Raw genomic sequence first — 225,438 nt, 5'->3', positions numbered from 1 at the left:
CCCCACTTACTATGCTTTGGTTCATATGGAGTGGATTTATTGCACAGTGCCTGGCATCCTTCCAGATAAAACTAAACCAGAGCCAACCTAACATACGATTTCAGCCACCAAAGGCTGCCCAATCACGAGACCGGACAAGAAAGAGCCTGATTGATCTCCTCTCACTTCCAAAACTTGCGTTATCAACGGTGTCAATTTTTCTAGTGTTCCACACTAGTTGCTAACATTGACTTAAGCATTTGTCTCTCCACATATATAAATCAGGTGTTTTTAACAGTAAAACGTCTCAAAGTATTATTCTTAAAAAAATCAGATAACTGAAGTGTCCAATTAAATACTCATTACCTTTGCCAAACCTGTATTATGATCCCTAATAAGTACTGTATTCACATGTCATTAAAACATCTTATTACGGTGAAAAACACTTGCGGAAGAAGAACACACCTCTCACAAAACTACTTTTTGAGGAAGCGGTCAGCAAAGGCAGTAAGAAATTTGTGGGAAAGGTTTCTGCCACTGTCAGAAACAAAACGTTTTCAACTGGTGGGAAAAGGAGAAAAATAACTATGGAAAATCCTTTTTGCAAAGCTAATTAAAATAATCCTTGTTTTCAGTAATTGAGAGATAGAGATGAACACTGAAATTAATATTGGACTATAAAATCTCACACAAATCTAACAGTGTTCCTGCAGACAAAGCTTATTCTCCAGCTCACTTCCATTAACACAGCTTCTCAAAGAGGGCAAACCAGTCCTCATGAAAACATGTTCACAGACAAATTGCACGAGCTGTTCAGCACTGCTATTTTGGCAAGGTCTCCAGCCAGATGGATTTGCTAATGACTCTTCTAAGGTGTTTAAATTAGAATCTAGTGTAACACATGACTGCCATGTTTAATTACTCTTTGTTGATATAGCTTAATGAATATTCTTTGGTATGTAAGAGTCAGAGTTTTGGATGAAAAATACAAAGACAAAATAGACTTTTTCATCTGAATATGAAGATATCAAAGCATCGGCTTACTGCCCATGTAACTCTTCCTAAGACCAGTTAATCAGAACAATGATTAGAGCAAGAATATACATTTGTCTTATGAAACATTTCTTAGCCGATATAAGCTAACAATGGATACAGAATTTTATTTGCATCAGTTGCATATATATTTTAACAATTCTACAATTTTCTGTAGGTCTGCATGAATGCAGTCAGCCACTGAAATGTAAATGGTATACAAACAAGATCTCAAATGATTTCTTTTTCTTTCAGAAGGATAACTTCAAAGGTTCTTATTAGCTTCATTTCATTTTGTAAACTTCTATTTTTTTGGAGCAGACTTAGTACATATAGCTCAATATCACACACAAAACTGTTACAAAAGAAGAGGAACAAAGTAGTGCAAGCTATCATCAACCTACTTTCACATCTCACATGCTAACACTGCAATCATATCTTCAATTGCAGACACAAGAGGAGGATGGAAGTTATTTGCTGTTTTGATAAATATAAAATAATACAGAAAAGCTAGACATCTTTTCAATTTTTTTTTCTTTAGAACATATTTATGCGTAAAGCAGTTTTTCTCATTGGTCACTGATGAATGCCTATAAACAGTCAAAACAACTTTTACTCCTTGACCTATGAAGCTACCTCCTCAGTTATAGGATAGGATTCACCAAATAAATCAACTCTGATAATGGTGACAATCCCTCATTAGTAATAAGAGATCATAAGAGCTATGGGAGCTTGGAGTGATTCCAGATTGAGAACGTAGACTGAGCTGAACAGAAACCTGAACTATTAGCGATGACAGTAGTTGTAGATGATACAAGATAAAGTAATTTTTCAGGTTTAGATTTTGAACATTTATTAAAAAAGCAGGATGTATGTTCATTTCAAATTAAACAGTTAAAAATGTTAAAGCATACAAACAAATCAATTGTGTACTAGCAGCATCCAATTGTTAGAATTTTCTATAACTCCTCAGTACAGTCTTGGCAAGCTAAAAATATTACAACTTGCAACCAACTGACCTCACCATAGTGCAGATAAAACAAACTTTATAAAATCAACAATTTAAGGTTAAATAAGCTTAAATAAAGGTGTTAAATACAAGACACTTGATCAAAGCTTCTGTACAAAGATAAACAAATTTGGCATTATACAATTGATTGGCTGGCTCACACCATACATGTTTCCAGTAGTTAAGCAGTATAACTGTTCAGCTGAACATCAACTATACAAAAGTAACAGAAGTTGGGAGCAGGCTAACCCCTGTGAGCCATTTACAAGGCATGTGTATCTTTAGAAAATCAAAACACTGTTTATATTCAGGCACCATTTGTTCCTGCAAATAAATAATCTCTAATGTATCTGCATCCAAACTAGTGTTAAACACATCAGTGCTAACATTTTATAAACACAGCTTTTTGACTATTCACTATACCTCCATTCTTATTGCTATGACGATGTGGACTGGGGAAATAAAACTACTGTACATACAAAAAAATAGAGCACCTTTTAAACATTAAAGTATATGTCTGGTTATTCTTTTTATCTTACAATACTGAAGCCCAAGCTAATGTAAATTGCTTTAACATCTTCACCAGTGCACCTGAAATGCAGGAACTAAAACCCCAAATATTCCTCTTCAGGCAAGCCCTAGCCAGCGCATCCTCTAAAAATGTCTAAAATGACACTAGGAATTTTTTTTTACATTCATCTTCACACAAACAAATATCTGCTATTCTCTGCTTTCTTCATACGAGTTTAAAGACAAGTTATCACAGGTCTCTCTCCTTTTCAAATGAGTAAAACTGGATAGAGAATGTAGCAGAAACACCTACAATGGATTGTGAACACAGTGAAATTATTACCCCGTTAATTCAAAAAAATACAGCTGCTACATTACAGCTGTTACAAGTAAGTATTTTCCAGGGGTTCAGCCATTAGGATTTTTTGTCTATTGTATTGAAGAACCATTCTGTAAATTTCCTCAGTTGAGCAGCTGCTGTTTGAGACTCCTCTTGAAGCCTCATGTTATCTTGCCTCAGATGCTGTACCTCTGCTTGGAGAACTGCTTTGTCCTGTTTTTCCTGGTTAATAGAGACACAAGTTGAAGAAAGTAAGCAGTCGAGATTCAAGCACCTATTGTTACTGTTAATATTTCCATGCAAACTATTCAGCTCTATTCTGTTGAGCACCCTAATCCATTTTGACAACTGCTAACCCAAAATGTGTTTTAAGTGCCTCATTCCTTCTCAGTATGTTGTTTTGAAGATAAAATGATGCAAGCTAAAAAAAAAAGCTAGACGCTACTTCAATATCAAAATCATAGAAATTTACTAAATTCAACAAAAATTCAAGGAGTAAAAAATAAGCAGATTCCGAGTATTATAAGTGATATGTGAAAGCCTAGGAAGAAAGAAAATTATCTACTTTCAAAATTTTCCCCATAATAATTATTTTCTGACCAAAAGCAGACTCATTTCCACCAGTCCTTGGCATTGTTCCCAGCTCAGGAATTACAGCAAATGAGATAAATCAAGTCATTGTTACATGATTGAGGCACACATGAGGCAAGAAGGCTGACAAATCTGGAGTGCTAACTTCTTAGCAGTAGCACTTGTGTGCACAGCCCTATGCTTTGTTAAATCTCAAACATCACAAGATAGGGATTAAGTATATTATTTATTCTAGAGTAGTATATGTAGGATAATTTATTCTGCAGTAGTCAGTGACCTGCAAACTAGTTAGCCTTGCAGCAACTTGTTTGCATAGCCACTCCTACTCTTACCACTGGGCCCTACCACTCATAGGTGTCATTATGTTACCTATTTTAACTTACCTACTTTTTTCAAGCCCTTGATGAACTCCACACAAAAATCTATCTATTAAAATTAGAGAGCAATAATACCAATAGCATACTCTTACCTTTCTCAGGTCAGTTTGTAGTTGCCGAAGGATCACTTCCAGCTGGTTAACTTTTCCAGTCAGAGTAGTTGGAGCATGCTCCCTGTAAAGAAAACCATCACATTCAATCTGGGTTACTTAAAAATATTTCAACCCCTGTTTTCCCCACGCACTTTTGCAAAATAATACTTTTAGGGATTTCAGAGGAAGCAAATTGCTTTAGGGATAGTTGGGAAAACCAAGATAAAAGCAGCAACATACTTACTATCAATACACAAACCCATTGCTATGTTATTTGAATTATGACACTGCGTCTCATTCAAGTCTCTCAGAAATTAAAATGATTTTAAGGAGGAATGTTTCAGGTATTACTTGCACACACCTTCCCACTGCAAGTCAAACTTGCTGGTAAATGGTATGCTGAGCGCATTTGTTAACAAGCTATTTTCAGATAAGGACTGTACTAATCTGAAGCAAGCTGCAGCAGTAATTTTTGCAAATTAAAGGAGCCATTTGAATTCTTTTGTCTGGTTGTTGTGTCATTTCCAGCAAAAGATAAACCTACAGCTTCATGAAGACAAATATTTTGTTTAAAGGTCGAAACATGAAATATTGCTACAGGTTAATCAAATGCATGACTGGAGGAAAATATTGAGAATAGCTACTGCTTCCTGTATGACACTGAACACTGGCAGAGTTTCATATATGTTATAGATGAAATTAACCATAACATGAATTATTGTCTAGAAAAGAAAATCTGAAGAGAGAGCAATTTTTATTTCTTTTTATACAAAGCTGAATCAGTTGCTTCAAGCAAGTGCAAAAGTCATTTTCCAATGCTTAAAGATGAACATTTTAAAATCTTTTTGCAATCCTTACTGATCACCAGCTGGTGAAGCATGTGGACTTAGAAGTAATGGAAATAAATGTATTTAATCATGTACGTTAATTTGTTTAAAATGTGTTCAAAATTAAATGGGACATTCTAACAAGCAAGAAGACTAAACCCTTTCTTATCCCTCCATTTCCTGTTCTTCCATTCTGAAGAGCAAAACTAATCAAAGATGTGCTTTCCTTCTAACGGAGCTAACAGATAGAATCTGCTCCCCACAACAGAGAAGACAGGAGTACGCTCAGTTCACTGAGGGTGAAGAATTTGGGAGTTTTGGCATGGAAGTTTCCCACAGCCCCTGCTCATAGGGGCTCATCTCCTGATTTATTTCCCTCCCCATAAATGAAAAAGTAGCAATTTTTCCTTGAATGTGAACAGTTGCAAAAAACAAGTAGGAACATCTGCTCCAAGATCTGAAATGTTTGCTGCAGAGTCTTGCATCCTACTGAGCTGAGCTCCTTTTACAAGTTCAGATGAAAATAGAAATAAATGTAACATAACACAAACTACTATTGCAAAGGAGAAGCACAGTGAAAAATGTGGCTTTGATGTGCAATAGATCAGTTCAGGTTAATTGGTTAAACTCTGCATCTACCTGTACTATTCTAATGAGAGAATTTTGCCTGGCCATGCTACAAATTTCCTAGCTGAAAACGCTCTGAGGTCGATTCCAAGAAACAACATTTATCAAAAGTAAAGTGAAGGTGTGATCTGTCAAGGCAACAGTTCTGCTATGAAATAATGAAATATTCATGTAGACAATTAGACACCACTTGTTTTGAAGTAAAACCCAAAGAGCCATTTTCACTGATAGTTCTGAGAGGAAGTTTTTTTTTTTTTAAAACAGTCATATATATGGTAAAAATACTATTGTGAAGACAAAGGCAATGTTCACAAAGCAAAACTGTGTGTACTACACACAGACTGCTTTGGTAGATTGAGACTCAGAGAAGGAGTCCTTGTTCAGTAAATTCATGATCTAAATTAGGACTGTAAGGAAATGTTAGGATTTTAATTCTTTATGGCAACTATTATGCAAGGCAGTGCCACTGAGAGGACTTCTGAAGTTAAAGACTGTCTCAGTCCCCTATGGTTAAAATCTGTCAGCTGAAGAGCAGTAAGAAAACATTCTTAACTTTCACAAACCAGTAGCTGGACCAAGATAATCCAATGTCTTTGTTCCATATAATGCGTTAATTTCTGAATAGTTTCAACAAAATGCTAAACTGCCCATAGCCAAAAGGTAGGTAACATCAGAATTACAGCATTCATTCCAGAACCCTGACCTCGAAGCAAATATCCAAATATATCTCCTACCCTTTTCTCTCTCTTTTTTTTAAAATTTAATAATAAAGTAGTACATTTAATTTTGAAACTTGCATATTTTCAGAGCACAGGAGCTCTGCTTCCTATACTCCTCTGGTTTCTTTTTTTCACATTTAATTACATGATCACAGAATGGTTTGGGTTGGAAAGGATCTTAGCTGTCCACTAGTCCCAAACCAACTGCCATGGGCAGGGCTGACACCTACTACATGACATGCTGACTCTTATTTTCCTTCTTCACTTTTTGGCTCACAAATTATTCATTTTGTCCAGTTTTTTCTTTCCATCTCCTTCCATGTCCCCTTCCCTTTTACAGCGTTTAAGTTAAGGAAAAGGATATGTAACAAACAACACTAGGAGAAAAAAAGCAACTTTTTTGTTTTGTTTTAAAGAAATGTGCTGTAGTTTTGACATACCCAGCAGCGTCAAGAAAATCTTTTCCATCTGTGGGACTCTCATCCAAAGGTAATTCTTGTGTTCCTTCCAAACCCTGAGCGTGCTGCATATCATCCAAGGTACAAAAAGACGCTACTCTCTGATCTGTAAAAAAAGTAACGTAAGGTTATGTTTAAAGCTGGATATATATATGTATATATATAAACAAAAGGCTCTACTACAGCCATTGTTCTTGCTCAGTTCAACAAAAGGATGTAGGTTTCTACATCATAGCTTCAAAGATAGTCAGCAGATGTAAAGTAAATTCTAATTAGTTGGCTTCCCCACATCTGCATCCAAAGGCAATCTCAAAGCAAATTTTTTGCACCTCAGATCAGTTTGGACTAGTTAAGGCTGATATGATCAGTAAATTGGTCTTGATGAAATCCACAGAAAACCGCTTGAGAACTCAGGGCCACAACCAGTGTCAATATGAATTCAATGAAAAAGTTGGTATTTTCCATGGACTTAAAGCCCTTGGATTCCTCAGAAATCTCTACTGCCCATTTTGTACTTTTTTGCAGTTTACTATCGTCTCAAGCATTTGCAGAACCTTCTGGTAATCTGCAGACTGGAAAAAAACAACAAATTCATACTAGTTTTATCAGTTGAGGTTTTTGTTATACATATTACAAAGGCATACTATTACCTACGTTGGATTGCAATAGAGTGTAATCTAACAAGCACAAGTTTTACCTATGGATATACAGTGTGGTTGCCAAAATACATCAGTTATCACGTAATAGAACGATGCCATGCAGATCATAATTGCACAGAATGGGAGTAAATTATGCATTCATTAGGATTTAATTTGTCTTTAATATAATCCATATTCTGTGGAGATTCATTTAACTTATTTCTGTTAAACAAAATCCAAGTCCTCAGGTTTGTTTAAATTCTGGTGACAACATGCCTGCCTCATCTTTTCTCCCCTTGCTCTACCACCCCACAGACCCAAAGCTTGCATTATCATGCAAACGTGCAAACACAGGAAATATTAAAGAAAGTTTACAAAATATAAAAGTCATCAATCCCAGATCATCACCTAGAAACGGCGTATGATGACAGAACGGCCCAAGTTCTTCATCTGAGTCAAAACCTGGAATAAGATTTAGAATGTTCCTATAAACAAGACAATCCATCTCCACTAAAGTAGCTGTGGCCCTTATGTAAAGTTCACATAATGGGATACTCCCAGTGCAACTCATGCTGGCTCTCACTACCAGCCTTACAAAACCATTTTTGTACACCAACATTACAGTAAAGCATGCGATGTCATGCCCAGTGTCTCTAATAGCAAAACCCAATGTTGTGTTATACAGCATGGCAATTTGGCACAACACACAAAAAAGACAATCCTCCAAACTCTAAGCACCAAACAGCAAAAATAGGTCAGAACACTTTAAACAGGGAGAAAAACTTGTTTTACAACTTGTCCCAAATAAAAATAGGAAATCATTCAAAAGCCATTTTAAAGGCATTTCACAATGAATTTTTTTTTTCAGAATAGCAAATATTAACAATTTGTTCTATAATATGAAAAGAGAAATTGGATTTTATCCAATTTTTAAGACCACAGCTCATTTAATCTGATTTTAACCTCATTTCTAACTTATGATGGACCTCAGCAAATTTGAACATGATGTTTTCATATGTGTTGAAAATAAGGTAAGAATATAATTTCAAACACTAAATCAATTTGAAACATATTAAGTGAGTAGATTTGATAAGTACAGATAAACCAAAAGTAGATACCCAACTCAAAAGCAGTATGTAGGCCAGAAACAAAACTGTATAAACAATCAGACTGACAATGGATTGGGGGAGAAGTTTGAAATACATATCTAATTATCAATTTCACTGCTAACATGTTCTGTTAACATTTTCATTGCCTCTTGACAGAAGAAACCAAAGTCAGCAACAGATGTTATGCTATGCTATTGCTATTTTTTCTATGGTCACTAATATGTGATGCGTGACATTGCATCTCAGAGGCCATACTATCTGTAAGATAAAAAACTGTGTTTTTCTTCCATTGCCAAGTAAGCTTAATTAAAGAGAATGGCCACTCATTCATCATGTTTTGTCAGCTGAGAACATGTTTTGTCAGTTTGTTCTCTCTAACAGTGTTTTAAAGTAGCTTTCTCTTGATGTGTAAAAGCAGCTGTAAAAGTAGATGCATGCAGCTGTTAATGAAACCACATGATGAAAGCTTTAAACCCAATATTTTAAAATATCTTCATAATACTTCAACACACAACAAAACAAAAATACAAAACAAACAAAAAACAACACAAAAACGGGTGCTTGTAATTTAGTATAATTTGTTGCTTGACTTTTTCTTCCTAGTATATTCCATAATGAATTTTAAATGCGTGTCATTAAAAATAATAACACTTAGAATAGGAAATAAATTATTAACCCTTTTTTATTTACATAGCATAACTTTAAAATATTTTTGAAACATTCTTATATTCATAAAATATGAGAATGTCTCCCATTCCTCAGATGAGGAACAAAGTTACTGCATGGCCATTAATAACCAGAAGTCTCCAGTTATATAGCATACTACAAAAACTCCTGTGTTGCTCTTCAAAATAGGTAATTTTCAAAACCCTGGTTGGTGTCATAATCATTCTCTGAACAAGTTACTGACACAATAAACTACTACATCAACACGATCCTTGAGTACTAAAATATTTTGCTTTTGAATACTTTCAAAGTACTTTCAGGGATGCATTTTTATTTTCAATAACTCCATATCAAGCCTCATTGATCTCTCTGAAAGCATTCATGCTTAGCAATAGTTTCACCAACTTACTATTTAAATCGAGATGGCTTCTAAATCTGAACTGTGGTTAAAATTGAACCTGTGTTTCAAAGACCAAAATTTTCCTACTGATTTTGTTTCTATTCATTCCCAACAGAACTGACTTGACTGTATTCACAAAAATGAAATCAATGCCACCTTTGTTGATGCTTGGCTTTTCAACAGAAGAATTGAGCGTATTTCTGACTATTATACTGCAGGTACTGCTTCCTCAAAATTATGAGGACATCACTAAATGCTAAAATCTCAGAACTTTAGGTTTTAGCTGGGACATTCTTGACAAACTATACCAGGACCCAGGTGCATAAACAATTTGAGAAAATAATGCAATGACAGGTTGTGAGAGTTGGAGTTGTTCAGTCTGAATAACAGAAGGCTCCAGGGAGACTTCATAGCAGCCTTCTGGTACCTATCCAGGACCCACAGGAAATATAGGTAAGACTGTTTACCAGGCAGTATAGTAATAGCATAAGGGGAAATGACTTTAAATTAAAAGAGGGAAGATTTAGGTCAGACATTAGGAAGAAATTTTTCACTGTGAGGGTGATGAGGCATTGGTACAGGCTGCAGAAAGAAGCTGAGATTGCCCCATCCCTAGAGGCACTCAAGGCCAGATTGGATGGGGCCCTGGGCAGCTGAGCTAGTAGAAGGTTGGAACTACATCATCTTTAAGGTACCTTCCAGTTCGAACAACTTTAAAGTTCTACAGCGTATCAGTGCTTGTACAAAAGTTTAAAAATCTCAGAACAACTTTTATTTATCGGAGAGCAGAAAAGGCTAAAAAATAAGCATGGAGCAGGAAACAGCCCTTTCATTACAAAGTAAAGGCTACCTATAAACATACAATGAGATTTGCATGGAAGCAAAACAGAGCTGCACATGCATGCATTAGAAATGACCAAATCGTAGCTGAATATTTTCAGTTTTTAATCAATCTAACAGTTTAATTTGCTAATTTGATTTGAACAATTTTCTCTTGTTGAATGCTTCACTTCATTCTCATTATATTGTGTGTAGCATTATTTGCACTAAGCCAAAAAGATTTTAAATGGAAATATTAAAATTATATTAATTATAGTAGCACAGATGTTTCTGCAAAGATAAGTTGGCATTAAGAAACACTACATTCTGATTGGAATGGCTAGTAGATGATCACAAAAATAACCTGGAAAATAATCAGAAGCTGAAACCACCTATTTAAATGAACTAAATTAAAGACATCACAGAAATGACTTCTAGGTTGTTAGTTCCCATAATATAATTTATAAAACACTAACCTTTCTAAAGCAGAATACAATAAGTTTCAACAAACAAAAATAGAACAAAGATCTATTTATAGTAATAATGTTTATGTTTGGGCCAACCCTTTTCTATGATGGCAGTAGCAGTTATGGGCATCTTGAAAGACTTTACCTTTTATTCCACAAGTTCTCTAAAGAATACAAAACGAAATATCAACCACATAACACATACTGAAAACCTGTCCTTCTTTCCTTACTTAGAGATCTATCAAAATGATAATACAGAAAGAGAATTTAAAAAACGAAACAAAACAAAAAACGCATTCTCTTATTTTTATTTATTTATTTTAGATTTCTTTGTTCTCCTTCTTCGTGTTCATCTTTCAACTTTATTCGTTAAACCTTCTCAAAAAGTTGTTTTACTTCTCTTTTCTTCTTTAAACTCATTTTTCTCTCTTTTGCTGCACACTCACATGCAGTTCTGTCTATTTTTTTATGGTTTGTTTCAAGTGTAGATACAACAGTATAGATACAAAGATACAGCCACAGTGAACTTCCAACACGTCAGCTGTCTTATCTATAGCTATATCTTAGCTATAGAGTTGGCTCTCTATACCTTCTACCAAAATAATACACGGGAACTGGAAGTAATGAATCTACATATGCAAGAAATTGAATTATACCCCTTGCAACTGACTGCATAAGTGCTAAAAATCATCTCTGGATAAATATCAGAGTCAAATCTATGTCCTGCAGTGGAAGGTAGTGCAAATACTTAATTTGCACTCAAGTTTCTAGATATTAACCCTCAACACAAACAGCTCCAACAAAACCTATTACAGATGCAGCTTCTGGAGCTTGTGGAGGTAAACCCTGCGCAGTTCTTCATTGCACTGTGGAGACCTGTCCATGTAAAACTGGATTTTCCAGCAAAGTCTGAAGTAAATATTCAGCTTCTCACAAAAGTTCTTGCCAAGCAAAAGTATCAGAAAAGAAACTCTAACAAACTTAAAAAAAAAAAAAGCCTTATAATGATAATTTTAATTTAACAAGTTATGACTTCCTCATACTCTTTTTCTTAACCATTTACTCCACCCTCGTTAGACTACTGTTTAGAAACTGCTGCATTAATCAGACTACAACATATATATTTGCATATGGACAGATAAAGGATTGTGGGGCCCACAGGATGTATGGATTTTGAACAGAGAAGAATATAAGTTCTTAGCATACAGTCTAGAAAAATTACAGAGGAAAAACTATGACCTTGCAATCAGTTTGGTAATTCTAATCAAAGAATGCTAAAAGACCTTGTACAAAGAAAAAGAAACCCTCAAATGAAGACTTGTGTCTAGGTTCTAGAAAGGAACATAACTTTTAAATATCAGGTTGATAAAGTCAAACTAGAAATCAACTCTAACATCAATTTCCCATCTTTGATCCTTTTTCATTGATCTTTTTTGATCTGTCCTATTTAAAATGTGATCTTATTTCCATTCCATTGAATGAAAAGATCAAAAGAGTTTTATATACATCAATAATTTTTAGAATTATTCACTCTCTCTTTTTCACATTGATAGAATGCAGAACAGTAGTTCGAAGTTATTTTTAAACACTTAGATGAAGCAACTCCCCAATTATCAACATTAAAACACATAAGGAAAAAACATCTGTCAATTCATATCCAACTCCCTCCCTCCCAATGAATTTTTTTTATGATATTCCTATCAGTTATCCTTTTTAAAAATGGTTTTCCAATTGCAGGACATAGAATAGAGGAAGATGAACAAGAGCTTAAAAATTCTACTCCTAGTCAAAATTTTTAAGTTGCAGTATTATGAGTAAAGTCAAAATATACTACAAATCATCTTGCATGGATGTGGATATATCTACTGCAGAGTTCTAAACATGAAGAATTACATTCATTCACCAAAAAAAAAAAATATATATATATATATATATATTATTTTGTGCCTCAAATTCTTCTAAAAAATCAGATTTAAAAAGTTTCCATCTTGCAATTCAGTCAATCAATTCTTTACTTTAATCTACTCAGATACTAAGCTATTTGCAGTTAAAAATCTAGCAATATTTGCCCTCCCTAGAACAGGGCACTGTGGATAGCTTGTTCTACATTTATCTCTTAAATGGAAATGGCAATTGCACTTACATAACACTTAGCAAAATGAAATTATTTTCACAAAAATATTAAGCAATAAAAGAAAATTGATTCCAGTTTTCAAAGAAATCAAAAAATATAGGAGCATAACCTATATAGAACAAGCTTTTAGATAGCTGAACTCAAATGTTGTATTAGTATTAGCATTTAAAAATATTCTTCAAGTTCCAAGTTATCAAATATATAATTTAATGTTGTTTCAGTTATTTACCAATAATAAATATTAAGATGTTTCCTGAGTGTAGATAAAATAAACAGTACAGTTCTTTTGGATGCTAATCATCATTGTTGATCTGATTATTATTTTTTTTTTTTTACTGCTGTTTGTTTTCTGAAATTTTAATTATGCCAACTAAATTAGTAAAGTAAGTACTTCTGAAGAGCTTTTGAAATTTAATCACTTCATACTCAGGGAAGGAATCAGTACCTGAAATCTTATTACCATGGTTGCTTCTAACTGAAAAAAAAAACACAACAAAAAACAACCAAACAAAACAACACCTTATCACTAATTAACTTAACCCATTCAGCTGATGAATGTGAGACCTACACATCATCCTTACTCTGATACCTCTGACTCATGATTCACTAGTGACAATAATACCAGATAAAAAATGTTGCATGTTTTAGGACAGTCCTGTGACCCAACCAGAACACTTATTGGAAACCAAGAAACACGAATGTACAGATGGACTGATGTTAGACTCAAACATACATCCACCTTTCTGTGTTTATATATTACAAGCATGCTTGGCTGCCAGAGAGGTGAATGAGATTTTCTTCATTAACCCAGTCTTATAATTTAATAATGCAAACCTAGTTTATATCCCACAACTCAAATTCTGCTACTGGAAAGTATAACATACAGTTTTGCTGTTTTCAAGGGTTTATTATGAAAATCAAGAGGGATATAACATCACTTTGACTATGTACACAAAGTTTTTGAAGACAACACGATAAATCCAGAGAAATTGTTACTCCCAATCACTTTTTAAGCATCTAACTTAAGTGCTTTGAATCTCTCCTTCAAAGCACCTGCTTTTTCCAATAGATTAGAGAGAGCACTGTGGTCCCTAAGAGATGAATGTTATCTAAGACAGATACTGAGAATATTTTAGAGAATACTCCAAATTTTCATGACAATCTTCAGCACTGAGAAAGCATACCGCTAAAAGAACAAAGGGGCTTCAGAGGATTTTTGTTAATTCAAAGTGTGTCTGTATGTGTATGTACATATAAATATATATCCTTTTTCCCAAAAAAAATTTTGTGTAGTGAACAGTGATCTTTATTCAACTTTTCCTGTTACCTTCAAACGCTCGTGCAGCATCTACCAGGTGGGACCAGTCTAGCCCTGTGGCAGTGTCTGGCAGGGGCATCAGGCCAGGATCATTGAATTTGGCTTTATCAGATAAGGACCCATCTGAGAACCAGAATTCATCTAAACAATAAACACAATAATTAGTCTTCCTATAACAATGAAGTACAATTAATTTTGAACCTGTTATAATGAACTGTAAATATATATATATATATATATATATATATAAAAATAAAATTAATGACTGCTTTCTCCATTTTTTTTTTCTGTTGTTTCTTGTTCAGTACTCAATAAGGATGGACACAACAACAGTTAACTCGAGAAAAATGAGCTGGAAAGGGTTTCGAGAGGTTTTTGTGCCCCTCCATACATTATGTGCCCTTTGCACTTTCCTGTAAATTCTGTGAGTGGGCAGCATTGATTCTTAAAGCATACTATATCAAACCTGGGCACTGAGCAGAAAAGTTGCTAGATGAACAAAGATATGTTTAAATAAAGCTGTGAATCAACGTATGAAATATTTACACACAGGGTTTTATTCTGAAACGTAAACATTTCAATTTCAAAAATATCACCTACTTCTATTGCATTTGTAAGTTGTAGCCTGTATGCAAGACTCACTTTCACACTGAAAATATTACCCTATTAACTTAATATTTGTGTATCTGAGAATGCAAGATTTGCATATCAATACCTGAGCTCCAGATTAAGGTGTAACATGCCGTACAGTGAAGATTAGTGTATGCATTTCGATTAATCTATAATGTTAGTTCATGCAGTTATGCAGTCTTTTAGAAAGATACCATGAGCATACAACATAGTAGAAGAGATGTTAATTTTCATAACTATCTTAAATAGTTTAATATTTTCCTTATCTTTCTATAGCAATCTTCACTGTGAATGAATATTGTGGAATAGACACAAAGATGCTTCAAAACTGCATTAAACACAAATTTTAAACTAAATTTCATCTAAAGATACTGATGCAATCACTTTTATTAAATAGTACAGTCAAAAGAAAAATGATTTTTGCTTTTATGATCTGTCAAAATACCTATTTTTTTCATTGAATACTTCAGAAGTAGATGACTCTTCCATCTAACTATTCTAGTGCTTTAGACTACAATATTTACAAGTGATGTTTTTTCTAGCACAATACCATACATAAAAATCACTGAAGGAAAAAATGCACACACACATGTGGAAGATTATTCTAATGTAAGAAAGTGGCATGTTGTCATTGTCCAGAACCATAATAAAGAATACTGAAGTCTATCTGAATTAAATATTTGACCTAAAAATCCCAATGCAGAACACTTTACAGAACATTCCACTGCACAGAGCAACGATTGGAGCATGTAAAATTAGAGCTTTGCAAAAAACTGGTGCTTTTTTTGTTTTTATATCTGGAACATGAGAGGAAAGGAGTTTTGCAATTCTCTATCAAGAACTGGAAGTCCCATGAATCAAATTCAATGCCTGTGAGGTAGAAATCCTATTTACTGTGGACTTTATCTTGTTCTACAACTTACATGAAAGCATTGTTCCACTACAAATGGAAAAGATTTGACAATTCTCTGTAGAAATGTATTCCTTTATAATCATTTTTGGTATGCCAAAGTCGATGATATATGACATGAAACTACTCATCCATCTGTACTAATATTATATTTTCAATTTCTTATAAACACACACAAAGTCTTATCTAACGTTATCTTGGAGTAAAAATGCTTTGTAAGCTCAACAGTAGAGAATACTCTAAACTTTTGTACATGATTTGGGAATTGTAGGAACCATATTTGTGCTAGTAGAAGTGTTTTATATATTGCTGTTGGGGAAAACAGAGAGAAAGCCTTATTTGAAGGCTGGCAAGCCAGCTTTTGGTTCTAGACCAGTAGGCAGGCCCTAAGGGGCAGCCCTAGTTTTTATACAATCAAACCTACAGAGGCTGGTTGTGAAACTTGTCAGAAAGATGCCTGTACTCAGTATATTCTGCTGGCTTTCCCAATTGAAGTGTAGCAGTGATATATTCACCAGCAGTCAACCTTCATTACATGTTGTCTTTGTGAGAACCTCACTTCACCTTAGGGTGGATTCTATTTGGACCCTGACAGAGCAGCTTAACACTTCCTGGAGTAAGAGATTTGAATATTGATAGCTCTGAAAACTCAAGCACTCATTTTGATGGCTGATATTATAAGCAGGATAACTGAACAGGCATCAGTGTGCCACTGCAGAATAATAAGGAGCTCTAAAGACATAGGCCTTTTTGTGCATCTGAATCTCAGAGAATACTATTCATACTTTAGGAACACTCTGGCTAGGAGGAATTATTTCTATAGCAGTGCATTTGCACTGCCTCCCAGTTTCTCTTACCTTCCTGTTGCCTACACATTTTCTTTGTATGAATGCAACATCAGCAGCATGCAGGCTGCTTGCTGTTTTCATTTTTGACTTATGCAAAGGTGACAAGTTACATGCACACCTCTGCATTTCCTACAAGGTATGCAGAATCTCAAAGGTCATTATCTTCATTGCCTGCAAGTTTGGTTTTGAACCAATGCAGACTTATTCTTTTATTTCCTTGAGGAAATAATGCACATTATCTTTCAGATTACTTTATTTCTTCTTCTCCAATTTGGCACAAAATCATTGATCTCCTGGCTTCTGGTCCTTTCATTTATGCCACTTACTTCCTGTACTTACAAATTTTCTTTATTTTTATTATCGTTACATTAAAGTAAAAGCATTTTCAAGAGTTCTTATTTTCACCAGAATTACATGGTAAACTCAGTTTCCAATAGAGATCTCCTGAAATAGAATGTTGTCAGTTCCACCCCTCCTGTATTCAAAGAGTAACTAGAAAGAGAAAGAAAAAAGATTCACCTGGCTTAACCCTTTTTACTTCCAAGATAACTATCTTGCTTCAGTCAAAACCGCTACTTTCACGTAGAGATCGTAGGCAATGGAAGAATATCTGCTATGTATGCTTACTGTGTCCATAAACTAATACATTATTTAATAAGCAGATTATACTCAAAAGGTGCTGCAAGTGAAGGAACATAGAAAGTAATATGCGGACATAAATCTCAGAGCCTCTTCCAGTTCTTTTTTCCTGCAATCAGTAATTACTTGCCAAACATCTCCCACCTCAGCACTGTTGCCTAGGGTTGACCAAAGACGCCAGCCTGCTAGTAGACTTTCTCATGGAACTATGTTTATATTACTGTCAGAACAGTGGGCATGTGCCCCAATAACTACTTTCATGCTGAACTTCTTACAGTTGTTTCCTACAATATGAAGGAAAACATTCAGAATTTGCTAGTGTCTTATTACAAAATGTTCCCTTCCTAACGACCCTCATCAGTGAAAGTATCCTGCACCTTGCTCCTTTTCTCAAAGCACAGCATTCTTCCTTCCCTCTTTTTTTTTCATTATAGGAGTGAACCATGGTCTCAGTCTGACTGCCTCTGTATGTCTTCTCAGATTTCTCTCACTTATGTTTGTACACTAGTTCTGTACCTGTGGTTCTTGTTGTTTTCATTCCTTCACTGCTAGTTCAGCCACCATGAATTGGCAAGACAGGGATACATTTGTACCTGCAACTGGGCAGGGTATGTGAGAATCACTCAACATGAAAAGCACTGTTTCAGGGAATCTTCAATGTCCCCAAGGTAAAATTTCAGAGTTCTCAGCTACGAAAGTTCTGCTTTCTGGTTTAAGTTAAAAACTAAGATAAAACAAATCTTTCTGCAGTTGTGTACCATGTGCAATCCACAGTACTCATTTCAAGCTCTACTGAAAGTAACATTTTTTTCAGTTCACTTCCTCCAGTGATAAAATGATAAAAAAATCCTACAGCTTTATTTTCTCATCTCCTTCCCACAGTGAACATCACACAGTTTAAGTTCCTGTTTCCATATTTGCACAGTCATTTTGTCTGATTTTCTAGCAATCTGAAACCCTTCAGGTTGCCTATTATGCTCTGTTTTTGCTGCTGCTTTGCTTCTCTATTAATCACAGTCTATTCCTTGCTAGAGGGGTCTCACGAGACTTGGTGCTGCCACAATATTTCATGGAACACATGGGTAATAACATGCAAGAGCATATCTAAAAATGAATTCTGGTCAAAACCACAGTATTTCTACTGATTTCTTTTAACATTAAATATCAGTAAAATTAAAATGTTTTAAGAGCACAAATGGATGCATTTTATGAAAGACAGTACTATCACAGCTAGGAGTCCAGGTATCTGAAACTAAAGCCTCAAACTATTATTATTAATGCAATAGAATGGAAATATCTGATATGTGCTAATTATAAAATCCTCCCTAACAAGAGTCAAGATTAGTTTCTTATAACCAGACATTGACTAGCAATATTTTGAAAATAATGGTGGGCAAGTCATTATGTGTTTGTTTTCAGGTGGCAATTACAGATAAACAATTATAGCTTCCTTAAGACAGTCATCATAACAGATCGTTTATCACTGGCTTTGAAAGGTACTTTTAAAATACAGAACCAGAAACAGAAAATAGGACCTGTGTATGAAAATAACATGAACTATCTTGGCTATTAACAATCAGCTTCACACTGACTAACAGGATACTAATTTCATGTTTTTTTCCCCCACTATTCATGTAAGTGTCTGTATCTAAGACACACTGAGAAGGGAAAATAATGTAAGACAGTACAAAAGACTAAAACTCCACAGCTGGAAGAGCAGTATAAGGCCTGAACATGCACCATTAGTCGCTGTGTGCCAGCCTCCAGGATACTGAAGCCTCCAGCCTGATGAAGATTTGATTACTTTGCAGATTAACCATCTTAACAAATTGCTCTACAAGCACAGGTCTAGCAGGTGTAAAAAAAAAAAAAAAAAAAAGCAATCAGGAAGCCATTTTAAAGCTCTTAACACATTACAAAATTTCGAATTAGTCTCAAATGAAAGAAAACAGAGCTTCAATAAAAGCAAAGGATCTTCCCATTCTGAATTTATAGTAAAGAGTTTCATGCTGATGGAAGAGGAATAGTTTGAAGTTTGGCAAAAGGTACATAAAGCTTGCATTTCCAGCTGAAGCAGGAGTTTAGAAGTTTGTAATAACAGTTTAAAATGAAGCTCAGTATAATGCACCTCAGTGTTACAGGAAAGTGTTTTTTCATATAACTTCATACTGAAAACAAGTGATTGCTAGTACCTTAAAGGCATGATGAATGACAGAAGCCTATCATTATTACTTCAGTTATTTGTCTATATTCTCTCTGGACATGGGTCTACAAGCATCCTCAACATTTTCAGGAAATCCACCCACAGCTTCTCAACTATCAACTTCAGAGTTCCCAGTTGTTCTACTATTTTTGTAAACTGTCAGTTGCGATATAGTATTAACGTAGCTAAGTACTTCTTTAGTTCTAGATTTCATGTCTCCTATGGCCAGAGTGAAATAATTGAGCAGCATTTAAAAAAAATAAAATTACCCTTATTAAGTATATAAATATGTGGCCTACATATATGCATCTGTGTATGCAGATTTGGGCTGTGGTATATAAGCATTCATGTATTATACGATGAATGTAGCATTAATTTGAATGTACACATACACTGAAACAAAACAGGCCAGTTTGGCTTGATTGGGCCACTACTGGAAAATAAAATTATAATCAGAAATATCTTCAGACAATTGTTTGTTATCGATTACTGATCATATGAAAATTTCATAGGAAGTAAACACCATCTCCAAACATAATAAACATGAACTGATCACCAAGGTAAGCATAAGCATGTACTGATGACCAAATATGCTTTTACCAGGACCAGAAGACTGATGCGACATTTCATAATTTTCCCTCAAAAATAAATTCAACATATATTCCGAACTCAGCAACAACAGTGACAATCACTTACTCCTCAGATTTCCCATTCCAGGAGTCAGGCTCATTCTGGGAGGCAACGTGCTGTGGTATGGTGGAGTAGTGCTGAATAAGATATCATTTGGGAGAGCCTGGTCTAGCACTGAACTTCGAGAGCTGGCATATGAAGATCCTCTTCGATTGCTACATATACTTTCATCTGACAGGGTACGATAAAGTGTCCTCCGTGGAGAAAGATTTCCATAAAATGAAAACTAAACATAAAAATATGGAGATATAAGAACATATATTACTGGTTAAAATAATTTCCACTAGCATATCCCATCATCAGGCTCCTGGGAGTATTCTTCTGGGCAGGCATTCTGAAATTGTTGAGCTAACACAGATCAGAGATTTGTTCCATCACATCAGCTCTACTGAGGCCTCAGAAAGTTGAATTGGATTTTCATACTTTCTCCTCTTGATATTTTGGAACAAATTTCCATGAATTAATCAGATTTTGTGCAGCTTTATTAATTCTAAATGTTAAATGAAATCTCCATAGCATTATGACAGCAATCTTTTTTCCAGCAATATATGTATCTAAGGCTACCAGCTCTTGGTAACATTTTTTGAAGACTAACTCTTTGATTTTAATTCGAAATGGCTATGCTTTAATATTTAACATTCTGAACTGATATATGGTGCAATATAATTCATTGAACAGTAAGAGTGATTTTAGAGACTGCATTTCTACAAATATCATGAAATAGGCTTAGTGAATAGGATAATAGAATTTAGTGGAAACTGTTACATATTTCAAAAAGTTATTTAACCACAACCCAAACATCTACAGTAGAACAAGACGTTATTGTAGTGTGTAAAACTGGGCCATTCCACTTCATAAGTCATTCTTCAGCACTGCAAATCCTGCTATTTCTCACATGTATAAAGGTAAATTATTTTAATTATTTTAACTGGTTTCTCTTGCATATAACAATTTAATATCTAGCCCTATTTTCCATGTAACTAACTACGAGAAGCATACTCTCTATGAAGAAAATATGCTCAGGACCAGTAACTCTTCAAAACAGTGAATCTAGCATAGAGTTAAAAATATCTACATTGTTATATTTCTGAACAAAATTCACTCACTGATGAATGCTTCTAAAAAGAATAGACAGAAATGCTCAATCATGCCACAAAGAACAGTCTTTGCAGAACAGTTAAATGTACTTCATATCTTTAGTTCAGGAAAGCATCTATCTTGAGGACAATACAGAAAATGCTTAATTGTTAGAATGTTTAACTATGTCCCAAAGAAGATTAAGGCAGATACTCAGATTCTAATCTAGGAAAGCATCATAATACCAGCAGGGGGAAAAAAGAAAGAGGGGGGAAGAGGGGGTGAGAGAGGATGATAAGTTCTAGAGATTTGGCTGAAAAAACACGTAGGAATAAATGTCAGGCCAAATCCTTATTTTAACACATGTAAAATAGTGGTCATGAGCAGCAGTCCTAAATGATTGGATAAAAGACACACGCAACATCCATAAATATACGGACATTAAGTTTATGGTATCCTTTTATAAGCAGTGGTTAAAGAATACCAAAAGCTGCTGAATCTTAATAGGGACTACACTGGGCAAAGGGTTGAAAACCCTTCCTCTGTGAATTAAAAGCTTCTCCAATCCTCTTTAACACAACTGAGATTCAGCAAGCATTCTGCTACAACTCTTGTATATTTCTGAAGTCTCTCAACATCACATTGTATTTTTGTCTAAAAAGATTGGCCAGTAGCTCTTCAAATATGTTAAACTTTAATTGTTGAAGCTTTACAGAGTTTCAGAGCATGACAAAAATTAAACACTACACATTCTAGAGAGTTCACTATTCCCTGATCTTTGAAGAAGGTGAGATAAAATGAAACTAAAGATGTGATTCAATTCTGTTGAATTTTACATACTCAGAAAAATTACATTCTGGTTTGCTGTCAAAAGCAACTGACTAAGCTACAGCAAGATAACTACTCTCTACAAGGGCATAATCAAAGACTGGATACTGCTAATTCCTGTGGCTTCCTGTGGGGATCCCTTGCAAATCAGAACCCGTGGTCTCTCTTACTTAGATATCTTGAGCGGAGAAGGGGACAAGTAGTAATATATCTCAGAACGGCCACACTACCTCATTTCTTATGTAGGCAGCCTTGAAATTCCAGAAACATTGGCAGTTCTTGAAATCATCACAGAAAGCCAAATTTTGCGCTAATAGTAATTCATAAAAAGTTCTAGGACATTATTCGTAAGAATTCAACTACTACATACTTAATGTACTTAACATACTTAACATATTGCACTTTAAAAATACATATAATCTGAATTTTAAACTCTGCACTTAGAGGATTCCCATGTGTTTCTTTTGTTCAGACATGATGATTATGCTATTTAGCACACTGTATGAACACCAGGGGTTAAGGGGGCATTGAATTTTTATCTGAGTGTGACAATTACTCAAGCAATTCAATTGCTTTGTGCTTTATTGCAAATTAAGCCCAAAAATCAGAATCATGTATACATGAAACCTGGTAAATATTAAATTCCCTATACTCTTCTTGTGAACTTTTTAATATTCCTGATTGTCTTCATTTGGTATAGAGTTATGCTCTCCTCTAACACCAACAACTATGCCTTTTGAGTACTTCCAACCACTGCTCATGCAAAATTTTGACTCGGACAGAACTGTCTGTACTGAGTAGCACAGGACAGGGGAAAGCAGGTTTACTTTTATTCCTCTGTCTAAATATAATTTGAGGTGAATAAATGTAACCACCCAACCTTGAAAATGTTACTCTTAAACTTTGAAATTATAATTAACTTGCTCAACCTTTACAGTTAAGCAGAGTCATACTCAGACAAATGTTGTATTTCATACATAATCATGAAGTAGGTTTGATTTTCATGATGTGGGAGCTGATGTTTTGGGATTTATGGTGAGTATTTAAAGCATTCGCAAGAAATATACTTAGTTTACACAAAATGTTGTTGCCTTTCCTATAGAAATTTTCGGAATGCCAGAAGATCATTTCTAACATAATTGTGTCTGAATTATATACAGAGAGAGTAGCTAACCTTTCTTCTCCCCTCCTCCACAGAGATGTTTTCTGGAAGCATCAACTTCAGAAAATCTTCTTTGGACAACACTTGCTGGCTTTCAACAATGGCATTCCTCACGGCAGTTTGAAGTGGACTTGATGCAGACACAGCATCTATATCATCATATACTCTGTTGAAACAATTGCAAAATAAGCAATAACGCTCTTGGATTTATTTTCAGTCACAAAATAAAACTTGTTAGACTTATCTCCTGCTACAGCATGCTTTTATTTAGAATGTTCCAGGCATTTTATATTAAACTGTTTGTGGATTTTATGGGTCCAAGATGAAATTCTTAAGTCACTGAAAGATCTGAAGAGGGAAGAAGGAAAAAAAAAAAAAAAAAAAAGAAAAAGAAACAAACAAAAAAAGAGCATAATGCTAGTTTCTCCCAACTTGCCTCTCTCCTTTTCACACACGAGATTTCTGTATTGTTAAGGTTTTACTCATATCAACATTTTCAATAGTTCCTCACAAATAAAAAAAAAAATTAATTTCTTAGCAAATAAGACAATCAAGATTTTTTAGTTTGATATTGTATCCAAACTGAAAAAATTACTATGGTCATCAAGAGCAACATTTGAGGTATATTTATAATCAATTCTGCCATGTGCCAAGTGTGTTTCATTATCAGCAATTTCATACAGCTATTTAGACAAATAAACAGCTGTCTTTAATTATCAGTATATAAAAATGTATTTACAGTCAACAAAGGACTGTCAAGCTGAATTATTATTTTTCACCCTCCTTCCAGTGAAAAAGGAGAGAATTTTAGCAGATTTACTCTTGAAATGCAATCTAAGGAACCAGAGATTCCCAGTCACATAGAACATGCATTTGAATCCATTACTTACTGTCAAGTGCAGCATAATCAGTGACTCTGTCCTCAGCGGAGAGAAAACAAGCTTTGCTATGGTAAAGTGTAATTCTCAGTGAATTATATCCTATAGTGGCACAACATTCAGCAATTGACCTGATTTCCAACATCATTGCTAATTAGAGATGTTATTTTATTTCAACATAATTATCCTCAGAGGGATATTTCCTCTCTGTGATGTATAGAAAGCTTTCCTAGAAAGAAAGAGGTGAAGAAGTGCTCTAAACCATGGAAAAACCTGAAAATGTTTTCTGGTATAAGAAGTGCTGCCATATTCAATTAATATTTCATAAATTGAACTAGCTCTTGAAGATGCTTTTCAAAATAGCTGTGGTTTCATTCTAAATGCCATGCCTCATTATGCAATTTTGTTTTAAGGATTCTATTTGAAATAAAAAGAAATGATTTCAGAGGTTCATTAATTTCCAAATACAAAAACTTGTAGGAATCAATGAAGCTACTACTTTCCAAATGCAAGTACTGCTATGACTGAGCAATTTAATATTTGAAAGCCTAAAATAAATAAACAAACAAATAAACAAATCATCTGTACAATACCACAAAGAAATGTAAATAAAAGGAAAGGAAGATAGTAAAGTTGCAGTATTTTTAAATTTTGAAAATTAGAAATGTTAGCAATAACATCAAGCTCTTATCTCATAAATTTGTACACATATGCATTACAAAGTATTAGATGCAAATATCCCATTCCTATTAAACAAAGTAATCCCATATTAGGCATTTGAAGATCAGATGCTGCATGCCATCTTGTAAATTTATCAAGATATGTAGGACTGAATATGATTTATTGAGGTATAGAACTAAACAAATTATGCACAGAAAAATATCAAAGAGATTACCAGACAAGATGATTCTGACGGTAACAAAAATTTAAACATTTGTCATAAATAGCAGATTCAAGTATTAGTTATTATTGCTGCAGTACTTGGAAAGTTTCATGTCTATTTGAATATCTGCATCTTTTCCTTTGAATGCAAGTGTTTTCCTTCCACCTAAGAGTAACAGTTTCTTAATGAGCTGTTCCTACATTAAGTTGTAACATGCAGCTGTTGACTAGAACTGATAAGATTATCTTTGTCTAAATGTTATTTGCTAAAAAAAATTTAAAGTGCACTTCTATTGAAGCCTGCACATTGTGCTTAATCTCTTGAGCATCAGAGATTAGGATTAGAGACACTTGATCTTTGTCTTGTGAGGTCCTATCCACCAGTTCCTACCTATTTGTTAAAATAAGTCAGAAAAAAGTATATGGAAACCACTCAAGTATCTCAACTGGCATTGTTTTTCCTAATTACCCACATAGATATGTGCTAAATTTATAGTCACTTCTCTCAATCTCTAATGCATTAGTTGACAAAATAAGCAACAAGGTAGGAAGGTTTAATACAGAAACATTAAGAAATAAGCTATTTTCAAGTAACTGTAATGTTCCTGAAGATTTCTAGAAAAGGCCTTTAGACATAATACAATTGTGGCTTTCCAACTGTTACAGGAATAAACCAAACATTTGAAACGGAATCTGTAATTTTTCATCTTTCTGTCCTATTTTAAAATATATTTTCATTGCCCTTCTGCCCCAAACATAGTTGAAAAGAATTCTTACTCGTGGCATTCAGAAATTTCAGATTCTTCAGGTGTAGGACTTCCTTCTGATTTCTTCCATCCAATGACGTATTTACTCACTGCTCCTTGTCTGTGGTATGGTTTTGAAACTGACCCAGAAATCTGTTGACTACTATTCTGCGACACTATGTAGACTTTGGAGGTATCTAAGGAGCCACTCTTTTTAGAGCAATGTGTTGATGGGCTTCCTGAATGATGTGACCCACTGAAAAAGTGAAGGAAACATACAAAAGCAAAAATGAAATCTGTTACACAAAATAGCAAATCAAAAGTTTTTCCCCATGTACTCAGATATAATTCTCAGTATTCACTTTTTCTCAAGTTAAAATCAAGACAGCAGCATCAGTACAGTAATTTTCTACATATTGCTTATATATATGTATATATATTAAAGAACTTTGATGATAATAAAATAATAATGAGCTTTTAAAACAAATAATCTTCAATTTAACTTGCTGAAATGCCAATACAAACCATGATGTGAGCCAAAATTAAAGACAAAGGCTTAATACAAATGCATGGATTTCTATGAGCTTTTTTCAGTAAATATGTACATACACAAACATTATTCATAGTATAATTCAATTTACAATATATAAAGGTAATATATAGGGAATTACCCCAAATATCTCTCTAAGAATTCTATGTCTCTTCCACTTCACACTGATTTTTCAAATTTATGACAGTTTAAATTCAGTCCTTCATTCAGTACCATTATCTGGATGATTTTAATGGTCTTTTGTAATACAAATAATAGCATCTAACTGACTACTCTCAAAATGATTCAAAATGAACTAAATCAAACACTTCCTCGAAGTGTGAAGTTGTTCTTTTCATCTTGCAGGCGAAGTAACCAACGCATTCACAAACCAAGAGTCTGAACTAAAATTAGAGACTGGAAACTGAAGCAGCAGCTCCTAACATTCATTGTTGATTTGCAAATACTAAACACAGTGCTACCTTTTAATGTAGTACAGGATTCATTCACAAAGGACCAGAAGATGTTGTTGAGTCAAACACAAGCAATGCATATGCACAGATGTCATTACATCTGATTAAACTGCATGATATGGAAGAAGCTTCAAACATCTCTCTTCTTCCCCACAAATGCAGAAACAAGATCAGAAGTTTTTTGAGGAAGACAATAAATGAGGTGGTGTTAATAGCAGTATGGTTGCTTTCATGCTTGTTATCCTTGCAAAGGTGTAAAGAAATTATATCAAGACATTTATATAAAAGCATAATCAGAATAATTCAGTAACAAAAAACTGAAGTCTAAAGGTAAAGAAAGTATTGAAGCATAATGTAAAAAATATATCAGACTGACAACAAGGACACTACCCAGAGTATTTCAGATTTTTCTATGTAAATAAACTCCAGAAAAACTGAACATCCAGCTTCATTCTGTACATTTTAAGTAACAGGACATTTTTCTAAGAAATGAAATGCTTATAGAAACTTGCTTTTAAATGAGTTCAAAGTAATGGTTGGAATAAATACTGTATATTCTCAGCATCCAAATGGTACTGATGGTCTATGTGAGGAAAAAAAAACCTAAAGGCAACGGAGCTGTTTCAGCTACAGTAACCTAAAGGCATTTGATAATTCATGTGTGTACTTAATATAAAATAGGAGAGAAAAAGCCATTAACAACATAGCTGCAAGACATAGTGTTGTTCATAGCTCAAGTCAATCTTGTAGTTTGAAATAGTATTTCACACAGCAGGCTTAATTCTCAGACATCAGTATTCATATTTTTAAGCGGTTCTTTATCTGATCATGTTAGACAATCAAACCAATTGATGTCCAATTGAACTTAATTTATTCATAGAATCATCACAGAGTCACAGAATCATGTTTTTTGCTCAATAAATGCAATTTTAATAAGGAAATGTTGTATTTATAGATTGATGACTTTCCACTAGTCTGTGGGCTTGTTTTTCAGTTTTACGCTGTGTAGCCATTGTAAAACAAGTCACTGTTTAACATTTATAAACTAATTCTGAGTAAAAGCCTTGTTTAAGGTAGAGCTTCATCACTGCAAATTATGAACAATTAAAAACTCAATGTCAGACCAGCTGGAAAATACACATGGGATGTGGCAGTAGATAGCACACAAATATTAACATTCTTGCTTCTCTTTGAATGTTACAGTATTGCAACATCACAGTTATATAAAGAGATTTTTTTAAAATAATATAAGCCTGCAGGTGCTATATAGGTGATGTCACCTTTTAAAATGAGCTGTAAAATCATTTATCACTCCAGTATAATTTGAAGGACGCTGAAGAAAAGTTTAAATAATATGGGTGGGTCACATAATGCAAGTCTGACATTTTCTTGTGGTGAAAGGATTTGGCACACAGATTAAAAGCTGAACATCGCTGTAGCAAAGTGGAATTGGTCAGTCCTAACATGAGTTGTCACCTCAACTATAATTGCTACTTCGTAAATGCCTGGATAAACTCACTTAAAATCTATATAATCTATATATTTTTAATTGTTTTTTAAAGGATTAAATGTTTATTCCAAATAAGTGAGCAGCATAATACTTAATAGCTGCATGGAACCTTAATTATGAAAGCAGCCACACAAGTGCTGAAAATACATATTTTAGCCAACAGAAATCAATTACAGCCCTCTATGATGAAGTCCAAGAAAAGAGCATATTTCTGCCTAGTCTGTAAAACTAAATTTCAACACATACAAAGCAGAGTAAATCTGGAGTTTCTACATTATCACAGATGTGGTAAAAGCTTAATTTGAAAGTATGTACCTACTTTTCTCTCTCTCTCACACACACACACACACACAAACAAAAAAAAAAAACAGCTATTGTACCAGTCAAAGCTATTCCCCATAAATTATAAAGAAAAATTCTAACACTCATAGTAAGCATTGACAACTAATTCAATCAAGCATATGAAGAAATGAGAATATTATTTTGTTATTTTCCTGTCCTAATTGACATTGAGAACAGAAAAAGGAGATGAAAAGAAGAACAATTCCCTTCAATTAATTTATGGAGTAAAAACTTCCACACATAGGGGAAAATAACATGAAAACAACAAATAAGATGTCAAAATAACATGACTGGGGTGTTTGGACCTACAACCCTCCTTACAACCAAGAAAGATGAGGAAAGACTAATTTTAAATTCACATGAATGACACAGAGTATCATGAAAGCATCTTATGTTTCTTTCTTCATCAACAAAAGTAAAGTTGTGGGTTTTCTAACATTTTAGCTCTCAGATAATCACTTGTAGAATATCATGGGATTGTCAAAGATTAAATCCAAGAAATTTCAGTAAACTTCTCAGTAATAGTACATGGTGGATTCTCAAATAAAAGTGAAATTATTGTCAAAACATACCCTAGAAATACATTGTGAGAATGAGCTTCAAAAATACTACAAAAACAAATACAAGTGAAGAATTCAATTTATTATACCACTTCATTTTTAATCAGATGTTTCTCAGCTTTGAAAACCTAAGCAATTTGTACAAAGTTACACACAAATTCTTGATCAGATCTGGAAGCAGGACTAGTCATGCTCCTTAAGCAGACTCATCAAAAATTACCTGAAAAATGCTATACTTCCTCACATGGGGATTTGAATACAACAAAAATCAATATCAGGTAGGTACATTTTCAAAGAAAAGTGAAGAAAAAAACTTCAATAACAACAACAACAACAACAAAAAAAGAATTCTCTGAACACCAATCTATAAACCAAAATCCCTAATTTATAAGAACGCATACCTGGAATGAGAAGAGATTTCACTGAGGTCTCCCATACTTCCTTCAGCCGTATGACTGGCAGAAATAGCAGAGGCATAGCTATGAACAGCATACATCTTAGCTGGATCCTCATCTAGCCCAGCAGTTTCAGAAGACTCAGTCCATTGCTCAGTACGACAATGTACTCCAGACCTGCTGCCAGCAAGATGCAGAGGAGCCAGAAGAGGTGCAGACATACAAGGAGCTGTATCAATTCCACTGTCAGTTGAAGCTCCTTTTATATATGTTAATCCAAGCAGTTCAGGATCCATAAGATCTCCAGAACCAAAGTGTTTTTCATCACTGTTGCTGGATGTATTGCTAGATAGGGTATTGCTGCTTGAGTGGCTTGAACAGCTTTTATCTCCAATCTTAACAGCAAGAGGAAAACAAACAAAAAAGAACCACCTCAAGTTAAATTGTAAAATCTTCATTTTCATATAAATTACTGAATTTGTGCCATTCAAAGATTACTTTATTATTTTTATGGCATGCTATAATTGCAAAGTATGAAAAAACAAATATACCACTAGTTTGTATTAAATAATTGCATAATTGACTAAACAGACTAGGATAGGACTAGAAGGAATGGCCTCAAAATATTAGGAAAAATTTATTCTCAGAAAGAATTATCAGGTGCTCGAATGGGCTCTCCAGGGAGGTAGTTGAGTTATCGTCCTACATTTAGATGTGGTACTAAGGGACACGGTTTAGTGGGGAAATATTGGTGGTAGGTAGACAGTTGGACTAGATGATTTTGGAGGTCTTTTCCAACCTTGGTGTTAAAGTGAGGCAGCAAATAAAAGTGAATACTAGGCTCTATTTCCATCTTATATTGCAAATCATAAGATCTCACTTGAATTTTTTGATTATAGGACTTGCTTAACATCCATAAAATTGAATTTCTAGGGAGTTGAAACAAGCATTTGCTACAGCTAGAAGCATTCATAATTATTTTATTTTAAACAATTTCTGCTGCAAATCTGAAGAACACAGGAGAACGAATTACCCTTGGCTTTTTCTCTGTGTAGGTGAAATACACTGTTTATTGAATCGAATCCAATTGGATATATATGGCCGCTTGAACTCCAGCCAAGTGCAATGTATGTGAACCAGATGAAAGTAACTTAAGTAATATGCCTCCAAACTAAGTATGGCAACTGAAGTGGAAGAATTATGTCACGCATTTGTGTCAATAAAGTTTTTGTGTTTTGTTTTACTTTCCTAAAAAGAGATTTTATAGAAAGCTGGATTAACTTATCTTTGTAACATCTCTGAGTAGCCAGAACAAGAGCAGATGGACTTCTACTAGGCAGAATATAAGTGGGAAGGGAGACTCTTTTTTTTCCAATCTTTTATTTTTTAATGAGATCTCCCTCCTAGCAGATGTATATAAACGTAGTTGTTACAAATACAGTAAAGCAGTTTGAAAAAGCAGACTCCAGAAATAACACTCCTATTCCATATGGGAATTAACATGCCTCAAAATTTGAGAAAATTATTTAAAAAAAAAGTAGGGGTTATATTTGCATTTCTTCTATCCCTTATAAAATGGCCATGACCTTAAAAACAACAGAACAACTGATAAAAATACAAATGAGCAGTTTTTCCAAGGAGCTACTTTGATAAGTGTCTAGCAAAAAGGCACATCTCTTTCTATTGTAAATGTAAAACAGAACCAAAGTGGAAAGGGACAGGAAGAGGTCAAAGGCATTAAATCAGCTTCAGAAGACATACAGAATACATGAACCCTCTCAAAGATTTCCTGTATGCCATTGAACATACATGCTTAGGCACCCCGACTCTCCAAGTAGCTGAGTATCTGGACAACATCTATTTATACAGACATCTTGAACAGTTCAAAGTTCACCACAGCTCAGGATCATTTTATACATTTCCTAATTCTTACACATTGCTAAATATTATGTCATGGAGTAAGATTCAAAAAAAGAAGATAGTAAAATCAGGAGGAATATGATAATGATCCAAGGCCAAAAAAAAAAAAAAAAGAAGAACTTGAGGGTATCAGGTAAGATTCATCTTACCTTTTTTTTTTCCCTACATCAAATCTGATTAATAGATAAATAAATAAAATACAGTTTTGTAACACTTAAAGATTCTACAGAGTCTTGTATGCTTACAGTGTGAATTTTACTGGCTATCCCAAAGCTAACAGCTATTTGGCGAATCGAGTTGAATAAACAGGGGATGCACAGAAGAATGTTAAGGTTCCTTTGCAAAGTGAGGTAAAGACTTACATGTGAAAGTTTGTTTGGCGACTCCTTGCCACTGCCATCTTTTTGTAAAGCCCGGTCTTTATAGGAGCTGAGGATTTTGGTCGATGGTGCATGCCACTTGGTTTCTGCCATAAATAATTGTGTTTTAATTTCTGAATGTTAAAAAGATGAGTATACTGTACAAAGAAAAGAGCACATGGCTTAGCATCAGGTTTCAAACCTGTACACTCTTTGGAATCAGAGATGTGCAACCTTGCAGAATTATTACAATCTAATTTTTCAATCATAATTAAGTGAAATTTAACCTGTTTTCCATCATTCATGATGCTTTCCGAAGTTCAGGAGTTCATTTGGATATTTAGATATCCCACACCATATTCTATTAGATTGTCTGTAGCAGCTCCGGCTTTCACCGTCATATAACCACTTTTTGGGTATAAAACTGTTACATCAGAAAGTGGCTGCACTTCAGCAAGTATTACAGTGCAAAGAGCATTTATTTTTGAGATTTGGTATTTGTTATTACCAGAATGTCTAGTTCCTTCCAAAGTTTCATCTCGTTCTCTGCCTCCTTCAATCTCCAGTGAGCCTGAACCTTGGTGTTCATGAAGCAAAGGGGATTGGCACCTTTTAACATAAGCAGAAAATTAAGCCATTTGTTTTTTTTTTCTAGAAAACTATTTACATGACAAACAACACTTTCTACTCTTCAAAGAAAATATTTTGTAAAGTGATTTGTTTAAACAGTCATTATTCTCCCACCAAGCAAGCATAGTAACATTTCCAAACACTGAATAGACATATTTACATACAATTTTCTCAACAGCACACTTATGTCCTTCAGCGTGAACAGACCACGATGACTTTGAGCTTTAAAAAGAAATGCATTCTTGGAACTACAGTAGCCAAAGGGTTTTGCAGAGGATAACTATGGTAATGCATACTAAACTGCTTAATAAACTAAGCCTCAGAGGAAATAATGGTATTTTTGCAAGGTTTCACACTCAGAACATGTTTGCTAGATAAAATGCTTTATATTTTGTAAACTTTGTTCCTTCATTTTTACATAACATTATGAATGATTGTCTGCACTCATTTCAGAATTAATCTGCTTGTGATTACAATCTGAAATACAAATTTTACTGTAAAAATTGTAGAAATTAAATTATTTCACAAAGCAACATAACAAAAATAAAGCCGCAGTTAGAAATCTCTGTGCCAGTAAAATGACACCAGATAGATTTTTATGCATATACTGTGAAAAAAAAAAAAAAAGTTTTGTTTTAAATATTTGCATCTATTTAGCTGTCAAGGATTTCAGTGAACAATCTCCAAGATATAGCATTTACATCTGCATGCACAAACAGCTATGCCAAAGGAATTTTTTGCATAGGCAAGACGATGCTTTCAATATTTACATTTTTTCTTACAGATAGTTTCCAAAAGCCAAATGCTTTTTCATTACACTATCTAAATGCTGCCATATCCCAACGTTTTATAAGCATTTCAGCTAAATTTGTACAACAAAGTGATTCATTTAAAGTAATGAACAGATTTTTTCACATAATATTTTTAAAACTTGAACAGTATGTTGGTCTTTTACTCATGGGTAACTAATTTCTAAAACTTTCAGCACCAAGGGATTAACAGGCATGCAAACATAACACCTACATATTGCAATAGCCTTAAAGGGAGAAGATACTTATGAAATACTGCTACTTTTTTGAGGATAGATACTAGGGAATGGATACCACTGGAACAAGAACAGTAGGAAATAAAACCTTACAAGATGAAGATCATTTGTAAATTAAATACTCCCCCGGTGAAACTAAAGGAGGAGAAATCACTATATGGTCTCAGTTCTGAGTTACCAGCTGATTTCTGTCCTGAACTAAGAACTGTTTGTTATTTACAAAAACTGTAAAATAACAGTTTGGTCCTAAAGAATTAATTAGTATGAGTAAAATTTTATTAGCATACAGATTAAACTACATCAAACCTCAGAAGTCTTAAAAGTTTACTAATAAATTTCCCAAATAAATCTATGATATGGAACATCCGTATAAAATTTGTTTCAGAAGAAAGATGCATGGGAGATTCAGAAAGATTAGAAAAATAAAATAAAATCAATACCCATCATATCCCACTTGCTGTCTCCATTGGCTGCTCCCACTGGGACCTGGGTCACTGGAGGAAGACTGGTTGCTTGGAGAACTTCTGTAATGTTGACTAGAGTCATTAACAGTATTCATAGAGTTTCAGACTTTAACTGTTGTGGGTTTTTTTTTTTTTTTTAATATACATTCATATTTACAAACAAAGCAGATAAAATATTCATACTTAATGTACATCCTTTTTCAAAATTTTCTAAATACAGTATTTATTTCATGATTAGTCACGTATTTCCATTTTTTCTTCTGAACAAGTGGGATTACATACAAGTCAGAGCAGGTGGCTCTGTAAATTCATGCATAGGATCCTCCGCCTTTCTGGGCAGCTAAAATGCAATGCCGAAATTTGTTTTTGATCAGCCTCCAACTCTTCACTTCTATGCATACCAATCCATAACTCTGCAATTTCACTCAGCTACATTATTTCAATTTTTTTTCAAGACTATATGTAGGAATGAATTTATATACTCAGAGAAAAAGGTTGTTTTAGATTTAAGCACTACACTTTCCCAAGGACATGAAGTTCAATAAGCAACTTCGCAGTTCAGCTTGAAAATTTCAAAGACATTTACTATTATATTTTGTCTAACATTAAACACACATATGATAAACATGTAGATAGTTGAGTGCCTAATTCTTCAGCATATCCTATTCTGATAAGCATTGACAGGACTAAGTCTTTCACAATCAAGCAAATTATTCTGTAGGCTACAGCTGACTTTCAATTGTGTGTTCTTTCCTCTTATTGCCAAGAATGCGGCATTTCTTGCACAGCTTAAATGAACCAGCTTTAAAGAAATGGTAAATTATCACCCCATACATTTCTAGCCTTCAAACTAATATTTAGGACATTATCCTCAAACCTTGGATATTGCCTTATACAGACAAATGTCTAGATCTCAAACCCATTTCCCAGACAAGAGCCTACTTATTAGCCTGCTACACAAAAAGTGGCAACAAAATCATGACCACAGAAATGTATTCTGAGGATGCCTCACTGTTCACAGAACAGTTGCATCTGTCTGATACTTGGAATGGATTCTGGACTCCAGGTGAAAGAACGCGCTCATCTACCACTGTGACTCAAAGACTAAAGTACACAGAATCTTCTTGGTGTGTAAAGCCAAAAAAGTGAGCCCAACTGAAGCTTCACTCTTAGATACTAATTAGGAGAAGCTGTCACAGAATTAGGCAAGTTGTAAAAGAAGAAGTAGATTTCAAATATATCTGTGTATTTCTCAAGGACAAATCACAGGCAAAACCTTGCTCAACACAAAAACATTTAAATTGCCTTCTCAAAGAACTCTCCCCAGGAGGAGATCTAGGAGTATAGGTGTTCAGCTCCCAGTTTTTAATTTCATCTTTGGTCTGGGCACCTAACTTGTCACATGTCATAGTAGTTGCTGCTGATGTCTTTTGCTATATCTAGCCTTTTAAAGCTTTTTGCTGTATCTATAAACATTTCTGTTGTTTCTTCCTCTTTTTATCTGTAAAAAGAGCCCCTTTATCACAGACTTCAATGTTAGCTCATTTTCAGATTATCTGCGATAACTTCCTTCTTTTATCAACCTACTTTTCCCTGCCTTCACTTCTCTTCAATTTGACTAAAATGGTATTGCAGCTCAACCCTCTAAAAACTCTTCATCATTTTTCTAGTCTGAGTACACCTTTTCACATTTACAAGACAATAAGTACGAATCAACCTTACTTCAAACTCTTGTTTTAATCACATCTCTCTGTCAAGCTATTAACTATGTGGAAAAGACCTCACCAATTAGAAACATTTCATGTTTCAGGACCCACACATCAGAATTGATCATTTCTCTCCCTTTTCATTAATTATGTTCTGTATCATGTCTTCCTCAGAATAGCTCTCATGCATTGCACTTGATTTGTTTAAGTAATCTAGAAAATGCTTCACGAGAAGAGAGAGCCTCTGTATTCCGAGCTTTTTATGTGCTTTATGGAGAGTAAGAATTGAAATTTCTGTTTGTGAACATTTTTTGGAAATGAGTATTTGGAAATAAAATTTGGAAATTTGGAAATTTCAGAAACTTTTCATTCTTTTCCTATTCATTCACATTTAGTATGCTTAACAAATACCCATCAAACCTGATATATTTGAGGACATTCAATGTATTTTTTCCTTATGTTAGATTTTACCAAAAATATCTGTAATGAGATGTCAGAGCTCTTCTACTAAATAAGGTAGATAGTATAGCAATAACAGCATTTAATGATTTCAGCCAGAAATGTTAAGGATGTACAAGAATTGCACTTTTGATTTTTATATAAATTAGCTATTCCCAACATGCAATATTATATCCTTGAAGATGAGAAATACATCACTCCAGAGAAAAGGACATAAGCAGAAGTAATGCAAACAGTAAGGGACAGAGAGTACAAGACCTACAGTTTTCCTAAATAATTAAATATGTATGTATTTATAATTTTTAAAAATAAATTCTTTTCTTATGATTACAATTGAATTAGAACATAGCTAAGATTTAAAGATACCATCCCATAATCTAGCATACATTATATATTCAAATCACAAGCTCTGCTTTGTTTAATTAAAAGCAAGGCAAAGCGTAAAGACTAGTAATGAGTTACACAATCCTTAGAAAATATGCAAATAGTGTGGTAATGAGATTAAATCATTCATTTTTAGAGGGATAGGCTCATTTTATTTACACTCTTAATTGCTTAATTAGGATCCCAAAAGGTGGAGGACAGGACATTGTTTAGATCAAAAAGTAACTACGGTTTCCTACTTTATTGATTTGGGACTAAGGGGAATGTAGGCGTCCTCATCAGTAGGATCCTCTTAGAGTACGCTCTGATCACAAACAACAGAAGTCACTTGTTTCATATAGAATGAACTATAATCAATTAATTCCCTCTGATACAACCTCAGAATTATTGCTGAAACTCAACAAAATAGCATGAGTCTTCAAAAAGTGTTTAAAATCAAGTACATCAAAGTTTTACAGAATAGAGAATATCTATGGCATATTAGGAAAATGATGGGCATTAAAGGTATATTACCTTGCACCATCTGGCAGTTTCCTATCAAAAGAAGTGCTGCGAGGAATGGCTGTCTGAGCCTGCTGGAGAAGCTGCTGGCACTGCAGTCTGTCAGATGTTCCTAGGATTGGAGAGGCACGAGAGAGAGGCTGCCCAGCGGGAGTCGGCACCCGATGCCAAGTGGTATTTCTTCTGAAAGGGGTTTTATACTCACATGGGGTGCCTTCACTGTCAAGTTTGTATTCCACCATGGGTATACGACAAAGTTCTGAACAACCCCTGTAGGATGAACAAAAATGATGATCAGCCTCACTGGAGAGAACAGAAAAAACAATCTTGTAGTCAGATGTACAGGCATTTTTTTCTGGGTGCCTAGAGGTGCTCATATAGCATTAAGCTGTCCTTTGCATGCTTCAAAGCTATCATGCCAAGCAGCTGGGAAACATGTCAAAATAGAGGATTTGCTCTCATGTGCTCAAAAGTTTTGATCTCTCTCATTTCTCTTCAAAAAGAAGAAAATATTAAGCTTTAATTTATATATTAATGTGAAGAGCACCTCTCCTATGAAGACAGGCTGAGGGAGCTGGGATTTTTCAGCCTGGGGAGGAGAAGGCTCTGGAGACACTTCATTGTGCCCTTTCAGTACTTGAGGGGAGCTTGTAAACAGTAGGGAGAGATCAACTTTTTTCAGAGTGTGATAGTGAAGGACGAATGGCTTCAAACTAAAAGAAGAGAGATTTAGGCTAGATTTAATGAGGAAATTCTTTACTCAAAGGCTGGTGAGGTGCTGGCACAGACTGCCCAGCGAAGCTGTGAATGCCCTATCCCTGGAGGTATTCAAGGCCATGTTGGATGGGCCCCGGGCAGCCTGAGCTGGTGGGTGGCAGTCCCACCCACAGCAGGGGGTTGGAATTAGATGATCTTAAAGGTCCCTTCCAACCCAAGTTATTCTGTGATTCTATGATTAGAGTTTCACATAATAAGAACTAGTAAAAATAAAGCATTTAGAAGTCAGCAAACATCAAGTTCTTCAATAAAAGCTTTGGTTTGTTTAAATTTCACAAATTCAAACAATTTCTTAACGTAAAATTTACGTATCTGAAACTACAAGACATGTTTGATGCTTTCCAGCTATTGAGACAGTCCTTAGTCATATTGAGAAATATCCTTTATAATCTGTCCTGTTCCCACTGACTACACATGTCAGTGATTAAGCTGTAAATAAATATTTTTTTCCATTTATTTCTAAACAGTACTTCCTAATATTCCTCTGGGAGTCTCCATGCTGAGAAGACAAATTGTGAAGCAGAAGAAAGAGACAAGTTGGAAAGCTTATAACTTTGGCTTGAATCTTACAGCATCATTAAATACTACTAGCATTCCCAGAAAGCATAAGCTCAGATAACCCTAGTGACACTGTTGTCCAAAAGATCAGTCTGCCTCTGGAGTATTTTCTGCAGACTCAAGCTAGACTTGTGTTAACAATAATTGTTTCACCCATTTATTAACAGAGATTACCAATGATTACCACTGCAGTTATATCTCACATTCTCACATATAGTACCTATTGTTTCTCTGCTTGATAGACAGTATGTACTAATTTCACTCTGTGAACACTCTAAAAAATTCTATTGCCACACACCAAGTTAAAGCAAGAAACAGTTTTCACTACTCTGTCCTTGAGCTCAGTCTTAATCAAACTTTGCTTTTGTTGAAAACTCAACATTCATAATTTCTGACTAAATTAAAAACACTTAGAGAAATTGTTTTAGAATGTTTATAAAGCGTGTGCAGTCTTAACCTTGAAAATACTTTGGGACAAATGACTTAACACAAATACACAGTGCAGATTCATATAGATACTATCCCTCAAAGCTTCTGAGCAAAACCTTAAAGTAGTATCTTCACTTCCAGTATTTCAGTAAGCAGATCAAAATTAGGTATTATAAAAATGCTAACAATGCTATTCAAGGTTATTGAAAAGAAGATATGTATAACTTCAACAACTGCACTCCACATATTCTGTATCTACCCAGTGTAAACCACCAAATGCTTCTGGCTGCTAAATTTTATGGTACTGGAGTAGGAAAAGTGTTTATCATGTAGCATAAAAACCTCAGACCCCAAAAGAGGTAAAGAAATAATTATAGTCATAAAACAGAGGATAAAGCGTTGAGGGTGCATATTAGTATCTGGTGCAGGGCATACTGTGATAAAGATGAGATAAAGAGGGGTCACTAGAGTACTCTAAAACAGAACTCAGAATTCCTGATTTTTCAAGCTTATTCTGTGGTTAAAGCAAACAAACGAAACAAACAAACAAAAAAAACAACACAACAAAACAAACCAACAAAGAACTCTGTAAACTCTGATAATGTAGTTGGACATAGAATTTCCTGTGTTATTTTAAACAAAATCTGAAGAATCATGCTAACACTGTACACTAAATAAACATTATTTTTGCAAGCTTAAGAACTCAGAAGGTAAGAAATCTCAAAATTAATTTTGCGTACAACTTGATTTTATTCTCCTTCTGTCAGTGGAGTGAAACAACATAGTTAGTATTTTGCTTTTAGCAGAGATCTTTATCTCATTCCATGCATGTAAAGATCAGAGTTTGCTGGAGAAATGTTGCTCAGTATGTAATTATCATTATGATTGAATGTGTTAAAAATTAGTTGCATTTCTGCACTGATTTATGATGAGAAATTATTTGATAGGTGCATAGTTTCACTGGGTATAAAACTCATTTCTTTCCAGCTCCTCTTATCACAGAGCATCAGAGAACAGCTTTCTGTTTTTACTTACAGAGGTAAGAAGACCTTAACAGTCTGCTACCACAGAAAAGAAATGGAGCTACAGAGAAACCAATATTATAAAACTATCAATTAATTTCAGAAGATCAATTTGGTCTCTCCCATCTCCCCTGCACGAGTGTCACATTTATTCAGATTACCACTTCAAACCAGTTCATTTATGAATATTTCTAACATTGTTTCACACTTCTGAAAAGTCATGGAGCACACATATTGGACTCTTAGAATGATGAATCATGTAGTAAAGGCAAGTTAAGCAAATTGCATAGAATTGCACAAACATTTATACTGGAGAAGCCTACATAGAATGAACTTCTCCAGAGTGATATTCAACTTCTTATAAAACCATCTTTGTCTTCATAAGATTCCCCATATTATTCACTATGTGCAACAAATGAGACCAATGTCTAAGGCACAATAGCCTCTAGCAGTGCAACCTTGATTCATTTCCAAAGCGGGGCCATAGCATTGTGTGAACACAGAAGGTTCTCAGAAAAAAAAACAACAAAAAAACATAAGATTGATTATTCAATTAAAGACTTTCATAAAGCCTTATATACAAAACAAACAGAACAAAGAATGTGCAGTTGATAAAGCAATGTTAATATTAGTTCAGCACACTGTGTAATTTTTCAGGCAGTCATATTCATTATTTGAAGAGGAAGTTCAACAATTAAGTAGGCAACTATTTCAATCATTCTTCTGCTGATTTCTATGTATTATTTCATTCACTCCTTCATTCCCATAAATCTTAAGTGTTAGAAACAAAACATCCCCTCTCCAACTTTAATTATTAGGATATTGATTTCACAGTTTGTCTTAGTAATTGAGAAAGGCAGCTATCATTATATCCCTTATTAATTACTTTGTAGGGGTTATCTAAAGTGTTGTAAGAATATCTATGGGCTCTGAAGGCAAAATAGATTGTTACTAATACCAGTTTGACTTAGCTTGCTAACTAAATCCTTATAGCATGATATAAGAACAGGCAACAAACTCTCCATCAAAGAAAATTAATTTCAAAGCCTTTAAACAAGTATATTTTCTGTACTAAAATAAGTTCCCCTCAAGGACAAATTACAATGAGATAGGATACTGTTTCTGACCAAAAAAAAAAAAAAAAAGCATTTCTATTTTAAATCACCATGAAAATCTAAAAATATTACTTTGGAATCCAAAATGGACCCCACCTTCTTAACTGTCACAAAAATCCCACAATATTCCACGGCTAAACTGAACTACTTTACAGGACTTCCTTTGTCACATAGGATTATTTATTTTAATGTAAAAGTGCCCACCTATTCGATTCAGCATTTATATGGAAAGTAATAATTTACTGCTTCACAAACACTGGCTAAAGAACAAATAGGCAGTTTACTGAGCTATATAAGACCATTACTGTAACTCTGTAGATCAGAAACAATGACAACAAATTACTTCATGCCTGTAATCTAATAGGGATTTTATTTATTTATTTGTTTATTTAGCTATGGAACTGTTATCTTGTATGAAAAATAACTGATGAAATTAAATGCAATTTCCTATTAAGTACTTGGACCATTATCTAACTTCTATTCATACAATCACAACTTATTCCACTGGATAAAGATTACAAATTTGTGCCAGTATGCCATGATATATTTACTTAATTTTTAAACTTCTAAAATTCAGTTTAAAGAATATGTAAAGATAGATCTGTATCTTAAGATCCTAAAATTTTATTTAAAAGTTACATTATTGGGCTCCATAAATTCATATAATGAGAATGTTATTCTCAGTTTCCAAAGTTATGAAAGTCTGGAGATGAAAGGATACAGAAAGCATTGCTTGATCTGGTAAAGCAATCATGCAGACATCAGTTTAACTATTTGAAAAACTGATTTTAGGTTTAAGTTACTTTACTCAAGATACATATAATTGCAAATATATAGCTGGAGCTTCTTAAATAGATATTTATATCGTATACACACACACACTGACATTTTTTCCTCTATTCTCTGTGGTTAAAATAAGAAAGTTAAAACCCATCAAATACTTTTCTTAATAAAAAGCAAGTGACTCTCACTGAAGAAAAGAAAGTATTACATGTTTCCCAGGTTACTTAGTTTCTATCCTTGGAGTTTTTGAATCTATGACTAGATAAAGCCCCCAGTAACCTGGATTGACTTCATTGCTGTTGCTGTTTTGAGAAGGTTGGACCAGATATCCCTGGGATCCATTCTACCTTGAGTTATCCTGAGTTCCCATAAATGAAAAAAGTTTACAATGAAGTAAAGATCACATCAGTCACAATTTCTGTGGAGAAGCTGCACATTCCAACCCAGATATATTATATCCATACTGGATCCTTACAAAATATCTTGTATAATATCAGTTACATATACCCCAAGGTATTTACAGCCAAAGAAATTATCTGCTGAGCCAGAATTGAGTAAGCAATAAATTAAGTTTCAAAACACAAACAACATTTGGCACTCTCAAGGATTTTTTCAATCATGTTGAATAACAGAGAAGAATTAAAATAATTTTGAAGTCCAATTTACATCTCTCCACACAGCTCTGTATGTTAGTATTGCCCTTTTTATTGCTTGCCTACAGTAATTATATGAAACTTCAGCAATTATAAATAACTCCTGTTATGAGTTCAATTCATAACTCAAGTATGAGGAAAACTCAAAGATGGTTTTTCTTGGATCAAAAATATGATAAGCACTCACAATTGCTTTCAATTTTGTACCTTTTTATCTCTACTTTTTTTGTTAAATTATTCCTGAGTAGAGACCACATGTTATATATATTGCCTAGATTTTCCCTTATTTTGATGCACACCAAAGTAGAAAAAGATGCTAGTGAATAAACTTTCAGCTCACCAGGAATTATAGCAATGCTGCATATACTTATCCCCATTTTCTCGTGAATGATGGATTTAGAGCAAGATCTTAAAGTGCAAATTGTAGGTACAAACAAAGGTCAACTTTACAAATTCCTTTCTTTAAAAATTATACTGAGGTGAATGAAACAAAAGAAAAGTGACTTTTTTTTTTTAACAAGGAAGTATTTTTCCTTTTTTCAGTACAAAACCATGATCTTTTATTTATTTAGATAAGAGACAGAACACACTTTTTTATGGCCCAGTATATAGACAGTATGGGCTGTCCCATTCCATACGTCTAAGCTCTGTGGTTTGCTGCTTTCCTTCACCTTTCTGAAGGCAGGAGTGGCAGTCAGTTCGCAGTGCTGGGGAGAGCCAGAAGGTCTTACTGCGACACTGACCACATTATTAGGAAAGGACTCAGTCCAGGGACCCCAAAAAAAAAAAAAAAAAAAGTGGCCTACAAACTATCCCCACTAGTTTAGGGCAAAAAAAACCCTTAAGATTTGAACTCTTCCACTAAGTTAACTCCTTCATACTTCTTAAACTACTTTTCCTAACATTCAATACTCTGCTGGTTATCTATTAATTAAAGAAGCCATAGAAACACAATTGTCTGATAAGATCACAACCATTTAAGAACAAGTAACAGAACTGGAAAGCACTGAAGGTCATTACATTTACTTTGCACATAAAAGTTTGCAAAGTTTAAGAGAAGAAAATAACTTCAAAAGAAATGCACTAGTGTTCAACAACAGCTCCGAGGCAGTTCTCGTTGCAGGTACAAAAATATTTCCATTTTCAAAATTAACGGCAACAACAGGAAAAGAAGCCTGTTCACAAACAAGTGGAAACTACCATTACCACTTCTCCTACAGTGGTTGTACTTGGACTATTGCTTCCCACCCATCCCTGAATATCTTACTTTAAGCTTCACTCATTTTTTAAACTTTCCAAAAATTGTTTAAGCATTTTTGATACATAATTGAACTCAGACATATAAGGGTTGATGTAGAACGAAAGATTTTAACTGAATGCAACAGTCTAGAGTTTAAAATGGGTTTACCAGCACTTGAATTCTTTTATTGGATTTGACTGATTAAGGAGATAGTGTTCTTGAGCATTACTGTGATAACACTGGTGAAAGTAAATTAGAAGTGAATTGTTATTCTCTTGTTAAAGTCTGTATAGTTTTAGCTACTGTGCTGCAGTAATATTGACAACAGAAGAACGCATCAACAATTCTGAAGGGAAAGACATGTCAGAAATAAATATGACTCGAGGATATTTATTCAGATCTGAATGTACTGATAACCATGTTTGCTCTCAAATTCTTTAAACTACAAAGCAGTATATTTTTCAAATACTCATTTATCCCTTCTAACTAAATATCAGCTCGGTGCCATGTAAATAATTACAATTTCTCTATTTGTTCATGATTATTTAATTGCTGGAGCAATCTGAAAAGAGTAGGAGCTTTGTCTCAAATTCATTAACTCCACAGGATAGCAACTGGAAGTCCTTACCCCATGACTGGGGCTTTTGCATATATTCCTATCAAGACTATAGGTAGAAGGATGTATCTTAAGTAATGGAATACATTTAGCGAGTAAACTCTCCCTCCATTTTCCTAACTGTTCTGTGACATTCATTTCTAAGCACTTCAACAATTGAAATAATTTCATGCTAAAAAAAAACCACACACACAAAAAAATCAGAAAATATTTAATAGCAAAAAAAAAAAAAAAAAATCGTTAGTAGCTCCTTGCTAATTTTCTCAGTGAATATTTGACTACAGAGATTTAAGCTTTTTGAGTAGCAAAAGTCTCATGGGTAGAAATGTGTTTTAGCTTTGTTGACTGTTCTGAAATAGAGGTGAATACTGAGAACAGACAATTGGCATGCAATTAGAGAGTGAATATAACCTACATCATGCACATTTAATCCTGCAAAAGGGATGCTTTTTATTTTGTGGAACCACTGATTACACTCACATGCCAGAAAATTCTACAGGTGGCCCCTGTACAATTGGTAGAATTACGACTGAATTATAATTTGAATATCCTGCCTTCCTTAGCTACAAGGGAAAGGTTTCCAAGCCACACTCTAGATTACGTTTGTAATCCACATCACTTAACTCTCTCATACAAGACAATAGGATTTGCATTAAGTTTGATAGGGGTCCCAGGATTGGTGATACATAACCACCATAGGCAGTTGGCACATGTAATATGAGCTTTGGCACAAGGATTGAATTGAACCTCAAGTTATTTCATCTCTTAATAAGGAAATGAAGGAAGTGTGACATGATATTTTGCAAAACTGACTGGTAATAGATTACTTAGATTATTGCTTGAAGCATAATCATGGTTTTGTGGGATGCACTATTTTAATAAATCCAGTGAATAAGTAGCCATAAAAAATGATCTTAATCACATTGTAGACATTATTCAATACCTCCAACAGAATGATGGTGGAGGGTGGTAAGATAAAACCTTAATTGGTTTTGGACTTTTACTCAGAGGATGTACTCAAAGTGCAGCCTCACCAGTGCCAAGTACAGAGGCCTTCTTTTCATCCCACAGTGTCACAAGTCACATTTGCTAATTGAAACTGTCAGTCTTATTAGTTAGCATCTGTACAACTTTCTGTCTGCTCTATTTATATTATAAACATTTGGGTCAGGAAAGTTCAAAACTTTCTGTTTACCAGATGCTTTTCAAACTAGGTGGCCAAAAGCACTTTACATGTTTTTGGGAGTCAGAGGGGGAAATGAGCGGCTTTCTGTTTCAGTGAGAAGCTGGAATTTGAAAGAAAAGAGGCAATGAAGAATATTTCTATTTTATACTGCACAGATACGCTGAAAAGAGCTGAAAAATACTTCCGTGTGTTCTTCACATTTTAGAATAGAAACAGTTTTTTAAAAAAATCACTTTCCTTAGTAATTAGTTACACAGTTGACAAAATGCAAAAAATTTATAAGAACAGCTTTTGTAGATCTTTCCCAGTTTGGTGGCACTCCTTAGTTAAAACACCTACACACAGAGTGCCATGTATCTTATGCTGATTTGGAATTTTAATGTTTTATTTTTAAACATGTAACTAAGATATAAACAATTCATTCAGTGCGTATTTTTCTATCAGAGACTATAAAATACACTCTACCTTCAACATAATAGGATCAGCTCATTAAGCTCATGTTCTGCAAACAACTTGGAAATGTATACCAAACAAGCCAGTGAAAACTCAAACCCAGAAGCAGATGGTGAGAACAGCAAAGCTAAGCAAAGAGATGCTTAATTGCAAATTCTATCCAACTAAGCAAAACGATAGTATTCTATATTCACAGACATTTACTTCAGAAAGGAACCCAACGCTTCAATGTGCAGGTTGAGGCAGGGAAGGGCACTTTTGTGTCATTCATCAGGCCAATGTCTACTTGGATAATTGCCACCAATTAAACAGTATTCATGTACAGCTGGCACCAACTTCACAGAATTGTATGCTGTGTAAAATTTCATGGATTGTTGTCTTGCCAAAAGCAACACATCTAATTTTTTTTTTTCTGTTAAATTAAAAATCAACAAGAGATTTAAAGATGGCCTTTTACAAGTAGACAAGTAATCCAATTTACTTCAGTGCAGTTCTCATTCAGAATAAGCCAAATTAAAATGTCTGGAAAAGTGTGTGAGAAAAGATATTATAATAAAGTTTTATATTTTACCTACTTTTTATCTACCTCAATAATATTAAAAATAGAGAGAAGAGCAAACATAACAAAAAAAGAAAGGAATGCTGACAAAAGAACATTGCACTTCATCCCTGAGAACAACTGTACAGTCACCATAACTTCTACTACAGTCTTTTCCTGAATGTATGTGACCAGTTCTTTCATGCTCAAGGAAGATTGTTTTTTTTAAAATGGCTTTAAGAGATGATTTCACAGGTTCAAAGCAACATTTAATAATAATAAATTAGATTTCTGTGGAAAATGAGGAGGACTCTAGGAGTTGGTACTGTTTATGTACTGTTTTTTTAATTTTGCTAAAATTTCAATGCAAGAAAATAATAATCCTTTTCCATATCAGCAGAGAAACTAGAAAGAAATAAAAGCTATGGTTGTCAGTATATTCCAGGTTTTAATTAGCACTGAAATATAAAATTAGCCTGTGGAAGGAAAAAGTCACACAGGCTCAATCATAATGGCTCAATCATTACACAATCAAGTTTACTTCTTGCTCTTTCAAGCCACGTAAATGTAAATTTCCCTCTAAGTTTCTTACAATATCTCACTGTGTCTTCTGTTCCAAACCAATAACTGTTTTGGAAAACACTTTTGGGAAAAGATTGCTTTAAGAGTCTCAATAGTATCATCATTAAACACCAATACCTATTTCCAGAGGAACTGTGTAAGCAGTGTCAGAGGAAAAACAAAACAGATACAAATATCACACTGAGGACTGTTGTTTCTTACCTTCTAGGTGCTCCATCCTCGTGTGGCTGAATAATCACCACTTTTACAGTTACTGATGTCCGTAAAAGGTCAATCATTTGTTCATGAGTCAAAGTTGCCACAGCCACTTTACAGATTTCAACCAGGCGGCTCCCCTGCCTCAGGCCTGCTTTCCATGCAAAACCAAAGGGCTCCACATCGGCCACTATTCCTTCAAAGTTCACGTGGAATCCAAGCTGGCCCAACCCATTCCTCCGAAGGGTCATTTCTGTGGTTTCACATCCTCTGGTCACTATCTAAAAAGGTATCAAATTGTTAGGACACTCATTTCTTTGAGCACACAGACAAATCACTTTTGAAGCAGTATAAAACCATGTATTGTTCACAGAATCATTCTGGTTGGTGAAGACCTCTAAAATCATCAAGTCCAACTGTTAACCTAGCATTACCAAGTCTACCATGTCCCTGTGTGCAAGATCTATACATCTAATAAATACCTCCAGGGATAGTGACTCAGCTACTTCCTGAGCAGCCTGCTCGAATGCTTCACAACTCTTTCAATGAAGAAGCATCTTTTAATATCCAACCTACATCTCCCTTCTCGCTTGTTGCTTGGGAGAAGAAAGAGACCCCCTCCTTGTTACAACCTCATTTTACGTAGCTGTAGAGAGCAATAATGTCTCCTCCGAGCCTTTTTTCCTCTAAGCTGAACAATCTCAGTTCACTCAGCCGCTCCTTGTAAGACTTATTCCCTATATCCAATTGACATTAAAGATCATAAACACAGAAGTCACTCCAAGATAATGCCTCCTATTTTATTTCATGGAAACTACAACAGATACAAAAAGCACAATAACTTTGATAAATTCTCAGCTACAAAACACTATTTTTCAACATAGATACCACCATTAGCTATAGATTTACACGTGATAAACAGGAGACTGCATGCTGTGGTCTTAATAAATTTGTACCAGTGGAGGTGAAACACCATCGCTGTCACCACTGCTGAAATGCACCACTCACCACCTCACTGTGCTCACATCCACTGTTTGTTCTCCATTAAAGCTGAAATGCACCACTCACCACCTCACTGTGCTCACATCCACTGTTTGTTCTCCATTAAATATTCACTAATAATAAATAAATGTCAATGGGTTTTTTCCGCATGGAGAAATTTAGTGACACACCTTTGCTTCATACACACATCTATGACAAACACCATTTTGTCACACTCTGCTGCCGTCTGTCACACAATAACAATTTAACAGAATATTGGTGGGAAGTTTCAACCTCTACTGCCGTACCACCAATATACATCTCTGACATCATGGGCCAACATAATAAAATAGGAGGCATTACTTTTAGAGCAGTCCTCATATATAATTGCCATTAAATATGTTTAATATACTAATACTAATCTGTTCTGACATTTGTGGTTGTTAGTTTCTTCATAAGTTAAAATGAGCAGAACACTTCACAATATTAAAATCTTACATGCCCAAAGGAAGCAGCTGTCCTGTGTCAAATTCCTTTCCTTCCCTCACCCCAGCCCAACGTTAACTGAACACCACTTATATCTTATTGAAAACATAACAACTGCTTTAGCTTCAAAATTCAAAATAAGCAAAAAAGCAAAGTGCTATCCTGTCAACTGCTTCACTCTTGTAGGCTGACTGATAGCAGGTGCACAGGCATTTTTTCTTCAGTATTAGACATACTTGAGATATATCATGAGCTAAATTAAGTGAAACATTTCAGTTCTAGCAGCAGCTCTTCCTCCAGACTTCGGCAATGTAGATCATTTTGATTTATTTTTACTTGTAGTCAGGTTCCTAACCACCACCACCACCTCCAGATGCAGACCTCTAAAATGGGATAAGATCTGCATGTCACTAGGAAAGTTAGAAACTTTATTCATTTAAAATTATTTCTGTCACTATGTAGAATACTCAAAAACTTTTAAATGCAGATTTTGCTAATTAGGCTCATTTTTATATAGAACGTAATTAATCTTTGAAGTTTTGCTCAGTAAACCGCAATCTTACAGCACTCTGTATGCTGTGGTACTTTGCCAGATTCAAGAGACCAAATCCTAGTTCACCTTCCAAGGTAAAATCGTGAGTTTCTCCAACATTCCTCTCTGTTTTTGTCACAAAACCAGTATGCGTGTTAGCTCCATTAGTACAATTACAGCAAAAACTTAACCACTGTCAAAGCACAGAATCACAGAATCACCATGCTTGGAAAAGACTTCCAAGATCATCCAGTCCAACTGTCTGCATAACACCAATATTTCCCACCAGGCCATATCCTGCAGTACATTATCGAAATGTTTCTTGAACACCTCCAGGGATGGTATCTCCACCACTTGCCTGGGCAGCCCATTCCAGCGCCTAACCACTCTGACATTATCAAATCACACTATCAAAAATTTTTGTTCATAATGTATATCACATTCTTTCTCCTACAAGGCAAATATTTTCCCTTTACAGACGTGTATGCTAACAGCATAGGTCAAGGGATCTTCCCAAGGTCATAGTGAATGAAGAGCATGCCTTGTTCCACTGACGTACACTGTTTGCACTTTATTTTAGTAATCATTACAAAGGCACGCACATTATCCAACTTTTGACATCTAACTTAGCTACTTAGCTGGTGTCTGTATATCTTTCTCCCTCTCCATTTTCTACTTGAGCCAGAATTTGGGAAGAGTAGCTCAGTAGGTTATTGTGTGCATCCTACAGAAACATGATCCAACCTAATTCAGGGCATTACAGAGAGGGAATGGGAACACACAGCAGAGGACAGTGTAATGACACTGAGACTGGCTAAAACTGTCACAGAACCATTCCTTTCACTACCTGAGCCAGATGATTTGATTAAGTGCAATTTCATGGGAAGTTTAAGCAGATCTAACACCTTGTTATCTTTCCCTTGCATTACATTACTTCTTGTGCAGCCATGCAGACAGAGATATGACTCATCTAAAAAACAGGCTTTTATTGTTTTCTTTGCTTGTTTGTTTTTCTAATAATATTTCAAAGGAGTGGCAGGCAGGGAATGAACAGATTGCCCTTTTCAATTACAACTACAACCAAAGCACATCCAAACAACATCAACAAATGAACTCAAAGCAAACATTAAGCTGCAAGTTACCTTCACAGCTTCCTTTTTACACTTCCTGATTAGACAAATCTTTGTCCATGTTTGTTTTAAAGCCAGGCATGATGGGAGGCCTAACTTTAATCCCTCCTCAATCCAATGGTTGGTGGGAAAAATTCTAAAGCATTTGTATAACTTATGCCTGCAAACTGGCCAGCTGAAAGTCAGCATTTTCAGTACCTTAGTAAGTTTCAAAGCACTAGCACTATCACCTTTAGAGATTATTTTCTATACAGATATCTACTATCTATTAGGAAAAATTAGAACTTACACACACACACGAGCTACTGTAAGGCTACTGTTAGGGAGCTGATCAACCTAAGAGAAAATCAAGGTAATCCCCTCATTCATTAAGGTCTAATCCTTACCAATCTGTGAAGCATCAGAAAGATGCTTGCACGGATCAGATATTTCAAGAATCATTGTCTGACAAATTTAGGCTATGTAAACTGTAGCACATTGACTTCACAGATCTTCTGAAGGGTGTCAGCTTCAAAGTTAAAATGTGTAAGTCATTATTCAAATGCCCAATACGTATTGTAGGGTTTTGTTCACCAAATCATGCTCTGGATCTTCCCATTGAAATTATTAAATAATTATTTCCTTTGTCATTACTCAGCAGTAAGTTATTTGCATGATTTAGAAGCCTTCTGTCATAAACATAACTTTCTGTTGCGTTTATAACTGTGCATGTATTATTAGAGTTACTCAGCAGACTGAAAACACTAAGCTTTAACTCTTTTTTCCAGCTCTCAGCTTCACCTTCAGTCCTGGCTAATTTTCAGCAACACTTCGTAATTTATAGTAGAGATAAGTGAAAATTAAAATTTTCAACTCCTCATTACTATCCTTATATTTCTGCCACAAACTTCTGAAATATATCCAACATTTAGTCACACAGTGAAAAGAAGAACATGCTATTACAATCAGGATCTGCTGATGGATCAAATTTTATTCTCTAAAAAGCACACAATACGATGTTGGGGGGAGCAGATCCATGTTTGTTGCTATGTCCCCATTACAGAATACTGCATAACAAATGCACCAACGTATATGGACTTTCTCAACTCAGACCAGTCAGAATCTTCTTCATATTGGTTAAATATTTGGAAGGTTAAGAAAGATGAAAAACGATCATTTCTGCTTTAGATTCAACAAGTCCTTAGCAAGGTTAAAAGATTTCCAGGAGATCAAGTGCCCCACAGGCATATCCCCTAAAATGTGTCACGGCCACTATCATACATAGTAATGTCATATAAAACATAGTACTTTCCACTTTAAAGCAGATCTTTCTATTTACTTGGCTGCTGTTTCTGTAAACACGTGGCTGTGCTTGAAGGAAGAGATGGCTTCACTTCTCTGAATACACAATATAGATGAAATTATAAGACAGATCTTCTAAATTCTAATGAACCCTTGTCTACTGAAATTGATATCCAAAGATCTATTCAGGGTTCTCATTTAATCCCTCTCTCTGCTTTGCTCTATTATCCTAACATCCAGATTCACAGCTTTTCTGCCTTAAAAGACAAGTCTGCCAAGTTCATCTATAGTTTGCTTTTCCTCCTCTGCAGTGTATCACTTAATATTCCTCCTCCAATACAGAGCTGACTCTAGATTGAACAATCCCAGCTCTTTCTTTTAAGCCAGAACTCATTCTTTTGGTTCAAACCGAAAACACAGACCACAGCTTTTCACTTCTTTGCTTAATATAGGTATTCAGAGATACATCCTATTCATTTTGATCATTCAAAGTCAGACAATAAAGATAATTCTTTGACAATATCAGTTTTTAAAACCACTGAATAAAACACACTATCCTTAAGAAATGTTTTTACTGGGGCCTGGAAAGATTTAATCATCTGGTCAGTGGAGCTTGCTATTTTGTCACAGTTAAAGCTTTCATGTTTAGCGCAGTTGTCAACCTTAGATGTGTTCTGAGTCAATTGAAAGGGTTTTAAAGTACATATATATATGTGAAGCGTTGAAATATTTTTAAATGCTTTTTTAGTGGTTTTAAGTGCCATCTCTGAAAGTCTATTCAAAAATATAGATAAGGAACATTCAACTTCATAAAATGACTAACTAATTATAAAATGCAGCTTTCAAAATAGAGGAATTAGCAGAGGAAAGAAGAAAATATGATGTAAGAAAAGAAGATGAAAACCATTTTTAAAAACTGTATGACAGTTATCTTTTCAAGCAAGTGAAAGTTGGAAAGGTGGTAGTGAAAAGAGAAGGAGGCCAGGGTTCATTAGAATAGCTAGGTGGAAGTAATATTCAGGTTATTTTGGCAATACCTGATGCAAAATTTTGGAGCTTAAAGGCTGTATGGCAAATCTTGTTATAAAGAGGAAGTATTCAAGTAAATTAAGCAATATTACTGTGACAGTACTGCTTACTTCTTAATAAAACAGAACACGATTCAAATTAAAAGCTGAAGCTGTGGCGACAATCATCTGTGTAATCATAGCATATAGATTACCATTTTGCATTCAAATACTTCATTTTAAAGATCTATCCTCAGAAACTGGCATGTTTGCATATTTTGTAGAACCAAAGAAATGAAGAACTGCAAAGAAAATTGTCACAACTGCTGACAGCGGAAGTTTTTGCTAGAAATCTGAACCATTTTCCCACCTGTGTTAAGTAGGTGGAAAGTTATATTGTCCATTGTGGAATATATAATAGCAGGGGACTAGGCATATGCTAATTTTCAGAAGGAAAATATCTGTGCGAGGAAAGAAAAGCTGAATGCCCCACTGAAGACAATAATAGCGAGAAAAAGAGTCTAAAGACCTCCATCATTGAAAGAAAAAGATGAATACTTGGAGTAGAATATCATGTGAATGTAGAACTAGGGAAGCCCTGCACCATCAGCTGCAATCCAGCATGAAGACGGTAAGCATAACAATTCCTGTTCAGTACAAGGCTTTTTAATATAAACAAAGCTAACACCATATAGGGCACTTAATTTAAGATCAAAGGGGCGAAGAGTGACCACATGGAGGAGATGTATCAGCAGTTTTACTTTGGAGCTCCTGTCAGTCCTTTCACACTAACTGGAATAGGTACAGGACAGTAAGCTAACAGGGTCATAAGTACCTGAAAATTTTTATCCTGTCAGCTGTAAAAACTGGCATTATTAGGTCTAGCTTTCTTCACTCCCTGCCATTGCTCAGTATAGAAAAAGCAAATCTGCAGAACTTACACAACTTTTTCTGCTAAGATTTACACTGTTTTTTTCTTTTTTTTAATAACAAATTCAAGTGAGCATATTTTATACACTTAAGATTTTGTGTATTTTTAATTTAAGGTACATTTCTACCTAAAAAGGTGTGAGTTGAGAATAGGCTACAGCAAGGGAAGGCAAAAAGTTAGCCTTTCAGTACTGATTTCAATATTGAAACCATCTATAGCCTCCAGAAGTCTATCAAATTATTAGTATTTGTTTTCTCATCCCTGAAAATGGTTTGATAACTTATCTCATCTGCTGTGTGAGGATTACTTTTTGTAATGCTCTCTGAAGACTGAAAATGGTACTGAAGTACAAACAGAGGACGTTTTTAATTATATCTCAAAGGAGCTGTAGACAAGCAACTCTTCATAAAAATTTTGGTATTCCAGTTTAGTAATTGTACTTACTTCAAGTCTTTGAACAATTTCTCTGATGTCTTCAGCACAGTTATCCGCTGCAGACAAAAGAATACATTCTCCTCTTTCATAAAATATTTTGATGCTCATTAATCCAGATGTCCATCCAATAACGTCCCTGCAGGAGCAGTTAAACACAACGTTTTTTGATTCCTTTTCAATCAGCATGATAAATTCATTGGAGATTCCAAGGAGACATTCAATGTCAGCAGACTGGCCAAAATCTCGTGCAATCACATTCCACATAATTGCTCCAACACTGAATAAATGGGCATCTTTCCTCGGTTTCACTTTCTCCTTTTTTTTTGCCCCTAAAGTAATAAAGCTAAACTTCGCTGAAGTATCCACTGTAGCTGTGGTAACAAAGTTTTCTGCCAGATCTTTCAAGTATTCTTGACGTGTCCTTGTGGCCATGGCTCGAAATTTTTCCGATTTATGCGCTGCATTTTCAGCATTAATAACTTTGGCTAAAAGAAAGTCCCTAAAGACTGCTGATTTGGGAAAAGTTACTCCCTTGGGAATGGGTGGACCGAATGGAGGTACATCTTTTGATCTTGAAACACCAACGCTAAAAATAGAAAGAAAATATGCAATGGTCAATTCCTTAAAAAAAAACAAAAACAGAAAACAAGCAGTTATCTATGCAGACCAGTTACAATGATAATTTTAGTTTTAATATGTAAATTTTCAGATATTTTAGACACAAAGGAAACTTATTTAGCCATTTGTTTTAAAAATGTTTTTTCTTTCTAAATATGTGACTTGTGAATGTATCTTCTAACGCAAAGATTATCAAGGATGAATTCTTAGGGTGTCAGTGACTCTTTCTTTAATGGAATAAGTTTATAAACTCTTTGCAAGATATAAATGAGATCTAAGCATTTTTTAAAATGATTTTTTATTTAAATCTATCACTTTCAGTTTTCATGTAATTTCATTAGATCTAAGAAAAATATAAATATAAATGAGTTGATTTCAATCTTCAGAGTCTTGCAATGCTAAGATGTGAAGACAGAAAGGGTATCAGTGCCAAACTGTCTATAATGGAAGCACTGCCAATATTAAATTTGTAAAATTTCTTAATATCTACAATTTTTCATAGGGAAAGTTCACAGCAAAATGTAAAGGAAATAAAAACTTTTTTTTTTTTTTTTTAGATACTCAGTTATAACTACAATTGGTAGCTTGAGAAGGTATTTAATCCATAAAAGGATTTCAAAGTAGCACCCAAACTACAAACAACTACTACTAGATTGACTAAAATGCAGCCACATTTGCCATCATTTAGTAATAATAAAAATGAACTTATGAAAAATCATGTAATAGAATGCACAAGAGAGCTACTAAAACAAAATCAAGTTTCTATAAGACATCTTCTCCAGCAATATGATCCAACCTCATGATGCATTTTGAATTTCATACTAAACAAAATATAAAATTCACAAGTGTTAAATCTGTGCCACTGTCCTTGAAGTCCTTCTCATTCTTTGCACACTTTCCAATCAGTTCAGAATTATGCTTCTCCTTTAGTAAACTTGTTAGAATTTATGATACTGTAATTCAACTGTGACAGTTAAGATGAACTGAAATTTGAAATACTACATTCCCCAAAAGCCCTAATTCAAGTGCTTAGTCAAACTCAGGGACTTGTATACATTAACAGCATTCTAAAATACTTTATTTTAAACCATTTTCCTACTTTAAAAAAGGAAACATGCAATACAAATTCTGAACTAATTTCTATTGCTATGATTGGAAATCTTACTTTCAGCAACCTGTCATAGCTCCTTTTTGTGTTCATAAATCAAAACGCAGAGCTCTGCACAAGTTCATTTAAATCTTACAGATTGTGCACAGTAATTCTAGAGATGTGCAGAGGAGGCAACGGGGTTTCAAAACTCATGCAAAACGAAGTATAAATCTTAAAACTGTACACACCATACCTCTAGGATGCATAAAAAGGTTAGAAAGGCCAGTTGCACTGTATTCTTAGAAGCAAACTTAAATACTTATAAAGCTCTACTCACCTATAGCACACATTTTCAGTGCAAGGATTATGCACTTTGACTATGACAAATACATGTTGAAAGTGGGAACGAATATTTTTTGGAGTAAAAGGAAGTGCTCCTGGCTCTTGGAAGACAATGGTAACTATATCATTTCCAATATGCCTTTTCCTCAGCAGCTAGACAAGAAACATGCATTGAAAAATTAGTTAAATTAAATAAATCACAATTTCTTCATTTTAGCAAACAAAAAAAAAACCTTTTTTTTTTTTTTTTCCCCAGAAATAAACTTTCAAGTTATGATATTTTGGATGCTGGAAATAAAGGATATCAAGCTGAATTGTAAAAAGACAGGAAAAACACCACAACTGGACTAAGTTCACAAAAATACTAATGAGTTTTTCCACATCCCACACTAGTTCTGCATAATTTCAGCTCACTTCTCTCTTATTCCACAAGAAAAAAATTATCTTATTTCAGTGCATCAGAATATTAATTAAAATCGGTTCCCCTTTTACAGCATAATATCTGTCTTCATACAAAAAGCATCACATTTGATTGTATTTCTCAATACAATTTCCTCTCCCATATTGCATTTTTATATAGTATCATCCTTAACGTGATGATCTTAACTTTTATTTTAATAGATTATCATGAGTATCATCACAATCTATATATAGCTGCATACTTCAAGAGAGCCAAGACAAAATATTCATGGAGAAACAATAGCTACTAGAAACTATTTTATTTTAAGCAAGACTTCTGATGAAACTTTAAAACATATATTATATCAGAAAATAGCATTTGATTAAAACATGTGACTTGATCATATTTTCAATTTAAGATCAAAGTGAATGTAACTGCCTATTGGAACAAGTTACGATGTGCATTCCTTTTGCACACAAATTATGCTATAAACTCACTATGTGGAACTTATCACAGAAATAAATGCATCAGGTAAATCTTAATTTGTTGAGCTAGTGAACCATACATTCAGATCACAGTAGTGAAACAGAAGTTCATGTTAAAGAGGTTATTATTATCTCACAGGTTGGAATTCACACCGCAGTAAAATTTCTAGGACACTTTCCAATTACAAGGTACAAGGTGATTCATTACTGTTTTGGTTACGTAACTGCATCTGATCATTTACTCTTTCTTGCCATAGAAAGTGCCTCATGCTTCTGCCTATACTTTTCCACAGAGCAAAATTACAAAAAAAAAAAAAAAAAAACCATATCCTTTTAAAAATTATATTTATTTCTCAAGGCAATCACTGCTTGCAAGTATATTTTCTGCTTTTGTAGAACTCTAAGAGATTCTGCCTGCTGCCACAGGTTACTTAAGCAAGTTCCTTACTAAGAGGCAACTTTTAGAAATGTTTGAAATTGTACTACAAAAAAAGTCCTTTACACAACAATGGCAGTTCACCTATCCTATGTCTTGACTATTATTTCAAGAGCTTAAAACACTAAGAGGCACAAAAACTGTAAACATAAAGTCAACATTTTTAAGAACCTTACCAAGCCTGCTGAGATCTTATTGACTTCTTCAACATTTTAAAATAAAATCAGCATATCACTATTATAAATAACTGTCATGCATAAGTGGTGAGTGAACGTTAGCACAATGCAAAGCGCAGTCATATGTCTGTCCACAGAGAGTCAAAATGCAAGGACGTAGAAAGGGAAGAGAAAAACTGGGGTGATCTGGAACATGGAAAGAAGTGCTCTGGATAGGATAAAGGAATAGGAAAATAAAGTACTGAATGGAGAAGAAGGTGGGAACACATACTTCCCCCAAAAAATGTGAATTAAGGATAGCATACTGAAAATGAAAGAGGAATTGAAAGAAACTGGAACTAAGCAAGAAGAACTGTAAGAAACTCTCTAGTTTCTATTCTGTAACTTTTATATCCCTCCCAGCGTTCACATCCTTCCCCAAACTCCCAGTTCTCAGTTTCTGCTTCCTCTCCCATTTTGAGGTCTGCTCAGGTGTTGTTTTCTTTCCTTTTCCTCACCCCCTCACCCTTCTGCCTTTCTAACATACTCTAAAGATTTTCATGCCAATGCAGAGCACAATAGGAACTCTCAACAGGGTGCACAGGTCACAGAGAATTACTTACAGTAAGGAGATACCAAACACTCTGACATCATTCCAGTATCAATATAAACTGGCATGGTAGAATTTAAAAATGAACCCAGTCAAGTACGATAGGCAGCCAACAGGAAACCAGCGAAATTTTATTTGGGAATGCAAGACACACAAAGGGGAGTCCAGTAAGGAAAATATGTTAGAAAAGCAGAATCCATTTGATTAAAAGTACTTATACCAAATAATAATTACATTGAGATTTTTACTAGAATACACAATTCTTAATTTTCAGATATGCATCTCTGAAGCAAAGTATTAACTGTCATAAAACTTAGGACATTTACAGGCTATATACAGCCATAAATATCTATCCATTTGTGCAGAATTTTATCTACCTCATCAAACTGAGAAACAACAAGGTATTCTTGTTGTAGTTGCAGTGAAAAAATACTCTTCATTAAATTAAATTCCAAGAGTAAAAAAAATAAACTTATTTTAGCACATTTCTAAAATAAATGGCTTTAAAAAATATTAATTTCAATCTGTCATTAATCTGCACCAAAACCAGAAAAAATATCAAAAGATATTTCATCAGGTCTGCTAAAAATGAGTTTGACATAAGCATATGTGTGGTTATCTCAAACATTTCAGCAATAGGTTAAACTCAAAAAGTTCATTTCACTCTTGCATATCTGTTTCAAGTTTTCATTAAACCTGGTGAAAACTGTTTGAATTGATTTGGATTATTCAGCTCTTACTACGTGTACATAGGCAGACTGCAAATGTGTGAATGGGAAAACTGCAAAGGAATGACTTGGAAAGGGACTTTGCAAAGGTAAAGTTTAAAGGAGATGGCCTTAAACCATGACTTGAAGAAAAGGCCACTGAAGGAAAAGGAACTGGCCACACCAGGGCTGGCATTCTTTTCTGTCCTAGGGAAGGAACAGCTGACCTGGATGTTCTCAGCCTATGTTGCAGCCAAAGTGAATATTACCTTGGTTTTTGGTTCTCCTGCTGGCTCTAAAACTAGAGGGATGTCCTGATCAGTGACCAAACAGGGCGTAGTTATGTCCTGGAAGAAGCAACAAACAGTTCTGGTGTGGCCTGGTTTTGGCTCACAGGTATTTGGAATCTAAGAAAAGCTCAGTTCTTGTTCATCGAAGGTCTTATTTCTAGATGATGAGGAGTAATCCAGTATTTTGTTCAGCCATTATCAAACAAAGTATATAGGGAGAGGGTGTGATAACCTCATTGCCAGTAAATACACAATATGCTAATAAAAAGTAACTATTGAATGGAGGAATTATTACTAATAGAATCCAAAAGGAAAATTACCGTAATCCCTAAAAAATTCCCCTTCTTTGGCTATGTAGAATTAGTGTGACAACTCCTGAAGAGATGAAGAACATTTGCATTCCACATCACCTGTAAGTGTCTCTCTGTTTTGAGCAGAACTGACGTAACTGCATTTGTGGTCTTCAGCATCTAAAATGTCTCAAGGAAAAAGATCTAATCCAATTTTAACCTAGTTTGTGAAAGCTAGGTTAAAATCATTGATAATTTTTTTCACAGTATTCATTTTGGTGATAGAAGAAAATTTAATAATGATTGCAGATACTTTCTGAACATTAAGGCTGGCTAAATTCTGGTCATTTGGGTGAACTTGTCACACTTCATTAAGACAGTGTCCATGCTGTGCAAATAGTACTAGATCCCAGCACCTAAAAATAATGTGGGGGTGAGGTGTCTTCAGATAGACATAGTATTAAACTTGGAAAACTGACGCATTATTTTGATCCCAAGAAAGTAATGAATAACAACATGATGGTTCTACTAAATACTGAACCTGTTAAAGTGACGGTGAGTGCTTACTAAAACACTGTGGGAAAGGAGTGTTTGTTGCTGGGGAAAACCATGGAGTTAAAAGGCTGTTATTTACAACAACTGGCACCTGTCGATAAAGAAAGACACTTAAGGAAATGACAAGAATGTAAGGAAAGTAAAAGAAGCAGTGAAAGGACAGGAATAGGGAGCGGCTGAGCAGAACAGCAGTACAGCTGACAAACTGCAAACAATAGTGAAAATGAGCACATCAAGTCAAAAGGATATCCTTTCCTCACAAACAAGGGAAAGTCATGAAAGATGATGAAAGTAGTAAACTCCAAATAAGGTCATATTTACTGTCAGTGCCTGTGATTAACTATGAAAATGTTTATTTTTCCCTTTAAGGCAAGCTCATTCAGTGCATTATATCATAATAAAGTATACAGTTTTTCCAATTTACATGTACTTTTTCCAGGTCAATATATTCAGAAATTTTCTACTACAGTTTCTCAACTGTGTCTTGCTAACTTGTAAAGTTCTTGCAAATAAATTATACATGTACTAATAATCTGAAATATAACAGTGTTTCTGGAGGGATTCACAGGATTTCAGAACCTCAGCCTTAAAGTTATTACCGAAAACGTACAGTACCTTAGGAAAACTTGGGCTATTTTACAAAAACGTAAAAGCCAAGTATTCTTGTGTGCAAACCAAAGCAAACACTTCAAATGAGAGTTAAACCATTATGACAGATTACAGAAACAACAACTGCTAGCGTGCTTACTAAATTAATCCTGTATAGTAATTAAAAATTCAGATAAGTGAAGATATTGATAACAATTTGTTACTTTGATTACTAGCTACTGTCACAGCTGAGTGAAGCAGCTGAACATTGTGCCCTCTAAAAGGCACACACTTTCATCCATGATTTGTCTAAACATTCATGTTATTCACATGAGAAAGAATTTTTATATTTTTATGCCTAATTTAGTTTCTTTAAACCACATCCTAACTCTGTGTCACAGAGTAAAATTCACAGTTGTCTTAACTGTTTTGATGAAACTGTTCTTTAAAGAGTTCTAAGAGAACTGACTACCTGAGTCACGTTAGACACCTCCATTTCAAACTTCATTTACCCTATATTAAGAATTTTTATTTTTTCTTGTATCCTTTTGTCGCTGCTTTGATACATTTCTTTCCTTCCACAAGTCCTATTGATAGGGTAAGACACTAAAGGTGCAAATCATATGGTTTAACAATAACTAACCACAACTTCTGCACACTGTTCACAAAGAAAAATGAGCTGGCATCTTCATTTCATGACAACCCTCCAAAATAACCCAAGTCATTGTATCTTGCACCACAAGGAGATAATATTCTATAAATAAATCCAATATTTATTTCTGCAGAGTTAAAGAAATGCAGACTAGTAGTGTAGAAAGTCAGAAACTATCAATAGCCTGAGCAGTAATTCTGCTGTTAAGTTATGATGTTGATATATTATACCAAATGTGCTTGTAGTCAGTTGGTTACAAGAAATATCTGAGACAGGCAAGACAGAATAACCTTATTGGTGCACACTTTGGTTGCTGTGCTATTGTTTAGCCATCCTTAATGCTTTAAAGATATTTTGAATATCAGGTAAGCAAAGAGAATTATCAGAAATAAGTACATGGCAGTTTTCTGACTTCACAAGCAGACACATTGAAGGATACAATTAGGCACTGAATATTAAGCTGATGCATCAGTAAACATTTTAAGATCTGCAGCATGAAGTAGAGTCATTTAGAAATCTTATCACATGCACATTTTTTACCATAAGACTATTTTCAAGCTTTATTCCATGCAACATTTAAAACATATGTAAGATATAAACCAACTCCAAATTGAAAATAACTGATTGACCATGGGCAACTATACTGTGTAATAGCACAGTGAAAAGTAAATAAAGAATGAGTTAATAAAGTATAAAGATATTACAAAAATCATTTGATTTAAAAAAAAAAAAATCATGAGAGTATGAGACACACTTTGTATAAAAACAATTCAGCTCAATTAAAATCAGTACTATTTGAAAAACAGTAACTCTGTGTTAATATCTATAAAATAAAATTATATAAAAATGGTAAATAACATACCTGCTGCCTGTTACTGGGCATGTATGGAAGCATTGTTGATACATGAAACATTAACTCATAATCTTTGTAAGTAGTATAGAGGGAATGAGTCCCTGTTGAATCAGCTGAAAATGAATTTAATCATAAGGTCAGTAAAATAGAACATTCATATGACTTTCTAGGACACCACTCTTTACATGCTATGATTTAAATCTATTAATGCAATTTAAAACTTTTTTCAATAGAAGAAAAACAATTTGTATCAGCTAAAAATCTATTCTGTAACTTCATATTATGACAGACGGATTCTGCAAGAAGTTGCTCTCAGAGATTGCTGTCTAGGGGATGAACAAATTTTGGATAAGCCAGTACTGTAAGATGTTAATATTTCATAGGATAAGTAAACAAATAGTTTAGTTTTGTATTATATACATATATTATTATTATTTAAAATCTTAATAAAGACAATCGACTAATCCCATTCTTTAACAAAAATAAACTACTGGCAATGACACTTCAAATTTCACAATAAAACACGTACTGCAGATCAGACATTTTTAAATCACAGAATACGTACATAATATGTTGTAGTAAGATGTGAAGATAATTTTGTTGGGAATTTTCAGAGTTTTAAAAATCATTGAAATACACTTCATATCAGATATGATTTTTTATTTGGGCAGCTTAGAAATACAGTTCACATTTCAGAACATTTACAGCAAATTAGATGGGATTTACTTTGTAGTCAGAAATTAATCCCTGTTGTTCACTTTGATGTCTGGATTACTTAGGTATGACTAATTACCTTCAAAGAAAGAGCTCGGGAACTCTACTCTGCCAAGGCAGTTCTCAATTTTTCTTCACTTTTTCAATGTTCGCTTATTTCTTTTATACAATTTTACATCTTTCATAGTAATAAGCATTCTCTAGCATTCTTTTACATAGTGTTTATTTACTTTCTAAATAGTGACTATATGTTATAACTGTTGAATACTTATAGATATTTAAAGGGTAGGCAGGGGGTGTAGGGTCCTTTGGTGCTGCCCGCACCAGAACAAGGAGCAATGGACACAAACTGGACCACAGGCAATTCTAAACCCATCTGGATGCTTTCTTATGTAATCTGCTGTAGGGAACCTGCTGTAACATACACCTAAGTGTAACATTCAGCAGTAACTACACTGTATATCTATAGCCCTAAATTTGAAAGCATTTTAGTAGTTTGTGTTTATAATTTTGAATACATTCATATTACAATTGTCTTAATCAGTTATTGCTTGCACAAATTAAGTTCATTTGTTTGATAACAAATAGGGAGCATAATTTCCACTTAAGTTTCTTATTTAGATTTTATTTTACAAAGTAACTATTACTGCATTCCTGTATTGTAAAATCCTTGATGAAATTAATTTCATTATAAACTTTGTGTCATTTTAGACAGAGTTTGGAAGATGTAAAAAGGGGAAATCAGCTAAATCTTGCAATGTAAATATCTGTTTAAACTACAATGAGCTTGGCAACTCTAGTCCCTGAATTCTTTTGCAATTAGATATTAAAGATGGACAAAGTATCTTGAATAGAGATTGCACAAAATAATCCCTTTTAAATACCAATTACAGAAAAGCAGATTGTTTACCTTAAAAAAAAATATATATATGTATATATATATATATATATATATTTCTTATACAACATCCTACTTAGTCAAAAGATTTAAATTTAGTACTTTGACTTTGAAAATGAGCAAGAAAGTTTCTTTAGAAATTCAATCCTTTATATTAAATGAGCCGGAATTTTCTAACTCAGCAGATGCTCCACTGCACATTTCTTAAGTACCTCTCTGTCTGAATTTACAGAATGGCTGTTACTACAAACTTTTCACTGCTAACAATTTTAGCAAACAGCATACTTGGACTATGTTTTTCTGCACCTTGTTCTTTTCTAAATACTTATTTCACAAATTTTGGGGGAAAAAAAAAGCTAAATTTCTTTGAGTAATGAAGCATATCTGCTTTTGTGCAGAAAAACATTTTTACCAAATGAAATAACACTACTGGTCTTAAATAACTGCATATAGGTAAAAATTGCAAGCTAGACTATCCTAAGAACCAGATTAAATCAGGTACATAGTGGTAGGAAGAACAAAGAATCTTGGAACTTATCTATTCCTAGATCTCTGTGATTATCCAAAAGACAAGATTCCACACAAGACAAGAAGGTCTTCCCTTAATTTCCTTTAATAATATCTTTCTCAGTTTCCTTCTTGGCAGTTTATTTTTAACAGTTTAAGCAACTTTCCCATTTGATTATAAGGACACGTAGTATGCACAGGATAGTAGGATTTAATAGCTTAAAATGATGTACTTGGCTAACTATGTTTCTCTTTTCCTACACACACTCGTATAGCATACAAAAACTGTTTTTTTTTTTTCTAGGATGTAGTTGACAAGCTACAGAAAAGAAGATCACTGCTTATCATGATCAGTTGACAAAATACTATTAAAATCACATTAAACTAAAAAAAATGAGTTAAGCTGAAGTTAAGGGCAGTGATGAGCAAAGCTAATAAAGATGTGTGTCACTGTATCGTTAACACTGCAATTCCTATTTTTGCTATAGTTCATCTTCCTTTTCTACCATATAACATTACTAACCAAAATTCAAAGACATGACAACGAAAAGATAAAATGATATTTGCAGAAGATTAACTTGAGAACTGCAGTTCCTACCATAGGTCAGAAACATAACTTACTTTTATTATCTAGCTGAGCCCTGTATTTACTAAACCCTTTTAGCCGTACTCTTTGGCCCAGCAGATCAAGGAACTCTTCAAAAGCTGGTCCTGCCATCTCATTGTTATACATTTCTTCTTCTGTGCTTTGGCCTGCTTTGCAATAAAGGATACCAATCTTATGTTGAAAACTCAGCTGAAATAGAAAATAATAATAATAATAAAAAAACAATTACAGAAGCAAAGGAAATCAACATTAGTATGAATGAAAGTTATAATTTTGACACTGCTAATGTCTAGCAGAAAATATTTGAAAATGCAAAACCGTGTGTTCTTATTTGAGAAATGAAGTCACCATATAAAGCAAAAAGCAAACAAATATATTGAAAGAAAACTGGATTGTCACTATTCAGCAGCTAAAAACAGTGCAAGACAACTTTTGACTTACTGATGTATTGAAGCACAACCTCTAGTGCATGTTATAGTATTGGAACTTTAACTGGTAAATTTTGTGTATTTGTCCAAGGTGGGTTTACTTTTCCTTAGTTCTACTATTTAAGATTCAACCAAACCATTCCGTATACGTGAACTTTCCCCTCCATAACCTTCTAATTCAGTAATAGCAGCCATTCAGAAAATGTTCTTCTCACAAGGCAATATAAAAACAGACTCCCAGAACAATAATTTCCTTTTTATTGTTCAATAAATCTTGCGTCCACCCCATAAAATTGTCTGTTTAAACAACAACAACAAAACATTCAGTTTCCAAAGGTTCCAACATGTAAATACAAGCTGTATAAAGAACAACATACCTCAAGCTAGAAATCAAATAATAGTTGAAGAGTTTTCTTAAACAAATCATTCTCAATGCTAGGATATTAATATAAAAAAAAAACAGTTTTTTTCTTGAGTGGAATATGGTCCTGTTTTCTTAACTTTTATGCATACTTAAAATGACAAATTGGAAACTCTATCTAGTAATCCTATTATTCTTAACTGACAACTAGTAGAGCTTCAAAAACTGACAGACACCATCCGCTGTCTGTTTACACACCACTCAGCTCTCCAGATGTTCAGACATCTAATCAAACTTCAGCATTAGTGTCCAAAACAGGAATTATATTTAGACAGTCTCTCACATTAGATCAAAGGTGATAGGAATGGTCTGCTTCGCCTCAGTCATTTGTAAAACAGTCCATATTTTTAAGTATATTATATCCACAGAAATGCTACTGCTCTCATGTTTTATCACAGCAGTTTCTAGGAAAAGATGTAAAATTAAAACACTAAAAGACTGAATCAAAGAAACATACATTATGCAGAAGTTTCTGCATCAAAAATATAATTCCAAACTTCAAATGTTCCTTAACTTTCCTACTTCATGTAAAATTCAGAAATGCTACATTTATTGGAGAGTTCTATGTAAGGCAGTTACCAAGCATCAATTAGAACAAACAAACAAAAAACCTACAGCTCCCCAAATCAGCCCTGAAGGAATAGAAACTCTCACTATGCTTTTACTAACCTAATTTTTTGTGCTTCATGATTTTAAAATTGAGGTTCCTTGTGTCCCATGAAATTCAGGATCTAACTTAACAGCATTCTTGGTTTAATTATTTACCTTCAAGCACAACCAATATATAGAATATCCTAAAGATGTCCAAATTAATGTAGACTACAGACAGAATCACTGACACTATGATTCTCATGCTCCAAATCTAAATGTATTGAAATGAAGTACTAGGATAGCAGTAGACTATTAAAATCAATAGCAAAACCCTTCAAAACATCAACTAGACTGAAGTTCATTTCAGATAATGAAACTAAAGTATCAGTGGGACAATTTATTCCCATGTAACCTTGTATAAATTGCCCTAGCTCTGCAATTTCAGCAGATCTATATACATGTAAAAGCACACTACAGGACTTGATCTACTGGTATGTAACAGACTGTAACAATATACAATGGCAGCCCTTTCCCCTCTCTCACAAGGCCCCAGTCCATCCTCTCCATTTGATATATGTTTTTCATAGGGTGAATCTTTATGTGCTCTCTACATATTCTGACTGAAGGTCATTAACCAGGGATCAGTTAGGAATATAGAAAACATACAGGCTCAGTAAGGACAGGAATGAGGAATGACACTGCAACAACATTGCACCTAGACCACACAGAGCACAGATCAACTAGAAACTCTACCATAGTTTGAAATGAAATGGATCATCAAGTAGAAGAAGATTCAGGGGTATGGATGTGTACACTGCTGAAGGTGCCTGAGTTAGACCTCTAATCTCTGGGGAAAGGCAGAGTTAAGATCCCAGTCTGCTCTTGCTATTTCCTCTTGATTGCCATACATACTATCCATCCAGAATGCCTCCCTGATTGATCTCCACATTGAAAGAGTGCCTGGGGAGAGTTATGTAGCTAGTAAAATATTCCAGACTGCATGCCAGAAACTATTTATTCAGTGTAAAGCTAGCATGAACCCTAAATGGAAGAAACTGGAAGAACTGCTCATATAAACATCAGATTATAGGAAGCAGTACTGTTACTTGACACTTTTCAGCAGAGAATGAGAGTGCTTGTAGGACATTGCCACCTCTACCCCAGCTCAGTGTCTAATACTTCAATTTAAAAAACAGGGAACTTAAATTAATTTCCTTGACTTTACGATAGTAATGGCAACAACTAACAGTACAAGCGAATGGCAAGTTAGGGAACCACTTGGGTAAAATATACAGTCTAGAAATTTGCAGTGATGCTCCTTCATTCTTTCTAAGATGAGCCATTTTTGAATTAGATACTGAATCATTAGTATAATTCCAAACAGAAGCGAAGTATCCTCCAAAACATTCTGTCATTTCATGGTTAAAACACTCTCCTTCAGAAATAGTAAAGACAAAGATCTAAAACCATCCTGCCCATGAAGCACTTAATCCTGCGTATTCAATTCATGGACAAGTATTGCAAATTCTAAGTGATCATATACAAGGTTGATTCTATCAATACCACTATTCCCTAACAAAACAGCAGCTGCAAGTATGCTTGCAATAATCTGAGCCTCCCACCCACGCATTAGAAGCACTCATGCCCACAAGATTAGTAGATTTAAGCAAAGTAACTCAGCTCAGAATCATTTGGCTTGTGTAGAGACAGAAATCAAGATACCTGTCAATGCCTAAGAAAGAAATATGTAAATGAGCTTTGGGAGCATCTTAAATGGGCGATTTAACCGATGTGAAAATATCAGAATATCAGAAAATTTAAATTGATAAAGTTTGCCAGTTTTGGAATGGCATTCCATGCTTACATAAGTATACGTAATTTCAGACATGGTTCTGATCTCATGATTTCTAAATAAGAAAAACTGTGTTTAGTGTAATTGAGAACAATTTAATAACGTGACATCAGAAAATAATGTCTAAATTTATTGACATACTTGAGTGTTTTGTGTGATTTATTAATTCATTTATTAATCCTCAAAATGACAACTTCAAGTTAAAACCACTCATTACTGAACCTTAATGCCTTGTTGTCTTAAACAGCATAGATTCTTTATCACATAACAACAACTTGATGACTTTTACCATGTGGAGATGTCAGAGTTTTTTCTGGCAAGGAACTTCAAAAGCAACTAAATATCACCACATTCGAAGCTCCTATTTTCTTAGGGCTTTTTGTGATCTTAAGCCTTAGTTTGAGAGAGAAGTGAACATTCATGGAATGATGACTGGTCTCAAAAAGTATATATACCATAAACCATTAGTAGAAATGCGGAGTGGAATTAAAGAGAAAAGAAATCCTGTCAAGGTTGTAGATAAATTAATGAATTTTCCTGTAAATTTACAGTCAAATCTAACACTGATCACCACATGGCAGAATAACTGGGAACTACTTACATTCTCAAATCATGTCAACCATTCACTTTGCATCAGCTTTCTACTGTCATTTTTAAGGACAATGCTTTAGCCATGCTTTCTCCACAACCCACTTTAGATTTCACTGGAACTACTGATTTGTTTCAGTATTTGCTTCATAACACTGAAAGAGTTTTCAGTCTGCTGAAAAACTATGCAAACATTTAATAGACTGTTATACAAAATACTTATTATTCTGGTGACAGTATTAAACCTCTAGATCATGATTCATATTTTTAAATTCATGATATTTCAGACACTTGTCACTTTCAGCTACCAAGCATAAATCTTTTTATATTTGCTTAATTAATAAACTGAAAGCATAAAGTACATAAGGGCATAAAAGCATAAATGGATCTCATGCTGGTTCTATGCACAGCTTTCTGCTTATATCTAAGTAATTATCCCATAATAAGCAGTATATTAAATAATTAATACTACATTTTGCATGGTGACAGTCAATTTAAAAGTAAGACTGAATTTTCAGAAGCAAGTACTAAGACTCAGTAGTGCTATGTACCACCGCATCTCAAAATTAAGAGTTGATGTTTAAAACTACACTACCCACTGAAGTTACTAATCTCCATAACTATTTTTTAGAAATACTTTTCGTGAGTCTGGGAAATATCTCACTGAAGTCAACTAAACAAGTACTCCATGCTCTCTAGACCATCCAGTGCTTTTAGGAAATTACTATTATTTATTAGATTAATCTAAATTCATTCTGGAACTCGAACAGGAAATCCTGAGAGCAACAGGAGATCAAGAACTCTCATATTCAGAACAGAGCGCTACTGATTTCCTTTGTTGTATTACCAGAAGCACTGACAAAAACAGTAAAAAATATGGACCTTGGACAAAATTAATTTCTAATTAGAAGTTTTCTTCGAAGACTACAACAAAGAAAAATAATAAAGCATGCATACAAAACCAGCTTAATATTCTAAACCAAAAAGAAATACTCCTCATTCTACCTTTACTTTGTCACAGGAAAAGATTGGTAGACACCAATACGTTTGACACAACCAGGTTTGAAACTGAATTAGCATTAAAAAAAACTTATACCACTGCTATAATCACAGAATCACAGAATGCCACAGTTGGAAGGGACCTCAGGGATCATGAATCTCCAACCTCCCCGCCACATGCAGGGCCACCAACCTCCCCATTCAATGCTAGACCAGGCTGCCCAGGGCCCCATCCAATCTGGCCTTGAACATCTCCAGGGAAGGGGAATCCACAACCTCTCTGGGCAAACAGATACTGACTTTTGCACAGAAAATGTAATCTTTACTTTAAATGAAATAAAACAAGTTTTTAACACTTCAATGAAATCCCTTCATAAGTCTGTCCTTCTGAATTATTCAGAAGCTATGAATTTACCTACAAGCTTCTAGTGAGGCTGATTCTCTTTACTGAACACAAACTTCATAAGCATAAATTTTGAGGGGAAAATGGTGAATATTTCATTACTGGTGCAGTTAATTAATGACATAGTCTCAATTATAATTTCCATTGTTTGAACCAAGAAAGATTCTACTCAATCTACTGTGAAAGTTAATCAGAAAATTAGTGTTAAAAGAAATAAAAATTTAAGACATAAAGATATGTTATATCCTTTTGCCTTCTTACCTGTAAGCAGTATTAAGGAAGCATATTAGAAGTATTTTCATTCGCATACAGCCTTTGTACACAGTATATACAGGGCAAAAAAAGATCATGGAAATAACTCAATACAGACATTAGAAGTTTACTTATAATCTTCCTCCTACTTACTGGTCTAAAGAGGATCGCGATAGCCTAATCATTTTTCCCAAGCTGTAACATATTTTTAAAATAATTTGCTTAGAAAAGCTAACCTCATTTTGTCAATAGAAATGCAGAACTCATAAGTAAATATTGCCAAAATAAAAAATGTGACTGATCTGCATTACAGATCCAGGCTAATCAATATTATCTGCAAAATATTTTAAATCCCCACTGCCACAAATACATTCTAAATGAATAATCTTTAAATAAAAGTCATACGCTACATACCCCTTGCTCATCCAATTTAAGTAGCTGTTCAGGTACTTTGGGTGAGTTGGATGCTTGCCTCAGGCACTGAATGCTCAGCTCTGGTATTACATATTCTAGCACTTCTTTGAGAGGCAGACCTCTTGCTGTGCCGTGCCTTGCAGTAGATGGTATAGCATCTTCTAAAATTGCTCCTCTAAGTGTAGTAAGCTGCAGTAAAGATACAAAGCATTTTTTATTACAATATTAGAAAGAATTTTAGATAATGTCTTCATGTTTTACAAAAAGCATGAAACAAAGTATGAAGAAAAATTTCAATGTATTCAATTTTTTTAAATGAGTAAAAAGATTTCTAGATAACTTTTAAAGAGGACACGGGCTCTTATTATCTCAGTTATGTATTTATAATCAGCAGGACAGGAGAATTGACTGTTCCTTCATATGTGGAACCAGTGAGTTCACACCTCAAATATTGTGTTCAGTTTTAAGTCCTTGTAACAACAGGAATATCGAATTGCTCCAGAGCATGCAGAGAAGAGCAACGAAGCAGGTGGAGGGAATAGAAAACAAGAACTTATTCGAAGCGATATAGGAAATTGGGCTTGTGTAGTCTGGCGAAAAGGAACCTGAGGGGAGATCTCATTGTTTCTACAGCTGTGTCAAAAGAAGTTGCAGCAAGGAGAGTGCCAGTCTCTTTTCTTACATGACAAGTGACAGGACACACAGACGTGGTCTCAAGTCGCACCAGGGCAGGTTTAGATTTGACATTAGGAATAATTTCTTTATGGAAAGGCTGGTTAAGTGTTAAAAGAGGCTGCCCAGAACAGTGACGGAGTCCATATCTCTGGAGATATTTAAGATATTAAAATGTCACAATAAGGGAAACAGTTTAGTGATGAGACTCAGAAAGTCAAGCTGATGGTTGGATTTGGTGATCTTGAAGGTCTTCTCCAACTGAAATGCTTCTATGTTTTGTTTAAAGAAATTTACTGATGACCTTATGAACTCAGTAAAATTCTTAAGATTTATTTTTTCTAAAAAAGAATCTTAAAACACTGGGAAGCTAAAAATCATTAATTTTAATGTCATATTACTCTAGAAAACATGGTACTTGATTGTGAGGTTGGACAGACAAGGTAAGCCATGCCTAATGGCACCTTCATTTATCTTATCCATCCATTTTTTAAACCATGTTACATTGTCTTTATTGGCAAAAAGAAACATTACTTAGAAGTGAGTAACCTAAATCACTACTCTCCATAAACAGAGGCACATCTTTATTGGCAATGAAGGAACAAACTAGCCTGAAAAAAAATTTGTTTCCGTGTGTTTGTAAAAAGTGCATGAGCCCAGAGATATCAGGAACGTGTTTTAATAGTAAAAAAAGGCAAGCAGTTGTAAGGACAATAACATTGTGTATTTTCATGCAAATCAGACCTTGTTGCTGTCATAAAGAAATTACTTTTGCAAGCGACAGTAATTGATTTGAAATAAAAATTAAGAGCAATGTCCTTCGACAATAATAATGAAAGCTAGTCTTCCAGTTAAAGTAATTATCTTATTAACATATTAATAGAATAGAATAAAATAGTTCCACTTAAAAGTAACTTACAAAGACCGCTAAGTCCAACTGTCTACCCATTTCAGGGCTAACCAAAAGTTAAAGCAGATAGTTGAGGGTATTATCCTTGAACTCTTTTGAATCTGGTAGGGCTGAGGCATCAGCCACCTCACTGTGAAGGCCGTTTCAGTATTTGACTTCTTCTTAATACCCTTGACGTGGCTTTCTGCCATTCACACACATTCTATCATTGGTTACTCCTGAGAAGGAGAAGAGAGCAGCACTTCTCCATTTCTCTTCCTTAGGAAGTTGTAGTGCTCTTTCCACAAATTATTTGAAGTGCATAAAGCATGTCTCTCAGTAAAAAAAGCTTCTAAGAAAATAGTTTGAAATAGAATACTCAAAAGTACACCTAAGTTTTAGTACTTTCATATTTTTCCCCTCTCTTTTCCCCTGCATTTTTTAATCATTTTTCCTATCATTAGAAACATAACATTTAACAGTTTGGTCCAAATTTACCCACAGTTTTGTTCTTATTACCTGATTCTTCGATTACCTCTTGCAGATACATTAATTTCAGCCTGTTGGATGCCTATCTAAAAAGATAATTTGTATGTAGCAGTGAAGAGGAAAACTTTGGTCTAGGTAGCAACTATGTTTACTAACAGTGCAAGAAATATCTCTTTCCAATTAACAGATTTAGTTTCCAAGCTAGCAAATAACTAGCACCCGAAGTTCTAAGTCAGCTTTCCTTCGCAGAATTACTGAAATAATATTTCTGAAATAATATTACCTCACTTGTTCTGAAAACTATACGATAGTTGAACTGAGATCCTTCTTTCTCCTTAGCGTCTTCAACCTTCTCCCTCCGGATGCTGACTGCTACAGGTCCAAGATTTTCATCTATTCCAAAGTAGTTCTGATGCTCTTTTGCACAAAATTGAATGAAGAAAGAAGAGAATAATGAAGTGTGAATCTCCCAGAAAACGTTGAAACTACATTAAAAATTTTTGCACCAAAAAAAGTATTACTTCAAATTGAGTGCTGTGATTTGTAAATACACTGGGTGTACTCTTTACTGTACAGTATGTAAATCACAAAATATGAACTTTGATGAGTAGAATGATAACTCATCACACAACTCATAATTAAGTTCAACTTCTGATACCAAAATAATTATTTTTTTGCATGATACTGTAAGAAACTAGTTTGAAGAAACTATCTAGTAAAGTTTCCAATAAAAGTTAGTAGTCTCCAAACAAATAAGGTACCACATAGTTCCTTTATTTTATTTAGTTTATTCTCATTCTTGCTTGACACTTTACATTCAGCAATTCAGTTCTGACAAGTGAAAATTGAGACTAGTGACTCTTCAATCTTTGTGCAAAGTTAAATTTGTCATTGAGCTAAATGGTCCTGGCCAACTAGGGGTATGTCTATGAAGTATTGCCTACAGAGGAAGAAGACCAAGACAGACAGACTGGACATACCCCAGTCCTTGGAATAAGACAGAATAAATTCTGAGGAAACTGGCCAATGTCACTGTAAGGCCACTAACACCTCTGAAATATTATAGTGAGTGGCTGTACCCACAAGAGAGAATCTGGGAAACTACAAGCAGGCCCAAGTCTTAGGCCCCAGTCGGATTAAAGAAAGAATTATAATGGAAGCCAATAAAAAGATGCTTGGGAATAGCCTGCATAGATTTACCGAATACAAATAACATATCACCAAATTACTTTCTACAATGAGATAACTAGTTTTGTGGACGAAGATGCAGCAATGAATGTTAGCAACATGTATTTTAGCAATGCTTTTGATAGCCTTCCTGTAGTACCTGTGCACGTAAACTGAAAAGACTTGCTTTGGACACAGAAATTACGAAGTAGACAAACTGACTGGAGAGCTGGCCTAAAATGATTCTGATAAGCAATATAAATTCCATTTAGTGGCCAGTTGCTAAAAGATTTGTATCAGAAGTTGATAGTAGATAGGAGCTGTTACTGTTTAATACCCTTTTTTAAAGATTTGAAGGACGGGATGGAATTTCACATGCAAGCCTAAATTCAAAGGAAAGAGTTCATGTATTGGAGGTTATAGTTGCATTTCTGAGGGACCTCAGCAGTCTAAGAACAGGAAAACTGACACAGACCTGCATTTCAGATAGAGAAAGGTCATGAAACAGCATGGGCTTGGGACAACCTATTTCAGGAGCAGCTCTGTGGAAAAGTATGGGGCCCAGGTGAGCACTAAGTTGCACAGAAGTTAGCAGAACAGCCTGGTAGGAATGGAGGGTAAGCACACTCTGGGCTGTGCTAGTCAGAGTATTCCAGTAAATCAAGAGAAAAGATTATTCCTCTTTATCAGGCATTTTTGAGACCACACATGGAATGCTGTCACCCTCTGTCAAAACTGGATACAAGTCCAGCAGACAATTACCAAGAAAACTTTGAACACAACAGGAAGTTGGAGCACATAACAGAAGAGCCAAAGCTTGAAAGAGATGAGTTTTCACAGCCTAAAGAAGAGCAGGAGAGCAAATGTCTCACCCCATCATCTGAAGGACAGTAACAGTAAAGGAGAACCTGACTCTTCTCCAAGGTAAGAAAGAAAGGACAAGATTCCACAATTACAAGATGCTGCTCCCCATAGAGGAGAATCAAACCAATGAGCACGTTGCCAGGAGAGTTTTGTGAAATCTCTATTTTGGAAATAGAATGAATCTAGAGAGACAAGGTTCTGAACAGGTTGCTCAAAAACTACTTTCAAAGGTGGCTTTAAATAGGGAATTGGACTGATGATCTTCAGAATTTTCCTCTAAACAGGTTTATGCTATAACTCTAGGTTTTAAATAGTAACGATCCAATAGATTAATTTGTTCTTTTAAGATTATCTAGATTAAACTCGTTTGATGAATGAATAAGAAAGTTTTCAGAAATGAATAAGGAAGTTTTTACAAAATTTCTTTTACTGGGAAGTCATCCCAGAGATCCCACGCTTGGAATGGATACAAAAAGATAAAGTTATCTCTAATTATGTAAATGACAGATTTATTTGTCAAACCAATTTTAAATTACATTTCCAGTAGTCTTCCAAAGATCTGTCTATAAAGTATACTGGTGGCTACTGTCCATCTCCCACTGGAAAGAAAACGAGTAGCAGCACATTGTAGACAGAAAACTTTTTTTGCAAGGAACACCTGGGATCAAAAAGGCACAGACAAACCTATTCTTTCATGCTCACCAGCTACGCTACATTCTTCTCTCCTTCTCCACCCTGGCCATTATACCTGCATGGATTAATTATAGCTCATACTTCATAGTGTTAAATCAAAACTTCAATTAGTAAACTTAACAAATAAATGGAATAAGATTGTATAGATTATAAAAATATTAATTTGTGTGTGCATGAGAGAATAAAATTCATAGGTCAAACATTCTGAACAACATAACTCTCCATAGCTGCATAGTCAAGCTTTGACAAGGGGTAAACTTAATTAATTTCTATAGCTTTCTGTTTTGAGGTAGAGAAAACTGTATTCCACATATACCAGGCACTTGGCAGCTATGTTACTGAGTAGAAAAATGCAAGCTTGGCAGATATGTTGTACAAGATGTTAGCGGATAAGAGATAAAAAAATTTAAAGTGTTTTGAATATTCCAACGTTTAGAGACAACATTTTTAATTCTAAGTTGTTGTTTTGTTTCTTAGTTTTTTAATCTCAAGCTACAAACTCATTAACGTCATTAAATTTATTTACACTGAATTAAAAGTATCATCTTTTTGAAATGAAAGAGGAAAATGCTATTTTTTAGCTGTTTGAATAGACAGTAAATACTCCTTATCTGTCATTTTCAGGAACAGATGTCAATATTTCTTCTTACATGAAGGTCTTATAGAAGTCTGAATTAATACCAAAAGCTTGCTAAGCCTGTACATTTCTTTTAAGACATTTTTTTCCACTTTGATATCAGTTCATAAATCCAACAATTGTAAAAATTGTTAGCAAGCATCCCACAAATAAAAAGCATAGTAATAACAGTCAAGTCTCGAAGTATTATGAGAATAATCACGCAAAAGGAAAAGGACAACTCAATGACAATAACAGCAAGCTTCAATTATCCTTTTTAAAAAAATCAACACAATTTTTTCCCCCTTCTCATCTCAGTCCATCACACAAACATTTAGTTCACAGAAGGACACAATTAATAAATCAAAACCAATAGATAAAATAAGATGTTCTAGCTTTTGATAACCTTAACTGGAAACTGAGAAAATAGTTTTCATAAACATTAACATATTTTACATCAGTCTTGTTGGATTTGATTTTAACAATAGTTACAATGCTTATAAATATGCAATATAAAACAACAGCTCATTTCAGAAGATTGAATTCCAAATCTTTCATTTCTTGAAAGGGAACAGAATAATTAGTGCTACACATGCCCGGGTGTTTCTTCCATGCATCTTAAAACAGAAATAAAACTTGTATGCTGACAAGTGCCAATTATAAAACTGTGAATTAAATCAAATATGCAGAAAGTTGTTTCTCTATCACAGATATGTTGTTGAAGGCAAAGAAAATCAGTAGCATTACATATGTCTCTATATACAAGTGACTATTGTTTGCTAAATTTTTCATTTCATCCTTCCACAATTTTGCTAAATTCAACTGTGCTATTAAACCTACAATTCACTGAACAATCAGCTAGGACAACTCACTGTCACAGAATAGTATCAAGACTCGGTATGCATACAAATGTCACTTTTTCTTACACAGAAGATCAGCACAACAGCAAGACATTTTGGCGCTGAAGGAAAAATACCTGTTTTATATCCTCTATGTGCTTTTCTTTTTAGGTAAAACTGTGCTCAGCAGGAGGTAATCTGGAGATTCCACACATGCCTGATCCCTTCAGACAGTAGATACCAAAAACTGAGTTTTTGCTATGTGTGCCCTGACTTGCTTATTCTTTTACTCCTAAGATATCAAATAAAGGTTTCTCTTGTACAGCTTCTGTTACTGTTCCATTGAAACTTAATATGGAAGAGGGCATGGCATATATATGATTTTAAAGGTGAAACCATAACAGTTCCTCCTGAATACTAAATGCATCACGGTATTTACTTTTGAAGAACATTACCCACAGAACACTTAGTAACAAGAACGTTAACAATTCACATTCACTAGTATTATACCATATGGAGTACAATTCTAAGATACCACTTAAGTTTTCAATACTACACTAACATAAATACACTTTATTTTTAATCAAGAGATCATTCAAAATCAGAACATTAGTTAATTAAAACTAACTTCACTTGCATCAGCCTTCAAGAAAAACCATTAACTTTGTTTCAGGTATCTTATTTAAAGTGTTTTTTCTTTGTATTTTCTTTCTCCTTCCATTTTCATTGTTTTTCATTGCAAAAACAAAAACGTTCAGCTCTTTGGAACCTCTACTACCTCCACTGTAAAAGAATTTCACAAACAAGTCATCTTTTATTTGGTTTAGTCCTTGTCTTTTTTTTTTTTTCTTCCTATCAGACCACAACATTTCTCCATTGACAATTATTTCTGTCTATGCCAATCCTCTCTTCTGCCTCTCAAATAATACACACTATTCTCACAAGTTTCCCTTCATTCTCTTCCACTCTGGCTCCCTCAGTACTTTTTGGTCCATTGCAACCTGCCTAGCATAGAAGCCATTTTGAATACTTGAATTTACTGCCCATCCTTGCTCAACCACGTGCCTTTTTCTCTCTCATACATCACAGTTCTAGATTTTTCCCTCCTTTTCTTTTAAATATACCGTTTTTACAATCGATATGTCCTAGGTTTCCACCATATCATTAAACTTCACTGGACTTTCTTTTGAGTCTCTCATAAAGGGTCACAGGAGTAAGGAGTACAGAAAGGAATACAGTATAGAGCTTATTTCCTGCTGCTCAAATACAGTTAGAAGGCAAAAGAAGTATGATTTCAGGAAGTCTTAGGTTTGGGTGTTTGGTTGTTGGTTTTTTTTTTTCTTTTTTTTTTTCTTTTCTTTTTGTTCTTTGTTTTGTTCCTTTTTTCGTTCTTTTAATAGCAGCAAAAAGATTGAGCAGGAACTCATAACACAGATAGGCCGAGAGGTATTTTGAGTTTCTGCCTCTCACAAAAACAGGGATTAAAACACACTGAGCAAGGCACTGCTGAATACAGAGAGCCAAAGCAGATCAGAATGAAAATCTCTTATCTGAATAACAATTCAAGCCAAGTTAGTTACTCTACTGAGAAGAGCACCCTGCTACTTTGCAGTTTGAAGATACCCAAAAGAGTAAAAGGAGAGGAGAAAGGCATAGAACAATCTTCTTAAGGCTCAAAAATTAAACATTGTCAACAGCTCTGTATTTAATGAGCATACATATGTATGCACAGTATCAAACACCCTAGAGACACAAGAAGACAGTTTAATTTAGAAGGTAGTTGTGAGCTTTGATAATGAAATATTTTCTTCTGGAAACCCCTTTTAGTAAATAATGATTTCCATTCTGAGTACTGGTATTTCCACGACTTTTTCTGGGTATAAAACTGATCTTTTTTTTCCTGCCCTCCAACAAAGTCTTGGAACAGAGAAGTTACTTCATCTACCAATTTAAGTGATCCAACACTTAATGAATTTAGGCAAGTACTGCATATCTTTACACATAATCCACCGGACTCTTGCTTACCCACAGGGAAATATTAAGAGGCTTAATTTTAGTAACACATTTCAAGATCCTCAGTCTTCCCATGGAGAAGAATTTTTTTTTTTTCCAAAGCAAGTAAAACCTAATGCAACTGATTTGAGACATGCATGCATTAGAAGAAATTACCTTTTCCATAGAAGAACTTTCGGTAATAATATGCTCCAAGATCAATGTGTTCTATGATGTAACGCTTCACTTTCTCTCTGTGAATCGACTGGTTTTCTCTTGGTACTTCTAGCACTGAAACACCAGCATTTGTGCAATGGGAACTCAGAGACGACTCAAAAGAACAACTTTCACCTGAAGAAAAAGATGCTGAATTTGCCCTAGAAAGTGCAATCCGTCTGTCTCCTTCTCCACCAGTTTCATTCCTGAAGTAAGGACAACTTAATACTAAGTCATTACTTTTCCCATCACCCTCATCGGCATCTAAGTTCTCTTTTGAATTGAGATCTTCTTTGCTTCCCAAAGGCGATTCACAGTTTCCCGTTTGGCCTGCTGGCATCTGAGTTTGTGATGCAGCTGAAGCCCCAGTGGTTATATTTTTCCTTTTTCCCACATTTACTCTGGTAGCCATTGCTTCATTTATATTAAACAAAATGCTCTGAACATCGTAATGTGCAAAACACTTCTGACAGTTCCAAGAGCGAACATTTCTGTCGAGTCTATCATCCAGATCAGTAGAAAACTTAAAAGTTTCATGTTCGCTTTTAACTGTCCGTAATTTTCTAAATAGAGAAGTTTCTACCGTTTCTGCTTTTAGTCTCCTCTTGAAAGATTTCTCCCTTTCTCGACCAATAAGCAGGGCACTATCCATATAATCCAAGCCAGAAATCCTGACAAATTCTCCCCTGGAAATCTGTGCAGCAGCATGTAGACTTGGAGAAACCGAAGGATCACAGTGGAAAAACTCAGGAAATCCAAAAGGAGCAAGGGTTTTATGTTCAAAATTTTCCACTCTGTATCCTCTTAGCATTGCAAAAAAGTTTTCTCCAGACAATCCTTGCCTGTCAATTGAAGAAGTACTGCCATATTCTCTATGAAGTGCTGCTCCAGTATTTGGGTTAACAGCATTCTGGTCTAAAACATCTTCAGCATCAATATCACTTATTGTCACATCGCTGTTGCTTCTCTGCCTTATGGGATGAAGTCCCCTTTGAGGGGAATGAACAAAAAGATCCCCAATAGAGTATTTTCCCTCAGCAAATTCAAGTTCTAGCTCTTCTTGCTGCCCTTCATTTTGGTCATTTTGTCCATTTGGATGTACTGATCCAACACTTTCATAACTAGCTGGTGGTCTGTTTTCCCAAGCAGCTTTACTCAGTTCTTTAGAGCAATCCTTTTTAGGGGGCCATTCAGATACCCTTGCTCGAACACCCATTTTAGGCACAGCTGGCGTACCATTTGATTGATTACTCTCAGATTTGCTAGATGCATTTGAAGGAACAGGAGGACCCATGCTACCATTCAAAGCCTTAAGTTTTCTAGCAAAATAATCATCAGATTGCATGCTTCTTGAAGACTCCCTGAACTTTGAAGAAGTTCTGTTGATTTTGTGCTTATCTTCTTGCAAAGACCTTTGATCACTCATGTCCAGTCAGTGGGAGGGGAACCAATAAAGTTACATAAATGTACTGTTAGTTTTATTATTACATTGTTTTTTCATGGGCCAATAAACCCAAAAGTAAATACACAGCTACAGTCTTCCCAGAAGAGTAAATAGAACCCTCAGTGTCCCATTTTTGTCCAACTTCTGCCAGGAGAGCAATCTTAAAATATTTCCTTCCGTTCAGATGCATTCAGTTCAGTATTAATCCAGTCAAATGTCTTTTATCTGTTTAGAAAAGAAATGAAAACAAAGTGTATTAAAATGTTTATAGTCAACAATGGTAAGCTTTTAGTGTTGTTTGTATATATACTATCTCCCATGAAACTGAAACTAATGAGACTTGTTTCTTGTGATTTTATACTCTCCACCACCTAAAACTCAATAAATGCAACAATTCCAGTTTCCTATATGATCCCCACAGGATGTGAGTAGTTTGGACTTGCACAGCTGTTCATTGGCCAACCAGTACATGTACACTGTCTAGCCAGCTGACCAGGTTCTGCCAAACATATCAGTTATGTACAGTTCTGTCCTTTTCTTCACCCCTCCCCCCCCAATACTGACAGTAACAATAAATGCCTAATCTCTACCTAAACACTGTTTTTTACATAACATAAGAGTACAGTCATGTCTAAGATATCTTTTTAATGTTTGCTTGAGACTGATTAATATAGGCGTTACTGAGGCAAAAGTGGTAAAAATGTAAGTAAAATATACGAAAACAGGACAACAGACAAATCAAAATTTTCCATTTAAAAGAGCATTTTAAGGATTAGTAAATTTTCTATGATAACTCAGTGAATAAATGTATTTTTCCCCCTCTCCTAACAGATTTCCTTATGCTTCTTTACTAGAGTGCAAAACAGCTTTGTTTGTTACACTACATTCCACTAGCTGGAAATGTGGATTGTTAATGTTGTTACTATGGTAGAGAACACATCTGCTGTCTTTCATAAACCAGACAAGAGAGTAGCCTTATTGATAAGTTTTAAATTACTTACAAATTTGGAATTTTTAGGACAAAAAAAAAAAAAAATCTTTAAAAGCTTTAAAGACCTTAAAGAAGATTATAACACATGCTGTGAAGATTCATTCACAAGCAGAGCACATACTTTAACCCATCACATAAAACTAGACTAACAAACATATATGCCTTTATGAGAGTTAAAATTAGACTGAAATATGAATTCTCCACTTACTTCAATGAAGATAAGAGATAACAAGAAGAGCTCTGAAAATGATTTCTTTTTCTCCCTATATTTAATGCCCCAGAAACTCTCAAGAGAAAAAAAAAAAACAACAAAACAAGAAGTGTGAGGCAGGGAGGAAAAGGAATAATTAAAAATAAAAGTTCAAAGTATGTTTTTCTGGTTGTCAGGAAAAAGAAAAAGAAACAACACAAAACTGCATTTCATACAGCAAATTTGAAGACTCTTCTGCTAAAATGGGTCAATAAACACAAGCTAGCATCATGAATTTGATGGTTTCTATGCAACTCGTTGTTATTGCTAACTATGTCCAAAGATATGTTTATATATTGCAACTTTAACTACATATGAATTCCTCAAAGCTTGTTTGATGGTTAATTATGTCAAGTAAAATAAAGTTTTGGTTTTCTTATCAGACTTCAAAAATTCTAAAAATTAACTTGTTTGGAAAAACAATTGTTCAGAAAAAGTAGGTAGGATTTTTAAAAGACTTATGAAAATACAACATAAAAAGAGAAGTACCAATGAATATATTTAACATTTTTGTGGCACAGCTAATATTGTAGTGGTGAGATACATTAAAACTTCCATGAGATTCACATTAACATGAACAGCTGACAGCATTCTTATTTTTTATACAAAATATTTATTGGAAGTGTTCTTTATATGAACAGTAAAGCTCTTACATTAAGACAACTTTACCAAATAAAAAACAATGAAAGAAGACTAAGCTACTCCAGAATCATCTTTCTACTTATGCAAGAAAAAGAAGTACTGAGAATAAATAGAGGGCAATTTTTCATATCAGGAAGAATATTTAGCTGCTTACTGAAGATTAATTTTTTTAATTATGTAGAATCACATATTCTAGACTTCTTGTCTTTTCCTACACAAAACCATTGATAGAAGTTGCTACTCTGTGAAACTATTTTTTAATCAAAAATAAGCTCTTACAAAATGGAAAAATACATGTAAGGCCAATACTGTTTATCCTACAAAAATTCAATTCTTTTCTTCCCTTCTATTAACTTTTTTCCATCATACGCATTTGTGCAAAAGTTGTGAATTGGGCCAGGAATGTAACCGTAGGTCAAAATTAAATTGGATAATTAAATTAAATTGGCAAAAAGGGGTAGTAACAAATAAACTACCACCCTAGTTATTTTGAATCCAAATCCATAATGTAATTTACCATTTAGTCTCACAAACTGCTCTATTGTAAATAGCAGGAAAGAACCCAGAGGCAACATGAAAGCAAGACAATCTTTTCCGGTAGTGTTGCCTTAAACACTTCATGTAGCATGGCCTGAGCATTTTAATTAAAGGTATTTTACAAAAGATAACATTTAAAAAGAGTATTATTATTCTTTACAGAACAAAGCTGGAATGACAGAAGAAGAAATGTCTGTTTTAGAATTCTTGGTTAACATTTTATTGAAAATTTCATCACATCTTCAAATACTAATATTTAAGATATACTAGGAAACTTAAAAAAAGAAAAAGTTGGCCTAATAGACAAAATCTGCCTGTTTTAAATGTAAAATGTGTGTGTTATGGTGCTGACCATTTCTGTAAGTTTCCAAAACTTAACATAATAGCATGCTTTGATTGACAGCTGGCCTATGCTGATTATGTTATCCTGTACTTGTTATTATTAATGGTTTTCTCTCTCCGTAATAAGAATTGAGCAACTCACAAACATCTAGAGATGACATTGAGACTATTTGATATAAACTTATTTTATTTGGTAAATGTAATAAACTATTAACTTCCACAAAGAATGTTGTCAGTAAGATCATGAGTACTCGCTTGTCCCCATCATTTCCTTCAAAATCTTCACATCTTTCTCTTCTCATTTTATGATTTAAGAACGGAATCACTGACAGCTAAGTCAGAAGATAAAACCTCGATGCTGCCTACTCTGCTGTTGTCCTCTTGCCAACTCTTCCCACTAAGGCTGCTGGATGTTATGCAAATAACTTCAGTTCCTTCCACTCTGCTACAAAGACTTCCTTCTGAGCTCAATACAGCAGCCGGTTTGTTAGCCACAGTTACAGTTCTTTAAAATGGAATGTTTCCAAGTTTCCTGGGGACCTGGATATATGCCCACAGACGCTCCTGTGCCAGTAGCAGAGCAATGAATAAGAACTGTACTAGTGCACTATCCTGTCAAAAGGAGGTTGTTTGGTAACCCTGCCTCACGTCAGCCTTGATAGATGGAAATGAATTATTTAAGAAGTCTTTCTGTAACCATTTTGTTGATCAAGAGTTTGGAAATCTGCCCCTATTATTATGTAATGTTATCATCCTAAAAAGGACGCATAATTTGGATGAAAGCATTAATCTCAACTATTTATCAAGATGACAATTCTACAAATCATGACTCTCAAGATCTACTAATTTTAAAAAATGGGAAGTGCAATTTGATAAAATAGGAGTGTAGGAAGAAATAAGATACAAAAAGCTGAAGACAAGACATATAATTTGTATTCACATAATTCTATGCAATATTTTACATGTGCTCAGTTTCTGCTTAGTTTCCACTCTTCAAAGAAATACATAGAAATATAGTATTCTCTTTTTTGCCACTGTTGCAGATTAACAAAAACACAATGGCTACTTTACGGGAATTTAAAGCAAGTCTGCAAGAAAATTCTGTTCAATGAAAATGAACACCACAAAGGAGAAATGCATGTAGTTTTTCAGCTACTGATATTTTCACATGTTCTGAACATAACCCATTGAACAAATCTGATCCAAAGAACTATTTCCTAAAACTAATCTAGGAAAAAAACAGTACCTTTTCAAAACAAGGAAATTCATACAAAAATATTTTTAGTATATATATTAAAGGCATTTATTTCTTAAACCTGCAGCCAAATTCCAAGTTGATTCTGAAATCAGAATTACCCAATTGTATTAGCGAAATAAGGGCTATACTTGGATTTCAAGCATGTGTCCAAGGTAGAAAATTCTGGTCACATAGAACTGTGATCTCATATCATATGACAATTGACTACGATCACAGGAGAATTATTACTCAAGATTGGAATATGAAAAAGGAAGATGAGCTCTTCAGGCATTTGTTTTCATGCAAATTTCTCTTGAAAGCCATGATATTTAAGAATAATCGTCTTTAAATAGAACATTTCTTTCAAAGTTTTCTATGAGGCACAGTGAATATTAAAGGATGACACTAACTATAATTGAGCTGCTTATTCAGATTGCAGCTGTGCAAAATGGTTTGGAAATAATAAAATGAACAAATTATGAGCACAGTTCATGAAAAAGTGATTCAAGTTATAATACACCAAATTTACAATTAAAGCTATAACTACTAGAGTATAAATGGTTACTTCTCATATGAATATTTCAGGCACTTGATTAATATGCAGACATAGATAAGAGACAGAGGAAAGATGGGAAGTTCTTCATTTGACTACAGGAAATACATCTGAGTCGCTATGTAGTGAACATTTGTTGCACGCTTCCTTAGTTGCTTTGTCTTTCCTTACAGTTATCATAATTATTGCAAGAGAAATGTAAAAGAAGAAAGTTAAAAGAAACCCTTGGTGAAATGATAGAGTTACAGAAATATATTTACCTACAGAATAATCAACCAACAATCATATCACAGCTTAGATTATTTAGGATAGTGTGGCAGGGTTGAGACTAAGAATGACAACAGCCTACATAGTTCTCAATGCTAGTACAAGAGCATCACATTTCTTGTCAAGGCAGTACAGTTGCATGACTTCGGAACACATGCAAGATTCATAGAATCATATAATGGCTTAGGTTGGAGGAGACCTTAAATATCACCCAGCCCCAGTTACCTGCCATGGGCAGGGCTGCCACCCACCAGCTCAGGCTGCCCAGAGCCCCAACAAACCTGGCCTTAAAAACCTCCGGGAATGGGGCATCTACAGCTTCTCTGGGCAGCCTGCACCAGTGCCTCTCCACTCTCTAAGTAAAAAATTTCTTCCTAACATCTAATTTTAATACCCACTCTTTTAACTTAAAACTATTCTTCCTCATCCTATCACTACCTGCCCATGTAAAAAGTCAACCTCCCTCCATCTTAGAAACTCCTTTAAGGTACTGGAAGGCAACAACAAAGTTTCATTGAAGCCTCCTCTTCTCTGAAGAGAGCTAGCTCCCTCAACCTTTCCACACAAAAGCAATGCTCCAGCCCTCTGATCATCTTCACGGTCCTCTTCTGGACCTTCTCCAACAGCTCCACATCTTTCTTGTGCTAGAGACCCAGTCCTGGACACAGTACTCCACATAGGGCCTCACAGAGATAATCACCTCCCTTCTCCCTGCTCTTTAGCACAGGATACAGTTGGTCTTCTGTGCAGCAAGCACACACTGTTGGTTCACATCTAACTTCATCCACCAGGACGCCCAAGTTGTCCCCTGCAGAGCTACCCTCGGTGAATTCTTCACAGTCTGTACACATATCTGGGTTTGTCCTGATCCAAGTGCAACGCCTTGCACTTGGCCTTGTTGAACCTCATTCAGTTCTCATGGCTCCACTTTTCAGGTCAGTCCAGGTCCCTCTAGATGGCATCCCCCCCTTCTACTGTGTCAGCTATATCAGTCAGTTTGGTGTCATCTGCAAACTCGCTGAGTGTGTACTCAATCCCACTATCCAAGCCACTGATAAAGATTTTGAAGAGCATTGGTCCCAAGATAGATTCTTGGGGGACATCCACTCATGACCAATCTCCATCTGGACAAAGATCCACAAAAATACAGTAAGGCCTACAACATAATGCAATTAATGAAGTAAAAAGGAAATATCTTAATATTATTTTAATTTTTCTAGGGAAGGGTTTAAAGTACATCTACCAGCACTGATCACTTTTTATCCCATGAGAAAGAAAGAAAAAGAGAATACAAACACTTAACTCTTTACACCAAAACCTTTTTTTTTTTTTTTGGGCAGAGTGACTCTTTGTTAATTGCAAATAGAAGCTACCTATCTGTCAGTCAAGTTCTTCTATCAGTGCAAATTTTAAATAAACAGAAAACACCAAAGAGTCTTTGTTCCCTTTCATTCTTTCCATTCATAAATCTACATGTCAAAGTACAGGAAAAAAAAAAAACCCTTCTGCTTACTGAACATTAAATAATCTATCTTCTACAGGGAGACTAAAATGACATCTGGAACACATTTTACATTTATGTATATTATCTCCTTAGGATAGAAGTATGGCAGACTAGATGACTGTAAGATATTTCCATATCTTAAAGTATTAAGACATACTTATCTCTCTGCCTGCAACATTTCATAGTGATTAGAATTTCCTCATAAATATCTTTATCCTTAAAAAAAAAAAAACAGTAATACAGAATATTTATTTCAGGTTTTTTTATTTTTATTTTTAGAATGAAGATTCTTTAATACATAATGATACAGATACAAACCAGAAATATCAGACAGCAGATAATTCAGGTAAATTTTGTATAATACTTCAAGCCAGTGTAGTTAAGGAGCTTCCAAAATAGAAGTAAAAAGCTGCTTATGGCATGTATTTTGCCTCAATCACTAGAAACGACTTCATAAGAGAGGTCAGGTTAGAGCACGAATGATTAATCTTTTAGAAGAACTTTCAGTTACAAAACTAAAACATTTACTTCAGCAAGCTTCACTCAAAACCAGATAGAAGTCATTTTCAATGGTCTCCTCAAGCAAGCTGCACAACATCAGAATCCTTCGTTCCTTCATAAAAACAATGACATCTACAGGCTCAGAAATGGTCACATGTTCGTGTTTTCCTGAATTGCCCCTTGCTGCTTGAAGGCATGTATTCTCATTTAAATTGGATAATCCCCCAAAGGCAGGGAATGTTTCTTGGTCCTGATCCAACAGGACCCTCATATGCCAGCCCTATTGTACAGGACACTAAACACTATGATAATCCTGTTGGTAAAAAACAAACGTACTAAATCATTTTCAGAGGCAAAGCTTAGAAAAAAAGACAGGACTTGTACACCACATTTTGATCATTCAAACACAAGGAAAAGGACTACTACCTTCTAGTGAGCAATCATTTGCATAATGCAAACAGAAAGTCACTAGTTGCTGAATAACCTGCTGCATGACAATGAGGTTTTGACAATTTTACATGTCGGGATAATGCTTCAAGGAAAATTCTGCATCTGTAAACTGGCTAGCTGGTGATTATAGAGGAGAATATTCACGTTATAATCAAGAAATGAATGTATTACATGCAATACATTTCAAAGTAAACTTGTTACTTTCAGGTTGCTCATAAACACTACCAAATACAGTAGTTAAAAGTTCACAATACAATTGTTGTAAAACACTGGCAGAAAAAAAGCACATCACCATTTAAGAAATAATGGGCATGTATTTCATTATTCTGAAACAAGAAAAATACATTCTACCTATTTCCAGAGTTAATCATCATGTCCTAAAGTATCAATTTTTCTTATTATTCTAGCTCAGTGCAATAAGTGGTATTGAAATTCCATTAGAAAAACACTGAGCAGCAGCAGGCACAGGTAAAAATCAGAAAAAAGAAAAAATAGACTATTAAGAAATGTCCCGTCTAGTTTTATTCCAAAAGTAACAGTAAGAGAGCTTTCGCACTCAACATATAAGAAATTTCTGCAGACAAAATGATATGATAGAAAAATTACAAGTAGTTAGATAATATAATTAACTGTAAAAAGTGAAGTTAATAGTCTGAATTTTAAATCTGCAGGAATACAGAATGAGTTCAAACAAAAAATACGTAAATGTTTTAAGACTTCTCATTGAACATGGTAGCACTCTTATATACTTTCTGTAGAAAATACATGTTCTAGGTTTCTCAAACCATTTGCGGGATGTTCGTAAAGCTATTTTCACATACTGCTTTTAATTGCTTTCTATTATTCTGAATCAAATAATGAATACTGGACCTGGAGACCCTTGGCATCTCTGGAGAAAGGGCTATTAATGAGAAGTTTATAAGAAAGAAGTTAACATTTTGACTGGTATTTCACACTTGGGAGTAGAAATTTGGTAGTAGGTTCAGAGGCTGGACTTCATTTGAATAAAGAGTCAAGTACTGGGAAAAAATAAATTGTTCAGTAAGGAAAAAGATCGCAAGTTTTGAGTTTCACAAGTCAATGTGCCCCAACAGTTTATGAAACATTTCCATTTTTCATAGGTCTACAGTCACTACAGTGAAACACAAAATCAGGCTGGATTGTCCACTCAGTAAAAAGACAAACCAACAACAAAACAAAATTATTAAGTTGCCTACTCCATAAAATAGGTTTCTAATTCTGACAGAGTACTCAGAAGAGCTCTGAAAATGTACGAAGCCACTGCTAGTCAGAAAACAATGGAATACCTTGAGTAAGAGGAAAAAAATCCCTAATCAATTCCAAAAAAACATTTTCTATTTTACCAAATTATCATCAGTGAGTGTGCGACTGCCCAAAAGAAACAGATATTACAGACTGGATTCAAAGTTTCCAAGTAGTAACTGAGGAAATTTGACCTCTTGGTCTGCTGATGTTCATGAGAATTGGACACATCATCTTACAGGTCCCCATATAGTTTCTCGCACTGGCTCAAAATGTTCACCTTTTTAAGATTAGCTCATATATACAAGAACAACGCTTACAGGTAGTATTGAGAAGCTGCCCATCAGTTCTTAAACTGCCACACAGACAATCCTTCCACCCATCTGTCTACCACCCACATAAAGCTATGGGAAGAGCAGAATATCTGCATGTTACATTAACATTCAATTTCTGTGAAATTACATTATTACTTCTGTTATTTTATGCCCTGTGAGCAAATACTGCACGACAGTACTTGAAAGAGATGCAAAAATTAAAATAAAACCTTAAAAACTTTGCTAAACATAAGCATTGTTTAAATTTGTCATAAGATCGGTGTAGCGTATGAAGTATAAAAAACACATTCTGGTTCTTTATGAGTTGTCATGCAACAAAGCTACCTGATGCTACACAAAGTTCTTCCTTAGTATTCCAATTCCTAGATATATTAACAGCTGACACAAATACAATTATTCCAGCTTCTTTTGGGGGAAAAAAAAAAATGGTTCTAGAAAAAAAAAAAAACACAATACTATTTTTGGTGATGATCTAGAGAAGTCCCATAGGAAAACCTTACAACTCATGACCACAGAGGATAATCCTCTGTTCCTATCTTACCACTTGGCTGCATGTTCCTAACCTATCATACTGCAAATGCACTACACAGCCACTCTGAATCTATGCATCATCTAATAATTCCTCAAACATACTGCAGTGTCTCAATGAAACACACAAAAACAATGTTAACTCCCTTTTCTTCTGCTAGACCTATTGCATTGGCTCAACATTCCCAAGTACACATAAGTGAGCCTACGTCACCTGTCACCAAACAGTGCTGCCTAAAGAAACAAATGTGTCTCTGAGTGTAGCCAAGCACAAGGAGTTCTTCTATAGCTTCATATTGTTACTACCCAGGTATCATCAAATGAATATTCACAATAACGAACACACAGTTTCTTGAAATTTTTTTTAGACTGTGACTCCTGTTAGAAGGGCTGTAAGCTCACCATCAGCTCGGGTTGGATGAAAAGCTATCTGTAATTACTAGCGGCAACTGCAGACATTTGCCCTAGGTACTCTTCAGGAGCTGAGTTGGCTCCACAAATTAGAAGTAATTTCAGCGTTACTTCAATTCAATTCATGCAGCACAAACAGCGACCTCCTGTTGTTAACAGCACTTTTTCTGATACTTTGAAACCTCTGGAGAGGTAGGCAATTACGAAGTGGATAAACATAGTTTTATAAACTCAAGTTAGCACATTTTTAGGAAAGAAAAGAAAAAAGGACCTTAGGCCTACTTCTTTAAAGTAAAGGAAAAATCTGAATAATCGTGCCCAACACAAAAGATTACAACATTGAAAAAAAAAAAACAAGTACACCTTTATTAATTAATAATAAAAAAGTTGACTATTGTCCATGATGACAGGTGGACTATTGAAAAATTTAAACATGTAGTGTGGAACAGATCTAAAATTTTCACTAAAAAGAGAGTACAGAATGCACATAAAAGGGCATATTTTTATGAAAAATAGAAATACTAACTTCTGCTCTATTCCTCATGTTTCCAAGGCAGTAAAACAGGAAAAAGTAGTTTTATGTCATGTCATTTGGCAATAGAATGGCTTTGATATCATAGCTTAGAATTATTTTCAGCAGTGAAGAATGAAGCAGTTGATTAAAATAAAGTTTTTAAATAGAACTAGAAACATTCATCTTTATCTTGATTACTTTTTTTTTTTTTTTTTTAATGGAAACTTGGTTCTTTATTGACTGGTATGAACTGTGAGGTGGCATAAACTGAAATACTACTGGCCAATTTCACACACTTTCCAATTGACCCGGGCTCTGTAGTTTCAAATATCAACAAGTATGATCTCATGAACTCTGAAGTAACATTGCACATCACCATATATTAAGAGTTTTTAAATAAATTCTTACTGAGAACATACAATTTCTTCTGTCATTTCAATCTAATCAAAAGAACAAATTAAATACAGAAAGAAAGGATGTTGAAATCTATGATGATTGGAATACACTTAATTCATACAATCTTAGAAAGTAAAAACAATTTTGATTTTAATCTTACAATGTAAATTTGGAAAGCAGATTGCATAATATTAACAAAATAATTTAGTTTAATCTTAGTTACCAAACAACTTGGCAACTTTAACAGTCACAGATCTCTTACAATGAAGGAAACCTTTTCACATAAACCTAAATGCAAACAGAAGAACAGTAACAAATGAGAGAGTTCCTAGCAGAATATTGCCCTTGATCTCTCAGCAGTCCACTGAAATTCAGTACAACTTAAGAACGATAAAAAGTCAATGCCACTTGTACAGTGATCATTTGATATCTTATCTGGAATCAAATTGCTCTCAAACTGAAAAATAAAGTTATTGATGAGACTTCAGATTATAACTGAAAGCAATTTTAGTAAAATGAAAGTTTTAAATAAAAATGTCTTACATCCCACCCCATCCTACCTACCTTCTAGCTCCTTTAAAAAACACAAGCAATTTAGCTATCTTTTATCTGTCTCTGACATTGCTCTACAATTTTGCTTTTAGTTTGTTAGGGAAAAGTATGTGACAAAGAACTATCATGAATTGTCCTGCTGCAAAAATTTGCTATATATTTTCATTTTAAATAGGAACAATATAAGTGTTTTCAAAAGTATAGTTTGGAAACATATTTCAGAAATTTTGAGCCAGATGAGCAAGACCTCACCTTCCTGGCTCTTCTAAACAGAAGACTTCTCTACAGTACACATATTTTTCTGACAGAGTCACTGTGACCAGAATTAAGGAAGAGTCAATTTCATATTCCTTCCTGCTTAAGAGACTTTAAAGAGAACATCTATAAGCCTGTCTTGATTCTTAGTATGAGGAGAATGGAGTAAACTAGCCTTTAAAATGTAGTCTTAAAAATATGTTCTTAACAATACAGGAATCTTTCTACTTTGCCCTCCACCCTCCCAACTCCAAGGCTTATCTCTTTCTTTGGATCCTGTAAAAAATCTCTTATGGGATGAAATGATGATAGTTTCAGACATTCATAACTCTGCTATCATGTCCCTAAATTTGTTGGATAAAGATGACTTTAAGATACTTTTTGAAGACACTTTAAGATGACTTACCAAAATATTTCAGTAATTAGCAAATTGTGTAGCTTAGTGACCTTATAAACGAGTCAGAAGATGAGGGGAAAATAAACTCCCGTATTTGACAGTTTCAGTAACTTACCTTTAAATATATATCTAAATAGATTAATACTAACTGAATACTGAATACTACTGAAAGATACGAACAATACAAATGTGATTCACTATCAGGCATAGGGAATATGAATTAAATTCCACATTTATCTGGAATGGTTCACATTTATAGGTCCTTTTTTTTTGCTTTTAAAATTCAGATTACATAATTCCTCATCCAATAATTCAGACACTGAATTTTACATTTGTTTTATCAAGTTCTGCTCATTATGTAAATGAAAGTGTTAAAATAGGAGGGTATAATTAACTGATCCAAATCATTCCTGCACAAACGTAGCTATGAACTTTAAGCACTGCAAAAAAAAATCTGTTTCTGAATTTTATTATTGGCCTCAATTTAGCACAAAGTTTCTGTTCAGCCAACAAACTGTTTCATTCATAGAGACTGCAGATTTCTGGAACTGCATTTTTACTTGGTATCAGTGCATATTTCTCTCTTCCACAACACATTTACATTGCAGAAATGACAGAATTATTTCAAAAATCAAGAGCTTTAAAAGGAACAGTCACTTTTGCTAAGCTTCTGACTCTTAGAAAGCTCATATAAGATTATTACACAAACTAATTTCTGAAACATCCTGATGAGATTGAATTCCTTTCCCTTCTCAATTCAGACTTACTACCTTTATCAGTAAAATGAACAATAGACCCCTTCACTCTTCCCAAATTCAGAACATTATCACATTCTATTTTCTTTATAATCTAGAGAAATGTTCATCCCCAAAGTGAATTGCCACCGTATTTGTCAACAAATTATAAATTGCTTATAAAAGGCTTTGGATATTAGTATCACCGTTACGTATGGCACAAAAAAAAAAATCTTGATCTAAGGTAAATTATGAAGTGAGTGATTTAAACAGATATTCTACAGACTACACTCAGCTGTCTTATCCCCATTTTTAAACAAATAAATGCTCATATGTATTAAAAAATACAAAACAATTAAATAAGCACAAATATATCCATGCAATAAGGTAACAAAAGTTTCTATAGGCTTGAAAGTCAGTTTGATAGAACCAACAAGATTAGCCATAGCAAGTAGTAGTAGACCAATTTATTAGACTTTGCAGAAAATTAAGATCTATCATCACATTTCTCAGGTAAAACAGTGACCTTTCCCCATTTCCCTAGTACAAACCCTGGCCTCTCCCCTATCCCACTTCAGATGAAGGCGTATAACCTTTTCAAATGGACTTGAACAAACTAGTCTACAATCAATTGCACGTAAGAGATGAGACTGTTATATGCAGAAAAGTTAAAGTAGAATTTTAGAAGAGAATAATTATTTTCCTGTTGTGTATTTTACAGGAATATAATTTCCTTTCAGAGCCTTACTAGCAGTTAACATTATGGCTGTCACAAGGCCATACATTTTGCCAGACATACCTGTCAAATCACCAGGAAATAAGAAAAGAATCCAATTAATTTCTTTACAGCTACTTAAGAAAATACAGTAAGTTAGTTAAATTTTAAAAACACATCAGTAATTTAATGTCTTAGGGCACAGTGAGAACTGATTTTGTAAGAAGAGCAATTAAAAGCTACAAAGAAAGCATAAAACCCAAACCAACTACAAGCCATCTTCATGAAGCAGTTCTTTTAATATTAAGGATCATATAATCATAGAATCATACAGGTTGGAAGGGACCTCAGGAGATTGCCTAGTCCATCCCGCCTGCTAAAGCAGGTTCCCTATAATAGGTTGAGCAGGAAAGTGTCCAGGCAGAATTTAAGTATCTCCAGAGAAAGAGATTTCACAGCCTTCCTGGGCAGCCTGCTTCAGTGCTCTATCACCCTTACAGTAAAGAAGTTCTCTTGTACATTTGTGTAGAACTTCTTCTGTTCCACTTTTCACCCGTTGCTCTTTGTCCTGTCACTGGGTACCACAAAAAAAAAAAATCCTTGCCCCATTTGACTCCTGCCCATTAGATATTTATAAGCATTGATAAGATCAGCTCTCAGCCTTCTCTTTCCTCATATGGAAATGTTCCAGGCATTTGATTGTCTTTTTGACCCTCCACTGGGTTCTCTCTAGATCCCTACATTTTTTGAACTGGGGAGCCCAGAATTGGACTCAGTGCTCCAGATGCGGCTTTCCCAGAACAGAGCAGAAGGGGAGGATTACTCCCTCAACATGCTGGCCATGATCTTTTTAATGCAGCTCTGGATCCCATTGGGCTTCTTGGCCATGGGGGAACACTGCTGGCTCACAGCCATCCTGTTTGTCACCAGGCCCCCCAGGTCCTTCTCTGCAGAGCTCTCCAGCAGGTAAGCCCCTAACCTGTATTGATGCATGTGGTTATTCCTCCCAAGTTGCAAGATTCTGCACTTCCCTTGTTGAGCCTATCCCCGTCCCTCTCTCCCAAACTCTCCAATCTGTCCAGGTCTCACTGAATGGCAGCACAGCTTTCTGGTGCATCACCTACTCCTCCCAGCTCAGCATCATCAGCAGACTCCTAAAGATGGACTCTATCCCTTTGTCCAGGTCACTGATGATGTTGAACAAGACCACAGTCAGTGCTCACATAGTGTATAGCTCAAATTAGTATTGTTGAGTCTTAATTGTTAAGATTATAAAAATGAAGATTATTAAATTAAGATTAAAATAAATTCGAATAAACCTAATTTTTATTAAGCAAGCACCAGAGCAACAAGTTCATTACAGCATTTGGAACTAATTTTAAAAAATGCACTCGCACAAAAAAGAGAATGCAATTTGAGATATACAGTTAATTGTTTCTACACACAAAATGAGCCAACATTAGTTTGCATGGTGCACTGAATTCCATCTCATTCTGATATGCACATAAAAAGTTGGACAATACTACAATGGTAGCATATTGTGCTTAAGCTAAACAAGGCTGGCATTGTTTCCATTGAGCTCTACAGAACCTCAGTGACATTTGTAAAGAGATTGATGAAAGAATACACATTAGCATAAAAATTCTGAGTCAACTGGAAAAAAGCAGCTTTATGGAAAACTGTAGAACTGAGATATAAATACAGAAATGATTATCCAGAGCAGCTACAAAGTACAATGCACTGAACATTTTCCTATCCTACTCTGAAATATTATGCAAACAAGTTGACTTGTACAGTGGTTCATTCAATCTACAAGGAACCAAATTTAAATTTGGGGTTGTCTGGTTGTTTCTGTGGGGACTTTGTTTCACATTTTAGAAAGCAGTTTTGCTTTATATATATAATAAGGGAAGAAAAAAAAAGAGTAAGGTTTATCCAATATTCAGTTTCTCTAAGTTACATCAGTAACTATGTATTCCCACTGTGTTGAAATATCATTAATATTCCAGTAAGAAATAAGTCCTCACTTCTCTATATGAAACAGAGAAGGAAATTAAACCTTTACTGCAAAAAGTCTACAAGACTGAACCTCAGCAATCAACAGTCTAGTGAAATACCATAACTACCAAGCAATCCTCTGAAGAGGAAAGGCAAAAATGTTTGACAGATCTCCAGTTCATTCTCATCAAATACGTGAACACTTTGAAAATTAAATATTAATGTAATAGAAAAAAACACAACATTTTCTTCCCAGTTCAAGCTATCTTCCACACTTAATTATAGACACAACAACAAAAGTAGATACTGAGTCTGAGTAGTTAACATGTATGCCATATTATTTTGGAAATTTATATTTCTAGAGAAGGAACAAATAACATTTAAGACCACATATGTGGTCAACGGAAAGATTCTTTAAACATGAATCAGAATCAAAATCTACTTTGTGAGAATGGAAGACCTTATTTGTAATTTTACTACTTCTTGTAACTTAAACATAAATAGAGAAATATCTGTTATCATAGTGCTTAGCTCTTTCCCTCCATAGTAGGCAAGAAAACATGCAATAAAACTATTTTAGTAACATCTTTGCAGAGTAGTATACCCAACGTAGTTGGACAGTTGCTGGGATAAATACTTGATAGAAATGTAACTTTTTAAAAGGGCAGAGAGTTCATATGCTAATATGCAAATTAAAATAATGAAGGTAGATGACTACATGATGATCACCATAGTTATCAGTGACTGAAAGGAGACATTAAGTATATTCTAGCCATAGCAGACACTTAGATGTAAAAGCAACAAAAACATAAATAAAACTACTTTTTTAAAACAACAATCTATCACATAGAAACCTAAGTACATACGTATGAAAAGTCAAGGTATAGAATTGGGAGAAGTGGGGAAGATGTGTTAACAATAAGAAGAATTGCTAGAGAAAATTTTTTTTAAAAAAGGATTAGACAGTATCAAATCGTTGCTGACTAAAATTAACATTTCCTTAGTAGCATTTCTCTCAGTCTCTATATCTATGCAATATCCAAAGCCACTCAGTTTCTAGGCCATACACGGAGTACGAGCAAGACTGGATTGCTCAAGTCCCTCAGGGTAGGAGGTATATGAACACATGCATATAATACATTGCATATATAAATCTATGTAGCAATACGGCCAAGAAGGTTGCATATGTTAGCTGAGCTCAGTTCTTTCCTCTTTTGCAACCACATAGACTACACACAAGCAACCTTGTAGCTTTACTACGGGTGAAAAAAAGAAAAACAGCTGCTCGGGAAAGGGAAAAGGAAGTAATGCACAAACTCAGAAACAAAGAAGGAAGAGTTGAAGAGCTATGAGCATGTAGCAGATAAGGGACATGCAACAGAATGCATTTCCCAAAAGAACATACTCACCAGTTCTTTTTCCCCACCCATTTTGTTTGCAGATAGCACTGAGGTTAATGAAGGAATGATTTTTCCAGCAAAATAAAAAGTTCAGTTAAGATTTATTCATACCTCATAAAATAGATTTAAAAAACAAACCAATCCACACATAAAATACATACATCAAACAGATTAATACTAAAGCACTCACTTCAAGTGGATATTCACAAAGAAGGGAGGCAAGGTATGAAGCCTTCACAGATGAAGTTCCACTTTTTTCTGAGTATTCTAAAATATGCTATTTCTGATAACACTTTGCAAAAAAAATCTAAACCTTGTGTGACCATAATCAAAGTATCTCCTGTCTGTCCAGAATTTTTGTGTTTTGTTTCTACAAAATCTTCCTAAAATAAAGTTTTAAACTACTTGAACTCAAAGGCACTGGATGTTGACTTTAAAAAAAATTAGAAGAAACTATTTATCCATGAAAAGTTGTCAGACATGCTCTGCATCACTGTAACATCAAGATACAGTATTCACTTTTTATTTTTCACCCCAGAAGTACAGCCGCAGTTATATCTTCCCTGAGCCTTAAAAAGCCTGTAGACTTGCAGCTGTTACAAAGGCAACTGTGACAATGTTCCTGTATGTCGTGAATATGTCTGTTTCAAAATGTGCTTTAATTCAATTCTATTAAATCAAGAAAGCCAAGTTTCCAATGATGAAATAATTACTTCAGTATATAGTTCTAGAAACAAAGTTTACAGCTCCTCGCAGAATCCTCCACTCTGCTTCAGTGTGTGGTTTAGCTATTTTAAGTTCCTGGGTGAGCTTAATAACAAATACAATGACAACAGGAATAGAAACAGAGTTTAAAGACAAAATTATCTTTATAATTCATAAAGCAGACTTGCCAGCTACAATGTAACTTCAGTATGCCAGTTTTTATATTTCACGTTTATACTTTCATAGTTTTAACAAAGGAAAAAAGAAAGCTTAAATTACACTTAGCTGTTAAGTTTTTAACTAGATCACTTCACTACCTCGATACAGAATGACAATCCCAACAATTTGCTATAGTGTAGCGGTACAAGTTTCCTTTCTTCTTCATCCAAAACCACTGCACTTTAGTAACGTAGAATCTATCAAGGTTACACACGCTACACTTTTTCCTTCAAGAAAAACAAAATAATTCATTTATCTTTACCGTGTTTCAAAGCGTATCAAAGGCAAAATAAAAGAACCAAGATTACTTTACTAAACCTAAAAATACCATTAAACACTGGCTGCCCTGAAAACTGAGTTAGCTGCAAAGCTGTCATTTAATACTCACACTTCCTCTTCCTCTATATAAAACCACCAACTGCCAAATGTAATCTAATAATTAGCATATGTAAAGCAAGAGGGCTGAAACATGACATCAATTTATTTGCTCCCTAGAAGATAGGTTCTGAATTAAACCTGCAGATGCATTTGACGTTCAAAATTTAAAAAGTCTTGACAAGAACAAAACAGAAAATATATATGCATGTTTACAAGTGTATTCTAAATTTTAAAATGAGCAAGAAACATTATCTTGTAAAAAAAAAAAGTCAGTCAAAAATCAAAATCACGTTCTTTGCATCTAACTTCTAAACATGTTACAGGCAGAACACTCATCGTTGAGTGGTAAGTAAATATCTGTGAATGGTACTTTGAAGCCAACTGAAGAATTAAGGAATGTAGAAATAGTGTATCTAATCTGTCAGCCTCTTGAACATAATTAGCTGTTATCATCATTAACAAGAATGAAGATCACTTGTCTTTTGGAGGTTGTAGAAAAACAACAAGCATGCCACATACAGAATCAGCTCAACTCCTCATTTCTTCTAAGGAGGCAGTTAGTATAGACGTTTAACAAAAAGTATATGAAATGGAAACGTTTTCCTGCCCATCTTATAAATAACCACTTCAAAAAAAATGTTTAAAAAATTTAGTTTATATTTTTAGGAAAACTTTGTTGCTACAGCAGACTTTGATCCTCAGCATTTGCTGGCATGTAGCCCTGCCCCTCCCGATGTTGTCCAACATTTACTTTCATGTATGACAACAAAGAAATCTCAAGAAATTTATGAAGAAAATCATCCTTTCTTTCTTCCTCCCTTCCCCCTGAAGTGTGATTTTTAGCCATTCATATCACTTCCTCCATTTGCAGTATGTTCAAACAAAACCAATTGTGTACAAGGTGACAGCAGATGAAGTAGAGTATCAGGGGAACTTTTGTAGCACTCCCTCTCCCACTCATCTTGGCTGATATACGTGACAGATTACACAGTACATTCAAGATGAGGAATCTGGCAAGCAAATCTAATTACTAGGCTAAATGGCATTAGAAGGCAAGACAAAATTGCAAGTCTAGCAGGTAAAAACTATGAAGTATCATTCAGAGCAAACCAGTGACTTTCTACAGGCCTAAGAAAGAAAAAATACTTGTGAGATTTCTATTTTTGAAACTAGATACTTCCTCACCTCCTCTACCCTCCCTGACCCCATCTCCGCTCACTCCAGTCTTCACAAATAGGGTTCAGAGCATGCCAGGTTAATAAGCAGACCAAGTCAGCCTGCAAAGAAATTTTAAGTTGTCTGCATTTTTTAGATAGAGAGTGGGTGCGATATGGTAACTAAGAGAAGACCAAGTATGACAAGAGGCCAATCTGTATCACATCATTGGTATTTTAAGATGAAAGATAAGGACAAGAACTTATTCCAAACAAATACTTAGACACCCTGCAGACAGGGTAAAAAACATTATAGCACAGTCAGTTTCACAAGATCAAAATTGATCTTTGTTCTTTTCACTTAGATCCTGAAAAATACTTCCAAAACCTCCATTTTTTCCCCCCTGGGAGGGAAGAAAAAATAACAACAAAACACCAAACATTGAGCTGAGCCTGAGAAATGTATCTTTTCTCTTATTACTTTTTCACCTAAACTTCCTAATCAAGGGAAAAGTGGCTTAAGCATTATCCCTGCAACTTGACTACCAAAGAAAGAATTGCAAGTAACCTTGTGACCCAGACAATCTTTTAAAATCATGGAATGTATCAGTGTGTTTTAACTTTTTTCTGCCTCAAAAATATACAGTGTTTCCCCTTTCCTTATGAACTGTCACAGAATGACATAGAATCACTGAGTAGGTGAAGTTGGAAGGACTTCTTGAAGATTATCTAGGCCAACACCCCTACTAAAGGACAATCAGTTACAGCAAGTTACAAAGAACCACAGGTCAGGGCGCAGTCAGGTTTTAAATACCTTCAAGGATGGAAAACTTACAGACTATCCTAACAGCCTGTTCCAGTACCTGAGAGCCTTCACAGTGCTCAGATGGAATTTCACGTATTTCAGTTTCCACCCATTCTCTCTTGTCCTATTGCTTTGACTCTACCAAGGACTGCGTTTCCCCTTCTTGATTTGCCTCATCAGGTATTTGTATACACTGATAAGAACATCCACCATGTGCAATAAGCACAAACGTCTGGGGTATTGGACATTCTTCCGAGTTTTGTATCATCAACAAACATGCTAAGTATGCAATCAAACCCATCAATTGGATCACTAATTAAAATGTTAAACAATACTGAAGCCAGCATCAATCTATAGTGTACACCACTAGTGACTGGCCTTTGGCAGGACTTTGTAGTGCTAATCACAACTCTCTGAGATGGCAGTTCAGCCAGTTTTCAGTCTTTCAGTCCCTCTCGCTGTCTGTTTTTCAGCCCATACAGATTGCTTATGATGATAAGACAAGACACAAATTGGAAAGCCTTGCTGATATCAAGGTAGACAACATCTACTGCTCCTCTTCTCATCCACCAAGCCATTCTTCTGTGATGAGATGGCTATCAGGTGAGTTAAGCATGACTTCCCCGTTTTAAATCCATGGTCATTATTCCCATTCATCTTATTGCCCTTTATCTAGAAATTACTTACAGGATTACACATTCTTTCACTATCGCAGCGATCAAGACAAGGCTAACCAGCCTGCACTTCTCCAGATCCTTCCTGGAGGGTGTGATTCATGCTCTCTTCCAATCCTCAGGAACTTTTCTAAATTGCCATGATATTTTGAAGAAAATCGGAATGCCCTTACACTCCTATCAGCCATCAACTCAGAACTTGTGGATACATCCCATCAATGCCATAGATTTCTTGATATCCAGATTAAGTGTTCATTACCATAATCCTCCTCTTTCAACAGTAAGTCTTTCTTATTCCAGGCTTAGCCTCCATTCTTAAGGATCTGGGATATCTGAAGGCCACGCTTATCAGTGAAAACAGAGGTGAAGAAGGTACTGATAATCTTAGTTTCTTCTGTGGCCTTTATTATTCCCAGACCTTTGTCATCTCCCAGTTCAATTAATAAGCCTAGCTTTCCTTTCACTACTTACGTACTTAAACTAGTCTTTTTGTTTTTGTTGTTCTTTACATTCCTCACCATCTTCATAATCGTAGATGGTGCTTGGCTCTCCCTGAACCTTTTTCAAATTCTCATTTTCTCATTTCTTGCATTACTCATTCTGTTATATACTTCATTTCTCCAACCTTCTCAGAGAAGTCTCTCCTTCAAAAACATGTAATTATTTTTAACCTACCCCTTCATACTGCACAGTTCTGGTAACAACTGAAAATAGACTCATAGTATATGTTTCTGATCTATTTTTTAGTTGATTTTCAAACATATTTGCATTAATTTTTCACTACTTCAAATATTTCTTTAGACTTTTTGCAAGAGCCAAAAACAAAGGACTTCAATTAATTTATCATAATCCTTCACTTTGTATGAAATAAAAATATATATTCTAATTTATTTCATAAAAGGAATTGTATAAAGTAAGAGATCAAGATGGCTTACATTCTTACATTTTTGGTTTCTTTTTTTTTTCCCTCCTCCTCTTCTCCCAAGAACTTTCTTTCAATTCTTTGTATTTAGCTACTAGGGTGTAGTATGTTCCTTCTTAGATCAATTTAGTTTGCACTAGTGTTACATCAGCCTTTTGCTTACAGAAAATAAATTTATGGAGGGCTTTAAGACAACTCTATATTAATTGCACCCAATTTTTAAGAATAGCCTCCTCTTTCCCTTCCCTTCTAAAAGTTATCACTCTTTAGCAATTCATCTTAGATCTTCTTTCCTTAAATTCAACCTGCTCTTTCCTTTTTCCCTATGCCCTCTGCAAAACAGACAGCACAAAACAAATTAAAACAGCAGAGATCTTATTATTAACTTGCACATTAATCCAGCCTGATTAGTAATTTTAGTGAACCTCACCAAAATTATATTGTATGTCTTAAGTGATCAGTTAGTGCTTCTTACAATTATTTCTTATTTAGAGTATAACAGAATCCTAGAAGGGTTGAAATCAAATGGGACCTATCTAGAAAACAAAAAAAGAAAAGTTGCTTCTGTTTATCTTATTTTCCCACCCCAATACAGGAATATTTTGGGAAGAAACATTCAAAGTAAGAACAGAAGTTTGATTGGCTTCAGTAATTATCTTTTACACAGGAAGTATGGAAGAGAACAGTAATGGAACACTAATTTACTGCAGAAGTATAATACTTGAATATTTGAATATAATACTTGAATACTTGAATATACGGGAAATAGAAGAAATTTGAAGGAACGCACTGTCAGGAGTCATTTAATATAATTTGCTTATAATCATATAGAACATGATTTGTTTACATAAAATGAACTTAATAGTACAAAACCCAGCATTTGAATTTTACCATTAATCAGAAAAAAAAAGCTAGAATAGACTAATATCTCAGAGTATCTACTTATTTTCCCAAGTCTAAATGTATACATTTATTTTGTGCTCTGCATTACAGAGATGCAATAAAGTTACTAATACTGAAGAAATTATAGAGGCTGTCTTAGAAGCAGAGTTATTACCCAAATATTCTAATTCTGCTTTTGATACAGTTTGATTGCACATTCACCTTATCCTCCTAATATTATTCAGTTAGAAAGAAGGGAGGTAAGAAAGGACCCATCTGTTCTCCCTGTCCCACCAAATCTGTCCATTACACTGAAAGAAGAAACAGGAATACATAATTTTTCCCTCCAGTACCCACTGCACATTAACTTCAGTGCTAATGCAAACTTGCAAAAATTGTGAGATCTTCCCTTAAATCAAGCTCTTCACAACTTTATTTTCTCTTACAGAAGATGTAGAATTATAAAATTTTTTAATTATATCACTATACCTTAATTCTGTAAATGGTTATTACCTTCAACTTTGTATTTCTCATATACATGTTTGATATATGCTCTATGTTAGACTGGCCGTAATTGAATGAATCATAAGACAAATTGTGGCTTTGTACTATTTTATTTCCTCTAAGAGACATCACCTACAACTACTTTACCCTCCATTACTTCTCTTTATCTTTAATATGAGAAACTTACATTGCTATTTTCCATGTATTTCATATATATATCATAGCATTTACTTCAAGTTAATTTTCTTCATCTGAACTTATTCAACTCATACGCAATTATACCTAATATATCTTCTACTATTTGCCATTACCAATACTACAATATTCCATTCTTCAAAACAAGAACAGTTGCAGCACATATTTACCATTGTCTGACAGTGACCAGATTGCTAGAGTCAATCACTGAAAAAATATTGATACGGTAGATTCCTCTTTATGTTACAACATCCTGGACAATCCGTGGGATAATAGTAGGTAGTATGAATTTGATCAAGTTGATAAAGTTTGTATTAAAATATTCCTCAAATGACTGTATATTGTTGAAAGTACCCAATTTCATAAAAAAGAAAAACACAAAAGCAGTTTTTATTCAGAAGTGTGCATTCACACATGTTGTCAGGTAAAGCGTTCAATCTCCAAACAAGTTATTTATTTCTTCACTATGATGTAGGGAGCATACCTTTGTCAGATGACAGTCTGACTGCACTGAGCAAACATGAAGTGTTTCTAAAGCTTACCGACTTGCTAAAGCTATAAGCAACCCAATTCAACTAGATCAAGGAGCTTGCAGAATTAGGAGCTTAGGAAGATGACTTCACCTCATAATTCCTGTCACAGAACACATCAAGGTAATTTTTGGCAACTGTAGGCTTAGAACTTTCTACACTCAGCTTAATTAGCCCTTAAAAAGACACTAGCATAACATACTAGAAGAGTGACATGTTGCGGGTCATATCAGCTCTTTTCCAGAGGAAGGCCAGGTTAAGAGCTTTCAAATGACCAAAATTTAATAATTAAATATATATATATATATCTGTGCTTATCCTATGCATTAAGGAATGCAAGAGTTCTTCTATATAACATCTGTATGATAACTGTAGCTTCAGTGATGATACCATATGCTCCAATATTAAGCAACCTGCCAAACTACAGATTTCTGAAAAAAGACTGAACTTCACTTGTATGCTGAGCTTTATGAGCAATTCCCTTCAGGATATCTAGAAGCATTTTAACAGATCTATAAGAAATACAGATTTTGACATGTCAAATATCAAGACAGACAGAAACACAGATGCCAGTTTACTTAAAAGGTGGGCTATAAAACAGATACACCAAAAATATATTTGTCACGGGTTAAAAATCTTGCTTACCTTTGGTTAGAAAGCTTCTCAAAGGATGCCTACTTGAGTCGCTTCTTCTCTAACTTAAGTAATATGGAGATACCTGCAAGTGAAATGAGACAGGTTCAGCTTGGTTGTTGTTTCATTTGTTCATTAGTTTCTTAGGCAAATATGTCCACTTGTAATATTAAGGCATAAGTAAAAAAAAAAAAAAAGCCCAACACAATAACTTCAGAACAACATTAGTGTGAGAATCTAATAGCATATGGAAATACAATATAAATAAACACTAATGGCTTAAAAATTCAACATAGTGCAACACATATCATGTTTATGTGGGGCAACAGAGAATTTAAAGATGTTATTTGTTCAAGTTCCAAGCAATAAATTGGAAAAAAAAAAAAAAGCTTTGCTGGGGAGAAGTGTAGGGAGAAGGTATAATAAACAACTAGCTGCAGAACTATCAGCTTGTTTCCTTATGGCTCTGTTTCAATGGTCATGATAAAGGGTGCACAGTAGAACCATATTTTTTGCAGCAAGTAGCTCAGTAATATTTTCAATTACAAGTCAGACAAATTCATGATGTTTCATAAAATATTTTGAAGAAAGATAGTAGTCAGTTCTTTCCTCAAAGTTTAAAAAGCATTCTGCTACAACTTATGGAAAGAATTCCAGCTAACAGAGCATCAAACACTCTAAACTTCACATTCTACGGGCAAAAAAAAAAGCCCTTGAAACATTAACAAAGATGTCTAAACTAACAACTAATAACTCTATCTCAAACATACAGAAAAATATTGCTAATTCAGAAAGAAGTAAAATATATTTAAAACTATTATTACTATAGAGGACCCTGAACCTCTAGGTGAAGGTGGGGGGAGTGGATTCCATTCCACTGTAACAGTGGAACAAGTCTGAAAGTTCCTCATGCAATTGAATTTATACAAGTCTATGGGGTTGGATGATATCTGTCCTAGAGTTATGAGAGAGATGGCTGATGTGGTTGCCGAGCTGCTCTCCATCGTATTTGAAAAATCATGGCTGTTTGGTGAAGTCCCCAGTGACTGGAAAAAGGGAAACTCCCATTTTGAAGAAAGGGAGAAAGGATGACACAGGGAACTACAGGCCAGGGAGCCTCACTTTCGTGCCTGAGAAGATCATGGAGCAGATCCTCCTAGAAGCTACGTTAAGGCACATACGAGACCAAGAAGTGATCTGAGACAGCCAGCACAGCTTCACCAAGGGCAGATTGTGCCTGACCAATCTCAGGGCCTTCTATGATAGAGTGACAGCTTCACTAGACAGGGGAAGGGAGACGGATGTCATCTACCTGGGCTTCTGCAATACCTTTGGTATGGTCCCTCAAATCCCTCCTTCTCTCTAAATTGGGGAGTTATGGATTTGAAGGATGGGCTGTTCAGTGGATTAAGAATTGATTGGCTGGATGCAGCCAAAGAGCTGTGATCAATGGTTCTGTGTCTGGGTGGAAGCCGATCACAAGCAGGGTCCCTCAAGGGATGGTCTTGAGACCAGTGCTCATCAACATTTTCATCAGTGACATAGACAGTGGAATCGAGCGCACCCTCAGCAAGTTTGCAGATGACACCAAGCTGAGCAGTGCAGTCAATACATTGGAAGGAAGGGAAGCCATCCAGAGGGACCTGAACAGCCTAGAGAAGAGGGCCCTTGAGAACCTAATAAGGTCCAACAAGGCCAAATGCAAGGTGCTGCACTTGGGCTGGGGCAATCCCTGGTATTTAAACAAAATGGGAGAAGATCTCCCTGAGATAGCGCCGCAGAGAACTTGGGGGTTCTGGTAGATGAGAAGCTGGACATGAGCTAGCAGTGCACTTGCAGCCCAGAAGGCCAACTGTGTTCTAGGCTGCATTAAAGGAGGAGTGGCCAGCAGGGAGAGGAAGGTGATTGTCCCCCTCTACTCGGCTCTTGGGAGGCCCCATCTGGAGTACTGTGTCCAGGCCTGGGACTCCCAGCAGAAGAAAGACACGGCTCTTGGAATGGGTCCAGAGGAGGGCCACTAAGATGATTAGAAGGCTGGAGCACCTCTCCTATGAAGAAAGGTTGAGGAACTGAGCTTGATTAGCTTGGAGAAGAGAAGGCTCCAAGAAGACCTCATTGTGGCTATCCTGTACTTGAAGAGAGCATATAAACAGGAGGGGGTATGACTGTTTACATGGTGGTAGGACATGGGGGAATGGTTTTAAACTGAGAGAGGGGATGTTTAGGTTAGGTACTAGGAGGAAGTTTTTCCACACAGAGGGTGGTGATGCACTGTAACAGGTTGCCCAAGGATGCTGTGGATGCTCCATCCCTGAAGGTGATCAGGGCCAGGCTGGATGGGGCTCCTGGAAGCCAGGTCTAGTGGTTGGTAAACCCACACACAGCGGGGGGGGTTGAAACTAGATGATCACTGTGGTCCTTTTCAACCGATGCCATTCTCTGATTGTATTTCAGATAGGTCTCTAAGACCAACATACAGAGATACATACATAATATCACTATCGACCATTATGGTTAACTAGCTACATATGTTATCTGAGTTAACATAGTTTCAAAGGGAGTTTATTTTATCATGATCTCAGATAGTAAAACTGAGCTTGAAAATATACAATGCTACATTCATTTTGAAAGAAAGGGAAACACAGCAGGAAGCGATGCTATTTCCTCTATTAAACAACCACCAAAAGGATAAAAATAATTCTAGAAAGTATTTTACAGAATATCACAATGAAAAAGCACAAAAAGTTCCAGGATTCTAAGTAAACTGCAAGTCTAAATATTATGGTCCTTTCCAACTCTAAGAGTTCTATGTTAGATAAAAATAAAAAATTTAAAAACACCCTGTCACAAATGATTCTGATTGCCTACTTATGAGTGTAGAATGTAGAATCCATTGATCCATAAAGTAAAGTAACTTCAGAGAATTACACGGTTCTTTCAAGAGATAGACAAATTGGAAAACACTAGCCTTTGTCCACATATTGGTATTTTTTTAATCCAGAGTTTGAAAACAGAGCATTGCACTGGGAAAACAAATTAAGAACTGAGAAGAAAAATAAATTGGCATATGTAAGAAGAATTAATGGTTTTACCAACATTCTATGAGTTTTCTTCATAGTATCTTGTCCTACATGCATGAAGATCTACAACTGAAAAATTATTCAAAACAAAAGTTCCTTTAAATTCATTTAAGGTAACAAACTGCATATCAGAAACAAGGGGAAACCATGCTTATTTTCTTTAATGTACCATAAAACTTATTTGTAATATTAGACTTTGTAAGAATCCTCTGAGTAAGACAATTATCATACATCTGGACATCTATTCACTATTCCTAGAGTACAACCCAGATTGCTTTTTTTCCTCCACAAAGTAATACATGTATCTGTTCTGTAGGTCTTTTAGTCCTCTCTTTCTAAGTGTTTTTCTAAGTGTCCCCTGGAATCAAAAGCCAGGGCTTTGCTTCTACAGGGAACATCACTGAGGAAGCCAACTTGGCCAACAACAAGGCAAAGAAATGCTCATTTAAGATATCTAAAATGTAAGTTTAAGAAGGCCAATGACCATAATTCCCATTTGGCAAAAGGTCAGACATTCAAACTGTTGCCTGCCATATACTGCACACCATTTTCAAAGGTTAGAAATACACTCACCTTGATCTCAAATTCCTATAACCACAACTAGTTGGTACAATACAGAAAACAGAGAACAGAGAAACAGAAAAAAAGGCTGGAATACAAAGCATATAATGCTTGACATTAAATCACCACAAATTCTTCCTTCCTTCTCAAACCTCATGTGAAAACAATCTCCTCCTGAACCTTTGGTGTTATTTATGACCAATCTTTTAGTATTTTCTCTTCCTATTTTCCTACCACAGGAAAAGCAGAGCATTAGTACCAGACTACTGACTTTTTTCCTGGCAAGTTTTCTTCCTCTGAAAAAAGAAAAACGTTTTATCTATTGAGAAAAAACTGATTGTCCAGAAAGGATGGCCTAGATGGACAGCATCCAGGTCAGAAAAGCCTAGTTCTAAAGTTGGCTTCCAAGTGCTCTGAACACCGTACAGATGGTCACTACATGGATGAGTTCCATAGCAAGACACCCAGAACAGCTCACTGCACATTCACTATGATTTATATAGCAAGTCTGAAGTATCTTGGACACACTTGACTACAGTAGAGAAATTATGGATAAAATAGAGGAAATATGCATATAATATAATTTGTCACTAGCTGTTTACTTTTAACTATTTTGCCTGTTTCCTAGGCAAATCTGTTGTCTATCCTATCAGCTTATATACACTGGTCACTCTGAAAGAAATGTCTCCTACTTATTACCATGGAAACTACAACATATACATAGAGTACAATAACACTATTTGATAGAGCAAATTCTCTGCTAAAAAAAATTTTTCAACATAGTCACCACCACTAGCCAGTTCACATAGATAAACTGATCAAGATGTTCTTCATTTTCTGGTGTGATAGTTGTGCATGGTCAACCGAAACATGGCAGACATGGGAAACCATGTCTGTCACCACTGCTGAAATGCACCACTAAACAACCACTGCACTGTGCTCACATCCACTGTTCATTCTCCAGAAGTCTTCAGCAAACATCAATAAATGTCAACAGGTGCAACTTTTCCTCACAGAGGAATTCAATGCCACACCTTTGCTTCATATGCATTACTATGTCAGATGCCATTTGGTCAGACTGCCCCCTCCGCTGTTATCTGTCAGACAACAATGAAACAGAATGGAATATCAGTGGGAAGGTTCAATCCCTGCTGCCATAACACCATCTGTCTCTGACATCACAAAGTAGGAGGCATTACTTTCAGAGCAGCTCTCATATAGACACAGAATCAGAATCACAGAATCATAGAATGACACAGGTTGGAAGGGACAAAAAGGATCACAGAGCTTCAACTCCTCCATTCCGCATGCAGGACCTCCAACCTCCACACTTAGACACAGACCAGGCTGCCCAAGACCCTGTATAACCTGGACATGAGGTCTCCATATGCACAGTCAACAAATGTACAGTTGGAAGAGTAGCATGGTTAAGATGGTACTTTACAGGTGTTATAGTTGGAAAGATTATCATGGTGGAAGAGAGACAATCAAAGAAGAAATGCTCACCTGTACTGAGGATCTAGGCTCGCAGTGGAGAACTCCAGAAAGAGATCCTTCCCTAGTGAGAGTCAGCCCTTACATGGGGTCTAAGGGGGGTGGAGCCAGGCTCCACCCCTTCCAGTCACACAGCTGAATTGCCTTCACCTGTGCTCCCAGTGCTGACCAGGTCCTTTCTCGAGGTGCTCAATCAGTGGTTCAGGCCACGACTCAACAGTTCCCATATACAATAAAACCAGATTATTCTGAAATATTTGGAGATAATTAAAATGCCTAAAATTCACAGTTCTTATCAGCTATAAAAGATTCCTGCTGGTGCTAGAGAAGATGCATGAAAACGAAATAACTAGCCACAGAAATTAATTTCACAACATAAGCAAGAATAAAACAACATGATTCACATGAGAATTATTGTTAGTATATATCACAAGTCAAGTAGAATTTTGAAATGTATGTGTGGACAGTACATATTCTCAAACTAATTATGACTTTTTTTTTTTTTAGGAACAATGATGGTAATTCAGTCGTGGCTGATTTTTAAATAAAATCCAAATTCCATAAACTCTTACCTTTTATTCTGAAGTGTAGCCTATATCTGATCAGGTTCCTAAAATGATCATTAGGATTTTTGACTAAACCAGTGTGTCTCATGTTCTAACTCCTGCTTTGATTTCAGCAACTAAAGGGGTTATCTAGCACTTCTCAGGGTCAAGACTGAATTGATTACATGTGTTTTCCTGCCTGTTTCCCCTCAAAAAGCTAAACTCAATTTATCTCCATATAAATTCCAATATTCCCAACACAATAGGTTGATCTCTGTAAAGGCACTTTTCCTTCCTTTCATACAGAAAATATCCTGTAAACAGCCTATTCCCCAGTCTTCAAGTGACTGCCTTTGTTTACAGGAAGGAAAGGCAACAGAAACCTCACCATGGAACAGCCAGAGCTGAAAAGTTCTGCTTCATTTCTTACTGTGCAGGTGTTTCAGACATGAAATCTATTGTAATTCTAATTCTTCATTTCAGAAAGAAAACACACTGCTTCTTTTTGAAATACAGACCAAGAAACAGAAAACAAAAGAGTAAGGAAGTAGCAGCATGCCTCACTATGGAACAAAATAAAAATAAAAAATGAACAAGCCAAAAGCAAGATCCACAAGGTGCTTTCTTTTTAGCTCTGGGTAATGAGACACAGAAAGACAAGTCACCAAGGTTTAGAAAGTGAAATGTAGTAAAAGCATGAACCCAAAGACCCAAATAATCCTGATTAAAAGTTCACTCGATTTGTTTTGTATTCCAGCTCTCCCAAATCTCCACCCTTACCATTTCTTTTTCATGCAGTTCTTGTTATAATACTATCAAATAAAACATTTTTTCAATGCCTGGGAATACAAGCTACACAAGCTAGTACCTATGCTTTAAAATTTGTAAAAAATCTGGTTTGGGACATCACTATTTTTTGTTGTTATTGTTGACTTATGAACAAGGCTTTTCCTCTGAATACATAATTTTTTCTTGATTTCATGCTACCCAGATAACCATGGTCAAAGATGGCCAGAATCTTGATTTATACATTAAAAAATAAAAAAACCCAACACTCTCTTATTTTACAAGTTTCAATAGTACAAATGCTGGTTGCATATTGCAGTCTATTTACAATTCAAGCTGATACTCCTCATTTACAGTTTCTTCTCAGGCACCATCTTGAACCAAGCATAATCAAGCGTAAAAGAAGTCATGAGCAAAAGGAAAAATAACTCATGTTGGTTCAAGACAACTGATAACTCAGTTTGTACATGCTTGTGAGTTTCAGAAATATTTAAACCCGTTATAGTAAGAGTTACATTCTAAGATCAGTAATTATTGCACATCAAAGCATGGAAAAACACAACTCGAAAAACAGTCAAGCAGATCACTAATTATGTAGCAGTTTATCATTCCATTTGAAAAGAAATCTTGGGTGTTAATGCTATCACAAACTATCTCTGCCAAAGATACTTTATTTGACCCAGGCTGGCCAAAGTTCATCAGCCATAGACCATTTGGTTATAGTAACCCCAGTGACTACTGGGGTTCCATAGAGCTCCATTTTATGGATAGTTTTGATCAGTGACTTGGATACAGGACTTGAAGGATATGTTTAATGAACATAATGTCCTTTTTTTTTTTTTTTGATAAGTTACCCTCCTAGTTGACGAAGGGCAGTCAGTTGATGAAATCTTTTTGAATTAAAGCAAAGTTTTCAATACTGTACCATATAGGATCCTTCTGGACAAAGCATCCAGCACATAGCTAGACAAAAAAATAATGTGATGGGTGAATGATTGCCTGTTGAGTGGGGCTCAGAGGGTGATAGTAGACAGGCTTACATCAGGCTGGAGGCTCATCACTAGTGGAGTTCCTCAAGGCTCCAATTTTAGGGCCAGTTGGGAGGATTTAGACAAGAGTGCCTTGTCAGTGGAGGGGCAGTGGGTGCTGGGCACCAAACTGTCAGAGTTCAAGAAGCATTTGGAGGATGTTTTCAAATATAGGATTTGAATTTTGGGCTGTGCTGGGTGGAGTCAGAAGCTAGATTCTATGATCCTTTTGGAACCCTTCCAACTCAGAATATTCTGATTTCACTGTCATAGTAAATATTGCTCCTAGTTCTATGAAACAGTGCCTGTGCATGCAGTGAAGGAATGATATGATCCACCACCTAGATGGATGCAATGCTCAACCCTGGACATGTAGCTGAATGCTGAACATGGAACAGAATTCAATAACCAAACAGAACACTGACCCAAACATCATCTCACAGTTCAATGCAACAGGAAGCCAACTACAAGGAGTAGGTGGGCCAAACAATTTGAAGGTTAACATGTGGATCGCACTGTTTCAATCAAAACATTTTCATTAAGACACGCAGTTACTTAGAGCTTGTTAAAAACAACATGACAGTTCAGCTTGAAACGGAAAGCAATATGATCAGTTACCTGGGGAAATAAATTATATCACTGCAGTCTGAATACTTAAGGAAAGATTTGCTAATTAGATGCAATTAATTACTCAGTAGTACTTATTTGAAATGCAATATCCATTTGATATTTGCTTTTGTCTACTCAAGTCTCAGATTGACTGGTGAAAAGAATTGTTTATGGAACCTGCTGAGCTACCTATGATTTTGGATAATCCTTTCTCTGAGATGGATAGTAAAGAGCACTTGTTAGAGAAGTGATATAAGGTGGACAGTGCTCTTGGGAACATAAATAGGTTTTTACCTTTAGGACGTGCTAATTTTCCTATACACACTCAACAGCAAATCTATCCTTTTCCTGAAGGAGAAAAAAAAAATCAATTAGCTCTGCTCTAACTCGGAAGAGTTCTTTAAAACTCAAGAGAGTTGTTCATCAGAAAAACAAAGTATAAGCTAGAGAAAGCTCTGAGTTCTGAAACTCCTTTTCAACTGGGAAATGGTCTGTGCACTATACTAAAGTGATCTTTATTAGAAATAACCCATCATGACACTAGATGCCTTCTTACCTACAATATGTTTTATGTTGTCAATTTATTTATTTTCATTAAAAAAAAATAGAGCTAAATCTTTATTTAATCTGTATATCTACATTTTCAATATTCCACCTCTCATGCTGCCATTCTTGTACTTAACATGAATAACATTTTCATTCCCAGCTTCCCCTTCCCCCCCATTCCCCACCCTTTTTCTTTGAAGCAATGCTCAACTCCAGGCATTTCTTCCCCCACTTTGCAACACCTCATATTGACCTCATATGAAGCAAAACCATATAGTAATCAAGACCACAAAGAAAGCATGAAACCATATCAACTTCAGCACTGTAAGTTACCACATTTGGACTACAAATCACAGAAAACGCAGTACAGAGTAGATAACATAGCCAATTTCTGATCTGTTCAGTGACACTTTGTTTTGAATGTCTGTACTGACTCTTTGATCTCTGCCAGAAGTGACTCAGCATTCATTCCTCATATACTTTTTTTTTTTTAAATATACTTTATGCTCTTCCATACTTCACCACAGAAATTAGGTGAACAGCTTAATTATGAATGGCTTGGTATAACCACAGCAAAGCTGAGTATCATGCCATACAATAAAAAAAAAGGTGCTTTTAACATCATGTGTTGAGTAACATGAGTTTCACAATGAGAGATCTGCAGTGTTTTTGATACCCACTAAACACAAAAAATGAGAAAATATGAAATTGTAAAAGTTTAAGGTTTTAATGACAAAGATGAATTATCTGCCTGAACTGAAGTTACTACATAAGACAGAAATCACTGACTACATCCATTATAAAGTAAGTAGAAGAAAAAGGTCAACAATAAAGATGAAGTAGTATTGATAATTTTGTATTGAAGGTAAGTGGAATGGAAAGCAATTGACATGGGATAAGTAGTTAGAAAAAAAATGCAAAAATTATTCAGAAGTTATAAAAGAAACATGCTATTCACAACACAAATTTAGCTAAGTTTGTCATTCACAGAGATTTAAATTCTGAAAAACTTTTTGCTGTTCCCATAGGGCAGTTCAATATTTTGTCAGTAACTTTTGTTTGGGTAGACAGGATGCTTTCAGTTCAGTTGTTCTTCTCCCCTCTCTGTGTGATACAAAGAAAAATCTTTATCAGCTCTGTTTTTCTTCAAGAGTGAGAAGTAGGGCAGGTTTCAAATATCAGTGGAGAGGATTTTTTCTTTGTATTTGTTATTTTCTCTCATAAACAGGATTAGAGCTTTGGGAATAATGCCTCACTGTGTGTACAGTATGCCTTCTTGACGGAGTTGCTTGCTTTTTCAAGTAAAAATGAGCCACAGTCATTTTAGAATGTGGTAATCAAAGATAGCGAATAGAGGATGAGCAGAAACCTAATCAGGTGTAGGTAAGTTTTTAAGAGGTGGTACCACTGCTCTAGTGGCAACACAACCACATAAGTACACTTAAGGAGCTGAAACCTCAACCAATCCACAAGTGAAGGAGTGAGTATAATTGTACGTTTTTGAGCATGGATCATAGAATCATGACTGTGATGGTTATAAGATACTTCAGAAAGTCACACTCCTGCTCAGATCAGGGCTGTCATCAGCAGTAGAAAAGGTCAGGTATGGCTTTGTTTCATTGAGTCTTGAATGCCTCCAAAGATGTAAAATTCAACAACTTCTCCAAGCAGCCAATTCCTGGGCTGCACTACACGTCTAGTAGTGTTCTTCCTCACATCTAATGGGAGCCCTACCAAAGCACTGTCTGTGGTCATTGGTCCATCTGGTATCATGGAGAAAAACTGCACACTATTGTTTTTGTAAATGCCCGTCGAGTACCTGTGTAATGCTCTCAGCTCTCAAGTCACCTACTAGTTGCTGTTTTGTCAGGAGAACTAAGCCTCGCTCTGTCAACATCTAGTGACAGGTCATGTGCTCCAAGCAGTGGAACTATTACCCAAGCTACTGGCGCTCCCCACTTCCTCAACATCTCCCCTGAACCATGGGGAACAAAATCAGATATTTAACATCAAAATATTTAATATACCTTCCAGATATCCATATTATAATTCTCCATTAAAATAACCAGTTATTTAAAAAAAAAACAAAACAGTTCACTAAATTGATTTCATCATTTCTTCAGTCAACAGAATTATAATATCATAGCACATTTCATAGACACTTATACATTTGATTGAAAAACCTACTCAAAATTCTGTACAGTCCTCTTTCAACCTCAATTCTATGATCCAACACTGAAAAGACAGATAATGCATTTAAATGTCTTCCACTTCCCTTTGAAGCATAAAGACAAAAATAGCATAACTGGTCAAATTCATTCTAAAAGTATGAGTCTCATAATTTACAGCCATTGCTTTTAATAGTCAGCATTCAATTACAAGGGATAATAGTAGAATGGAATAAGCCAGATTAAATGCACATGCTAAGTGCAAAATATAATGGAATATACAAGGAAGACGTTCCATAAAACATAAGGAATTAATAATGACCCTTCTATGAACTGCAGAGATCTGGGCTAAGAAGTACACTATAATACACTAACAAAAATACTCTTTCACATTCAGATTGACTAATTTGGAAACAGTCCAAAACTTTCAGCACCTATATAATATTAACTCATATCCACAGATCACCATTTTGGGGACAGATTTTAGCTACATTGTGAGTCTAGTGTCAATTACAACAAAGACAAAAATCACCATAATTTCACCCAACAGGTGAACTGAGGGAAATAATAATTTTTATGAAGTTGCAACACAGGATATTTTAAGCTATAGTAGTTATCTTACAATTTAAAAAAAGGTGAAGCCCATAAAAGCATAAACTTGACATAACAATGAGTGGACTCACATTACATATATACACACACAAATGGAAATGAATTCTTCTGCAATTACTTTGATAAAAAAACATTTTTACTAAGTGTTTTAGATTCCTATCATAACTAAGGCCCTATATTTACATACTTAAACTACAGACAAGCACATATTCTACTTGCCAGACAAAAAAGAACCTATACACCACTTTCCATATGCTTTAGTGCAAGACATTTTAACTAATTTTCTCACCACTGTATTTCACTCATCCCTGAAATAGATGCAAAGACTGCTCATTCACAAGCAGTTCTAATAAATGCAACAAAGCAAATGTGCAGCATTGTGAGATCTTTCATTATCTACATGCTTTGAAAATAATGTCTTCTGTTTTATTATGTTGGACTACAAAATCATAGGTGGATGTTGTTGGTACAACAGTAGAGGTTAAATCTTCCCTCCAATAATTCCATTCCATTTTGTTGCCACATGACAGAGAGGCAGCCTGATCAAAAGGCATCTGACAAGTGCATATGAAGTGAAGGTGTGGCATTGAAGTCCTCCATGCAGAAAATTTGCACCCCCTAACTTTCATCTACACTTGCTGAACGCTTATGGTGATCAAACATTGGACATTGATACGCTGAGGTGGTTGGTGGTGTGTTTTAGAGACAACAGCGATGTGAAAGACAAGTCGTATTCCAGATAGCTGTGCACAGCTGTCACATCACAAAACAGAGAGTGCATTGATAAAGTCATCCACGTGAATCGGCTAATGGTGGTGACTACATTGAAAAATAGTGGGTTTTTTTAGTGGAGAATTTGCTCTACTAAACAGTGTTATTGTACTCTTTGCATCTGCTGAGGTTTCCATGGAAATAAGTAGGAGGCATTACTTTCAGAGCAACCTAAGTATCTTATGAAAATCAGACAGTAGAACTGTGGGAAAAAAAAAGTAAGAAAATTTAGCTTTAACTTCATGTTTTACAGAAATTGGATCTACATGATAAAATTTATCTACAGGTAGAGATTCACATTTCCCTTTAATGACAATTGTGTCCTACACTGCTGCTCCTCATTCCTTTTTTCTTTACTAACTGGTTAACAGAATAGTCAGCAACTTATTTATCTTAAAATTAAAACTTGGTTTCTAGTCAGAATTTTATTGTTTGGATTCATTTTCCATTTACATTTACAAGATGCGTGTTCTTTATTTTATTTTCTTTAAACAGATTGTTAATAAGATTTCCAGTTTGCATTTTTAAACCCATTGTTCTTACAAACAAAACTTCAAGAACATACTACAAACACAGCATAGTTTGTCTGGTTCCAAATAGTTTCTCTTTGTTCTGGCCTAAATAATCCAACTTGACAACCAAACTAGTAGCATCCTATAGGCACTATGGTACAAGAGGAGAAACAAAGAAAAAGAATAGATAATAGCTTGCCACCAATAAAACAAAAAATTACTTGTTTGGCGTGCCATGCCAAGAAATATGTGAAGGCCTTATTTATGAAGGATTTTTTTTAATGTCTGAGGGACATAAAAAAATACAACACATTTGAATTACTGAATAATTAGCAAGAATGACAGTTTCACATTGCCGTGTGCGATATAGTTATTTTCATTCCGTCTTCAGTTAAAACATTCTGAGTTTGTATTTTTAAAGAGGCCATCTGCTTCTGAACTTAAACAAATGGCCTTAACTGTGAAGCAGTTATGGCTATGAGTATTTGTGAAACAGGAGTAATAGCTGCCTATGAGTTGCTTAAAAAAAAAGTTTGCCACAAGTCTGTTCATGCTCCATATTATTGGGCAGAGTTTAGAAATCAGCAAGGCTTTGCACCTTCTTGCATTCTGCTAAGCAGCCCAGACTGAAAAGCACTCAGTAGATTTGGCACCACATCATGATACATCTTCTGCCTTAAAAGTCCACTCATTCAGTACGCTGACCTCCAGTCTAGTGAATATAATCTTTGGACTCGTTAAAAATATTCATTAACTACAAGGAATTTAACCTGACCTGAAACAAACTTTTAAGGCTGCCAAAATTCTAGAAATATACAGCCTTTATCTCAGCCATTGAGTCAAAACTAAACCAAGACAAACCCTTCTATTATAAAGTTTCAGTTGCTATTAGGAGGAAGATTGGAATAAATTGGTCTCAGAATGCTTCGTAAATCAGTTACTTTGTGTGTAGCCATGCAGTTTTAGCTCATTGATGCATTTGTTTAACAATTTATACCCTCTAAGGACATTATCTACCATAAATTCAGTTCCAAAAACTGCAATAAAGAGTAACAAAACATAGCTGTCAAGTGATCCATCATTTGCACACATGCTATCTAACATCCAAAAGAATTCCACAATTTAAATATCAGCTGGCTTAAAAAGTAATCCCATTTTTGTGACAGTGATATTCTAACAGTTTTAAAGTTTAACGGGATATTTAAAAACAAAACAAAACAAACAAAACCCAACAAAATCTTATATTAAGCTGATTCTACAGGCCAAGGATCACTTGTTTCTTTCTGTTGAGTTGTAAACCCAAGATCACTGAAAGAATAAAGGAGAAAGCGATCCACTTCAGATCTAAGAGGAGTTTGCTTTTTTCTGTTTGTTCATGGAACAGACAATGAAATTGTTAGTCACATTTTGTCCTTCTGCATTCCTGCTATGTGCACAAGCACATACACACACACCCATTTACTCAGTCTGTCCCAAACCCAACAGTGGCTTCTGTTGCATTTTATTTCTTTTTAGTAGAAGGTTATTCTCAAGAAATTCTAACTACACTGCAAGAATGTTAACAATGAGACTGAGTGGTACTTAAAAAGTGCTTGAGACAACTGTACAATTGCAATACACACGCTTAACAGTTATTAGATTTAAGTATCTTAAATATCATCCAGCCTTCCTCTTCCAATAAAGTTATTTGTATTTATTGTCTGTCATGATTATTAGCTAGACAGCTTCTAAACAATTCACTTTTAAAAACAAAATAGGCACAAAGATGCTTTTTATTGAAGACAGAAGTATTTTCAACTTAGTGTACTTTAAAGATGTATGGACTACAAAAAGAACAGAAAAGAACACACATTATATTTCAGAGTACAAGGAGGGAACAGTATTTTTGTCTGACATGTTTATTCCCCAAAACAGGAGAAACCGTATCCAATGGTAATTTCTGAATCCAAGAGATACTGAACAATTTTCAGTGAACTTTTCTATGCAAACACAGAAGAAAAAGAAATCAGAATTCCAGGCTTGGGACTATGAAGGGAAAGATGAAAGATAACCTTCATCAGTTCATCAGAACTTGGTTTTAGGGAAACAAAAATAAGACAAGTGCAATGGGATTAAGTTTATACCCAGGCTTTGATTCTATTGTACTGAAAGTGACAGGTGAAAAGAATCTGTATCAGCTCTGTAGAACTGTGACAGTACTATACAAAGACAGGCTCACTTTGCAGGGCTTTTGTTTATCTCGTATCAGTTCTCTCCAAAAGATAGCATTCAGTTTTCAGACAGATCTTTTTTCGTTCCATTGAGACCATAGGGTTAGGCCAGTTAGACTGGCCAGCCAAGTTACTACTTGTGAACTCTGATATTAATAGGTTATTTTGTCATAAACTGCTCTTGATATAGTAATGGAAAAGTACTTATGAACAAAAAAAGTTAGCAAACTTCAACCTTGCTTTGTATGCCTTTCTGCTCAAAAATATCAACACTGACAAAATTTAGATCTACAACTCCATTTGACCTAGTCGAAGAACGGGCAGACGGACATGAAGGGGATTCTTTTGATATAAGAAAGAAAGAAAAAATTGTAACAACAAATGATGTAATCTGACACAGCAATTAATATATAAAAAATAAACCTAAAGGGTTTTTTCCCCCCAAGTAATTATTCTATTAATTTAACAATAAAATGGGAACATTTTGAACATATTCGTATGTATGGAAGTTATTTTTAATAAACCCATGTTCCCACTCACTCAGCCTCCTCATTCTCCCTGCACCTAAGATCATCATGAAGGCAAAAAAATATCCACTTTTCCTTGATGTATTCAAGTACGGAGAGCTAAACAAATGAGGATCTAAAGCCCATCAATTCATTGAGAAAAATCACTGTTTGGTGAGGCAAACTTACTTGATTGCAAGTATAATTAACTACTCTAATAAGATGATGCGACCTTTTTTAACCTACTTTCTTCATCTGCTAGTACTTTGCAAGTTGCTCATCTTTGATTATAAAAATGTTATGAAAACATGCTAGTGGCTACAATAGTCACACAAGAGGGAGGAAAAAAGAAAAGTGAATTAACAAGGAGCCTCTGTTAAAGTTTCCAGAGCTCCCGAGTCTTCAAACTGTCTGTATGTACCATGCAAGGTATTTAGGAAAAAAAAATCTAGTTTTACAGGACATAAGACCCATTGGTCAAATTATGAGATGTTGATGACATGCAGGGTCCAAGGTGCTTAGAATTGCAGAATACCCACTGAATGAACACCAAGATCATCAGGTTGATCTCCTGTTTCCAAACAGGACTATTTGAAAAACCCAAAACCTTGTGTCTGAGAGCTTTGTTCAAATGCTTCTTGAAATTTGGCAGGCTTGGCATAGCATAACAGAATATCCCAAGTTGGAAAAAACTCACAAGGCTTTAATTACCATCATACCTGAGTGCCAGACTTTACTTAAATATTTCATTTGCACGTATAACCCTCAGAAAGATCAACACAGTGGGATGGCGATACAGGAGGTGTAATAACAAAGGGACTAGCACAATAGAAAGGCACTACAAAGAAAAAGGAAGAGAGCTCATCTTTCTCTAAAAATCTAGGCTCACAGGGAAAACTCCACAAGGGAGGATCTCCAACCAGAGACTCTTCCCTAGTGGCAGTCAGCCCTTAAATGAGGTCTAAGAGAGGTGCAGCCAGGCTCCACCCCTTCCAGTCACACAGCTGAACTGCCTTCATCTGTGCTCCCAGGGCTGACCAGGTCCTTTCCCCAGGTGCTCAGTCAGTGGTTCAGGCCACAACTCAACAGTTCCCATACTGTGTGATAAAGCTTGCTAATCCTCTAGGTACCAAACAGAAACAAAAGGCTAAGATTTGTACCTCAGAAAGTATTCAGGCACTTAAAATCCATTGAGTTAAGAACAAGCAAACTTGTGTTCTATAGATTGACTTTCCCTCAAATTGATGAGAGAGAAAAACATTCACTTCTTACTTGCTTGAAAAGATAGAGTAAAACTATTGCCTATTAATGAAAGAACACTGTATCACAGGAAAGAATTCAAGACCAACAAGAAATCCACTCTGCCCTGAATTTTCTTAGATTAGGTTCTGTACTAGTCCCATACAAGACATTGCAAGATAAGTAACCTCACTTATTTGCCAGAACTCAATGGGTAACCTGTGCTTTTGGCCTAACCAAGAGCATGCCCCCTCAGCAGAATTAAACATGAAACTTTACAGGCACGAGCAATCGGGAAACAAATCTGGGTACACACTTTCCAGGCAGAAGTTGTGAGTTAACAGCTGCCTTTCATTAGGGTGTATGCTCTGCCTCCAACCTCCGATTAGATGAACAACACACACTGCCCCTCTGGGTACAGTAACATATCTAGGGTTGGAATGAGTTATGCTGCTGTACCATAAGCCTACACTTATTAAACAAAGAAAAGTGATTGTAATTCCACAAGTGGATAATGGCAGTTAGTAGAAGGGTGTAGGAGGCAGAATAGAGCATGGAGTAAAGGCCATAAAGAGTTTTATTGTAGAAGGAAAGATTATGTAGGAAGAGGAGAGTATAAGAGTAGAAATGATGTTATTATAGTTTAAGAAAAAAAATGCATTCTGAACAGAATTTTTCTTAATTTATTGCCAAAAAAGTTGAAGGTCATAAACATTTAATTAGAAACTGAAGTTTGATGTTTCATAACATCTCACAACTGCAAGGCTTTACTGCGGTCAGTTCAACTGTAAGAGTTTTTATATTGTTGCTATAAATCACCTGAGCTACTGGTAATTAGTTGCAATTTTGTTTTAGCACTTCTGAAGCTACTGTCTCCAAAAGGCTCAGTACAATAGTTTCTATCAGTTTATTCCCGAATAAGTAATCCCATTAGGATTTGAGCTGACTTTGAATTATTAGTTTCTTGGGGGAAGGTAGAAGCAAACTAAGAGCCAGAACACCACGGTTAAATAAAACAATTTGAAACCAAAATAAAGCATCTGTGTGCTGAAGTTCCTGCTTCAAAGAAGAGGTGAAGAAAAGAATTTCCTGGGGAATAATTGGAAAGCATAGGTCTGACTGACAGCTATTTCCTTAAGTCATCAATAGCTGAACAGAAGAACACAGTTCAACCCCATACCTTCCACAAAACCATTTGCTACCTTTCCTCCACAACCAAAGCTTTCCAATAAATGAAAACGTCTTTAAATTCCTTCCTGTATCTTAATCTCTAGAAGTGCAAATTCATACACAAAGGTAGGGAGAAAAAAAAACATTAACACAAAAAGACGTACATAACAGCAATTAATGGCTAAAATAAACAATGTCTTACAAGACAAAACACTACTAACTTGGTAATAATTTATTAAGGTAGCTGGTACTGCACCAGAGATCATAGAATGGTTTGGGTTGGAAGGGACCTTTAAGATCATCTGGTTCCAACCCCCCTGCTATAGGCAGGGACACCTCCCACCAGACCAGGTTGCTCACAGCCCCATCCAGCCTGGCCTTGAATGCTTCCAGGGATGGGGTATCCACAATCTCTCTGAGCAACCTGTTCCAGTGTCTCACCACCCTGACAGTAAAGAATTTCTTCCTAATATATAGTCTCTCACATCAGTAACATTATATTTTAAGCTTTAACAATGAAACAAAGCGTGCATGTGGTGGTGGGGAGACATAGACTGTGATAAGTTCTAAGTATCTGAATACGCATTTGGTATCTGATCAAGCACCACAGTTCTTTTGCAATGTTCTAAGAAAGGAGATTAGTGGTAGAGCAGGACTTCTCTCAAACTTGTACAACAGAAGCTAAAAAATGAATCATATGTAACTTCTTAGATATAATTCCAAACCAAAACAAAGCATAAAGAAAATCCATTTTTCCATTCTTAAAATGATCATACATCTGAGGTCTTGTCTTCAATTTATTTCCATAATTCTTTTGGAAGTTCAGGTGAATGGCATAAAATTGCACCAAGAGCCCACTCCAGCAGTAATCTTTCCTTCAACACAGGCAAATCCTGAAGGACAGCCATAACCTTGAAAGAGCAGATGTGACATGATATGACAGTTTGAAAAAATAAAAATAAAAAATAAACAAAAACTGCTTTCTTTGCTAAGTAAAATGATGAATTAGCAGTGGTACCCTCCAAATCTTTAAACATAATTTGGCACATCTTAACAATTAGTTCCATTTAACAGAACACATAAGATGATCATAATGTTCACAGGTTTTATTTGTTTTTGTCACAACTTTTAGTTCTGTTTTGTTTTTTTTTTTTATCTTTAAGAAAAAATGAATGAATAAAAATGAATACTATGCTTCAGCTGGGATCCTGTGAGCTCTGCATAGCAGCATGATTTTCCTAGATCAACTCATCAATGGTATTAAAACAAAAACCAGAAAACTGTTCATACAACCTGAAACAAAGAAAGTACTTGACAAAGTACCATACTGAAAACAGGACAAGAGAAAATACACCATCCTGAAAACTGCTAGAAATAACGTAGTTCATTAGATGAAGCCAAAGATCAATAATGAAGCCAGTCTTAGTTCATATTTTCAATAATGGCCTTGACACTAAGTGGAAGCTGCTAATGAAATCTGAATATAACACAGTTGGAAAGCACTTGCACTGTGAAGGAAGGTCAAAATGTTACTGAAAAAGAACAAAGTGAGATTTGAGGAATAATTTCATTTCACTTTTGTGTGCAAAGTCATTCATTCAAGAATGAAAGGAGAATTTTTCCGTCTGGTAGTTCATCAGAACACCAGAAAGAATAACCGTGACATTGTACTCAACAAGAACACAAAATTGCACAATGTTTCCAGTAGAAATAATGCTTCAATGCCACTTTATTTGCCACAGATAATTCTTCATAAAATACTGCTTAAATTCTTCTTAGGCATAACCAGAAAAAAAAAAAAAAAAAAAAAAAAACAACCTACAGAGCAAGTGCAGAGAAGGACCTGTTTCCCAGTCAACATACCACATAAGAAAAACTAAATGTTTGTCTTATTTAAAGACTAGTTAAATTTTTTACTAGATTAACCTCAGAAAAATTAGGTCTGACAGTAAAATCAGGAAGAAAGGAAAAGTATGTAAGCTAAATAAGGATATTGCTGTGCAGTGTGGTTGAAAAACCCAAGGGATGAGATGCTAACCAGAGAGACCTACACAGGCTTGAACAGTGGGCCCAGGTGAACCTCATGAGGCTCAACAAATCCAAGTGCAAGGTCTTGTGCCTGGGTTACGGCAACCCACAATATCAGTATAAGCTGTAAGAAGAAAGGATTAAGTGCAGCCCTGCTGAAAAGGACTTGGGGGTACTGGCAGATGGCAAGCTAGACATGAACTAGTAATATGCCCACACAATACAGCAAGCTGTATCCTGGAATGCATCAAAAGAAGCATGGACAGCAGGATGAGGGACATGATCCTGCCCCTCTACTCTGCACTGAGGTCTTATCTGGAGTACTGCATCCAGATGTGGAATCCTCAGTACAAGTGAGATATGGACCTGCTAGAGCACATCCAAAGGATCCAAGGGATGGGACACCTCATCCACAAGGATAGGCTGAGAGAGCTGGGGCTGTTCAGCCTAGAAAAGAGAAGGCTCCAAGGAGACCTCATAGCAGTCTTTCAGTATCTAAAAGGGGACTACGAGAAAGAAGGAGACAGACAATTTAGCAGGATCCATTGCGATACGACAAGGGAAAATGGTTTCAAACTGAAAGAGGGGAGACTCAGATTAGACATAAGGGAGAAATTTTTTACAATAAGGGTGATGAGGCACTGGGACAAGCAGTCCAGGAAGGCGGTGGATACCCTGTCCTCGGAGACATCCAACATCAGGCTAGACAGGGCTCTGAGCACCCTGATCTAGTCCCAGTTCACTGTAGGGGAATTGGACTAGGTGACCTTCGCAGACAATTTCTGAGAACAGGATCTTTAATCTCAGCATGTCTTTCATATAGAGGTTAGAAAAAACTTCTAGTCCTCAGTAAAGCAAGTCCCTGGAACAGCCTTCCATCACACGATATGGATAAACAAGAAAAACAAACAAGCGAAAATACAAAAAAAAAGGTAACAAGTAAATCAAAACTGAAAGGAACTGGTTTAGTAAAGAGGTCAATGATGCAGTTGTTTAATAAAGTAGTAACATTAATAACGATGCAAGTACTTGAGTTCAGGAAAAGAAAGTTCCAGGCTAGGACTGCCCATTTGTATTTATCATCAGACTTAGAATTCAACAATTTTTGATATCTGACAATTTTATAAAACTAAAGTTTTGTCTCTTGTTGAAAATATGACTCAAAAGGACAAACTGAGTTTCTCTGTATCCTTTCCAAAAGGTGCTTAAAAAAAAATTCCTTCCCATCTTTAGCAAATCATCAGAAGCGAATCTGTAAACCTCTGCCAACAGAGGAGCACTATCAGGATTATTTCACCTTAAAGGAGGTTTACACTAAAGAAAATTCCTTCCATTCCCTTTCCTGTTCGTTTTGCTCAGCTCAGCACACATTTACATTCTCTTTCATACTGAAGCTGAATGTTATATAAAATCTTGATTTTTTTTAAACAACTCAAACGTATAAAAACCAAAACAGACCTAAAGATCTGTTCAATGTGTTGGTAAGCACAAATATTTTAAAGTAAATTACTGTGGAGTTGGATGAGCAAGAACAGAAATCATCTCAATCTTTTGAGGTACTCCTGGATTTTTTTTTTATGGTTAATGAACCTAAGAGGTAAGACTAAACATAAAAAGATACCGGCAGCACTTGCTTTCAGAACTGAACACTTTATTTCAGATTTTTAAACTAAAAAATTTTCTTTTTCAGCAATTGTATATGTAATTCCAGCATACATTATTAGACATATGACAATAACAAAATTAGTAATTAGAACAAGAGAGTTAGATACAAATTCAGTTTTGACAGGCGCAGAGTCGATTTCGAACTCAGATTGTCCTGCTCTTTAACAGCAAGACAATCTTTTTGGAAGAAATCCAATTGAGTAGTTCAACAGATGTTCACACATTCAAATTCTAGTATTGCTAATCATGTTTTAGAATTCAGTGACAAGGTTAGTGATATATATCTGAAAGAATGCCATTTCTCAAGTGCTTATTCCTTTGTTATGGATTATAGTTATAAAATACTTTAACTGCCAATAACTTCTTTGGGAATACTTGTCAACTGGTTTAAACCAAGAATATACAACGTAAGTACAAAAGACTATTTCTTGGGCTTAAATAAAAATCTTTCCAATATCATAACAGAGAAATACTCTGTACCACAATAGATGAAGTACAAACACAATATAGTGGAACATCAACTAAAATTCTCAATTATCAGACCAACTATCATCAATGAATGTGGTATTATATGGAATAATTCACATTAGACTGCTTCATCTAACCCAACTCCCAAAGCACTGAACTCACACCAGTATTTTGGAGCTGAGAATTTACTCTATCAAATAGTGTTATTGTGCTCAAAGTATCCATTGCAGTTTCCACAGAAATAAAATAGGAGGTATTACTTTCAGAGCAATCTGCACGGTAAGTTTCACAGAACAGAGGCACATAGACTCATGTCCTTCTCAGTAAATCTATTTCCCAGGCAGGTAGTCCTCAGCATGTACTATTCCAAGAGATTCTACAACCTCCACCCCAGGTATAAGACCTTACCCTTGTTGCAGGTCACGATGTTTATTATGGGCCATCCCTCCAATCTAAGTCACAGAGAACTGTTCTTGACCACATCAACTTCCATAATGTGATGTCACAGTAATTTGATGAGGACAGGCTTCATTTCCTCTTCTAGGTTACTGATAAAGGTACTAAACAAGATAGGTCCCCAGCCACTTATAACTGGTCTCTGGGCAAAGTATGAACCACTGAGTATAAACTTTTTAAGCCAGACAACGCAGCCACTTTTTCATTCTTCTAGTCCTCTGATTGGAAAGATAACACTGCGACTTGATTGTACGGATGCTGTGAAATCATGCTAAAAACCTGGATTAAAACCAAGACAGATGATGAACAAATTGCCATAAGCAATATTAAATCTTAGCTAATAGAATTTATTGTTTAAGCAACATACAGAAAGATCACAAACTTATCAATAAGCAACATGTAAAGATACTCAAGGACTTCACTGAGGGTTATCTAATGATTGCTTAAGTTAAAAAAAAAAAAAAACACAATGAAACAATTGCAATAGATTTCTTCCTCTATAGGAAGGGGACACAGAGATGAAGAATGTTGATACATAAAACAGAAAAGATTCAAATTTTAGCATCTGCTGATATAGTCCATGGAAAGAGATTAATTTCACCACCAAAGCAAGGAAACTCAAAAGTGTTATCCCCTATACGTGATTTATGCAATGGGAAGGAAAGATTTCATGCTTTAACAAAGAATGAAGAACTACTAAAAAAGAAGTTATTATTTATCTGTATAAATTATTACTCCTTCATACACAAATGCAACAAATATGTTGACTTGGATTTCTAGTTGAGTAAGTTCTCGTAGTGACCCAAAGGTGACTTGCAGGGTATCCATGAAGAACAGTTTGTTTTTGTCAGGTTTTTCTTAGTTGTGTTGTTTTTCTCCCAACCATGTAATCTCGTATTAAGTCACAGTGAGGAGGATCTAACATATTTGAGATGCATATTATTATTTTTCCCACAGTTATTCCTGGAGCTGTCACAAACAAATATCATACCGAAAGATGTGGCTGAGACAGCTGGTAAAGAAAAGAATTGGCTCAGGAGAAGCTTAAGTTGCAATTTTAAACACCTCTGACCTACAGGCATCCTGAACGTAGTCAAATGAGCAAATGCTAACACTGCTGAGTATAGTCTACATAGGAAAGAGGAAAACATGACATCCAACACCTACTTCCTAGGAGAAAATATTACTATGCATATATGCAAATATTCTGTTTTAACATGCAGCCACAGTTTTTTCATAGATATAGAGCAAGGCAGATATTCAGTTAACTATTTGCACATACAAAAACAGTTTGTATGCACATTACCAGGCACAAGAGCACACTCTATAATTGATAGTATACTATTATATATTTAACAGTACTTAAAAGCACAAGAGTAAAATTCAAAATAATATTATGAATTTAAATACCCGTTTGCTGCAGGGCAGTATGAAGTAAAAGAATAGTCAGGTATTTCTAACAACTATTTTACAAGGCAACAAGCTTTATCCAATCATACAGTGAAACTCTTTCCTCTGCCACAATAATTTTTGAGCTTGTCATTTGACTCAGCAAGATTTGATAGAGAAGATCAAGGGTAATTACACCTACAGAAACTTCATTAGTAAAAGTTACATAACCACAGAGAAAAAGTCCAAAGCACCCCCTGAGTGAGAGAAGTACTGACATTAGCAAAATTATCAAATCTCAGAAACTCACAGACTAATGAAGCAGTGCTTGCCCTTCATTCAGGTCTCCACTGACAATAATGATTTTTCAGGGAACCAGGATAAGAGGTTACCAAAAGTTCAGGCTCCCAGCAACTCCCTCTACCCTAACAGTAGCAACCTCAATTCATCTAGAAAACATTGTTGGAGCTCAACAGACATTTGCTAGTCTGTTTTTTGGTGTAGCACTCTGAAAAACCATCTTTACAGCTCTTGACCAGTCCAAACAACCGCAACTGATCTCTTTCCCTTAGCAAATTGGTTAAATTCTACACTTGAAGTAGAAATAAACCTGTTCTCACTTTGCTATGGATTACAATGAGCACTATTTACCCCACCTAGTCTCATCATCTTCAAATAGATGAATTTGGAAAGGTTTCCTATGCAAACAAGCCTGCGTGATTGAAAGAAACGTACAAACATACCACGAAAGTCGCAGAGTAACAGTGAATCTGAGAGGAGGAAGACAACCACCTCCAGACTAACTGTCAAGCAAGGGAGAAAACATTTGAGAATTCACAGGTTTATCCCAATAGTTTCTGATTCTGTTAGGCAGTTTCTACAACTGTCTATATAGCTATGTCAATTTACTCTGTGAATAAACTGTTGTTTCAGTCCAGAAAAAGGAATTTGCAGTAGAATGTTACTAGTAGAATGATGAGGGATTTTAGCTACTTGGACATCATTTAATCGACTTAGATAGATCAATCCAGATCAAAGATTTAGAGGATCAGACTAAGGGATATCTTTATATCAGCAGTATAAAGGCAACTATGAAAGTGTCAAATCCCACGTGTTAGCGCACTTTAAGATTTTAAAAAAATAATCCCCGAAGTTATTTGAAAGCCTTCCTCATATAACTGTTCTGGCTGAACATTCCAGTAAGTTTACCAGTCCTAGACATACTGTGGACAGATAAACATGGTGGAAAGGCAATACAGGAATGTAACAGCAAGAGGACCAATGTGGATAAGATGATATTTCACAGGAAAAGTAAAGGTGCTCACGCGTCTCTGAAGGGCTAGGCTTGCAGAAAGGACACCACAAGGGAGAGATCTCCAACCAGAGATCCTTTCCTAGAGGCAGTCAGCCCTTAAATGAGGTCTAAGAGAGGTGCAGCCAGTCTCCACCCCTTGCGGTCTCACAGCTGAATTGCCTTTGCCTGTGCTCCTTGGGCTGACCAGGTCCTTTCTCCAGGTGCTCAATCAGTGGTTCAGGCCACAGCTCAACGGTTCCCATTCACATACAAATAACCTTTAAGTTATTCCAGCCAAAATTACTGCCACTCTTGCACTGCATGCAGAGAAGCACCTTTCAGTCATTTAGCTTGCCATCCTCATTTACTGTATAATGAGATTAGTGGTCCTTCAAAATGGCAAAACTAAAACAGTAAGTGTATGGTTTCTCATGGAGCACTATTTGCATACTACATTTTTGTGAAACATACAATGAAGTAAACTAACAGAAATTCCCAGTGGTTTCACTTATTAGCTTTCCAGTGTCAGACTAGTGTATGCCGAAGTAAACTAATTCCTACCTCATCTCAGCTCATATCACAGGTTCCATACTGCCAAACATAAAACGTTTTTCTCTGGGATTCAGATAGAAGAGAACAAAAGAGTAATGACAATACTGCTGAGAAAATAGGCTATGGGTTTATAAATACAATGGGTTGTTTTGCATTAGTCCAATGAATGAAATTGTTCTCACACTGGTTTTGCATTCATCATCAATTAGAATTTTTACATGACAAACCCAGAGCATCCTGCTGAACCCAAATCACAGCTGGCAATCCTTGCATGGCAACACAACCGTTCTTTGAAACAGCTCCCTTCATTGCTATAGAGGGGAAAAAAAAAGACACACAACACACTAGGACTAAAAATAATAAGCTGTTGTCCTGACAACCTCACAAAGGCTTACTTTACTACAGCAGAGCAGCGAGATAACCTGATCACCTTAAGCTGCCCCTAATTCTTCTAGAGCAGCTGGCCACTAGAATAAGAGATGTATGCTTGCATACACACTATATACGATATCACATTATGCATGAAGATGTATGCATATACAAAGACACAGTGTCCCCACTTTTTTCCCCTACTTTATGTCACACACAGTTAGTGTGAATTCTCATATTGCAGTACATGTCAAGTATTCATTTTTCAGTGCTGAGAGCCTACAAAAATACTTAAGGCACTTGTTTCCTTGAATGTTCTTTAGGTGTCTAAAGTAGGAAATAATTGGCTTTGAACTGAAAACCACAACTGAAAATAATCACAGAGGAAGAGTGTGTGATTAGTTCCTAGATGAATAAATATATAAATGAATATATAAACAAGCCAAAGAAAAGCCAAAAACAAGAAAAAAGAGACTACAGAGTAGGATTTCCTATCTCTCACAAATGCCTCCTCCACAAAATGTAAGAGATAGAGAGAACACTCATTTGCAGTGACAGTTTTGCTAACTATGCATTAATTGCAGAATTCATTTCTACTCCCCCAAGAGAAAGGAAAAAAACAGCAGCGAGGATTTTAATATTACATGCATTTATAACATCTACAGAAAGCCATATTCTCTTCTTACTCCCCCCTTATGTTCTTACCCACCTTACTTGCCACTTAATTCTCATAGCCTTTAACAATTTATCAGATGTGATGGAAATAAGTGTGAAAATCCAAGTTGAAGGACAAAATAGGGTAACTGCATGGTAGTTCAGAATTTCCTTTCCCCTCTCACCATACAGAATAAGTGAGTGCACCAAGGGAAAAAAAAAAAAAAAAAATCAAAAACCCCAAACCAAAAGAAAACAGCTTCAATAGGCTTTATCAGATTTAAAATAAAGGTTGGTAAACCAAAAAGGAAACAGAAGCCCAGACTGTTGACTTGTATCACAGCCCTGTATCTGTATTATGTATCCTCTAACATAAATCCCATCAAACCATTTTCATATCACTCAAATCTGGGAAGTTACATTTTGAAATTCCTGTGATTCAAAAACCTACCTAGAAGATGAGGCAGCAGGAAGCATCATCAAAGTCAATAGGCATCATGTCAGTGAGAAGTTAGGGGGCAACAGGGAGTGAAGGGAGAGGAGGGAGAATGAAGGAATGGCAAAAGCTATGGGAGGATTATTAAAATGTCTGCAAAGCTGGATATGTCACACTGCAGGATTCAGGGCAACAAATGAAGATATTATGTAAGAAAAGAACCAAAGTCAATAGCAGAACTCCAAGTCTTGTGCTCAGAATTTCTGAATTCACAGAGCTGCTGAGGGGGAGGGGAAGTCGGGACAACTTCAGCTGCTGCTGCCTTCCTAGCTACTACAGCAGAGTTTGATACCTCTCCTACAGAGTTTTCTAGATTCCCTTATTTCCAAGGGGTTCCCTCCTCCCACTGCAGCATCTTTCTTCATTACATCCCTTAGTCCTAAAAAAAATAAAGAAAACTATTCTTAAGCAAGTACAGGTCATTTTCTTCAAGAATACAGAACTCTCCAGATAACAGTAGCTAAAACAATGTCTACTTCCTTTCAAACACCTACTATTCTTAAAACGTTTCACAATAGATCCAAGAAGGCTGTTTGCTTGTGGGTTCAAAAAGATGGAGCAGCTGCTGATTACATTCATTACAAATTCAGGAGATCAATTCATACAAAGTCCAAACATTTCTTAAGAAAAAAAACTCAAGTCATATGGCATCACTGCTGAGTGTTATGAAGGATTAATGACATTCTTAGCACAATCTATATTAAAAATAATTAGTGTTTCTTTAATAGAAAAGTGTTAAACATACTTCTCCATCTATTGAATACAAATTCCATAATTGGAGCTTGGTATTGGATTCTCAGATTGGTAAATAGTTATTACAGTATTTGCCCAAACAGGGCAAAAAAAATATTGAGGTGCACCCCAAGCCTAAACTTCCTGAACCATTCAGATCTAAACGAGGATGAAATTCCTCTTAAAATAAAGAAAGACAGTGATACTTATCTAAACTTTACAGGAAGTAATATTTTAAAGATTCAATACAAATTATGCTGCTTAGCATATTGATATTTTTTACTTTAAGTACAGCACCACAACAAATAAAGTCAGCCATCTCCTCTTTACTTCACAGTGCTGCTTGCCCAAATCACCACCAAGCTTGAGCACAAATGGAATATAGAATTAAATACTTTAAAGCAAAAATTGCAGTGAAAGAGAAAGGAACATTCATCAAACCATGACTTCATTTCTAGCTGTCAGTATGGCCACTGTTAGGTAATCTTGGATGACTAATGTGAGAAACAAGATAACCCAGCACCCCACCCTCCTTCCACAACCAGGAACTTGCAACATTAGTATGAAAATACAAGATATATTTCTCGCTTCTCTTCACCAGACTATAACACTCACCAGTAAAATGCATGAACCCACTGGTAATATTTTAACAGCAAGCCACCTAACTGTAATCTTAGTCCCAGCTAAGGCAAGGAGCAAATACTTCTTCCTGCAGACAGAACTGCTGCTCTGCACGTAACAATCTTAGGGGCAATGACTGGCTACCATGCTCAACATGAAGCTGACAGTGATGAAAGAACTGCCTCAGAACTTGTAAAGGTCATCAGGCAGTAAAAGAGGCTTTGCCTGTATGACCACTGCTTTGCTTAGTTCCTGGTTTCACTCAACATCTGCAATAATATTTCACAATCACTTGGGTAATAGTGCTTATCAGTAAGTGTCCACAAGAAAGACTAAACTATCTTTCTCTTATGATAACAAAACAAATCTTAAAGAATAGTCTGACTAGAACAGTAAACAAATGCCAGCTAGAAACAAATAAATAATGAGGTTTTGTTTAGCTCTAGGTTTCACACCATACCCTTGGCATATATGAATGACACCTTTAATTGATCCAACAAGATTGGTGAAACAGCCTGGCATCCTTACAAGTACATATTCCTTCTTGTTACATCTAAAGTGCTGCATGACCTGGTAAACTAACACAATGGACTTACCAAGCCAAGACAACACATTCAGAGCCTTCCCTGTGATCTTGTTTTATATGAATGCTACATAAATTATAAATAAACTGTTGTGGAGCTTAAGTGGTGTTTAAACATCCCTAACGCATCATCGCTCATGATGATTTAAACATTTTTGCATTAATAATGAAACACATTTCAAAGATCAGATTTAAGCATCTCAGAGGTAGTAGCAAAGAGACAAACAGAGAGGAAATGCTGGAGTCCACTGCCAACAGGCACAGTTTTGGAGAGACTAAAGAACAAGATGAATAGGGCATCAGGCCTATGCGTTCCTATCCCCAGCAGGCTGTGATGCACTGTGTTCCTGAATCCAGTCTCTAACATATTTCTGTCTAAAGCAGTTATAGATAGGATCTGGAGAAAAATTAGCTGACAAACGTACTGTGGTCCCTTTTAAAATGCAGCCCAACTAAGTAATAACTGAGACTGAATTGTTGTTTCTTTCAATTTTCAAACAGCCTTTCCTATCCGGCTGCCTTCTTTTAAAGAAATGGAAATATTTTTCAGAACTATGTTCCAACCAAAATTCCTTTAGCTGTTAGTAGCAGCACGTAGGAAATACTGTCTATAAGCATGAAGACAAGCTGGTCAAATTGCTGAATGATGTCAGCCAGTAAGCAAACTAAATTCTGCTCTGCTCCCATCAACGCCAAACTGATGTACAAGGCAGTTTACTATTCACACGAAAGAACAAAATAGACAAAAACAGAAATAGGAGGCTGCAGAAACAGATTACACGCTTCCCTTCTCCGTGGGATATCTGAGATAAGAAAGCCATCTAGCGTTAGCTCGTAGAAGTGAAAGCCGCACACAAAAGAGCTTGGGAAAATTAACGTAAGCAATTCTCTGTTAACTTCTAGTTTTTATGATGCAGAAAACACAAACTCGTTTCCCCTAGCGAAGCCGGACCGAAAGCAGACACTGAGACTACCAATGCATTAAAGCGAGCCGGTACCCATCCGCCTCCCCGCCCCGCTCGACGACCGCTAACAGCCGCATCTGACATTTGGCAACTTCGGAGTTGTCTTTGTCAGGAGCGCTGCCTCCACACCCGCACCGACAAGCGGCCCCAAAGCGACAGGGCCGTAAGGACAGACCCGCGCCAGGTCCATCCCGAGGGGCTGTCACGTAACGAACCGAGCGGCGAGTTTGGAGAACGGAGCGCGGCAGCCACCCCTGAGGGGTACACGGCAACAAAGAGTGCTGAAGGATACAGATTGAAACGCAGGTTGAGCCTCGTATGCGGTAACTAAGTAAAAAGCACGAAATCCACTTCAGGAAGCAGCAGGGGCTGAACAGCCTCCCTCTCCGCTCTCCTCGACGCGAGGTACAGCAGCGGCCGGCCCCGGAGCAACGCTCTCCGGGCAAACTAACTCCGCGATTGCAACGATCCCTACAGCGGGCTTCCAAGCTCGGAGCCCCGTGCCGGAGCAGAGCTGCTCCCAGCGGGGCAGGACCGCCCCGAGGCGCCGGGCGTTACGTATGCGGCGGATCGCGGCGCCGCTCGGAAAGCGAGGGGTCTCCTCCGGCGCTGCACCGGACCGCTGCCGCCCCTCGGCCCGCAGAGCCCGAAGAAAGCGGAGCTCCGTCGCAAGCAGCACGGGGACCCCCGAGGCACCCGGCGAGGAGAAGCGCTCCCGCGTCCCCGGAGATCTCCCCGCCCGCGCTGGCTCCGCTCCTCCCTTACCTGCAGCCGCCGCTGCCCTCGCTCCAGCCGCTCCGGCCCCGGGACCCCCATCGCCCACGCGGGCACCGCCGCACCCTCGCCGCTCCTTCCTCTCCGTCCGTCCCTCGGGGAGCGGAGCCGCGAACGAACACGGCCGGAGGGTGACCGCTGGGATCCCGCGCACCGCTCCTCCTCCGGTCGCCGCCCGCTCCCTCGCGCTCTGCCCGGCGCTGGCTCTCGAGTGCGCTCCGTCTCCGGACGGGAGGGGAGGCGGAGGGAGGGGCGGGAGCAGTCCTGCTCACGCCCGCTCCCTCCGTCCCCCGCACGCATTCGAGCCCCGCCCCCTGCTGGCCCCGCCTCCCATTGGCTCCGCCGGCTCGGTCCCGGGGGAGAACGAACTCCCCATTGGCAGCTCGCGCTGTCGCGCAACCGAACCGCCAGGCCCCGCCCCACGGCGTGCTGGCCGCCTCCTTCTCCCGGCGAGGGTCGCGGGGAGGGGATGGCGGGGCGCCTCGGCATTGGGTTGGGCGGCCGGCGGCGAGCAACAGGTGGGGCCGAGGGAAGGAGCACGGGAGTCCCTCAGCTGCCGTAGGGCCTGAGCCGAGCCGAGCCGAGCCGAGCCTCAACGGAGCGCCGCTCTGTGCCGTCGCGGCGCCTCCGCCCCGCGTCAAGTCCCTGGACGCCGCCGCCGCCCGTTGGCGCTTACAGCTGCTGCCGTCCCCCAGTGCCCGCGGCTCTCACCCAGAGCTCCGAGCCGAGGAAGCCCATATCGATGACTCGTGTTCTCGGAGCTGCCCCGCGAGGTCTGCTCCTGTGCACCGATCGCAAACTGCGGTCAGGAGTGCAGATGTTCTCCCCCTTGGGCACAGCCCTCAGCACTCCTGGTTTGCCTCCCAAATGAGCCCCGGCCGGGCAACAGCATTTTCCTTCCCCTCCTCCACGCGCTCTGGTAGGCAAACCGAAGTCTGGTTTGGGGATTTGAATTTCCCTATTCCCACTCTGCGGCCAGTTCTGCAAGAGGCCGTGCACACGGAAGCTGCAAAACAGAAGACACTTATCAGCACCGACACGCTCTCTCCCATCTGCTACCTGCAACATCAGTGGAAATAAACGCCGCTCCGACAGAACCCAACAGAACAACCCATGGCTGTTTCATTTTTTCAGCCCTCCTGCTCACTTTCCCCTCTACCCGCACCCATCTCTCACACACAGGTACTGTTCTGGTTCTACCGGTTGGCGCAGCACGGGCGGCCGGCTGCCTGCTGCCGTGCAATGCCGCTCCGCTGCCCCGCAAGCTTCTCCTCACTGCCCACCCTATGCTGGGAACTGGGGAAGGTTTTAATAGAGAGGAACTGCCAAGTGTACGCCAAACATTCAAGGTACTCAGGATAAGATACATTTTAGGTGATAAGGAAGTCTTTTACCGTAGGGGTGGTGAGGCACCGGCACAGGTTGCTGAGAGAGGAGGTGGATGTCCCGTCCCTGCAGGCACTCAGGGTCAGGCTGGACGGGGCTCTGAGCAACCTGATCGAGCTGTAGGTGTCTCTGTGCATTGCAGTTGGACTAGATGGCCTTTAAGGGATCCTTCCAACTCAAAACATTTCTATGATTTTATGAGCTGACTATTCATTAAAAATAAAACCCACCCAACAACTGCAAGTGAACAAAACTGTATTCTTCCATTTGAATCATATCATAGACCGTGTCCTTCCTGGAAGGTTCACTTCTTTAAAAGCTCGTCCAGGAAACATCAGTGGAATGATGGGGAATTACGGGAGGTGCAAGGAACACTCAGTGAGACCGTCAACACTCGCTCGTGATTTCACTGCTGCCCAAGCTCTCCTCACAGCACTGCTTTACAGAGATGCTCACTGCAGTGAGACTCCTTCGCTCCAAAACCCAGCTGGCTTCCTGGAGCTCAGACTCCTCACAGCAATTGCTGACTACACCCCCCTTGCTGACAGTCATGCTTTACTCCGCACCTCTCGCTCTGAAGGAAAACTGGATCATCAGAAAATGTTACTGTCTTCTCTCGAGGAGTCCCTCCAGCAGCCCGAGCGCTTTGCAGGAGCAGCTCCCCACCTTAGCAGCTGCCGCTAGGTGTCCTCTGCTCGTTCCCTTTGCGGGAGTCGCCTGCTTAATGACTGAGCTGCCTCCACCACGGCTGGTTTCTGCAGCCTGTATCGTCAGCCCGGCTACACTGTTCTTTTTATGAGCTTGGCTACATTTCATGTGCAAACGTAGGAAGCTGGTACAATGCTGTACTAACAGGTTACAGAGCTGTAATATTTTGTGTGCTAAGAGCATTTGCATTGAGTTACTGGGTTTTCTTTTAATGTCTCATTTTATAAAGCACTTTGGATACAAATCAGCTTTCTCCGAGAATATTTTGGGGTTTCGCTTATTATTCCAAAAAGCGCTATGCTAAAAAGCAAACAAACTGACTGAAGTTATCTCTAAATCATGGCATGTCTTTATCCTCTGATAAAATGCTGGTTAATCCCTACCAGACTGTAGTGGTGAGAATAACTCCTTCCTGCACGCAGATTGAATTCAGCCTGTGTCAGAGGGCTTAATTTGGATGTGAGAAATACTGAAGCATTCTGCTGATGTGGTGCCCCTGAGGGTGACGTCCACAGGCTACCTATGGCACTGCGTGTGGATGGGCAGATCCTTCTCAGCTGACAGAAAGCACCTTGGGATGGAATGGTGCTACCTCACTTAACAGGTCTACATGGTTACAGCCAACAAGCCAAATGCGCGTAGGTTGCATTCCCAAAATTATTTATTACCTGCATCTTGACAAGATCCAGCACACTGATATGCACCGGGGTTTTGCTGTTAGAAGAGTCTGTGAGCACAGCTTCTCCCCTTCCCCCTCCTTTTGACTTTCTTTTTTAATTATCCCCCTCTCAGCCCCTCAGTATCACTCCATTTGGCTTCCAGGCTACCATCTGGGTACCCTCAGGGAGTCAACAAGAGAAGAACAAGGGCCAGAAAACAGAGTACAGGTGAAAAGAGGTAAACAGGAGCTTCTTAAAATAGTAAAGGGCTGTTCGAGCCTCTAGAGCACAATAGCATGTGACTAAGAGGAATACCTTGCCCAAACTAAAAACTAACATACATAAAAATGTAATCAAAAAGACTGGGGAGAAAGAGGAAACTTCAGCTTCTAATTTATTCAGTATTTCACTTGAATTGTCTATTAAAGGACATTTGTCTCAGATGTGGGATAGATCAATTGCAGCAGAACAGTCTGGCATTAGACAATATGGATGCAGAGCGTACCACAACAGTTCAGCCAGTGGCCAGAGAGCATACAAACAGAAGTCAGACAGAGGATATTCCACAGGCCACAGCCCAGACACCTCTGATCAGAACAGATGCCAACACTTCTCAGCAACATCTTCACCTGCCCCTTCGCATTTAATTCTGGAGCAGGGCAAGGCTTACTCAGCTCAACCATGTTTGAAGCCAGCCTTCAAACACTGTTAACACACAGGGAGTTGATCCAGCATCTCCTACAGGCTGCTGCCAATGGCAGTGCTACAACCAAAAATGGACTTTCCCATTCATTTTGGTGGAAGTGGGCTGGAGTGAGATCTGTGGAAGTGGTGCAGGAGGTGAAGAAAACATCCGGTAGCCACATGATGAGGCATGTTTTGCTGACACAAGGCACTCATGAATAGGCAAGCTGAAGAAAATTTAGGTTTGTTTCCTCAGCTTTGGGCACAAGCCTAGAATCTTGCTGAAGTAAGTAGGTGCTGAGCACAAAGCCTCAATAATGCTGAAAGATGTCATCTCCCTCACAAAACCTCTTCACTGACATTGCTCAGTTGAGTTCTGAGGCATTTAATAAAGTGAGGTGCACTACAAAGACAACCTCACTTCCCTCTGGCCACACTGGAAGAAAGCTGCAAGAAGCAGCCGCTGGCTCTGCGCTCCCTGTGAGTCACCAAGCCATCCACAGGCTGGTGCTACTGTCGGCACTGCAGGTAAACCTAAGGTTTTGGGCTCCTGCAGCTCTAGCAACCTTGGAGCCACATGCACAGCCTGGGGACACATGAGCCCTTTTTCCAGTAACCACAGCTGTTTCGTCGTTTCTTGCTCCAAGGGTAGGCTGAGGGTGGATTTTGCTCCTCTAACCCCAAACTGCCCTTTCATTTGGACACTCTGGGGGTGAAACCAGTTACTCACGTTCTGTAAGGGACCCATTTCACACACTGCTCTTAAAGCACAGGCATAATTTACCACATTGCTAGTATTTTGTCCCAGTGACTTTCCTAAACTATAAGCAATTCAGTGAAATAAAACATCCTCTGTTCTTGAAAGCCCAGAAAGAGGGAAATACTACTGGTTTTAATTAGTAATATCCTTCAGATAAGTCCCCTACTAACCAGAGGAGCAGCAATATTTCATCTCACTTCCTCTAGTTTACTTACTACTGCCTCCCTTCGCTGTGGTTTACCAGCAGGAAACCGCTGGAGGGGATAAATCCAGATGAAATTAAACAACATACAATTATCATCTTTACTATTACCAGGCTGGCAGTTTTTCTGCTAGATGCTGAAATGAGATTCACAGCCATTTTGGCTTCCACTCACTGTGGAAAGAAGCCACACTCCCAGCCCCCAACTATTTCATTTGCTAAAAGCTGTTTTCTCTTTGGCTGGGTTCACCCTAACCAAAGGTAAATAGGAAGCAGCACTTGCATGTCCCAGCAGTGGGCATCTCCAGGGATACAAGCATGGTGCAGCACAACAACTGTAGCCTCTCCTACACTGAGCTGGAAGGGAAGCCACTAAAGGGCTTCTTCCAAGTGGTAGTGAGACAACCACCTGTGTGCCTGACTCAGCACACTCTGCTCCAGGTTCCACCTGAAGATCTTCCAATGGATGCAAAAACTCAAGGGTACAGACATGGAAGAAGAGAGGAAGAGAGAAACAGGAAGAAAAAAAAAAGGCAGATTTCTCTTGAGCTCTGCTGATCTCACTGTACTGCAGATAGTCTGTCTGAATTTCTTATATGTTGCTGTGCTGGTTAACACTTTACCACTTTGCTGCTGTGTGGGTTGACTCGTATAAAGGCTAAGAAATATGAAGCCATCACATATATCCCTTTTTATGTGAATAAGGGCAATAATAACCAATACCTAACACAGATGACCAGTTTGGACTTGCAAAAATCTTCCCTAGTCTTTTATGGGGTCAGTACTCTTTTGCACTTCCCACAGAGTGCTGCTGTGCTCTTTATCAGGAACCTTCAGCAAATTGAAAAGACATCTCTAATCCTTTAGCTACCTCACAGATAGTGAGACTTCATTCATTCCTGAGGAATTTCTCCTGCCAGGTAAAAGAAAGTTCACCCAAGAAGGAAATCTCCTCACTGCAAATAAGTTGCAACACCTGATTGCTGGGGAGGGATGGGAAAGGACTGGAGCAAACTGGCATGATGAGGCTTGTGAATGAAGTCAGCCAGGGAAAAAAGAGCTCAGGCACCATAAGACAGGCTGTTTCAGCACATCTCCCAGGCAACTTCTGCTGGCAGGTCCCTTAATGTTTGCATCTTACTTCAGGCAGGTTGATAATAGGACGAGATTTCCATTATAATAACCACTGAATTCAGTTCTCAATAAAATCACTCCTCTTTCTTTGGTTGCCATTAAGTTGACAAGCATGCTTTCTGGGACTGACATTTTCCAGATTTGGTTTTAGTACATATCAAGTTTGGGATATTTGAAAAGTGAAAGAAAATCCATGGAGCTATTAAAGCATGCAAAGATTATTTTTCATGTGGTCTAACTCAAACTTTTGCATTGACTAACCCAGAAAAAAAGTGAAATTGAGAATGTAAACGTAATTATTTTGTGAAGCTCCTTAGCTCTTGATAAAACATATATCCAGAGCTAATTTTTAAGAAGTTTTAAAGTTGTAGCATTTCTCAGTTGGTAATTTTATTATGTTTGTTAAGACTTCCTTATGAATTATTTTAATATTCTCTAATGAGATATAATTGGGCATCTTTTTTCAAAAATGGAATAAAAGATTTTTTATGTTTTGACTAGACAGTTTTTTCAATAACTGAGGCAGGCTGAAAAAGTGAAGACACTATGAAATCACTATTGATCTCACTACACTAATCTAATTTATTTGGGAAAGACTAAAGGCAGTGATGCAAAGTATGGGAAATCCATTCATAGATACAGAGATTGATCTTTGTTAAGGGCATCCTACTGGAAGAAAATTTGTTAATACCTTTTCAATCTCCCATAAAATTCTTGGACTTAAAAGCTCTAATAGCTCATTTGTGATAATCCAGTCTGACCTCCTCTATATGACATGTCATTGAACTTCCATGAATTAATTCTTGCTTCAACTAGGCGTCTTCTATAAAAACGTCCTGTCTTTCTATATGTGTTCTCATTGATGGAAAATTTACTGAAGTCTTTGGTAGGTTGCTTCAATTACATTTGCTGCTAAAAATGTGTGCCTTATTCCTAGTTTGAACTGTCTGCCTCTCAGTTAATGCCCTTGTTATACTTTTGTCTGCTATACTGTCCGTTCACAATATGTTTTCAGTGCTGGTACATACTGATCATAGCTAAGTTATTTCTCAATCAGTTCCTTGACAAAGTAAAAACACAGCACTCTCAGACTTTTTCACTATGAGCTGTTTTTCATTTCCCACAATAATTCTCACGTCTCTTCTCTGATTTTACTTCCCTTCAAGCTCTTTCAAAATTCCTTCCTGAAATAAAGGAGGACATAGGTGTAGATAATGCTCTCAAGAATCCCTTTCTCAATCATACATCCTTGTGAAGTTCCAATTGCAGGTATTTGTTAATTACTTTTCAGATTGTGCCAGTAGAATCTAGGCTCCTCTTCTACTTTGCATCTCCCAATTCTGTTTCAAACATTCAATTTGAAACAGCAGAATGACAAGAAAAAATCGTAACTTATTCTGTAGACCTCTTACATAGTTGCTCTGCTGACCAACACTTGAAGTTGAAACAAAGAACATTTTAATTCATAGGAAGATTCAAAATCTTATAGTCATTTGTTTTAGTTTCCTAAAATACATCTAGTGCCATGCAAATTCCTGTACCTTTGATGGCTCATACATGTGGCCCAAAGCTGCATTTAACTCTTTATCTTTGGGGTTAAGTGATAGATGATAATGCCTTACTTGGATCGCATACACATGAAATGAATTTCTGGTAAGTGGGGCTCACAAGAGACAAACAAAGGTGAGTAACCCTCAGCCTCATAACGACCTCTGAGCTGCCCTTGTTCTGCGTTGTGATGCTCAAACGATAGTGCTGCTTTCTAAACCTTCCCTGCAGAAAACACATTCCCCACGGGAATTCACAACAGATGCAAACTGAGGATTGCTAGGCCCAAAATGTTTGTCTTTCCATTGATGCCATTTACAACACATCCTTTGATGGATCCACTAGCAGAAAGAACATGCTCCTGCCTACTGAAAATAGATAGAATGTAACTTGGAATTTAATTTCTCAAATGTGCGCCTCCTGATATTTTGGAATTGCTGAATCATGTTTTTCAATTACCTTGCAAGCTGTGGGCATTTTTTAAAAAAATGATCACTTCTTTGTCATCCACAGCTCCATTTTCTAGTTTTGCAGCCTGCTAAATGGGTAAGAGTGTAGCAGGAAACAAAGAGTTTCTGACTCATCCATCATGAGACATCTTTACAGTTCAGTGAGTTTTTATTCTTCTGCTATGACTCTCCTCTCAGCACTTAGAGTAGTATCACAACAGTATCTGTATGTTTTTTCTGACGCTGCATTAAAACTTGTAAATTCACTGAGCATTCTGCTTCAGAAAGGAGCAGCCACAAAAGACACATTCCAAATACGCTCAGTCTTTCTTAGTGCTTAAGTAGTGATTCAGGCCAAATGTTCTTAAACCTGATTTCATCCCACACCAACAAGTAGTATACATAGCTTTGACAGCAAGGCATGGTACCCCAGAAAAGCCAGGCAATGGCAGCTTTGCTCAGTTGTATGCCCACTCTAGGCAACATTCTGCACAGGGGCAATGCAGTTTGAGCAGGAAGTTTGGGGTATTCGGTCCCAGAAAGAACATTACAGCAGAGGCTTTATTACTCAGCCAGCTGCTGTCAATTCAAGCAGCTTGGCTACTCACTGCTACTTAGGTGGCCAGAGTCTGCAAAGTGACCCAGTCACAAGGCAGAAAAGTCCATATTGCCAGGCCTGGAGAACTGGGATATTTCAGGTTCTCAGACAAGCCAATCACACTGATGAGACAACACAAAGAGTTATGACAGGCACACATGGCATTAGCTGAGTCCTGTGATTTTCTATTGCAGTTATTTAATCATTTAACTTCTATGTGAGAAACTTCAAAACATATCAGCTTCTCTTTATCTTTTCTGTTTTTCCAATTTTTCCTGTTTTATCATTTCCATTTGTTACTGTTGCTTTTTCCATTTTATGCTCTAAGGTCATTTTATATGAGTTATTGGATTTGACAGCCTGCCACTGTGGACACTGGAGAACTGGAGGAGACAAGCAACCATATAACCTTGCTCTTTTGGCCTGACTGAAGGCTTCCTGACACTGTAAAAAAACCTAAGAAATTAACTTAGTTTTCTTCAGTGAGTTTTATTTCAGAGTCTTCTAGCACAAATTTGGTACAGTGTAAAGGGGAAAAAGGTAAGATGAGCAGCTTTCAAATGCCAGAGAACATTGCTCTCTCTCTTCTCTCCCTCCTGACTGAAAAACATTGCATTGCTTCAGAGCTTGGTTGTTTACAGATCACCAGGAGTTGGCTCCAGCCTGAACAGCCTTCAGCAGCATCAGAGCAGAAGGTGCAACAGCTGGGCAAGCAGTACAGCACCCCAAACTGCGAGCCCTGCTGAGGGATAGGTCCACAGAATCTGGCAGCATAGTGGTCACAGGGCTGTGCTGCTTTCAGGACATGTAGGTACACACAGTGTTAAAATTAGCCACATGAATTTATCTCCGCAAACTTGGTCAAAAGTGGCTCTTTGCATGGTGCCTCAGAACAATGCAAATATCCCCATTACCTTATTTCATGGTTTGATTGCTGTTCTTGTTTGCCTTCTATCCTTTACAAGTCAGATGCAAAAGTAAAAAGATCATTCATCCATTAAATAGATGGGTGGACACAATAACATTCACCATGGTGTTTGCCTGTTCTACCGGTTGGTTGATAATGTAATTACTCTTTGCATAATAGCTAAAAACTGAACAGACATGGGGATCATGTTTCCAGAGAGTTTTGCACAGATTCTGTAAATGAGATAGTGACACTCAGGTAATCTCCTGATTCTTATTGCTTTTGAAAGGCTGGTATTTCTGTAGATACTATCTTCCTAATTTTGTTGAGTGAGCATGTCTGCACTAGGTGGGAACTGTTTCTTTCTGGCCTGCTTTCCTTTTCACACACATTATAAAGGGGGACTGGCCACACAGATTTTTCTCTTTCAGCACAGTGAGGTATGTTACCTCTCACCTATCAAAACAACATCACTTCACAGTGAGGTACAGAAAAGCTGCAAATTGGCTTTTATTTTTGCACTATGTCTTTCAGCTTTCCCTGCACAGCAGCACCCCATTATATGCTTTGAATGTGCATGGAGCCAGGCCCAGCTGATCACTGCAGAAGTGATCATCAGCTCTTCAGTTCAGGTTACTCCAAACTTGAGAAAAGTTGGGAAAACAGTTACAAAGGACCACATAACTCCCCTCAGCCAAGGAACAAAGACAAAATAAAGGAAAGGAAAATGCATTTAGTCTAGTTATTTGTTTGGGCAGTTGAAAGTTTTAATTATGCCTAATGTCTCATGAAGTGCTATCTTAGAGCCAGTTGAAACAGGCCACTGTTGAAATAATGAAGACGTAATAACGTGAGATAATGCTGCTGTGCATACTGCTAAAACTGACCTGTAAAACTGATCTGTGAGAAGGATCCATTCTTTCTCATGCAAACAGGGGCTCACTCTATGAAACATTAAATGTTGTAAAGCCAGCTTTAGCACCACTATCTCTAACTCCTTGAGCACTGTTGCTTCCACTGCATGCACCATGGCAAGTGTGTTGAACCTGCTTTGCAGCGCAGTGAAGAAAAGGGGAGAGCCAGCACCTTTTCTACATGGGCCAGTCCTGAGGAAGTCAAGCATGGTTGCTAGCCCCACTCACAAGCATAGAACAAGGCATTCCACTTGAGGCAGGGCAGTGCAATGACCTCATAAACATCTCCCTAATACTGATCCACAGGGGACTTGTCTTCTGCGTGCTTCTTGGGAACAGTCCAACATTGGGTTCATAAGCAGCCAAACAACTGTCATCCCTAGGGCATAGAGCACATTCCCCAGCACCCCTCAGCAAACTGCTAGCTCTGCAGGGCAAGAAAGCAGCAGCAGCATGGCAGCAGGGCTGCAGGGAAGTACTGGAAATAGTGCTGCTGCAAGCAGGCGGCAGGATGGGTACTGAAGTCCAGTGATGACCCTGGGGGCTAAATCAAAAACTCCAGCAGAGACTGTAGCCCTGAGGTTTTCAGGGAACCAGCAGTGATCCTTTGGGAAGGAGCATTGAGAAAGATAAAGCATCCCAAGGGAATTGAGTAAAGGCCTCTTGCAGAAAAAGTGAGTAAAGGCCAGCATGGAAGACATAAATTTCAGCAATCTGGCTGTGTGGACTAGTCAGAGTACTGACTTCTTTGCTTTCCCCAGAAAAGTGACTTCCTGTTTGGCACGCTTTTCTCTCAAATATCACTGCTAGCTTACTCAGCTCAGACCTATGGAATAAGCAGCAAAACTCCCATCACCTTCAGCTGGAACAAGATCAAGCCCAGGACATAGATAACTTTTTAAATCTCATATGACACCAAAACACCAATTTATAGCACAGCATGGATTTCTTTTAGATGTCTGCATGCTCATTTTGCCTGAAGCCAAACCCCAAAAGATACTGTGACCAAGAGACTATACACCAGCTGTGTGCGCTCTGCTGACAGGTTCCAGTGCATATGCAGGGGAACAGAGTTGCCTTTGTGAAACTACCAGGAAACTATCTTTAGAAAAGAAGGACTTATCTAAAAAAAAATCTAGAATAAGCTTTGCCCTCCATAGAAACAGGAACTTCTGTTCCAACCCATTCATAAATTGCATTACTAGGATTATTACTTATCATAATAGTATTTTAATATTTTATTGTATTTACATTCACAATTGCTCTATGAGGAGCTGAAACATGTTTTCTCTATTTTACAAATAGAAATAGCTACAGCACAGAAGGAAGGGACATATTCAAGGTGACAGGAGATTCTCAACAGAGCCAAGAGCTGAATTCAGGTCTCCATGTTTCGCTCTGCTTCCCTCTTACTCAGGCTGCAGTGCCACGCATTGTGCACAGGACCATACAAGGCATGGAAAGCTCTCTTTTTTCTTTTTTTTTTTTTAAGGTACGTTGTTTTCCTTACATAAAATGGCTTTTTTTCTGTGTATTTCTATCATAGTGCAGCTGCCAACCTCATGCAACTCCTTGCCAGCCTCACATCTGGAGGCTCTAGACTCTGAAGATCAGCCAGCACTGAGGAACCCCAAGGTGATATAAAGCCAGCATTTGTTCTTTCTGCAACAGTGCCCAAATGTTGCACCAGCCTGACAACAGGTTTCATTACTATACAGGCCCAGCTGGAGCAATTTGCAAAGTCCAAGAGCAGTAACAGTAAGATGTTCCAAAGGATAGGATCTGCTTTTGAAACAACGACTAAAAGAAAAACAGAGAAGGAAGAGAGAAATTAGAAGAACTTGTAAGGAACAAAACAGAGTGTACTGTCTGAACCAGGAACAAGTTTACATAAGGTTTAATGGCGATACCCATACTTAATGGTACATTAGCATATGTGAGGTAAATTATTACTGACACTGAGGCATAAAAATTAGATCCATCAGGCTCTAGAAGCAAGAAAACTACTATCTGGAAACATCCTCCTAAATTAACAATCAGTGAAACTACAGGTCAATCTACTTCAAATCTGTTGAGCAGATGATGCTTTTAAATGGCCATGGCTGATGCTTCTAAAAGTGATTCATAGACATGCTTTAGAAGCAATGCTTCAATAGAGAAAGAAAAGAAGTAGCGCACTTAAATGTATTCCAAAAAAACCAGCACACTCAAATTTAGCTTTTTTTTTTTAGTCATCTGGCAGATATGGGGAACTGTGGCGGGTACAACCATCTCATGTAGCTGAAGCTGTCCAGTAAAGAAAAATGGAATTAGAGAAAAAAGCCAAGGTGAATATTCCACGGTAAGGCAGCAGATGACACGGGTATCTGGATGTCTGTTATGCTGCATGTGATGGTTCCTCCAGTTACAAAAAATTACTTTCAAGGAACTCTCAAAAAAGTTAAACCCTTTGGCATCTCCAACGACATGTCTTTGAGTTTTCTCAGATGAAAACTCTTTTGCCAGGAGGCTGCAAGGAGTGGAGAAGGTAGATAAGAGATATTTTGTAAAATAAACCACACAACTGGCATTCTGAAAAGAGGAAGACATATTTCAAAAAAAGCCTAAAAATCAAGGATACAAAATTATCGAAATTTGTTATCTCAGAAGCTCTCAGCATGAAGGAATGTATGTTCCTGCAAAAGAAATTTATACAAGGACTACAAGCTTATCGCTATTTTACGCTACTTTATGCAGATTAATAAACCACAGTCTACAGAGGATCTTTTTAGAAAATAAGGTGTGTAGGTGTGTTTGTGTCTGTGTCTGTATGTGTGTATGTGTGCGTGTGTGAAAGATTCAAAAGGAGAGATAACTAATTAATACAAAACAGAACAGAATACTCTGAGTTGGAAGGGACCCACCTAGAATCATTGAGTTCAACTCCTGGTTCCACACAGCACCACCTCAAATCCAAACCCTGTGTCTGAGAGCGATGTCCAAACACTCCCTGAACTTCGGCACTTGGAGCCGTGCCCACAGCCCTGTGCAGCCCGTTCCATGCCCACCACCCTCTGGTGCAGCACCTGTCCCCAACCCCCACTGCCCTCCCCTGACACAGCTCCATGCCGTTCCCTCGGGCCCTGTCGCTGTCACACAGAGCAGAGCTCAGCGCTGCCCCTCCGCTCCCTGTGAGGAGCTGCAGCCGCCATGAGGGCTGAACAACCCAAGGAACCTCAGCTGCTCCTCATACTTTTTGCCCTCCAAACCCTCCAGCATCTTAACAGCCTTCCTCTGGACACTCTCTAACAGTTTTATGTCCTTCTCATATTGTGGTGCCCACGCCTGCCCTGAGTGCTCGAGATAAGGCCACACCAGTGCAATACAGAAAACAGAAGCCATTTACAAATCAGTGAAACAGGAGTTAAAAAGGACAGCTCATTTGAGAAAACGCTTGCTATAGTGCATGTCACTACAGACAGCTGAGTACAAGGCATCTTCTCCCACACTGCTCTTGAGGCATCATCTATCTGCACTCCTTGGCTACGCATGAGGAAGGCTGCCAGTCCAGCTAGCAGCACTAGGAGCCCTCTGCTCCTCAAACAAAGAGAAAAAAGGGATATTAAGACCATCCCAGTCTGCCAAAGAAGATAACACAAGGAGAAGATGAGGAAAGCATTACTAAAATGGCTGGGAATGCTCAAAGTGAAGAAACTGGATAGTTATCAATGTAAGGCCTGATTCTCCTGTTATTCTGGTTTTATAACAGTATAACTGCTGACTATGAAAGATTTGCTTCTGATTCAGAGTGAACTAAGCACTTTGTGAACATAGTGATGAGCATCACGAGAAAGTCTTGCTTGCTTGCTGCTGATCCTGGTACACCTCTGTATATCTGAGTCATGAACTGGCATGACAGCAGGGCTTGAGAATCCTTGATTCTGTTTCACCCACTCTTCTGACCAGATAAGCCAAGCCTGCACTCCACGTTCTCTGCAAAGGAACTAGTTAAGCTACTTTTGAGAATACACGTGGACGAAGCACACTTTAGTCTTTCCAATCCAGAAACAAGACCACGGCAGTGAGGTCCTTCATCTGGTTCTATGCTCTTGGTGCCTTCCTTGTACCGGCACTGGTGTTGACCAGGCCCAGACAAATGATCCAGCAGATCATAGATTCAGATTAGGTACTTTTCAGCTGGATCTGTTCTCACATACAATTCATCTTGAACTATATCAGTGTTTATTTCACTGCAGAAGAGGCAGCAGCAGGAACAAGGGGTCAGAAAGGACAGGGAACATAAACGCCTTTTCAAGTGCCTGAACAAGTTTACGCCAGAATAAAGCAACCATAGCAACCGTGTAAATTGAGAAGCTTAGTAAAACACAAACATTCTTTTTTTCTTTCATCAGCTTTTAAGAGAATTTCTGTGGCTATAATTTTACTAATGTCTTAGAGACGTTGACAAATTCTGCCCAGTTTGGAAATCGCACAGCAAGAGCTCTTCCTCTGCTTGCCTCCAGGACAGCTACTTGTCTTGAGCAGCAATAATATCTACTCATAGCCATGCCATACTAGGAGTAGAAGTGCTAATGAATAACACGTTATTACTCTTCTAACTTCTCTTTTCCTGGTTCTGTTTGATAGACCATAAATTTAAAGAGGTAGTCAGGCAGAAAGTGCCATTGCCAAATTCTATTTTAAAGTCAAATTTCCTTCAGGAATATAATATTTTAGTCTGCTATGTCTCTCCACCAACACCATCACATTAAAAAATACCTCTGGCAAATGCAGCTTCAACTGAAAATTAGCACACGTTGAATTTGTCACGTATAAAGATGACCAAGTTTTTCATTTCAAATTTAAAAAGCAAGAAATTCTATGGTTTGTTTATTTTTGCATTGCATGCACATCTCATGGCAAATAACAAAAAGATTTCCAAGAGACGGCTTTTACCTAGAGAACATGAACTGGAAGCTTTAATAGCACCAATGTATGGGTGTCATTGTCACTGTAGTGATTGCACTACAAGTCAGGGGCTGACACTTTCATAAAAGTTGAAACTGTAGAAATCAAGGCTATGAGATTTTCTTCATTTATGCAAACTGGCCTGTAGCAGGTATTCAAGCAGTTAGCTGAAATTTGCAGCTATATTTAACATCATAATTAAAGCTGACTTCTCTTCACAACAAGGAAACTGTCATGTCAGCATAATCAGAATAAAAATGAAGGGAGTAAATATAATAGGTTAACTATCTCCGGTGATGGGAGTTCATGTACCTTGAGACACCTGTTGCCACAGAGAGAAGAGTCTTTCTCACAGGAAGACATTTCCAACGTTTAAGGTAGAGGTATCTGGAGACCAACATTTTTTTTGTAATAAATAAATACAAAAGAATCAGTGGTTTCATAAATGGAACATTCGCATATATGTAAAATGCAGTCTTCTCAAAATAGCGTTCTAATTATAAAAAAGACCCCTTCTTTTCCCATTTTAATCTCCATTATTCTTATTCACCCTGACCAGACAGCTTTGGATCTCAGGATGCTTGTGTGAAATTCTGCGAATGAGCAAAAGCAAGTGAAAGAAAAATGAAAACAAAATTTTAAAAAACTGTTTTCACACAGCAGTAAATTCCGTAGATGCTTCTGCCTGCCATCATCAAATCTTTCACTAAGAAAAATACAGTTTATTTTTCATAAGACAAAAAAGAAATACTGTCAGGCAAGAACAAGTAAGTGAAAATTAAGATCTTATCCCAATTTGAATTTGAAGAACTACTGCTAGCAACATGACTAAGTATTTGTGATCTCCTGCTCTTCTCAAGGCAAAATTGACATGATGAACAGTGACAAACTTTCTGTCTGATCCCTTACCTTGATCTTTGATGAAATGCTGATTTCTCTCTGGAACTCCCCTGCATTTAGAGTTTTGTTCTCCAGAAGTCAGAATTCAAAACAACAGTAATTGAAGGGAAACAAATCATTGGGCAATTGGGATGGTCAGTCATGATCAAAAACTGAAAGCAGAAAGAACTGTGGACACGTTTTTACACTGTGCAAACAGCTGCTAAGAGTAAAGAAGGGAGCTTCTTCAAGTTCCCCTTTTAATTCTGCTCACTGGAGTGGCAAGCTGTAATGGCTCATGGGCATGGGTTGTCATCTGGAATCCCTTCCCCATCACTGTGCATGGTGCATGGAGAGTGCTTGTGAAAAACTGCTCTGTAATTTAAGAACTTGATGGCCTTTCAAAAACTGCGGGAATACCATTGTAGGGAAATTCAGTCAAACTGGAATCTAGGATACATCAATCTTCATTTAAATCTCACCTCTGCAATTACAGAAATAAATGCCAAGATCTTTGATTAATGTGGAGATGGCAGAGTAGCAGAAATGTGGCAATTCCCAGCCTCTGAACTGTGTTTCATGCTTTGTGTAAGGGTGACATCTTCAAGACCAGCAAGTGGAGAACTGCAAGTTCAAGGGTGGCCTTCACCCCATAAACCAGCTCTGTTACTGCACTGGTGAAGTAGGATTTACTTCTGGATATATTTCTAAAATGACAATCTGCTCTTACGTTTGAATATATATTAGAGAAGAGAGCTGGGAGTGAAAAAAAATCCTTAATGTGCCCCCACACTGTAAATGATCTCTATACTAGCTTCCAATGACACAGTTAAATTTCAGCTTGGTCTGCTTTATATCCAAAAATTCAATCCAATAGTTTGAATTTAACCTTTTTTCAAAGTTCTGAGTATTGCACTGTGTAAAAATAAATGCTGGAAACAGTAGGATCATAGTCCAGGATTTCAACTTAAGAATTGTTTACCCTGGTAAAGAGCAGTGCGGCAGCAAAGTATAGAGGGAGGACATTATAAGGTAGTTTGCCAGGTGCTGGCTTTACCCACACCTTTCAGCCAAAGAAGAAGAGTGTGAATGACTACAAAGGCTACACATTTGTCTGGTGTCAAAGCTCCAAAGCAATAAACTCAACACGTTTTTACTTCCACAGGCCTATATCATAGAATCATAGAATAGTCTGGGTTGAAAAGGCCCATAATGATCACCTAGTTTCAATCCCCCCTATTATGTGCAGTTGCCAACCACTAGACCAGGCTGTCCAGAGCCACATCCAGCCTGGCTTTGAATGCCTCCGGGGATGGGGCATCCACAACCTCTATGGGCAACCTGTTCCAGTGCGTCACCACTCTCTGTGAAAAACCATATGAAGTCTCGCTTTAAATAAACTGGTGGTATCAACCCAATACAGAGTATGTAAGTACACAAAAGTAGGTAAAACACAAAAGATACCATCACAACCAGTGCTTGCTGGCATGGCCAAATGCCAGCAAAAGAGAACAAGGGAGCGGTGCATAACGCAAACTGATCACCACAAGAAATTCTCCAGGATGGAGCATGGAAGCTTGCACTATGCAGCCAGTGTCACAGCTGTTCTGCCAATAAGTAAAAATGGGAAACAAGAGCAAAGTTCTTCCATCAGAAAAAGAAGAACTGAAGAATTGAAAGAAAGAAACCGATCGAGACAAAGCAAAGCCAGTCAGTGACAGAGCTAGCCTGTTTCTCAAGAGAACTGCATGCAACGATAGTCAGGCACTAGCAATGCAAAACAGCATTCATTTCTTGAAAAATCATTTGAAAGCAAACAAATGTTCTTTAATCCAGAGTGCAGCTTCTACAATCTCAGTTTGTGAAATAAATTGATTTGTACTAGAGTAAGCAGTTTACACTGTGTCTTCCTCATAAAAGGCTGTTCCAAGGCTTTCTCTAGACAGAGTCCAAAATCTGAGAACTACTCTTGAGTTCACCAGCTTCAACATATTCCCTGCTGATGGTCATGCATTTGTTTCATATGTTGTTTTTCAGTTTCTTCCCTCCTTCCTTCCTTCAAAACTTGCAGAAGATACATCATCTACAGTGGAAAAAATCTTTAGCTAACTCATTTGTTGCAAATTATTACTATCCAAGTGGATAGTGATAGTTAAATCAGCGTGAGATCCATTGATCACAACAAAATTACAATTCCTATATAAGCTAAAATGCAGTCTGTCTTTTGAGACAGTATAAAATACACTTTCCAAATCAACACGGCATTTAACATTTCCTGCCTCAGTTCACGTATTTGACCTACTGTGTTGTGACCTGAAGGGTTGCAGTTCAAGACTTAACATGAATTTAATGTATCCGTGCCAAAGACCTTTGCTACAATCAGGATTCTGTTCTCTTTAAATATTCTTTTTAAATGTATTTAAAGCAAAGAAAAAAAAAAAAGGAAATGGATTGGGAAAAGCTTACGGTTGAAAATGAGTGGGCAACACCATCAAGCTTATTCTAACGAGGGAACTGGGAAGTGTACCAACAGTTCATGTTAAGTTTGAAACATCGCTCTCCTTGGCAAAACAGGAAATGGTAGAAAATCTGCCAGCTCTTTTAAGCAGTCTTCTGGGCTTACTCAGGAACACGACTTTATACTCCAAATCTACTTACAGTGTAGAAAATTCTTGTGTATAAAAAGGTAAAAGAAAATATTTCCTCACTCTATCATTATTTATTTAGTTTCTTATGAAGAATTCCATAGCAAAATAATTGTAGCTGTAAATAAAAGTTTGTATTGGTGTAAAATACAAGAATCTCTCATAAGGCAAGTATTTAGATGGGAAAGAGACACAGAGCTGAAGGAACAGCTTACGATTATATGTCAGGTGCTCCCTGGCATGGTCAAGATGTCCAGCTACAACAGGCAAATACAACAGCACAAAGATTTACTCTTTTTAAAGAGGTGGACTAGAAAGTCTAGACAGTACAAAGAAAATTGTGCACAAAAAGATTGCTCTTTTTCAGGCACTTTTTCTTGAGTGCAAGTAGCATCAAGTATCCTTGCAGTTCATCCTCACTGGGCAATAAAGCAAGCAGTTGATTTTCCTGTACTTAATTTTGCGTGTCTATGTATCTTGATTTATATATACAGAGGAAACAAGAAGACCATTAAGGATGAAAGTAATTGAACAAAGGGCACTGAAGAGGAATGATGTAAACTCACCTGACAGCGATTTCTCTTCTTACAGTCCTTACCGCTTGCATGAGATTTACAGGCTTGAAGAAATCATAAAACTAAGAGCATGAGCAAAGTCTACTGGAAAGAAAAGGAGGAAGATTTGGATCTTTATTTTAGCTTTTGCACCCAAAGGATATAGGAAAAACTGTACTATGCCTTATTACATATTTTCAAAGGGATTTGCACTGTTGCCTAATTTATCATCATAAATACTCTCAGAAAAAATAGTAATCTTGTAATGCAGTTACAACAAAGGCTTTGGATGATTGATCTCAACAGTTTATCCAAAAAATAGATAAAACTGCCAGCTACTTATTGCCTATAACAATTCAAAATCATGTGATCGATGATGTAATATTTTATAAATGTGAGCGTTTGATTGGGTTGGGATCTGAGTACTTAGCAACACTGCTTCTCTGTAGTCAGTGAAGAAACAAATTTTTATACATGCATTCATGATTAATCTTCCCTCAAGGAGAAACCCTTATGTAAAAACCTAGAACAATCATATCTATTCTTCTCAAAATAATTTCAGACTCTACATACACAGCTAGTCATCCATCCTACAGTTTTCCTTCTGCTCCTATGCCATTAAAGATCCCCAAAGTTGAGCCTGACATTGGCAATGTGCATTCGCTCGCTCCTTTTGTGACAGCAGCTGTGACTGCTGACAGCAATTGCCAAAGCCAAGCAAATTCCTTGGGCTCAGCCAGAAATTCTGCAACTGCAAGAAAACTCACTAAAATATTTAGGACCAAAATGAGTGTTGAAGCCAGTGAAGCGCATCATCACTTGCATGGAGCAATATTCTTCTGTACCAAAGATATGATTACATTAAAAAAAAAAAAAAAAAGCCAGTTTGACTCCTGTGTTATTTATTCCTACTTAAATTCAGAGCATTTAGAAAAGTGTCAGTCTTGAAGATTTTTGTCCAGGGAATTCAAATTGCTCAATGCAGTCACACAGCATACTTTTCTTCTGAGCTATGATTCATTCCCCAAGTGATGTAACGGTCTAGAGCTGAATGGAAACTAGAACCCAGCCTTTGGGGGCTTAGTGCTGTATTTAAAGAACACATTTCTCAACTTGGAAGCTGAAACCCCAGTTGTTCAAAGACTTCTACTGCATGCTTTGTATCTGCCTCCAGAGACGTCAAGAGGATTGTGCACAGTGCATATTGCTAAGTGTGGGTATGAATCATGTCAGGTTGAGTTTTAGATACTAAATGTATCAAGGTTCTGGGCATTCAGGCCCCATATGATCAATCAGCACAATTATTCCTGTCATCTACTCTTTTCAAAAAAGTAATAATGAACAAGTCAGTACCAAAAAGTCTGTGATTTGAAGTATGGAATGGTTTTCTGTGTAGTCAGACAGTAGCATAATGCCCATTCTTTATATAAAAGATTTTCTTTTTGCAACAGAAAAAACTGAACCACACAAAAATCAGGTGAATAAAATGATAATTTGCTAGCAAAATGGACCATGGACAACAATGTTTATTTCCCAGAGGGAAGTACTCAGCAAGAGAATTGCTTTAAGTGTGCATATATCAAAAAACACTCTCTGCAATTCTTTCTGCATTCATTGAGTTGAAAATTTTATTCTGTATTCTGATGAGTTCATTGTGCCATAGCTAAAACAAGTTTGCTATGGTGAAGGCACGTATTTTAAAGACAACTTTGTTTTTCTTCTGCTTTGGTAGGTGTATCAGCCTGCATCCTGCCAATTTTAACATAACTCAGCAGTTTCATCATGTGCAAAGTACATAATAATATGCAGGTGCATAACTACATAGATGCTGAATGTGTTCTGTAAAAAAATAGAAAAAAGGAAGGTCAAATGCAGGCGTGGGAATTTCCTTTAAACCTATATAAAGCATCAGCCATATGCAGTCTTTGGTGAGAATTTTTTGTTATATCAGATTTTCTTTTTCCCTCAAGTCTAAAAAAGTCCATGGAGAACAGGAAACACCATGTTCTTTTTCTGCTTAGTGTGATGTTACTAGCAATTCACTGAATTCAGACCAATTTGTCGGTTGTGTCTAATTTGAACAACTACTCCCTTGTTCTAAATCTGGGGCTGACACTTCCTGCAAATGGTAAGTATCCTCAGCTCCCCTTTCCATCCTCACAGCTATCAGGGGTGTGATTCACCAGACCTTAAGACAACTGCACTAAACTAAGCTGGGTCATCTTTAGAGACTTTGGAGAGAAATCAACAGTTTCAGAGAAAGAGTTGTCTAATTAGTTTGGGATACATGAGAGGAAAACACTTCTTCTTTGCCTTTAAAGATAACTTAAGGTTACTGTCTCAGAAATATCTATTCAGAGTAGCTCTTTCCTACTATGGGTTACTCAACAATTCTCCTGCTACAACACAAGCTGAGATTGATCCTCTGGAAGACAGAGTTTACTTTCCTATAGGCAAACATGGAATGATGTAGATGAAGAATTATAAGAACGAGCATCCAATTTATATGAACAATGGCAAACAAGGCTATATCCAGCCGAAGTAAATAAAAACAGACTAACAAAAGTCAGATAAATCTTTCATTTTACTGCAAACTGCTTCTCCTTCCCTTTTTTTCAAGATGATTCTTCATTATGACTTCCAGGCTCTACTTCTTCAGTTTTCAAGAAGGCTGAAGGTTTCATAAGCTTCAGAGGTGCATTTGCCCAATAATCTTCAGCCTCAGCAAGAAATGGTCAGGACAGAAAGTGAACTGAACTTGCAAAGTGCAGAAATGTTCTGGTGACACCAAAGGTCAAGCCAAAAACAGGGAAGTGATGGTGTTTCTATCTAAGAGCAAGGCAAACTTATCTCCTTACATGCATAAATAAGCTGCATTTTACAACTATGCTCCTGAATGAAAGTGAGCTTCCAAGCAGAGTTCTATTCTAAGCTGTTATCAGTAGCTACTTCATTTTTTAATTTTTCTTTTTTTAACGTGTGCTTAGAATCTCAGGAACTTTAAGTATAAGAGCATTCTGCAAGAAATAACCAAAGGCAATGAAAGGTTTATTCCAGGAGCCCATGTCAGCTTTGGAACCAATGAAACAAATGTTGAATTATTATTTTTTTAAATATAAATATCCTGTGATGCAGTGATCCCATTAGAGCAAATACCATTCAGAACAAATGCCAAAGACAACAAGGCCTAACACAATAGGCACATATTTCACAGAAAGAAAGAGAAAAAGAAGAGATGAGTCACAGAAATAGTTAACCATTAACAGCCCAGCTGCTGTATGACAGAGGAGATACTTGCTTCTCAAGCCAAGAGGAAATCTTAGAGGTAATAAAAATGAGGACTATCAGGCAATAAAAGAGTTACTACACATTTTATATTTCACTTAAAATTATCTTTCAGCAATGATCTCTTTCTCTTATTAACACAGAAGCCCAAATAGAAGCCCATGGATACACCAGTTGAAGCTCGGCACCAAAGAGCCAGCAGTTGTGCAAAAATTTCCAGTTTTCTCTACCCAAAGATACAGACGGATTTTGCACTTGTATATGCATCTAATTTCCCTGCATATTCAGATTAAACTCCAGGCATAGCAACTATTTCTGCAGTGTTTGTTTCCTAAGGTCATTCTTTAAAAGCCATCTTTTTTTTTCCTCCCCATTTATCATGGTTTGCCTGCAGGGAATCTGAGAGCAAGGCATGGACATCTGTACATACTGTAAGTGTAGCGAGAGCTTCTGCTGCAGAAGTAAGCAATGGGAAAATAAATAAATAAAGCCAACTGAGAAAACATCCAACATACAGAGCCAGCAAGAACTTTCAGAGAGGGACAGACACATTTCTCTTTGTTTGCACAAATCTGTACCCCAAGTACAGTGCTGCCAGGGTAGGATGGCTTTTTCCAGCCTTACATCACCATAAACAAGAGTGAAATCTGGAGTCCCAAAAAAGTCTAAAAGTGAAGCAAGCCTGCAATGTGCTGAATTAATAGAATACTGCACTTTAGAGGCATTGCACCAAAGCGTACCAATAATAATCAGCCATCAATGGGGAACATCAATGGGGAACAGTCATCAATTTAAAGCTTTTAAGGCCTCAAACTGGGTGGCTTACTGGTGTAAATTACCACAACTCCTTTCAGTTCTGTGAAATTACACTTGCTTTCGCCACCTTGCAGGTCTAGCCTCTTCTTTTTTCCAGTATTACTGATTCTTAGATAAAAGTAGAGAAATCAGGCAAATTACTGAGAGTAAGTGAGCTCTATAATGCTCACAGATCCCTACGTTCAGTTTTCAGCAGCTCTTTCAAACTTCCTTGCAGTCTGGCTGGCAAGAATCAGCACGCAAGTCTCCTCAGAACAAGCTTGCTCTAGACATTGCAGTAATTTCCATTGTGTATTAGTGCGAAGCTCTGGATGCAGAGACACAGCCTTTTATTATACCCCAAAGGAGGCAAACATGCACAGGCACCAGCACTCAGCCTCCAAGCCTCTGTATGCTGAGTAATTTGGATACAGATCACTTACTGTCACCCACAGCTCTAGCACCATAGGACATCAAACTATCCTGAATCCTGCTGTTACAGGATGAAATGCACCCTCCCATGTCCTGCTGTGAGTAACTAATAAAATGAGAAAGGTAGGGGCCCCTCAGACAGGCATCTTTGCTCTCTCAGCTTAGCTCAACCCACAGCCTTCCCAAATACAAAAAGTACCTGGAAATTTAAAGCAGCCAAAGCCCTACTCATTTTAAGTGAGGAGGAAATAAAGATCTACAGATAATCCTCAGTACACACTCAGGCAGACATGGGGGATTACTTAGGAAACAAGTCCTGCCCATCCAAATTACTTCCAAATAGCAACTTGCAAGCTACTAGAAGCCAATGGACGTTATAATGAGGTCTAGAAATATATTTTAGAGTCATGACCATCCTTGAAAGAATCAAGTGACAGATTGTTGTCAGCAAATAATTCCCTCAGGGTTGTATCAGGATACAGTAGAGGCCTCAGGGGACTTGTAAGAGATAGCTGGGGTCAGACAACTGACTGCTACGATGGATATGGTTCAGCATGAGCACTACTTCAGAACACTTGCCCTGGAATTATTTCCAAGAGGACAATATGTTAGGGTAGCTACTCAGCATCGGCTGGAGCCACGTAGATCCTGTTTTGATCATCATCAGCCCTGTATTTTCATCATGTGTGAAAATGTCGGGCCAGCTAAGACAGCCTAGTGACAGTCATAGCAGTGCTGACTCAAGACCAATCTTGGTATTCCAGTTTCTGAGTCAGTGGTGACAGGACACATTGCACGAGTAATGGGCTTCTTATCTGAGGATGAGCTGCTGTGCTATTGCAGCAGCCTGGTGACTCATCCAGGGAGTATCTGCACTACTATTTGTCTAGCAGGGAATGCTGATATTTAGTTAGGGGGAAATGGCCCTGTTCCAAATGAGTGAAGTAATGGTATGAAAGTAGTAATAATTTACTTCTGCAAAGTGCCTCTTATTGTGAAGAATCACTCAACAGATTATACATGTGTACATATAGGATCAATCAGTCGCCTCTGCAGGGGACTTGCCAACCATTCTGCGTCAAGAATGCTGCACAAAAGCATTTTAGAGAAGAAATGAACAGTTTCTCCAAATGAGTACACAGAAAGAGGATGTTGTGCAAGGAAAAACACCCAAGATATGTTTACAACTATTTGTCTGTTCAAACAGGAGGCTCTCTTGTCTTCTACTTTACCAGTACCAGGGCAATGCCAGAGCAAGGTTTTGTATGAGCTTTGAAAAATGAACATCTAGGATGACAGAAAAACCCAAAGCATGAAGGAAATCAAGACGTACAAATTAGTGAGATGGAAGCCCAGCAATCTACCTACACTGTTGCATTCAGACAGATTCACACAGATCCCCCAGTCTCTGCACACACAGAATGTACTACAATGAGGGGACCCATCTAGACAGGGTCAAGCTAACATGGGTGAACCCAGCAGGGGAAAAGAAGTAATATTCTCTTGTGCAAGAGGAGTCACCATTCCTGCTTTGCATACTTACCCCTGCTGCTCAGCACTGTTGGGTTTTACACAAACACAAAAAGGCCCATCTTCAGCTCATGGAGGTGGAAAAGGTTCTCTGAGCTCCACAATTTCATCCCAAATTAGGCTAGCTGTGGGTGTCATCTGTCAGTTCCCACCTACTCTCTGCAAGGGAGGAGCCTGAGAGGACAGGAGCCTTCTCACTCAGAGCAGCCTTTGCTCTGCCCAGAGCAGCAAGCAGTGCTCGTGCTCTGGGTCTGCTCCACAGGGATCGGGATCCCTCTTGGCCCTCCCACATGGCATCTTATGCCCTTACTGGCCCACCAGTACTTCTACACTTCTGTTGAACTGCACTTTTGCCTCCAGCACCACTATAAAAAGAGGTGATCCCATCTTCTTTCCTACCTTACCACATTGCCTCGCCTTCTCCTTTCTGCTGCTATCAACAATTATCTGGATGAAAATAAAATAAAATAAAATAAAATAAAATAAAATAAAATAAAATAAATCAAAATATTTTCAACTCTTTCAGCTCCCTGACTGAGATCAGAGCGGCAAGAATACTCATGCTGACACAGTGCAACCTTTGGTACCTGCCTTTGTTCCTGCTCTCCATCCACAAGTGGATCCATAAGCCTTGGCCTAAACCTTACCCACACCAGAGACATCTGTGAGGATATAGCAAGTGGGCACAAGTGGCCACTTGGCAGAGCGATGGAATGCCTCAAAGGAGGGTTATTTCATATCTTCATGGCAAAGTGTTATTATCTTGCTCTTTTCACAATACTCTTGCAGGTAAGAACACGAAGGTCCAAATAACTGTGGTTATTAACTCTGCATGAGGTGCTACATGAATGCTTTGCAGTGCTAGCAGTCTTTGGAAGTACAATAGGGCCATGAAACAAGTCACATACAATTAGGAGAAAAAAAGTTGTCCATTACATGTAGGTTTTAGTATAAGAATGACTGCAGTTAATATATGTAAGCAAACCAGAACAAAGGGAAAAAAGCCAGCAGGTTTTTCAAGACAACGCAAGCCAAGCAAACAGTAGTATACTCGGTGTGGGATTTCAAAGACAACCAACTTAATTGTTCCGCTATCAAAGTCTGTGGAGGTTTGGGGATTGATTTCCAATGTAGCTACCCTTAGTATAGACTGGAACTTAACAGGACTGAAAAGACCTCTTCCACCTTCAGTATTACAAACTATCTCTTCCTGTTTATAACTGCAGCGTTCTTTTCATTTTTTATATAGAAAAATCATAAATATTCAACCCTATTGATTTTTTTCATAGTGTAGTTTGGAAGTGGGAAGCGAGGCAGGAAAAGCAACATCACAGAAGCAGAAAAAAAATCTGCAAACATTGTGGAGTCCCTCTGCAGCAAACCACAGCTACTGTCTGGTGTGTGGGTTTTTTTGGAGTGTTGCAAGAAATTTTAATCTGGGAAGATATGAGGTAGATTCCATGAGCGCCTGACTCACTGCACAGAAAGAGTAGGTAAGAGCCAGACTGTGCTGCTGTTGCAGTCCAGGAACCACTGAGATCAAAATCCTATCAGATTGCTGGTATAATTTAATTAAAATTATATACATACATACTTGCACTTATGTATATGGAGCATCCCAAACCTCCTCTGAAAGCAAATTACATATTCGTATTGCAGTAATAACTAAATACCATTGGCAGTGATGTTTTTAATTTGTTCCCTGCCATTAAGAGCCTTGTGCTAGGTGGCACACAAAGCACTCCCCTCATTACAACTTCATGCACGGAAAGGGTACCTGAGAAGGGTGAGCAAATTAAGTACACATTGGTCTGGGGCTCTGCCACCCCTCTGTTTGCATGGTACAGCTCACCACCCGCTCGGCAGCTATTTTTCATATGTTAGTTATTTGGAATGTCAACAAATACATGTTTATGTATAAATGCCGATTATGCCAATGTAAAGGAAACCAAGATTATATTAATGATCCTCTCTGCACTCTACTTTGATTTTGTTTTCATTTGATTCATGGAGCTGGCTTCACCCTGTGTTGTGGGGTGGCTGAGGTTTAAAAGCACACATGATAGATCTCTCCTGCCAAACTACCCAGCAGCCTTCAGAGCCAAGGTCACATCTTAAACCATTCCCTTGCTCGTAATCATGTCAGAGTCAATAAACATTTATATCTGAATACCAAATGTAGCAGTGCTGGTGGTTTAGATTAAGGAGCAAGGAACACAAGTCAGGAAAAGAGACTACTCTATTGGTTTTCTCCGTCAAAACATCTTTGATCAATACCACTAGTATCTCTCACCACCTGTCCCATCTCTTGGGGATATCCTACCTGCAGGCTCTGATAAGAAACACCATTACTCCTTCAGTGCTTTTACAGAAGCTTTAAATTTGATCAGTTCTGGTCTTCCTTCAAGGCGAGACCCGATCTCCTCTGCCATGAATCTGCAAAGCTAACAAAACAATTCAGTTACGTTCACAAGGGTGTTTCCAATGTCATCAGGACAGATCATAAATTTCACCTCTTCTGCCAAAAATGGGAGATAAGCTCTAGGCTAAATTGCAAACTCAGCTCAGTCAGCTCAAGGCTGAGCCCAAATGCTTCTGACACCCCCGCACATATGTTGAAGTATTTGCAGTTAGCCTCTGGCTTTCAAAATTGGCATTTAAGTAGATAGAGTTTGTGCTCCTCTGGGTCTAAAATAAATTCTACTGAGTGGAAAATAAAGTATGTTAATTATTAGTCTCAAGATTGGGGTAATTAGAGGGTTAGTTGATTTGTATCGGCAATTGCAACAACAAACAGAATGCTGCAGCCTGTTTCCTGCATCCCACTGGACCGATCGGCACTTAATGACAGGGAAATTCAAAGCACGCTGCAGAGAAGCCAGCCCTGCAAATGGCAGCTGGGCTTAGGAACTGCCTTCTATTATTTTTCTGCCAATGCTGTGTGCAGGTTGCCTGAAATCTCACCTTTGTGGGAAATTGGAGAAAATGAGGGACTCATGACTGACCGAAAATTCACTGACAAAATTTTATGTGGAACAATGCTTGTTTGTAAGTGGCTTCAAATGATCTATTCAGAGCAATCACCAGAGGAATGGGTTCATGGTGACAAAACAATAACAGTTTAGGAAACGTTTTCAGTACACTTCAGTAAATTCAGAATACCCTCCTGTGCACCTTTCCTTTTTGAGCAACTTTTATGATTTAGACTGTCTAAGAAGAGAGAAGTGGAGAAAAAGGAACAAGCAGAATTCAAATCCCCAGCCCAAAGCAGAGCCTAATGTAACAGGCCAGCTGCAACAGGCCTAAAGCAGATGCTACAGACAAATTCCTCATTGACACACAGCTTATCCAGATATTCATGCCAAGAAAACCATGTAAAAACTCTTCTCTTGCTTTGTAATGTTGTAATGTCACAGAGCTGCAGCGATCCAGGCTGGTCAGAGTAATGGTTACCCACCTGAACCCCAAGCATAGCTCACCATGGTCACACAGCTTTTAATTGCTGTTTATACATGAAAACCCACTCACCTTAAAGCTTGGGAGCCACTGGGAGCACAGATCAGGGCTCACTCTCCCACTCTGGCACAGGTACCCATAAGGCTGAAGGCTGGTCTTCCACAGCCTCGAAAATGCTCCTGAAGAACAAAGACCCATTCCCTCCCATTTCTGATGGGTATAACTCGCTATGCTCTGCAGAAAGTTTTGCCCATCATCGTGCAATACCATGCAGTTGAGTTAAGCAGTTCTACATGGTGACTAGCAAATTTTGATGCTATAGAAGTTCGACATGTTCTGACATGTTAATCAGTAAACAGTTGCTCTTAGAGGAAAAAAATAGAGAAAGAGAGAAATTAGAAGTCCCTAATTGGTTTGGAAACAGAAAGGATCAAGAACATTTTGGATTATTTATTCATGGTTAACAATTTATCCAGCCCTAATTATAGCCGCTAGAACATTTTCTTAGCTGCAGTAATAACAATACTTATTTCATGGCTGCTATGTAAATGAACAGAAGATGAAATATGCAATTAGATGATCGGATGCCTCAAAAGTATTACTGATATTTTTTTTCACAGTAGGTATCATCCTTTCAAAACAATGCTAAAGACTGTGTGTAATTACTGCCAGTCATTTAAGTTGGAGTTACCGAGACTCCCGCAAGAGCCCTTATGGAGCCAGAGAGCGAATCCAAGGCATCTTCTGCCCAAAAAACACCCTTACACTGCCTGAAAGCCACCCAAAACAAAGGCACAAGCAAGCAAAAAAATGTTTTCCTGTTTGTGAAGGCTTGAGCATCAATTACAAACAGAAAAAGAAACAGAGGAGCCCAGAGCTGCCAAGAAGCACCAGAGCCAAGCCAGGACAATGCGAGGCATGAAGTCCTCAGAAGAGATAAGCAAAGAGACTTCTGCTCCAGCATGCTGAGTTCAGTGAGGTCTCAATACCACAGGCAAGAACACCAACCAACGACACCAACCAGCTGCAGTCCCCAGCCTGGCAGAAAAGCAAGACTGGCTTTGCAACAAAGAAGAAATGCAAAGCAGCCCTTGATTCCATCACCATTTTCTCCAGCTATGGAAACAATCTATCATGACACTTTATATTTAGCTGAATGTTTGCGTCAAGAAAGATAAAAACAGGAAGAACACTGATGGTTTTTTGTTGTTTTTTTTTTTTTAATGCTGTTCCTTGTATACTGCTCTTCAAAGGGGGTAACATTTTATTTCTGTTCTGGAGGTAGTAAAGCTGAAGTGCATAAGAGACAAAAATATGGAAAGGAAAAGGGCAGACAGCATATTTCACAGAACCACATAGTATATTACCAATAGGAAAAGATCCATATTCAAATTTGACAAAATACACACTGGTGTTATCTTTGTTAGTGTGACACCTCAGATGCTTTGTTCCCATTAAGGTCTTCTTTCATGGAAAAGACCAGAGGAGAGCTACCTCGGGGCTTTGATTTTCTCACTCACAAGTCAGAGAAGGAGAGTTTTGCAAACTGTCTCTTCTCATTCTCTCAGCAGGAGTCTATTTTGGTCAGTGCTGTGAGCTCCATTTGTAAGGTTAGCTGACTGCTTGCAGTTTCTGTGTGGAATCTGCTACCTCAGATTCAAGGATTTCCTCTTAAAAAGAGAAGTATAAATATAGGAGCATTAGCATGCAGAATATTTAAATCTCAGCAACCTGCACGATTTAGTTTTGTCAGTCCTGCTAAGTGCCATAGCCATAGGAAATAGTAAACTTCAACTAATAGGAAGCTCTTCTGCTTCTGTTCTGCTAGAACACAGAACAAAGCCAAGCAGTCTTGTAATGATTATCATTTATAGATTTTTGAGGGCTTAAAAAGTGATGTACGTGTGCAGAAAGTGGAACACACTGGGTTGTGATTTGCTGTGGGCGGTGCAGCCGTGCAGCTGAACCTCAGAGCAGTGAGATGTCGCCTATCACACAGCCAGCAGCAAGAAATGCCACTTCACACAGAACTGGTGAGGAGTGGAGTGCTGCTCGGAGCCTGCCACACTCTGGCAGGATGAAACTGTCACCCAGGATTGGCTAAAGACTATGCGGTGGGTGGAAAAAGGTTTCTTGGCAGAAGGCAAACTTTTAAAGGGACTGCATTGCTCTGGGCCAAATTATGAGCAGGTGAAAACTTAAATGATTTCCATCACTTTTTGTTCACATCAGCTGTTCCCCTCTCTTAATGCCAAGCTGGTTTTTGTGAGGCAAACCTGTTCTAATCAACCCAATTAGTTTGACTTTTAATTTTAAGTACTAAGATATCATGTTTAATAATTGATATTAAGGTGACAAGAGTGAAATGATTAAATATTCTGAAATTAATTTTATGGAGGAATTTACTTTTCAATATTTCCTTTTTAACTTTTACTCCGATTCAGAACAGACTATCAATTCTAAAATGCTTCAGTCTTCATTTTCTAACCAGCTTTTGCTGGTCAACGCGCCTTATGGTTTTGCAGTTTGACCTAATTTTCACTGTTTCTTTGTCCATTTCATAAATAATATCTCTTCCTACAGCTCACTTGGAGTTCATCGCTGGAAATATATTTCTATAGGGAGTTCTTTTTTTACAGCCATGACATATTTCCTTCCAAATTTTAACTTATTGAACTCTTTTGATTTCCTTAGCTGACCTGGACTCACCAGGGAGAAATATGTAGCTTAATCTATTGGAGGCAATAACAGCCGTCCTATAGCTGATGAAGCAGCACTGGCTCAGGTTAACCTGGAGAAACGCTCCCTTTAGAAGATGCTCGGTGTGCTGCCCTAGAAATCAGAACTAACTGGTTGTGTAAATAAGGCATTTCTCTTTGAACGCAGACCTTCAAAGCAAACAAACCCCAGCCCTGTTCCTCAGAACCGTGCACCTCTCTCGAGGCCTGAGACATATGATGAATGGCCCACATTGTCTGAAGACAAAGCCGTTTATAAATAGCCCAGCCTACAACAAAAGGTCTGATCTCACTTATACCAACTTCAGCCCAGTTTCACATTAACATATGTGAAAGAAGATCCATGACATATAAACTCTGGAGGGTGAAATTTCCTCCAGAAAAGCGTTCTGCTTCCTGTATTTAAAAGACATTTATGCTACCTCCCTACCACACTGAAAACTGCAAGGATATTCTTCTGAGGAAAGGTTGCTTTATGATGCTCTGCTCATATTTGTATGTAGTTAGTCCCCTCTATACTTAGAAATGGGTTTGGGTTTGGGTTTTTTTTTTGTTTTGTTTTTTTTTTTTTTTTTGGCTTTTTACCCTTTTACCTTCACCATCAGGACTTAGCAGCAAATGCACAGAGTACAAAGGGATAACCAGTAGAAGGTGGTCACCTGACAGTGTAAGAGCAGACATAATGTCACGAAGATTTCTGCATCTGATAACAAAAACCATGAAGACATAGTCTTAAAAGATTAGCTATGTAGATAAACTATGTCCTCCCCCCATTTTGATAAATGTGAGTAATTACACTATCTAACCCAGCTTCTCCTACTATAGCCCTGCAGCACACCGCCTGTTTGCCTTCCCCTTCCAGGCTGGGTGAGAAACATGCAGAATGTCTCAAACACATACCACTCAAGCTGATGGACTCACATGTCTGAAAAACAGTGATGAAGGCGAGCCAGAAGATTAGAGGAATGCCGCAGCAGGTCACCCAGAAGAAACAGCTCTGGAGGGGAAAGCAGAGTGAGAGCAGGCACAGTCCATTAATAACAGACGTGCTTCTTTCCACTTCAGAGCTCTCGAGGTGCAAAGCTTCAGATGTGCAAGAACTGACAGGCCTGCAGCACTTATAATTAGGGTGTGCAGACAGCGGCATTTGGCACCAATGAGATGGTTTGTGGAGAAAACATACCATTTTGGTCCAGTGAAAATATTTAGACACATGTCAAAGACAGGAATGGGAGGGAGACAGCAGAAAAATGAATGTCAGGACATTGTGGCCAGGACACTGAGATGCCCAGAGGTTAGGTAGTGGTGTATCTCAGTCACCAAATACCCAGAGAAGAAATGTAGGTGTAGAAAACAGCAAGGGGGAGCAGCAGTGCAGCTTGGAGGGGTTCGGTAGTGCTGAGCTGAAAGACAAGGCTCCCCAGCACCCAGAGAAAAGAGTCAGTGAAGGGAAAGCTGAAAAACAGCAAGCTCCACTGCTGGGAAGCTTCCAAAGGTAAGGAAATCTGGTGAGTCTGCTGCTGAAGCAAGGGCTCAGCTCATCCACGGGTGAGTCTGAGTGTATGTTCCAGGAGGTGAAGGGCTCACATCTCAAGTACAAGAAACAAAACATAATCAGACTCCAATCTGAAATACACTGCAGCGTTCATGATGCTTAGGAAAAACTCACCAGTATAATCTTCATAATCAAAAAGAAATGAGAGCACTCATTCAAAATCAACAAACACTTTGAAAGTGAAAATGCATTTCTTATTGTAAATTATTTCCCCTTAAGTTCATGTTCTCTTAGATTTGTTGTAGTATGACAAGAACTTAATTTTTTTTTTCCTGCTGTCTTCAGAACTAGATTTTGATATCACCCTCTCCAGAAGCAAAGTTTATTTTACAAGGGGAATCTAATTTGATCATGATCCTTCTCTCATTAATATTAAAAAAAGACGGCTTCACTCAAGTTAGCCATCTGAAATCAGTGAAATACAGTGGAAAAATAAAACCTGTGTTTCCTCCATTGTAGACTCTACAACCTCTAGGGAGGTCAGCTTTCTTCTTCATCATTTCTATTTTGCACAAAAAAAGTCCTAGCCACAGTCCTAAAGCTTAGCATTAGGTCCACTTTTTATAAACTACCTCACCTCTGTAATCAGCTTGGAGCATAGTCTTGCACAGCTCCCCAAGAATGCTTCCTTTAACATACCTTGGACATGAAGTTCGAAAAACAACCTGCATCAGGGAAAGCAAACTGCAAACATGAGCTGGTGATTTCACCCATGCTATGAGTAAAGATAACCTACATGGTAACTGTATACAAAAGCACTTCCGACAGAAAAGTGGATTTATTCTACTATAGGAGGAAAATAAAGGAGTATAGTAGAATGCACAGTGTGAGGAACATACGTAGATGAACAGTGTGCTTGACACTCCTGTCACTGTGGTGTAGTGCAGATTTACTTCTGGTTTACATCAATTTAAACTTATACTGACTGTGACTTTTTGGTTAATGTGACTGCAAAGCTCACCAGTCACTGATCTGAAATGCTTCCCTGGGGCATCTGTGGAAGGGTGATGACTTCAAGAAGGCTGTCATCATTATAGTCATGTCACTTAATTGCCCATGGAACTAAATGAGCTTTAGAAACCTAAACTGAAGCATTTGTTAAATCAGCTCAGTTCAGCATGGAACAGGAGGAAAAAAAAAAGTGAAGAAAATAACACAGGATAAAAGGCCTTGCATCCTCATACAAATCCTATTTCTGCAAATAATGCAGGTGTATGACAGTATAAAACCAGACCTCTCCATCAGTCTAGGAAAATGACAGCTTTCTAAATTGTCTTAACATTCATTTTTCACTGGTGAATCACTTCCTGTGGCTGTTCTCGACACTTATTCTTCAATAATGATGACGTAAACTACTGCTGTAAATGATAAAAGAAAAAAATATTTCCTTTCTTTAGACAGGAAAGTTGAAGTTCCCATGGAAAAGGAAAAGCTCTGACTAGTTGGCACCTGCAGCTATGGCAACCGGCCAGCACAATCATCTAATAAAGTTTGGAGCAGCAGCAAACTTCTATTACAGCCTTCCCAAATCAAATAGATTTCTGGCATAGAACAACATGTACCTAAAACTCCACAAAGTGATGTGGGATTGCAGTGACAAGCAAAATCAGTGCTACATGTCACAAGCAATCACATGTCCTGTCCAATCCTCCAGAAGACAAGGAGACATTTTACCTCTCAGAGAGTAGAAGTAATGAAAGAGTTTCATTCCTTTGTTCATTTCTCAAAAGCAGGGCCCAAGTCTAGCACAATCTCACCAGCAGCATCTGTTTCACGTTGGCAATTGGACATTTGCCAGCATTTAGGCCATCATAAATTCATCAGCCTGAGGAAATCCTAGGGCTGGAGGAGCAGGAATGCTGCTGGTCCAGATGAAGACACTGACAGCTCGAGGCTGGGAAACCCCCGAGCCCCACTGTGCTGCCTGCTCCTGTGCACTTCAGGTGCAGCATGATGCTGAATGGTGAGTCCCTTTGGGAGATTACTGCAGCAATGAGTGCTTCCAGAAACACCCTAAGAATCTCCAATCCCCACAGTTAATTTTTAAATTAAATCAAATACAAGATGCTAGAGAAGACCTGGAAGTTTTTGTCTTATTTCAAGGCTTGTCTGCATTCTTTTCTGCACCAGAAAATCCACAATTTTCCCCTACTTTTGTGACACTCAAGGAGGACACATTTGGTGCATACAGAATACTTGATTTAGAATTTCTATCTGTAAAAATTGACTGAAGTCACACTTGCATATACTCTTTTTAACACAAGAAAATAATTATGACCATTATGCAAGATAGCAAACACGTTAAAAGCATCTCATGGGTGCTATATTACTGTTTCTTTGACTCAAGAAGGGAACTTCAGATTTTTTTCTGTTTGGGGACACAGAAAGTATGCTGGACATATCCAGCACCGTTTGAGACATCCAAGTATGTCCAACACATCTCTTCAGTGGAGTTCTGGGATAATGCTGCCCACTGGAGTAGGAGCTAAGAAGATAAGCAGAATTCTTTCAGAGCACCTCAAATGATGCTAGATGCTTGCAATTTGCTGAATTGTTTCCTAAATTTAGGGGCTTTTTTGTTTTTGTTTTGTTTTCCCAATGAAGAAGAGCAGGCAGTGTCCTACCTTAAAAATTCTTTGCCTACAATCCCAGCAGACTCCTCACCCAACCCCTCTCTCCCTCTGCTTCATTTTAAACTCAATTTTCCGCTAGGGACAGAAGAACATTTCCTTAGCTGCTAAGTTCTTTTGTGCATTCAAAACCCTGGAAATCCCTCAGTCCTTATCATTCAGCTCTGGCCTGCCACTGAGGGCTTCACCTACAGAAACAAATGAAAACTCATAACAATCTCAGACAGATAGGTCATCAGGATTGTACCCTCTCACATTTATGGGTACACATGAAAGAGCTCCAAGGGTCTTCAATCACCCCATGCAAAACAGGCCAAGTCATTCAGAAACCAGGCTCTTGCCAAAACTGCTGATGGCTGCCCCCATGTATTGAGTGGTAAGCCTCACAGACATAGCTAATTTTACTAAAAAAGCAAAACTGTGCTGAAGCTGGAGGCAAGTATTTGACTTGCATAAGGTGACAGTTTCTGGATCTGAGATTCTCATATTCACAGTGATTAACATTTTTTCAGGCTATGAGTGTGTCATTATGAGTCTAACAATGTCAATGTATCAATGTATAACAAGTAACAAACCAATTTCAACCAAGCATTAACAGTGATGGATTGTTACCAGTTTTTAAATAGTTGTCATACTTCTTTACATCTGGAGTTGGGTGATCTCTTCACAGGCTCCCTGACTGATGTAACAAAACACAGACCTTTCCCCCTGAGATATCTGCCTTCAATCTCCTCGCAGGCAAGGGGCAGAGCAGACACTTGCAGGCATGATGCATGTATCTCTATGTGGGAAAGGGCAAATGCATCGCACCATATAAGGGCCTTCTTCTTCCCTTAAAGACAAAGGGCATAGAGGGTGGCCAGCTGAGTTTATGGAGACCACAGACTTTCACATTCGGCAGGACAGGTCCCACCCAGAGCACCTGCCTCCTTCCTTCTGATAATGGACCAAGGTCCTGCAACAGATTGAAGGAGAAGATAGGGAAACAGGAGGCCAAGGGCATGACCTAGATTATCTGAGAGGTTGAAATAGAACACGCTGCTCTTTTGACATGTTTTCTCATTTTGGAAAAGCAAAAAGCAGGTATTGTTATTTTCTAATAAGGGCCATTTCCTATTACCTTCAACAACATTGAGGATAGCTCTTGGTGAGCAGCTACACTCAAATGCAGGCGGATGTGCCATGCTTTGTCTATTCAGTAGACAGGGCAGGGATGTTTGTAAACAGGGAAACAGTCATAACTTATGCTTGTCAGGAAAAATATCTTTGCCTTTATAACTGGAAATGCAGCTCTTCCTAGTCAAAATTTCTGTGGGTAAAAGTAATTTTTCACTTTTTCATTAGAGCACAGAAATGAAATGCTTCTGAATCACATCAGCCTAAATGGAAATGTGTCAGATGAGTTTGTGGTGTCAGTTCAGTGCTAAGCTTGCAGTGCCACTCACTAGAAAGACCACAACAACATAAGCCTTCTTAAGAGAACAATTGTTCAGATGGCTCAACCGCTGAATCACTGCACCTAGAGGTGCAGTGCATGACTGTGGTGTGGCCAAAAATCTTCAGTCTCACTGAGGCCACTCAACCTGGAGAGGTGATGGAAGTGAAAGTCTCTGATTCTCAACTGGAGATACCAAAATTTAAGAAAAAAAAAAAAAGAGAGAGAGAGAGAGAGAGACTGTGGAGAAAAGAGAGAAGGGAAGGAAAGAGAAGGGGAGGAGGGGAAAGGGAAAAAAAGAAAAAAACCCTTTAATTTCAGCATTATGAGTAAGTGTCCGACTGGAAAGGCTGTAGGATGTACAATTTTTTTTCTAAAAAGAAAAAAAAAAAAAAAAAAAAGGTCTTTCACAAGATTTAAAGTTTTTATTTCCAAGTCATAAGGAATTAAAATTAGGTGTCTCAGAATTTTCCATAGGATAGGAATCCTAGGCTTATTTCCTACCTATCAGAATGCTCCCAGGTATTTAAGAAGGTTGTGGATGGGAAGTTAATAAAAAAAGGGGGTGGAGACTCTTTCTCAGCAGTCTCTACTGGGATACATTCAGAGGCAGCCTTTTCAAAATTAAAAAAAACACTTTTTTTTTAGATGAAAAATTAATCAGAAAATAAAATTAATCAGAAAATAAAATATAGAAATCTTACACTACATATTTCTAGGAGCTATAATTATAGTTCACTCTTTTCAAGGCAAATTAAATTCATGATTAACAAGCTTTTGCTCAGAACCAAAATGATTATTAGGCAATTCTATGCCTCAAACTTCTTTCTTATCTTGTTACGTTTCCAAAGACAAGAAATTGCCACAAGTGAAAAGTTCCCTGAAGGACAGATGTTTATAATAGATATAATATTGAGAAGTTGATCATTTCATTCTAATTTAACAAATAATGTGAAACCATTTAGCAGTAACTCTTCTTAATTATAAAAAGAGAACATATATTTTTTCTGACTTTCAAACAGCACAGGTAGAGCTGTTGCTTTAAATTGATGCTTCAGGCCATTGCACCATTCCCTGATCACCTTATCATTTTACATACAGGTAGTGTGCACATCTACTTGCTCTGTATGCCCAAGGGTCAAAGGATGGAGTAGGCTGCACAATTAGAGCTATCAAATATTCATGCAGATGTATAACTGCTGGATATGTGTTAAGTGCTCCAATGCAAGTAACAAAATATGGGTGTGGAGGAAAACAATCGGCGCAATCAAAGGCTGTCAACTTGCAACAGTTGCTGGGAACTTTGTTCAAGTAATACTGCCCACCTTCTGCTTTTTAATGCCAGCTCATTCATAAGATGGCATTACCAAAATAAAATAACTATCACTGCTACTTTTAGTAGAACAGCTTCTCCTAATTATCTCCTTTCTAAATATCTATATAATCCAATGCTACAGCAATCCTTCTCTACTTCCTCCTGTTGTAACTTCATCCAGCAATTACATATATAAAGTATTTAAGAATGTACTGCCTTGATCAAAGGTAACTTCATACATCTTGCCAAAAGGGAATAGGTTTCCCCCTCCGGGATGCAGACTCAGCCATAACTGTTCCCAGATAATTCATGAAAAAATTTTATACTATCAGGATATCAAATTAAGGTGTAATGAAGCGGAGGAGGTCTATGGGCTATCACATCTCATGATAAGTAATCTTCAAAAAAGTGTTACATGAAATGAGTGGATTCATACTTAAAGTGTATTGTTTCTGGGACATAACTCCAACCCTGCTTATCTAGAAAAAAACAGTTTGCAAGTTACTTGTAAAAATGAGAAATTTTCACAGTAAGTGACTCCAGTAACCCTGGGAGTATGGAGCTGCTTATTTGAAGGCAGGACTTCATGCACGGCTAAAGGACTTCAAAGTAGTACCACATCCTGTAGGGGTGTTCAAGCTGGCATCTGCAGCCCTGGGGCATGCCAGGAGTCTTTCCAAGGTGTCCACAAGAAAGGACTGAGGAAAGCACTACTACTGCATGAGGCTTACACACTTCAGTACCTCTACTGGTATTGGCCCATCAAACAAAAATAAAAAATACACAGCCTGCTCCAAGTCACTGTGCAGCTCAATCTTACGCACGCACACACACAAAAACCAAACAACTAGAAGGATTGCCTCCCACAGTTGGAAAAAACTGACATTTAATGACAGATGCTTCTAACATCAAGAAGAAATAACATAGATCTCACCTTTTAGATTGCATACCATTTGCTGTCCTGTCATCTTGTTGCTGTTTTCCTTTCAGAATTAACTGTGTAAATTAATTATTCGTCTCAAGAAGCAATGGACATTTCATTCTGGTGTCTTGCTGTGAATGTCAGCTTTTTTGCCTAAGCGACTGTCACAGATCAGTCTGACTGCATGGCTCAATTTGCAAGCAGTAGGCAGACTTTTCTGTGGCTACAAAGTATGTCATCAGCCTTGGATATTATTCATACCTATTTTCTAAAATGCATAGTGATTAAACATTGGACTGCCTCTGAAAAACCCCTGAACACTCAACAACTGGACACTTCCTCTGGACTTACATACAGAATGAAGTACACTCCTTAGCCCCTTGAGTTTGCACTGGCTTGCTTAAGAGTCAATAGCCACTTTGCTGTCTGCAAAGAAAATGGATGTGTCAGGATGCACAGACAATAGTCTAAGGATAAAATAGCTCTGTTAATTACTACTAACCAGGAGCTGTGCTTGAGGAAGCCTTCTGTATCCCTGGGGGAAAGTGACTGGTGTGACCATGCCAGAGGAACAAGGCTTCATATGGGACTTCTCACAGCCACAGCCGGACAGAGCACGGGACTGGTAAGGGACAGGAACCTTCTTCAGCATCACACCCATTTCCCCTCTTCCTCATAGAGTACAGAAAGAGATAACTGTTACTTCTGATAATTAACTAACCCAAGGCACCACTGCAGAACAAACACCACAACCAGCTCTGGCATAACCTCACTCTAATTGCTTTTGCTTGGGCTTGCACTGAAATTGGCTCTCCCCTATCTCTACGGGACCGGTGCCTGAGAGGCAGGACTTAAAATGCTGCTCATATCTTTTGGAAGAATCAACACTTGACAAAGTATCCTGAAATGGGTTTCGCTGCCAGAAGTTATACAGAACCAGGTTGAACTGAAAATTCCTTGTTGCTATGGTTGCCGCTTGCTCTAAATCTCTTTACTACTCCTTGATGAACAGCAGCAGAGGAGAAAAAAACATATGCAATTCTTGTAATTGCTTAGTGCATATTTTAACATTTCTCTTTGGTGGCTGCTTTAAATTATGCAGTAATATTGCTGGCATGTTTCTTCAGTCCCCTTTCCTTAAGAGAATACATTTTACAGTGCTGAAATTAGACACCGGGTGTAAGAATCACACATTTGAATATTTTTTTTCAGTAGCAAATGCGTCACATGCAATGTATTACAACTCAAGCTGTAAAAATTAAGTGGAATTTGCATTCATTAAGCATACATGAAATTTAATTCCATTAGGTCCAGCAGCATTAAGGTCTGTCTGTTGCTAGTGATGTTACAGCTTAAGGACATTATATCTTCTGGCTAGATTCTGCTTCATAACCTAATAAAGATAGGAATTAGATCCTGGCTTGATGCCTTTGCAAATCCAGTTCGATGAACATATAACATGAAAGCTGTAAATGAAAATTATTTATATTCATCATTGTCCAAAATACATAAAGCTGAACTAATTTAAAAGACAACAATATGATTTGCTGAAGCCAAACCTCACATATAATCTTCCAGCTCTGTTACAGATATGGTACAGAAGAACTGCTAACATTTCATCAAGGCTATTTAAAGACTGAAAAGCTGCAGTTACATTTCATTCAACTTCCCAGAAACGTTGATCTGCAAAATCCCCCAGGAAACTCTGGAATACTTCAGGTTTTCAATTTGATGTTTTTAGCCGACATAGAAATTAGATAAAAAGAAAAAAGAAGAAAAAAAAGAAAGGCAAAACATGACACAACTTGATTTGCAGTTTCTGAGAGTTATTCTGCCGAAAGAATAGTTTGGGTGCAGTGTTGCAAGTACAAGCTTCACCTCAACAAATAAGCAATCTGGAAAAATCACTTTGGTCTACATGTAGTTCCACAGAAGAAGACATCATGATCGAGAACACAGGAGTGCCCTTCCTTACTATTGAAAAATCAAATCAATTTAAAAGCATGAAGATAATTTTTCCTGGGACTTGTTATGAGATAAGTCCAAGTGCCAGCAAAGCTTTCAGCCTTAGTTCTAACTACCAAATTAACAAGGGTTCATTTAGTAAGAGTGCTTACCTTCCAAACTCTTTAATTTCTTCTCTAATTCTTAACATCATCAAGCTGGTGTACTCCTGTTGGAAGTACCAGCAAAATGTTTATTTCTAATGAGCTGAACAACAAATCTATTTCCATGGAGATGTGAGAAACAGAAAGATTTTACTTCATTATATACAAATGATGCCTTATTTTCCTGTAAGTAACTTCCAAGCAGTCTCAGAGGTCATTTTTAAGATAACGAAGTTCACAGCTGTACCTACAACATAATATCAGTGGCATAAGAGCCCACTGCAAGAAAGAAAAGCTGATTGTTTTACCCTAAACCATGCCAAGTATACAATTTTTTTTTTGTATAAAAATATACATAAATAAATGAAATATAAATGAAAATATAAAACTAAGCCATTTCTTCCATTTTCAAACCATTATATCACCTGGTAAGAAAATCCCCAAAACTACCAACATAGGCCTTGAAGTTTTTCAGAAGGTAGCATTTATTCTGCTGTTGATACGTGGCATAGAATTCACTGAATGTAATGAAGGCATCTAAAAAGCCACAGTCCATATCTAATGCAAGTCACCATAGTCAATGAAGAGAGATATGAAACCTTAGAAAATATTAACATCGCCTTAATATAAGTGTCCTGGATAAGAGACTTGAGCCATTTTAGAGGTCACTGTTTTGTCCTATAAGAAGATACACTGGGCAGCTTAGGTCATTAACTCCTGGAATGTTCAACTTCACCAAGATCTCAATCAGTATCTACTTTAACTTTAATCTTCTTGAAGGGCACAGTCTTGGCAGTATGTTTCCTATAAATTTACTGCAAATCTGGGAAAAGGCTGTACATCTCTTTATGAGTCAACATAAACTATTTCATATATAACAATAATACACGGGATGACTTAGCAACAAATGATCCAGGCTGCCTTGTATCCAACTTGAAGAAAAAGCCATAAGTTAAGTTCCAGCAATATTTAAAAATGAATTAAATATTTTGGAATGAAGTTGGAAAAAAAACACAAAAACCAGTATAGCAGTATTTCATATTCTGTTTTCTATTTGTCATGTTTTCACATTGGTGTCTGTTTGAAACCTAACACAAAAAATGAACTTACCCTATGAAACTCGCAGCTGGAGAAATGCAGAAGGCCTTGATCAGAGTTGTTGTCCCTGTCCACTTTGCACTGCAGCAGCAGTAGGGCTCAAGTAGAAAAGGCCCTTTGCAGGAAGCTGAGATCTCTCCAACTCTCAGCTTCTCTGCAGTGCTGATCTGCATATTGGTCCACACCTGGCCATTCCACCACCATGCTCTACGCCAGATCTGTGCAAAAACATTCACCCCTATGTGCTATGGACTCTGAGTCAAGAAATAATTTTGTTGTGGATTAAAGGTATATTTTTGATGGGTTTTCATGGCCCAAGATACCAAACTGCTCTTCCTTTACTATAGGCACTTATTCTCCTTCTTCTGTCTCAGGCATAGAGCTCCTGTTGGCAACGCAAGACAAATGTTTTCTGTAAATCACTTCTCAATGAAATCTCATTATTAATGCAGACAGCTATAAAGGGAGAAACCTATGGCATTTGGCAGTAAGAACTGTTAATGAAAATGTCATTAGAGAAGTCAATTTACAAGCCAGCAAAAAACTTCTCTAAATTTTATATTTTTTTTCCTGCTTTCTGCAACTCTACGCCTTTAGAGACATTTCTCTTACATTAATCTTTCTTGGCACCAAGTCACAACTATACCTGCAGACTGATGACATTAGAGAGGAGGGTCTTTCTTCAAATACTATAGAAATGTGACAGAAATCTGTGAGGATGCATAGGACTAAGTGGCAAGGTTAAGGAAGGGGAGACTCCAATGACTGGCTGTAGGTTAGGCAATTTCTAGCAGTAGTGATCTGGAAGTCGCAACGTAGTCCCTGCTTTGCTGTATATTCAGTAGAACTGCTCTCTGCCTTAGATCCTGAAAGTTCTTCATGCTTGTAGCTCCAGCTGCTCACCAGAGCATCCTTTTGGGCACATCTATGTTGTGGAATTTCACTTAGCTGACTGGGAAAATTGAATAATTTTGATAAAAAATATTCCCTGCTTATTCAAGCTATTGATTCCTTAGCATAATGCACTATATCACCTGGAAGCAACCCTCTGATAAACTGATTTAAATTGACAACTAACATCAATTTTCTCCCTGTTCCCTGGGGACTTCCCATTGCCACATCTGACTGCCAAGAGGTTTCATTTGGAATGAGCAACTACTGGGATCAGTGAGAGGTCACTTCTGGTCTAAGTCCACTTGTGCTCATCACAGCTCAGGTTCATAAGGGAGCGAGGTGCCTTCTCGCTTTCTCCTTAATCTTGAGGTCTTTCAGACTCAGTATTGCATGCATGTGTTAATATTAAGCCAAAACACTTTGTAGAGAACAGTATCTTTTATTAAAGTAGCTACAGCATTTAGAAAAATACTTGAGCTCTTAGGCACAATATATATATGGCAGCCTAAAGTCCATCACTCTAGGATCACAGCATGACTGAGGTTAGGAATGACCACTGGGTCTATCTGTTCCACCTCGGGCTCCAGCAGGGACACCCAGAGCAGGGTGCCCAGGGCCACATCCAAGTGGCTTCTGAAAATCCCCAAGGAGACTCTATAGCCTCTGGGCAGCCTGTGCCAGTGCTCTGTTACCCACACAGTGAAGTGCTTCCTGACATTCAGACAATGCCTTCTGTTTAAATATATTGTTTAAACTGTGTTCATTGGCCCTCATTTGTGCTTGGTACACACTGCCTAGTTTTTTTTTTCCAGGACATTCCTTCACCTGTCAGCTTAGAAACTGGTTCATTATTTTACATTGCAGCATTACAACCCACTGGTGGCAAATAGGAAAATCATGATGAGTCTATTTCTTGACTGCATAATGTGGCAATGAAGAAAAGAAAAAAAAAAAAAATGCATAATTTCCCCATTCTGCAAAGAAGTCAAGTCACAGAGAAACTTCCACATAAGACTGTTCCCCTTTCTCTCTTACTGTACTTGGGAACAAGAAGGCAAAGAATACTGAAAATGATTACACCAAGCAATAATAGACAGCCAGTTATGAGCAGGGAAGAGCAAAGCAAAGCTGTTTCTTGCTGAAGTGTTAAAAAATAAATGAAAGTCCAACAGACAGATAAAATGTAACCAGTATTTGCTCTTTTTGCCTTGGAAACTTGCACCTGAGTTTGGCAGCTGGCACTGAGAGGCCACTGGCACATCCTGGCTTCTGTGGGATGCCAATGGGACAGCCAGCAATGCTGTGCTGTAGCTCATATTGATTTCCTGCAGATCATCCTGTAGCCAAAATTCTATTTATTGTGCAGGACACATAGAACACGATGCCTCGGTGGATATACTTCACTGTCATGCTTGATCAAAAGTGTTGCCTTGGAGCAATCTTAGCTTGAGAGAACCCCTAGCAGTTTTATAAGCAAGAAAACACCCAAGGTGACACTTGAGAGGAACAACATTAAAGTGTACTTCTCTCTCTTGTGTCTCTGGCTATTTCAGAAGCTGACAAACAAAGCCAAGCTCTGCTAGCTGAAACTTGGAGAGCAAAAGGACCCCTATGCCCTTGTTCATGTTTTATCATTGCTTCCTAAGTAGATAACTAAATAAAAATGCTGACTCTACTACAGAACACTGGATTTTTAAGTGAAGATATTTAACGAAAAGATCTCCTTTAAGGATATTTAAGTAAGTAAGGTAATGAGTTCACTCTTTTCCAAATTCAGGCAGAATCCAATGGCACAGAGACATTTCAGGTACATCTCCTGGATGCATGGTCAACACCACTTCATCTCTGCACCACACTGCTACTGACCTGCCAAGAGACAGCCTCAGTGCAAGCAGAAGGAACTGCTCTCCCCCTGACTGCACCGGTGGGCCATGCAAAGAGCAGACACTCCTTTGGAAATACTCTGGCTAGTGCTTATAGAGTTACTGCCAAGATCATGCTTTCTCGCTCCTCAATTCAGCCTGCCTACAGGACTCTCACTATGCTATCTAAAGTGATTTTCTCCTCATTACTACAGTACATAAAGAAGACAAGCAGATCAAATTCTCTTTCTGCTTTTGTCTTTTTCTGGCCAGTTTCATTCATAAAAGTAAGGGCCATGTGTTGTTTCACAGCCCTATGTCAACTCTGCGCCCAACTCAAGCACAGATCCCAGATGTGATGCAGCTAGCAGCCAAAAATGGGTTATGTGAGTCTTTTGGACAAAATAAAAAATGCTACATCTCTCTTAGTAGCTGAGATAGGAGCTGGAAAAAAAACAGTTGGGATGGGACTGCCAATATGATTTATCTCCTCAGTCTGACAAGCAGTTGGAGGGCAGGATTTGCTCAGAATTCAGCAACCTTTCTCATTTGGTTAAGAGCTGAGAAATCCCACGCAGCAACCTTCCCAGCAGCCCTCCTCTAAAGGGAGAGTCCTTGGGTGAGAAAACAGGAGAACAGCCGCTTAGGAGAGATAGAGCAACGTTCTCACACAGCACCATCAGAAGAAAGCAAGGCAGGCAGCTTCTCCTTCCCCAGCCAGGTCAGCAGGACAGCCTCAGGTCCATGCCACGCTTGAGGTCACAGCAGACACCGGAATGCTCTCTTGCCTTTAACAGTAGCCACAATTTTAATCTGTCTACGTGAATTCCAGTAAAGCCACCAAATGTATCTTTTGTTAGCAGCCAGCCCCAAAGTATACCGTGGCATCAAGGAACACAACAGATTTCTCTTAATTTGCTCTACATTTTTTCATTCACATCGAAGTGTAAACTTTCCCCATTCTGGAAATTCTCTTTGTTTTACTATGTAGTGTACCAGAGTCTCATGCCCTGAAGTCCTCTGGGGCCTTCAGACAAGGACAAGGTACAAGGTACCAAAGGTACATATTAGACATTACCAAGCCATATAAAATAACAGAGCTACAGAATTGTAGGAGTTGGAAAGAACCTCCAGAGATCATCAAGTCCAAACCCCCTGACAAAGTAGGTTAAAAAAAAAAAAAAAAGAAGTCCACCTCTAAAAAAAAAGTTTATTTGAGACCTACAAAAAGGTTTTGCAATCCCAGATAAGTAAAATTCACTAATTTGCAGAGCTCTTTGAAAGACCCAATGTAGCTAAACAGTTAGAGATAGTTCGTGAAGCTCTTCAATAAAATGATTTCTCATCAGAAAGCAGAAAGTAACAGAAACAAGCATTTTGCAGGGAAAACACAGAAATATGGTCAGAACTTTTTGTCAGGAAGTATTTCTCATCTCTAGGGTGTGATTTATGACCAAAACCCAAAAGAGGTTTAGATTTGACAACAGCTTTAAGCCCTAGGCTCTCACAGACCTGAACTCAGGACCCTCATGTGCTAGACAGGTGCTATAAATCATCAAAGTATTAACTACCTACCAAAGTCAGCATCTCACTTTCACTTGCTGGCACAAATCCATTCTGCATAAAAACTTAAACGCTGCAAAGGAGATCCCTGATATTTCTGTAGTCAAAGCACTTTTCTAGAGTGTGGGAGGCCAGCAAAGCTGAATCTTTTGCACCTGATGTGAGTTGATTAATGAGCTGTTGGTTATGCTCAGTGAGGATCTTTCCTCCTTTCTGCATTTTTTTCCTGATAGAAATAAAAAGAACTTGGTTTCAGCCCTTTAAGTAACAAAAAGAGTGGTAGTTTTCTTTTCAAACTAGGAAATCGTCTCTCACCCAGCTGTTACGGATAACTCAACCTTGGGAGATGGCTGTGGTTTTCTTTTGGGATACTCAGCAGCTGCCAGGTGAGCACCAGTGCAGCACTTGCCAGGCACATCCTTAATTGTAGAGGCTTCTAAAGCAAGTCTGAGTTAAAAGACGCTCTTTGGAGTTTGGCAGCAGGGACCCAATTTTAACGCAGAGTTAGATGGTGAGAGCCGTAAGACCTGAGAAGTTGAATGGTTTATACTTTGCTTGTCTCTTTACCAGGCTCTACTGCTTCATGCTTGGAAGTATGAGAATTTAGGAATTATATATACATTTTTTCTGGAAATCATCTGGAAATGAGCACAGAATTGAAACATTTGTTCCAGAGGGACCACAGAGTTTTGCAGTTTGTTTAGATCTAGGTCCCATTTCAGCCCTACCTCAACACCAGGATGTAATAATTCATTCTAGTCTAGTGCTCTTGCTTTTACCTTACCACAGGTTAACTGGGGACCATCATGCAACTAGCTATTTTTCCATGTAACCAGCAATAAAACTACCTGTCTGGATCACTGCACACATATATCAACAACAGGATGTTATTTAGGAGTCCTTGGTCCTGCCATTTTGGATATGAAACAGCAGTGAAGCAGAGCTACCATATCAAAAGCTGCTCCTGGGGTCAGGGATTGGGCAAAGTGGAGTGTGTTCAGGAGATTTCGGTTTCACCTACACAAAACAGGTGTGTCTGAGCTCTGCCGCTACAAATACAATGTGCATACGTAAGTACTTGTACATTGTAACTGAGGGAGCAGCAACTGCAGGCAGTCTGGAAGTTTTACCTTTGAGTGATCCAGAATGGCTAAAAGGGTGAGCAAGAGAAGGTGGCAACCTGCTTGATAGCAACAAAAGCTGCAGACAGTTAGATATTCATACACTCCAACTATGTTCTCCCACATTAGCAGAGCTGGAGCAACATGTAGCATTAAACTTCTCACAGCTTTTTTCCAGAGTAGCTGAAATCTCCTCTTTTTCCTCCAACCCAGGTGAATCTTACCCCCCAAACCCTGAGCAGACTGCCTCTTAAGTGGTCATTTCTCAGGTCCCACCAGCTACAGGAGGGAAATGCGCTGCTTCTCTTGCAGTCACTCAGCAGTCATAAAAGTATATCAAGCCTGAGTGTACACTGTCACACTCATCCCTTTACCCTTGCACTCACATTTCCTCAAACAGTCACAGGGAAAAAAAAAAAGAAAGTAACTTCACTAGAACTACATGTTTCACCTGTAGCAAGAGTATATTACACTGAGAAGGTATCCCCTTTGCAAACTGAAAGTCAGCTAGTCAGAAGCGTAGTTCCTCAGAACAGAATAAAAATGAGTTAGTCTCCTGCAAGCAAACATGTACTTGGGTGTCTGGGGATCTCGTGAAAATCTCCATCTTGTCTTAGCACTGGAATAGGTAGAGAGCTGGGGAAAAAAAAAACAAAACAAAAACAACATGATGAAAGTAGAAAGCAATCTATCTTTTCCACTAAGTCCCCACGTTCATCTGCCCCAAGGAAGAGCAGATCACTGCCCTACCATTTCTCCAGCAATTATTTATTTTCCTTCTCTTGAAGATTTCAGACGGCTGAAATCCCACTATCCCTCTGAAAAGCCAGTAATGGTTGTTCTTCCCCTTTCAACCCTCCAAAATAACAGTTTTAGACCAGCTCTTGTAAACGTGAAATACCAGATTTTTCCAAAAACATGAACATGCACTAACTATCCAGACTTGGGCAGAAATCCACTGGGTTGTAAACAGCGCTGCCTGTGTTTCAGGTATGCTGGCTGGCAGCTGATGTGTACTGACTGTAAATATGAAATAGTACAACCACGTTTACCTGTACATACCACTTATGTTGTGGCCATCATCACATATGGCCCCCATGTCCCATTTGACGAGACAGATAAAGATTTTGCTTAGGAGAAGAATATTGAGCACCTATAGTTTTTCCTGCATGACAGACTATGGGTGTTTGCGCATATGTGTATGATGGACAGCGCTGAATGTTTTTAACACTAAACTGCTGCATCCAGAGATTGGTAAATTAAATAATCATTCATTAGTAACCATAGTGATGCATGTGCACTCACAGTGAACAAAGGAGTGAGGCAGGAGGAGAAAACAGGAACAAATGCTGACAGGAGCAGGGCCTAGCATTGATTTCTGTTAATACATTTTTATTTATTAAAATCCCCTGGCTGTTCCATATTCATTAATGCTTCACCTGCCTGAAAAGGGAACACGCAGATATCTTGATACAGCCATAAAGAGCTGGAGTAAATTGGTAATAGTTCTATTGACTTTGGCAGAGAGGAGCTGGCTCTCAGCAGCTGGGGATCTGGCAGGAAGCACGTCCAATTCTCCTCAGCTTCTACAGCAGCCGAGTGCTGCCACAGCCTCTGCTACTTCGCAACTCCTTGCAACAGCACTCTCCACTAAACACACCCATGCAGGGAGAAGCTGCTTTTCCCAAAGCCAGTTGGCGGCTTTAGCCATCTCGCTGTCATTAATTTCAGTAGCAGTTACATAGCTCAGCCTTCTAGTAAGCCTTGAGGTCCTCATCAATAATCCCTTTGCTGCTGATAGGAGAAACAGCATGGGGTTACGCGCCCCTGCCCACGGATAGCACTGCACCCACCTGCCCTGATCCCTGTGGCATCCAGGCATGTCCTGCCTTTGGGGAGCAACAGAGAGGATGGGCCTGCCCACCTCAGGGGGTAAATGTGCTTACAGTCAAATGCCTGATGATAATGGCAAGTGACTGACATGCTAAAAGGCCTATTAAAAATTCTTCTTCTTCATTTCTTTCTGCACAGACGTTTAGATAGAAGAGTACCAGCAGACTAAACACACGGGTAAGCCAGCTGGGAACCACTGCCCTGGAGCTCCCGGTCATTCCCACTGCCCTGACTCTGTGTTTCATGCACAGCTGTCTGTAGCTATATATGATTTTGAGGAGGGTCTGTCTGCACAGATTCAAGATGCAGCAGCTAGAGGACAGAGTATTCCTCAAACCAGGGCAAACTGGGAGCAAGGTTAATCACTGATGTGAAGTGGAACTGCAGCCCTGCCTTAACATGTGTCCTAATTATACATTATTGAGCATTTTGTTTTCCTCAGCTCATTAAGTGGGATCCAGCCCTGTTCCTCTGCCACACATCCCCTTGCTTGTGGCAGCAGGCAAAAATCTGGCTTTCAGTCCTGCTCAGGAAACAAGCAGCAAAGAGCAGTTTGCATCAAAACAGATCAGAGCAAATCCTTGCCAAGGCCCAAATAAGTTACTCTTCGGGCTTCTGACACTTGGCCAAAACCAGTGTAAATCTCTAGAGAGGTGGGATCATAGACAGCTTTTGGCTAACTATTCTCAACTAAGTCTGTGCAGAATGGGTGGCCTATTTTGACTTTTTCAGGAATTCACATATATCTCCCATACACTGTAAATATTAAGTAGATGCTCCTAGAAAACACATTAGCATCTTAGAGACAGAAGAGAAGGTAGGAATCTGAGCTCAGATGCCCATCTGCATTTCATCCTCACAGCACCTGAATGCTTCTGACCAAAATTACCATCAGTGATCATTGCAGAAGTTATGGCTAGCCATCAGGGCCATGTGTATGAAGCCGGACGTTCCCATTTGGCACAATCAGGATACTCATGGAAAAGTTAAGTAATCCCAAGGTGCTAGGAAGCAGAGAGCCAGGTGGAGAGCCCTTCTCCCAGCTCTAGATCTGTGCTACAAAAGGAAAAGGCTGCACAGGCATAAAGGAGGTCCCAAAACATGCAGTGGATACCAGTGACTTCACCATACCAACTAGACACCTGCCTGCATGCCCAAAGTTGGAGGTGCAGTACATGGTTTTGCTGCATGTGAGGAGTTCATTAGTATTGCTAAGTTTAACACAATAGAGAAAGAGCATTTACAGCCAAATGCATTACAGTAACTGCTCCAGCAAACAACACAAGCAACATTTTGCAAATCAGCCTCCATCCTGTGTGCTTTCACTGTTGCCATCACCTTGTTTTTCCAGTGGGTTGAGTTGCTTACTCTCTCTGGCCCTTGAAGGACATGATGCTTTCCAGCCAGACTCTCTGCCCATAGCTGCTGGTCACACACAGGATAAACATGGTTGCTGTAGTTTACTGGGTGCCCTCAGGTCTTCATAGTTTTGTGGCACTCAGAGGAGAGGTGATGCACTCTCAGCACAGCGTACTACCTTGCTGTAGATTTCCCAGCCATGGGATTGAGTGCAGATGAATGTCAGTTGTTTGGCAGCAAGAGCCCAACATGGTTTTCCCTTCTCAGCATCACCAGCCCAGGGGGCAGAGCACACGCCATGATGAAATCAAAGGAGTCACCTCCTCATCCCAAACCCAAGGGGGTCTGCGGATTTCCCCACTTGTTAATCCCATTTCAGGTCCTCCTCCATAATGGATGTGACTTTTTAAAGTTTTTGGGCGGTGAAAGCCTTTGACAAGATTATTTGTTGCAGAAAGCTCAGCAGTGAGCCATGGCTTTCATATATATGTTAACCAGCCTCAATAGCAGAGCCCAGGTGACACAAGAGTAATACAGCTAAATCTCAGTGAAGTATCAGGTTCCTGTGCTATACATCAGGAGATGGTGGAGCCTGGGACTGCCAGCTGAGCAGCCATGGTTTCAAGACAGTTCTGCTGGCATGGTGGCACCAGGAAACACGCTACAAAGAGAAGCCTTTCCAGCCAGACAAGTGTTTACTCACAATTTAGTGCAAGAGGGAGAATTTGGGACAGCTGGAAGTGCTAAGGAATATCACGCTTCTGCTGCAGATAGCCAGACTTGCCCACAAGCAAAATTCACGCAGAGACATTTGCTTTTCCCTCTGATGATGTGCCCCCACATAAAAAAATCTCTGCCTGGTGTAGAACTGCCTTTGAGCCTCATGCCTGCAATCTCCTTGGGAGCTCTTTGAAAATCTGACTTGAAGAGTCCCCATTTCCACTAAGATAACAGTTGCCTTTTTTATAAAAGTTGTCCTATTGTAAGTTGTCTTATTTATTGTCATAGACTCAGCATATGTCGACATTTGTAATCTCTAAGGAGAGCTTGCATAATAAATGCAAGCATTTCACTTTGTAATTTTTTTTTTAAGTTTAATACTTTCAATGGAGACTTAAAAAGTATCATCTACTATAAAACAGAATCTTGAGATGAACAGAATAGAATAATACAAATTCAAACGTTTCTGAGGTTAACTTAGAGCCACTTAGTGGATTTCTATTTCTGGGCTTCAATTAGAGAAACATAATTTGTAAAAAGCTGAACAGGTAATCAAGTTGCAATCAGAAAATCTTCTTTTAAATAAAGAGATACAGAGAGAAAAGATTTAAGCAATGAGCTACAGATATGAGAATAAAAGTAAATTCACTTCTACAGCCCCACGGGATAATCTAGATGTAATCAATGCAGGGGAAAATTTAATTAAAAGAGAGAGCAATGAGATGGGGACAAAATTCAGGTATATAGGAAATCTTTGAGAAATACTCCTGTGAGAACACAGTGAGATCATTGTTATTCCGCTCATACAGTTGAGTCATATCAGTAAGTAATCTACATACACATATCACTCTGCTTACAGAAAAGAGAAGGTAAGGCTCATTTGCTCTCCCTACTCAAGTAACTCCCATCTGAGAGGGGTTAAAGGACCACAACAACTTCATAGCATGTCAAATATTTTTGTGCCCATCCCCAGAAAAGTAACTGGTTTGTCAGTTCTGCCTTATCTAAATTGCAGCTCCTCACTGGCCTGCCATGTAATTTTGGTTGAAAATGACCCTAGAAATTAAGCATAATAATAACTACAAAAGGGAGGGAGAAAGATAAGGGAGAGTGAGTGTTTTCTTTAAGTAAAAAACCAGCATTAAGCTCCCAGAGAAAAAAAACCTATTCAGTAAGGCACATAATTCATTATTAAACACAGTTTTGTAACTCAACAGAAACAGTAAGCTAATGTACACTACAAATAGCAAATTATGTAAAACTGCACAAACTGTCATATATTTACTATAATCAAAAGAGTATACAGCTCCCTTAGAAAACTTGGGGAATAGTAGCCACTGAAATACATTGTGAGGAAAAGAAATGAAACAATGAAAATGGAAAAGAGCATTATGTGGCTCAGAAAGTATTATATTTGATTTGAAAAGCATGCAAAAAAAAAAAAATCAAGCATAATATGTTGAGAGATAAATTACTGATATTCTTCACTGCCTGCTGCATTACATACTGCATTTCCCTTGGCAGACTTCCTCTGCTGGGTGCTGCGGAGCACAATGGACCAGACCTCAGCCAGAAGCAGGTGCAGCCATGCTGTGACCCAGCCGAGGTGGCAGCACTGCCCAAAGGGATGCTCCGAGCGGGCCGAGTGACAGCAGAAATAGCTCAACAGCAGCAGCACGCTAGCTGAAACCACAAGCACCTGGCAGGTTGCTCAGGCACCACTAGAGATCTGGAAATGGCACCTTAGTGGCCATGCTTCAAGCTCAGGCAAAGGTCAAACAAAAAACCTGAGCATTTCACAGCTCCACCTGAGCAGAAAAATTTTGTCAAGGACAGTAAATACGAACTTCCTCTCTCACACAAGTGTATGTGCAGGATGATTTCTGGAAGGCCAATCAATTCTACCAACCCCGGGACGCCACTCAGCATGTGCTACCAAGGGCTCTTTCATCACAGAAGCAAGTGCAGCCAGCGGTCCCAAGCTGCTCCGTAGTGGACTTCTGTGGTCACTGCCCCAAATATAAGCAGGTCTGATTCATCACTGTCACTCTTACAGGCTACTTAACCTTAGCACATGACTTACCTGCTCCTTCATTGGTGTATCTCTGCCTTCAGCGAGGCATCCAGGCCCTGCTGCAGCCTGTGGCTGTGGGAGGAGGAATCTGTGCCTAAAAACTATCCCTGTCCACACCAGACCTATTTTCCAGATAAATATAGGGTTGTCAGAAGAAAAGCTGCCAAGATTTTCAGATAACCAAAAAGAAAACAACAAACCCAACCCTGATTTCAGAGCAGCTTTATGGTTGTACACCTGTAACTCCTGCACGTTTACTGGAGCTCTGCACCTGTGCCCTTAAAACTGTGGTGTGCCCTCGCTGTGGTGCAATGGGAGCCTAGAGATGGGCTGTGGGGAAACTTGGAGGCTAGGCAGAGAAAAAAATGTTGTCAGAAGGAGGAAGCAAAAGTAGAAAAGGAAAAATAAATCTCCCTAAGCTCTCAGTAAATTTAATGCTGTCCCTGTAACACAAGGAGGTAAAATATTTCAGCAGAGATGTAGTTGTCTTAGCTGACAGTGTTCCTTTAAAGTTCTTCATTGTGATGGTAACAAGAGTCTCCTGTTTGTATTTTCCTGGCAGAGATTTTCAACTTTCAAAAGGAAAATGAGAGAATTTGCAGAAGAGAGATGAAAAGGTCTCTTACTGATAGATGCAAGGAAGACATTGTTCCGATCTGTTAAATGGCCTTTATAAAATGTTCATTGCCTATCAACTGACACATTAATTATGGATAGGGGAAGCAAATAGGCAGCAAACAGCGCTGTGCTCAGTTTGACTGAGGGTGGGGAAATGCGCTGCCTTGTATCACCAATTGCAGAATGTGTCTGGCCCACAGGATGCTGTCTCAAATGCAAAATCATTTTCAAGGCAAAAAATTCCACATGAAAGGATGACACTGGTATGAGACTTCTTCCACTCTCAATCTTGCTTTCTCTGAGTAAATGTGTATGCCAAAGGGTTTTTACCTCCACTGAAATTGTGTATCACACTAACATGCTTTTTAAAATTTGTATTCTATTCTTTAGGAAAATAAAAGTGAAAAACAGGTTAAAAGCACCCATAAAGAAATGAACAGCAAACCCCTTAACAACCAGCAAGGATTCTAATACAAAGCAGAATAAATACATACATCATGCAAATGTAGGCAGAACTTGTTGGAAGCCAGCAGGCTGCTAGCTGGAATTGTGGATTTGCTGGAAGACCTGCACTCAGGTTTTATATTAAACCAGATTGCAGTTCAGTGTATCAGGGGTTAAACTGTGTGTTACAGAGACCTCCTAGGATTTTAGGTCTAAATAGGAAAAACTCATGACACCAGCTATTTGCAAGACATTTTGTCATCAAAGAGCATGGCAAAGAGTTCAGTTCAATAAAAGTTGACGTGTATCTGGAATGTGTGCTGGATGCGCAACACATTTTGCCCAAATCAAGATGCATTTTGAAAGGTCACTCTCTAAGACAACATTGGGATAGTGTTTTTTCCAACCTAAAAATTCTTCCCACTGATTTTCTTCCCTTGAAATAACTCACATGCCTACCACATTTCAAAGGAAACTGTCCATCTAGCAAAAGCTCTTGTTTTTCTGCTGTTGCTTTTCCCCAGATCTCAGTAGGGGTGCAGCTGCACACTTGAAATGTGTATACAGGAGGCCAGCATATTGCTCATCCAGCGTACAGTCAAAACCCCTGCAGGGAGGCAGGTCTTGCTTCTAACACAGCAACTGCAGAATAAGAGATTTAGAAGTGCTAAACAAAGTCCTGCTGAAGAAAATGAAGACTTTTCCAGACACTGTAAGAAAGCAATCTGTAAGAAAGTGTATAATTACTCACCACGGTTCCCACATGAACCCTACCTCACCCCAAAATCTTATTGTTTATTTTTCCTTTCTCTCTTTTCTTCTTCCTCTTTTGCACAAACTGTGCTCTTGGCCCTCTAAGTATATACAAGATCAACTCCTGACCTACTTTTCTATTGTTACTCCTGTAGCTCTCATCAACAAACTTGGCAGAAACAAAAGGCCTAGGAGCAAAGCAGCAAAGTCCTCCTAAGAGCTGTGTTAGTGAGCAAACCTTCCCCAGCCCCGTCCCTGGTGCAGTTTCTTTTTCAGAGGAAGGAGCCTGAACTTCCTCATGGAAGAGAGACTGCAGAAACAAGCTCTTCGATTTAACCATGCTAGCAGCCCAGGGCGGACTCTAGGAGCAAGCAAGGACATTCTGAACTTCCAGGGAAGAAACAAAACTCACTAGTCCTACTTAAAGTCTAACCTACATAAAATTGCCAAGGAGCGATTTACAGCTTTGAGCAGAAACTTCTGATTTGCTGTACCATTCTTGGAAGATAATAGCATGACAAAAGATAACAGTAATTGCAAAGACTCAATGTGTAGGTTGGTCCAAAAGTAATGATTCCTGTTTATTTCTATGGAAACTACAACAGATACGAAGAGCACAATAACACTACTGGATAGAGAAAATTCTTAGCTACAAAACACTATTTTTCAACATAGTCAGCACTCTCAGCTTGCATTTTCACCCGTGATGAACAAGAGCACTCATGAAAATCTGTACTATGAAGGTAACCCACTGTCACTGTCACCACAGCTGAAATGCACCACCCACTGCCTCACTGTGCCCACATCCACTGTTTGGTCTCCATCGATGTCCAGTGTCAGTGGATGTCCAGTGTAAGTCAGTGAATGTCAATGGGTGCCATTTTTTCTGCATGGACGAATTCAGTTCCACACCTTTGCTTCACACGCACTTCCATGTCAGATGACATTGTGTCAGACTGCCCCTCTGCTGCCATCTGTCACACGGCAACAACATGTAATGGAATGTTGGTGGGGGAGATTCAACCTCTACTGCCATAGCATGAACATCATAAAATAAGAGGCATTACTTTCAGAGCAGCCCTTATACATTCAAGGATAAGGAGAAAGGACAGCATGGACAGCATTAATTTGAATATTGCATTTGTCCAAAGATGGCAACAGAGAAAGTGTCAGCAAAAATGAATAGCTTTGCTCATTTACTTTCTGCATCTGGCAAATCTTTGTTGCTTTTTGCTCTTTCATCTCCCAGCTGTTCTCCAACCCTGCAGGACAGCCCATCCAGCTGGAGCCCATGCACACGCACAGCTTCCCCAGGGCTCCAACAGGACTGTGCACCAGCAGAGAGGCACCCCATATGCCAGCAAGCAGGACTTAAAGTGTGATTAATGCTTCATCCTTGCTGAAAAGGCCCTTTAGAAAGCCCAACCAACCTCTACCATTCCTAACTAATAAAGGGAAAAAACCCTGGGAAACTAAGGAATTTTAACAAGTCGATTCAGACCATGCTTTTTCTTTTTTTTTTTTTTAACAGGGTATTATACCAGAAATGGAAATATTTTGCAACTTAAAAAGCAGCTAGACATGGAGCATAACCAACAACACTGCTAACACAGGGGAAGCTTCAGTTGCAGATCTGGAGCTTTCCATTATTTCTAGCCTTCACACATCCCATTATAGCATCAGGGCTTCAGAAGCTGCAACCACTGGCATGATATAAAGGAAAGTTTTCAGTTATCTGGACAAAACTGGTGTTTGCAACTTTCCTAATATTCTTGCTGGGCTACGACTCTGCACTGTTCAAGAGAAGCCTTTTATTCAGGGCAGTACAGCACAGTTTATTTCCTTCAAGCAAACAAAGAATATGTGAAAGTGGCCAGAATTACTGTTGTAGAAACTAAGGTACATTTTTATCCTCAGTAGGAGTAGACTCATCAACACCACTAGCTGCGCTTGGTTCCCAAATTATACTAATACACATGTCAGCCCTGATCCAGAGGGAGTACCTCTCAATGGTGCAAGTTTTTCCATTTGAGGAATCTACTGTGATAATGTAGCTTAGTCTCTTGAGAAGTGCTGGCAACATCCATTTATTTGCAGCTTCTTTCAAGTATACCAGCAGAGGAACCAATTAATTTTGTTTGTGAGGGCAGAATGCCACCTCTTGCTTACTGATGACTTCAGACCAGCAGCTCCTCTGGGCCCCCAGATACCAGCAATGGAGTCATACCACAATGCAACCCAGTACAATAGTCACCAAAGGCCATGACCAGCATGCTTTCTCTCAGCTGGCTTTGAGTATCTGCAAACTCTGTGCTTTCCTATTCTGAAAAGCACGTGCAGGCATTGCTGAGTTGACACCCTCACTTATTTCAGCTAATAGTGCCTCCTTCTTGCCTGTGAGATTTCCAAGCAGTTTCCAGCAAACCTCACCACAGCTATGCAAATACCCTGCCACCAATTATACTGGTGATATATTCTCCAGCTTGCAGATCAGATAAGATCACATCACATTGTTTAAAGATCTGCCTTTTACACAACTAGAGACTGTGCCAAGCAGCAGTACATTATAGAGCACAGCCTTTGTTTGTAAAAGAAGAAATAACCCTCCAATGGAGTATTTCTTGTTGTGTACACGGGACATTATAGAATCAGACCAGTACAGTTGAATAATTAAGATTATTTTTCTCAGGACTGACAATTTTCTTGAATAACATTCTTTTTCCCTACCCCCTCAATCTTTTTTCATAGAGTATTTTACTTCACACTGGGGCAGTTTGGGGTGTAAATATGGTCACTGAATGCTCCTTGCTGATACCTCAATGCTCCCGGAGGTTTAGGCACCCATCAGTTATTTGCTCTTGTTTGCACGCTTAGGGTTGAGTCAATCACCAGATTTGGAATTGGAAGGAAATTCTGTTTCAGACCAGTTCATCAGAGGCTGTCGCTTTTCATGTCTCCCTCTGCAGCGCTACGCATGGTCTGGAAGCGACTGCAAACATCATTCAGCAAATCTGCTAGTAAGAAGGACTTCAAAATGCCCTCGAGCTCTCTTTACACCTCCCATGCCATAACTGCTGTGGCACTTGGTCTTTTAGCACAGACTGTTGTGAGAAGCATGGAAATGTCCATGCAGTATCCTGGGGTGAGATGAGCTACAGTGCACAGGTGTATAGCATGCCTTTCTGCAGCCCCAGAGGCACTGCCTCCATGATCTAAGCACTGCCCTTTGGCCCCATGTATGGCTGATCCCCTGCTCCAAATGACTGTCAAGGAGAGGGCTTTGCTGCTCTGTGGGTGCAAATTAACGCTAGAAGTACATGATATGTAGAGCCATTGGATCTAGGTTCATTTACAGTGTGAGAGGTGAAAGAAAGTCTTTTGGGGTGTAGTTTATCTCTGTGTTCAGTTTCCAGTTGGTCAGATGAGTTACACTTGCAATACCAATACCATATTAAGCTCAAGCCCTCAACCCCGGTGGCTACATAAGCAATGTGCTGGACTTTGCTTTGCTCCTCTCGTTGAGAAGACTCCTAACATTAGCATAAGAAAAATCAAGCAACTGTTCATCTGCCAACATATCCAAACAAAGACTGAAGTGTAGAGATCAAGAACAATGCTCTCAATTTTAGACATTCAACCAAGCCTTGGTTTCCTATACAGTCATCAGACAAAAAGAGGCTGTCCCACGCAGCCAGCTACTGCCACACCTCTCCAAGTTGCGGTGCTGCATTCCAGGTGCACACAGGAGAATGAACCTTTTTCTGTCAGCCCACAAAAGCACAGGTGAGTTTTCAGAAAGTATTTAACCCCCTGCCTGTTCGCAATGGTACAGATAGCTTTCAGTAGAAGTGAAAAAGTATTGGGGGGAAGGAGTCCTCCTCATAGAATTTCCAGTGTTAAAGCCTTCATGAAAGATGTCATTATAAAGAAATGAATGAATGCATTTGTCAGCCTCTGGGAGGTTTCAGAGTGGCTTCTATTTTTATCTTTTTTATCCCTTGGAGGAACTGAGAACTAATATTTGCAATGCCTGACTGAGGATATTAATGTTTTCAAAAAGCTGCCATTCCTTCCAGGGAAGGAAACAGAGTAACCTGTTTGGATTTTTTCACTTGTTTGTCTCTTGAAATCAAATTTCTACAACTGTATTTCCAGTAAGATGTGCCTGCAGGACCATCCCAACCTTCCATTCCCCTCTATTTATCTGTTATTGAATCTTAACAAATCTGAATGATGTGTGAGCAGCTAATACATGTCCAAAATACAAATCCTTTCTTTTCCCATTCTTTCTGCAATGCTATGCTACATGCTATTGTTTAGCCTGGATTTACAGACAGCCCAGAGAGACCAAAGGCTCACGTAAAACCAGGATATGTGTTTACTGAAGATAAAATACTGAGACACACACACACACACACACACACACAAAAAAAAAAAAAAAGAAAAAAGAAAACAACAATGAAAAAGATGTTTTCAGAACAGACTAATATCAAGTCTAACTGTTATATCAGTACCAAACTCTCTGAGTGTAATGATCTGCTTGAAGCAGAAACATTTCCATTCATAGTTAGCAAAGCGATAAGTCCAGTTACTGGTATTTTCATGCCTTGTACAAGCAAATCTGAGAAGGCTTTTTGAAAAACCATCACCCGCTCCTGCAAGTCCGGATGAGACTTCTCCAAGAGACAGTAGATGTTGCATTTGATGAAGCAGATGAGGCAGTGCTGAGCACACAGAGGCTAGGTCTGTTGTCAGAGCAGCATTTCTGGCCTCCTTGGCTCCCAACAGCAAATGATCGTGAATGGAAATTGAAGCTAGAGATCCCATCAAAAGGAGATGGCAAACAGCTGACTGTATGAGGTTATATTAAGGACCCTCTCTTGATGGAACAAAGGTTTCATATCTTTTGTCATTCCTTACATTTTGAATTTCACTCTGCAGGACCAGAAGCCATTCCCAGTGTAGTCACATGATCACTGTGTTAGGACTTAATGATGAAAATAGGATGAGGTGCAGCAACCTCCAAGTGCCCTGCCACAGAAACAGGGTGAGCCTGCATTTTCTAGAACTTTTTCTTCTTGATTATTTTCCTCGCAAAATTAAAATAAGCAATTTAAAAGCAAATTTGCATTAGCATATTGAGGACAGTTTATTATTTATGAGATGGAAATCAGGATCTTGGATGACTGAACTCATTAAAGACCATTTGGTACAGTTCCCATGTATTTCTTCCACAGCACCCACACAACAAATAATTCACAGAGTAATTAATGCCATGTCTTCCCAAACAATGCATGCTTCCGACAGGAACAGTTCAAATAGGAAATGCACGAAACTGCACTGAAATAGCAATAAGCTTAAAATACACACCAGCAAAACAAGGAAATCATGTGTCAGGGCAATCATGGCTGCTGTAACTGACCTTATTGGGTCACAGACATCCCAGAATTAGCTCAGAGAAAGCCCGTGGAGTTAGACAAGGGGGAGTGTGGATGACCAGGCCTTGGCCCGGGCACAGCTCTCACCTGCAACTGCAACGGGCAGCACTTGTCTTTTTGCCCATGCAGACTACACAGCATAGCAGGAGAGAAACAAGCCGCTTTTCCTCCCCAGCTGTAGCCCACAGGACTATTTGTATAGCAGTGAATTAAATACCTTCCCAGCATTGCTTCTATCTGCAAAAAGTTCCTAAATGCACAGCTATGCTCTGCAATAGAGCATCACCCTGGGATTCCACAGCCAGGGCCAGCTGAGGAACTGGTTAGCAGAAGAGCTGTGTCAGCACAAGCTGTGCCTGGGCTAGCCCTTGAGGAGGTGGGCAGATGATTAGCTCAGACAGGATGACACAGTTTTGGAGCCTAAAAGCATGCATGGCAATGCAGTGAGCTACGTGTGTGCATTGTCCTCTCTGAGCTCCTTCCCACGTGCTGCAAAACCTGATCCTAAAATGAGGGAAGGAGTGAGATGGGTCTCTCAGTAATGAATTGCTCCCTTCCAGCCTCTCTTCATCTCCTGCAAAGGGCTCGTAGCCCCACCACGGGGCTGCAACTTACTGACTCAGGAGTGAGCAAAACAATCCTAATGGTCACTCAGCAGATTTGTGGAACACTGGCTAGGTTTTATAAGAGGAACTCAGGCACAGAGAAATGAGATCTCCCCAAGAAAATGCACAGCAAAAGAGGAAGCCGAACCCAGATCTCTAGATTCCCATGTTTAGCAGCCTAAAACACAGCTTATTCTTTCTCTCTAATCAGTAGTGACATAACAGGGCAAGACTTTGCTCTGTGCATACGTTTAAGCTTCACATCACAGCTACCACCATTGTGAGTACTGGTCAGCAAGTCAATGGGATCAGTAGAGCATCAGAGAGAGATACCCCTTGTTTACTATCTAGTTAAGTGTAAGGACAGAAGCTTGAAGGGATGGAGCCAGTTGAGATCCTGAACCAAATCTGTTAGCCAAGAAAATGACCTTATGTTTAGAGTTGAAATTGCACTGCCAAGAAAGTCAGGGGCAGATGATCATTAGAGAGCCACCTCTAACATCTTTCCCCCGACTGAGCCAGCACGTCTCCTTGGAAGACAGGAAGGGATGTGAAGAATACGGAGGTAATTGGTTCCTCCTGCTACCACCTCCACAAGCAGCTTCACACCTCCTATTCACTAAGTGGGATGGGATATTCCTGTCCTCTTCCTAGCAGGCACAGGCCCTTTGGGTATCACTCAGCCCTCATGCACAGAGAGGGGGATCTGGTCCAGCTCTGCAGCTCAGCTGTAACAACATCCTTGGCTCTTTTTCTTTTGCTCTCTCAGAAGAGCTCCCAAAACAGACAAATTTATATTAATTTTATCTTAAAGGGAAAAGAAAAACAGTTTAGAGGTTGAGAATGTGCAGTAAACAAAACAGCAGTATTGTAAAGCCTTAAAAAAAAAACATACTTTACAATGATAATTATGGCAGATTAAACAATGAGTGTCATCAGTGTGATGGTACAATGCACGCAGTACTAACTGTTTCCTACTCAAATATTTACAGACATCTCCATTTTTTTATTCTAATGAAATCTCATCTCACTTTTGAATTGACATCAGAAACCATCCTGAGGCTCACAAGAGCTTTCACTGTCAGAGGCTCTGTCAGATATCTGAACTGCAATTCGCCCCTAGTGGTTCCCAGCTTGAGCCAGAAGAGTGCTGTAAACATAGCTTTGTAGGAGGTGATGAGCCTGAAAAATCATTGTCTACAGAGAGAACTCTAAACCTGGAGAGGGGCTAAGGACTTACCCTTCTGTACCATTACAACACAAATTGTAAGGATCCCCACACTTTGAAGTAAAGTTTTGGTACAGATTTTTTCTGCTTCACAAACACACGCACACACAGCTGTGCAGTCATGATTAAGTGATCCTCCTCGGATGGACAAGCACCTGGAATTCTGTCGTCATTCAACACACATGTGTGACAGGTATGGGCTGAAATTGTGATGCCAAATAAAATAAACTAATCTCTTTGAGAACTTTCCAAGAGCTTCCCAGCTATTGGATGGGAAATAGCATATGTAAACAATGATACATTAATTAGTGTTGAATGATGCCATGTGAACCCAGAGGGCTTCAATTAATATGAAGTGAGTCTATGATGTTCATGTTTTATAACAAATAAGTTGAAAGGCTTATGGTAAAGCCTGCATGTGCTAATGACACCAGTTATTTAAGTAAATTTGTTTTGTACATTGCTGGGCATTATGCAAAGAATATTCAATGGGCTGAATCCTAAGCTTGATTCTTCATTGTTGTTTAGTTTTAAGCAAAATGTCTATTGGCTTTGATAAGACCTTTGTTTAAATAAAGGAAATCACCTCAGGCATGACCCTTCTGGATATGTCTCATTGTCACGTTCAATATAGTTGTCTAAGCTCCTGTATTTGTGACATCCTGCTTCCTCTGGGCTCTCACAATATCATTCTCCCTCAAGTACTTGCCAGATTTTTGGATGTTTTCTCCAATTATTTGCTTAGACTGAGTTTGCCCAAAGCCAAGAAAGATGCTGAAGACTTCTCAGTATAGAAGGAGAAGCTGTGTTTTGCCACAGTCCCATTAATTGTTGAAAAGATTTGGAACCAGAAGGCGAGTTGGTATGGGCTGCATTTCCAAGTTGGCTGTGAAAGCCACAGATTCACACATGCCTTAAAGGCCAACCATTTTCCCAGCCCCAATGTAATGAGAAAACAACCTGGTGTGCCTCCCCTGCTGACTTTGCAGAAGTAACTAAGCCATGAGCTTTAACTCTCACCAATCTGGGAAAGTAAAACACGAAGGGCAGCAATGAAATCGTTAAAGAGATAGGAAACAAACTGGTGTTTGCCAAATGGAGAAGGGCCATATGACTAAGCCAATATTGTTTACTTAAACACTTCCCAAAGCCTGCTAAAGATAGTAAAGCATAAAAATAAACATGAGAGCTATCAAACTGAACTAAGAGTAGTCAACAAGCGTCTTTAGGGTAACAACATAAGGAAGCTGGTTTGGAGCTGTACATCTAAATAGGCTTTGTGCTAGCTTTTCTGGCCACTCAATATGAGGGATATTTTATGGACAGGAGAGTACACCCTGGGAACTGGGGAAAGATCCCAGTATCCTCCATTTGAAGTAGATTTTGTAAAGCACCTAATAATACCAGCATTAGGTAAAGTCCTAATAATACCATTACAGCTCTTTCTAGACTGCTCATACAGCATCAGATCTGAGTCAGAACAAAATTAAGGAGCATGAAGTAGAATTTGAATGTGGGAAACAGAAAAATCCCTGCAAACTCTGCAAAATATATGGAAACACATACAAATAGCAATTTCTGAATAGGTTTAACATTTCCATCTAACCTTATTCCTTTTGGAAATATTTTCTAGATTATTCAAGAGAGAAATCTAAAGTATTTCTGGGAAAAAATGCTTATGTAGTTTATAATTCTTCATTTTTCGTAGCTTTCTGAGCGAAAACTAAGAGTTATCAAAAGCTGCATTCTTATTCCTGAATTTCTTCCTATTTATCGCCCTTTGACAAGTGGCTGACTCAACAGACAACTGAGAAAAGACTGAATAAATCTTCTCTGGGCGGTATTTTAAGTTGGAGTATTTTAAGAACTGCTATTACATTGCAGCTGAATATTCCAGCAGACTGTCTGACCCCTTTCTGAATCAGAGTGCCACCAGGCTAAATATTTGCACAAATTCCAAGTGTAGCCCTACAGATTCTGCATAGAGAAGAGCTGTTTTACATCCAAGTGAACAACTGCTCTTTACTCTGGCATTTGATCTGTAAAAAGTGCAATCTGTAGAAATGACACCAGAATGGGTACTGTCATTGTAGATTCAGTATAATCCATGTTTTCTCAAGTGTTTCTTTTAATAGTCATATTTCTTAACCCATGAACAGGTATACAACTGTATAGAGAGACCTCTCTCTATGCAGCGGGATCAATACATCTGAAATCTTACAAATGTTAAGGGCAAAGCAGAGGCATTTCAGAGCATTCAAAAGATTTGAACAAAAGTTGCTGAGCTGCTGTTAATGATACCAATTATCTGGGTTGGAATTTTTTGAGAGGAAACGTTAGTACTTCAAAAATACAAATAAGGTCATTGAAAGACTTTACCAGCTCAGCAAAATTTCTCACTCTTCCAGACATTCAAAAACCCAGACAAATTGATGTCTAGTCTGAGAGATTGCACTGAAAAGAAAGAGAGCTATTCAAAAAAGTTTACTGAATGTAAGTGAGGTAGATCATAACAGGTACCTGCTGTCCTTAGGGCAGTAGCAGGTAATGAAATTTGATTCTATAATCCTGCTTCTCTGAAGCATGCCCAGTCCCTAAAGAGCTTCTCTGTGACATGCAATCTAAAAGTGTGTTATCACAAGTCTCCTTACAATGATGAGTACCAAACCCCAGGACTACTGGAAAAAGAAACGACTTCTTTTTTTTCTCTAACTTGCAACAACAATGAAATGTAGTTTTCTGTTTATTTTGAAATGTGCTCTTGTGATCAGAGCACTGAGTTAATAGAACACATCAATGGGAACAAACTTGAAATCTATATCTTTCTGTTTGAGTACTTGTTCCGTTGCTAACTGACACCACTTATTCACACCTAAAGTTTTCACAAAATGAATTTTATTTGTATTGCACGTACAGAATGAAATACGGGAGTATTTCAGTATACAGGCTGATTGTGAGATTCACATGGAACTTTTGAGCAGCTGTTTGACCAGTGCTAAATACGCCTGTTGCCCTCAATGTATCTGTGGTCTTTTGTCATCCTCTCTTTACAGAGAATGGCAATTAAACTGTCAAGCCCTCCTGGGATGGGAAAGGGCTGGAGGAAAAGGAAACAGAAGGAAAACAGACAACTGATGACAGGAGACAAATGTGCCATGGACACGGGCTGGCCATTTGTTTCATCTGTCACAATGCCAGTACAAGGGGAATACCTGAACGCTAGCAGTGTCGATGGCAAATGACTTGCCTTAGTCCTTAGACTCACGTGCTCAGAAGAGAGGCAGTAGAGAAATTGTGAAGAACTTAATTATTTACTACTGAAGCACTGACCACAATTCAGGTCAACTCCTTAACTGTCTTCTCAGAACAGCTAAGGAAAGACATCCTTTAAATAACAATGATCAAGGGAACTTACAAACAGTGAAGAGTTCTTTATTCAATTCTCTCTGTTTCTTGCTTTTCTAAAAAGCATTTGTAATTTGGTAGAGGTTAGGAAAGAGGGGGGAAAAAGGAGAGAATAAAAGGAATAAAGGGAGAGAGGACTGTTTTTTTTCTTTCAGGTACCCTACAGCTGGTGAATGGTGAGGGCATACTGTGACCTTAATTGAACATTAGGATACATTTTTTGAGCACAATTACTAAATGAACAGAATAATTATCTTCCCAGCTAGGCAAGTATTTCTCGTGCCTGCGGGGAGTCTCGTTTAAGGGAAAGGCGCTCCGCATGGGGAGCAGTCCCTTCCCCACACAGGAGATAAGAGATGCCGTTCCCCCATACCACGCGGCTTTACTCAAGCGGGTCCACCACAGCTCCTCGTGTACATGGAGCTGGGAGAAAAAATACGAATTTGAAAACGCATCTCCAAGCCCCCGCTAGGACACGGGAGGCCTCGGAGCACCGCGCGTCTCTCCACCGGCGGAGCCGGGGGCTGACCACCCGGACTACAGCTCCCAGCGTCCTTTGCAAAGACGCGTTGCCGAGACAACGACCAAAGGGCCTACTCGGGGCGCGGGGGTGCCTGCCACCCTCCCGCAGCGTGGGCCGCGCTCCTCTCGCGAGAGCCACCCTTAAACTGCGGCAAACTCGCGCGAGAGAGGCCATCATGTCGGTGGCGTGCGGCGGCGATGGGCTGTTCGCGCTGGAGGTGCTGGTGGAGGCGGTGCGGGTGGCAGCCCCAGGCCCCGCGTTGCGTCCGGCCGTGGCGCTGCGCCTCCTCGGCTTCCCTACCCTTCTGCTGCGCCCCGCCCCCTCCGCACCGCTTCTCCGGCCCGGCCGGGCCTTTCCCTTCGGCCGCGGCAAGCGCTGCCTCTTCCGCTGGCGCCGCGGCTCGCTTTGCGCCGCGCTCCGCCGCCAGCCGCTCCGCGCCCTGTTGCTGGCGCTGCCCGCCGGCCTCGCTCCGGAGCCCCCCCGCCTCCTCGGCGGCTGCAACGTCTCGCTGGCCCCCGCTGCCGGCGAGGTGCTGCAGCGGCCCGAGGAGCCCGTCCGCTGGGGCCGCCGCGACCGGTTCCCGCTCAGGGACACGGCGGGCCGCACGGTCGGGGAGCTGATGCTGGGATTCCGCCTCAGCAGCCTGGAGGCTGGGTTGCAGTCGGGCCCCGCCACGCCACCCCGCGCCTCTCCTGCGCCGGAGGACGAGGAGGAGGAAGAGGCGGATGAGGAGGAAGAAGAAGAGCGAGGCGAGGAGGACGGCAATGTCATCTGCCCTCCCGTGCTGTATTACAGCCGTGAGCCGGCTGAGCCTCATCTGCCACCAGCAGCAGCCATGGGGTGCTGGCAGCGTGTTGTGGTACAAAGCCCGCAAGAGCAAAGCGAGGTCCAGAGCCCCCCACGCTCCAGTGCTGGGCCCTCCTTGCTACAGCCCAGCAGCCCCCAGCAACTCCACAGCACCTTGGCACAGTTGCCGCTGCTCAGTGCCTTGCTGGCAGAGCTGTCTGTGCTCACCCGCTCTGCTACACCTGCTGCTGTCCATCCACATCTGGCCTGGCTCTACCGGGCCCCAGGGGACTGTGGCAAGGGTCCACAGCCATCCAGCCGTTCCCCTGCCCACAAGCCTGCAGAGGTGCCTGTGAGGCCAAGCAGGAGCAGTGAAGCTACCAGCTCTCAGTTCAAGCAAGGCCAGCAACAGACTACCTTACCAGGGTCTTCTCAGGCTGGGAAAAGATCTACGAAAGCTGCACCCCATGAAGAGACAAAATCTGAAAGAAACTTCAAAACTAAGGAAAACACACCTCCCAGAAGGAAACTGTTGTATGGGCTGACAAATACACTGAGGTTACGGCTGCAGCAAACCAATCCCGATAAGCTGATCCGGCTTGAAAGGAGAGAACAGTACAGAAAAAAGCAAGTAGAAATGTTGAAGGTGAGAAGCCCATTATCCAAAAGAAAGTTGCTCAAAAATGCTAGAGAACAGTGTGTGGTTTCTCACAGGCAGTGTTCCAAGGGAGACAGTTCAAAGCAGAATGGTCAGGTTGATGAAACTGTTGAGACTTCATTACAAAACAGTGCTCTCAATGAGTACTTTTCCGGTATGGATGTTTTTCCTGACCTACAGAAGCAGTCTGCTGAAAGTCTGTTGAAGAGCAACAGTTTTGCAAGCAAAGAATATCCATGCAAATCAACAGTAGCCTCCTTACTGGAGAAAACTGTATTAAAGCCTGCTCACAAAGAAAAGGACTTGAAAGTTCAGCTTCCAGCAGCTTTCACATCAGATGCTAATGTGAAGGGAAGCAATGATAATGAGGAAGCCATACACTTAATCCATCCTAAAATCATGGAGCATGATAATACCTCTGTTGCAAGTGATCAGAAACGAAGCTCCAGCAGAACTGCTGAAAAAAGCTCTGAACTCATATACTCAGATGACTTTGTTGCTAGTCCTGACAACATAGTTTATTCAGAAGATTTCACCAGTGCTGAGTGTACAGACAGAGATTTGGAAGCTCTTGACAACAGTCCTGAACCTATCTGGCTTGAAAGCCCAAACCGACCTTGGTCAGATACAGAGGTGGAATCCAGCAGGTCCAGAGTTTCAAAAGCAAGTGAAAGAGCTGAAAGTATGTCAGATCTTCTGCCAGTGCATTCATCTTCATCACCGGTCTCTTCTTTGAAGAGAAACCATGGCTTGAAAAACAGCAAAGGAACTGGTGGTGAATCTGTTGATTTACTTAATGACACCTCTCTCTGGGCAGGATTATTAGATGAAGAGCAGGAAGCCCATCAGGTTGATAAGGAAGAGAGCAGAGTTAATGAGCATATTAAACAAGCATCTATACTGAGAAGTGAACAAGTTAGCTCTGATACTGATCTGAATATAGGAAAAGGGCAGACCTCTGCAGAAAACAGTCTGTCAGTAACTGAAGTGTGCTCCTACTTACCATGTAACTTGTCTGGTCTTGAACTTAGTGATGTGGAAAACAGTAGGTCTGGCAAAGATGATGATGTTTTGGGAGACCTACATACTCAATACAAAGATATCAGTGAACTTGTAATAAACAGTCTTCCAGGATACACAGTGTAATTTTAAGTTGTCACTGTCTGGATTAAAATATGGTATTTAAACTATTTTTATAATGTTTGTTACATTTAGTTACAATTAATACAAGTTAAGGCTATATTATGCGTATTTATACATTGGTGAGTTTACACACAAGTTTTTCAGGTAAATTACTAGAATCTCTAAGTGGATCTTGATCATTATCTAGAGGATGACTTCAGTGTCAGTATAGAATCATCGAATCATGGAACCATAGAATCACAAGGTTAGAAAAGACCTACAAGAACATCTAGTCCAACCGTCCTCCTATCATCATTACTACCCACTAAGCTACTAAAACAAATCTCATAGCAGCTAAACCATATCTTGTAGCAGATATCCTAACACAAAAATAATCCGATCAGGACAGAAAGTATAATTTACTGTTAAAAGCAGAAATGAAAACAGAAGCAGGAAATTCAGTACTCAGAACTCACCCAAGGTAAAAATAATAACATGTTATAGAAACAGCCAAGTACAAAATGCGTTCCTGACTGAATGTTAAATTTTTATCCCTCATGAAAATAGTTCTATGCTTCATTACAAATAGTTACTCAAAACATACCATCACAGCTAGTAACAGCACATACTTTTATCAACTAATTTGTCTAATGAGGCATTTTTACATTGTTCTGTCACTAAATATACAGACCAGAACTAGATGAGCCCTTTTCCATTACTGTAGGTTGAAGTTTCTCATTTAAGTTAGATTTTCATGATTTATTATAAAATAGCTTAAGAATTATTGATGACTGTAAATCTATATAATCTGGGAGAGCTTTAAGGAGTTGGAGAAAGTTACTTGACCTTGAAGAGTAAGAATGTGCAAAGAGAAGGAAAAAGTGCAGTAAATTTTCCATGCTTCACAGCTCCCTGATTGCATTCTCTGACAGTGGGGAAGGGGTAGGAGGGGCAGGACCCACAGTCAAGAAACTGAACGAACGAGCGTATTACATCTTGATTTAAAGATTCAAGATAGTGAGAAATTTGCTATGTCTCCTTTTTCTTTCCATTGGCTGAACTCCTACGTGCTACATCCCCTTTGCTGTTAAAATGCTTCAACTACCATCTGATGTTACCTTTTGGTTTCTTACTTCATTTCTATGACTTCCAATTTGATTACTGGACTTGCATCTTGTCTTCTGTCTTACTAATGAGATGGTTGGTTTTTTTTTTTGTTTGTTTGTTTTTTTTGGTGGTTGTTTGAGTCTATTCATACATCTCCTAGAAATTTGAGAGATAGTCTTTGACTTGAATCTGAAGAGAGCTCAGAATTGCTGCCTTAGCTTTTAAGTCTTTTTTGTCCTCCCTTTCTACTCTCGGACTAGTCCATTTCTTTTGCCAACCTTACATTCCTAACTCACTCATCATTTACATCATTTATCCTCAAGACTGTTAAATGACAGACTTGCCAACTTCCCTTTCCCCTGTAATTTACAATGACTTTTTCCATTTCTGTGCCTTGATAATATGACAATGAGTGCTCTATGTATCTTGGAAGATTTTTTATTTCTATCCTATGTGTTTATCTTATAGGAATGACAGTATTTCCTTTACTTAAATTACAAACATCTGTGAGGATTATTCAAGTTTTATTTAAGATTATTTAATTTTGACCTCTGAGAAGAATACTACTACTATTGTTAATCTAAAGGTAAACAGTTGAGAAAATGCTCATGCATCAAAGGAATCTGGGCAGAACAGTTCTGAAATGTTATTTAGGGTTCCTCTGCTTCATCAACTCCAAATCCAGATAAAATTATTTCTTTATTGCCATGGATCTGATACATGTGAAATCAGACTGTCACATATATATGGCAGCAATTGTGATTTAATTGATGGAATAAGTTCTGTGCAGTTCCAATGTCACTGAAATACAATGATGCCCAAACATTTTTACTGCCTGGCTAAATATAAATGATCTGCTAACGCTAAGAATTCAAGGTTTGAAAGTCATTACTTAAGAAAAGTTTATTTAAAAAAGATTTCTCAGCCCCAAATTGACTGAAATTCAAGGGCAAATTTCCACTCCTCTGTCTATTCCCTACCACATCTTCATTTTTCATTTTCCAGTAGTAAATATGGCAAGGATAATATTTCATTTGTTTAAGTTACAAAACTCCACAGTCTCCTTTTAGCTAACTTTATTTGGGATAACTTTAAAAGAGTTTATAATAGAATTTATAATTTAAACAGGACAATGATGAAAACAACAGAAAATTTGCGCACTAAGAACAAAACAGGAGACATGACACAATAACAGGAGGTCAGCATAATGCTTACTTGTTTTGGTTGCTTTGGGTCTTTTCAGATACAGGCTCACGTTAGTTACTGTTGCACAGAGAGGTTCCTATTCTCAGAGATAATAATCTTTTCAGATGTTATCTATGTTGTCATGAAAGTAAACAATATTTTATTTAATATTCAAATAACATCCCCAGTCAACAAAAAATGGGAAGGAACTTCACGTCACTGATCACTGAAAACTCAACTCATAAACCAAGAAGTACCTGCTGATGCCAAGAAGATTCTGTACCTCAACCCAGCAGGATAAAACAGAGGTATTAACTATTAGTATAAAATATGAAGGAAAAAAAAAAGCCAGCAACAAATTCCCTTTTGTACAAATCCTACAATCATCTACATTCAGACACATTATGTTATCCAGACAATTTTGTCACTGTAACTTGCATCCTGTATTCCTATGACCAAGCTGTTAACATCAGAAGTTTAATAAGATTTCTCTACCTTAATGGAGGTACTCAACCAATTTTTCATAAAGACATCATTTCTAAACTGTAGGGGCCAAATTATGATTATGATTGTGCACAGGACATGGCAATACTCTGGACGAGGAAAATAATAATAGCATATCCTCCACAGAACCATAGCGATTTGGCTGTGGCACCTGAGTGAAATAGCAGGAGAAAAGAGAAGTGCTGCTACTCTGGTAGTTCTGCGCTACATCTCTGCACTAACAGGCCTGAAAACAGTCCTAAAAAGTCAGTGCATTGGAAAGCTGCTTTCCTAAAAACATCTCAACTAAAATTGCTCATTAGAAAAGGAGAAGATAGCTGAAGAACCCCCCCTTCTGCACACCGAGACTTTGAAAACTCAGCTTTTTGAGCAAGAACAGCTAATTCTTCCATACACATTCAATCCCTGGTTGTTTTTCAGAGTCCCTGGAAAAATTATTAATTTGTACTCATTACAGGATGTGCCCCTGTCCACTGGGAGATGTGCATAAAGACACGCCGGTTTCTTAGATGCCCTCATCTGTCTGCTTATAAGAGCTTTCAATAGTTATTGAATGCTGAGCAATCCACGTAAACAAACGTTCTGTTACATATACTGTATAGACACAGAGACAATGGCTTGTCACAGTGTAAAGTGAATTTGCTGTAGTTTTCATTTTGGCCTCACAGTCTGTATTAAGTAATAAATTATAGTTACTTCAAATTTTATAGTTTTTAGTTACACTTGGCTACAGCAAAATTAAAATGTTAAAATTATTTACCTAAGTTTATTATAGCTTACGACTAAGGAAAACCATCTAGTATCTTACTATTGACTTGCTACTATAGCAGCTGATCTTTCTCTAAGTGTGTACCATATTCCAAGAATATATTCTGTAATACTCTGTATGTTAGTAAAGATGGATGTTCAAAACTTGCTTGTGAGAAGGGTAGTTAAATCAGCTAAAATAAAATTGAACTTAACGTTTCACTACACAAGTCCCGAAGTGAGAAACAAACTTACATACATGTTAATTTCTCTCAAAATTTACAGCAATAGTTTTCTGTCTGTCTTTTAAAAATACATTTCAGCATACTATTTACTCAAACTTAGACAGGTAGCACGATACAACTGATGTTGAGATGGGACTAGCAGGATGCCAAGTAGTGACAGTTTCAGTTCTTTTGTCGTGTTTTATTTTTCTTTCTTTAAACCTCTTCTTCTGTAAAGTTTTCCAGCTGTAGGGCAGTTCTGGTCAGTCTTATTACTCAGTCTTCTGCCCTTGTTGCCTAGGAACATTTTTTAAGAAGTTTCAGCCAATGATCAGTTTCATCCACTTCATTTTTTATTCTCAGCTCTTAGCACCTTGATTAGATGATACAGTTTCTTCTCTGTGATTTTACTGGTTATAATTTGTAATCCCTTCATTTTGGAACTCCTTTTCCTCAGTTTTCTGAGATTGTATCCAGCTTTGGTAATTCTGCAATTTTATTTTATTTTATTTTTTTATAGAGTTTCTCATTCTTCCTGCCTTAATTTCTATGTCCCAGTACTTTATGATACCTGCTATTGCAATCATTTTGTTTCTTTTCGTGAAATTGCTTCTCAGAGTTAAACACTCTTCCCATCTGGACATCTTTGGGACTCTGCTTTCATTTTCTCAAGATTTGTCACCAGCAGATACTTTACTATTTACTAAGCTTTGATTGCCTAGAAATAAGTGAAATCATTGAATCTTACATTCATATTCTTAAAAGGTTTTGTTGACTTTAACTGCAGCTCCCGTGAAATATAACGCTGCTCACTCAGAGCTGCAGGATGGTTGTCCAGAATACCGTGGTTGAACATTTACCCACTGTTATCAGACATCAGGTTTCTCTACCTCTCCCAAACAATCCTATCTTTAATCCTTTTCTGAAGTTTCCATTTGCAGAATAACCTTATTTCAGAGAGCCAAGGCCATCCTTGTGAGAACATATGCTGACTATAATTTAACATTGATTTTGAGCTAATGGCAATCACAGCTGCCGTAGCTGATGTTCGTTACCAGCTAGCTGCTTGCACTTTCCATCCTCCCTTTTAATCAGTATACTGCTGGATTTTAATTTCTAGTTTGTTCACATTCAGATTCTTCCTGCATTTAAACTCTTATTATGTATGCAGTTCTGGTATGCTGAAGTCACCCAGATGAGCGATAGCTTCACTGCCTTTTTCTTGTTTGGCATTGACATTCACTTGTATTAAATGGTATTTGTTTGAGGGAGGGGTGAAGGGGGTTGGGATTGTTCTATGATTTCACTGAATCTCTTAAATTCTTACATGAATTTTGTACTGCAGTTTAATGTAAACGTCCCTTGACAGGACAGCTTGCATCTTCCCAGAAAAGCACAGTCAGTGTTCTCTATTGGTTTCTAGAGGATGAATTTGAATGTCTCATGCTGTAGAAACTGGTATTAATCTTTAGTTCTGCAGAGACCTCTTCAAGTGACTCATTTACCAGTTGTTCAAAATAGCATGACTTGGCAGAGGAAATGTTTAAATAACACCAGAAGTAGTCATTACTCCTAACTAAATTAAAATTTAAAGATTGATTTAGTTACTCTTAATTACAAAAATACCCCCAAAATGGTAATTTAAAAAAGAAATAGTTGTCTATTATTTTTATTTATTCTTATCGTAGACATTTTTCAAATATTTTGAGTGATAACCTAGTAGCCTTTACGTGTTCAGTTCATCTGAGCTAAATCAGGTAAGAATGCCTTTCTATGTATCCATTAACAGAAGGTAGGTAACAGGTTTTCAAAAGGAAGTGAAGGTATTTGCATGGTGGAATCTGCTGCAATTCCATGGGAATTAGTCACCATGAAAATAGTCACAGAATGGAAATCCATGCTGAGGGCTCTAACAGTATTATCTCTTGGAATGCAAAAATGTTTCTGAAAGAAGATAACTCATGCTTCAACAAATATTTTCAGAGCCATTTAGAAAGTTTAGTGGTATCATGACTGTAAGAAACTCCGTTGGTGTCAAGGAAATTCTAGCTCTTTTCTCTTTAATTGCTGGCAGATTCAATATTTTTCCTATCCCTTAGGCTTATGTACTGAGGGTAACCCCTTTGACTTTCCCTAAGTTTCAATATCATAACAGAGTCTTGCCTGTTATTGCTCAGAAACTTATTTCAGGAACCCCTCAAATTCTTCTTGTTCCCTTGACTGTGTCTTGACTGTTCCAGCTTTTCCTCACCACTTATTTTACACCATCTCTAGAACTCAGCTTGTCTCTATTTATGATTCAGAACAATCTCCAAGCACTTCTCAGGCACCTTCTCTGGTTTCATCTCATCTTTAAAATCAAACTGAAGTTCTGCCTGCAGTGCTCAGCGTGATTTATCCCCTTCATCCACCTTAGTTTCTTACCCTGTACCTACTTCTTTGTAATCTTATTTTTTTTCCATTTTCAGAAAATAAATATCTGGAAATCACTGTACACCCATTTCCTACCTGCAGCTCAGTCCTGCCTTTTTTTTGCCTGCAGGTAGCTGTATTCGTTACGAGTTTTTAACAGGAACACTCTAGACATAGAATTTAAGACAGACAGAAAACAACACATCATACTCTGACCTTCTCTACATTGTGATCCTTGACATTTCATTTGCTTACTTCTGGTGTCACTGGGACAAAGCTGTACTAATAAAACTGATCAAAATGTAATGGCTTAAATAGCGAAGGAAATGCTTCATGAAACAAGGGCAGACCTTGCTAGAGCACAATATAAGGAAAGCTCTGGCATATTCTGGGATACATTTTTAATTTTCTTTTACACAGTGCTAACCAGGTTTTGCAACAAAATCATTGTATGTAAGAAAATCTGCTTTCTGACTCATAGCCATGACTCATAGCCATTGCTGTCCTCTTCTGAAACACAGTCAGAGCCTTTTGATTGCTGCATGTGTCATCTCCTTCTGCTCCTGAGCATTGACCACTTTATTTGTAAAGAGGAATAGATGAATAAAGGTTTTCTTCAAAATCTAGTCATTTGCACAGGATCCTTCTGCACAAAGGTAAGGCCCCAGAAAGCATAGTACTTCAGTACCATTTCCTGTATACCTATTTCTAATAACAGAACACTGGAGTAGATTCGCTGTTATCAAAACCTTTATCAACATGACATTTTGGTTCTTTTTCAATGAGAGCAGTGTATTTGCCACTATTTCCATGGTACACATTGCTGTTATAACGCCATTTTTCCAAGCTGTTAGTTGGCAATTAAATTCTATCAAATTACTTGTGTTGCTTCAATTTAATTTGGGTTGACACAGTCAAGAGCTGCATCTAGGAAAGGACTAGCAGCAATAGAGTCATAACTGAGGTTTGCTTTCTGTTTTTCTGAAACCTTATAACTGTCTCTACATACACAGAGAGAGAGAGAAAGAGAGAAAGGGAGAGAGAGGATTTTGCCAAAGAAACATTCTTTGTCTGCTGCTGGCATCACATTCATATACCCAGAAAAAAAAAAGTCACGAGCAAACAGATGTTTGGTGTAAAGCTGGGGACCGTGTTCCAAATGTTCCTCTCAATCTCTTTTGCTTCTTTTGGAGTTTTAAAATGGAACTGACATTTTGTTTCCCCAGCCTCTGTAAGATTGCTAACAAACCAAAGACAAAAACTCAACTTCTCAAAAGTAGCCCTGTCTTCTTAAACACACAGTAAACCTTTACACAGGAAAGCTATTTAAGGAATGTTTATAGAAACCATTTGAGAAATATTTTGAACTTTCCCATTCAATTTAACATCCCAAATCAATTGAGAATAGCTTCCTTCACTGTATTTATCACTTTTACTTCTGATCCCAATAGGAAAGACTGTGAAGATAAGTATTTTGTTTTGGTTTGAGTTTAGCAATAGTTTAGATCCCAGCAGTCCTGCTTTTACTGGAGCCACCTCACACAGGCCTGCCAACAGTTCAGCAAGTGGAGTAAATACCAAAGTTATGGATCAGATGTACAACATAAAGCAAAATAAAGCTGTGTTGATGCAATACTAACAACAGGAGTTTGCTCCCCACACTCCTGGTCAAAGAAATAATATCTTTCTGGGACAGCCCATCAAGTCTTGCATTTCAACTGGCAGGACATTAAAACAAAGACAAGAAGAGGAAGGAAGGAGTAAGTTTTAGGGAAGAATCCTCTTGGAAGGACCTTCATTTCACTTGTTCTCCTCAGGCTAACTCAAGCATCTTAACTGTTCTCTCAGTTACCTTTCTGACTGCACAGGGAAGAGTTTGTCTCTCAAGGCACGCGGATAAAAAAAATATTTATACAATCAAAAGTAATACATTGGGTTGGACTCTTAAAATGAGTAATAGCCATCCGTGCACAAAACACCACAAACTGTTTTTTTTCTACTTTCTTTTCAGTTTCTTAGTCATTCTGGACATAAAGTTAAAAGCAAGCAATACATGCAGAAACGCATGCAACAACACATTTTGCCACCCCTATTGAAAACAATAGAGTAAATTAAAAGCAACAGAAGAAGCAAGGAGGAATGTTTTGCCACCTGACGTTTAGAAATTGCTTTAAAACCACCAGCAGTGACAATGTTTACTTATTTCCTCCTCATCCTCCTGACATCTGCTGGGGAACATCAACAAGACTTTTAGGCACATCTGGAGGCTAAGTGCAAAAATGGCTCTTGATGCAAATGAGTTCCTCCAATGCATCAGCTAGGAAACATTTCATTCCCAAACCTGCAAGAGGCCTGGAAACCTCCCCGGCACCATACCATCTATCATTACACAGTATTTTCCAAAAGCTGCCTTTGTGCACGACCTCCATTACTATGCCTCAGTAGGCAGGTGGTTCTGTCATTCAGTATCTGTCTTCGAAGTGCTGAAGAGTCCTAAATGGTTCTGTTTCCACATGCAAGCTTCAGTCTGCTCAGAGCAAGCCAGATTCATGCTCTTGTAAGAATTCTTTGCAACAGTGTTACCTCCTAGTGCTTTATTACTCCCATCTATAACCACAGAACCAGCTACACAGAGAACTGCCACTCCTTTAGGTACACAGAAAGGAAAAGTTCCTCAAGGACAGGAGCCAGGTGAGAAACCAGGGTTCAGCCCATATCTGTGACATTAACAGACTTCAGTGATCATCCTTCTTTCCTGAAGGAAATAGGCTTGCTCTACTGCAAGGAGTGAGCTCATGACATGTACTTAGAAAAAGCACAGTACAGTGAGTGCATTTGCCAGCCCAGAAGGTCCTAAAAAGAGTTTGAGTGATACAAAGTGTGTTTATGCACATCCTCACAATATGTATCCTCTCTTGCCTTTCAAGAACCTAACATGAGAGACAGATTTTCCTCATTTGTCCCATTGACATCTCCAACTCTAAATTCCTACTTTGGGCATTCCATCCCGAGTCCTGGAGTACATCTGCCTCAGGTAAGTATTACTTATGTTGCATATACTGATATGGTGGGATGGTGTGGCTTGAATCAACTCCAGATTAGATCCCAGCTTTTATGATCTCAGAAAGTCTAAATTTTAAACAGGAAATCATTGTTAGGATCTGATTCATGACTTAGAAAATGCAATAGCAACAAAAATAAACACCTTTAAAAATTCCACGTGGAAGTGTATTACTTTACACCGTTTGCACTGAAGCAATTATTTTTACATTACTTAAACACTAAGATAGATTTATTAAAAATGTGCAGAGTATATGTAGCGCTTGTCCTGGTAATGGTAGAGCAAACAATGTATGCTGCAATCCAGCACAGAATATGTGAACATAACAATTAGGAACCATCTGGTGACCTGGCACTTACGGGTATAGGAATGAAATTTCTATTAAATTTTATTATCCAAAAATGTAAGTGACAGCTCCCACTTGAAACCCCAGAGCCACTAAGCTGTCCAAATAAAGAGAAGGATGTCACCCAGTTAATGTGTTGGATCACACAGCTTGATGACATACCTTGTAAATAATATGCTCCCTTCCCATGTTCTTGGGCACAAATTGCTTGTACAGTTGGATTTTTGAGAAGATCCGTCCGTATTAAAGGTAAACTGGGAGTCACATTGCAGTTCATTGAGAACGAAGTAATACAATAGAAGGGTCAGTCATCTCCCAGGTTTTACAAGCCTAGATTGCATCTTGTGCAAGGTAAGAAGAAAAGCCCATCTGAAAAGCTGTATTCTGGCAATAAGGTTATGTCAGCTAACGCTGCAACTGTGTTCAGTTTACCTGGACCTGTGAAACAGAGCTCAGGAATTCTTCTCTCCCACCCCAAAAGCTCACCTCACTATCAGATTATAAGCAATTCAGATGATATTCTTCAGTGTCGCAGAAGAAAACCAATGTAGCAAGTTTCAAAAGGGAGACTGTTAGCAGGGTAGCAAGGACATATTCGCAGTCTTTTAGCAATGAAATATGTTCCCATACTGAGTGAATAAGCCCTAATTTTATTTATTTATTTATTTATTATTTTCCCAGGACTGTTATCTTTAATATTTAGTGTAAAACACTACGAGTCTGTCAAAAATAAAATAAAATAAAATCAGTCACCTCATCCAAAAATGCTTCATCTTTTCCACATTATTGTTTAATTATTGTTCATAGTCTCTGCAGCTACCGACCCGTGAAAGTTATCACAGATCTCAATTTTGTAGTCAATATATCATTCTGTGGTAGAGACCTGGAAAAGGTCTGTTCGGTTTCATCTGGTCACCAGTTCTCTAACCAGAGTCAGAATTTACCAATAAGGAAAACTGTTGTGGTTTAACCCAGCAAGTGGCTGAACACCACACAATTGCTCACCACCCCTCGACTGATGCCCAGCTAGGCCCTCAGCAGCAGAAGAGAGTGAGATGAACTCCTACCCCCTTCAAAACTCCTTCCACATGTCACATGGTATGGAACATCCCTTTGGCCAGTTTAAGTCAACTGTCCTAATTCTGCCCCTCCCAGCTCCTTGGGCCCTTTGCTGAGCATGGCCTTGGCTTCGTACAGCCCTGCTTAGCAGCAACTATAAAGATCAATGCACCATCAACATTGTACTTCTCCTAGAACCAAGGCATAGCACTGTACCAGACACTATGAAGAAAACAATTCCACCTCAGCTGAAACTAAGACAAAGGTAAACCTAGATCATGACCCACTGCACTTTAAGTTCATTCAAGAAAAACTCCATAGACCCACACCTTTCAAACAGGTTGCAGTCTCTGTTTCTGGAGAATTTCTCTAGTGTACATTCACAAATATACACTTGACTTTGCAACATTACCCATTAGCTTTAAAGTATCTGCCAGCTTAAGAAGAATAGCAGAGGATTTCCAGGCATTCATTTTTAAGCTTCAGTATTCTTCTCTTTCAGCAAAGATGACTGCACAGCTATCACTGCCACCAGAAATTGGCTACTGCATATATTTATGCTTTTTAAGCACTTTGTATGAAGTATTTCTGCCTCTTAAATGGTTTCTTGCAGGCCCTGTATTTAGTAAGACAGCAACCTTTGTGCAGACAGAACTATTCAAAGTTTTGAAAAACAGAATTTGCCTCTACTCAAGCAAAACATCAGTAGCATAATCCTATTCTCAGAGTAAGCTCTGCTTGGAAACTAAATGACCAAAGTGCTCCCAAGGGTAGCAATTAGTATTTTAGCCAGTGGAATCAGTTGGGGAGACTCTTGTAAATTTAATGAATTCCCCAGTAGTCACTCCATCATCATCACTAATATGTTGGCAATACTGCTAGAAGTAATGTTGCCAATCCATTATAGGTCCTCACTTATTGCCTTAAATTTTAAATTTATGGATTCTGCATGTGAACTCTTCTCCGATGGTGATGCTTTGTGCTAATGCAATCACAGAGGGGCCAGTTGGGAGCATAACAAGACTGAACTCAGTACACTTGGCAAGACGTCACTGGGAAATCTAGGCAAGGCATTCCTGAGTTTCTGTTCTTTATCTCTTACCTCCCTAACACTTGTTCCTCTAAACTAGACCATAATTAGATCTATCCCTTCCGGGATTCATTTTCCAGATTAGAATAAGGCACAGAGAAAACTCAGGCTCACTGTGTATTCAGCCAGCATTTGGATGTGAATATGGAAGTGCTGAATACAGCAATGACATGCAGCTACAGAAGAAAGCAGTGCTTGAAGGACTCAAGACTTCATCTAACATATCGCCTTGCCCTCAGGTGAAAATCAACATGCAGCTACATCATTGACAGATTTTTCATCTAACTCATTCTTTGAAACCTTCAGTAGGAGAGATTCTGCATCTTCCCCAGGCAACATGTTCCAGTGCTTAATTATCTTGAATGTTAAAAGTTTCTCCCAGTGTCAGACATCCCCTGGTGCTATTTAAGTCCATTGTTTCCTAACCTCTACACTACAGAAAGAACAAGTTATTCCCTTCCTCTTTAAAGCAGCTTTCTGTGCATTTAAGACTTGCTTTTTTGCATGGTTTCTTTTCTCTTGATTAAACAACCACAGGTCTTGCAGCCTTCACACAATGACCAAGGCTGGCAAAGACCTCTTAATCCATCTGCTCCATCCCCTGTTCAGGCAGGGCCACCACAGTAGGTTGCCCAGGGCCACGTCCTGGCAGCTTTTGAGGATCTCTAAGAAGGGAAACCCAACAAGTACGAGGAAGCCTTCCTTCATAGGCCACAGCTCTCTGGTCACGCTTGTTGCTTTCCAGTTACAGCCTCATAACACTTTCCTTGAAACAAATTACCCTAATCTATGCGCAACCACACCAGATGAAGTTTTCACAGGATCTACTAGACAGGAAAAACTACTTCACATGCCTTCCAGTCTCTCATTGTTTGGCATCATCTGCAAGTGTAATATATCCTTCCTCTTTTATCAATTAGTCAATCAGTTGTGAACAAAAATATTGACTATGCACAGAGCCATTACAACACAGAGCCTTACTACCACTTATTTCTATTTTCACAGTGTCCTATACAGAGAACTGTTCACTGAGAACACGAAGTCAACCACATTAGAAATTTCACATCCAGAGCACGTTCCCCAGCTTATCTGCAGGAATGTCAGAGCATCCTAATGTCAGGACACATGACATCTAAGGATTCTTCCCTATCCAAACATCTGTTACACTGTCACAAAAAAGAACAGATTAGTCTGACATGATTTGTTCTCAACAAATCCATGCTGACTGCTACTCATTTCCTTGTTATCTTCCAAGCACCTACTGAATGTTTATATGATTATTTGTTACAATATTTTTCCTCTTGGATCTTAAAAAGAAAAGTCAGACACCATGCAGGTAATCAGTGGTAAGGACAATCTATCCAGAAAAACAAATGATGAGTAAGTGAGTACAACATACCTCAGTGGTATATGTTTACAAGCGTTCAAAACTCTAATAGATCAAAATGCAATTGAATAAGGGAAAAAAAAAAAAAAAAAGAAAAAAAAAGAAAGAAAGAAAGAAAGAAAGAAAGGGGAAAAAAGCTTGTAAAGTGAGGCTAAAGAAGTTCTTTACTTTCCTTGCATATCTTTGTTCACTGTTCAGACAGATCTACCAGAATCCACAGAAATTTAATAATGATAGTATTAAGCAATAGTGGTATGAGCAGATTCACTCAGCTCCCTGAAAAACTTTGACTTTTCAAGTTGTTACAAAACAACACCCTCAAGATGTCTTGTTCAAGACATTTATGGTCCAGATTTCTCATGATCAGTGCTTAGGAAGAAGTTTCCTTCTGGAAACAGGAGGGCCCAAATCCCAAAGAAATCGAATGTTTATAGGAAAGAGTACTCCTGTTCCAGTACACCAAAAAAAAAACAAACTAAGCAGGGGCAGATCACAGATCTGTGCTCTCGGTAATGAAAAATCACATTGTTTAAGAGCTTGCACATCAACAACTGGGCTTTTCTGCACCTAGCAGCCTCATCCCACACTTGCAGGATTTGTTTAGGAGACAGCACGAGCTAGAGCAGTTCCCAAGAACAGACTAGATAAGATCCTCTGACTTGAAGACAAAGAATTTGATGATTTCAAAATAATTAAGACTCTACCACTTGTTGATGGGCTGCTGTAGCATACAGCAGCTTTGGAGGCCAGCCTGGACACAGGAAAGTTTTCACAAAGTATTCTGAAGAACCTTACTGGGAATCTGTGACAAGCTCAGTGCATGTCTCAGCCCAATCTCTCATCATCATGTTGATGTCATATTTTTGGCTTAACCTGATGACCATCTTGCTCTCTGTTCACCACATTGAGAGGTCTGGCTAGGAATCCAGTGGCAGACATGGAGAGGGCAGGGAAAAAGCCCCAAATCCCTACCAGCTTTGCCCCTGGAATGTGCATGCCTGAATAGAAAGGCACAGCTCCATTTTTTCCCCATCCACCAACACTATATCATCCCCACACATTGGCAGATCCCAGTTTGAAATTCAGGAGAGATAGGGATTCCTTCTGAAGGGACACAATGTAGAAGTGACATCCTTGCTCCCAGAGTGATGTGACCTCTGCAGATCCCAGCATTTATGTAGACAGTCTTGAACATGGCTGAAAGGACAGAGACATTGAAGGTCTTCACAAACTTCAAAAGTAAAGCCGAAGATTGCTTCCATACCTCCAGATCCCACTGTCTCCAATCTTTATCCCCTTCCTTGGAACTAAAACCTCCTGAACATCAACCAGAAGAACCAGATCAACCAATGAATCTTCACTCAACCCAGAAGAACCAATTTCCTTAATAATGCTTTAAACTTCCATTTACCATTTCTTTCTACACATGTACCCTTAATCATTCCTTTCAAATTTGTACAAACTCTTACTGAATTTTCACAGCTAGGCTCAGATTACATTTCCCCCTAATAAAAAGCTGAAGTATTCATTGATGCCTTAATTTTCAATAATTAATTTTTCAATGTTTAGATTTAACCCCACACAAAGTCAAGCACTTCATACAACAGACAGAAGCTTTGCAAAATTTTTGAATTTTCCATTCATTCATCTAGACCATTTAATCTGCACTTTCATGCCTACAAATAGCTTAAAAAAACTGTATTTTCAGTTTATTGTTATCTGACAAACTACTGTGTATTGAGCTTCAGAAGGAATAACGTTGAATGACAGATAACTCGAAGAAGGGCAAAATGTAATTGTCATGTCTCAGCAAACATTGATGAAATCTATAAAATCTAAAAGACCATTTAGAGTGCTAGAAGAAAGTGCCTCATTATTGTTCTCATTGCTATTGCTAACAGAACTATCTCATTGTTATTGTTAAATAACCGCAAATTTAAACAATAACATTGTAAAGAAAAGCAGATGGATGAAAAATTTTGTAAGATAGATCAGTAAAGAAAAAAGAGAAACGCAACTTTTAATGATATTCCAGTTATGAACAACAAGACCACTAGTTGAACTTGCAAAGCCAGAAGAGAGTTACAGAATACTTTGTTTCATTGCTTATGCATGGTTGCAGCTTTAGTGTGCTCAAAGAACCATTCTGAACCTTGTATTCATACTGGAATTTTAGAAAGATGTAACAAACAGGTAGTTCTTTAACTTCTGTACTTATGTCTTAATGTATCAAAATGCATCTTTTAAATACTCCCACTCAGGTAGGAGCTGTCATTTTTAATTTTAAATTCACCCTCCAAGCCCTATTAGTCCACTTCTATCTCAAAAAGATAAAAGGAGAAAAGACAGTACCACCCATAAGCATACTTTCAATTTCTTGGACTGGTTTGATTTCACTCTTCATAAGTAATCATGATGCAAGCGCTTAATATGGCTTTTCTTTACACTCTGCCCACAGCAACTTGGGTAGCACAGATGTTTGTATTGTCTCTTTTCTGCTTAGTCTGTTAAAAAAAAAAAATAATAATTTTTCACTCTAAACTTGGTTTCTGTTCTCAAAAGGATAAGGTACAGACAAATCAGAAGTGGATTTGCTCCTTTGGAATTTGGAATTTCAGTAAAAATTGCTTTAAGCATGGATGTGGGGCTTCTAATACTATGACCATTACATACTTCAGGCTTCAATCTATTATTGAAGAAGTGTATTTGTAACTTGTTAACAGAAGGGCAAGAATTTCTTCACTCAGTCAGATTTCCCGAGCACCTTGACTGGAGGCATGGCAAGAGTAAGAGCTTTGTCTTGTGTTACTTTTCCTTAGACAGAATAGATGAGTGGCATTCTTTTACAGAGTGGAGGCACATTCATTTGGTGTTGAATTTTAGCCGGAACCTTCCTGATTTAACAACTGAGATAATCTTGAACACCAGGAGTGCATCTTTACTCAGTGCAAGTAAGGAGGAGGGGAGGTACAGATCTCAGTTGCGGATTGGGAACAACGTGGAAAATCTGTCACCTTACCAAATACATTGAATGACCTTATTTTTGAGTCAGTTCTAGCTACATTAAGGTTATCATTTTCTTTCAGTGTACCATACTTAAAGTTGCTTGCTTGCCCTCAGAATATAAAAATCCAAGAGTTGAAAGTAAATCATGGAACAGATCTCCCTACAGTAGAGAGCAAACTGGAGAATTTATGAGAGAGCCAGAGCACAACAAAGCTCTGTCTTGCAAAGATAAGCTGAAAAGGCCTTTCTGCAGGGAACTAACAACTTAGTTAAATAATGTTATGCTAAGTTTTAAAAGCCATTGTATCTTAGACTTTACAGAGCAGCTATCCTTACTGTGTATAAAGGTCCAGTAAAAAGGTATATGAAAAGGACACATGCGCTGTAGGTCTTCCTCACTGTACTCCCAGCCTTTGCTAGCTTATGTTCCCAGTGATGCATCCTTCACAATATGCTGCTGATTCCCATGGTACTAAAGCAATCACTTCAGCCAGCTGCATCCCAGACACCCTTGCTTCATCCTTTTGTTCCTCTGGGAAAGCACACACAGAGCTCTCTCCAATCTTCCTGACTTCCAAGCATGTGTAGAGGCAACAGAGCCCCTCTTCCAGAAGAAAGTAAAAGATTATTCACCACAGGCATCTCAACTACAAATCTAAAAAAAGGATGCAAATCCTATTATGATCTGTTGGTGAAGATCAGTGAAGAAGAATTATCAAATTGAAAACAGTTTATTTTAAATGAGAGTTATTGTCTACACACACCATTAGCTAAGTCTTTATGTCCAGTGCCAGTGAAGTGTGTTTTGGAGTTTGAGACTGCTATGTGAATGAACACTTGATGGAACACAAAGATAAGCTGTGAGTCTTCTGCACCTCCTAACTAATAAAGAATGGCACCCTGCCCATCTCTGATGAACCAAAAGGACTGGGCACACCAACATTAGTGTGATTTCTGAAAGACTGAATCTTGTCTTAGGACTCTACACTGGCATTGACAATGACACACAAGGCAGAAAAGATAATTGCTTTCCAAAAAGATCCACTGAGCATACATTTCTGAAAGCAGAAAGAGCTTGTTTATGCAGATAAACCAAGCAAAACAAAAGTTGGAGTTACCGACAGCCTGGTGGAAGAGCACTGATTTTAAAAGCTCTGCTTCTAACAGGAAGGCTCAATGACCAGGCATCTCCATCTCCAGGTTCCACTGTGCCCCATACTACCATGGAATTGTGCAAGGCTGTGAAATGTTGCAAAACTGAAGGGGAAAAACGGATCACTAGGCTTTCAAAATGCCTGTGCTTTTCTCTGTCCTTTAGCACTGCTTCTGCAGAGAGGCAGGATACATAGCAAACTCTTTTAGTCCCCTGAGAGTCCCTCAGGCACAAAAACGAGGACATTTATTTTTCTCTTAGATACCTTAGAATTCAGAAGTAATACAGGCTATTCATCAGTGTCAAGTTTTGAGCTTCTTCCTCTTCACAAGAAATTTTTCAAATATTAAATATTTATCGACCTGGAAAATCTAACTCTTTTCAGCCTTTCTCACTTGTAGCAACACAAATAAGTACTGTATTTTCATCCACACGCTCTCCACTCACAAATATTTGCTCTCCTTTAGAAATACAAGAGTTCAAAACAACAATAAAAAAGTAGCCCCTAGAATTATCCAAACTCCCACATAATCTACAATAAATTATGGCTGAGAAGTAATTGTGGGAAAGAAAGTAGATTGTGAGGGACCAAGAACAGGATAATGGGAAAACCTTCCCCTGGGCAAACATCCCAAACAGTTACTGAGTCACAAGGTTTTTATACTGACTCGTAAAATACACTTGGCTACTTCTTCTCTGTAGCTCTGTGTTATTCTATCTAAGTAAATGGAGTAGACAGAAAACAGTCTTTTTAATAACCAATTTTTAAGCCCATCTCAGTCTACCAGCAGTAAGAGATCAACTCCTGCTTAGCTCAGAAGTGTCTTCAATACAGAGAAATAACTAGCCTAAGATCTACAGAAGGATCCACCTACCCTCCAGTCCAGTTATCCACTGTTTCACCTTCACTCAAAGCAGCAACTTCATCCCCAAGATTTGGCTGTCACCACAAGGGACAGACTGAAATGCTCCCAACTTGACCAGTGGAACCAACAGCAAGGTAGAGCCATAGGGAATTGAAAACTGCCCTTGGGGATCATCAGAACACAAGTCAATGGCCCTGGGACTGAAATGGAGTACAGGACTGCAGCAGGGTGGTCCCAAGAGAGGCTCATCAGGGCCATTAAGACCATTAGGAGGGCCCCAGGGCCCCAGCACTCTTCTCAAATACCTTTATCTAGTACAACATGGATCTTAAGGCCATAGGCACAATTGCTGTGAAATTCAGAGCCAGACAGTGGTGGAGATCTTACAAAGATCCACCATCTCTGAGCTCACCTAAGGGGGGTCTCAGAGCTGTATCCCCATCCACGCAACTCTCCCCAGCCTGAGATGCTCTCAGCCATCTGGGATTGGCTGCAGATCTTTCTTCCCCATCCAAACCCACCCAAGACTGCATTCACTCCTGGGCTTTCCTCACCTTCACTGCTGAATGGTGCCAGCATGCAAATCCCTCTTTTCTCCTTCCCTGTAGCCTAGGTTGGGCATTGATGCAGCATCCACAGACACCACTCAAGAGCAATGCCTGCTATTTAAACATTGCTGGCTGCCGACTAACATGAGCTGGGCTACAAAACTCAGCTGCAGAACAATGCAGCACAGTAGAGCCGAGCCTCATAATAAGCAACTTAACCCTCTCTGCTGCATCGCTGCAGCACTCGGTATACTTTATTAGTGCTAGTTTTCTCAATAGCTTCCCACAGACCCAAGCAGTGAAACAGCAGTGAGAGTAGCCATTTGGCATCTAATGGCACAGGGGGGTTTCCTGCAAATACAGTTTACTTAAATACCATCTGCTCTCCCACTTAGTCAGGAACGTTTTTCTTGTATAAGGAGCCTTCTCGGATCTCATTTATATAACCCTCTGAGGCACATTAAGCCCAAAACCTAATTGTTTTTGAGATGAAGAACACACCATTTAGACAATCAAGGTATAAAGTTATGTGTTCTGAAATTTAGTTGTGGTTAATTACCAAAAAAGAAAAAGGACTAAAAAAAAAAAAAAAAAAAAGAAGCTTTTCTCCTGCCTTAGCCTCTGTCTGAACTCCTCCAGTTTGTTTTTGCTAGCTCTCGTTTATAGCCAATACGAATCTCACACTGAGTTGCCCCAAGATGCTCTAATAATTTCAAAGCAGTCTGTTCTTCTGCGTGTTCCTCAGCCTTGCTAGAAGAAGTTATTAATCACCTAACCATCCCATACATCTCCAAGCTGAAAAGCCTATGGCTCCCAGCAGAAGCATCTTCTCAATACCTCGTGGGTGAGCCTGCCTGTTCTCATTGCCTCTTGCTCTGCTGACCCCCAGAGTATGCAAAAATAGTGCTGACTTTTTAAAAGAAATGACTGCAGGTGCCCAGCTCTTTGTTTATTCTGGCAAGGCTGAAAATAGCAACCGCTAACAAATATTCTGCCCTTCACAAGGCTTCTCACAGAGATGCAGCTGTTATCTCATCTAGTAAAAGTGCCAGCCCTAAGGGGAAAACAGGCACCTAATTAGGTTAGGATAAGCTTCAAAAAGGTGACTATCTAAAATTAATACCCATAATGCTGTGTGGACTTGAACTGAATTCTCATTTGTGTGGCAGAGAACAATTATTTCAAGCCTTCCGTTTCCCATACTTTTCTCTCATGGACTGATGATCGTGCTTAATCATCAAAACCAGCATGTAAAAGTAAAGTACAGTTTTGGCAAGGTGGACAGGCCCCTGGAACATGAACTTCTAGGGAATATCTCATCCTCTAGACTTTTGAATTTTCCAACCTGCCAAGGCAAAGTGTATCCACAGAGGATCTGTTCAGGTTTCACAATGACACCCACGCATTATGCACAACTTTGGAATTTCTGTCTGTGCCCTGTGAAAATCCACATAACAAATGGTGGAAGCTGAGACACCTTCTCCCCTGTAAACTTTAGCACCTTGACACAAGAAGCTTTCTGTAATTAGGAACACCATGCCAAATTTGCAAGGTCAGATTACATTATTATTCCAAATATACAGGGCTTCAGACAAAGAGCCAACAAAGTGAGATAAGAAACTATGTATTTTGAGCTTCTACCATCCGTACAAAAAGGAAAAGTTGTTTTAAGAAAATAACAACTAAAACATTAGGAAAACAAACCACATT

The 225,438-nt window shown here is 37.8% G+C and overlaps 2 protein-coding genes and 1 pseudogene across 5 annotated transcripts; 2 read left to right on the top strand and 1 right to left on the bottom strand.

The window, feature by feature from the left end:
* Nucleotides 1–1,114: 1,114 nt before the first annotated feature.
* Nucleotides 1,115–135,964, bottom strand: SIPA1L2 (signal induced proliferation associated 1 like 2). Of its 4 annotated transcripts, XM_085219735.1 has the most exons (23): nucleotides 135,686–135,961; nucleotides 104,824–104,896; nucleotides 78,956–80,663; nucleotides 72,891–73,024; nucleotides 70,558–70,746; nucleotides 64,624–64,798; nucleotides 61,893–61,996; nucleotides 55,858–56,015; nucleotides 53,822–54,398; nucleotides 47,036–47,310; nucleotides 36,895–37,152; nucleotides 33,809–33,892; nucleotides 32,202–32,302; nucleotides 31,697–31,800; nucleotides 29,421–29,809; nucleotides 25,637–25,861; nucleotides 23,112–23,265; nucleotides 20,039–20,258; nucleotides 14,122–14,253; nucleotides 7,608–7,661; nucleotides 6,544–6,667; nucleotides 3,931–4,012; nucleotides 1,115–3,092 (listed from the first exon to the last, which is right to left on the bottom strand). In XM_085219735.1, the coding sequence occupies exons 3-23, from the start codon at nucleotides 80,418–80,420 to the stop codon at nucleotides 2,946–2,948; spliced, it is 5,151 nt and encodes a 1,716-aa protein (XP_085075861.1). In that variant the 5' UTR covers nucleotides 80,421–80,663; nucleotides 104,824–104,896; nucleotides 135,686–135,961; the 3' UTR covers nucleotides 1,115–2,945. The 4 variants fall into 4 exon arrangements, with proteins under 4 accessions (XP_085075861.1, XP_085075862.1, XP_085075863.1 ...); XM_085219736.1 differs by lacking the exon at nucleotides 7,608–7,661; XM_085219737.1 differs by lacking the exons at nucleotides 7,608–7,661; nucleotides 14,122–14,253.
* LOC146544941 (uncharacterized) lies at nucleotides 105,791–135,251 on the top strand (annotated as a pseudogene).
* A 66,620-nt stretch (nucleotides 135,965–202,584) lies between the features above and the next one.
* Nucleotides 202,585–205,101, top strand: MAP10 (microtubule associated protein 10). Its single transcript, XM_085219733.1, has one exon. The coding sequence runs from the start codon at nucleotides 202,643–202,645 to the stop codon at nucleotides 205,055–205,057; it is 2,415 nt and encodes an 804-aa protein (XP_085075859.1). The 5' UTR covers nucleotides 202,585–202,642; the 3' UTR covers nucleotides 205,058–205,101.
* Nucleotides 205,102–225,438: the final 20,337 nt, after the last annotated feature.

This window comes from Meleagris gallopavo, chromosome 2 (genome assembly GCF_905368555.1).
Source record: "Meleagris gallopavo chromosome 2, MGAL_WU_HG_1.1, whole genome shotgun sequence".
NCBI classification, from domain to species: domain Eukaryota; kingdom Metazoa; phylum Chordata; class Aves; order Galliformes; family Phasianidae; genus Meleagris; species Meleagris gallopavo.
The sequence above is the reverse complement of the archived record's forward strand: the minus strand, read 5'-3'. Positions and strand labels throughout refer to the sequence as shown.

Coding starts and splice junctions, on each gene's coding strand:
- SIPA1L2 (XM_085219735.1), bottom strand. CDS start 80,420: ATGAGTGATCAAAGGTCTTTGCAAGAAGATAAGCACAAAATCAACAGA. Junction 64,799..70,557: donor TTAAATTGGATGAGCAAGGG/GTATGTAGCGTA, acceptor TTTCTATTTCAG/CTGAGTTTTCAACATAAGAT. Junction 29,810..31,696: donor CGCCAAACAAACTTTCACAT/GTAAGTCTTTAC, acceptor CTTGCTGTTAAG/ATTGGAGATAAAAGCTGTTC.
- MAP10 (XM_085219733.1), top strand. CDS start 202,643: ATGTCGGTGGCGTGCGGCGGCGATGGGCTGTTCGCGCTGGAGGTGCTG.